General features: G+C 39.1%; 2 protein-coding genes across 5 annotated transcripts; both read right to left on the bottom strand.

The window, feature by feature from the left end:
• Window positions 1-23,366: 23,366 nt before the first annotated feature.
• On the bottom strand, window positions 23,367-58,268 carry TGFBR1 (transforming growth factor beta receptor 1). 3 transcript variants are annotated; one of them, XM_074870202.1, is made up of 9 exons: window positions 58,116-58,268; window positions 50,928-51,179; window positions 50,271-50,513; window positions 43,963-44,193; window positions 37,919-38,086; window positions 37,065-37,221; window positions 30,797-30,921; window positions 30,010-30,140; window positions 23,367-27,762 (listed from the first exon to the last, which is right to left on the bottom strand). In XM_074870202.1, the coding sequence occupies exons 1-9, from the start codon at window positions 58,192-58,194 to the stop codon at window positions 27,637-27,639; spliced, it is 1,512 nt and encodes a 503-aa protein (XP_074726303.1). In that variant the 5' UTR covers window positions 58,195-58,268; the 3' UTR covers window positions 23,367-27,636. The 3 variants fall into 3 exon arrangements, 2 of the variants coding, with proteins under 2 accessions (XP_074726303.1, XP_074726311.1); XM_074870210.1 differs by lacking the exon at window positions 58,116-58,268 and adding an exon at window positions 55,772-55,787; XR_012629164.1 differs by lacking the exon at window positions 23,367-27,762 and adding an exon at window positions 34,257-34,345 and having other exon boundaries at window positions 30,016-30,140.
• Window positions 58,269-79,113: 20,845 nt separating this feature from the next.
• Window positions 79,114-236,574, bottom strand: COL15A1 (collagen type XV alpha 1 chain). Of its 2 annotated transcripts, XM_074870184.1 has the most exons (43): window positions 236,445-236,574; window positions 236,241-236,323; window positions 184,299-184,846; window positions 180,826-180,900; window positions 180,282-180,377; window positions 171,684-171,810; window positions 170,317-170,435; window positions 164,373-164,501; window positions 163,725-163,751; window positions 160,982-161,044; window positions 154,225-154,302; window positions 152,083-152,145; window positions 149,273-149,398; window positions 142,629-142,691; window positions 140,001-140,036; window positions 139,306-139,458; window positions 134,556-134,624; window positions 131,762-131,806; window positions 129,333-129,368; window positions 125,163-125,225; window positions 124,216-124,251; window positions 124,039-124,122; window positions 118,168-118,233; window positions 117,538-117,573; window positions 115,921-115,983; window positions 113,806-113,883; window positions 113,651-113,686; window positions 108,714-108,767; window positions 108,574-108,633; window positions 106,438-106,506; window positions 106,020-106,061; window positions 103,617-103,662; window positions 99,498-99,587; window positions 95,400-95,449; window positions 93,502-93,612; window positions 91,887-92,031; window positions 87,338-87,402; window positions 85,465-85,593; window positions 85,237-85,296; window positions 83,771-83,830; window positions 82,643-82,828; window positions 81,345-81,460; window positions 79,114-81,013 (listed from the first exon to the last, which is right to left on the bottom strand). In XM_074870184.1, the coding sequence occupies exons 1-43, from the start codon at window positions 236,453-236,455 to the stop codon at window positions 80,797-80,799; spliced, it is 3,909 nt and encodes a 1,302-aa protein (XP_074726285.1). In that variant the 5' UTR covers window positions 236,456-236,574; the 3' UTR covers window positions 79,114-80,796. The 2 variants fall into 2 exon arrangements, with proteins under 2 accessions (XP_074726285.1, XP_074726294.1); XM_074870193.1 differs by lacking the exon at window positions 163,725-163,751.
• Between the last annotated feature and the right edge of the window lie 20,206 nt (window positions 236,575-256,780).

Raw genomic sequence — 256,780 nt, 5'->3', positions numbered from 1 at the left:
AAGAGTATTTTAAATGGAATCATGTTCAGTCAAATTTTTCAACCATCCTAATGATCTAAATATGAATCTAAACTCAAGTGCCTAATTATAAAGTCTGCCACACCTGTACCATAGTAGAGATGGGCTGTGTTCGTGCCAGTCAAAATCCTGTCTTCTTTCTGGTCTTGGCTCACCATCCAAGAGGACAAATAACAGCATTTAGCAAGTGATGACACATCTCTGTCTTTGAATACAGATAAAATAGATACTCATTTTGCTTTTCAACTCAGGCTTCAGTATCAGCAGTGCATCTGCCAGCATATCATAAGTATGGGTTGGAGATAGAAAAGGATGTGTTGAAGAACATTGAGAATGCCATATGGAAATTCTTCTGTGGATTATCTCACTGAATCATCTAGTCATGTATAGGATTAGTTACTTCTCCATATGGTGCTTAAGGACCAAATTGCTTCTGGAATATTTTCCAAAGGTTATTTTTGTGTTTTGCTGTACTATGGAATTGTGTTAAAAATTACATCATAACCCGCACCTACAGTGAGATATTTTAAAGCACCCAAGGAGCTTTATACATTTGCCCCCACATTTTAGCAATTATAATACTCTCTCAATTAGTAATCTTTGAAGAACTGTGTGTAATTCATTCACTGCTATACATACATTTCCCTATGAACACAGTCTGCAAGCTTTGCAAAAATGGGTGTGGGCGGTATGAAATCATTTATGCTGCTAATTGACAATTATGCAGTTGCTTCTAGTTTCAAACAAAAAAAAAAAAGAGTGTAGACTGGCAGATAAAATAAAAAAGAAAAGGGAAGGCATAAAATTCCATTTTTTGCAACCAGTTTGTATCATGCTATTTAAATCAATTTTAGTTAAAATAGCTAAAACTAATGAGTTTTAGCTAAAATAAAATTATTTTGTTCTTGCTATTCCATACATTGGTTAGCAAGTTCTGTCAAGATGACATTACAATTCTGTGCATTACAGATCAATGCCTATTCCCATTTGGACCTACACTTGAGTGACATGAGCGAGTTAGGGTAGAACTTTGCTAGTATGCATTAATCCTGAATACTTCCGAAAATACTGTAATAAAGATGTCAAAAGTTATTTATTCTAACTTCTGTAACTCTTTGTAATAAAAATATATATGCATAATTTACATATTATGTTTGACAGTGAAGGAAGTTACTGGAGAACTCTGATGTCTCTGGTAGGGAAGGAAAGGCCGCACACATCTGAGAGCCACGGAGAGAAGGAATCATGTTTTTTGATGAGAACCAGAAGTAGCGCATTAGGACAAGGCAGTGGAGCTAGCAAGAGCAAGTGCTGCCCACAGACCTCTCGGTTGCCATGAGCTGGCCATGTTTATCCTGTGGCCATGGGCCATGCGTGGCACAGCATGGCATGGCATGGCATGGCACAGCCCACACCTGCTCAGGCACGCTGCGATATGTGGCCCTGGGTCCTCCATGTGCAGTAGCCCTCTCCTCACCATCGCTACACAGGGACACGAGGATCAAATGAATCTTCTTCTGTTAGGCAGCTTTAAATAATATACACTGTAGCAAGATAACTTGTTCATTTTGAAATCGTATACAATTCATCAGAATTCAGATCCTAAAGAATAATTTTAAAGTTCCCCCACTGTATATTCAAAAATTTGTAGCTAAATTCTTATCGTATTTGAGAACTAAGACTGAAAATAAAGAGAATTACTTTTCCCTTTAAAATGCTCATATTTACTTTTCTTGGGTATTGAAACTAACCCAGACCTTAAAATTCACTAAGCACCTGATCTCTCACATAACTGATACCCAAATTTTTTTATATGCACATAAAACACAGCAAGATCCAAGTAAAATTTAGCGACCTAAATCAACACTAAAGATACATAAAACTAAAACTGAAATTGGAAAAAATATATTGACTGCTTGGAAGCATGTAAACATTGTATACACTTCGTGCTTCAGCTTCCTGGGTTTCTTCGGCACCTGCTTCTTCCTAAATCCTCAGCTGTCCTGGTGGGTTGCCGTCCTCCAAATCTTAGCTCCTCCAGTGGAATAGTGGCAGGGTGTGGGTATTGACATCCAAGACAAAAGCTATGAGCCCCTCACCTATCTGGGTGCCTACAGTCTTCTAAGGGACAGCCTAAAAATAAATAACCTTTCAAAAATGTAATGAAGTCCTATGCATAGCATCTTAAAAGGAGAAAATTTAGAAGTAGCTTGGTTTATAAATGTTCTTACTAGTGCCCAAAAGATGAATCAAGTAATACTTTAGTGATGTCACAAATTAAATTATACAAGTGATGTCATTTATGCATACATATATACCTTATATGCACTACTAAGTTTTAACTCCATAAATAGCAAAGAAGGAAGACACAATAATGAGATGAAAGCTGGGGAAGGGGGAAACTGTCAGTGTACTTTATCAAACTGCATTTTATTATACATCTGGCACGTTTAGGGGTGCAAGAGTATTTTCAAAAACAGAACCAAAATTTTGTCTTTAAAATAATTACAGGGTCTGAAAGTCATCTGCTGTGGTTTTGCTGTTCTATACATCCTAGCTTTGAAGAAATGAGAAAACTAGTGGAACACAATCCTAAAATGGTACTTCAAGTTCTTCTACAATTCCTAAAGAAAAAGCTGTTTTCGAATGAAAGTTTATTTACTTATTCAACAACTATGACTACACCTATCCAGCAACAGTAAGAACAGCAAATTGCTAAGCCAACAGCTGAAATTAAATTAATATCATAACTACAGCGTTAATAACAGAAGGGAAGTCTGCAAAATGCTAATATGGTCATTTTGATGAAAGCTGAGAAAAACATTAAAAAAAAAAAAAAATCTCATGAGAACAACATGTTGGGGATCAGCAGAACGTGGCAGCCCGACAGTGGCGAGGCTGCTGCAGCTCCATGGCCCTGGGTCCCACCAGTCACAGGGCTGAGCACCTCTACCCAGAAGGCAGGGGCACCAGCGGGTACAGTCCACGTGCACCCAGAACAACACAGCAAGAAACAGCTCGCTCACAAATGGCACCTACAGCCTCATCCTGCTCCCCTCTCTTGTTGGTCAGGATGGAGGTGTGATAGTGGAAAACTCCACTCATGGTGCGGCTCCCCCCAGCAGCGGGGCTCAGGCAGTCTATCCAGCAGCTGCCCCTGGATCCTCACACCCGCCCAGCTGCGGGTTGCCACAGCCTTCGGCCCCACTGCAGCACTGAGGGAGGACCTCCCACCCCAGACACACACCGATGCACAGGCACACATGCTCTGGATCCCTCCAGTAACTGGGTTTACACACACAGAGCATCCAGTCGCTGGTCCTGCACCCTCTCTCTCCCCAGTTGCCTCTTGCACAGATACACACATACCAACTGGTCTCCCAGTCAATGATGTGGTCTCTCCAGCAGCTGGCTTGCATCTGCTGGGGTTGGCTCTGTCAGCCAGCTCCTCCAGGAGTCCCACCTGCAGAAAGGCACACACATACCTGGCTCTCAGGCCGCTTGACCTACTTGCCAACAAACCTGGCCTGACCTTCGCTAGTGATCACGCACTCGCACAGGCACCCTCCCTAGTTCCTGCTGCTGCAGCACAAATGCGTGGGCCCTGTCACCTGCAGCCCAGCTCCACTTGCTGGCACTTGGACCTTGGTGCATACAGAATACACCATTTCTTGCCCAAGAAGAGAGTTAGAAATGGAGTTTCATGAGATGACAGGACAGAATGTGCTGGTACAGCACAGGGTGCTGCATTAATACAATGACCAAAACATAATGACCATGAGCGTAATGACTGGCCACACAACCAGTCCCTTTTATCCCTTTTCCCATGCTCTTTTCCCATGCTTGTTCCTCTCCAAACCACTTTGAGTCCTCTGTTTCCCCACCTTTGGTTCCTCCCCTAAACATGCCACGGCAAGTCTAGCAACACCCAGATCCAGAGAACCTCTCCAGCAGGGTCATCATCTGGGTCTCACAGTTGGACAGTGAGGCTGATGGCTTGCCCAGGACAGCTTTGGGACAGGCTAGGACAGGGTCTCCATTCTGGGCCATAGGGGTTGCCCCACATGCCACTGTGCCTCTGTGCTCCTTCATGTTTGTGGGGATGAGTGGTTTATCACATAAATCAACATTGAACCAAACAATACAATCCACTTTTAGATCTCTTAATACGTTAACTGCAAGCCAAAGAAAACCAGAACGAATAATCAGCTAGCTGTCTTTGGATCACTAGCCCTATGATAACCTTTCAAAGGATCCTCTCTTTTGAAAAGGACATGAAGGATTTTACAGTTATGCTAGGAAACCAAAATGGGTAAAAAATAAATTATGATACCTATTAAAAGACACTCAGAACATAAATTGAAGAAAATATGCAACAATGAAAGTAAAACAAGTTTAAAAAACCACAATGAATGAAAAAAGCAACAGCTGAAAACAGACTACATGTCTAGAGCTAGTACACTATTGCAGGAATTGTATGCTCCTTACCCTCCTCTTGCATTCCCTAAATTTTTCAGAGGAGCATATTATCATTCATGTATCCCTGTAAAGCATGCTGCAGCTTCTGAATACCTTAGGTATGAGCAAAACACACCATCTTAAACAACAGCATGCAATTTTGAAGGTACCATTTCCTACAAAATGCCTGAAAACTCCATCTTGCTTCTAAAAAGGTGGTATGCAACAAACAGAGCAAACTCATTCTTTCTAGAAATCATCGAGGGCGTGCTTCCAAATACAATGCAGGTAAGGGAAAAGAGCATTCTGGTATATTGATTTTCTGGCTGGATAAGTTAACAATTGCTGTTTTTTCCCCTGTTTATTGTTGTTGCTACAGAACAGATTTTGTATTAGTAGTGCAATTCTAATATTGCTAATTAGTCACTAAAACACTAACTCCTTGACAAGGAATCCCTAATTCTACTTATAAGTTTAGAAAAGCTCAAATTTTTTTTTTTTTTTTTGATTTGCCATTACTAAATGATGTTCTTGTTATTGCCCATAGAACAAGAACAAATGCTCACATGTCAATATGCTTATAGGTATCAAAGTCATCAACCAGAATCAAGTTGTCAAGAAGTTCTGGTGACATTTTGTGCCAAGTCTAGGGTTGTTTCCAACATCTGATCAGTTCTTTGTCCAGGAACAAAGGCAAGGCCTAGAATTCAAGTAAAAAATACTTCTAAATGAAAGTTTACTTCATATAGATTTGAAGTTAGCATTATCACATATAAATAATCAGTATTAGCTATTTAATGCAAAATCAGGTATGCAGAAAAGCTGAAGTGCTACAGCAAAGCAGAAATGCCCTAACAGGAAGTGGCAGCATACTTCATCTATGCTCATTAAACCCTGAAATTACTGGAAGTTGCTAGCTAGCTGACTATATCACTTAGTGAAAAAAAGTGAAAACAGGTAGAATGTTGCCTTCAAATTAGTTCAAGGTGATTTGCTTATTACAGGAGTTTAAAGAAACAACTGAAGCAGAGTTGAGACTTGGTGTTATTTTGACAGTTTGTGAAGGATTGGGAATATCCTCAAAAGTTGGAATAGTGGGCAGTGATTCTTTTGAAGAAGGACAAAGGAAAGACATAAGGAATTATATACCAGCCAATTTTGTTTTGATTGTTTGGGGAAAAAAATACTTTGGAATGAGTCATCCAGCATTATTTTTGAGTACTACCATGACAGCAAGCAAGAGTCAACAAGCATTTTGTCATGGACAAGTTGTGGCAAACATATCTTATTTCCCCTCAGAACAACTGAAGCACAAAAATTCAGGTTGGATGTCAAAAAAAGCTTTCTAAAGCTAGCTAGCGAAGGCTAGCGAAGTAATGAAATGTATTGTTGCCTAGGGAAGTTGTAGAATATCCACCAGAAACAGTCTGGCAAATCTTTCAGAAATAGTCTAGGCAAATGTTTGCCAAGCACATGGATGTGGTTTATCTCACTTCGGAGGAGTGTGAAAGGTTTGATCATTTCCAGAATCTTTTTCAGGCCTATTCTTCTCCAATTCTTCACACAGACCTCCAAGCTACGTCTCAGAAATGAAAGGGGCCTTCACTAGCAGGGCAGAGACTACTGTAAAGGGCTTTTGGCTGTAAAGGGAAGATGTGAAGGTGCTCATAAACAGACCCGGAGCAGCTGAAAGCACCCTTGTTCTGGCTGGACGTTTGTAAGTGACTGTCTGTAAGTGCGCTCTGGAAGAGAAACCTAGCAAAAGAAGCTGTTGAAATTTTTCAGCCTTTCTGGGGATTAAAAAACAGAAGTTACATTTTCAACCTCAGAATAAGACCTACTCATCACAAAAGACAGCAACAAACAAAACTGTTTCATCTCTAGGAAACACTGCATTTGAGAATGTTTTCTAAATGTCAAGACTCATCTCCCACGTTCAAAACCTCCCGTATTTCATCTCTTTCTACCACAAAGTTCAAACTCCTTGTTGCATATCTGTTCCATCCATTTTCTGTGTGAAACATTCCTATATTTTAAGATATAGTAAAAACAAACTGGGATTACATATCGTAGGAGTTATGGCCTCAAATGCTTCAAAGGAGAGAGAAAATGAGGGGGTTTTTAACTTCATTTATTATATAGTTGCAGGAGAAGTTGTGTTTGCTCTTGTGAAATTAATTGCTAGGTCTTATCAAGTCAACTTAAATTTTGTAAAAAGCTCATTCAACAGTTAGTGGAAGTTCCCATGGCTGTCTTTTGCCTTAGCACAGACACTCTATATGCTGCAGTGCTGTATTCACAGTCAACCACTGCAGCAACATCTTAACACCACTGCTCTCTGCTCCATAATATAAGGGATTTTTGAAAAAAATCTAATAAAAATAGACTGTCCTAGTAATGAAAGCCAAAGGAATTATAGATACTATGGAAGAAGTGAGAAATAACCCTGCAGAACTAATTCCAAGAAAATTAGTTATATATACTTTTCTTTCTCTATTGCTACTGCAGGTGCTTGAGTGTCTGACTGACAACAGTAAATCTTGGCAAAATCTGTGCTTTGAGTTAAATATATTTATAGATCTATTTTCTTCAGAAGAACATATAGCATAGGTCTATCTGGGAAAGCACAGTGCACATAGCTACATAAAATGACCTAGATACCAAAAGACATAAAAGAATTAGTTTTGCAGACTTATGAATAGATGTGCAGTAGTTTATACTTTTTAATGTAGGATATTACAAAACAAAATATTATTTTATTAATATTTCTATTAATTGCTACAAAATTATTAAAATACTTAATTTTTAAATTAACTGTTAAAACATAAAAAGTAATTGTTCAATTATTTTATTATTTAATCTTAAATGTCAAGTGGTAAAAATCAGGAAGGTTTTGAAAAAATATTATGAATAAAGGCAGTTTAGATCAAGAATCCTTTCTAGTAGTATTTATAATTTATTGAGAAGTTATTCTTGCTAGGTTTCTGCCTTGCTTCTGGATCATTGATTTCATAATCACCTCAACTATCAGCACTGGTAATTGAAAGACGTAACATTCTTTTGTGAAGTACAATGTAACCAAACAGACATTATATATTTTTGTCACAGTCTTTCTATCCCATTTAGCATTTTCTGTGACAAGTGAATAAATCATGAACCACGCATTATCAGTTGTGAGGTATTAGAATTAATAGAATAGGACTTCTGATCAGATTGCTGTATTATTCTTGAGACTAAATATCATATAGTGTTTTGCATGCAACACGAGTTGTCCAATAAATGCGACATTTCCTTCATTCAAACATGTGGCAGATCTACTAATTACGAGGAGAACAGGTTATTTTAAATCCAGACTTTGTTATAAAAGAGATTATTTTTCAAACAATGAAAATTCCTTACTGAAATCAGCAGTGCAGTGGCACAATTCTTAATGAAGGTATTTTTACTTTTTGATGTGTATGTGTTGTTGATGCTTTACCTTCTGACGCAAATATTTTAATACATAGATATACAGGACCACTTGCAACAGAAAGTATAAAATGTAAATGACCATAAATTATCAACTGTATATCACTGCATGTAGTTATACAGTGACTCGTTTTTATGGTAGAAAGGCTGAATTTCTCCTGGAATTTCTTGATGTGCTGTCTGATGCAATGAACCCTAAACCAGAAAGGAAATTCTTCTCATTAACTTGTTATGATTGCATTTGAAAATAATTTGATATGTCAGGAGTAGATCAGTAAATCTATGAGCAGAGCTACTAATTAATTCCAGCATCTTTTTTTAAAGAAAAAAAAATAAACCCACAATTCTCATTTCTTATCAAACCATCTTTTTTGTGCTAATGACTATGAACTCACTGATTGGTAAGAATTGTATTCTATTAAAAGACATCAATTCTTCCTAGGTCTTTATTCTAAAGACTATTCTGTTTTACCAACTTATTAAGTAAAATTGTTTTTGATTAGGATTAGTAAATGAATAAACTATGAAAATATTACTTTTAGACAGATTTGTAATGGACACTTTTCTCCAGTCCCATAACATATAAAGAAGCCTGAATGTTTGTTACTTTAGTTTGAGAAAAGGAAATTAAAAGCCTCTGTATCATATAGATAAGGTTCTTTTCTAACCTCTCTTTAAGAAACAGCAAACAAAACCAAAGAGATAACTATCTGCAAAATTACAGGCTTATAAGAAAAAAATATTTCAAAGCCAGATACTTCAAAAGTTATTTTCTCTATAAAAAATTTCAAGTAAATTATAGACTTGGACAAAAATTAAGTACAACATAACTCCATTCCTCCCCCCACAAAGAACCCTAAAAGGACATGACTAAGATTTTCTCATTAAGAGATAAATATATAAAAGTTATTCCTTTTTACTTGTAAATAATGATACCAGTATACACTCATGTTGAAGTGGTATGGTACTAAAAACGTCAGCCTTAAATCATGATTTTTTTTATCCCTTGATGAAAAGATTCTCACAGCAACATTCTCTCCTTGCCACTGAGCTTTCCAGACTTCTCCATTGTGGCCTTTTCTTAAAAAAAACTATATCAAGTTGAATAATTATACATATTTCAGAGCTGGACACAGTTTAAGTAGATGTGTATTAAGGACTTTGATTGTTATTCTCTGCAGCTTTTTAGCCTTTATAGTAAGATTAAAAATGGGAGATAGTCTCAGGATCTTAGCGGTGCAGTGAGTCTTCTGGATAGTTAATCATCCAGCTACAACATTGCAGTAGATTTTTGTAAACAAATTCATGGCTGTTCAGTTCTTAAGAAAAGATGCCTTTCTGATGCCTAAAGCAAAAAGGTTCAGTTTGGGGGAAGAATAAAGTAGTAGACTTCCACTCACAGTTAAAAGATTTATTGCTATCTTGTGTCTTTGATCTTCAGTAGGGAAAGCGGACAACTGTTCTTTCTCATTCTGCTTCTTCCAGCAGTGCTGATCTTTGCCAAAATCTTTAATTCCATTGCAGCAGAATAATAATAGAGTTTCCAGCAAATATATTATTGTTCTCATAGGTCCAAACATGAAGCTAAAAGAGTTGAGTGGTTCTCTAACCAGACTCACATGCATTATTTGTTGATGAGAAAAACAAACAAGCCAAAAGCCCAACAGAAAAACTCTTTCATTGGTAAGTGGAAAGCATAGTATCACCCAGACTAGCTCCACCTTCTCCTTCAATGAACTAATTACAACAACTCAATCATGCAATGCATTGCAATTTTAGTAATCCCCTCCAGTTTATCTACAGTGATACACTATGAATACATTAAAATTAGAAGACTTGAGAAACAGAGATAGTTTCTAATACTAAATTCCAATTTTACTTTACCTGTGGTATAGATGCATAGAATATGGAAGGTAGGAGAATAATAATCATTATAAATTTACAATTCATTGTCTTTAAATGCGAAATAGCATGGTTGGTTTGGTACCATACATAGGCAGATCACTAAAAACAGCTAAGTAACTATCAAATCTGACCTTCCTTCCAATGAAGTAAATGCGTATCAAATTATTTAAAGGTAGAATAATCTTATATAACAGGACTTGTAAAGTTTTAAAATTCAGATGTGAATGCTTCACAAGTATAATGTAAGTTTTGACAAAGTGTTTTGATTTGGTGCTTTTCCATTTTTGCTGTAAGACATGATTAACTCTTGACCTACCTACATCTACTAGCATTTTGCAGTAAAAATAGCAGTGCTGAGCCACTTCCTGAGGTGCAAGAATAATTCAGCAATTCCTAAACATAGGGAAGATTTTTTTTTCAGTTTAAACAAAGAAATGATTGAAATAAAGAGCAGCTTTTATAAAGAGTTTCAGAATTCTTGACGGGGATCACTTAAAATTGCCCCCTCCTTCCCCCTCAGTATTAAGAAAATGTAATTTTCCAAATCAACTAGATTTTTCAATGAGTATTAAATGCAGTATTTATAAAACAAATATTTTATTTTACATGTTCAATATGCACATATAACTGATGCGTTTGAGTTTGACCAATTTTGTGATAGGCTGTCATAGCCAAAAACGACAGAATTAGCAGCACTACAATAGGGTTTATGACAAATAAGAAAAGTATCAGTACTGATTGTATTGCATCAGAAACTGAAAAAAAGAAAGCATGCGACCAGCTTGCATTACCTGCTTTTACTTCACCTAACTCAATTTTTCCGCCAAGTCCACAAAGGTATTACGGTTTGTAGAAGCTTTAGAACTTATTGCAAAGAAATTACTTGCCTCTGATTAATTGCACTTTAGCGTGAAGTAGCCACATAAAACAAAGGCAGACATCATTACATAGTAACCTGTCTTGTTCCTTCCAGATACCAATCAATTTACCTACATGACTGTCAAGCTCATGCTTTTGAAACTAAGGAAACAGGAAAAACAAATACATGTTGTCTGAACATGGCAGTCAAAGAAGAAAATGCAAGTTGTTCAAAGTTTTTAATAAGTATGTTGACAGGAAAGAAAATTCCAGGTATTGCAGCAAGGAGAATAAAGGCATTAAAAAAAAAAAAAAAAAAAAAGGAAGGAGAAAGGTTTTTAGCCACAACCTGATTTCTTGGTCAGTTAAGTGAGCCCTACTTCTCTGTAAACTTTTTTTTAATATATCAGTAAATAAGACACATAAAAAACTGAGTGTGGGAAGTGCCAAACTTCAGGCCCATAGAGTGCGATGAAGAACTAGACTGAGACTAATAAAAATACTTTATGAGAACTGAATGCTTGTGATCCCCTGCACAAAGTAGTTCTGTGTCTTTGTAGATAAGGTTTTTTGGCAAGGAAGTGTCCCATTTTGTTCTAAATAGCACAGTCAGTTGCAACAAAACTAGAATCCCAATACCAAAAAACTTCAACAGCATGAAAGCAGTAAAATCATACAATAACCATGTCAAAATGCTTGCCATATGCAGATAGATTTGTAATTGCACAACAAACATACGAAAAGTAGTTTCATATTTACTAATCTAACTTACTGAGGGTGCAGTCCTACATGTCCATATTCCAGAACGATAAAACATCTTTTCTGGAAAACACATGTGTTGCCATTCAGGATCACCAAAGCAAAATACTGCTGAACCACGCAGCAGTTCTGACAACTGCATGAACTCACCTCCTTCAAACAGCATGGATTTAACAGCTTCAGCTGTGGAAAAAGGGCATATCAAGCTTTTATAAGCAAAAATATCTACCTTTGTATCAGCACAAAGTATCTACCTATATACCAGCAGAGTTAGGACAAACATTGCATTACAAATGGGTTTTATCTTGCATATTCTACTAAAAACTTAGTCCTTACTAGCTCTGCAAAATGAAAACTGAATTAACTATAGATATTTGTGAGCTACAGCAGCACAGAGGGTCTTTAACCTTGCTCCTCACTGCTCTCTTTTTGTGCTTATGCTTCAAAGAGGGCACCACAAGTAGAATCATAGAATATCTCGAGTTGAAAGGGACCCATAAGGATCATCTCCCTGCTCCTCACAGGACCACCTAAAACTAAACCATGTGACTGAGAGCATTGCTCAGATGCTTCTTGAGCTCTGACAGGCTTGGTGCCACAACCAATTCTCTGGGGAGCCTGTTGCAGGTACTGACCACCCTCTCAGGGAAGAACCTTCTCCTAATGTCCAACCTGAACTTCCCCTGATACAGCTTCATTCCATCTCCTTGTGTCCTGTCACTGGTCACCAGAGAGAGGAGATCAGCACTTACCCCTCCGCTGCCCCCCTTGAGGAACTTGTAGACTGCGATGAGGACACCCCTCAGCCTTCTCTTCTTTAAACTGAACAAACCAAGTGACCTCAGCCACTCCTCATAAGTGACCTTTCACCATCTTGATTGCCCTCCTCTGAACACACTAATAATTTGATGTCCTTTTTATACTGACTATATAAGTATGCGCATTCAACATCAGTAGCTCTTCCCTGCACAAGAGCAACTTAAAGTAACACCACCGGTCTAACCACAAGTAAGATGAAAATAATTTTCTGATCTGTAGATTTGCTTTCCCCATAGGATGGGCCTACTATTTTGGGCAGAAGTCTTAACTCAAAATGTTGTTCTGTTCAGTTCATCTGTGGAAGTGCATTTCCTTTTCTCTTAAAGGAAAACAGAACAAAACCAAAGTTGCCTTAATTCCGACCAGTTGCATCTGTCCAAGACCGATCTTCAAAGCAGAGAATATTACAAAATTATTATTAAAATGAAGCTGAAAGAACCCCCAAAGTTAATCTTTGTTTTTTTTTTTAAAAAAAGATATTCCACAGCCTACTATTTTTATTTCAATTTAAGGAGTAAACCCATAGGGCGGGCAGCATACAATCAAAAGTAGATAATATACAGAGCAGCAGGTCATAAAAGATCAGCATTATAGGTTGATTTCTTGTTGAAATGAACAGGAATTGACATTATCAAGCAAGCATACAGAATAATAACAACATTGGGCTTATTTTAGGCGTTTGCTCAAATAGAAAAAAAGAGTTGCCTATGAAGCAAACAAAACAATAACTAAAACCAAAACTGATAAACTTCTACTGCAGTTGCAAGAAGGCCAGTTGCTATCTTTACAGTCTTCAGATACCTATGTATATATGTCTCATACATAGACACATTCACATCATCCCACTCTAAGGACAGGTTTCAGTCTAAACACAACTGTTATTGTCATTTTAGACATTCTGGGGCATGCCAGCTGCCACTGCAGCAAGATGTGTGTCTCTGTTGCTTTTGTGTTGTATCAGCCTGCTTAAGTAAATGTGTGAGATATCCCAGGACATTATTATGGCAGCTGAAGCCTTTGTTTAGGCAATTGAACCCACTCTAGATGTGTAACTTAGGTACTTAAATTCTGTAAATAGAATCAAACTATATGAAACAGTGGAAAATGAATGTCTGAAAACAGAAGGAGAATCCAGACACTCTCCTGTCACAGTGAAACACTAGAGTTAGTTTTTGAAGATCACTTCAGCAGTGAACTTGAATATCTTAAAATATCCTGAATGTCCATGTTGTTTACAAAATGGTTACTTTGAAGACAAGAGCAAAATTGTGCAAGAAGTACCAGGCACGCCTGCAGCTGAACCTAGGGGACTATGAGTAAAACACAAGAGTTTCTGAAAAATAAACAAACTTCCATTTCTAAATGCATCATAATTCCTGGACTCTCAGAACAAGATAGGAGAGTACTGTGCTGTAGACCTAGGGAAACCACCAGTAGTTGTGGTTTTCTGGCAGAAAAATTGCCCTCCTTCCAAAAGATCCAAGTGTAGCTTTGCCAACTGCATCATTGACGTGACTGCACATGCATAAAATCACACCTGAATGGAAAAACTACTTTTTCCAGTCAGGAACTGTTTTGGTGGGGAGTCTGGAAACATTAGCAATGCTGGAATTCTCCCGACTGCAGTGAATCTCTGTCCTACCTATAGATGTGGTCTTCACATTCCCTGATACGCCAGGTGGCTACAATTGCACTGTGTATTTGTACCACGTGAATCAACTGTGGTCCTAAGTAACTGCAGGGTGAATCAGAGCATGCAGTGCGAGACTAAAACATGGACTGTCTGCTAACAGAAAGGTTAGAGCTGCCCAGTAGTACTTGCTACAAAATAAAGCTATCTGTTGCTTTTCTGTGAAAGCAAGGGGAGAAGCCTCGTCATAGACTAGGATGCCAAAGCTCACTGCTTTTTCTGATGAAGATGCTATTTGCAGAATGCAATAATCAGGGATAACATCCCCTGCATTCACAGCAGAAACAATCTACTACATCAGTGTTTTCCAGTTTGCTTTATGTCTTTTCACTATACTGGAGATGGCTGTTATATATGGCTGTTATATAAAAAGCATCATGGTTTTCCTCCTAGATAAGGAGTGTGTTTTCCTTCAGTGATTATCGCCTCACTCCTCTCTACTGGAGAGCCATGCTTTCTCCGTATCTCGGTGTTCTAGCTGCCTAGATTACAACAGTCCATGTTTTGGGGTCTTTTTGTTGTTGTTCAAAGTCCATATGAAAACAAACTGATTCTGGGATGATTTTTGGTATGAAAGAACAAAAATAACAGTACAGACAATACAGTACTTATGTTATCTTCAACATCGCCTTCAAAATAGGATGCATCAGCAAAATTCTGTCTAGCACCTCCTCATATGCACAGATGGCATGAGAACTGCTAGTGATACAGCTTGGTTTCTTTCTTTCTCACTTTCCTAGCCTTGATTTTTCATCCTTGATTTAATTTATCATTTTCATGTCTTTTGAATTTTTATTGCATAAGATCATGCTTGTGGTCTTGCACAGACATTTCTTTATTGAGAGCTTCAAAAATACCTGCATTATGTTCCTTGCTATGATGCTTTTCTTTCTGTAATTATTTTTAGCTTGTCAGATGACTCCGTAGCCTTCCTCAAGGAAGGTGACTTTGTTTCTCAGTGTGTGTGTGTGTCACTGTCTCAGTGCTGTTTTGAATAGGGTATTGGAGATACTTGCCTGGGTAAAAAGCCATCAGTCCATACTAAAATGTGCCTAAGCAACGCCAGGTGATGGACAGCTATCTCACCTCTTTTCCTCCCCGTGATCATCTCTAATTTTAAATACCCTTTTCTTGCTTTTATGGAAGATTTCCAATGCATTTCTCTGAGTAGGGCCTGGCATGAACATCTTTGCTTGAGAATCAGCTTTGATTTCTTCCATCAATTCTTCACGGTATTTCCTTTGTGAAACTGAATGAGCCAATATCCCTTCAGCCTGGCCACCTCTTTCAGGCCCATGATCACATACGCTGCTAGGACTTGCAGCTCCTACTTCCCAAGTGTCAGGATTCATCTAGGGAGACAGTTTGAAAGAGGCTGCCAGGGAACACACAAGTCTGTATTTGAGGGACTGATTCATAACCTAATCAGTCATTCATATGTAAAACATCTCTAATAATTTATGAAGTTGCTGTACTCCAGCTTAGACATGGTAAACAGATCATCTCGAGAGATGACAGCTTCCTGAGCTTTGGCCTTTATAAATCATCTCCAGTAGTGCTTAAGACTATAAAGGAAAACACACACACCAAAATACACAAAACCCCTGGTGACTAGACCACTGCCTGAGCAGTTATATCTTAAGAAAGGAATCAATAACAAAGAGCAAGTTTTGGAAGCTCCTTAAACACTACTGCTGCTTCACAAGTGCATGTCTAGTTTTTGCAATACCACTTAGGTAAGGCATGCAGATGCACCTAAAACCCTCAGGAGTGCAGAAAAAACAAAATCCCACAATTTCTTCTAAATCTCCTGGTTTTATGATCAAATGTGGAATCTGCAGACGCTCAGTCACCATGCGTATTACTGTAACCCAGGACTGCATCGACCTCTAAATGAGAAACTCAAACTAATTTACATCTGTAAAGATTACAGTATCTCATAGGTTTTATATTTACCTCAGGGCACAGCTGTCACCTTAATCATGTCTAATAGATGGACACTGAAGGAACTTATGTTGATATATATTGAAGCTAATGAGCTAGTACTTCAAAGTGCCATCACTGGTCTTTCAATTTGATTATTTTTCTATCTTTTTGGTTTTCTTAAGGGCTGTTGTAAACAAAGTAGCCTTTATAGCATACATTTTAAGAATGCCAACCAAAACAGTTTTCTTTTTACAGTTAAAACAGAGATGACATATTAATGATCCTTTCGCTCAAGATAACACTGCATGATCTCTAGTCTTGTAGCCTCCTTCCTTTTTCTCTCAATCAATTTCATTAAAGAAATTTTATCTAGTTAGTGTTTAGATGTTTCCCAGGATGATATCATAAACCCTTAGTCTACTTCTGTAAGTCACTCATTGAAATCTTGCAACTGCAACTTAATTCAACCAGAATATTAATACAGAAGAAATGAAGCATTAAAGTTTGTTCTATTTTACTGTATAGTTTTGAACTGCTTTACTCATACAAATCTAAGAGAGATTTTGAACATTAAGGATACTGGACTCACAGTCCATACCAACAGAGACATTTCATTCTGCAAACTTCAAGCACACAAAACAGATGTTTCATCCTGTACATTTCAAGCAGTAAGGGACCAAAGCAAAACCAATCACCTGTGAAGTGTTCTGTGTGAAGGGGTGCACAAGGAAGGGAGCCCATGTCACAGATGGTTTGTGAAAATTCTTCTCCCAGCATCCAAGCGGATGGAAAGCTCTCTAGCCTGACAGGCACTCCCACTTACAAGCAGCCAAGCAACCCTGTTTCATTGCTTTATCACTATCTCCGAGGAACTATAGCGTATTTTTAGAGGGCTGTCATACATGAAAACAGATTTGGTCCTGAAACGGATGCAGGGCAGTGTCAATTATTGACATTACCTGTTCTCAACCAAATGTTCAACAGCACAAGCAGCAGTTAGATTCTTGGCAGCTGGAAAGTGCAGCCTGACATTTCCTTTGGGTTGAAAAGGCCTGGAGAAAAACAGCTGGGACTGGGAGAATTTGATTTTAAAAATTACATTCTATTTTTTAAAAAAGCATTGTTTTTTATGCCAAGGGGCCACAGTCCTTTTATAATGCAACTGCTGATGCCAGTGAAAACTGATCAACAATAAAGGTAGGACTGCAGGGAGAGGGAGACCTACCACTGGGAGAAAACTATGGGGTTGCTCATAAAGAAAGTCTCCAAAAGCCAGGCTGGAAGAAAAGCAAGACAGGTCCTCAAGAATTGCAGAGGAAGATTACCTTTTCAAGTGAACCAAAACAAACCAACTGCCCCGCAACTTTCCATTTCTCACATGGAGCTGGAAATGCAAGCGGTGCTGTGGGGAGACAGGGAACAGGCTGAGTGTGAGTGACTCAACACACATGTTAGCAAGCAGAATTTTTCATTAGCTAAAAAAGAGGGGGGAAGCAAGCAAGCAAGCAAGATGAGAACTGGAATTATCTTTCTCATACTACAGCACTAAAATCACACAAAATGCAACACAAACACACTAATGTAATTATTCCCAGCAGAGAAGATCACTGGATAAAAAAAGAGCCAAGCTGCCATCCACCTTCTAAAAATGAGAGTGACGTGACATGAAAAACAGTAGTACTTAAACATTTATCAATTGAACCACATATTAAAGAAGTTTCTTTAACTCGAGCCAGGTTTCAAATGGTTTAAAGAAACTGTTGTGTATTGAATATACTGCCTTTAGCATAAATTCTTTCTTTTTAAAACAATTTGAAAGTATTTTCAGCTGCAGAATGCAACATCTTTGGAACAACAAAACATACATCTGGCTATAGGGAAGTGGAAAAAAGGCTGCAGCAACACATCATTACAAAGGAAGAAATCATTAAGAACCTAAACGGTATCATTTTTCTTTTCCGTTAGAACTCAAAGACTAGCAGAATGATGAACAAATACAGGTTACTTACCTGGAACTTTTCTTCAAAATGTGTTACCTGTTTGTACAGTTACACTGAGATTATCTCTGAGCAACCACTCAGGTAAATTTTACCATATGAGTTTCCTCAGTATTGTACTTCAAGCCTCCTGCATGCAACTGCAGCAACAATAAAGGTAGCAAAGCACCCACCTTCCCTTCTGGAGAATCCTCTTCACCAAAGAACCAGAAGATTTGGATTTTAAAAGAACAGGCTGCGAGCATACTGTACATACTGACAACACAGACTGAAGAAGTTAAAAAAGAAATGGTGTAAAACTTTCTTTTTTGCAATATTTCCTCCTCCTTCTTCAAGTTCAATACTATCCTGAGTGTTTTAAGAACTGGGGAGTGCTTGCCTGCAGTACCAGCAATGACATGCAGAGCAAACCTGAAGAGGCTGTAAACCACTGTGATCATGTGAGTCTTAGCAGAAGGAGCCTTTGTAAGAAATGGAAATTAGCAGTTTGACAATATTATTGCAGTGAAGAGACTAACAGTCCATGGAACTTTCAGACATGGATAGATGGAAATGAGGTTCTCTGTAAGGGCTCAGGTTTGCCAATACAAAAATATAAAGCCTTCTAACATCTAGCATGGAAAGCATTATCTTTGCAAAACAAGCATAGGCAAAGCAGTTTCCTAAAAAAAGGTAAGAAAAAGGTAGCTTGCTTTCATGAAGAATTGTCCAGAGAGGTTCAGAATCTCAGTGACCCTTCTGGTAATAGCATCAAAAGACTATCTTCATGGAATAAGAAATAGGATAACCAAGTTTCAAAAACCTTCTTTTTTTAGGAAGGGGATGTAGGTCAGAGAGCCCATTCCATAGCAGGGCATTAATAGAAGAAAGCACAGTCTGATTCCACTTTTTGGAAACATGTAAGAATTAGACAGCAACTGTGGTATCAAAGACTTCTTATGCTGCCATTCCTTACCCTGTTCCTGTACCAATTAAGAATTTGACCACCAAGTCTATACTCATGAGTTTCCCAGGCCCACAGCACACAAGGGAATCGGAATACTTGTGGAAAAATGCATGAATGCAAATTTTAAGGTGGGAAGGCCCAGAGCAATAGGTAAGTTGTAACAACTCAGAGTCAACTTGGAATTTATCACCAATTCTCCCTTTACCTTGTCTTTTAAGACTGTTACTGTTTCTGTGTTTTAGTTTTTTAGATATTTAACTTAAACCCACAACAAAGTAGATGTTTTCTAAGTATGTTAGTCCCTGCGGGTAGATGGCCAACGTCAAGAATCAAAAGTGACCTCCAGTTCTGGAAGTACAAGCTTTTATTGCCAAAGCTATAAGAGGCAGGCATGTAATCTCAAGAACTGCATTGGGGCACAAATATTCATGCAAACCAAGTAACTGTGAGTATGTCTACACCAGCAGAGTGATCAGAACAGATGGATAGATTAGAACAGCTAACGCTAAGGACCCTACATCTACATTATGTGTTAGGATTTAACTTCAGATCATACTTAACCTGGCCCTTTGGACTGAACATCCCCCTTAAACATGTGGTTTGAAGCCATTCAAAGGAAATCTACAGCCCAGACTTGCTTTCTCAACTGTAGCCCCTTAGTGAGCCATTAGAAAGGGCCACATCATCCTTTCTCCTGTCTCACAAGGGTGGCCTAATCAAGAAATTTCTTAGGCATGTAAGCTTTATTGCTATTAATGCTTTTACAGGTGACACCTGCTGTATGAACAATCTATCAACTCCAAGCATGGTCACCAGCCAACAAAGGGCATCATGGGAGGGATGAGATGACAATAGGCTCAATGCTTGCAGCAGTCTCCCGAGGAGAACACCATGTATGAACTAACCTTAACCCTCTTACATGTTTCTCTTGTCTGAGAAAGAAAACAAGCCATATGACTTTCTAGGTGTCATGACTTTCTAGGTCATCACAGTTACTGCTTTGCCCTTGGCCTACCACAAACTCTCAGTATGCAGATGAATTCAGACTGGTGGCAACACACTGATCTTTAAGATGTGGGATAACTGGCAACAGTCACAAAAATTTTCAGATGTGGACAGGCACAATCAAAATCCTCTGCTATGTCTTCACCAGGTTCTTCAAGGAGACTGACAGCCTACGCTCCCACCAGAAGGCAGTCAAATAATTTTTGGTGGACAACAGAGCCTGACATCTCTGTTCATCCCCCATAACCTCTATGAGTAACCTAAATAAACCATATTGCTCAGAATCTCATTCAGTCAGGTTGTCCCCAAGGAAGAACAGTCCATAACTGTTCTGAGAAACCTAGTCCTGTGATTAAGCACCGCCCTGGTGAAGACTGGTTTCCTTACACCCAGTCAGAGCTCGAGCCTGTGACTGCCACCTCTTGCCCTTTCAGCTGCACATTTGTCAGAAAAGTCTGCCTCTGTCATCTTCACAGAAAGTACAGGTGAGCGCTGTGTCCTCTGCTGCCCCTGAGATGATGTGGGTAAGCCTTTCCATCCCATGGAATCATATGGACTACTTTCTTCAGCAGCAGTAAGCTTAGTTCCCTATCTGAAACCCCAGGATGTCAGCTGCATCCATGATGTCACCTGTGTCACCACTGCCGATGGGCACAGCTACACCAAGTGTCCACAGCCTCACTGGAACAGGGAAGCATGTGATTCTATGTTGCTACCTTTGCACTGCAGCAGTTTTCAGGCACAACATATTTCCAAGACGTACTTCTTAAAGGGAAAATAGCATGTCAAATCCAACAGCCCAAGAGAGTCAAAGCTGCTGAAGCTCTACATCCCCAGTCCAGCCAGCAGCAAGGCTGAAAATGTATTCCCAGTAGGCATACACCCACAGAGGATACGTATACAACACATACGTATGTATCCATGGCTGGCCACACAGAGCACCCACAGGAACCAGTGGCCTCGCCCTCCTTCCCTGTCTGGCTGAGCAGAGTTAGTGAAAACATATATGTACATATGTGCAGGGTGGATCCCCCAGCAGCTGGACTCAGACAGACAGTATGCCCAGTAGCTGCCCCAGCATCCCAGTCTCCCCAGTTGCTGGTACCTGGGGCTACAGTCCCACTCCAGCTGCTGGCACCTGGACCTGCACTTGCTCCAGTCCTTGGCACTACGGATACACAGACCCCTGTGACCCACGGTCCCACTCCAGCTGCGTGTGCTTGGGCCTGCTCACCCTGGTCTCTCCTGTTGCTGCATCATGGACACACGGGACCTCCTGCCTGTGGTCTGGCTCCAGCTGCTGTACACCCCTCACACAGGAAAAGATGTGGAAAGGGATTTAAAAAGAAGACAAGACAGGCTGCACAGGGCACAGCCAGACCAGCATACTGACTGGTCAACTATTTACATGCGACCTGTCCTTTTTATCCCCTTAACCCTCTATTTTCTCATGCTTGCTCCTCTCCAGATCACCTAAACCTCTCCCTTTTCCCAGCCTTTGTTTCTCCCCTACACACCCTGTAAGCCCTGCATCCTCCTCAAATTGAAGGCATATTTCTAACCCCTCTCCCCTCATTTATAAACCTACACAAATATATTTGATATTATACAAAATTAAGAATCAATATCAACCTATGTGCCCAATTCTTCAACAGCTTCACAAAGTTTCTGCTACTGGCAACCGGAGAGCTCTTTTCAGTTTCAAAATTGAGCTAATTTGAAACACATCACAAGGATGTTGAATCTTCATCTCCATATACCTATTTTAATACCAATAAACATTGCAGTTCTGCACAGGACCCTATCAGCACAGTTTGCTTTGGCTTTTTTCTCTTCAAAAGAGAGGTAATGATTTCAGGTACATCTCAGAGACTAGGGATTTAAATCTTATTTTCAAGAAACTCTCAGTAAGACTCAAGGCTGGGGACTACTGGACACTTTATTTGCAGTCTAGTCAAGTTAATGAAGGAAATGCTGTGCCTACACTTTTTTCCAACCTGGAAGACTTGGGAACAACTCCAGCAACTCCAAGCCATAATGATGAGACTCATAAACCGCAGCAGTTCATCATATCAGCAAGGGGGTTTGCAGTGTAAGATTTTAGTAACTCTTCTCCAAGAAAACAATGAACACTTACACAAATTTCAAGACAAAAACATTCTCTAAGCGTGCAAGCAAACCAGTGTACCTTCCACACATCTCTTAACTGATGAAACTCCACAGACACAGACCAAGGCCCTGTCGCTTGCCGGAGGAGCCCTCCTGCAGCATTCCACCACACAAGTGGTCACCCAGATGTCAGGAACAGTAACACTGCAGTGTAACCCTACAAAACATGCCCATGCCTATACGCTTCCCCACTGTTAGTACCAGTTAAAACATCACAGCTTGATAAATGAAGAAAGCTAGTAGAAGCATTGAGTAAGAACTTTGGAATTTTGATTTCCCATTTAAAAGGAATCTATTTTCTACCAGGACCACCCTTACGCTATACTATAATTACCTGGTACATTACTGTACCCATTGCACAAAAATTGATAAAAGGAAAATTGCAAAACTTACTTGGTGTTGCACAGAAGTGGTTTGTTTATACACTGTTTAGTTATGCTGCACCTACACAAAATACTCATTGCTTCAGTACAGTGGGTGTTATAAAGAACCTATTTCAACAGCCCCACACTTAAATAAAAAAAAGAGGCAAAACCAACCAGTCTGCCACTCTTTATGTTCACCTGTAATCCAAGCTAGCATGGAAACCTCCCGAATTCAGCATCTCCTCTAAAATGATCTTAAAACATCCTCACATAAACGTTGCTTGTAGTAATTGTTCACTGCGCGTGGATTTTCAGTTGTTACGTTCAATCCCTCAAAGCATGAAACACAGAAAACTATTTAAGAAAAACTAAGCTTGGTAGACAGCAACATTACTATGCTATTTCCAGACCATACATTTCTTCTGCTAGATGTATGAGAGGGACTCAGGATGTTACTGAATTTCGGCTGCTTGCAGTGGTGGGAGAGGCCTTCCTTTAGCCACTCATGGGAGAGAGGCATGTTCTCAGCCAAATAATCATACACAGTGGGAAAGAGTTTAAGCAGAAACACAGCATTTTCATATAGCTTTTGGTTTTCTCCGGACACCTTACGGCTTCCTGTTTTGGGGAAAAGAGTTTGCTGGAAGAAGTGCTTTTTGGTAATACTATCTGGTCATTTCTGAGCCAAAATCTAAAACACCTTGTCATTAGTTATTTTGTCCAAGAGATCAGAGACACCATCAAGGTACTTATTCAAACACTGTTGTAAGACGCAAGGAAGATCAGGCACTTTATCATTATCTGTGTAGCATGCACGAGATGGACTGCCTCAGCATTAAGCAAACTCCTTTATCATTTTTGTACCAGCAAAAACTCCTTCTGAAGAAAGGAATTCACAGTAAACCCACATTTTGCCAGGTAAGAACATCACATCCAAACCCACACCTACCTGAAACTTCTTCCTCTGAAAGACAACTCATGCATTTTGAAAAAAGTTATTTATTTTCACTGCTTTAATCTCTCTACTGTAGTGTTAGCACTTAACATAAGCATCCACTCTTCTACTGTCCTATTTACAATCCATTGAAATGTATACTCTACAAATACAATACATATTTTCAGAAATGTAAAGGAAATGCACAATTTTGTAAGGTTTAAAAAAGTGACACTCATCTGTACAGGATCCTCAAATCATCCAAAAAGTAAAATTTACAAGGCAGTATCCACACAGCTATGTAAGGGCAGGTGCTACAGTGACAAAGCAGCAAACTTTCTAATACAATATAATACAGAAAATTAAAGTGTTTTGGGGCACCAGATAATACATTTAGTACCGCTGAAGTTGTAAATTTAGTAATACCCATATTTCTAGAAACATGTAACTGCAAACCTGGAGAACGTTCTGAAAAATATTAAACATTATATACACGAGGTAAATGTACCTTGGTCTTTCAAGAGGTAATTTGAGTTTAAAGCAACTGATATGGTGAAGGTTTTGTTGTTTTTTTTTTTTTTTTTAAACACAAAATGATTAACACCTTGCAATCGTTTCAATGGCACAGTATAAACAAGGAACTAACTAAAAGGTGAATTTCATGGCAATCACACTCAGAACCATTACTGAAAAAAAATAAAACAGCCTCTTATTTCATTTGACACCTTCATGTCCCCATACAGTCAATCCCAATGTCTTTACCTATATACAAAGTCTTTCTTAGGATTACAAGTGGAACCACTGGAGGGTGACAGTATGTCATACTTGGAAAGTCAGCTTGAGAAACATCCCAGAATTCCAGCTTTTAAGGTTGGAAGGTCCCTGAAGAATTCCAGCATTCCAAAAACAATGTTTCAGGCTTTTCAGCATCAGACTGTTTCCAATGCTCCTAATTCTCCATGTCCATATCCACCTGGTCACAAGTCTGTAAACCAAACTGAGGCTTCAATGCTACTAAAATGTCAAATTGATTAAACCCACAAAACTTAAGTGAATGTATAATGTATGCAGTATTTACAATAAACATTTGCATCAGTATTTTATCAGAAACTGTTTTGGTATATACTTGAAATGATACAAAATTAATATTTTGAATGCTAAAATATTTTGGTCCCCCTGGATTTCCAAGAGCAGATCTGGTGATATTACAATCTTAATTTAAAAAATACTTATGTGTACCTGTGTCCATATATATAAGATATGATCTTACACAGGTAACATTTAAAGTTACATAATATATACAGACACAGCCTTTGTAAAAGGTGTTCAGTTTATATAATGGAAAAGAAGAACAAAGCTTGAAGTTGTGGTGTCAGAACTGAGGATACATATAGCTCTATTCAGAATTTTCCTGTTCTGCATTCCAATATGAATAATAAGGTCGTCCCAAAATAATGTTCCCAATGTCACACACTGTATCAAGCATCCTTCCTGTGCTTTGTTTTTGCAAGCTTCTATTACAAAGCAAAAAATTAGAACCATGTAAGAATAGTTGGTAGCAATTTAGGAGAATGAAGACTAGTTGAGATGAGACAGATGTAACAAGCTACTGTACAGTTGACTGAATAAGCTGCATGCCACGATGCTGTTCAGCTGCTGTAGATTCTCTTCTAAAAGCAATGGAACTGCTCCTTATGTTTTCGGAAACTAAACATTATGGTAGTAAGGTTTTGTAGGTGCGCTAAAAAAGCCACTAATGAAATTATTTGATGAATTATATTGGAAGCTCCCTCATGTTACCATCAAGATTACTATATATAAAGATCTGAAGCATGCCAGTGGCCTGATGATTCTAAAACATGAACTATACCATTTGTATCTATGGTAAAAGATCCAGTTATGCCTATGAAAAACTCAAAATTTAACAGTTAACAAATTGTTTAAATAGAAAGCCTTTGAAATTAGTATGGAGATATAGTAAGCTCTACTTTAATGCTGAACTGTTTTCTTTAAGTGTTTGTCTAGGTACATAGAACTTGTTACAGGCATGCCAAGGAGATAGACTTGGGAGTTTAGTTATATTCAATCACTTTTTTAGAACAGTCATAACTGAAAAACTCTGTGATGCACAGCTGTCCTTTTGCACAAAGGAATACTTTATTTAAAATACCTACATGAAGTCAATTTTGATCCAGCTTTGTTTGATAGAGGCCTGAAGCACATAAGCCTGACTGGTCAGATAATGCCAAACAAACATAAGCGTGACAGCTCTTCTCCTGGATGCCATCTTCCAGTGTGAGTAAACTCGTCCATAAAGGTGGCTGAATAATTATCTGCAGTTCAACATCTGAAGGTTTGTTTGTAATTCCCACACCATTTAAACCTATCTCCAAGCAAGCACTAAGAATTCGGAAATACACAAGAGTTAGCAAAATGCTAAGTCTTATCTTGGCTTGTATCACCTATATAGCCTTTTCTTATTAGGACCCATCCATCTTAGTGCTTTAGCTACCATATATCACAGACCACAGAACACAATCTCACTATGCTTCTGTTAGCAACCACCCTGCCACTGCTACTAGCTTTGTGAAAAACTCAGTGGACTGTATGCTGAAGAATGAAAAGGAAGCAGAGTTAAGGCTGCCGTGTGTGTTGCATGATAGGATGGATACTGATGTGCTGTGGAGAGTAGGAGGTTAGGTAGCATATTAATTACCAGGCACATTTACATACTGAAATACTACTGAGTATTTTGGGCATTAACGAAACCAAAGGTCAACCAGACTCTTCCTAAAACTGCAATTAAAAAAACATATCCTGGTAACAGCAGTTTTTTAAAGAGAATTTTCCATATTAATTCCCCCAATCCCCTGCAGAAGGTGTACATTTGGGCAGGAAGCAATTCAATTTCTAAACAAGTTTACAAAAGTCTTGTGATATCCTTAAAATCTCAGGCAAATCTTGACTAAAGCCATGCGTAATCTCCTGTGTTCTTATGACAACACAAGCCACCATAAGCTTTGTTCTTGTAACTATGAAGAGGATTGCTGAAATCCTCTGGTATTTGTATCCAAAGACCTGCAGCTCACCACTTTCTGTAGCTCACCACTTTCTGTGTGAGGCACACACAAAATATATGCACATAAAATTTATAAGCAGCTTTGAACTTTCTAGTACAAAAGCCCAAATAACTTTTCCCTAATTACAGGTGCACTTAATCCTAATTTAATTGTAAATATTGTTCTTTGAGCCTTAAGCCTGTGCAGAACTGCACAGAAAATATGCTTTTCATATTTGACTTAATGGAGCAAAATCTCCCTTAAGAACATTTTACTCCTCTTGCTACTTTTCTGAAGTAGACAGGTACTTCAAGCAATTTAGAAATACCACTTCATAAAAAAAATCTTATATATAATTATGACTCACAACTTGACAATTACAAATTATGACAGTGAATTAACGAGCTTACACTATTTAAAACTCCTACAGTGGTTTAAAGAGTCAGATTTTGGTAAAATTAAAGGTATTCCACAAATTATGTATTCACTTGCTGAAACGAGTGAATTAGATCTTAGCTAGGCAAAGGAACAGTTGATTTTTAACTTGTGTTTTTGAAACCAAAAGTACCATAGGCTTTGTACGCTCCTACTGTTGTGCATTAAAAGACTCAAAAGCGGCACTTACTGGTATAATACAATCTATTTTGAAGGCAATGTAATGTTCTGAAAAAGTGGAAAAAAAACAGTAATCATGTATAAAGTATAGTTGCATAAATTATGTTCCCACAACCGAATGAGGTCAATTTGTAAATCAAGGTAAGAGTCCAAAAGATATACTACCTTAATAGCTAGCAAAGTATACTCCAACAGTACATTCACAATCTGAATCAAAGAACCATGACAGTGGTTCAGAATAGTCAATGTACCAGCCAGGAATAAAGTTGCTTAAAGAGGCATCAATGCACTCTAGAACATAGTGAACCAGTTCCACTTTAAAGTGACCTCCTACTTTTAGCACAGTTAACTAGAAATTAAGACCAGCTATCAACTTTCCAAAAAAATTATAGGTTAATAAAAATAAAACTAGACTACACAATGTTTTGTAAGTAACCTGGGAAAGAGGTTCATAGTGCACAGAAAGGACCCAACACAACTGTTTAGCACGTCCACAAAAATCCTAATAAGTGACGTTCCTATGAAGTACTAAAAGGCAGCAATATCCTTCTGTTCCCCCAATGAGGTAGAACAATTAACCTTCTTAACACGCCACTCTGGTGCAGATACGGATTTTTACAGTATTCTTCGGTAGCAAATCCAGGATCACATCTTTATCCCCTCCTGTTGACTAAGTTGCGATAATGTTTTCTTAATGCGCAAAGCTGTTAGCCTAGCAGCTCCGTTGGCATACCAGCATTCCCGCATAATTTTTGCCATTACTCGTAATGCCTGCAAAGGAAAAACAAGTAATTATATGTACTGCTGTCTCAGTGTAGCCTATGCAACCTCTCTTCTGCCTTAGCCTCTTCATGCATTTCTTAAGTCTATTACTAGTACTACAGCTGCATGGAAGAGTGTGTTGTATAAAAAACCCTCAAATTCTTACTTTATTTACAGACAAATAAAATTCTTTAAAATACTGTTGAGCAGAACAAGAGTTTTTCAGTTGAATTTCAGCCCCCACATTAATATTTTAATGAAAAATTAGTAGGTTGTCTGTAACTGTTTTCTGAATTTTCATATTAGACAAAAATACACTCAGTTTTATTGTACCTCCAGTTAAGGAGTTAGTTCAATGTACAGCAATTCAGAAGTTTATCAGCTGTCTTACTCAAACTGAAGCTCTGTAATGACTCTGAAAATGTTTGGAGTCTTTTTATCCTTCAAACAGCCATTCTTTGAAATCTGTGAATGCTACCACACAAGTAACAATGCAAATAACCTAAAAATTGAAGATGAAGTAAAGTAATAGCTCTATAATCCAAGATTTTACACTCAAAACTGTATTACATTGAGCTTCTAAGTAAGTTTGCAGGATTGGAATGGCAGCATTTAAAAAATGACTACAATCTGTCGGTACGTATCACGGCCTTCCTCTCCTGCCTGCATTCTCTTGCCCAGTCTCTTATCTCAGGCCTTCACCCATGTATTCATTTCACATGTGCCACAACCCAGTTCCCTTTTCCATCTAAAGTACATCGTATCTTATCAATCTCCTACTCCTACTGTAGCCTACTGCAGCTATTCTCCTAAACTGTGAATCAGAAAGCATTGGTTCTAGTCCTAGCTGGGTTCCTAGAGCAAGCAATATGAACAAAGTTGGCTGGAAAGGCAAGAGCCTGCCGCTGTGCACACTACGGCCCGTGCAGTGACTACCAGCATCAGAAACTCAGCCCAGAACAGAGGCACGGGCAGCAGTGGTTGCTACATGCACACTTTAGTTCTAAGTCTTTGGCTCACTGGAGTCTCAGCTTCCTAGTAACTGTGTTCATCTTTCAGTAAGTGCACACAGTACAAATTCTGAGACACGTGAAGTACCAAGGCCACCAGAGTTTTGGATGAAAATTCCTAAAGGCATTTACTATTTTGGCCAGTGTGCAGGATATTCCTTTGCTACGTAATGATAGGCCAAAGACCCCCGAGTGCTTTAGTTCCAAGTGAGCATTCACACAAGGCAGCCCAGCACTACTAAAGATACCATTTGTGTCCCACAAGCAGCGCAGCAGTGCTGGCAGAGTACTGAGCTGAAAGTAGCAAGCCCACTTCTCAGAAGAGATAACCAGCCTAGTTACAAACCAACTGCACAGACCTGATTAGCTCATGGGTCTTTACTACCCTTGTTGTGGGTTAACCCCAGTAGGCAGCTCAGCCCCACACAGCCACCTGGCTCACTCCCTCGCAGTGGGATGGAGGGGAGAATCAGGAAGGCAAAAGTGAGAAAACTTGTGGATTGAGATAGACAGTTTAATAGGCAAAGGGGGAAAATCAATCCAAAACAAAGAAAAACAAGTGATACAAAAACAATTGCTTACCACCATCTGACCAATGTCCAGCCAGGCCCTGAGCAAGAGCAACCCCTAGGACAACTGCCCCCTCCCCCAGTCTGATCACTGAGCATGACACTGCACAGTAAGGCATATCCCTCTAATCAGTTTGGGTCAGCTGTTCCAGTTCTCTCTCAGCCTCTTGTCCACCCCCAGCCTACCTGGGCTGAGTGAGAAATGGAGAAAGCTTTGAAGCTGTGTATGCATTGTTCAGCAATAGCTAAAACATCAGTGTGCTATCAAACTGTTTTGGTCACAAATCCAAAACACAGCCCCATACAGGCTACCATGAAGAACGTTAACTCAATCCCAGTCAGACGCAGTACAACCCCCAGTTGCACAATTTATGTGCAACAATGCTTCCTGTATAATTCAGACTAGCTTTAGTTCACATTAGCATCACCCATGCTTCACAGGAAGGGATCCTAGAATCCTCCATGTAGAGTTAGCTATTAATTTTCGTGAAATTACATTAAATATTAATGTATAACCAAGGATCAATGACACTCAATAAAGCCACAATGATCAGAATGAAATTCAGTTCTCCAAGAATCACCCTTCTCCCTTCAACAACAAGCACAATTTTTAAGCTACTGAAATCAATAAAAGCTCTAGTGTCCAATAAAGCAGGTTTAGCAAGGTTAGTTAATACCTCACAGCTCTGCCATCTGTTTGGAATATTGGGCCTTAACTTCTGCTCGCACACAACTTTCCTCATTTCTTCAACAGAAGGATCTGAAGGAACGAGGTCATAGTACGGCAACTGGTAATCTTCGTGGATTCCTGTAATAGGTTGAAAATAGCTTTATTTTAGCTAACACTAAATTACATATTCACTTTTTACCACATTCCTTATCAGTACCCTACCATTTTCTTTTTTGGTTTCCATTTTTAAAAATTACATTACAATGACTGACAAATATATAAAAAAAAAAGTATCATTAACCATACCTTAGGAGTGTTTACATTAGCTTTGAAAAATTTTTAATTTTGAAATTTATATATTTGGAAAAGATTGAAGCTATGTCAAATCTTTTGTATGCTATACTAAATGTTTGGAAGCATATGATTTATAATAGCATGTTTTATTTTAAGTAATGTATGGACATTATTTGAACACATTATAGCTAGCCCTTACTTGTGGTGTTGGCCCTTTGCTCTCAAGGACATTTAACTTCAGCCTTTCCTCCCTCTTATGTAAAGGTTTTAGAAAAAAAAATGAATACAAACAAGGGTATTTCCTATCTTATGGTTCATCAATTTACAAAGAGGTTGAATAAACCAGTCATCATTTACAGGACTAACAGTTAGAAAATCTGAGACATACTGGCTATTACCTTGCACCACTTTTGAGCAAACTGTTTACTCAAACTTATTCAGGTTCTGTAAGTTACTTATAATTCCTTAGTATGTCCAATTTTGTAAAGATTGCCACATACCACCGATTGAACATCGCCGAGCTATTTCCCAAAACACTAATCCCATTGCATAGATGTCTGCTCGTTTGAATGACTCAAAATGTTTCATATTTATGGAATCATCTAGAACTTCAGGTGCCATGTACCTATTTGCAATAAAAAAAAGAAGAAATTTAATTTCATAAATACTGTAGAGGAAGTTCAGTGCTACTGATCAGCTCAAAACCAAATTTAAATATTTATGTGCAAAAGGAGACAAAGAAAAATCTGCTTCATTAAGGTTCTCCAATCAAAGACCTTTCAGTGGAAAGGGGATAATAAGTAAACTGAGAGGAACAAGCAAAGGAGTAGGGGGAATAAGTAAAATGTGAAACCATAAACAAATAGAACCATAAACCTGATAGACATGGGATAACAGAGACAATGACAAAGACCAAAAGTCTCCAGTTGCTAATTGGTGGGCATTAAGAAATTCCAGGCACAGCTTTAGAGGGCCAGTCTGGATGTTGTAACTGCTAACAAGTGGGAAACAAGAAGAACATGATGCTTGTGGATATTTAAGGGAGGCCTTGTTTATCAAGGAATGTTTAGGAGAAGAGTAACTGGGAGGAACAAAAGCAGGGCAGTATAGAAAAGGATATCAAGGAGGCCAGTTGCACAAACAGTTGCCAGTCACTGTGCTTGCCTGACCAAGCCCTGCACCTGCTCACTGTAGTGTATCCCATCTTCTTACTAAATCCTAACTATCTTTCTATGCAATCTCGCTCTCAATCACATGTGCATGTGTGCTCTGATGACTACACACCAGCAACTGGAGGCAAACAAGGGATGCAGTTGCCCTTTGGCCTGGGGTGCCAGCAACTGGAGGGAAGCAGGGTGTTCGCATCAGCAGCTAGAAGGGGAACTGCTGATCCTAGGAGCACAGGTGCACAGGTCTTAGAAGCACATTATCTGTAGCTACTGTGGGCGGACCAGTAGCTGGACCAGCAACTGCAGTCAGACAGTGGGTGAAGACATCCCTAGTGCCAGCAACTGCAGCAAATAAGGGTCTCTGCTGCAGCCACTGAAGCTGGATCATGAATCACAGGCTTCAGTCACATGCTTACAGGTACCAGCTACAGGGGAGAACTGGGATGAGAGAAGCAGAGTAAGGGCTTCTCAGCACCAGCAACTGGAGTGGGAATCACAGGTCATAAGGTCTACATGCCTGGGTGCCAACTGCTGGGGTGGGCCAGGTTTGTATTTCCCTCAAACCTGGTATGCATGGCAGGTGTGCATGGGTGTAATGCACTAGCAAACTTCAAGCTGGTCCAGCCAGCAAATAGGTGGCCCAGGTAGTGACTTTTGACAGGGAGAGGGCTGGTCTTGGAGGGAATCCATTCATGTAGGTGTGCATACAAGTATATGCATCTGTTTGCTACTGTGCATTAACCCAGCCCACCTGGTGAGTAGGAGACCTATGGAGCACAGAAGAGGGCATTACACACAGCAAGGGTTGTACTAATAGTTGAGGGATTCATAAACATGCATGGGCTTGAGAAACTACAGAAGGGAGTGTGTGTTTTCACTAATGAAGTTCAATTCTGATTAGCTGAAGAGAAGGAAGGAGACTTGGCTGTCTATACTTATATTTTATACAAGTTCTGACAGTGTTTTATGTGGGTGTTGAAGACAGCACATGGTGTATAGCAATCTGTGTAATCAGCCCTGTCAGTATTGTATGTGTCTGTCTATGCCCAGCCTCACTACCAGTTAAATCCCAAGTAAGAAAGCAGCAGTCACATCCATGGGCCTGGCCTGGACAAAGCCTCAGCCCTTTGGACACCCCAGGCTGGGCTCCAGCAGTCAGGCAGGAGGAAACCCTGCTCCTGGAATCAGCCAAGATAGAGCACCACTTATAACATCCCCTAGCAAGACTAGAGAGGGAACAGACGTGAAGGGCTGATTAAAAAAAAAAACCATCACTGTTAAGCATTCCTTGGGAACAAAGGCTCCCTACCACTACAGTAACTGATTCTTCATCATACCATCTGTAAGTCCCATCATAAACCACGCCAGGTTTTTTTTTTAATAGTAAATCCTATTTGGGTTACATATTAACAACTGTGCTCACAACAAGAGTTTACTTTAATCAACATTTCCTGCAACAACAAAAAAATAAATATGTGACAGACCTTCAATTGAGAAACCAGGACTGAAAACTGGTCAGGGCATCCAAGTGATTGTTACCTTGTTTAGTGACCAGGCCTAATGTGGGAACATCAAGCAAAATATCAGTGGGGACTGAATTGTGAGTTACTGACAGCAGCATCCCCGCTGGCTACTGGAAAGAATGAATGGTATTTGCTGCATCAGTCAACATCAGTTCTAGTAGTGCTCTCAATCTGCTAGAGCTCTGGTAGCTAAACCCAATAGGTAATGTTTAGCAGAGTTTAGTGTGTTTCTCCACAATCACTGCCCTGTCAATCTCAAGCTGACATATTAATGAAGCAGGCAAACAATGACACCAGGGCTTTGGAGAGTACAGTTAATTCTTAAAAAAGCAACATGCATAGATTACTGGAGTGGAATACAGTGTCAGACAATAGCTCAACCTCTGGAACAGCCACAGAAGCTTATGCACAATTTCATTTAATCAACATAATACTAGGATTTTCTTTTCCTAGTAGCAGGGATGGTAGGCAGAATACAAGACACACTACTTAAAATAAATTTCAGGACTATCAGACCTTTCAGAACTCCCTCAGCACTACTGTGTCTTATATAAATAATATAAATACAAGGAAGCAAGGGCTATCAACAGAAGAGCAAAGATGCAGCCAGTAGTCCAGAACTTTAACGAGGGTTGCTGACATGAGAGTTCTTCTAAGCAGTGTACAGGCATATAAATTCCCCACAAGTGATAAACACAGCACAAGCAGAGGACAACTGTCTAAACAGTAATGTAAGGTTTACTTTGACAGTATTTATTGAATGGAAGCAGAGTCTTAAGTTTACATATGTCACAATCTTTGATATGGACAAGGCTCAAATTATTCTGGGCCAACTGTATCAAAACCTTTTTAATCAAGAACATAAGATTGTGGCAGGTGTTTTAATGGTCTCCAAGGATTTTGCATTATTGGATAATCTTCTTACAATACTTTATGTACTTGACAGTATAGTGATCAGCTTTGGGTCTAGAAGAGTATTTGATCTATCTTAAGATCACATGGGGATGAGAAGAGTGATGGAGCTGGAAAAACACCAAACCAAACACCCTAACCATGTTGTAAAGACCGTCAGCCAGAATCACTTACACAAGTAGTAAAGGAGATTGTCTCAGTTTCTGTGAATTATCCTAAGGACAAGGGTTTTAACAGGAAAGACCATAAGAGGCTTGAATGTGGCAGTGAAGCTGAATTCATACCCTCAAAAGAAAAACCCATCCCACCCCCAAAAGGTGATTTCCATTGAATTTATTGGCAAATTGACCTCTTACCATGATCCTCCATCAATGCATTTAGATTGGCTTTGGCTTCCATAACACAGAATGGTGACTGACTGCTCAAAAATTCTGAGAGATTATTGCTGGAACAAGAGAGGCGAAAGGCAAGTAGGTCATCTAGTGTGGTTAGCAGATTAGCCGTTAAACGGCTATCAGAAAAAAGGGAGAGAAACATGCATCTCCTTGTCAGCTTATATATTGGAAATGCATTACTTGTCAGAAACAGTATTTTAGATTCTGGAGAGAACTAGTCTACACAGACTACTTTGACCTTCTGAACAAGGTCTGCAGCTCAGTACCCTCCAAGAATGAAAGGATAAGCCTACAAAGAAGTTTACAAATTATGTGGAGCATGGCCTCGCCAAACTTTGGGTGCCCACTGACCTCTTCCCCCTACCACTTTTAGTCCAAAAGCTCTGCATTAGTTGCCTAAATTTCTTGTACAACATGTAGGGAACTTAGTGTCATCAAACAGGACCCATACACAACATGTTGAGTGTGACAGCTCCCTTCACCAAGCCTGTTCTCCACAAGCATAGCTAGAATTCTGCTCATATTGGGTTTAGGTAAACTGAAGAAAAGCACTCATTTTCAGCCAAACTTCTTTTAACACAGACTATTTCAACTACTAAGAATAAGAGTTGGGCCACACTTCTCAAAGAAATAAAGAGAATGAGTTTTTTTTTTTTTTAACTTGCCTCAGGGAGTGAGAGGGGGATTGGATTCTATTTCTTTCTCAGTTTAAAGCTCACTGTTTTATGCTGCAGGCTGAGCTGTGAAAACACATAGTTCACACCCTCTGGTAAAGCTAAGCCTCTGAACAGAAAAGAAATAAAGATTCATTCAATCAGAGAGAAGGATCACCAGTCTGACTCAGCACCTAGATCACTCATCCAAGAGTGAGTCTTGCTTGCTCCCAAGACCATACATTTTTACAACAGACAATCATTAGAAAAATATAAACTTAGTCAAATCTCCCTTAACTTGCATTTTTCATAATAAAGTTCAGAGGGACAGAGTTCCCTACCTAAGAAGGCACAAGATGGAAAAAAAGGGGATCAAGCCTTTTGTGAGAATGAACAATTTTCAGAAAAGTAGAAATGACTAACATCTTTAAAGTGGGAAACAGACTTACTCCTGTTGCTACCCACTGCAGCAAGCAAGAGTTATTACAGCTTTGCCCTTGTGAAGAAGCATAAGGCAGATGAACAAGCAATTTAATAGTGCCTATGCAAGAAGAGAACTTGTAAGTGGGATCTACAGACTCAGCTGAAAGGATGCTTTTTCTAAAGACTAGACTAAAGAAAGTCATTTGCACATAATTTTTCTCTGCACATAGCTGTAGCAGAAGATACTAAGTTACACATGGTAGCACCCTGCACACAGCTAAATTTGTAATGACAAATTCCAAAGCAGTGTGCTGTTTTACTACTAATGGATTACTGGAGACTTTGAGAAGGAATAATGCCTAGTACTTTGTAATCTAGTAGCAGTTTAGAAAATAAATCTCTGACCACTTGTATTCTTAAAGTTCGCAAAGGACTACTAGAGCAGAGCTTTAGAACAAAGTAATTTCAGCAATATAAGTCTCAGTAAAATAAATTTTCAGTACATGTTCTAAAAACTTTTGTTCACTTAGCCTTAAAAAAAAATTTTTTTTCTTCCAAAAAGCCACAGCTAAAGGGGCATCCTAGTTCATTGTAAAACCCCAATCACATCCCTTCCCCCACCCGCCCCCCAGTATCACTCACTAAAGAGATATATTAAAAAAATAAATATTTTATGTATGGATTGGACATTGGGCAACATTAACACTGAATTTTCTCCAACACTGCTAGAGCACATGCTAAGTACAGCTCTGAGCCACTGTGCTTCCACACATTTCCCCATGGCAGGCATACAAACTTCAGTTTGACATACCACTGAACCTGTATGCATTAAAAGGACAAAAAGATGCCCACATCACACAACTCTGGTGCTGTAGTTCACTGTTAGTGCTGCTATCTCTATACTGTATAGCTGCACAGATTACTAAAGGAAATTAGTCATCTCTTCAGAACAGCCTTCAGTTGTTATTGTCTGAAGGTTCACCAATGATAAATTACAGCCAGTAATTTTAACTGCACTTGCGTTGATGGAGGTAAACAGCTCTGAGTTCTTCTGGGGACAAGAAAACCCGTATTTCCAAATGCAGAAGTAGGCCTTTAAAAGAAAGGGAGTATATCAACTCATCCATTGGACAATTCTATTTATGCGTTAGATGACAAAGATAACTGCTGTTTTAAGTTCTCGTATTTTTTTCAAAAACATGATCTCATGAAAGCCCACATCCAAGACTCTGCACCTTGTATGTTCTACCACATAGGCTTTACACTGAAAAAAATCCAGCTTTTTACTTGCACTGTCAATATCCTGTCTTACACTCCAGATGGGGCTTCAAGCAACATTTCCATGCAACACAAGGCAAAAAAAAAAAAAAAGAAACAGCAGTGAAGTTTCTAAAACTGTCATTCATGAAGTCTCTCAATTGTTTTAATATATACTTGGACCCTACAGTATCTTTCAAGTTTTTTGTATTTTACACATGCTAGTAATAGATGCCAAGATTCAACATGCTTTTTAAGCACCTACTGTCTACCTAAACTACCAGCTGGCAAGGAAGTGCCTACAAATTCTACCTGCCATTATTTATGTTTTCCTGCTGCTTGTGTTTGCATCCACAAATATCTTCAGTATGGGACAAGAAAAAACAAAGTATTTTATTATGAAAAGTTGCCTGATACATGATGTTAATGATTTTACCTTTTTGTTCCCACTCTGTGGTTTGGGGCAATATCAATTGTGTCGGTAGCTGAATCGTGCCTAACTGCCAATCCTAGGTCTGCAATGCAGCATGTTCCATTCTTTTTTACCAATATATTTTTTGATTTCAAGTCTCTGTGGGCAATCGCTGGTTTGCCTGTAAGGGGAAAAAAATAGAAATAACACATCTGTAAAAAAGATAATTGCTGTTATTCTGAGCATGGCGCAGATTTTATTTGAAGTTACAGAATTCCTTCCAGTTCTGCTGTTTTATGGGCATCAAGGTAACTCCTGAAATCATTCATTGTGAACTGGCTGTCCAGAAAAGTGCCTTAAATGTCTACTGCACGCTACTGCTCCTTTCCCTGTTCCTACAAGTATTTATTGTGTAGGCCTACTACTTGCCACAAAAAAATTTCTAGTATCTCTGGAAACAGACCCATGGTGCTGTCTCACATCAAAGATAAAAGGATACTACAGGCACCATTACTTAGTGCCTTTTAATAAGTGTTTTGTAGGAAGGAATGTTGCATTACAAAACCTGGATATACCATAGGAATGAAAAGTAAAAAACCTTCTAAATTAAGAAGCTCTATTAGTCCAGAAATTGCCAAAGGTCCCAAATAGACACTTTTCAATTCACTCAGCTCCACAAGGGATTAACTTGGTTATCTGTGCTGAGTTCAGCTGCTTCCTCATCACTTAAGTTACGTAGCTGTGTGCAAAGCAACTCCACCCTGAAAAGGTTGAATATTCTAACTAAAAAGAGAATTATAGTAGAAGAGGCTATGTATGTATAATTTTAAAATAATCCAGTATTATCCACATGACAGGCTGAAAAATTGTAAGATTACCTTGCGTGCCAACAATTTCCATGTGAAGATGAGCAAGACCACTGGCAGTGGACAAAGCTAATTTTATCATTCCTTCCACTGTTACTGTATACCTGTTCAGGTAATCAAAAAGTGATCCATGCTCGTGATAGTCTGACACCAACCACAGCTGAGTCCACGTACCATTGTCTGCAAAATAACACTGGCATCAATACCACACATACACACACACACAGAAGACAAGCAAATCATATATGCCACTTTCATATAATGCTTACGAAGTACAAATCATGTTTTACAAGTAACTTCAGCCAATTAAACTCTTAAGTCTTTACCTCTCTCCCTGTAACATTTAAATGCCTCTAAGGACTGGGAGTACCATGCAAGACTTTCTGAACAGCTTAGTGAGTATTCTTTTATTTAAACTACAAGACAAACCATAGAAAGCTGATGTCACTATCATTCTGAGGTGAACTATTCAGGGTATTATCAGGTCCTGTCTTTCCCTAACTTCTCTGCTTGGGGGTAACAGTGCTGAATGCACGATACAAAACTAATACTGTCACTATTGGTCTAGTACAATATTGTCCACACTACCCATAAAAAGTCTTTCAAGCTTTGCCCCATAACTCCTTCAGTCTTCCCACAACCTATCCAGCCTCAGTCTGGGAGCAATTTCCACAGTTACCAGCAGCTGGTGGATTTTTCCTCCTGGAGTAGAACCTTGCAAGCAGCAATCAGACACAATACTTCAAAACCAAAGTCAAATCCCACCTTGGTGACCTCTAAGTTGCGGCCAAAATTGAGGTTTCCAGGAGGCACAAGGGTAAAGAGAATGAAAAACACTGATTATGAGAAAATTAGTAATCTAATTTTAAGTAGTCTACCACACCTATTGTGTCTAAACAGATCTTTTAAAGATGTCACAAAGTTTCTGAAGAATTATCATTACTTTGAATAAAGATTATAGTGTCTTTGCATAAAGTTTTTCCCCTCTTAACTCTAGGTGCCCACCTGAGAATACACTGCTGATTACAGACCCTTCTACTTCAATTTTACCTTATTACCTGCAAGTATTATTCACTCTGTTTTTACTTTTCTTCCAAAGGAGAAAATACAAAGCTGGGCTTACTATCCATCCTGAAAGTAGCCATGATTCTTTCCTATTGTATGTCACTATTTGCGGCCCTCCAACCAGATTTTAAGAAGGGACAGTGCTACATCCAAGCTTACAAGAATAATATTAATTACAGACAAGCTGAAATGCAGCAATAAGTGTGTCCAGCCATTAAATGGGACCTACTACATTTTCTTTACCTTGCTATCTTTGACAAGCTACATGTTCATTTAGCGATCTGAGCAGAACATTTTCTGATGAACTTAAGCCTTTTAATACTGTTGACAGTTAATTATTACCAAGTAATAATTAACCTGACCCTGAATATTTTTGGCTGCACAGTAAACAGCATCTGCAATGAAGCTTTCAATCACAGGATTTGCATTATCAGGTAAGAAAAAGTAATTACACTCAGTAGTAATTACATACAGTAGCACAGTCTTCCATGACAAGGTAACCTAATTTAGTTCACATACACACCATGATCAAGAATCTCAAGCAATTTCAGAATGTTCAAGAACGTTACAAAAATTTATGTATGCTCTTGGAAACCTATTTAAGAAATTAATTACCATTATTTCATCTATTTGCAAGAAACCTGAAAGTATTTTAGGCCATCAAAAAATCACTCAGAAGTAGAAGGTTTTTCTTTTGCAGTTTTAACAAAATTTGAAATTCTGAGTAAAGCAGATTTCAGATTTGCTGTTAGAAGACTGATTACAGTTTGAGAAAAACATTAGTGAAGTCCAAGCAACATCCATCTCGGACAAGCCGCCTCTTGAAGAAAGGAATTTATAACAATTGCTTTATCAAATATGTAATCAAGCTTCAATTAAAATTGAATTTACTGAATTCACTGAAGTGAAAAATGTTTTTTTCACATTGGTAATAGCAAACAAAATTTGCACTTGGCACGTGCATGTTTTTAAACCAAACAGTAGGTTTTAACGTGTAGACAGTATTGCTTGGTACAAGAGTTTTGAACCGCAGACTTATGTTCCAAGTTGAATGTTTAAAAGATGTTACAGAAACTGCCTAATTGCATGTGCTCTCTCATGCCATGTAGTACAGTGTTTCAAAGCAGAGAGTAGGATACATTAGCCTTTTTTGGCATCCAGATAATATAACAAAAAACAGAAGAAAAGAAGAAAAACCAGTGAAAAGATCAGATACAGATAGGATCTGTAACTAGAAAACTCTTAGAAATTAGATATTCAGGGAGATGTCAGGGGAAATGCTTTTGTCTGTGGTTGGAAGAGGACTGATATTTTGTTAGTGGAACAGCTTGCCTCTATCACATTGAGATAGTCATCTGATTAAATTGATGAAAAGCACTTAAGCTGTGTAGATTAGCAAGATCTTCCAGTCAAATTCCTTCTTCTCAGGCTAAAGCCAGAGCTTCGAAAAAAATCAAACTGCTCAAACATTACTTTTCTCAAGAGGAAGGAATTCTGCTCATTTCTCTGTCGCTCATTGCCTATCCTTCTTGGGGATCTACTTACCATGTAAGGTAGTCTGACTGAAGAAAACTTTCACCTAGGGAAGTGTAGTTTTCAATTAAGGGAAGGGATGGAGAGGCAAAGTATTTTTGTGCATGAAGTTATCTTAAAGTGTGTGGTACACCTTACTTGTAACATGACTACAGACAATTATGGTTACAGACAGCTAATCCAGGGAAACCTTTAGTACTGTAAATGAAGGTTGCTGCCACCACTCTTCTGCTAGTAGAGTAGTGCAGATAAGTATTTCCCGATACACTTTTAAGTATTTAGGTTAAAAAGAACAAAACAAAAAAGCACTCAAAACCTAAACTATCTGTTTAGGTAGTTCAAAACAAGGCAACACATAGCCCAGAAAGTAATTTCCCTGACCTAGCACAGTATTTGTAAGTTAGCATATACTCCTGGCTGAGCAAAGAGCTACCCTGAACACAAACATGCTAGCCAGACAGAATACAAGTGCAGTTAAAAAAATCACTCATCGCCTCTCAGCCCTTAAACTGGCTTAACAGCACCACCTATTTCCCAGTACATTTTGGGACGGGGAAAGCAAACAGATTGGACCAGCTCCTGTAGGCTTCTGAACACCATACAGCTGTGGGAAGTAGAGGAGGAGGAGGAGGAGAATGTGCCATTCAGGCATGTGGAATGTCTAAACAGTATAGTAGAACAAGGAGTGAAGACAGTTTAGTCACAAGCTTTATGACTCCGCTACCTGAGCTGAACACCACTGACTTAACTGATCTATATCCGTTTGTAAACACTTTCTAACCTATACATGCACTCTTCTACCTGAAGGCAACCCCCCAATTTTACAGCCACAATGGCCAGCCAGATGTACCCCAGCAACTGTGAAAAATATGCAGCTGCATTAAGAGGAGAGACCCAATTAATGCCTTTACTAGCAGTGAGAATTGCAGCATGGCCCACGTTTATACCACAAACTACATGTCAAGAGATATGTCCTCAGCATTCATGATGGATACATGAGAACCCTCTGCTGAGAATTCTTCTCCATAGATCACTGAAGCTTTCAGCAAGCACTGAACTGGGATGGCACAAGTAATTCCTTGTACTGCTCTACCTCTGCAGTCACCTTTGCAAGGTCTCAGACACACAGATTCTTAGTCTAAGGACTTTGTGCATTCCAGCTAAACTGCAGTAACTCCCGAATGCATTCAATAGTCTGCCCTATGGAGAAATGGACAAATCCTTCACAGCTATTATCGCTGTGAACTAGTAAAACTTCATCTTGCACCTGGCACCTAATAAGCATCTATCAGTTAGCACCAGCATCTACAATGAAAGACTGTTAATGGGCCATCGGTCTCTAAAGCTACATTGTGATACACTTGCTTCTTTCTGAGTACCATGATAGCACACCTGCTAAACCAGAACTATCTCCATAATGGTCCCTCTATGTTCTCCCATTTAATGGGCTACAGGTGGCCTGAAGTATTCTAAACAAGCCTTGAAGTATTAACCTCTTTCAATACACAGGACTTTCGACTGCTTAACCTAGAGAGAGAATGATTCTCTCACTGAGAGAATGCAGAGGGTTATACTGAGAATTCTGAATTGGTGGGTTAAAAATATAATAATCCAGCTTTCCACATCTGCTCAGACAGCAATACTATTAGAAAATAGTCAAGAATAGCAGCATTTGCAAAACACATCTTTATCCATTTTTTGTAAACCAATAACCAATCAGTTCTCAAGAACACAGAAGAACCTTGTCCTAAAGCCTTAGAGTCTCAAATAATGGCATGATCTATTAACTAAGGATTTTTTCTTTTAGTGTACAGCATACTATGACTAGAAACCAGGAACAATTTTACATCATATTATATTATATTACATTACAAGGAACCTGAAGGTGACCAAGTCAAATGAAATTTCATCCTATTGCATTTGGAATCCGAGCCAGCAATCAGGAAATTATTTTAGGAACCCACTTGTTTAGAAAACCTTCTTCACACCTCCTCTGCACAGTCATCAAGTGTATTTTTGGGACAAACTATCTATAGGTTTGGGGCAAAATGGGAGACTGGTATGCTTAACCATGGATAGGATAGATTTTGTTAAAGGTTGTAGCTAAGGCACTGCAATATATCCTTTATGCTTCTCAAAGCTTCTGCAGAGATGGATTTTCATTTTTGTCTTTAATGCAACTGACCTAATTTTAATCCCAGACTCCAGATACTCCACGAGGTCCATTAGAACAAACTCAAGCTCTCGCAGGTCCTATTAATATCCAATACAACTTTAGGCATAAAAGTAAGACAGTTTCTAATGGTAAGCATAATAAGCTGCAGGAAAAAGTTGCCTGGTATGCTGTACATCTGAAAACTCTTGGAGGTTAACAAGTTGGACAAACATCTACTAGGAGCAAGTTAGTGATAGCTAACCCTTTCCTGGGAAAGTGAAGTGCACAACCTCTTGGGTTCTGTTCCAATTCTACAGATTTATATAGATATAGAAACTTGAAATTAATCTAGTGATAATTAAAGAGAGCTCTATTTACATGTATACTTCAATTACACTAAAACCATTTAGGAATTTCCCACAAAACTGAGAGCCCTTTAAGAATCCAGGATATGTGTGGATTCTTGACTCCTCCCCTAAAGTGACAGAGTTTTATGTTAATGCTTTCTTCGCAAAAAAAGTCAAAGGCCATTTGTGGTGAAACATGCGATTCCAGATTAAAATAACTGAATGAAACCGTGCAACATTTTAGTTCCCCTTCATGTAAGGAATTAAAAACTTTGTTGGTTTTTGCCAAATTTTCACGTCTTAAGTTGGACTGCAGGAAAACCCAAGAAACTTTCATCTGACAAACCGTGACAAATCAAGCGGAAAAAATGGTTAAACTGTTGTTCTTAGTGAACACTTAAAGGCTGATCAGGAAAGAGGTACAATTGTTTTAATACCAGGAAAAAAAACCTAATTCCCTTTTTCTAATTTCTTTTCTAACTTGAGTTCTAAATTAATAACTTCTCATATCTCAGCCATAAAAATGAATCCTCTACCCCATACTTTATATTAGAACAACAGGATAGACACGATCTCTTTTGGTCCCACACATCTATCTTATTAGGCTATTAGGGAAGTACACATATTCAGCAGATGTGTGGGCTGACAGGATGAGGCATCCCTTTTTTGATACCAAACTTAGCCAGTGTTTTAACTTGCTTGTAGAAATTACACCTCATTAAACATGCTTTTTTTTTTGTTTGTTTTTTTAAGATTTAAACCCAGCATGTTTTCCAGAAAAAGGAAAATGTACTTCATTAAACCTTTGAAAAGACTACCCAACCCTGAAATTCTTTAGTAACAGAATTTTTTTTTGCTACTCTTAATTGGATCCTCACAACTTTATTTTCCCCTCCATTTACCATCTATTCTGACCGGGTACACAATCAGCAAAATGAATTCATAGTATCACTAACCTTTGTTGTCTGCAGCTATAAATCCAAGAATGTTTTCATGCCGTAGCATAACTGTTTGATAAATTTCTGCTTCGCGAAACCATGAGCGTTCCTCTCTTGAAGAGAATATCTTCACAGCAACTTCTTCTCCTCTCCACTTCCCTCGCCAGACTTCTCCAAAGCGGCCCTTACCAATGCTTTCTTGAAGTACTATGGTTCTTGCAATTGTTCTTTGCACAAGTAAAGGTAAACCTAAAAAGATTTAACATTAACCTTAAACATCACTCTAACAAAACGAGTACTTATGATAAGTACTAAATATAAGATCCATATTCTATTAAGATATTTCTATTAGAATGCACATAAACTCTTTTAAGATTTTAATACCCTGTTGTGAACTTCTAACAACTGTGTATGGAAGATGCTACCTTCAGCCTTAAAGACCAGCAAAACATCATGCTACAAACTGCCTCTACAGTTGTAAAAAAGAAGGCACAAACTTCCTTCTAGTTTAGGATTTTGATAGCTTTAATGAAAAACCAAACAAACCATGACGCAATCAGGACCAGGATTGAGGTGGTTTTATTTTTGTTTGAGGGGGTTTTTTTGGTTGTTTTGTTTGTTTGTTTCTTAGAAAAGGATCTGCCTATAACTCTCCTGGCAAAGCAGTTCCAAGAGCACTTTTGCTACTGATTCATTTACTTATCACTAGATATGACTCGGTCCCTTTCTAAGTTAAAGTTAAACCATGCTTATCAGCAACACCGACTGTCAAAAATTGACACTCAAGGCTCAAGTATGCCAGTAGCCTGTTAGTACTCTCAAGCCACTGTAAAACAGGAAAACATCCTTGTAACGCAAGCTTCCCATTTTACAGGCCATTCTTGTGCACCCCACCGTAACTATACTTGAGAAAAATGCTTTCACTCATGAAGGTTTTACAGCTTCAGAACATCTATGTGCTTTCAACTCACAGCACTTCATAACATGCTTCAATAAGTTTATATAACAAACAAGCAGCACTGGCATCCCCCAACCAGGGTGGGCTTTTGTTTATTTTAAATCTTTCCTGTTGTAACTGCAAAGCTTATCACAGAATCCTGCGGTGATACTACACTGCAGGATGAATGCATCAGCCAGGTTATCTGCTCACAATAAGCTCTCTTGCTATACGATTATTTCGCTTAAATGCTTTGTAAAGTAATCTATCACCCCATAATCACTGTTCTAATAGCCGACAGAACAACATCTGTATTGCCTTATGCTACAGAAGATAAATCCCAACTAATAGCTCAGATAACTAGCTCCTGTCCATCTCTGGACATTCTTTGCTAATAACAGCATTAGAAGGACATCTGATCAGGTCAGTAGCATTGCTACGCTTATGCCTCAGTCTGAGGAGTGCAAATTAAAACACTGCAGTGTTCAGGTGAGTGCCTCAAGACTTCCAGACATACAGGAATTTTCTGCATGATCTATGCTGACAACATACCTACACGAAGAAAGGAGGAGAAAAAATGGACACCATACCAGTGATTTACTCATTGTCAGATGCTGCAATAATTCCTACTGAGGAAGTTAAAATTTTTGCTGAAATAGCTGTCCTCAGGTCAACTGTGCTGCGTGCCCAAACTGTAAAGGCTCACCTGTGAAGACTAACTTTCATTCTTTATGGACAGACTTTTGAAATGCAGAAGAGGCCAGACTAGAACAACCATGTGACCAAACTCAACCCTGAAAATTTAAAATTTGACTTTGTTGGCCAGAGAAAGCTTCCTCCTTAGCACTTATGTACTACTAAAAATCTGCTAGCAAATGTTAAATACAAGGTGATTTTGTATACTTGAAATGGGTGATATGCCTAATACTTTCTTTTTCCTACAGCTGTTTCAGAAAACCATTTGTACATTTTCAGTTTCAGATGCACTGGTCTCAACTTGCTATACCATTTATAGCCATCCCTTCTTGTTCAAAAAAAAGATGATGTCCAAGGACATCAGCTAACCTCTAAACAGATACGAAGTTCTAAACCTTTCAGGCACAAAGTATTTCAATTTCACATTGCAAACCCCCAGTCACCTTAACATGCCATAATACAATAAAAATCCTGCTAACTGTGATCTATTCACCTTGCTCCTGTACTTATTTTTACAATACAAGATTTAACTCACTTTTTTTTTTTTTTGCAGCTGTGCTTTCTCTTACTACTGTTGCTGAACAGAACCAGGAGATTGGAATCCATATTTATCTTACATCCATAAGAATTCCTTACAGACTTTCTGTTGCAACTGAGCAGTCTCCTCTTTTTGCTAAAACGAAACACAGCCATGTGTTGCCAGGAACTTGAGCAATGCATTACTGTAAACCAGACTGCCTGAAAAGCAGCTCACTGGAGATAGCTATGTTAGCCTTTGACATCCACGTTGGGCACAACTGTACTTCAAGCTCTTGGAGTACAGCTTCTTTTAACTGTGCATGAAGAAAGATGACAGATTCCTATTCAGGAGGATGAAAACATTCAAGCCCACGTTAAATTCAACAGCAGCTCATAACATTTGGCATCTTGTATTCAGCCACAGTCATCTTATTTATCCCTGAAGCCTTCATCATCATCTTCATACATCATAACAAAGTATCCTCAAGCCTTCTGAGAGTTTAACCAAAGAGGTTTTTTTGCTTTTCCATATCTTATGTGGACTCTGATTAGTTTGGCCCAATGACTGTCCAATGCATAAGAAATTTGTGTCTGATTTGAATAATTCAGGAATTAAGGAATTAAGTGCTAAAGTACTAAAGACAGCCAACAAAAGCAGCTTCTAGAACTTTGTTCTTGTTCATAAGTCTCTGCCCGGAAGACAACTTCTGAAAAGTAATAAAAAAAAATCCAGCCCCATGAACTGTGGAAAATCTCATTCCCTTCAAGTTTCTATAAACTGCAGATACGTTTTTAAGGAGTTTTACATTCACTTAACTGACTCAACTTTACATTGATTTTTGTGACCCTTTGGATTTCTAAACACTAAATTCCTACTTGAAGTCACCTAGCAATAATAACCAAAGCTTCTCCCCTCTGCTTTAGACAATTCTTCCTATTTTCTTGCAACTAGGTTACTTTGTCATTTGGGATGCCCAGCTGTTAGTCTACAACTCACAATCTGTTTATACAATATGTAGTTGATATTTAGAGATTTGCATCATGATCTGAAAATCATTCTCAGTTCCAAGAGACTTTGAAATCCTTCTCTTAGAAGCTGCGGCTTCAGCAGAAGGATCTATTTTAGATGTTTCATCAACTCCTTTCACCAAGCCTCTAGTTGTTTCAGGTCTTGTTCGTCATGGAACAACAGGGCAATACTAACAGAAGTCAAGACTGAATAATTAATAACAGGTTACTATTATTCATCATTGCAGAAAATAAATCCTACTTCCCTTTTGATCTGAGTGGAAAGCTCATTTTTAGAGTTTTGATCACTTCTCTGTTTTATAGGCTTCTCTTCAGAGAATACTGTAATACAAAACTGGTAAATTATTTTCATTTGACTAAGAGCTCTTTTGGTTCCTCAGTATGAATTTAAGAGCAGAACATGTACTTTAAATCACCAGAATAAACACTTCCTTAGCAGTGCCTCTTAGGTCAAGATTATTTTGTCTGTTCTGTACATTTCCATTGTTTGTTGCAGGCTCTCACACCAACAGCACCCCTTTCACACAGTTCAGTTTCTGAAAGGTTAAGCACTATTTTAACTAGGAGCCCTGACTTTTCTCCCTTCAGTGACCCTGTTTCCCACCCCCAATTTATTCCATAAATGTACAGTCTTCTCAATTTTAAATGTGCTGTACCAAAGTCTGCATTAAAATACACATTTCAATGAGATTGAATTGCTGCAAGCATATTTCAGGACACAAGAAAATTGCCAGTTCAAGAGCTAGGGCACTGTGAATTTATATAGTAATTGACTAATTCTGAGACAAAGTGATGCAAGTCATTGCGAATATATACACTGCCAACAGCACAGAAAATAGGTACTTGAAGCACCTATCCCACTGTCATAATAAAAAGTATAGAACACTAAATAAGGCTAATACTTGTCTCACAAACAGCTGAACGACATGGAATTCGCAATTAAAGTATCACTCCTAAGGAAACATCCAGTCTTGTTTTACAGGGAACATGACTTTGTCTTTCAAGCACAAAAACAAATTAGTAAAGAGCTTTCCTTAGGGGTATGTCAAATTTGACCATATGTGTTGGTTTTCTTCCTCTGATGCAGCCATCAGTAGCCAAAGCTCAAATACTATAGTAGGCCAGGTGCTCTGGGAGTCCAGACCAGCCTGTCCTAAAGCTCTGAAAACTAAGTAATTCCCCAGCATGCTGCTTTTACTTAAAGTGTAATTTGCAAGTAGGCAAGGGAAGAGTCACTATTTTCTAGCCATTTACTCTGGAGGAAGCATCCTAAGTTTCTTCTAACTGGGACTTCCCACTTTTCAAGAGCTTATTTTGAAGGAGTACTTCCAGAGTTTTCAAACATGAAGAGGGGGGTCAGAAGGACCACAGGGAAAGGTCAGAAGGAAAATGAAGGAATATTTCTGATAACAGATGGAAAGACCAGTTGACAACTAAGTCTGAATCAACATAGGCCCAACTTCTGACCTAAAGAAGTGCGGGAAAGCAGCCCTGTAGAAAGTGGCAGAAGTGCTATGATTATCTACAGAAGTTAGAAGGAGACTATCAACCAGACAGTACTTTAAAACAAGTATGACTAAACACAGTTTCAAGGGAAAACTTAAAGGCAGAAATTAAGAGTTTTATGCTCCTAAAGGTATAAAAATTATATATCATAGCTTCCCCCATTCCAAGAAATGTAAATCTCCAACTCCTTCGTATTCTCTAAGTCTCTTACTTCTGTATACCCCTCTGAGAAAGAATCTAACTGGATGAGTAAGTCCAGCATTTACACTTATCAAGTTCTAGCCCAATATATTGGAAGTTCTATTAATCACTTTATTTTAGTTATTGCTGTTAGTAAATGAGAGAATTGAGATAAGCACAAACTACTAAAGCTCCAGTTTTAACCAGAGAGCAACTTGCCCTATCATGATCAAGTCTTATTTGTACAAACAAAAACTTTTTCAACTGAAACGTAACTGCCTGCACACTCAGTGCAACCTCACCTTCCTCAGTGAAGATATGACTAAAGATGACTTATTCTGATCTCTATTCTAAACGTGTTCAGCAAGTTACACTGATTTTACTTGATAGAGCAATGGACTCTGAACAGTTTTACCAGTTACTGTCCTTGGGGAAGAAACACAACCTAGATGCTTGGGTTTTGTTGTTATAATTTTTTCCAATTCTGGGAAATTAAAGAATTCAGCAGTTGAGAATGAAACACCAGTACTTCTTTGCAGAAAGTACTCTGAAAGGGCACGGATGTTTCAGCACATACATTTGCAAGTAGTAGGAATAATTTTCAGTATTAAATTATTTAAACTTTTTATATAGTAGAAGGCCGATACAAGGTTGCAGTACACAATCTGATGTCTCACTCCTTAACACGGACCAGAGATTAATTAATTTATACAATGATTAATCTGACATATCATCTCCTATCAATGCCTATTAAACCATATTTCTGTGACACAGACCACCACAATCCTGTAAGCAACAATGTCATGACTATGATAGCAGGGACTATATGCAGAAACAGACTACTGCCTCGTGTTCTCAGAGTAACACCTGTTAATGTCAGAATTAAAACAAAAATTCATGAAATCAAGGGATAGAAATTCTTCAGATGTGGTCTGCATACCTCATCCATTCTATACACATAGAAATGGCTATTTGCAGCTGAAAAAATATCTTCTGTAAGGAAAGAACTGGCTAAAATACTAACTCATACTTGGAATTCAGAATATTCTTCATATACCAATAGCTAGAGATATAAATGAATTTTCAGTTTAAAGCTAAAGAAAAGAACTTCACAAATTATCTCAAAATCACAAAACTGGTAGTTTAGATACGCGGTGCAGAACAAAAAGGTAAATGGCTGAGCCTTACTAATAGAGGAAACAAAACTTTTAGAACAGCTGACTGATATTCCCTGCATATCTGACTGTACTCTTCAGAATGATGAACTGTATCAGCAACTCAGTATGTTTATTTCCATATACTGAATCTTCACTGATACTGAATGAATCTACATGGGAGCAGTTTTTCTAGTCACTTCTCCAGTTAATTATAAGTTTAAGCAAATTTGACAATATTAAAAAAAGAAGATGCCTTACAAGGCTCTTAAACAGAGTAATCACTACTAGAAGCATGACATTACCTGACCCAGAGCCTGAAGTTGTCATATCATAAATTAAATCCTTTAAAGTAGTTCCTTCTGATATAAAGGGGCGATCCAGTGAGGGATCTTCTTCACTTGGCACACGATGATGAATCACAGTACGATTATGACAAAGATATAGAATCAACATTAGTGAAATGCAGACAAAGCAGACAGGTCCAGCAATGACAGCAGCCAGTTCCACGGGTCCCAGATTAGAAGCTGGTTTTCCTGGAGTAGGGCCTGACAGGAAAAAGATAAGAAAATGATAAAACTATTTTTTTTTTTTTAATGCAACTAAATTTATTGTATTTCACAGTGAACTTCAATTTCAATTATCTGTTAAGATTCAATTATTTGTTAAAACTTTTGCACACTGACTTTTTCAAGAATCAAAATAAGTATTACAAAGGACAAAAGTAACTATGTGCTTACTCACAGTTTCCATTTAACTTACATATAAATCTTCAAAACTGGCCCTAACGTCCCTACCCAGAAGATTAAGTTTCTTGTTCCAAATCTCTTGAAACTTTATTTGCAGAATCTGAAGTGCACTTTAGGCCTTCAAATTCACCTACAACTTTGAAACTAAAACTGCCACTCTTACATAATTTTCTGTTTAAAAAAAAGTAAATCAAATATGACCAAAATCCTTACCTGGTGTTGGAATTGGAAGTTCTATTTTATTGCAGTGGTCTCTGTCACAGCAATGAGGCAAAGTAATGACTCCATCTCTGGAGGAGGGGGCACAAACAAATGGCCTGTCTCGGGGAATCAGATCAATTTCTGCTATACACATACTATTGTGTATGACTTTGTCTGCAGTTCGTGTTACTGAGGTAAAACACAGCCCATCTGTCACACATGTAAAGTTGTCTTTTGTACAGAGGTGGCAGTAACACTGTAATGCTGTATTGAGAAAAAACATTAATGTTAGTATTGGTACATGTTCTGAGTTGAGAATCAACTTGAACGGCTAAAGAAATACAAGTTCAAAACACTAGGAGACTTATAATCTTTTTGGTTACGTAGACACAGAACCGTGACACCAAAGAACAACACTGCAAGGCTTTTTAGTGGGACAAAAAGAAATTTAGGAGATTAGCAGATGAAAGAAAGTAAAATTTAAAGCTGAAGCCGTATCTCCTTATACAGTTATGTATTAAAAGGAAAGGCTGCAATCCTAGATATTCCTCCAGGTAAAGAAGTTCTATTACAGTTCCTCTCACTAAAGATCTAGACTTTTTAATAACACTATCCTCTATAGCATGCAGTTCTGCTATTTTCAAACTGAATACAAATAATGCCATTTTTTTCACAGTAACCATGGGTATAGCTTTAATAAGTGACAAAGGGGATGCTACTGGCTACCCAAGATTAATACTTCATACATTTGTTGATGGCTTCAATTCTGTGCTGAGGAAAGGGCATATAAAGGCTTAATCCTCATTAAAAAGCAAACCCTGAATGATCTGAGAACATACCCTTTCATGCAAGCAGAATATGGTTTAGACTTGTTATTTATGAAGCCACAGGAAAACACTGCCTTACATTACTCAAGTTCCTGGTTTACTAAAGCGATCAATTGCACTAGTGAAGGAGGGGGCATGGGGAGGAAAGCAGGAATGACAGACTAATTGTGTCCAAGATGATCAGGTTTCGTTCTTTAAATTGCAGAAGTTCATGGAGAAGAAAGACCGCTACTTCAAACTTCTTTCTCCATTCCTTCCTGCATTTACAGGGCCAAAGCCAGTCAGAAAACAGTGCAGTAGCGACAATAAAAATACCAATACACTCTGACTCCACTTGTTCATCTGTGGAGAGCAAAAGGTAGCACAGAACTTGCGTATGTGCATATAGGAAGATTACAATACAGAAATCTAGACAAATTTAAAATCTTAAGCATTCGTGCTCAAAACACAAAAATGCACTGAGCCATGACCAAGTCTGTTTAAAGGGTACATACAAAATCTCACACCAAAGGTGTGAGGATTAATAGGTAGCAAAGCAAAAGCTGCCCTAAAATCTGAAATTCGGTGTTCCACTTAAACTCCAAAAGTTTACAATAACCACCTGAATCGCCTTGGATTTTAAATCCATGATATCCAATGATAGATGGGTGTAAATAAATGGTGATCTGATCTCAAATATATATTCCATCTCAAAGTCTTAACTCCAAGTTGTACCCCTTTCTCTGAAAACACCTCCTTCCCCCAAGATTCTGAATCAAAACAAATTATTGCCATTCATCCTTTACTGTTACAGAAAAGATAAAGTTCTTAGGACCCGGTACAGAAACATAACCTATGTTTCAAGAGAGAGTCACCAGCCCATCAACCAGTCAGAAAAAGGGAGAAAAAAACCCGAATGGGATCGCAAAATTATTTGTTTAGTATGAAGATTATTGAAAAAATAATTAGAATGTATATGAAATGAGAACTGGTACATGTGAAGGTAAAGCTTCTTAACAGTATCGCTTTTTGAAGATGCAATTTCCTACTCCCACCCACACCATCAGAGAAGTAAGGAGTCTTATTATTCAGAGTTTAACTATGACAACATTTAACAGCTATATTCCCGTTGGTGTGCCTTTGGCAATTTACACTTGAACAAATTATTTTTAACCCATTAAAACCATTAAAAGTTTCTTAAAATATTCACACACTGATATTTCTTTTAACTTGCTTAACAAGCAGGCCTTTATCTCACTGGCTTCATCCATGACTTTTCTTTTTCTATTTAAATAATACACTTGGCTCATCATAACAGCGCATGCATCTGAATGCCCACAGTAAGAGACAGATACTCTGTAAGATATATTTCCATTGAGTCACTGTACACAGGCCAAGTTACTTGAAGTGAAAAATGAGGTTTGGGTTAACCTTGTTATGCTTATTCATCTTCCTGATCTTGTGAAGCTGTAGAGACACGCTGATACCACTATGACTAAATAAAGCATCTGGTGTCTTACCTTCCTCATTCATTTTGTTCCCACCTCTCTTTTGCTACAGAATTCCCAATGAGTGCAATTTAATACAATTTATACTTTTGTTCCACTTTAATGCCACTATTTTCTAGTCTCCTGCCAAGACACAGTACACTGTCACACATAACTGAATGGTTTCCTCGGCAAAAATAAATCACTACTTCCTTCTGAAGCTACTCTCCCCACCCTTAAAAGCAGAACACAATGCCTCATCAGCTGAATAGTCAAAGCTTCTAGGAATACGGGTTTTTGCTGCTCTCTAGTGGACATTCTCTTAAAAAACCCCCAACACATTAAAACTGCTTCAGCCCCTTTCCTACTCTCACCACTTAACAAATCTTCATGCCTTCCAACTCAAGTGGGTAACAGTAGAATTTCCGTATTTTACTAAGAGGAAAACTAATTCGGCATCTTCAGCAACAATCCATACCAGAAGGAGAGGAAACAGACTTAGAATAGCCTTGCCCATATCTCACTCTCCAGTTATCTACGTTTAAAAGAACAAAGACTATGACTATACGAACACATTGTGGGTGAGACTTAACATCAGTGGTATGAGATGTCAGTGACCAACTTTAGTTAAATCACTTCATTCCCATAAGGAAGTGTTTTCACGTACAACTGATCTCAGAGAAAAAAAAAAATATCATACTGTTGTCCTCTTGGAGATACAAACTTTTGCTTTGTCTCCAAGTAGTCTGTGTTCTTCTCAGAGAAACATCACAGTAATTTTAAAAACTCAGACAGAAACCAGCCAGGTCTCCAGGTTCACTTAAATGAATACATATGTTTCGAGAATGGGTGATAACAGTATGTGATGAGAGGATGACAACTCTGATATTGTCCTGAGACAAAGCCAAGAACAAAAATTAGTAATTTAGTGCCTTCTCTATTGCATCTCCTCACTGCGCCATGGCCATTCTAATCATTCCTGCTTTACGCGACTGACTACCATAACAGAAAACAGTGAGACAACACAGTTACAGAAGTGTGTGTGTGCATTATGACATTATCATGTCACAAAAGTTACCAACAGCGTACTTCTCATATCTCAACCTGACTCAATAATAGATTAACCTCTTGTGTTGAATACAATTACTTAGGCAATTTCTCATGCTCAGACTCTCAAGTTTGACAGTTGTGTATTCCCTTTAAGAAGTCTTTCTTCCATGGGTGTTGCAGCCTGGAAAGCCCACAGTGAGGGTAAAGCAAGCTGGCAACATAAATGAGACACTGAAACTACACAGCTTGACAAGACTTAAAATAAGCTGGTTCCCAAGAGCTCAGATATTAATACTAGATACAAAACGTGAACAGATAATTAAGTACACCCTATCCGCTTAACTTTTAGAAGTCCGTACCATTAGGTACCTATTGAAACAGTCTTTTTTGTATCTGTTGTCTTTCTGAAGTGAGAAAATTTTCACAAAGCCTTTATTTTTAGAATTGCATAAAACCCTATGAATCACTATACAGTATTTGCTAACACCCTGCAGAACTACTTCAGCCAGACAGTTTAGCATAGAACACCACCTTCAGCCAAAGAATTTTTCTTTGGAAATCATATGTTGAAATACTGTCTTTAAAAGGATGCTAACAAAGGGTACTACAGTAGTTAAAACTTGTGAGGCGCTCTAAAAAAAAACCCCAAACCCACATCTCATTATGAGTAATTAACTATTTTATATTATTAATACTTGTATTCGTTTCTAAATTTGTAAAACAAAGATATATAATTAAAAGACAAGTAGTCTCAGACAGCATTACGCTGAAGAAGAAACTCCATATCCTTCTCTTGTGACATCGCAACTCTTCTCCCACAGAAAATACAACTTTTGAAACAAAAATTTTGCTAGAAAGTAGAACTTCAGAAGAAGTGTCAGGGCTCTTGGTTCCACAAGATGTAGAGTTTCAAGGTTTGAAGAAGCATGGCTATGATGTGCGAGAGATGGTAATAGATTTTGTGGAGGGCTGTAGTGTTTACTGGTAGGTTTTTTCCCTATCCAATAAAATTTGCCAGAAGAAAGCATAATAGAGAATAGGCAGCTGACAGCACCTTTCTGTTACTCAGACAACTCCCTTAAACAATACACCTGACTCATCTCTGAACTCTTCTAGCTCAAGATACAAAAATGTTTAGGTGTCACAATACCCAGGACATGGGTAAATTTTTTTTTAACCACGATACTTCATGACCTTCACTAACTCATTCTTCTCACCAAATCTGTTGTAAAGTAACAGCACTGGATATCAAGTTTTCAGGACAACTTTCATGTACATTTCATCCATCTTTGCTAAGTAAAACTTCCACTGAAAACAGCAGGTTTTGGCAACCAAAGTGATGCGCTCAAGAAAACAGACAAACTACTTTATTAAGGCACTATCCTTAACTTGCAAGTAATGATAAAGTCTTGTGAAAAATCCCGGCTTCAATAAAGCAGTATTATATTCTCCATAGTGCAGGTGCCAAACGGCACTATCAGTTTTTTTGCATCTCATCCATAAAGCTACTCACAGATATGTTCATGTCTCTTACAGCAAGGTACATTAAAAATCTGTTTCTGGTATCCTTCATAGAAGGGTATGCTTTAGAAAAACAAAAGAAAGTTAAAGTTAAGAGCCTAAATTATAATTTTACTAACATTATGAAAACAGAAAGAATAAAGATCTCATTAATTTGTACTATTGACTCTATTTCAGCATACCAATCAGATTTCCATCTGTATCTGTAATTAGGAGCAACAGTGTGAATTCAAGAGTTCCAAGAGATGACTCTCCAGAATTCTGGAGAGACCAAAGACTATGGTGCACACAGTTAAAAAAAATCCAAACAACAACCACCACCAAACAGACCTAAATTTCAGACTCTCTCTTACAAATCAGGGCTGTTCTACTGTTCAGCTAGCTGCTGTGATTCATTACATGCCCGATCTCCGTATAAACCGTATCACTAGACGATTCATTCGCGCAGTAACACTAGTATACTGCAGAAGAGCAGCATCAGAAGCAATCAGAAAATGCCGAACTTTGCCAACTCACGATAAGAATACTAAGTAACGGTAGCCAAATCATACCTTGCACTTTGTCAACTTAATCCACAATGTTCAGACAAAATGAACCCCTTTAACAGTACCTCTGAGTCCTGGATCAAGAACACTGGATCCCCATCTACTCCCCGGGATAGGAAGGATTTATCTTCTTTTAAAAAAAAGGAACACACCACCACTTCCCTCCTTAAGCTTTTGTTTTTGATTGATCAGAGGCATTAAAAGGGAAAAGTTCAAAGCTCAAATCAAGGTAAAATTTCCTTCAGCATCTAAATTGAGTGTGTTACATAAGAAAGCTTTAAATTACTAAAGCCTGCTGCACCTTTTCAAGAACACAAGAACCACCATGGGTAACTTAAGCTTATTTAACTGTTTCCACAGATTCTCTATCTTCTTCAATAAGAATATGGGCAATTAAGACAGCAATTTAGTATAGCAAGCTATGTTTAAGTAGTATTTTCTTTACAGCACAAGTACCATCTTAGATTGAATTATGAGCAGCATGGTAAAAATCCAGATCCAGGGATGTCTTATAGCTGTAATTGAAGAAAGTCGTGGTGCTTCTCCACTTCCTCTTTAAAACCCAAAGCAACATACAATCCACCAACAGAAGATTTTAGGAAGGGGACTGATTATAAAACGCACATTTTGCGTATCTGTCATCATCATCTACCTTGCTACAGATGTAACTGAAACCTAAACCAATTAGAGTAGGGTGTCTGTAACATCTGCATACCCCATCAGGACACACAGCCCAAACTGCTAACCGAAGAACAAAATAAGCTTTTTTTTTTTTTTAAAAAAAAAAAAGAAAAATACCTTTCTTGCATTTCTGAATGCTATTAAGAACTCCCGTTTCGTGCACGAGCACAGCTCTGATAGCACACCTCTCTTCCAAGAGCGCAGAGGCACAGGCGGCCGTTTTACCGTCCACCGTTCCCCCCAGACCTTCCTTCGGCGCGGGCCGGCCCCTCAGCGCGCCCCGCGGAGCTGTTCGGGAGCTCCCCGACCCACACCACCACCTCGACGCCCGCCTGCGGAACAGGCGCAGCCAGCGCACCGCAACGTGGCGTGTCACGGAGCTAAAGCATCTGACGTGGGAGTCTGGGGAGTCTTTTACCTTCGCGACGCGGAGCACTCAACACGTCCCTACCTACACCAGCCGGCGCCGCTCGCCTCGCCTCCCCCGGGGCACGGCGTGCGCGCGCTCCAGAGCTGCGGCACGGCACGCGGCTTTGCCCCGGTGCGGGACCGGGACGCCCCCGGAGGGGTGGGGGTGGGGGGGGTGGGGGAGGCCGCTCCGCCACCGATAACCAAGTTGCCTTCGCGGGCCACGGCCACTCGCGCCCGCGTGAGAAGGGAAGCGACGGCCACAGCCCACGGGGGCAGGGGCCGGCGGGCTCACGGGGGCGCGGGAAAGTTGCCGCAGGCGGACGCCACCCCCGGCACTTACTCCGAGGGGGCACGGCGGGCGTCAAGGGGGGCCGCGGCCGGTACCGCGCCCGCCCCTCGGCCACCCCCCCCCCGCCACGGGCGAGCCGCCGCCGCCGCCGCCCCCCCACGCCCGCCCCGCGAAGCCGCCGCTGCGCTCAGCCAACAAAGGGACGAGCGGTCCCCGGGCTCCGCCAGGCTCGGACACCGGGGAGGGTGGGGGGGAGGAAGGCGACTCCGCCCCAGCCGGCCCCTCCGCCATGTTGTTGAAAGGAACCGACGGGGACCCGCAGCCCCCCGCCGCTCTCCTCCCCCCGCCCCAGGCACCACCTCACCCGCTCCCTGCCCTCCCGCCTTTCCCCCCGACGCGCGGGCACTCACCGACCGCCCCGGGGAAGCGCAGCGCGGCCACCGCCAGGCACAGCAGGGCCCAGGGCCGCCGACTGGCCGCTACCGCCATGGTCCGGTCCCGACACCGTGCAGCCAGGGCGCGCGCGCGCGCGCGTCCGCGCGCCAGGATTCCGCCTCGCGCCGCGACCCGACACCCCCCACCCGCCCCCCCCACTCCAGTCCCCGCCCCGCCCCTCCCCCTCCCGCCCGAGAGAGAGAGAGAGAGAGAGAGAGAAACAGAGCGACGCTCGCGCCGCCTGCACCTCCCGGCTCGCTCCTGCCGCTAACGGCACTGACGCGGCGGCGCCGCCCGATTGGCCGCTTCTCCCCCGCTCCGCTCCCGCCCCGCCCCGCCCCGCCCCGCCCCCCGGCAGCTGCCGAGAGCCCCAACAACAACAGGCGTCTGGAGGGCGCAACCGGCGCGGCCGAGGGGTGGGGCGGGGCCGTGATTGGCGGCTGGAGGGCGGTGCCTCGCCGCGGGGCTGGCGGGGCCGAGGACGGCAGCGGCGACGGCGGCGGCGGCCCCGCGGCGCGGCTGGGCTCGGCGCTCGGGTGGCGGGAGGCGCAGCCCCTGCGCACGCAGCCCCGGGCGCTGCCGGCAGGCGCCGTAGCTTCTCTCCGGAGCGGGCGAGCCGGCGCCCAGCGCGGCGGGGGAGAGCGGCCCGGCCGAGGCGGGCAGGACCGTCCTGGCCGGCCCTCCTCGCCGCCCGGACTCGCTGGCTGCGAGGTGCGGGGCCGCTGCAGGGAGGTGCGGGAGGAGTTAGGCGGCCTTCGGGTTGCCCCGGGGGACGAGGACAAGCCCCAGAGAAATTCCTCCTCTGTGCAGTCTGTGCGGGTGGGAGCCGGAGAAGCACGCCGAGGCCTCTCGCTGCTCCCTCAGGCGGGCTGCCGGGCCGGCCGTAGAGGTGACACCTGAGGGAGAAGCACCTCAGGCGGCTCCAGCCCCTCAGGCGGGCTGCCGGGCCGGCCGTAGAGGTGACAGCGCTCACCCGCTGCTGACACCGCAGCTGCCGCGCGTCCGAGGCGGCTCGGCCTTCGGGCCGCCGGCCCTAGAGCCTGCCTCGCAGTCCGGCCGCAGCGGGTTTGTCTTCCCGCAGCACGAAGAGCTGGCGCGCAGAGCCGGCGAGTTTTAGCACCGTGCGAGGAAGGAGCAGCGCTGCCCGCCGTGGGCAGCGCCCGTCCTGCCCCTCAGGCTGCGCGATCGCCGCGCCTGACGGGGGGAGTTAATCGGGAATCGGAAGCGAAGTTGCGGCGTCCAGATAGCTGTCTGACGTTCTACTTAATCTTACAGCCTGTGGCGACCAGGATCCAGCCGGTGAAGAGAATCGCCGTGACTGAGATTGTTACTTTTATCCACAGCTTTATTAGCTTTCGCATGGGTGGCAGGGAAGGAGGAAAGGCACTCTTCCTCTCTTCTTCCCTCTTGGGATCAGGTAACTGCTCTCCCAGCAGTCACCTGCTTTGGGAATCCACTCCCGCAGTCCTGCAGATGTCGTGTCCAGATCCTGAATCAGTTCAGAGTCCCTCAAGTTCAGCATGTGCTTTTTTACTACTGTTGCTCGTTTCGCTTGCTATGACCCCTCCAATCATGGGATGGGTCACATGGGTCACAGGTGCTTTTCCACTCGTGTTACCTGCAGTCACTCTGGCAAGCTCCATGTACCCTCTCTGCCAGATGGTGACTTCGCAGTTCAGAGTGTTTGGGGCAGCAGCCTCCACACTCTGCAGTGCCACAGTCACTTCCATGTCACACTGATCTCCTGTCTCCTTTTTACTTGCAGTTGTTCAGCCAACATAGCCTTTCTAAAAAGTCTTGTTTCTCCTACAGTACAGTTCACCCAGATAAGTATCTGGATAATATAACAGTTCAAAGTGAGGTAAATTAATTCATTCTCTTTCCCTTTCTCTCTGAGCAACAATCAGCATCATATATAAACAGACCCTAGTTACATTTTCTCTTGTGGAATAGTATTTTAATGACAGATGTCCTTCATGACAGATGTTGGACCAAACGTCTGGATTTGATATAGATTCATGTCGTAATGAACCACTGAAGTTGACAACACCAAGCAATCATGTTCTTAGTTATCTGTATGTAGAAATACTTAAAGGGCTAATCCTGAAGTGACACACTAGCATCAAAAAGAAATACCGAAGAACTGTTAAAATTGCTCAAATCCCGAGGCACTGTTAAAATCACTCAAATCCCAAGGCATCTTTTAAATTCATTTATAGCACTGAAACTGTGAGTTAAGAAAATTATATGCTTGGGGAAAAAAAATCCACTATTCGTTTCCCCATCACCTGTCTCCCGTATTTAAGGATGGGCCACAGACAGTATCTCTGAAGGAAGGCGGGAAACAGGAAGCAGAGCACGATGAAGGATTTCTTGCAGGGCTCCCAATTCAGTCCTGCAGGGAGCATTCTGAATTAGCATCCTGAGCGATGTTTGACTGCCAGCCATAGAAAGAATAAAATGAATTGGTAACTTGCAGGTAAGAGCTCACCGTCAGCTAAGATGGTTTCAAGCCACTTCAGCAAACAGTGCCACCACAAATTAAATATTTTTGCCAGGCCTCACACTTCTTGCAAAACATGCATGAGGTAAAGACCGCTACTGACGAAATACCTACAATTATGTCATCCCCTGTCCTGATCCCTGAGTAATCTTGTGTGCCACATTAGATTCAAAAGCCAAAGTAAACTTGGGGCAGAAGCAGAAACTGCAAAGCTACTGAAATGGATTCTGTATGTCCAGAATTGCCCCTTTTCCTGCCATGCCTCTGTTCCATGTCTCCATATTCTTAGGACTGCAACTTCTTGTCTTAATTAAGGTGGGGTATAAGAACTTATGATACAGACTCTTGATGGTAAAAGGGCTCTGGTAGACAATTGGATCTTGTTCTTGTTGGAAGGTGACTGCCTGTGAAGGTCAGTGCCTGCACCCTTCCCACATTAGCTCTCCCTTGTTACTGTGAGATGCATCCCTGTGTTTTTCCATCGTCTTTCTCCCACTATTCTGCAGTCAGTTCTCCTCTTCCAACATTTCAGTGTTCCCATTCCTTCATATGAGCTTCGTAACTGCTTCTAGTGCAAACAGGGGGTGCCCTGGTCTTGGTGGGACCGTATCTTTAGGAGGGTTATGTGAGAGGTACTTAGATTTACTTGTTGAGTTGCACAGTAGTTCATGTTACATACTCTGATAATAAAATCTGTCTTTTTTGCTGTACAAGATGGAGCAGTTAGATAAAAAATACAAAATACAAGTGATAGCCTGAGAAGATTTAAATCATCGTTTTCTCCCTGTGTTTGTAAACAACTGAATGTGAAACCAAAGAAAACAAGGAGATCTTATTTATGACTGCACCTAGTTACATTCATCGTTAAATATGCTAGTTAGGCAAATGGGGCTAAGTCAGCAAAGTTTTCAAGACATGCCTTTCTGTAAAATGACCTTTTATTTAGGAAGAAAATGACTCTAACTGCATTTTCATGTTTTTCAAAATGACAATAATTGCTTGGCCTTTTTCTGCCAAAATAACATGAAAAAACAATTTCACTCTACAAATTTGCCAAGTTCAGTGGAAAGCTGCTCCTCACCATTGTACATTTATGGCATTTTAACTGAATGTATTAAATATTGTTCTTCAGCATTTCATGTGAGGGAATCCTTCAAACCACTTCTTACCTACCTTAATCCATCTTTGTTTCACAGTGTTTACTGATAACGGAAATAATGTAGTCAGTGGAAATATATTTAGATGAATAGGCAAAAAACCATTTTGCCTACCCTTATTTATATCATAAATTAATGAATTTCCACCATTCCATTTATAGAAAGGTGCAACAAATTTCATCCTTTCTTTAACGCACGGTCAAACACAAAGCAAGGCAACACAGAGGCTTTATGAGATCTGTTTAGATGATCAAAACGGTTGAGCCTGTTTTAGAAATACTTACTTTTTAAATTGAGTAAAGCAGGTGGTTATACAGGGAATATCTGCAATTTAAACACAGGATAATTTCTTGCTTCTGTACTAGAATATGACATTTATACACATACGCAGCATCCACAGGGAGAGAGGATGAAATAATTAATCTTTACCTGGTGCTAGTTTTATTTCTTGCAAGAATTGTCAGTTTTTGAATGTTTCTTATGCTTGCTTTCTGGAAGATGAAAAGCAAAATATTTGCAACTGCATGAAAGGTTCAAACAGAACTCTGTAATGCAAAAAACCCCACATACTAAGAAACTACATAGAGCATTAAAATATAACCAGTTTTGAAAAGGGACAAGTAGTGAGATAGAAAATCATGCAAAAGGAATTGTTGTACAGATTAGTCTTTAAGATCAAGGATATGAATGTTGTTGCGTTATAAGCTGATTTACCTAAGAAAATGGGCACTAATAAATACAAATTTTTTAGCTTCTAAAGTAAGAATGTATGAAAGTGTGGCAGAAAATATCATTAATGGTGATCACTAAAAGCTTTGTTAGCCTTTCAGTGTAAGAGATACTGTATCAGGGTAATAAAGAATTCTAATGAATTTTTCAGCAAGCAAATATGCACGGTTCGTGCTAGAGCAAGAGGAAATAAAGGTGTTGCAAAACTTAATTTGCAGTTTTAACAGTTTTCTCTCCATGGTAATTAGCTAAATTTTATATGCTTTTTAAAGAACTATTCAGTGCATCATATTTACAAGTTGTGTTCACCAAGGAACTCAGGAAGAGGAAAAATACTGAATGTATAACATTTACCAAAACAACAGAATAAGCTATTTAAAAAAACCCCAAACCACCCAAAACAACAAACATCCACCCCCACCCGCCCCGTCCTCGATTTTCCCAAGCAGTTTTATTCAAACTAGGACAGAAGGGATCAAAGTGCTTATTACTTTGCAATTTCTATAAGCACACAAATCAGAAAGTGTAGCAAAGATCTGTGATCTTGCTAAATCAGAGACAAGCAAAAGAAAACACTTTTTTGAAGTCACTGCTTTATAAAAGACTCAGAATTACTCATTTTATAACCTTTATAAACATCGCCCGATTTGCCTCATCAGTGCTTCCAATACTAAATACAGTGAGATCTTAGTTATTCACAACCCAGTTAATCATCTCCATTAACAGGCCAGTTAAAGCTTAAGACATATGAAACCCTTCTGGCTTTTCATTCACTGTCTGTGAAACACACCAGATCCATATCTCGGAGTTATGGCTTGAGCAGCCCAGCAATACACCCATCAATATGCAGCTGCTTGATCCCTCCAGCGAACACTCCCCTTATGACACAGCTAATAGGTTTGGGGATATATTATAGTGTTGTAAGTTCTTACTCTGCAGTTAAACAGAGCTCAATGATGACAGTTTTGCACTGCTGCTGTTAAACCCCTCGAACTTGGTGTTTCGTTCCAGCTTGTAGAGTCCATCAGCTGCCGAGCTTGTTTCCTACACACATTTTAGCCAACTTCATTTGAATTCAGGTATGAATGTATTCAGAGAGCAGTGTTGATTGTAAGTCTCATTAAAGAGAGGTATAATTTATGCTGAAAGCAGGAGAGAAGTATATAGTCTGAGACATGTTGCTAAACACAGAAGTGACTAAGAAGGCTGGTTAGCTTAGGGAGGGGTTGCCAGAAGCAAAGAGACTGACATCAACAAGGTCTGGAAATGACTTTAGACTGTACGTCATTATCTGTTTGAAGGCGTTGTATTGCTATAGCAACCATGAAATTGCATGAGTATCTCACCTCTGACTACAGTGAAGGATAGATGCATTAAAGTAGCTTGCCTCTAATTAAGAAAGGATACTTTTTTCTATGGAAGTACAGCTTTTACCTGCTTGGACACTACTCCTCATACCAAGTTGATGGTGCAAATAATAATTTATGTCATTCTGCTTTTCAAGAAAGGTCAGTTTTCTCCTACACTGAAACCAGTTTTGAGATTGGACTCAGTTTAGACTTGAGTGGGGAAGGAGCAACATGGGTAATTTACCAAAAGTTAATGTCTCTTTAGCAATGCACAGATCATGAGGTTTTCCTATTGTAGGCATCCTGTGGGTTACCCATTAGCAGGTAGGCATCCTGTGGGTTTGGCAAACTTTACTTCTTCTTCCATGGAATTAGGGCTCATTACGGACAAGAAATTTCTTAGAGCAGGAAGTGGGTATTGTGGTGATAAACTGCTAAAATCCCAAAGCATTAGATTTGGGGATCTATAATCCGGCTGGGATTAAATATCAGTCATCCTTAAAAAAGAAATCAGTTTTTAAGTAAAACTTTCTCTGTGTCATTAAAATAACATTTTGTTCAGTTAAGTGTAAACCCACGATTTAAAAAAATAAAAAAGAGAAGAAAATAATACACCTTCAGTAATGATTAATTCCCGACACTGATTTATTAACCCTGCAAACTGAGAATGAGAGAAGATAGAAATTTTTCTATAGCTTGCTGTAGGAATTGCCTGTTTTGCTGCAGTTTTTCTAGATTTCCCACATATTCCCCATCCACTCTTATTCTTCAGTGCTTGTGACTGTATGTTACCTGAAGTGATAACATCAAACTTTCTATCACAGTTCAGGTTTTGCCTGGTTGTTTCAAAATTCTGTTCCTGTAGTCTCTCTTAGCAGTGTTTTCTGTAAGTTTTCACTTGTTCATTTGCAAATGATAGCTAGAGTTCACTCTAAAGGTCCTGTACTTTGAGCAGTCCAAGAAAATTATGTGGACATTTTCTGCAGTGTGTTCTAAAAAGGTGTTTTTTCCTTTAAATGAGGTAATGAAGTTTGTACCTTAAATAAGAGAAAAATAGACTAAAGATCTGTTTGAATAAGATGACACATTATTCAGTGAAAAGAGAAATGGTGGAAATCAGTCATAGAACTTTGTTCTTTACCAGTTCTTGAGCAGTTAAATTTCTAACTTTTCTCCAAGAATATATAGTTTTGAGATCATTTAAGTCCTTGGTTATTTCTCCATTTCTGAGTGACATTAGTAACAGGGAAGGCTTTTGTCCTATACAAAATTTTTGACCTATACAAAAATAATAATTCATGCTGTTTTCATTTCTGAGTTAGTATGGCAATCCTCTTGAACGACATTTGGTTGCAAATAATAACTTACTTAATTCTGTTTCTCTACAGAGATAATTTTCCATCAGCCATATCCCTTAAGTGTAATGCCAAAGGTTGACTTTTATCCAAGAAGTCTTATTAGACTGGATACTAGATTGCTGAAGAAACTGTCTCTCTTAAGAATTTAAGAATGTATCAAGAATGCTGGTACTAAAATACAGCTAGCCAAAAGCATAAGGCTTGAAGAACATGGTAAGGATGAGAAAGTAGTGAGAGACTATGGAGATGGTGGAGGTTCTCAAATCTCAAATTCTTTTAGGAAAGGTTAGGCATGTACAAAACTGTTTTGTGTATTGAAAAATTACTTATCTGCACCATAAACCCCTTGGAAGGATGTATTTTCAAATTGTGGCCTTAGTAAACAAAGTTTTGAAGCAGGATTTAAAACATTTTTTTTGAGAGAGTAGCAAGAGACCAAATACTCTTATTATTGAGTCTGGAATGTTTTGTTGGTAGAGAATAACTGTTCATTTTCTTGCTTTCTGTTCTATCTTCAGGCATTTTTCCAGGTGGGGTCTTTGTTTCCCAAGTGGGGTTGTTGAACACCAATTACTGAGGTCCTAATAACTGTATACAAAACCAGACTAAGTGAATATTTAGTTCCTGTGTCTTTGGATATGGAAATACTCTCGTCTTTGTATGTATCTGGTGCAAAATACTAATGATTACATTGTAATGTGCATTCTTGTGAATGTCTGGTGATATATCGTTGTTACCTGAGATCAGCCCTATCTTTCTAAAAAATGTGTGATTTGTTTTTTATCTTTGATGGTCAACAAATTATTGAACCATTATGTTTTTCTTCCTGATGTAACTTCAGTTCTGACTGCAACATTGTCCCAAATATTACTACATTTACAACAGTTCTGCTTTCTAAAGCTTAACTATCCTGCTTCCAAACAGTAAGAAATATTAACTATGATGGTTTGGAAGAATGCCGGTTGCTAAGATAAAGTGAGAAAAAATGAGAAGTTGCAATCAGGAATGACCTTCTATTGATACACAGTTTAAGTTTTTTTATAAGTGTTTTTTAACCAGACTTAAGATTCTGACTTTCAAAATCTAAAAAAATAAACCATTCCTATCATGTCCTTCATATCTATTCTCCCTGCCGGTGTCAAACTCAATTGGCAAGTTCGGCAGGTAATGTTCTCCCCAAGTATCCATGAAAGTATGTGGGTCTTAGAGCACATAAATAAATAAGCTCAAGTCAGGGAGAAAAAACCTTTTTTAATGAGAGGTCCTCATAGATGACTGCTGATCCATTTCCTGTCAATTAATAATTTTTTGCTAGTATTTAATCTCATGGGAATATTCTCTAAATTTTTTTCAGAATCTCCTAGTACATAAAGATAACAGTTGACTCACACCTCTAATTTTGTCTACTAATAAAGCTTCAAATTCCTCCTGAATTCATGAGTCATTTATGTTTTCATTTTAAAAATTCAGCACTGAAAGAGCACAGCACAGTCACAGACCTAGCAAGCGTCATACAGGTTTCCTGGCACTCATTATCGGCTTGTCTACATCTGGTAAAATATTTCTAATGTATTTGACAGTGAAAAGACTTTTTCATGTATCTTTTAAATTATGAGCCAAGAGATGTGGGATTCTAGTCTTACCCTCCATTGTTTGTTCCTGCCGATATTTGTGAGCAGTTTGCAGATCCCCTTTGGTGATCAACAGAACAGTGAAGCTGCATTCTGCCATGCTGAGCTGGACTGTGAGCAGAATCCTGAGCACTGATGTCTGGGTGCTGGCTATGCCACTGTCAAAGCCAAATCGATATACTCAGCAGTCCTTGCTGTAACCAGGTCTTTTTGCTACCAGAATAGATCCAGAATCTGGTCACCGAGTGTTCTCCAACTTCACAAATAGCTCTGCAATCCTTCAGCAAAATTAGTTGTGTCCTGCTTTCTGGGAGGCAACATACAAATCACCAGCCACCTTGAGCCCAATTACCTCCATTCATTTCTGAATAGATTAGGTTCAAATTTAAGTGACTACGCAAGAATGAAGATGCAAAAAAGAAATAAATAAAAGAATTCTGTGCTAGCACATCATACGGTTTCTCTGCATGTTTCTGAGGAACCCAAATCTGCTGAACTGGACCTCAGTATGGGACTGGTGTCTTACCTTACTAATGCTGAAATGAAAGGGCACATAATGTGAGCAGAAAATACCAGAGAGTTTCAAGAATGGTATGTCCTGAAGCAGAAAATACGTCTGTCACATGAATGTTAATGGGCAACTGTGTCTTACCGTTTCAGTGGTGATTGCTGCTGCTGATTGCCAACCTTTAGCATCTCCATCTGATAATGTAGATCTATTGATTTGCTGCTCTTCACGGAATGCCATTTAGTTTGATGATATCTTTTTGGTAAGATGATACCTGTGCCTGAAGATAGAACTCCTAGCAGATTTGTACTGCTAACTGCTCTTTTTCATACTCAGAACAAAGTAGCTGTCCTTTCTGGGGACCACCTTGCTTCTGTGGCATGTTACAACCCACTGGCAAGAGCAGATAATAGTACTAGACTTTGGAAGCTGAGAATTCGTTTCTGGTTTCTGAAACAGGACTAGCTTTTACAGATTACAAAACAGTGAATACTGCCACATGGTAGTCATTCTTTCCTATGACAGTTCATGAAGGACTGTACCTAAAAGCTAGGGTGTATCAAATCTATTAACTTACTTTTATACTTCTGATAGTGAATGTTAGCTGCTGTTAAACTGTGTGGAAACTATCACAAGCCACAAAACAGGAAATGCAAGAGGAAGTTGACACTAAGAAGTAGTCACTACTTCTTAGTGTCAACTTCCTTACTACTGTTAAAGTCTGAGAGGATGTTTAAATTTCTTGCCACTGCCGTCATCACAAGTATTTCCTCTTCCTGAAATCAAGACGGCTCACCAGTCAAAACTGAAATTAAAGAGATAGTCTCCAGTTAAACTTGACCTCTGTCTTGCATCTGGTTAAATCAAGGTTCTAGATAACCTACGTATCCCAGAACTTCTGCAACAGTAGTGCCAAAAATGCTTTCATCACGCCTGCCCAACAAAACTGCCTATTGTCAGTGGTGTTTAAAGGTGACCATTGCCAAAAATTCAGGAGAAATGCATCACTTCCTAACTTAAAGACAGGATAAAATTAAGGAAAAAATGGGCATTTTAAATGAATGTCAGGAAAATGTCCGTCATGGCACTGGATTATTCTGCCAAGAAAATACTGGAAATGATGGTAGTAAGAATATATATATTTGATCTAATGAAGAGTAGAAGATGGGAAAGGAAAAGCCTTCACTGGCTAGGAGATCTTTTCAGTTTGACTAACTAGGCATGGGATTAATTTTGTCACAGTTAGTGAATGTATTACAGGACAGAAAATGAAGAGCTCAATAAAAGTTCAATATTCACTAGAGTAAAAGATTAGAGTATCTCTTGAGTATCATTCTGTTACAGTTTAGTTTTATAGAGAATGTTACTCCTTTTATAGCTATAGTTGAAGTCATCAGAAGTCCAGTCTATCATGCTCTTAGTTTTCAGAAGAACAGATTTTCTTGGGGAGCTGAACGCTTTATCTTTTAACTTTGCTAATGATCAAAGAACTGTGTAAGTGTTACATTTTGAAGACTGGCTGTGGCTTTTTTTTTTAATACATTTTTAATTTCTAATTGAATCAACTCTCAAAAATGGATTGGCCTACAAACACACCAGAATTAGTTTGTTCTGTTAGCCTGGCTGAGAAAAAATGCTTCTTAGCATTTGTAGGATTATCCTGGAGGTGAGATAAAAGGAGTTATGTTTAGGTGCACAAAAAATGTCATAAATTATACATACACAGAAAACCTATGATTGAAAAAATATTCAATGCTGTGAAGTAAAGCACTCAGAAGTGCCAGAACTGAAGTTACCGATGCCCCATTTCCACTTGGATTTACACATTTTAGTGTGTTTTTAAAATTTGTGATCATATTTACAATATCTCTGCCTTATTTGGTGCACAAAATGAGCAGAGCCCACTTAGTGATCAGCTCTTCAAGAATTTCTTTCATTCTCACAGCTCAGTAGGTGGCCTGTACATTTGAGTGCAGTACCTCCAACAAGATAAGCAAGCACTACTGTTCGCTGCACATGTGGCTACGTGATTCTGCCTTCTCTTCTGCTGACACTTGCTGGTATCTTCTGCTGACACTTGCTGGATAATCCCACAGGAGCCAAATCAAAGAGCTAAATCAGCAGGGAACAAGTATCTTTTACTTTGCAGGGTTTGTTTTTGATCTGTTGTGCTCTCTGTGGGACTTCATGATAACGAGGGTGGGCACAAGGGAGAATGTGGGATGTGGAGCACAAAGGTGTTTGTATCTGGTTGAACTGACTTAAGTAAATTTTAACTCTCGTGGAATTGCATGTTGATCTGATCCACACTATTTGTAACCTACTCTAAAATGGATCAATTTCTGTGGAGTTTTTCCTCCAGGAGTGAATTGGGAGCAGAATCCAGTTCCTTTGGGCACTGTTCTGTTGCCATAAACATAAGATCATCCTTTCTCTTTGGCCACACCATGTCTTAGTCATTGCAGTGTTTTTAACATATGAAGCTGGGGTTTTCCAGACAGCCTTACCCTTGATGGATAATGCTAGTTTGTTCTCTGGATATTGCTTTTCTGTGAGCAAGATGAAGAAGAAGTGTTGTGAAAAGGAGATCACCATAAACTATTGAGTCTGAAATGCAGTGTGTATTTGAACATTGCTACCAAAACCTGTAAAGGCATAATTGGGTCTCAGCAGGTTCCTGTCCTGTTCTGTGCTGTTCTAACTTTGTCCTGTGCTTACTTCTCTGTATGCTTCTGAGTTGGCTTGGGTGGGAGAGTCACAGCTGTTACTGGGCACTACTGATAATAATGAAAGACACTGACAAGTTCTTCCAGAAGTAGTGGGATAGGTGGCTTGTTACCACAATCATCCTCTGTATTTTACTTTGGGCTAAAACAACTTTAGACTTCTCTTGCATGTGAACTAGGACTAACTTTTGAGCAGGCTGTAATTCTGGATGGCAAAAAGTTGCTGCTCTACTTCTTATCTTGACCTGCCTTTGATTGAAATAAGTTTCAGTAGTTTAGAAGTAACTCATTATTTTAGATGTAGGCAGCTCATGTCTTATCACTGTATTTTTTTACTGTTGAATGCACAATGTACAGAGAGATACCCACTTAAAAATTAACAGAAAGTCTTGTGATCAGGGCACCAAGGGTTGCCTAAACTTCTTCAGTCTCTCCACATTGTTAAGTTTCTATTAGAATCAGAGCTTTTCTGCAAAAGTATACCTGGGAGCTGTTACCTTTTAACCCATTATCCTAGTGGAAAATACAGGTTTAATGCCCAAGGTGTTTGTGCTCACAGACCTTAATTGCAAGACTAAGGATATTTGGAGTGCTGTTCTGAGTCCCTCCTATTGGAGCTATTTCAACATCTGTGGATTCTTATTCAGGGGCTACAGAAAGAGATTCTTAGTCTTTAATTGCCCAAAGTGTCAATGGAAGCATAGTTGTCTATGGATATTGACCAGAGGCAGAGGGGAAATTAGAGGTTTATGAATTTTGGACATGGATACATAAATCCCTTTTGTCACTGTGTTTGACATCTAATAGATTTAACTAGGTTACTCTTCACAAACATCTCCTCTGAGTTCACTGTCCCTTTTATAGCTCGAACCTGTAGACTAACTTGTTTACCGCCTTCAGAGTTGCTTTTATACATCCTACACAGACCAAGAATTTGCTATTTTCTTCTAACTTCTCGTTCATAGAGTTCACCACAACTTCAGTGCTTTATTATTCCTCCTCCCCAATCCTTTTGACTCATCTTACCCTTCTCCCTTCCCACCTTAGGTCCTACTGAGTGTACCAGTAAAAGAAGATACAGCTGTAAGCAACTATTTTGACCCCTCACAGAATCACAGAATCATCTAAGTTGGAAAAGACCTTGAAGATCATCTAGTCCAACCATTAACATAACACTGACAGTTCCCAACTACACCATATCCCTAAGCGCTATGTCAACCCGACTCTTAAACACCTCCAGGGATGGGGACTCCACCATTGCCCTGGGCAGCCCTTTCCAACACCTAACAACCCGTTCTAATATCCAGTCTAAACCTTCCCTACCAAAACTTGAGGCCATTACCTCTTGTCCTATCGCTTGTTACTTGGTTAAAGAGACTCATCCCCAGTTCTCTGCAACCTCCTTTCAGGTAGTTGTAGAGGGCAATGAGGTCTCCCCTCAGCCTCCTCTTCTCCAGACTAAACAACCCCAGTTCCCTCAGCTGCTCCTCGTACAACATGTGCTCCAGACGCTTCACCAGCTTTGTTGCCCTTCTCTGGACACGCTCGAGTAATTCAATGTCCTTTTTGTAGTGAGGGGCCCAAAACTGAACACAGTAATCAAGGTGCGGCCTCACCAGTGCCGAGAACAGGGGTAAGATCACTTCCCTGTTGCTGCTGGCCACGCTGTTGCTGATACAAGCCAGGATGCCATTGGCCTTCTTGGCCACCTGGGCACACTGCTGGCTCATGTTCAGCCAGCTGTCAATCAACACCCCCAGGTCCCTCTCTGACTGACAGCTTTCCAGCTCCTGTAGGTATTCATCAGTATTCCTGACCTTTTCTCCTGGTGATGAGCAATTAGGTTTTTGTAAGAAAGATACTGTGATTCGGTGACTTTGACAGAATGAGTAGCTTATTATCTGTCATTATGTGGCACTCGACTGAGAACAGGACTTTGCTAGTGTGTGCCTAAGGCTTGCAGTGTCCTCTGATATATCATCAATACCTAGGCTGGGAGTGTTGACTCTACTTTTTTCCAGGAAAGAATGTGTACATGAGGAGGTGACTGAGTTAGATGCGACTAACTTATCTTGCTTCTCTGCCCCAATGTTTTGCTCTGTAAAAACAGAGGCCTTTCTTCAGGAGATATATTTTGAGAGGCCCAGGCCACAGATCTATTCTGACTTTGGTGACAATTAGCTCTGTCCATCAACTAGATACTTTCCTGCCCTAAGATTAAAGTATCATGGCACATACACAGATACCACTTACTTGCCTTCTTAAAATGGAGGCATAGACATTGGAGCACACTGCTGCACCTTCAGTTCCTCTGGCTGCAATTTGACAAGATCTAACTTTGAAGTTGGCTTAGCTGTGTTTTGGGCTGGGAGTTGGATTAGACGACCTTCTGAGATCACTTCCAATCTAAATTATTCTGCCATTCTAAGGCATATCAAACTACAGGAAAGCGAGGAGAGAGATAGTGAATACACTTTCAATCTATGAATCTCAATGAAATCTGGCTATTAATAAGTATTTTTTTTACTTTTGAGTAACAGTCTGTATGTCCATTTCTAATTCATGTAGATAAATGCATGACAGCTTTGGCTGGATCTGAACACTTTGACAAACAGCAGTCTTACGTCTCCTCTTTTGAATTTCTGTAAGCTTTAGTTGGATGAAAAAGGGGTCAAGATGGGCATTCTGCAGCCTCAAGGATAAAAACACTTGTAAATAAACCCCCAGTGCTCAAGCTTTGTCAGTGGTGTACGTTTTAATTACTCTGATCAGCTCTGCTATAGCAAATTTTAGTGTAATCTTACAACCTGTTAGCCAATTAGCTTCTGTACAGTGCTTTTGGCTTTGGTTATCCCAACAATGGAGGCAAAGAGTCTCAGGATATGTTTGAAAGATTTTGGGTTCTGTATGATGTCAAGACTGCCATGTCTTCCTGATATGGGTTACTTCTGAATCCTGGATGTTTGACATCAAGAACAAAATATGGCTGAGTTAAGTTTGTGGTTTAAGAATGGCTTTGCTGTAATGATAGAGAAAATTTGCAAAGTAGTGGTATGGGAAAAATCTGCTGAGAGTGGGCCAGGTTCTTACTTTGTAGGCAGAACTAATGGCAATGAAAGACACATTAATGAAAATGTGCTGTAGTGAATGCTTCCGAAGAACCTGTTCACAGATATGCCCTAGGGACTTCCCAAGCCCTAGGGACTTGTGAAGGTTCAGAGCCCACTGGGGTGTACCTTCTTGGAAGGAAACATGGACTTGAAAATAATGGGATCAACAAGTTGGAAAGTGCTGCTGAGTTTTGATGAAGCTGAAGATCAATTCCCAACTCAGCTGAAAGAAAGGAAATCTAATATGTCTTGGTCTTGGTTTTGGTCAATGAGAATTTAGCAAACTCATGAGTTCAAACACATCACTCATCCTACCTTAGACACGGTGCAGGATCAAGGGATGCAGTCTCACATTTCAAGGTATCAAGAAGGCTTCTGATAGGCTGGGTGGAAGGGTGGTGGGACGATGCTGGGAATTCACTTTTGGTGTCTCAGACAAATCTCAGAACACTTGTAGACTGAAAAGAGTCACTGAGAAGAAGCTGCTGACTCTAGAAATGGAAGCTGTTCAGTACTCCTAATGAGTAGACTGTACACATATAAACATGATGCCTGGCCCACCGGGTGCTGAAGTAAAGGACATGGGCAAATGTCTTGTGCTGCTCTGTTTGCTAATGTAAGACAACATGGTACTAGTTATCAGTTGTACAGAATGATTGTACCAGGGCTGTTTATTTCTCAGCAGATTTGAAACTTCCCAGCTATGTGAGCAGCGACTCCATGCCCCAATCAACGTGCTCATCACTGTTGAATGAGGTGAGGATAATGGGATCGCACAATATATCTATATACAGCATGAGAGCATTTGCATAGGGCAATGATGGCTTTAGGAGGGTTCCCTGAATGAATGCAGTCTGAACATACAGGTTATATGAATGGATGCTTGCAGGAGGGTTGTAAATTAAGCTTGGGAAAAAGCCATAAGTATTGGTGTTCCCATGAGTATCAGACATGCATGTCCTGCAGTCCCTCTACAGGCTTTCAGCTGGGTGAGGACTCCAGTTAGCCCTGAGACCAGGCACAATGGTTAAGCACCTGTGAGGACAATTAAACCTTTCTGTTCCAAAATAGGGTGGCTCCTTCAAACTGCCCACAGCAGTAGTTGTTGGTACATGCTGCCCCCCAAACATACCCCAAGGCAGTGGCTGGAAGGGTTACAGGTGGCACTGACCAGAACTGTGCCAGGGAATAGTTCAGCAATTAGCTATGCTATGTGTGCTAACACCTGTACCCTGACAATTTTCTAGTATAGATGTAGCCTCAGAGATGTAACTAGACTCAGTTGAGACCTTGGAGCCTGCAAAGTTAAAATACATAACTCTGTAGCAAACCTAAACACTAATGAACCATTTTTCAAAGGTTAACACCAATCCATCCTCTAACTCAGTGGGGAGACAATGTTTTTCCAGTAGCAAGCCATTACTGTGGCTAGGATCTTGGTGACTATGTCTGGAACCAAACAGGGCCAAACAAAACGACTGTGGGGTGGTATTGGTACTAACCAGCGGAGAAACACTGCTATTGGGCAGTTCCCTGCTGCTGTTCGTATGAACATACTTGAAATACAGCATGCAAAACATACCTTTCCTTCAGAGGCTTTGTCATCATCATCCTGGCTTGAATTTGAATCTGCAGGTGATCTTAGGTACTCCTCATAAGGTCAGACAGAGCTGTCACCCCCATTTGCACTGAAGCATCACTAGTACCCCTGAGACCAGCCGAGAAAAGTAGGTTATAATGTTACCCCTGATCAACACCAGGGTGTGATGCTGAATTGACCGCACATGTAGAAATTTCAACAGCCTGTGCTGTCTGTAGATCTGTGCACTGAGCTTGAAAGAACTACAGTATTGTACTTTGCAGGAGCATGCAGGGAGGTTAGCTGCTTTGTAAGGGAAGGAGGAGTTGTGGTTTCTTGTTGGTTCCAAAGCGACCTCCCTGGACTTCCTACCATCCTACCACCGTAACCAGTTCTCCCAGCAAAGCACGTGTCAATGGAAGTTGGCTTTCAGTGCTTATCTGGGCGCTGTGGAAAACAGAGTGCAGAAGATCCATGAGAAAGGTGGAACTTTTATGTGTAGCATGGTGCACCAGAGCAGCTGGCATCTCTGAAGAGTGTCCAGCTTTTCTGCAGAGAGGAAACACAAGCTTGAAATAAAAGACAAATATTTGGGGAAGGACAAGTGAAGGAGGAGGTCAATCATGAGGTGGAGGGAAGGAAAATAAAAAAAAAATCCCATTCCATTTCTCTTCTGCCCATACAGGATGAAGATATGTTCTGACTTCTTATGTTCTCTCTGCTGGAGCTGAGCACTCTGGGTGCACCTCCAGATTAGGTTGTGTATACATGGCCATTACTTAGCAGTAGAACAGGCTTTTTTGGATTATGGATACAGTGGAAGAGAATCTAGTAAGTAAAAAGTTTAGATCAACTGGTAACAGTGGAAGTTTGTACTGAGGTACAAAATAGGCCTTTTAAGACACAGCAAGTAGCAGCCCTCTGACGGGTTAAAAAAGGGAGGCTAGGTTTGTGTTAAAGTAGCCAAGTACTTAAAGTAGATGCTCACCTAGAAATATTTCTGTCTCTGGCCAGCTATTGTTGAATCATTAAAGAGAGACAGCAGAGAGGAACTGTTAGAGTGTGCTCTCTAACTACATATCAGACCAACAAATAACAGTCAAACCCTGATCCGATGTTTTTTTAAGATGCATGCATACCATTAACTCCAATGCTTGAACACCAAAGTGAAATTGCAGTTCTAGTATCTAATTCCTTTAAAATCTGTAAGACAGGTTTTCTTCTCCAAGCAGAGGACTGGAGTGAAAACAAGAATTGCAAGTGTTACTTCAGAAGGAACACCTAAACCACAATGCAAAAGAAGAATAACTATGGAGTCTTCAAAGCAGGACATACTGTAACTCATTCTTTTTTCTTTCACCTGAATGCACAGCTCAGAAGCAAGGCTGGACAGTCTTTGGTTACACCAAGATCAGTTCTGTCAATTGTCAGTCGTTTGAGGTGTATATGCTGCATTGCAGAAACTCACAGGTTTGGCTTGTTTATCATAGCAATCAGAGGAAAAACCATTCATCTCACTGTAGTTCATCCAGGCAGAGTAGCACACTACTGATCAATGATAACATGTCATGTTTTGCAACCGCCCAGAGAAAAGATCCCTGAACTGAAAAGGGCAAAAGACCTGCTGATTACCTACTGCTAACAAAATCAATGGGCCGGAACAGGATTGTGAGGTGTCTGCCATCTACTGCTTATATTCACAATTCAGTACAAATATGACCTTGTGCAGGAATATTTGCTATCATGAAAAATAGAACTGTAGGAAAGTGAGTTGAGCAGAAGCCACATTTTTGTTGGGGTCACATTTGTAAACTGTCAGAGATTACTCCATCCTAATACAACATTTACCTGTGTACATGAGGTCAAAGAAGATGATGAGGCAGTTAAAGACTAACTCAGCCATGGGGTATGAAATGGCAAGATGAAAAAAGTTGTTTGGAGATGAGTGTGCCTGCATTTCTATGTGCATGGATGCACACTCCTGCCCTTTCTCCCATTATGACTTCCCTCCATTTTCCTGATCGGATTAAAAATTATACTCTCACACAACTTTTAAACAATTAGGAAGGATGTGCTACAAATTCAGAAGAAAAAAACCCTTGCCAACTCTTGCTATTTCAAGTTAAAAGATGATTTTAAAAATCATTGCATGATACCACAGGGCACTTTGGATGTGGTCTGTCAATTCAGACAGATGTTGTATTATTGATTGTGTTGAACTGCTTTCAAAATACTAAAGAGTTAACGATTTGTAAATACACATTTACCCTGCTGGTAGGAGTTATATTCTGGCTGCATAAAGTGGTGATGCTAACAGGTGTTTTTCTATTTTTTACTTTTTTGGGGGGATCTGCTGCAGTATTAGCACTTTTTAAAAAGAATGGTCCTTGGGGAGGTAAAACTTACAATGAAAAATTGTTTTCATTTGTTACTGAGGAGTATGAATTCCTTTTGATTATTGAAGAGCGAGTAAATGAGAAGAAAAACATCTTGACTTAAAGAATGTCTTTTGAAAATTACACAGATAATGTCTCCTGTTGCTTTCTTTGGACTGAATATAGTTGTCAAATTTAATACAAACCAGTAAAACCAGTTAATACAAAGCAGTAAAAAGTGATGTTTCCTCTGAAAACTGTTGTCTGATTCTAATGAAGTCCAATCTGAAGTGGTATATTCAAAGTCAATTTTTAACTCGTGCCAATTTATCTTCATAACAAAAAATTCTTTTCACTTAGAAAGATACATATAGCATTCAACTATGTATTCCTGCATTTTGTATTCCTGCATTTTGTACCATCCCCAAAGTATCCATGATAAATAAATGAATCTCTCCCATAAAAATTCAATATTCCTTTTTCAAATGCTTATTAATGTTTCCTAGACCTTACTGGTTTTTTTTTTTTTTTTTTTTTTTTTGGCTGTTTTTTTCTTCTCTCTCTCTTTTTTTTTTAACTTTTTTTCTCTTAGGTTAAGTACCAGTTAATTAAAATTAAATTGTAATTATTTTTATTGGAGAACTGATTCTTTTGCAGAAGTGCAAACCCCACTGTGGCTTCTTCTTGATTTAAAGGAAGCTTCTGTTGTTATAGCTTGCACTTACAATTAATATACAGACAAATTTATGAGCTTGATTTCTAGAAATGCTCATTCCAATAGCTGAAATGGATCTGCTGTATTTTATTCATCAACGAGCCCTGGAGTTCTGATGGTTTATAAGGTTTTAGTCTCCTCTGTATTTACCGTGTATTAACTTCTTCCTTTCAAGCTGCATCAGAGCTTCAAAATAAATGGATGTTTTCAGCCAAAGCCTTTCTCTTACAGATGGAAGAATCTTACCTGTTGGATACTCTGATTTCATTCATTCACACTGCTACATAGGTCTCTAGTGCAGTTACTCTTTTCAACCTTGCTCTGGCGCTTGTTTTGGTGATTAATTTGCTTTATACACAGTTCCTTGCCTGAATTAGCAAATGTTCTTCCTGAAGTGCACCTGACCTTTGTATTGCAAACATGCTGAAAAAAGTATTCTGCTTTGATAGGGAAAGCTAATTTGTTTTTAAGTACTGGGCTAATTTTTTCTCTGTCATATCCTCAATGAATATTACTGTTTCTCTTCAATTATACCAGAGAGTATAAAGAGCCTCACTGGCTCTGGTTAAAATGACAAAAAGTGTTTTTTCCAACAGAAACCTCATCTTTCTAACAGATCTCTCATGCCATTCTCTGGTAAGCTGTTTCCCTTGCTGGCGTGTGAGCGCAGCATGTGAACTCAGCACCACAGCAGCCCAGATGATGCATGGTTCATGCTCTGTATTACGTTGAAGGGTGTGCAATAAGTTCCTGTAGCCTGCAGGTTAATGTTCTAGGTGGGAAGCAACCACTGAGAGTTCTTCAACATCTCATTGATGGTGCTTCACCATTTCAGTTCCCTGCTATCTGTAGCAGCTATTTGGGATACAGAGAGGAGTGAGCCCTGTGAAAGGATCAGCACAAACAGAATTCTTGGACACATTTTTGCTGGGCCCACCTTAAATGCTAGTTCAGTATTTCCTAAAAACTGCATGTTTTTTCAGTCTTCTCTCCCTTCACACAGCTCTTCTGTGTGATCCCATCTCCCCCCCACTTCTGTGAGATCCCATCTCCCCCCCACCTCTTGTACTGCAATTCTAGGCAGAGAAATAGCCAGCTACCCCACTGTGTGGAGTGGAAGAGCAAGAACTGACAGTGATGACTGGGCGATAACTAGTCACAAGCATAAACCCTGCTGGCCATGACTTGGCCAAGATGAGGGTCTGCCAACAATTAAAGGATTAAAGGTAGATGTTTCCTGCTGGAAGCAAGTAAAAGCACTTTATTTCCCCGCTTGAATCTTCTGTGACTTGGAGCGAAACCCTGCTGTACATATGTAACTGTGTGAACTGAAGGAATTCGGCATTTCACGAGAGTGCTCAGCATTTTAGGGAGATGGGCTATAAATGAGTGCAGTGAATTGTTATGCACACATGTTAAATGTTATATAAACTGTTTTTTCCTCATTACCATGTTGTAATAATGGAGTCATGACTTTTCCAAGAAAAAGAGAAGATATGATTCAGCTGACCCTGGGAAATAAGCTTTTATAGTAAATTGGAAAAATAAAGCTGGATTTCACAATATTATGTTATATAATTGTATCAGTTTAGTATAGTAAGTGTGATTTGTTTCTGTCTTTTGAAGGCAGCAATCTAGTAATTTAATACTATATTTGTCAGCAAATGAACATGTATTTCCAACACAGACTGTAGATTAAATCTTAAAAAATGATAATTTGGAGTTTGACCTCCATAGTTACTGCCTGATAAAATATAAGTAAATATGTTGTTTAAAGTATGCAGTAGACAACTATATAGGCAAAAGACTTCAGATATTATGGTGATACTCTTTGCGAAGAATATTAGCATTTACTGATCATTCCTATAGTTGCTGCTGTTATTTTATATTAACAATTCTTTAATTATGTGAATGCCAGAAGGGGAAATTCACAAAAAGGAAAATCACTTTACATATAACTTAGTGGGATAACAATGTTTAGAACCTATTTTAAAGAAACCGTGACAGACATCTTTCATTCATCAGTCTGCCACAACAGGAAATGACTTCGTCTAATACGTAATGAAATAAATAAAGGTCAGATGGTTCGTTTGTCTGCATTTACTTTGCACAGTTCTACCAGTAAAACAGGATGTTTTCTGTTAACATTGCTCCAGGTTTCCTGGTAACGATAGCACCAAAATAAGGACCAGATTTTGTCTAGGTGAAATTCACTCCTCCTGCATAAAGCCCTATGTCTAGAATCTGCAAAGAAAAAAGCTGAAGTAAGATGTGGAAGCTGCTAAATTTATGTGTAAGCACCAGGCTGTGATCCGTACAAGCTTACAGGAGTTAGGTACTCAGCTTCCACTGAAACTCAAAGGAGGTGAGCACATTTGTTCTTAAAGCTTTTTTGAAAATTCCAGCCCTGTAAGATGTAACAGCCTCCCAATACTTGCTCAGGGACAGTATGTATGTATACATATATATGAATAGTGCCTTGGGTATTCAAAATCTATGCAAGGGAAAAGAAGAGCATAGAGCATGCAGCTTCTCAGCGGTGAAGAGACAGCAGCCTTGCTGAGCAATACTGCTTATAGGATAGGCTGTTGGATCTTCCTCATAGACCACACTTGACTTGTGCCCTTAAGTGATCTTCAGCTCAGCCAGAAAGACGAGGGGCTGTGAATTAATTGTTGGCAAACTTTGAACCGTGTGAACTGGGTTCAAGTGGAAGGAAGGGCTTTAAGTCAGCCGCATGTGCGCTGGATGTTCTACCTAACTGGAATGCGGTTTGTGTTGAGGTATGTTTTCTTTGGCTATTTTTTTCCTGAAATGTGCAATTACAAAACATAAAATATTTACATCATTGAAAAGAAGTTTCAGTGTCAGCTTTTTCTGTCACAAAATTGAATATCCCTATGTGCAACAGGTGAATTATTTTCCTTGGGGATCAGATACAAAACTGTTTTCAATACAGAGAACAATAAACTGATTACTACAGCTATATACTTTCTGATCAAGAAGTTTTCCTGTCTTCAGTGGTGATGCTTGTCCCATAGCTCCCATATCAGCTGTGTGCCAGGCTTCACAGTAGTTGCTAACCAGTCGGATTCCATTTGCAGTTGAACCATGCCATATTACTTTTTGAGGCCTGAAAGGGAATGTTAAGAAGTTATTTCCTGAAAAAGTCCCTTCTTTTGCTTTATTCAACTGCACACCTATTATGTGTGGTGACTGTATTTCTGCTTTCTTTCTGCTTGAAGCAAACAGGGGGTAGGGGAAGATAAAGACAGAAAAGAGAGGAAGAAAAGGAGAACACAACCTGATATCCCATTCAGAGGCTCTTAGAAGTGGAAAAGAAAGAAGGCATAAGGAAAGGGAGAAAATTCTATCACATTTCTAGTAGCCCAAGATATTGCTTCTTACAGTATCTGGTAAAGATAAATGTCATGTAAAACTTATAAATGGTAATGTAAACTCACCAAGATGGATCAGTCATAACGTTCCTCCCATCAAATGAGTATATTGGAACATGAATGTTGAACTGTCCACCGTTTCCATTAAATATGGATTCCCAGTTATTGAAAAGTATTTCTCCCTGTTAAAATCAAAGCCACTTTTACAAACAAAACAAATCCAAAATGCATGTCATACCTGACTTTTATAGACTTATCAATCATCTAAAATCTTATCTGCATTTAAGAACACTTATGATTCCAGCTTTCACATTAGTTTTTGCATGATGCTACTGAACAAACTTGTCTCATTTATCATCTCTATGCTAATAGCTCTCTGATCCATGCCTTTGCCTCACAGTTGCATCTCTGGTCTATTGTCACTCCAAATATTCAGCCTGATCATCTCCATTTCCACTGTCCTTTTCCTCCTAACTGTCTAAGGGGTTGCTTATAACTACTGTAGCTATAGAGAAAATATAAAGATAATTTGTATTGGAAATTCTTTTGAGGTCACAATTTTGTGAAAAGTGTTGCAAATGTTCAGGGCAAAAGCTTTGCATCAGGCTACCTCTCAAGCTGCTTTTGAGTTTTTCCAGTCAAAGTTGAAAGAGTATTGTCTTTACAAATTTGTCTCCAAGGCTCTGTATTTGCATGCACTTCAGAGTAGCATCCGTTCAGCATGTTCCAAGCGTCACGCGTTATTCCTGTAGGTTTCTTTTGGCCGTTCGTTCTGGGAGCCAGCCAATGCTACAGAGACATGGTTTGTTTTCCTCAGTTTTAGAGTGTGTCTGTTTATGTGAGACCACAAAATGACTCATGCTCTAGACTCTCCTCTCAGTTTCACTGGGGTAAATCCAGCATCACTCCTAAGCACTGAATTTGCCTTTATCGTTAGAAATGAGAAAAATGAGTAAAATAGGCATTTTAGTCTTCTAAATTCAGTGATCATACTAGAAGGTGGATCATAATAGCTGTCTTTGAGAAATGATGCTGCACTTTCCCTGCTGATATAAAAAATATCGAGAAAGCGGAACATCATGCTGTTGCTTTGTCAGCAGTTTGCTCAAAGTAGGCTATTCTCATAGCTTTATTTCTACCATTAGCCTTAGGATATTGAAAAAAGAACCCCTTGTAAATGCAAAGGAAGGGTGAGACAGTCTGTAACTTTCTACTTCATTACCACTTTTTTGTTTCTTGAACCTTACTCTGAAATACGAAACAAAGCTGCTGCTTTATAAAATGTCGTTTGGTTTGAAACTTTCTGCTTTTGCCACTTTCCAAGATTTTGGAGCACCTACAGCCTATCCGAAACAAGTACTAACCTTAAGATTGACTATTGGTAAATGGTATCGGTCTGTTTTTCTGACAACTGTGGCCAAATCTTGCAAATGTGATGAGAGGAAGGCTCTATAGGTTGACGTCAAACCTGCTAGTTGGGCCTGTTGAAAACACTGAAAATCTGCTCGCATGTCACCAGAAAATGGTAAGTTTAGAGCCGCCAGATGCAGCTGGAGGAAAAAAAGAAGAAAAGCCACCGTTTTTTTTTTTAAAGTTTATAATACTATGAAGACATATATTGGAAACAAAATAGTCCCCCCCTCCTCCTGCTAGCACAAGAACTAGTACCTTCCATATCAGGTATGAACGTGATTTGATACCATAACATTACATTTCTTAAAGCTATGAGATCCATAGCAAAAATACCTATTTATATTTGAACATTAAGGAAACCATGAAGATTATATATTCATAATAAATAAAATTATTTTAAAAACAGCTAATATTTTAGCAGAAGTCTTGGAGTTGTAACACAAACAAAATCCCAAATCCAAAAAGTAGTAAGAAGTGACCATATACCATTTAAAAATTCACTGTCATAAAATACAAGAAGTAGCATGCTTAGGTCAAACTACAGATGTAAGCGAACTAATCCACATTTTTGGTTTCTAGAGGGTTTTTTTTGATTTTGATTGTTTTTTTTTTTTTTAGCTATAACTCAGTTACCTTGTTTGTCTAAATATTTTAAAGTATTTTAAATGAAGGCTTAGATTCTAAAGTATTATAAAGTATTCTAAAACAAGCAACACCATGAAGATAGAAAAAATTCTAATGAATATTTTAATGATTTAATTGTAACGCTCTTGTTAACTTAAAAATTACTGCATGTTGCAGGTACAATCACTAAGTGAAGAGCTATTCCTAACTCAGAATCAGGATTGATTTTTTTTTTTCTTTGAGATGGGGAAGGGGCTACGATGATGAAAATAGATCTGGAGGAAACAATTTAAAATTGTCTCTGAGATGTCTAAACCAGTTAAAGAAGGGTATTTGTAAATTTCTAAAGTAAAATCTGTGAATTTGAACAGGAAATATCACATATTTCCCTCAAGATACAAACTGTCATGTTTCAAACCACAGCTATGCAGTTGCAATACAGATCTCATACTTACTGCTGGTTTTCCATTGTTTGTATTTGATATTGGACTCAGCGCTGGAAGAGACTGAAATCCCTGTTATTTTAACACATGCAAACAGATATGTTAAATGCATTACTCAGAACAGAATTTTAGACAGTAATTTTCTAAGTAAAGCAAACATTGAACTCTCGATAATCTGAAACTGTCCTGCCTCTGAAAAATAAACCCAAACCACGTAGCCAGAATACTTTATCTACATATCATCGATTTGGTGTGTCACATAAATATGTGTTTGAAAGCTGTCCTGGCCACAGTTGCTTTGCTAGACCTGAGTGTACCCATTCCACAGTGCTCTGCCAGAGCTGGTGTCAGTGCCGGATCACACCTGGAGTTCTGCATAGAAGTAGCCTGCTCTTGTCAGGAGCAGATGACTAGTTCAGGAAAATCGAATCTGAAAAGGTAAGAAGGATGTGGAAACAAAATGTATCGGGTGGGAATATTTCTCAAGGCCTTGGTAACTCCCTCTCTTAAGCAATTGTCATGTAGAGACCAGAAGGTCAATGATCTTCAGAGCTGTTTCAGGAACACCAAAGTTTTCTTCTTTAGTTATGGGAAGTATGAGTAACAAGCCACTGACTGTACCAGTTGGAAAACTCACGTGGTATCAGCTGGAGGCTGCAGAATATTTCTTATAACATAAGGGCTAGACATTTTCCCAGCATGCTAAGTGCACTTCTCTCTGACCTACTCTAACTTTTTTTTTTATTTCTTTCTGGCCATCTTCCTTCTCGCTGCTCCTTCCTATCACTCTCTTGCATTTTCATTATCTCAGCAGTCAGATCAATTAACTTGTCATCAACGAGACTGTTTTCTATCCCCTTTACCACTTCTTGGTTTTCATCCTCCTGTGATTTTTTGGGACAGGCAGCATGTTCACATGCAGGTTGGTACAATAACTTGCAGAATGAGGTCAGGTACGAACTAACAATTGAGGCTTTAGAATAGACCCTCATCACACTGTGGGATAAACTACGTACAGGTGATGATGATGTACCCTGAATACAGGACTATAATCTTTTAAAGAAAACCTGCTTTTCAGAAACACTTTTCTGAGTTTCCTTGAAAGGGACCAGAGCTTGATATGACAGACTTCAGTTTTACGAAACAGAATACTGTTGGTTTTGTTCTGGTTTTTTTTGTTGGTTTTTTTTTGTTTTGTTTTGTTTTTTTTTTTTTTTAGGCAGCCTGCTTTGTTCTGCTTTTTGTAGATGCTGTTTTGTCTCTGTATTGCTTGGATTCTCAGAAGATAATGGAAACAGATGACTGGCCGGTGCAAACCAATTTGCAAGTTTATGTAGTGGTAGGATGCTTATTTTGAACTGACAAGTCTCAGTAGAAAATCATGTTGTGCAACGATCTGCCTGCAACTTCTGCCAAGTGTATTGTCTGTTTTTGCACATTTAGACTCAGTTTTTCACAGTCCAATATTTTGTACTTACATGGCTTGATATGGCTGGAGGAGGAAGGCTGTCAGCAGGGACAGGAATTAGCTCACCAAGCTGAAAGAACCCAAAAGGAAAAGCAAACAAAACCATATCATCAGGAGCTTCTGAACTAAAAAAAAGGAATCTTTGCACCGATACTTCTCCACCTGTGTAAAAAATATCTGCAACAATTCCATTTTGAGTAAGGGGGTTGGAAAGGATTAGGATGAAGTGCAATAGTACCTGCAATTTTCTCCATCCATTTCGAACACGGATAAAAACCTCACTGGTTTCACTCAGATAGATTAGCGTACCTTCTGCTACCAAATGAACTTTTTCCAACATACCCTCAATGTTTTGGAATGTTGTAACCTGTCAAGTAGGAAAATGAAACATGTTTCATCAGACACACAAAACATTTTGCAAGTTAAATTGTTAAATTGAAGTCTCATTTGAACACATAAATGTCAAGGCTTCTTCCGCAGGAAATGCTCACAAAGCCAGTTTTACATCATTTCATACAAAAAGCTTCAGTAACATAAATATCTTGCTACTTTGGCACACCAGCATCGTCATTCTGTGGATTTTAATAGAACTACACCAACAGTTAATTTTGCACAGGGTGAAGATCATTGCATTTATACAGCTTAACATATAGATCAAATTGGTAGAGCTCAGAAGAGATTTGATAAGGCTTATAAATATCACACACAATTCTAGATACATTTGCTTCTGTTTTTCTTAGTGTTGTGATCTCTTTTCTTTAAGGGTGTTTTCTTCCATCCCTTTTGTTATGTTTCCAGATGCTGTTAGTTTACACAGCAAGTATTTTTTAATTTCTTTTATAGATCATCAGGAGGCTTAAACTGATGTCTGTCAGATGTAGACATTGCACCTATTACCTCTGTCTTTGTCACCTGAAGATAAGAACGCAGTCCTGAGACGGGTTGCTTCTACAGTCTGTTTGATAAATGCATTTAGTGTAAAATCAGGGGAAAGTTTCTTCAGAGTGCCAGTTCTTGACACTTGAGTGTCATTTCTCATTTCTTCAGTGTCAGAAGGCATATTAATGCCTTATGAATCATGCAGACCCTACTATAGACTTACATATTGTTTTTTAATGTTGGTTCTGACCTAAGTGGGCTTGGATCTCCTTTCTAGGACTGTAGCTCCCAGCCTGTAACTACAGTTCTCTACCATGGGACACCAGTCTTTGAACATCTCCTTTCTCCCCTGACCTGTAATCATTGTCAGGTCCTGAATTTCTATGAGAAAAGGCAGTTAGCAGAGGTGGGAAGGCATTAGGAAACTTACACTCAGATTCTTGTTAGTTCATTTGATATGATGTAGATAATCTGAAAGTCTGCTTGTTTATTAGTGCATTCTCAAATGATTGCCACAGATATCCATCGAATTTGCTTTTCTATTGTAATGTGAGAATGTGGGAAAGGAAAAAATGTAATGAACCCCCTCTGTTAGCTTGAATATTTTTTTTTTCCAGAAACTACAAATATTTAATTAGAAATTAATAAAAGAGAAGTCAGCTGTCATTTTTACTGCATGGATATCTGGAATACAATTCTGATTTGATTCATGCATTAAGAAAAGGAAACAAATTTATATGTATTCTCTGTCACAACAATATTTAGATTTGCTAGGGAAAGCTACAGTTTTCTTCTTAGAATCAAATGATCTATATTCCTGGGTTTTAATCCGGTAACGTAAAGTGTTTTTTTCACAGAAATTCAGCAGTTATTCTAGTATCTAAACATGTTAATTTGCCACACTCTTCCAGAGACATTGCTTTGAACATGGAATGTGCCCTTTTCCATTACTTTAGTATGCCATCAGTCTTTGCATGTGTTTGACCAGGCTGTTACTAACAAGGTAATGGACAGACTTCTCCTCTCATCACTTTTCCCAGCTATATGGATCCCCTGCTGAAAAATTATGAGGTTCAGAAAATCAGAACATATTCTAATAAATAAAAACACAGGACAGAACACATTTTAAGAAATAAAAACACAGCTTTGCTTCCTCTCTGTGTGCTACCAAAAACCACTAAAAGATTTGAAGTAAAGTTTCAGTGACAAACTTCCTTATTTTGCTGTCTTACCAGACTCCTGGTTGCAGGTGGCCCTGGCTCTCCAGGAGGACCTGGTGGCCCAGGCATTGCAGCTGCTAAAATAAAACAAGCATACAATACATGTTGAAGGTCACCTTTTTTGAGACACAAGGTGAGTGACATAAAGAAAGGACTTACTGGTGGTGTCTAGGAGTAGTGGGAGCTTTAAATAGCCATAGGCCTTACATAGTCAAGTTCTGAATAGCTGTGTTCAAGCAGAAAATGCATTATAAGGATTTTTTATAAAGCGATGGTGAAACTTAGTCTTTTCTCTGTTATTTGGGAGGTTAAGGTCAACAGGTTGCAATCTGTTGTAGATACTCTGCAAATGAAGAATCATATGCACTTAAATTGACCAGAATGCTCTTCTGCTAACTGCTAATGATGTGCATATGGAAGAGGTAGAACTTTTAACTCCTGCCTATATAGGCTTTGAGGGAGTCATTACATCTTTTGCTCTAAAAGTAAACAAAAATGAACTTTTTCTTAGATAAAAAATTAATACGTGTAAACTGAGCTTATGTTTCAAAGCAACAAAGAATTCTCCAGTAGTATGAACTTGAATTTCTAAGACTGCAGTCCACAACATCTAGTACCTAGTACCTGTCTCTATTCCAAAATTGAATTTCTCCTTGAGCTGAAAGTCCCTGTTTTCTGGAGTGAAAACTCCTTTCTTTTAAGGAAGGAAAGGAGGAAAGATATGGAAGACAGAAAGCACCTTGTGCAAATGCATATCATGATAATTGAACTTCGAAGCTGTTTAGAAGAAAGAGCTTCTACACATGGACCCTGCTGAGCATTATGGTGTGTCGCAGCAGGGCTCTGTAGCTGAGATCTGGGCAGATCTTGTATTAACCATAAATAGAAACTCCTTCTGTAGAAGAAAAGAGAGATGCAAAGTGGGGGCAACAAAACAGGGGAGGGGATATAAAAGACTCAGTAAGAAATCTGATTAGGAACAGCAAGGCATGATGAGAGCTAGTATGACATGGAAGAAAGAGATCTAACGGTGGATAGTTGTCAGACTACCCAAGCATGGGGAAGTCTAGCGTGTCCTAGCATGATGGTGAATCTGGAGTATGAACCATGCACAAAGAACTGCAAGGTTCAGCTCCTAAGTGCTCTGTACTTCCCACCTTGCTGGGCACTTGAAAACGGTGTTTGGCTGCTCTTAGCTGTGCAAATAGTCCTATAAACCCAAATACGGACAGAACTGCTCTTCAGAAGTGAAGCAGAAATGGAGGGATGCAGGAATGTTCTCTGAAACCACCCTTTGGAGAAATTTTGGGGAGCACAGCTGGTAGCCCTCCCACAATAACCAAAGTCCACTCATCCACAGCTTACTGGACAGAGCAACTAAACTGACTGAAGGAGAGTAACAGAACATAAGCTAAAGGAGCATACCTTCTGCTTTCATAATTTTCAAAGGAATCAGGATCACAGTGATCTTCAGTGAAAGTGGAGCTATAGATTCCCCTCCAACCCCACAAATACATCCAGTGAAGAAAAAGTATCGACTATTTTCTCTTTTATTGTATCTCTCCACTCTGAAGTAGTGTAATAGTCAGAATAAGGGATTGTAAGATACATTTTTTAAATAGAATTTGAAGCATGGAAGAGTCAGTAGAGGCTAACCCTGAGAGCACTGCTGCATTCCAGAGCTTGTGTTTTACTTATATGTAACTCTTGAATTAGGAGGCTACAGTTATGCACCAATAATGCAAGTTCTAGTGTTCAAAAATGTTTGTTTTTGTGAAACCTAGAGGAGCCTTGAAATCACCTTTTACAAATCTATGCTTTGAAGAATTTACAAGGATCCTTCAGAGCAGTTCTTTCATGTCAAAGGCAGGAGAAAGGGGGTCAGTTCTCAGAAATGTTCACAGCTATTTATCGGCAGATAAGTCATTCCTCTTTCCACATATTGCAGGATGTGAGACCCATATTACAATAAGAGCTTTAACAGAGATAACTGTGCCTTGAAGATAGGAAATAAACATCTGTGTTTGTAACGTTTAGCAAAATGGACATCCATCAGTGTGCGGCCTAAAGAAGTTTCTTACAAAGCAAAGAGGAAAATGTGTAGAAGGATGATGAAGACTAATGGCAGAGAGAATAAGCGAAAGTAGAGGGGTAGAGCACTAATAATAACTTGTTTTGTCTGACTGGGTCTCTTAGCTAATATTCAGAAGTGCTTAATATAAATTATACAGGAAAAGGACTGAAGGCCTTTATAGACTTTATGGATGCTGATCTGTCCATATTATGCTGATCAGGGGCTAATTCAGGTACAGGCTTATGTTCCAATATTGAACATATTAAGGATTTCTTCTTTCTCAAATATTCTTCAGAGGATGAACAATTCTGATAGACAACTGATAATATTTACTGGATAACAGATTGGAATTCTCACCTTGTCCCTGGACAGCTGTATAAACCAATTTGACCAGGTTCAAGAAATACCTGGAGAGAAAAAATCTGAGAGAGGTCTGCTCCCCAATCTAGCATATTGGAGGCACAGGTCTTGCAGGGAAACAGACTGATTGTTATTTCTCAGAAATGGAGGTCTGTTATTAGCTAGGCCTGCCCAAATTTTAGGCAGGACAGATCTGTATTATAGCCTCCCTATTTGGTTAACAATTCCCTTTCTGTTAGTATACCATCATCAGCTGAGATTAAGGAATGCTTTACTCTGGTTTTACCTGGCTGGATTCCCATTCTGGCCGCAGTTCCCAGAGGGAGGAATCAGTCACTCACTCAGGGAGACCTGTGGAGTAATGTCAGAGGAGCCCAGGACCCCATCCACCAGATCCTAATCTAAGGGCTGGACATTAACAGCTTGTCACTAGCAGACCTGTGATCCAAAAGAAGTCAAAACCACAAATGTCTTGAACTGTGACACTTGGTTTATAGCCACTTATTCCCTTTGATGCAAGTTTGAGATAATCCACTTGAAGCTTCAGTGCCACCTTGTTTGCAAAGTTCCTCCCTTGATGTGACTATTTGTGGCAGATTTTACTCCTTTTCTAATCCAATAAATTGAAAATCATTAAAGGTACTGTAACCAACCCTCTTAAAGTTTTGTTTCTATTCAGCATTTCATAACAACTAGTTTTTAGAAGCAGTTCTCCAGTAGTTTCATTCTAGACCTAAACTCTACTGTGGGCACTGCCTTTATATCATAGAACCATTTAGGTTGGAAAAGACCATTAAGATCATCAAGTCTAACCGTTAACCTGACTTCCAAGTCCACCACTGAACCATGTCCCTAAGCGCCATATCTACACATCTTTTAAGTACCTCCAGGGATGGCGACTCAACCACTTCCCTGGGCAGCCTGTTCCAGTGCTTGACAACACTTTCGGTGAAGAAATTTTTCCTAATATCGAATCTAAACCTCCCCCGGTGCAACTTGAGGCCATTTCCTCCTGTCCTGTCACTTGCTACTTGGGAGGAGACTGACATTCACCTTGCTACAACCTCCTTTCAGGTAGTTGCAGAGAGCGATAAGGTTTTGCCTCAGCCTCCTTTTCTCCAGGCTAAACAACTCCAGTTCCCTGAGCCACTCCTCACAAGACTTGTTCTCTAGATCCTTCACCAGCTTTGTTGCTCCAGCACCTCAATGTCTTTCTTGTAGTGAGGGGCCAAAATTGAACACAGTATTCAAGGTGCAGCCACACCAGTGCTGACTACAGGTGGACAATCACTTCCCTAGTCCTGCTGTCCACACTATTTCTAATACAAGCGAGAATGCTATTGGCCTTCTTGGTCACCTAGGACACATTGCTGGCTCATATCCAGCCAGTCGACCAACACCCCCAGGTCCTTTTCTGCCGGGCAGCTTCCAGCCACTCTGTCCCAAGTCTGTAGTACTGCATGGGGTTGTTGTGACCCAAGTGCAGGACCCAGCACTTGACCTTGTTGAACCTTGTACATTTGGCCTCAGCTCATTGTCCAGATCGCTCTGTAGAGCCTCCCTATCCTCGAGCAGATCAACACTCCCACCCAACTTGGTGTTGTCTGCAAACTCACCGACGGTGCACTCGATCTCCTCATCCACATCATTGATAAAGATATTAAACAGAACTGGCCCTAATACTGAACCCTAGGGAACACCACTTGTGACTGCATTTAACTGCATTCACGATAAGAAGAGCATCTTGGCCCACATTAACGACTTCTCAAATTTAGCCAACTCCTCAATTTGATAGATTTTGCAATGCTCTCAAGGCAGCCTGTCTCCATTACATAGACTCCTCACAGCCACCGTAAGGTTTTTCATGCAGTAGTGCTCCCATTGGCACTAGTCAGTGAAAATTGCTGGCAGAGAAATTGTCCCTTTTGTGCTCCCAATTCCAACTCACCCCACAGGATAAATCAGTAGAGGGCAGGAGGAGAGAGGGGAGCAATGTGACTCAGGTGTGCGGAGTGGGTGGGTAGATGGAAGAACAGGTGTGTAAAGGAAGTGGCAGTGTGTGTGGGAGTGTGTGTGCATGCCTATGCGCTTGCATATACAGTGAAAAGCAAAATCACACCCTCTCACCTGAGCCATATATTGCAGGGGGTCCTGGTGGGCCTGGTGGGCCTGGTGGGCCAGGAGGTCCAATTTTTCCATAACCTGGTAAGCCAGGTAGTCCAGGTAACCCTGGAGGTCCTCTGGGTCCGACTACTGAATCCCCTTTTGGTCCCTATTATTGATAAAAAGTATTGCTTTGAATGTAACAGTTCCACTGCTGCAGGGCCTTCATCTCTGATAGCAACCTTTTCTGAAGGCCTGCCACCACACCCCTGTTTAGACATGAGTCTGTAGGTAATTCTTTTCAGTGAGGCATGGATATTAATGCAAAATGAAAAATTTGATCATATACTAAACTAAATTCAAGAATTTAAGTTTCAGAAAGCTTTCTGAAAGTTCTTACACTTATTCTGAGTAGCTGATATCTGCAAAATTCTTGACAGCACTCTCAAAGTCCTGAATCTCAACTCTGCTTGTGCTGAGACTACTTGTTTTGATGTGCTTATAAGATAAGAGTTTGTCTGAAGGTACATGCTGGAAAGTTTTAACATAAAGTGTGTCTATGCAGGGTCTCACGCATAGAGAGACATTTGTCTCATTCATCTCACGATGAATATTTTTTCTCCCTCCTGTGATCAAATGTCAGCTCATATCCCTTAAGCTCTTCAGCTGCCATTCTTCCAGATTAAAAAGGCTCAGTTTCTCTACATTTCCATCTTAGCAGTGTATCCTCAGCCTGAATGAGGAAGGCTTGCGCTTCCTGTGCTCAAACTGGCCTGCATACATGGAACAATTTTTGGACCCTGGACTAGGAGAGCTCAGTCTCTGATGGATCTTATCTGTGCCATCCAACTCTTTCTTGCCAGTGGAACAGTTTCTCAGGTTCTCAGCAACATGGAATAGTGCCAGGGGGGATTTCTGAAGGTGGGCTTGCTAACCTAACCAGGGGGATTTCTGAAGGTGGGCTTGCTAATCTTCAGCTGTGACCCACCCATTCATGCTCCTTGGCATGGAACGTGACAATAGAGTAACGCAATGCGCGTGTTTGATGCCAGATCTCAGGAATAAACCAGTTTCCAAAGAATTAATACATTTGATTCCAAAACAGTTGTGGTGGCAATTACTAGAAGATATAACAACTCGGTAGAGATTAGACAGTGCGAGAATTTTATAGGAAGTATCTGGATGGGTACACACTGGACTTTTCATTCATGCTTTTGGATTATTGGAATAGAAAATAAGATCAATTATTTAGATGGCAAATAATTTTCAAGTCAGCCTCTGTCTAACTTTATATAGTCTATTTTGACCTTTATGGGGATATAAGTAATAGCATCACAAATTATACATACTACCTTGATTTGTAATGCTATTAATAGCATGAATCTACACACTGAAGTAGTTGTATTAGACAGCTGAGCATAACATTGCATCAATTTTTAATAGCAAATTAATTCTATGTGCAACAGTGAAGTGTCTGTGTTTACGCCTACTGCAACTCTCTCATATTCACCTAATGGTTAACGTATGAGTTTTTATATAGTTCTTAGCATCATCTTGATGTTTGTCTCTTTTTAGTGCCTTCTAAATTAAAACAACAGGTAGCCACAAATATTCCTATTCTACAATTTGCATAACTTACAACTAATCCTTGTCTTCCAGGTGGTCCAGGAGGTCCTGTCAGAAAAAACCCTCCATTTGGTTCTCCTTTTTCTCCTTTTACACCAGTGACTCCGTTGTCTCCTTTTTCACCCTTCAAAGAGAACATATTTTAAAACATTGAACTGAAGTGAGATCAGAACTCTGTGCACTGATCTTTTAAATTTACATGAAATCTCTGACTTTAATAAAGAAAAGCATCTGCTTAAAATCTTTTTGACATCACTTCCTTCAGTGATATAGAATGAAGAGGACTGCTTTCTCTATTGAGGCTGCTAGGCTTTCAGCACAGGGTGTAGGTAAGTTGGGGTTAGGTAGAGACAGAGAAAATGCCTCTGTTGCTGTTTCCTGCTATTCTACCCAGCAAAACCTTTTTCTGTGCTGTAGCTGGAGGCAAAGAGAAAGTCAGAGGAAGCATAAAAGCCTGGCTTTCTGCTTTTCTCCATCATCAAGGAAAAAGCAAAGCAAGATTGTAATGGAATGGACAGATTTTTAAAAGTATGTGGCAAAGTGAAGAATACTGTGCATAGAATGAGAGAGGAGGGCAGAGGTGTGTACCAGGATAACAAAAGAGACACCACATAAAATTTCAGATGCTTTGAACTGCATGTCTCTGTCCTTCAGCTTTGATTATCAGTTTGGGGAACAGAGTGATAGGTAAGAAGCAGCATTTAAATTCTAGGTCATTGTCTCTGTTCAAAATGAGTTACAACAGTTGTAGGTTCCTTCTCACATTATTTCCTTCTGTCTGTCCGCTGTATTTTTTTCCTTTGACTTTTTTTTGGGTCTACTTTATTTCACCTTTCTGAGAAATAAACCTTGAATAGAAGATGCAAAGGGGCAAAGCAAGAATGGCAGGTAGCTGCAGAAAGCCAGTAGAGATGGCTATGTATAGCTCCTCCTTTGACTTTTCTTGGTTTTAGTTTCCCAGTAAACAGGACTATAAAGCTTTCTGTATGGCACACCATTTTGCAGACATGAAGGACTAGATGAAAAATGAGTTATTTGTGGCTAAAGCTACAGACACTGTTCTATAAGATTAAAGAAGCCATATCAGCTCTGCCATGCATGCATGGGGAACTTTATACCATGGAAATAACTTAGGTGCCCTCCGTCAAGCAGAAACAAAATCTGAAAAATAGACAGCACTGAGTCCTTCAAGGAAACTGACAGTACACTGCTTTTGGTGGCACCATTAAATGAAAACTTGATTCAGTTTTTTCAGATCTTCTACTGATAAAGAGCCTTGTTCACTTAAAAACATTTAAAATAATATTGCATTGTTATTCATTTTTGTAATTTAAAGAAGTCAGGAGAATAATGGAACAGAGAGAGACCAAGCACATCAAGGTATAGGTATACTTTGTTGTAAGAGGCTCCAGGAAAAGTAGTTTCGATTACTCTAACTTATTTTATTTAGTGTGCTTAAAAGAAAAATAGCATTACACAGAACTGATTTCCCCACCCCCTCCATGTATTAATTGTTGCTAAATTTTTCTAGAAGCCCTTTAGGTAATGGATGTCTCTTACCTGAGCTGGCATGGAAACAGAAGCATTCATTTATGGCAGATAATTTATACCAACTTATGTTAGGTAACAGTGAATTATGACTCACTTTAATACCACCGAGAAGGGAAAAAGCTCAGTAATAAATTTTTTTTCAAAAGTAATCTTTATGTACTACTGACATCGGTTATCTCTATACTTGTAATAAACTTGTCTATGCAGCTGGAGTTTAAGAAATGAATATAATTTGTAATTGCTGATGCTCTTATCTGTTTTGTATATTTCACCATGCTGTACTGTTTTATGCTTTATTTATAGTAAAGTACACTTTAAAAAAAGTTTAACAGAACCCAAACACAAATGGGATATAATTACCTTTATGCTATTAATAAAGTGGCTGAAATATGATGGAGGTAGAGGTGGACCTGAAAAATGAAGAAAATACGATAAAGTACAATAATTATCTGTAATTTTCTTTTTAAAAGCACTGCTTTGGATATTACTGGTTTAGGATTTTAAAGGAAAATTATTTACAATAATAACCTTAACCTTTACATCTAACAGTTATTTTTAGTTTGGTTTCCTAACCAAGCGAGGTTTACATGCCTTATCTTGTCTGTCACTCCTTCACCTTAAAAACTCTGAATCTGATTGTGAATTTCACGACAAATTTGGAAGCAAAGAAGGCTCAAAGATGAAAAAATTCCAGTTTTCTGAAAGAAAAGCATCCAAATTAACCCCTTTGATGGAAACCAATGTAAAAGAAAAGTTTTCCATATATTTTGTCAGCAGTGGAGTGGCCAATCAATAGTTTTGTTATCTTTCATGAAAGGACAGTACCATAACTGACAAGGTAAAGAAACTGTTACTGCTTGTGGTGCTGATCATAGAATAATAGTTCCTTGGTATTTTTCTGCAACACAAACTAATACTGGTATCAATGGTTATACCACCTGTGTTGTGTTGTCTGACAACGATGATCAGCCAAAGCTGTCAAGTCACAAAAAGTCTAAAAAGCCTTCAAGTATTCTCTGTTTGGCATACACTTGGAAAAAAGACTGTTTTACAGTTGCCCATAACAGCTCGATATATTTTCTTCAAATGTGTTCTGATTAATTTTTGATATCTTTGGGTCCAACAATATGCCATAAGACTCAGATCTCAATATGTTATGTCATATACAATTAAGTCAAGTAGACATTGTATACACCTGTACTCTAGGACAGAAATATATTCCCACTATGGCAGCTATTTTGATTTTTTTTTCTAGTCCTGCCAATTACAGCTTACTGCAGTGATTTGCTTGATCCATGTGAGGGGATGGGGAAACGACAGGTGGAATGGAATGGTAGGTGTCCTTCTCAGATGTTGCTTGGTATTAATTTCTACACTGGCCAATATCTGAGATCTTTCTAGGATGACCAGCAAGCAGACTAGGCCTGGGCAAGGTATGTGAGGAAGAAGGAGGTCACCAGTCAAAGTAGAAGTCAAAAATCTGTGGTAGGGGACCAGTAGGCTCAACCTACACTGGTAGGCAAACTGTGTTAGACCAGTTCCTCAGTCCTGAGGTAAAGTGGCACAGCTTCCATCCATATAGCTAAACTGTCCTCCTCGCTCTCGAAGCATGAGGGACTTATTAATGCAGCCTATTTCACCAGTCCCTGGCTTAAGCTATCCCCCAGACCATCCTATTGTCTGGGAAAGTGTTACTTGTTGTAGGCCGAATCCAGGCCAGGAAACATAGGAAAAATTAAACTGTGGGACACTTGTCCTCTGTGTCCTGGGTCTATTTAGTTTACTAGTATACACAGCCAGAGAAGTTTGCCTGACATGGCTTGTCAATGGACAAATCTAGTTCAGTCCTTTTCTGTAGACATTCAGTGGAGGACTGGTAGGCAATTTTTGTCAGGACCTTTACAGATCTTAACACTAGCCAGAGGAAAACATACTTTGTTGTGTGGCTTCTGCTGGTAGACTAGACATTTTCATTTCGGTTTGTTTTCAGGTGTTGCTGAAAGAGACTAACAGCACTTCTCACATGCATAATCAATGGCAAAATCATGCCCTCCCAACAATCACAAAGTCACAGAACTTTGGTGACCTTTCTTGTAGAAAATGGGAAACTACACTCCTTTCATATCTGGGATCTGATCTAGAAATTAACTTAGCCACTGGAGCAAGATAACTCACTTATTACCAGAATTAATTCTTGCCCAGTGAGAAGCTATCTTGCTCCACCTTACTGATTTTCCTTTAGCTCCATTCCTTCCAGGATTCATAGAGGAGTGAAACTTCTTCATACAGAAAAGAAGGTCTCAGGACCAAGAAACAGGCCAAAGAGTGGATTTGGATGGATGTGAAAGCTTGTCCAGAATGCCAGGTTGGCCTTTTGGGGAATGACCTGCAGGAAGGAAGGGGGTTGACTATGGTCAAGGGCCAACATGCTGCAATAAATACTGCATTTTTGATTAGCAGATCTTCAGCCTTAGGCAATTGGGTCTGAGACTGTGATACAGTGAAGTCTCCTCCTCTATTTCTAAATGTGTTTTCTTACAAGGCTCCAGACTGTGTTCCTCCAGCCAGAAACACCACGGTTGTGATGGAGCATTGCACGTGTGGTTGGAACACAGCAGGTATGCTCTGGATACTTACTACACCTGCCTCTATACAGAGGAGCTAAATAAAGTGCGGCCTACCATTTACCCACTTTGTGTGTTGGCTTCATATTTTTGCATGGTATCAATTAATAGAGGCCTGCTTGTAACATTGGAGAGGAGACATTTTGTGAAAAGAAAAATAAGTCATGTGGACAAGTACCACAGTTCAGAAAGCTTTTCTGATTGCTGGAACTCAACAGATCTTGTAGTGGAAGGAACTTCAGTCATCTGTCCGTCAGAGAAGGTTTTGAAAAACTCCTGTACTTTAATCATGTTCCACTACCCTGGAACTTCTGGCTTGTGAATTTTCACTGTCAGTGATTATGTAGATATCTGAGACTTAGAGAACTGGTTTGTATGAAAGAATATTTTGGCAACTACATCAACAAGCAAGAACCAAACAGGAATATTTTTCAAAGCAGCAACAAAACTGGTCTTAGTTAACATATTTTAACTTCACAAAATATTGAAGCTAGTCCATTTATTTGGATTCGGTTAGCAAACAAATAAATCTCTGTTATTTTAGGAGAAAGGTGAATTCAGTTTTCAGTTTAACCAGAATTCTTGTTATTTTCACCATCCTTCACTAGGTGCAGTTTTACAACAAGATCAAAGGCATAATCCTCTCCTGAAACACCTGAAATCATCAGGTATAGGCAAAAATACTTGTAGGACATTAATTTGCATTAAATACATAACCTGAGACTGAACAGACACAGTGGATAAACCAGCACAGAAGAGAAAATTTTCTTAATTTCTGTTTAGAAATGCTTCTTGCTTCTTCTTTTTACAAGTTTATTGATGACTAGGAAGCACTAACCACTTATTTTAAGGCACTGGGTATTGATCAGAATAAAAATTAATGAGGACAAGACAAGAAAACAGGTTTTATCAGAACAGATGCCCTCTTAAAAATAACCCAATTATCATCTTCAGTCAACAGAACTGTGCCTTTGGAACGAAGACAGAAATATCCATATAGATGTAGTATTGTATTTATTATCAACAGATTAGAGGACAAAGATTATAAATATGATATAGCAACATTAATTTGATATACTGCTTCTTCTATTTCAAATTATTTCTGGCACTGACCAAAACCTTATCTCAGTATGTGAGATTTCAAAAAATGTATAGAAAAGGAAAAGTTTGTAATAGGAATCTTTTCAAATAAATACTTGTTTCTGTAACTGTTTTTGAGTGTGTAAGAATTAGCAATGTGTATCAACTTTTTGATACAGAAAAGTAAATCTTGGGCAGGGAACATCTGCTATGATGCTCTTACCATCAGTGTATTGGCATTTTTAGTTCACACAGGCTTTTCATGATTATCACAAATAGAGCATAGAATATTAAAAAGTTGAAATGGAGATGATCTAGTTCCACCTCCTGCTGGAAGTGGGACTGTCACCAACAAATGACTGCCTTGAAGTCATAATGCAGAGGTGTGTTACCCTGAAATGGGAAGCACTGGCTCAGAAAGTTTGACAACAAAATGATATCTCAGGAAGTGAACATGATATACTTCTAAGATTTCAAAAAAGTCTCTGACCTGCCAGTTACATTTCATTATCTATTCCTGTACTTAAAGCATTCATAATACTCAGAAATGTGTAGTACAAATACTTCTTTTCAGAAGACATTTTTGATAACATTATGGGCTTTATTGTTCTGTGTGTCAGTTCAGCAAGGAACCTAGGTATAAGTCTTTAGGCCGGTAAGGCTGCAGGGGTATCAAAGTACTTTGTTGAACTGCTTTTTAAGTTAAACGTGCATTCCTTTACAGGATGACAATGACATAACAGATTTCGTATACCTGGTGGTCCTGGAGCACCTCTGTCTCCCTTTTCTCCTTTTAAGTCCGCTGAATTGTGCAGCCCCCAGGAATCTCTGTTTGCTTTAGCACCTGTCATAAAAGCATCACAAATTCATGAGAACTTGCAAACCGCAGAGACTATAGCAGCGACAACCAAACCACTGAAAGTATGAGCGGACTTCTCCATACATGTGGGGCACGTGACTCCAGTCCCTATGTGCTTGTCTCTCCTCATGAACATTGAATGACTGCCTCATTGTCTTCTCACGTACAAGACAATCTCTCTCTTACAAGTCAATCTTTCACTCTCCCTTCCTCTAACCACCCAGCCTAAGACCTTCTGAAGAAACCTGTTCTAGAAACAGTTCTTGAGTTATGGCTCTGCATTTGATACCACATCTTCTACTATGTCCAGACTCCAAAACAAACCAATAATTGATAACATCTGCAACTGTGAATGTCAAAAATGTTATCGTTTATTACTCCTTCTTGTCATAAAAGCATTAATAATGAAGAAAATGTTCTCTGAGAACAGAAATGCTTTTAGAATAATTTTCCATCCAGCTGAGCTGAGGGTAGAATTGCACCCAAATACATCTGGATAAACCTTCTATATTTCCAGATATTATTCAATTTTCATGGTAACCTTGCTCTATAAAATATCTGGGTAAAATGATCTCTGAGTATGTAGACTTCTTAGGTCTTATTTCTCTCTTTGTTCTGCCTGAGTAATTGCTAATATCTTTGCAAAAGTCATGTAAAATAACATCATTCTGCCAAAGTAACATCTTATAGTCTCTTCTTTCAGGTAGAAATGCCTTTTCAAGTTTAAGGTAAGGTGGTCCTATTCTGAGTTATGAGCAGGAAGGGTGCTGAAGTACAATGACAAGCAGATACAAGACACATTTCTTGAAGTAATTTTTAATGGTTCCCTGCCTCTGATGTTGTCAGCCCCCGTGGTCAGTTGTGATCTATGCTGTGAGTCAGTGCATCACTAAGAACACTGGCTCTTTCCAAACCTGATCTGATTACATTTATGAATTTCACTGGGACAAGCACAGAAACAATCTTTTGCTTGGGTACCCAGTCCATGCTCCATGACCCAGTGCCACTTGTAAACTGGTAAGAAAACCTTAGTCTGAAAAACAGTTACAGCATTTTTCCTTCTGGTTGTGTGAATGGCTACAAAGACAGAAGAATGAGATGGACATCTTCCCTTTCAAAGCCGCATGTTATAACAGAAGGTCCCAGACAGTTCCTCTCCACCTTTCTCTTTTGTCTCTCAGCCATGAGAGGTGAAAGATGGTCATACTCCCCATGATTTGTCTGGTGACTCAGCCTCCAGCTGTGGGGTCATGTTCAAAGACTTATTGATAGAACAGTGGGGCCTTATTTTGTGTAACACTGAGACAAATCACACAATCTTTCAGGTGTGCAGTTAGTTTTCCTAGTTGTCAGCTGAACCCTAACTATCCAAGTGTGTCATCTTCAGAGTTATTTTCCAGGCAGATTTCCAGTCCAGTCATCAATATTTTAGGTCCTCTTAGAATATTGACACCCATACAGAGCTTATACAAGGAAGCTCTGACTTGCTCTTCTTCAAGTTATTTTTCTTTATCACTTATTATGTCCACTCTTGCCCCTTACCCTGATCCCTTGCACTCTTTCCCTCCTCTTCCTTTCCTTCTTCATTTGATCAAGGTGGCCTGGTCTTTCCAAGTGTCTCAGTCATTGCTGAGGGACAGGAGTTGTTCCAGTTGCTGATATCAGCCCACTGCCTGCTTTCTGGACCACGCTAGAGAACTGGTCCCCAGAGAGACATCTCTTCCTCCAGAAACAACCCCAAGCCCCAGCATTTGGACCTGGTATAATATATACTACTGCTGCATTATTCAACTTGTTTTGCACGCACTGTTTTTGCCATGCAGTCTCTGACTTATCTGATTAAACTCTAAACTCTCCAGATTCCTTTGCACAGTGAGTGAACAGTGATTTAATTCCCAGGAACATGGGAACTGGGAAACAGGTTCAGGCTGTATATTACAGGCTGCACTACTGGGTTTTTTCCCCACAAAATTACTATGAAAGTATAACAGTTAGGCAGAAATAAATGTTATTATAAGTAGATAAATAAAAGGAGGAAGACCACTGACTTTATTTCCTCCATGATCTTGAGAAAACCTCCTTCTGCATTGTGTACTAGTGGATCATAAGAAAACTGATGGCTGCTCCCTGTGGATGCTCTGGGATGTTGTTTTAATCTCCCAACTTCTTCCAGCTCCAAGAAGCTCTAAAGGGGCAAAACTGTCACAGAGCTTTCTGCTACCTTTGAAACTGAAGGACTTCCACACAGTTTGGTCAAGGTGACACTATTTCAATCAGCATTCATGATTTTTTTTTGCGCAGAATTGATACTTGTTTCCCTCTGCATGTAACTGAATCCATCCTTGGAGCATGTTTTTGAGGAAGGACAAAAACACTGAACAACAGATGGAGGCTTGCATTAATTTTAATGCCTGGTGTGCACAGTGACCACTTTGTGCTTATCTGGTGGAGTACTAGCTCAAGAATGGAACAGTCAGACCTTTACAATAATCTTAGAATGGGATGAAAACTGTACAGAAATGGTCACTTTTCCTCCTTAAACCAAAGGAAGAAGGGATTCATGCTGGAGTGACTTTAGGATTTACTGTTTGGTTTGAATTAGTGTGCATTTAAAGAAAATAAATGATAATGATTAATTGAATAAAACCAACAAGTTTTAAACAAAATTGCCATAGTAAAACCCCTCACTTTCAAGCTTTTACCTAGGCTGAAAGTCTAAAAGAGCAGAATGTTCTTTATCAGCTTGAAGTCAACTCTTAGAGCTAAGAAAAATGCCTTGAACCAAAAACTTCAGGATCTCTGTGGACATTTATTCTGTTAGATCATGGATTCTTTGTAAAAACAAAAATATGGTCAGAGAAAATTTTGGTGTCTCTGTATGCAGGGGAGACAAGCAATTGGGAGTCTTTGAATTTAGGAGCAACACTGGACAGCCTAGGCTCTATGGACTTAATTCTGTGCACATAGCCCTGAAGAAATGTGGACTGTTTGCCAAGCACAAGACTTAAGCTTTCACTTGTAAGAGGTGAGTCAGTCATTCGGCAGTAAAGATGCTGAAAGAAAGCTCAGGGCATCATAGTACCCCACAAATTTGACCCTCTATTGTCCTGAAACCCCCTTCTGTTAAAAGGAATGAAAATTAACAAAACTTCTGCAGCACTGTGACAATTTCCCCAGGGTCATCATGTGTGGAGTTTCTCATTCTCCTTCCCCATTAGTCTTACTTCCTTCTTTGTCTGCCCGACAGGTTTTTGTCCTAGATACTCCCGAACTCCAGAAATTACTTTCTTTTCAACAGGCCTCACCTTCCTAGTGAAGGAGGGGATGAAAAACATTTCTCCTGTCTCACTAGAAAAATCACCACCTCCTCACAGAAGGAATTGCTAATAGCTTGATTCTTTCCCTCAACAATATTCTCTGGCCAATATGTCTTGACCCTGCCTGTGATAATTTTCTTTCAAGCAAAAGGATGAGAGCTCTGACTACAAGCTCTTTTTTTCTGGGTATCAGTCACTTGGAGAAGGGAAGTGTTTCTGACACCATCAGCCAACCACTGGAGGAATGAGTGGTTGGAGGAATGAGACCACCTGGTTGTTTGGTGGGATGTAGTATCACGTGGACTTTAGAATTTGAATCCTAGCAACATTGCCAGAGCAGAGAGTAAAGATTTGGCACAGCCATGTGTGACATCTCTGCTCTGACAGGACTTCTAAGATTAGATCTTGCAGAAACAGTGTTGCACTGCTCAATCTACAAATCTTAGTCTTCAAAGTGCAGACCTAGGTCCATTTTTTCTTTGGCCTATTGGCCAGTATTGAGACTGGACCAAGATAGGATCCTACAGTTTCACCTGGAAAAGACGCAAGACCACCTATTTTTTTTTAATTCTTCCTTCCCCCCCCCCCCCCCCCGCCATAAACCCAGCTATGCAATAACCAAGAAAAAGCAAAAAGAGCTTAATTAAGAAAAAAATAAAGCTTATTTAAACCAAGGTACAAGAAAAGAATTACTCACCGTGGCCACTAAGAGCTTCTTGATTTCCAGGGTAAGGAGTGCTCACCTACAGACAAAGAAATCTATTAAAAATTATCCATACACATTAACCAATGGAAATGCATCACTTGCTGTGACTGAAAAGCCTGGAAAATTTGCATGCTATCACAGTAAATATTATAGCAACACTCTGGGATTATCTCCAGTTTGACAAGGTCCGAGTATTAGCCGATTAAGTTTTTTTCAGGATTGTGCTCTCTTTAACATGCAACATGCTTTCAGCAAGAGGGTAACAACATGCATTTTGGAGGCATCAGCAAATCCTACTCTCAGTCATGCCAGTGAAGCATCAGAAAACTCATTCTCCAAGAACAATTCTGAATTTACATCACTGCATTTGAAAGCAGGATTTGTTTTTTGACTGTGAGATAAGAGACTGTGTTTATAAGTTTTTCATCAGACCACGGCTATGCCTTCTGCCTGATGTTGGCCTATGCTCCAGATGCATTGAGACCACAACTGGGAGGCAGAAGCTATTCTAGTTTATCCTGTTTTGTCACCAGACACCTATAACAGTGGGCATGCTACTTACCTCTACTGTCTGTCTTCAAAATAGGGACAGTGCAGGAATTAAAATGTGGCACAGTGCTTGGAAATGGACAAATCTTAGTATTAGCTAGTACTATCTATATGAATCTAAGCAAGCGTATGAAAAAAAATTGAAGGTGTTGCATCTGGCTAATCCTGTAGTATTAGCTCTTAGAAGTCTTACTCACATGGATAGCTCCATTAACTTCAGAAGTTCAGTTCACATGAGGAAAACTTGTGGGATTCAGTCTGTAGTTCTTTATCGATATTCATTTATGTAGGCATGTACAGCAGACTTCTTATCTATAAACTCGGATAGGTTTAGGAGATTATTCACAAATGTAGGACAAATCTATCTAGCATACGCAGATGCACAAAGAGGTGTTTATGAGTACAGGTTTCTATTACTTGTGCACATAAAAGTTACTGCTACTATTCACTGGCTGTAACCTTCTTGAAAAGTGACTTTTTATTGTTATCTGAAATTCAGCTAAAATAGGCTTGTATTGTTTGAATCATTCCACAGAGAATCACAGGAGAGTTGAGGTTGGATGGCATCTCTGGAGATTGCTAGCCTACATCATGTTGCTCAGGGCCTTCTCTAGTCAGGTTTCAGAGGTGAGGCTGATTAATCCATACGTGATTATGGAGATACGTGATTAATGTACAAGAATGTTATACAGTGGGAATGGGAAGGTTTAAGGGAGGAATTCAAAGAGGTAAAAAGATGGTGCCTGGAAGTGATAGGCCAAAACTGTGGAAATGTCAAATTACCATAGAGTAATGACTATTAACCGTTAATTAACAGAAAGATCTATAAGCTGGGATACATCTTTCTTCATCAGTAAGGGTAGGGTGATGATAAATATCAATGCATCTAGTGTAGTGTAAGTCAAGTGCTGCTTCTCTAAAATAAGTGAAAAAGAACTGGAATGGAAATTGGAGGAGGGGGCACAATACTATTTTGAGCTATACTGTCTAACAGAAAAGTAGAACAGCCATACTGCACACCACACTATTCAGGGGAGGACTCTGGCTCTCAGGGACAGAATCCTTTCTAAGTACTACCTAACCCATGGCGTAAAAGTACTTCCAGGAGTGAACTCTGTTCACAATTCATTGTAGGATGTAATTTCTGTGATTCATTAAACAAAAATTGCCTCAGGGTGTTCTGAAAATATAAAGCCCATCTCCTTTCTTTCCATACTATGTGTGAAATTGCAGGTCCTTTGAATGTGATGGGGACTTTGTCATGCCCTTTGGAAAGCAGAGGCAGAGCTTCACCTGCTGCCATTGTGGAGATCATAAATGTTTATATGTGAATAAGCTATATTTGAGAGCCAAATAAAGAACATGATCTTTCTTTTCTGATGCATCATTCATGCCACAATGAAATATATAACAAGTCTTATTTTGGACAGGGAAATTGAAAACAGCTAAAGTCATAACAACATGGAGACAGTATTTACATATACATCTGAAAAATGGGTGTACATGTATGTATAAACGTTCAGCTTCTCAAAGCAACTCTAAACTATGGAAACACAGGCTTTGAAAAGCATTAAAAGTGTTAGGACAACCAAGTAATCAAAGTGCTTTAAGCAAAAAGTTCTAGTGTTTCTAGTTCTGTTATATATTTTATGTATGGTTAATTTTGGGTATCTAAAGACTTAATACTCTGTTATCTTGAAGACTAGGTAAAACACATCTCTGGTGCAAAGCAGAAGGCAGGGGGAGAAAAGCTGCAAAGCTACTGTGGTTATGTATGTAGCTACTTTGGTTATGTACTACCATGGCCATGCATTTTGCTTAGAGCAGATTCTGTGTGTGACTCACTGGCATTTTGCAATGAGGTCTGGGAGGGACTGGGAAAACTGTCTATTGAAAACAAGAAGGGAAATTATTTTAATGAATACGTCTAATACAACATATAACACACCAAATAGATCTAATAGACGTGACGGGACACAAGACATGACTGGAAACAAAACCGAGCACCTGCCGAGCCAAGAGCCCGGTTTGCTGCCTGGGAGCTTTCACAGGTCTGTCAGCAGGTCCCACTCTGTGTGGGGCAAACCTCTCACATGTCAATTACTCCATTAAGAGATTTTTTTCCTATGCACACAAGCAAGGTCACGCACTGTAAACTGTGTTGCCTGAAATAAGTTTTGATATTTCCTTCTGCAAACTGTTTGTAGAGCAGCACATTTCTGCTACAGCAATGGACCAGCAACTGATCCCCAGTTGTACTTACTCCTTTGATATAAACTATACGTCCTGGAGGTCCAGGGGGCCCTGGGGGTCCAGGCAAGCCAGGAAGGCCCTGGTAAGAGAAAGTGAAAGAAAGATGTTAGACAGATCTTTTCATATGCAATACATCTGAGCCTACAGAAAGAAGGTGAAGGGGGTCAGAGGACCCCATTTAACCAAGAAGTTTTGTGTTAAATGTCTTGAGGGGAGACTGAGCATTCAGTTACAGGGACCAACCTGTGAATTTTCATATTTAACCTAAAGCACTCTGTGGAGAACAAAATGGTCTAAGATTATTGTTTCCAGTGGGAAAAAAAAACCCCAAACCAGAAACCTCAAAGCACTAAAAATTGAAAATAAATTAAAGGCAGTGGATCTCTCATCCAAGGAAAATTAGGTATCCAAGACTGGTCTGGGATTCTCAAGACTGCTGAGATTCATATATTTTCAAGCACCAGTCAGATAACTACATGCTAGTTAGCACTTCAAGGAACCCTGCTAGACTGGAGGCATGACTGCCCTTTACAAAAAAAAAAATGCCAATTCTTTACTGTGTCATTTAAAAACTTGGCATCATGCCATGTCCATCTTTCACTCCACAACAATGCAAGCTTCTGTGAGGTGGCACATGTCATCTCATCAATAATTAGAAATCCATTAGATTTTATTTTCCTTGAGTAATCCAGGAAAGACTATTAGAACATATAGCTTGTTTTGTTTGCTTGTTTGCTTTAATCTCCCAGTCTGATGTACTTCATCTAGTTATACTTGCTTTAATAGCTTTTTGTTTGGTTAGGGCAGACAATCCAGAAAATGCACCTTGACACCTTTGAAGATATGGAGGAAGGGAAAAACTACTTTAATATTTTCTGCCAATGGCTAGTCATCTTTTCTGTCACTTTTTTCAAATTAGAATTTGTCTAATTTGCCTGATTTCAACTTCCAGCAACTAAATTTCTATTTATGCCTTTCTCTAGAGGTGTAAGCAATGTTTAGTACCTGGTCTTTCTTTCTGTGAAGATACTTTGATATTTACCAATTCTTAGTCTCCCTGTTAGCTGGATAAAGCAGTATCATCATCTCACTCATATTTATTGTCCAGATAGACAACATACTTGTGTTTTGCATAATTGTGTGCCCTATAATTTACGTGCACACATACTTGTGTACTGTATATTTTTTTTTCTTTTAAACAAAATAGAACCAGGGGACTCATACAACAGAATTCATTTACAAAAAATGCACTATTGAAATACAGTGATATTGACTAGATCACCTCTTCCAATGTCTAGCTGATCCCCCTACCTTGTGATTTCTATGCTAACGACTTTTTTTTTAGCATATCTCTGATGCAGATGAAATATTATTAGCTGCTGCTGTGGTATGGATACCAATTTTTCTAGCACAGATTGCTCCATGACATCAGAACAACCACACACTCTGCTATTGTGAAACTTACTGCTTATGCTCAACAGTGTTTGTTGTTGTGTAGACCAGTCTTCATGTTTGCCTTGAGACCACTCCTATGAAGACTTTTCATAAGAACAGACTTGCAGCATCAGGACCTTGGTTCATCACTTGTCATTCCATAATTACAGGTTGTAGGTGGGCATGGATATGCAATTAACTATGCAGTGGTTGCTATTCTGGATACATGTACATGGCAACTAAAGAAGGTACCAGGTATTAGCAAGTATCTCCTTGTTAGTAGGGTAGATGCAACTTCACTATAATATGCATAAGTGCTGTTTGTGTCTGTGCTAGATAGCTAAGAGCCTATGGGAGAATCTTCACACCATGAGGGGTCATACTGATGGCCTGAGTCAGGAAGTCTTTGATAAATAGAATTGGTTATCCCAGATCATTTGCTATTTGAACCAGCTATGCTAACAGTGAATCACACATATAACTTACACCTGGGAACTGATACAACAATGTATATCTGCAAGAACTGTCCAGATGGACCCAGAAGCTGACTTTTCAATGATTGTTACCAGATAGGAAAAGTATCAGAAATGTACAATTATTTCTAGATCATTTCAGATTTTTAGTCCTGTCATCATTTTAAAGGAACTCATATAAATCAAACTTGACTTAAGATTTTAACAGGATTTTTTTCCAACTAATTGCAAGAACTTACATTAAAGGCTTCACCTCGATCACCTTTCACACCTCTCAGTCCATTCAGTCCTGGACGGCCCTGAAATAAGTAGAAATAGTGTAATATGTGTCAGAAGGAAGCTTGTCTATCTTTATTCCACTTGAGAGCATAATACATACTGGACGTCCTGGGAAACCAAGTTCTCCTTTAGGTCCAGTAGGTCCTATTGGTCCCTGGATAAAAAAGAAAATGTGATTATGGAGAATATACGGAACATATCTTTGCCATATATTCAATTATTTAGAATAAGAGACATAATTTTATATTTGTGTTAAAAATCAGTCTCTGATTGTCTGCAGATAATGCACAGAACATCCTCTTTATTTGCTCTGCTGAGTGATTTTCAGAAGCTGAGGCCTGCATATAACAGTCAACTCTGGTTTGGAAAAGACTGGTTACCTGAAATGAAGTCTGAATTCTCAGCTGTTTGTCGGGTGTGCAATTGGAAAAGACTGGTTGCCTGAAAAGAAGTCTGAATTCTCAGGCACTTGTTGGGTGTGCAGTTCAAAACTCAGTCACCATGTATCAGGAGAATTAAATGTATCAATAGGTAGAAAAAAGGCAGTTAGTGATGTATGCTTTGTGCATCTCCTTTTTGTTTGCTTTGTTTTTCTAATTATTTTTGAATCAAGCCCTGTGAGAAAATGTTTGTGGATCAGCCTGAGAATTCATGTAGTGCCAGGCTTCTACATGCCTCTTGCCAGCCTGGGTATGTGGATTTATGGGGCCGATAGCTGAAACAGAACAGATCTTTCTTTATACAAGAGCGACTGATCCATCAGGCCTCACAAAGTGATGCAAGTGACTGCAAAAAGAAAGAGCAAGCAGGCTGCCTGGGAAAAGTGGTGCAGGACTACAGATGATCTATGATTGGGCATTTGCAAGCATGCAACTTCTAGGCAGCCAGCAAGTGAACAGCGAGAAGCAGTAAACCTGAGAATACCACAAACTTCCATCTGCTGTCAGCTTCCTGAAACTTAACAAAACCACAAGGGTCTAGACAATCTCTTTACATATGTATCAAACTTTCTGGTTTTGTTTCCTTTTTTCAGTCTGGTGAAATGCTAAGAGATGCCCCTTCTTGCATTATTGGTTAAATAATCTCTGTCTATAGATCTCAGGCAGAAACCACTTATAGATGACAACTGACGTGTTTAATCCTGAGAAATCACAGTACTTTCGGTGTGATTATTGTAAGAGAATTTCTATTGCTACCTGCAATATGGTGGTTACCACAGACCTATGCTGATGGAAGAAAGACATTGGCTGTTGCACTGCTTACCATGATTTCAGCACACCACTTTAACAGTAGCAAACATTTGTTGGCATTGTGACTGCTACTTCAAAGGTTAACTAGCAAACAATCAAAAAACAAGAGGAAATCCTCATCTTGCCACTCACTTGCTCTTGATTATTAAGGAAAGTGGAGACTAAGAAGGAAGCAAGCCTGTGGCAGAACAGGTCTCGTTATTTACAGCCCAGTTCTGTTGCGATGCTGTCTCTCAGTTCAAGGCATAGAGGGAGCACAGGCAAGTGAAGAGCTAGAAAGGTTGCAAGAAATAGCCTGATGTTTATACTTGGATGATTTGCATACTCAGAGTTTTGCATCTCGTCTGATCAGCAGAATAGTCACATGGTAATACCGTCTGGCTTCAAATACCAGTCTCTTACCAATCCATTTTATGAATTAAACTAATGTCATATTGATAGAATTTTCAATTAACAAAACTTTTTGGTTTTGGAACTGGCAAGTGTTTGTGCTTGCTTTTATGTAACATCATTTCATTGAAAAGAGATGTACATTCATGGAAAATTTATTTGATGATGATGATGAGGTGATTTATCTTAGCATCAAGCTGAAATTCATGGATTAATTGTTGTAATTTTTATCATGCTAAAAATCAAGACAGGATTAGAGGTGAAATTCAGAAATGGTTAATGCGAACGTATGGAGTCGTAACATCACATTTGTAATCAGAATTTAAAGCTCACTAATGGCAGCTGAAACTGTTCGAAGATGGTAGGACCTTTATTAAACTTCTATTTCATTTCTGGTTTGAAAGTAATTTCTGCTCATATGATCAAAGCTAATGCCTGTGTCAAAAGCAGGCAATAGATTGCTGGTAGACTCTGGCAGATGTGAACTTCAATATTGTGCCCCCAAGCTTTCAAAATGATTCAACCCACCCTTCCATGCTACCACATGCAATAATGGGGTTTGAAAAAAAAAAAATCCAAAATGTTGTGGGGTATTTTTCTATTTCACTTTCTGGCATTTGAGCCTTTAAACAATATGCAAATCTGAGCTTTACTGAGCAATGAAGATGATCAGAAACAGACTCTTTTATTAGTTTAAATAAAGAGAAGTGTCTGGATCTCACGCTTTAACTGGGACTTTAAATAAACATCAGCAATGTGAGAGTTGACCATCCTGGAGCCACCTTTAGTATTTCATCTATCAAACTGCCAGCCCACCCCTGACAGATGTTAGCGACTCTCCGAGACAGAAGCCAGCAGTCACAGCTAGAAGTGAAAGAAGGAAGTGAGGAAGGCACAAGAGACTGCTTACCAGAAAAGAAAATTTCATTTATAACAGCAGAGAGTCAATTTGGGCAGACTGACAATGTGGTTCTTACTAAGGGCTCCTATTAGCAGTGTGCAGTGGTCTGCTTCACTGACAATGAACAGCATATTCGAGCAGGTAAAAGATTCTCATTTCCCCTGTAGCAGGAGGTTGGATTCAGTCTGTCTTCTGCTTTTGCTATTAACAGTACTAACCTCCTGACTACCCCTAGCTCTCATCTGCCAAACCACTACTTCTCTGTAACTCCTTGTGCTCCAAGCTCCTGTGATCCTCTCTTCTCTCCAGCTGAAGTTTCGAAAAGGAGGGGAGCAATGAGTAAGGAATTTTTTTTTAGTTTCTGGAAACTTGTGTGTGAGTTCATTGTGCCCTAACAGTACAGAGGAATGATCAGAGCCTCCAGCTACCTCAAAGCTGTTCTTGGGTCAGAGTCTTTGTGCAAAGTGGAAAAGAACCATCATAATGAAAATTTTGGTAAGTTATGCTGCAAAGACTCTGGCCCAGTACTCTGAAGTCTGTATTTTTTGCTGCTCAGGACTCCCACTGAATTACAAAGGGATTTTTTCTATGGGACAACATCAAAATGAATCGTCTACATTAGCAGCAATGATCAAACTAGAGTTCTGCACCAAGAAGAGGAACTGGCCGAGCAAAGTCTTGAGGCAGGTTCTGTGTGCCAAATTCCCCTTCAGCATTCACACCAGTGCTGGCAAAGAACTTCCTCTGAATGTCTTTGTCTGCATGCTGAACTGTATGAAGTATCTTGTGGCAGTACAAAAGAAGATGTAAACACAGAGTTTAAGGCTGAGAGAAAAAGGACATGTCCTGAAGGACAGCAATAGGATGAAAGGCAATGAACACAAGCTAGAACATGAGAAATTCTGAATAAATATAAGGAAAAACTTCTTTTACCCCAAAGGCTGTCAAATACTGGAATGTGCTGCCCAAAGAGGCTGTGGAATCTCTATCCTAAGAGATGTTGAAGACTCGACTGGACAAGTCCCTGAGATAAAGAGACCTGCTTTGGGAAGTGGTGTGGACTAGGTGATCTCTGAAGTTCACTTACATTCCAAATTATTCTGTGATTCCATGTCGAAGTAAAAGGATAGACTCATCTTGCAGTCATATGAGGAGGAGAAAAGGAACTACCCTTCTGGTAAATTAGGATAGTCCCCTCTGATATGTGTATTCTGATACATAGTAATTAAGAAAGCAGTTGCTCAGCACACCCATTTAACACCTTTAAAGACCGCAGAAACTAATGGCAAAATCTCTTACACACCTTGGTGTGTGACGGAGACCAGACTAAGTCAAAAGCAGAAGCAAAGAAACACTGAATATCCTTCATCTTTAGAATACTAGACTGGAAGAAATTAATTCCTGCCCTAACACTACTGAGTGTGGGCAACTGTTCTTATTTTGTAACTAATTTCTTGTGCTTTCATACAACATTCTGTCTCCAGTCAAAAATATCAGGCCAAGTGCCTGAAAGAAGGCCTCTAATTCCTGATTTCAGCAAATGGTCTGACTCTACTGCGTGATTTGCAGCTTCTTCAGAATCCAAGGCAGTTGCAAATTACTGGCACTGACAGAAATTGAGCCTGATGCAATCAGTTTCTTTAATGTAAATCATAGAAATAGAGAATAATTTAGGTTCAAAGGTACCTTTAAAGATCATCTAGTCCAACCTCCTGCTTGAAGCAAGACAAGCTTCCAAGTTAGGTCGTGTTGCTCAGCACCTTGTTCCACAATTCACCATCTCTCTGAGCACCTATTTCTGGGTTTAACCACTTTCACTGTGAATTTTTTTCTTTATATCTAATTGATATTAGATTTTATTATTAGATTTATTATTATATATAGTATATATTATTTTATTAGTATATATAATATTTAATAACTACATATTATTATAGATGACTATATAACAATATAATAACAATAATATGATGATGATATTATATATAAAATATATATAATTATAAATAAAAATATATAATTAGATATTATGTTCCCTTGCTGGAACTTGTGATCAGCAGCACTTGTCTTTTTCTTGTGCACCTCTGAGAAGGACCTTTGTTTGATAATTCCCTTTCAGGCAATGGCAGGGAGCAATTATAGCCCCTCTCAGCCTTTTATCTTCAGGGCTAAACAAACTCAGTTCACTCAGAGCCATAAGTTATGTAAGTTTCTAGAGCTGATGATATTTCACTGTCTGTTTAGATAGTAATGGATACATTTGTGCTACCAGAATTTAAATTCTGAATCAAGTCAGTAGTTTACAGCACCGCTTATGTAACAACCACATTCTTTTCTGAAGGACATTGATCATCCTGAAGCATGAATATGCATTATCATCCCTACCCAGAAGAAATGAAAAGCTGTCAGAAAGTACCTTTATATTTACCATTATCTGTAAAACCAAAGCAAAATAATAATAATAAAAGAATCCACTCATCTTTGAAAATATCTTACCATTGGTCCCACTGGTCCCACCACTCCAGCTTCACCCTGTTGAGGACAGACATACATAGAGTAATGACAAGGAGAACTCCTGCAGTATCTAGCAGATGTGGCTGGTAACAAGGCCACCAAACATTCTGGAGGAACCCAACACAGTATTAGCTCACCTTCTCCCCTTTTCTTCCTAATAATTCAGTTAAAGATCCATCAGCAGTAATGATAGCTCCTGGTTCTCCCTTTTCACCCTGCAATTATCAAAGTTATTTTATAGTGTTTACAAAGCAGTTCTCAATGAATCAAAGCAGCATTACTGTTGTTTGAAGCATGACAAATTAGCCATGCTGTGATATCAAACAAAGTGATATCAATGTCAGTAGGGTGAAGCTTGATTCTGGGGGAGATAAGGGCTGATCTTTCTTAAAACATAGTAAAGTACACTAAAAACATCCTGCTCTTGTAAATTTCCCTGAGATAAATAAATACTTATTTTTTTAAAAAAGGCTTTTAAATGCTCTCAATGGAGTAACTATGTGAAATATGGTGTGTTCACAAGAGATCTCTGTCAAAGGCAGACAGGTTACTGGTGTCTTCTTTTGTACCAGCAGCTTAGACAGTGGTCAGGAAATCCTGCTAGAAATGTAAAATCTTGATAGAACACTAAATGTCCTGATTTTACTATCAGGAAAGCATGAATCGTTCTCTCTATATGCCTGGCATGATGCAGTCTCATTACCTTTAAAGAAGGCCAGTTCCTAGCATTTAAATTATGACCCTCTGCATTCCACTTGTTCAAGGGGTAATTCCATTGAATAATGGCAGCACAACCATGAATCACCATTCCCCAGTGCCAGCTCATGGTTCCCACTCTGGATCTTTCAGCTGTAACTTTCCTCCTCCTAGCTCAGGCAGCTTGGTACAATAGCTTTCCCAAGAAGAAATCCGGCTTGAAACTAACAATTGCATTGCTGATTAAAATGACAGCCCAAGTTATAGTGTACTTCCACTGAGCAGGACATGTTATAACTCAGTTCCTCTTGCAGGTTCTTAAATCTTTGGAGTCTTTGGTGTCTCCCTGAGGATACTTTGGAGTCTCCCTATGGCTTGGTTTCACTGACTTTATCTTCTGTGATTTTATGGACCTGAGGTTGCAACAGAAGCATCTCATGATCCTTAAAAAAAATGCTCCTAGGTGTCTGTGCAGCTTCATTGTGGTTCCCAACTTCATCACTCCTGAAGCATAACGTAGCTGTTCATGCTTCAGAAACAGCCTCAGAAACATCACTATGTTATTGGTGGGTACAAAATATAATGGCTTCAAAGTTTTGCATTCCTTCCAATGTGAACAGCAGAAGCCAAAAAAACCCCAGCCCCAAACAAAAAAAAACCACAACCCAAACCAAAACGCACCCAATTGGTTTTAAGGTTAAGCTTGATAATTTTATGCACTCTAGAAGAACAGTAATCCTTGTGACAAAAGAGGACTGGTGTTTGCGGCCTGAGATGTTTTCTTCTGAGCAATGAAGATGCTGTTCATCTACAATCCCATTTCAAACCATAATTAACCATTTCCAAGCCTTCCTATTACTTGTGAGAAAGTGAGGTCAGCTACTTACAAAGAATAAGCAGAAAGCGTTTTTGTTTTACTTTTTGTTATCCCCAAGATTGTAATAACTTAGATGTTCCTCTCCCCTGCTTCCTGCAGGTGGATGAGAAGGGGAAGAAACACAAAGTAACAGCTGCAATATCTACAAAATAGCAGAGTTAGTCCTTAGTCACCTCTCAGCAGTGCTAAAAAATAAACACTGTTTTGCCCAGATAAGAGAAAGGATCCTCATGAAAGAGCTTCTCAAGTCTTATACTTTATTTGGGAATGGAACACTCAGTCTTCATTCTGTAGGCAAAGCTCACTGTGCCAAAGGAGGAGGAAAAGATTAATCTTTTTTCATTTGGCCTTGCGGTTAGGATCCCAGGGTGTCAGCACAGACAATCAATTTGCAAGAACAGGTCACCTCATGTTTAATCTTTATGCAAACTAATTCTGATAAGTGCATACTCACTGCAAAATTTCAACACTGGGGCAGGAACATTAGCTCTCAGTAGTTTTATATCAAGGTATTTTGTTTAGCACTCTTTCAATTTCCACTTAGTAAATTTCCACTAAGTAAATGAACTTATTAACATCCCAATCCCTAGTAAAATTAGAATCCTTAAACTTTTAATGTCAGTATTTGTCATCTAGCACATTTTGCAGCATGTGCTTTTCCTTATGCATTTTCTCTTACCTGTTGTCCTTTAAGTCCTTGTGATCCAGGCAAACCAGTATCACCCTTCGGTCCCCGAGGGCCCTAAGCAAAAACAAGTACATAAATCCATGGTGAGATCTGCTAAGAATATGGAACTAGCCCATTTTACTAAATGCAATTTTAAATAACTGGAAAACATGACCTCAAATCACTGTGGTTGCAATCTAAGAAGTCTTACAAGACTAAACTGTTGTCTGAATCAAAGTATTCCCTAAACCAAATATCATATAGTGAGAATCTGTTAAAAAACCCAAAACAACCCCCCCTGCTGTTTATCACAGTGTAGATGATATACAGATTCACAAAGAGAAATATGCAAACATTAATAAGAGTGGAAATTCAGCCTAAAATTCTCTGTTTCTCACTATTCTCTCTCCCTCCATGATCATTCAGCCAGACTGAATGATTTTCAACAGAATTTCTGAAGCTATACTTTTAACAGTACTTAAAATTTTTTTTTAATCTGAAATAGAGATCTTATATTTGAAAATGAGATAATTTCTCTATCTGTTCTGTGGTGAAAGCATTCCACTCAGGTAATTTTTTTTTTTTACAATCTTCCACTATAAGTGCATTTGAAGCATTTTTTTTACCCACCAAGAATTAAATTAAAGTCTACATGATTTCCGTATTAGTGAAGAGATAAAGACCCGAGGTAGGAATGAGTATGGTATTTTCATGTCTGTAGAAAGTCTGTAAATGACAGAGACTAAGAATTCATTATATCACTTTCTAAATGTCATCAGCTCTTTTTCAAATGAAAAGTATTTTAAAGGAGGTTTTATCCCCTTTCTTTGGCTTCCTATGCAGTCCATAATACCCAGGACTTAGTAAACAACCTTCTGTAGAATTTTGGGCAATTTGCCAGCATTTTGTCAACATCATTTGTCAGCTTTCCCAGTTTTCTCCTTAGTTATTCTCAGGCAATAGGCAAAGGATCCTGAGACCATATGCACGCATCTGAACTGTAAAACAATCATAACAAGGGAAAGTAATTCTATCACATTATACAGAATATAAATATAGTAGTATAAACAATACTATACAAAGTCACAAGCCAGATAACGTTTAGATGGTGTGGCAGTCTGAGCACAATAGGTAGGTAGCATAGTATAAGGCACCTTTTGATACTATGGCTGTGCAATGCTTTCATGGTGGCACTGGTATGTTGTTATAAAAAATAATAAATGTTTCCCAAAGGATAAAACAAAAAGGGTACACCTCGTAGGGCTTTACTGTATTCTGTAGTGGTGACAAAAGAATTACATATACATATCAAGATAACTTTTGGAGGTCCATTTGTTCCTCCTGGCATAGGTCTTTTTCTTAAGTAGTAATTTTTCATCAGAGTCAATTACATTTATATTTAAACTACAGAATTGATTCTGAGATAAGCAGAAATACAAGATGTGCATATCACAGTATACTTCATTTCTGGCAGAGTTAATTTCTACCATAGTTGTCGATTCCATAAAGACCTACAGTCATCCATATGAAAATTTCTTAGACTTTGTGTAAATTCTGTACAATATAAATTTTTAAAATATTAAACTATATTGAAAAATATTTACTTAATTCAAGGAACATAATACTTACAGGAAATCCTGGTAGACCTGGCTTGCCATCTGGCCCCTGCAAAATGCAAAAACCCCACTCCTTTACAAACACGTATTACAGACTTGCAAAACAGAGTATGCATTTTCCATGTATTGCATAATTTGTGAATATTAACTGATCTGAAACTGGATTAAGAGTTTCACATCTGTTGTACTCTCATGAAATTTCCAGTTTTTCATCCACAGCTATAATTGCTGTGAGACTAAACTCACACACAGGAGTCTAGCATTCCTAGTTGCAGTCTCAAGCAGAACCGAGCAAAATGCTTTACCCTAACATTTTATAACTTGAAAAACAAGAACAGAAAAAAATGGAAGAAATACTATGTAAATCTTAGTCCCTGTTTTTGTACCAGTTCCACATTTCTGTCACTCTAATCATATAGTTCAGATTCAGGGCTAAGCCAATTCCTTTCTTTCATACAAATGTGTAAAACCAATTAATTCACACAGAATTCAGTTCTGCCCTGAAGTATTTCCACAGAGCTTAGTGCTGAAGTTAGAAGGAACACAATTCTAAAGCACGGAAAACTCAGCTCTAGCTGATACTTAAAAGGAGACACTGAAGATAGAGCAAATATGAAGATTTGGTAAAGCAGCTTATACTCACTGGAGGCCCAAGCAGTCCTTTAATTCCAGTAAAGTTAAAAATTCCATCTGTATCATTGAGTAGTAGCTAAAGAAGTGGTTAAGGAACAGGTTATTTCAAACACCAAATTGCTTACCTAGGGCACACATACATTTTTAGAAATGTACAGATAGTTAAAGCATCCCTTTATAACTATGGAGAGGAAACCACAAATAGGGCCACAGAAAAGACTTTCTACTTCTAATTTTTGTTATACATCTGGAATAACAAAACCTAGCATTTGTTTTACACTTCTTATGTGAGGATCTCAGAATGCTTTCAAAACTTTTATTAACTGTCTCTCATTTTTAATTTGAAAACTATGACACCAAATGTTGCAGCCTGAAGTAATTTATCCTCAGCGAGATAAAGATCAAAATGAATGTTTTATACTCCAATATGTTTCTGGCATTCTAAAATGGTGACTCTGCCTGACCACATTCATCCTGTTGCAGAGTTGAAGTTATAATTATACTTTGGGCATGTCTGTATCACACCATGCAGTGCCATGCAGTGATTCCTAAGTCAGCTCTGATCATGCCACTGTATCTGCAATCAATGAAACCAGCTTGGATTCCCAAAACAGTAGAGTCACTTGAATGTGGAGCAGCACCTAAGCTAATCAGCTCCAAGTCTCAAGCAGCCTGAACAGAGCAGTATAATAGCAATGCTGTCATACTGCTTCCTGTCCTGGAATTAAGGAGTTCGGCATTAACTCAGCCATTTCTGCATAATTTGATCACAGAATCAGAACAACCAAGGTGGACTGGCACATTTGGACATAATCTGGTCCAACCCCCTCCTCAATGCAGGTCTAACTGGATACAGGTTGCTCAGGGACTTGTCCAGTTATGTCTTGAGTATCTCTAAGGATGGGAATGCCGCAATTGTTCTGGGTAGCCAGTTCCAGTATTTGAGCATCGTCAGGGTAAAAAGTCTTTGATTATATGTAACTGGAATTTCCCATGTACCAACTTGTGTCTGTTACATCTTATAGTACTGCCATATACCTCCAAGAAGAGGGTGCTTCCATCTTCTCTGTATCCTCTGATTAGGTCGTTGCAGACAGCAACAAATTCTCTCCTTAGCCTTCTTTCCTTCAGGCTGAGCAGACCCTGTTCTCTTGGTACTCTGGTCCCCTGATCATCTTGGCAGCCCTGCATGCCCCATGATCCATTTTGTCAGTATCTTTCTTATATTGGGGATCTCACAGCTGGACATGGTACTCCAAAAGCAGTCTTATGAAATGACAGTCACAGATTTCTAAGCCAATTTTCCACCTATTTTATCATCTGCTTATCCACTTTATAGGCCATCAGCTTGGTGATAGCAAGACTATGGAAGACTGCATTGGGAGCCTTGCTAAATTCAGGGTGTACAACATCCAGTGCACATCCCTTGTCCATAGACAAGTAATCATTTTGGTCAGGAATGAATTGGTGTTAGTAAATCCATGTTGGCCACTCCCAATCAGATTCTTGTACTGATGTTATGATTAGGCTTTCATTTTGGTTTCAGATAGCTAACATTCAGGTGCCAGGGATTCACCCAGCACATGAATAAGCATGTTGTCACTGAGGTACTGTGAAATCTGAACGCCTCTTCTGCTTGTAACCATGTGCAGATCAATGCTATCAGATTGCAATCTTTTGCAACTTTTCTTATGAATGCAGTACACAGGAACTAAGTTTGAAGCTACCCCTGCTTTGACTAGGAGGTTTGACTGTATGGCCTCCAGAGATCACTTCCAATTATTTTATGAATATCTGAATAGTATTTTTCTAATCTGGGATGTGAAGGAGGACACAAAAAAGGACAGACCTGCTTGGTCACATCACATATCATATCCTATCTTATCCTACATCATCTGAGCATGGCAGTGTACGGTCAACTTTCTGTACTTTGAGGTCATATTAGCATCATGATTCATGCAGCTAAAGCTTGTTACTTTTACTGGGTGCTGCTACCTGCTCCCTGTCCTCATGTTCTACAAAAACCACTGGAAAATTATAAAATAAAAAGACAGTTTAAGTCCTGCAGGCAGCACTCCATCTCCCAGCCTGCAGGAGCTCTCTGCTGCATTGCTCCAGGGTTAGCATGGTGCTGTTGGTCCCACTCTATTCCCAGCTCTCTATAGCCCAGAAAGGGAACAGGACATGAGCTGTTACTTTAATGACAGTAATAAAAAGAGTCTTGTTGCTGTAATTGTTCTGCTTTATCTACAGCTGGTGGCAGAAATCCAGGAACCCTGGGTTTACACTGTCTTTTCATTGTGGAATTACTCAATATTCATTCTCTTTGGGCTCAGTCCAAACTGTATTGATGTCAGTGGAAAGAATCCCAAAGGCTTTGCTGAGCTTGGGATCAGGCACTTTGTATATTTTATAAATAGAGTTTAGCTGCAAATGGAATTTTAGTTGGAAGTCAGAAAACTGTACACAGTGCTGATGAAGATCTGAAAATAGAGGGTACAAGGATAATGAGTAGAGAAAAAGACTGCACTCTTCACAACCTGCTTCAGGTATATAGTTATTTATCTTCCTTTTTGGATGTGCAAGCAGCTTTAATAGCAACAATCCAGCAATGTAACTTTTCAACACATCAGATCAGTTCAGAAGTGCTGAATACAAAGCAAGGACATTGTTTTTCATATATTCTTCACTGTTATGAAGAGGAAGAAACAGTAGGTTTTAGTGCTATTGTCTGGGTTGGGTTCTAAGTAAACTTTCAGCTTTGTATCCAAATGGCATTAATATGCCCTTATTAGAATTACAGAAAGAACATAGGAAACACAAAATCTTGACATTTGCTTTATACTCCCAACATTAACCCTTCTTCAGGCCTTCAATTCAGTTCTTGTACCTAAACTATGGATGAATAATGGCAGCAATAGATAATTGTTTAAAAGCTTTAAATTTAAATCCAGTAAAATTTCTCTATTCAAAATTATTTCTGTAGTGTATCTAACTAAATTGGAGTGATAAAATCGCAATGATTAATATGGTTTACTGGTTATCATGATTCCATGCATGAAGATGCGCTGTGTATCAGAGATTATGCTCCAAAAGAGCGAAATAGGCAATAAAGAGTGAGGAATATTGATTTTAGTACTTTGGAATATCAAACAGCAGCAAACTGAGGGACACTGTATTTTAAACAGAACAGTTCAGAGCAGACTTCATGCCTGAGAGCAGGAAGTAACAGAGGCAGCAGAAAGGACTGCAAGCCCCCAAGACCCGTGGTGTGGCAGGTACTGCAGAAGCCTGGAAATGGCTATGTTCCACTGCAGACCTCAGGTTTGTCTTACCATGTCTTTTCACAGTATTAGAAGTGGCTCCTGACGGAATCGAATCCCTACAGTTCACATAGGGACCAGGTTAAGTGAGGAGGAAACCAAGGTCCGCTTTTCAGTGCAGTTCAATCAATGTGCTATTGGCTGAGGCCTGGCCCTGAGCCACAGCTGTCCAAATCAGATCTTAACATTTCAATAATACTGAAACTGCACCAGCTCTTTAACTTGATTTATTTTGAACAAGCAGCAGAAACTCTGTTTAGTTGTAGCCACACAGCTGTTCATAAGAAAACTTCCTTCCAACTCTGATAGATCAGTCCATGGGATTTCCATAGCCCAAGAATTGTTGTTGCCTTTGGCTACACGATGGTTAATGAGTGAACTAACAGACCCTGACCCTGGGAGTGATCTCTCTAGTTGCCCTGTGGTTCCCCTAGATCACTTAGTTATCTCTGCTACTCTACTCTGTCAAGCCAATGTCCACACTACAACAGCCAGTACTGGTGTTTATTTTTTTTCTGTAATTCTAACTGCAATTGATAGGTCTATCTGCAGTAGTTCTTTCCATATTCGAAGCTAACTACGGAAGATGAGAGACTAAGTCAATAAAATGTATTTGGATAATTTCATCTTCTATCTCAACAAATGTATAGCAAGCAAAGGTCCCATTCTTATACAAATATTTGTGAGGTAAGTAGAACTCAGTGTCATACATAGTGACATATACTTACGCACACACACGTATGTTTAATTAACTGTATCAAAACCCCACATACCAAGTTCTCAGAGAAATCATCTGATTAACAATATAGAGGATTTGAAGCATACGAGGATAGATGCTCTTGATGTACTCACCCAGAATACCTGTTTGCTACAAATGTGCATAAAGCCACATACATTATGAACCCTACTTTATAAGAGAGCTTACTTCTTAGACTTCAAGGTATTAAGAGAAGTATTTAAGACACTTAAGGTGGGTTTGTAATACACCTAAGGCAATACAGCTTCTACCAGGCTCTATACATTTCTGGAATGCATGGTAAAGGTAGTTCATACAGAAGTTCTGGAGAATTCAGAAGATGCATGTTAGGTTTCTTCAGACATTACACATTAGATAGACATGTGGACTGTGACTATCACAACGTGTAGGGAGTCATGCAGCCTTCAGCAAACTAGTGTCATTAGTTTGCTATGTCAGCTTCAATAATCTTTTTACATTTTTTATACACACTGTCCTCCCTCTGAGGCTCTCACAGTGTTTTTTCAAGTATTAATGAGCTAAGGAGCAACACATTCAGGTTCGTTATTACTGCAGAGTTGGTTAGTCACTGATAAGAGTTAAGGCCCTGCAGTGACATTGTGGCAGGACTGTGAGAAAGAACATGAATTTTACATCAGCATTTCTGTCACAGCTATTGAGGTATTTCCCAGAAACTGCAACAGAAACATGATAAAGTGTAGAGCTGGCGACAGTCCCAGTTTGAGCAGGACTTTGAACCAGATGATCTTCAGACACCCCTTCCAACCAACATTTCTGTGAATCTATAATTCTGCTCATCCAAGATCTTAGGATCCTAAGATTCTCAGTGGATACTCAGTAAATTCAGTAAAAAATCTCTTTTGGGACTGGCTATGTGGGCTATGGGATGCCAATTTATGCCATATTTGCTATCAGTAGCAAAAGCCTAAATGAAAGCCTAGTTGTTTCAGTCAACAAAAAATGTTATGTGTAGGTCAGCTTTATGATAATGTTGGTGCCCAGCTCCCCCTAACAAGATTTCTCAGCTGGGCATTTTCCCTACTTGCAATCACAAATCACTTCTTACTGCCATTATATGCATTCCTATGGACAAGTCTGGCTGTTTTAGGCACCTTCAGCTCTCAGAGGTGAACAATTTCCTGCAGCCACTCACAGCTTCTCCAGTTCTTAATGTCATACCAAGCCAACAACAAGGGTTTTTGTTGTCAGCTTGAAATGGGATTCATCCTATTTTCTAGCATTTGCCACTGCTAACTAGTATTGTTTTTGCAAAGGCTTTTACACAAAGCAAAAATGACTGAAAATATACATGCAGCTAAAGGGTATTGGACAGTTTTTATGGGCTTCTAGCATTTTACCCTTTTGTACTTTTGGCTGTTGCTTCCACAACAGAGTCTGCTCTGGTTTGTATAGTGGATGCCTGTCAGAAAACACAATGTATCTCTCTCCTAGATACTGCTGTCTTAGGTGCCTTGCTTTGTTAAACATTCCCGGTTTTGTATTTCTCTGTTGGTTTTTATTTGCCATTCGCAGTTCCCGCAGAATCACCTGGAGAGTTTGTGAGAAGCTCTCAATATGATCTCATAATTCTTGTATGTAAGCTTTTCACCCCCTTTCCTTCCTATTTTGCCTTTTCAAAACAAATCCATTTGATACAGAGACATGCTGAGAATTTTTTGTTTTGAGGGGTAGACTTATGACCTGAAAATCAACAGCGGAATTGATAGTTTGTTAACCACTTGTTCCCTCTTCTCTTGTCAGATGAATTACAGAGACTTTAATGCTCAACAAACATGCTTACCTCAGGTATTGCTATGATTGGTCCTGGTGGTCCTGGTGGTCCAGGAGGTCCCACAATACTGTTCCCATCCTGTCCTGGTTCACCCTATTTCAAAAGCATTATAGGTGGAACACCCATTTATTAAGTACTACATTTCACATATATTTCTCAGAAAGAATGAAATCCACACAATCTCACCTGAGGTCCTGGGTCACCCTTCTCCCCTTTCGGACCCTGCATGTGATTAAAAAAAAATGAACATAAGTGATTTAAAAGGAAAAATTGTGAAAATGTGCTGCTTCTACCTTCACAAAAAGCACAACAGTAAAATGCAGGTACAAAATGATCAATCCCCAGTTCTCTCAAACCACAGATGGGGCCAGCTGGTTTCAGCTCAGACCCTCTGAGGATTTGATGTTGAAAAGTATTTCCCAGCATTTTTGACAGAGTTCACAGATGACCAGAAGCAAATGGACACACAACATTTCATTAGTTGGGAATTAATTCAACAAGACTTTCTTTTACTGCACTGAAATCAGCCGTGCCTGGCTGATCCTTCCCTTTTCAAGGTTAACCACTTCAGCTGTGACTGGGATTGCCCAGTGGACTGGGCAGGGGAACACAGGTGAGCTAAACAGCCATTCTTCAGGCAGATTATTTCTAAGCTTGATCAGGCTCTTGATACAATTCACTGTGCTTGGGGACTCAGACAACTTGTCTGGCATGAGTGAGAGGAATGTGGCAGGGGACAAGCAGTGTGACTTCCTAGCTAAAGAGCTCTGTAATCCTCGTGGTTCTTCAGCATGAGTAATACATTAAAATCAACTATGAGTCTGTTGGTTTCCCTCTAATTAGAAGCAGAGCTGATTTCTGAATAATTAAAAGCAAAAGGAACATGGAAGAATCAGAACTAGCCTCTGGAGAAGCCCAGTATCACTTCTGACTGATGAGGGAGGCAAGGGCAAGGGACACTCTGCTCCTGTGTTTGGTGTCTGAGGTAACTGCTCCAGGTGAAGTAGGACAAACCCAGGCCCAGCTCTCCACACGCTTCTAGCAAGTACAGTTAGAGCTTCTGCTGATCCTTAAGACATAGGTTTGGGAGCCAGCGCATGTTGGTGATCACAGATTATGACAGTCCTACTCACCACATCTCCAGGATGTCCAGCAATGCCAGGAAAACCTGGTTTTCCATCTGTACCTGGCATTCCCTGTCACAACAAACATACTGTTATTCTCTCTAAGTTGTATTCAGTTTCTTCGAAGCATACATAGGAGGCTACCATTCTTTGGGGGGACACAGTATGGTTCTGAATGGACTAGGGGCCACATTTGTAGGGGGGCTCCATGGAGCAGGCATCATCTCATTAGTCATCTGTTCTCTCCACTCATCCTGATGTTTCCCCCTCTCCAGAGCAGGTTTTTTTAAATGCAGCCTCAATCACTCTTCTCTGCTGCTCACACCTCTGCTTAGCAAAAGGGTGAATTCTGTTGCTTTCCCCCAAGATACATTTCATGGGTTATTTTCACCCTTCATTTAGGTGATTCTCAGATTGGAGGAAGAGGAGGGAGAGGCATTGAATATAGACGGGAGTTGGTATGTGAGGCAAAAAGTTTGATAGCCACTGCTCTAGTTTAATGCCAGGCTGAATACTACTGCTAAGAACCTGATCAGTTACTCTATTCTATGGGAAAAACAGAATTATCACTTAGTGGTGATAATGCAGTTTACCCAGCGAAAAATGGATAAAAGAAGACTGAATTCTTGAAGGACCAGATAAACAGTGAATTACACTTTTTGCATCTGTTTTTCTCTGTATTGTATGAAAGAGCAAAGGAAATGACACAGAACAGCCTAATGATTCATCTAAGTGACAGATTAACCTTGTTTTGTTTTAGTAGTGGGGCTATTTTTTGTTTGTTTGTTTGTTTGCTTATTTGGTTGGTGGGGGTTTTTGGTTTTTTGGGTTTTTTTTTGGTCTGGTTTGTTTTTGGGGTTTTTCTTGGGGGGTGGGAGTGTTTTGGGTTTTTTCTTTAGGAAAAGGTTATTTTGGTTCTTAGTTTTTGTTATGCTTCAGGAAAAATATTTTTGGTCTTTTACAGTAGATAGTACCAAGAAAATCTAGTAGACATAGACAATTCCATTAAAAGGTCAGCTCAGTACCTGTCAAAAAAAAAATAAACTGAATACACGTATAAAAAGGGCAGGAAAACAAGAGCACATATATGCCCATAACTTGAATTCTGTGCACTGGTTTGTTCACATTTTCCATCTTGAAAAGTATCTAGTGGAACTAGAAAAACTTCAGAAAAGTCCAATGGGAATAATGGAAGGTACAGAATGGCTTCTATATGAGACATGGCGGTTTAAACTATGACTCTTTAGCTTGGAAAAGAGACAAATGAGGAGGTGGGTGAAGAATATTGTAGAAGCTTCTAAAAGTAGAGTAGTTAATGCCTCAGACTTCTAATAGAAGAAATAGTGGGCATCAAATGAAAATAGGTGGAAGAGGTTCATGGGATGTCCAGTTAAACTGGCAGAGCACCTTACCCCAAGGTCTTGGAAATTGTAGAAGTTTGCATGAGTTCCAGGGGAGACATCAAATTTACTTGAAGAGACCTAATTGTGGTTCAGACACCATTTCTAGCTGGGAAAGTCCCTGAGTCACAAATTGTTAGAGTCTAGGAGGCCACTCAGAAAAACTATGATGTAATACTTGCCCTTTTATAAGGTCAAATTGCATCTAAGCATCTGCTTAAACTTCATATGCTTTTGACATTTTTGGAGACAGGATACTGGGGTGGAAGGATGTGACCCAATAAAACCACTGAGAATTATCTAATACTCTGAAAGAGTGTCTTAAAGAACAACAGAGTTTCAAAGCATCTGAAGTCAAATGGTCTTCTCTGCTGAATTATCTGGTGTGATAGAAGAAATTCAAGTTAACATGTCATAGGACACAAAATCCTCTCTCTTCTAATCACCATCATAAAAGCTTTAATGTGTCCACTTCATTAAGAAAGGGTATTCTCTCTGTTATTTCTGTTTTTTGTCTGTGATCAGCAAAGCATGTGGCTTAGGAATAAACATTCAGTTTATTAAGATAAATTATAATTTCTGAAGCACTCTAATTTTCATTTTATAAACAAGTGCAGAATAAAAGCTGTTCTGAATGTTAATGGGATTTAGGTGCCTAAGGAACTACTGGGATTTAGGTACCTACATGACTAGTAAAAATGGTACTTGTGGCTTAAGTCTCCAGTGCTTGTGGAAAATTATATGTATCAATCTGCAGCAAAGGTAATTGGGCAGAGGAAATAACCTTGGACCAACAACAGTTCTGCAACAGAATGCTGTGATTTCTGGCATGTTGGTACCTGCAGATTAGTTTCCTACTATTACAAATGCTCAATAATTTCATCAATTGATTTTCCTAACAAAATTTAACTTGGAAGAAAAGATCCAGGATAGGTAAGATGCTTTACTGTAAATAAGGTATCCAGAGACATCCTTATTTCTAACTCCATAATTTAAGAGTGTAGGTCATTGCTCAGATATAAGAGGACTAAGATCTTTTTTAATCTGAGGATTGAAGTGATAGATTAATTATTTTTAAATATCACTGTAGTCACTCCACTTACAATATATGCATGTCTTTGAAATGTATCTATCACATCAACAGTAATAATTATTAGAACAAGGACCACAGAACAAAGCACTTATATGTATAATAGTTACTATAGTTTCAAACAGATTAAAGAGTTAAACTGTCCTATGTACCAATGCATCAGCTGTAATTATCATGCTGACAAATATCTCTGTGAAATGGCAACACTCAAAATATGTACAGCAGATGGAATTTATGGCAAGCAGAGTCCTGCTACATTGTTTTTTTTTAAAAAATAAACAAGCAGATGATGCTAGAAGACTGTGATAATACTCTTGTAAATATTCAGCAAGCAGAAGGGTAGATTCATAATTGCTTTTATCTTGTTTCCTAAAGCAACCCTTGATTTCAGTGCTGTCCCAAATGCAAGGGAAAATTTATTTTATTTATTTTATTTTATTTTATTTTATTATTTTATTTTATTTTATTTTATTTTATTTTATTTTATTTTATTTTATTTTATTTTATTTTATTTTATTTTATTTTATTTTATTTTATTTTATTATTATTTAATTTTCTGTGAGTCCTAGCACCGCCCTCTGCTGGCTTATGCCTGCAAAAAGCACGCGAGCCAGCCAGGGACTGGCAAAAAGAAGCACAGATGCAAGCAGAAGCCTTGAGGTGGACTCCAAACCAGAATAGACAGGGATAATGATAGGGAAGATTGGAGAGGAAAGAATGGACTCCAGCTCCATTCATTTCAGCACTAACACCGTGTAAAGCAGTGTACATTTGGCAGGTTTCCCTGTTGGTGGGGTCTCGTGTAGAAGCTGCACTGATTCAGAGCAGCAGGTCTGGGTTGCACACTGGTGCATGGGATGAGTTAGACAACAAGGACAAATTACAGCTTGGAAGCCACAGGCTTCCTTAGGGAAACTGTCTTTCCAAAGAGGATAGTGAAGCACCAGAACAAGATACCCACAAAGTTCTTGGAATCTTCCCTGGAGGTATTTAGGGCTCAGTAAGACAAATCCATTGCTGATGTGATCTAGTGTTGGTGATAATACCACTTTGAGTGTGATATTGGACTAGATGACCTCTGGAGGTCCTTCAACCACCATTTCTGTAATCTTGTACCTCCTGAGTAGTCAGGTGTGGGTTAGGAGGAGCTTGGCTGCAGGATGATGGACAGGTTCTACCACAGAAATAAGCAACAATGATGCCTTCTGTGCTGAACACCGGATTGGGGTTGTGCATGGCTCCTGAGGCCTCTGCACAACATGATGTGAATCTACCACTGTACCACAGACATGTGTCATGGAGGGAGTGCTCTGGTGTGGGCTGCTACCTACACACTGTGATATTAAGGAGTAAGAGGGCATGTGGAACTTAGTTTTTTATGTAAACTTTGCTGATTTTCATTTTTGTTCTGGTGAAAATGTAAATAGCCCCCCAAAACACTATGGCATCAGGCACCTGAGGATTTTAAATGCAATTTTAGCCATAATTTAAACAGAAGTCTTAAGCAACAGGTTGCACTGGCTCCTGATAATTCAACTGAGAAAGGGTTGTATTTTCCCAGAGAAGCCTCCCTGAGCTTTAATATGCTGACAGAGCAAGAAATGTTCATTATCCCCTGAGCGCATTAAGAAAGGAAACAAAGAGGAAGAAACGTCTGAGTATTTAGATCAAGTTAAATGAATTTCCCACCTTTGAACCTGGTGGACCAATGTTGCCTCTTTCTCCCTGAAATGGAGACACAGTAGGGGTCAAATATCAAACAGTAAATACAAGGGTTTTAAACATGAATGTTTCTTCCCTTACAAACAAAGGAACAGAATGGAGTAAAATGATTAGCAAAAATAAGGCATATTTTTGGTAAAGTGATGCTCAGCTTACATTCGTGAAATGGTTCTGGGGGTTTAACCTACAAGTTGCCATCCACATCTTAGAGTTTCTGGTCACCACACATTATTTTTGCTGAGCCTTTATCAAACCACACGCCTGAACCTTCATTTTGGTGCCTGAAATCAGCACATGGTAACATTCCACAGATCTACCAATGCCACAATGACCTTGTGCCTTCACAAATGACCCACCATCTTCCTTCAGCCTAGTTAACTCAGCCTCCCCCACACTACTGTTCTCCCCATCTACCCAGCCACTGCATCATATCATGAACTATGTAATGAGTGCTGCAATGTTCCAACTCTGGGACTGATTCTGCAGTAGTCTAGCTCTGAGTAGACATGATTCCTTGATTTCATTACAGACAGAGAACATGCAATTTAGTTTACTTCATTTGAGATAGAGAATATAAACAGGAATAAATCAGCAAGGAGCTACAGCCATTGCCTCAAATGTTATGTTTATGCTTACGGTCTTTTAGGAATGCATGAAGACTGTAGACTGTTTTTTAATGAAAATGGTTTTTCATAATAATAAAAATGAAAGCAGAATTTGGATCTATACTTACTTGCTAGGAAAGAGAAAACTTTGATCACAGCAGGCCTTCTCTGACATCTCTACTAGTCTGGGGTATTTGAAGGATGAAGGACGTATGAAACATAACTATACCTTAAACTCCTCATGATGCATTAGCTCTTGGTTTTTGGAAGTGGGTGGTTGTTGTATTTTGCCACTGTTGCCTAGTGAAGTCATTTATAACCATGAAAAGTGGGTGTAAAATTCATCCCCATGAGAATGATAGCATATTATAACCACTTTATATTAATTTTTCTGTAGTGTACCTCATTTTGTAAGATGTCAGGCAATAGTATGTTCCTTTATGTGTCTTCATGATCTTGGGGATGAATGTCTCAAAATTGAACAACTAAAATCTTAGTGTAGGTGGTGGTGAAGTCTCTTGGCCAAGGTTTATGACTATCTTTTCAGTCCTGGTACAGTTCCTAAACCCTAGGAATGATGCTACCTCCATTTCTGAAGTCTTTGTGAAACAGTATTTTCACAATACTTTAAAAACAAAATTTCTAGTTAGGGGAAGAAAATAATGTATTTTCAGCATGAAGACTTGGCAGCATCATATGAGAGCACATTTATTCTAGCCAGCCCTTTGCAATATCATTCATTAACACGTGCTGTGCAAATACTTGATTTTTTTGACTCATACATATTGTTGTCCTCCAGCATTAACAGGACTAGTACCCCATGGAGGGACTTTTTTCAGCCCTATAAGCTGAGCTCTATAGATTCTAGACATAGGGGACTAGCCAGATCTTTGACTGCTGTTCTATGAAATAGATGCATGCAGTTATGGCTGGCAAGGTGCTTTCTGGGTAGTCAGTGACTGGTGCTGTGTGTGTTCAGGTGTAAATTTCAGGAAGAGAGGATGGGGTCCCCCACCTATTTTTTTCCATTGTTGCTCTCTCAATGCTGCTGTCATTTCCTAGGGCAATGAAGACTTCGAATTTCTTTAACTTCACATTTAAGGTGCTGAAAATATGTTGTCATGCTGTGCTATTAACCTGAGTGGTACTTGAGCTTTATATAGGAATAGGAAAAGCCTCTTCCTGTCTAAGGTCCCATTCTGTGAATCTGCTCTTTTCTTCTATGGCTTTTCATCTCTCCATTTTTTCGTTACAGGTTACTTAATCAATAGCAGCATCAAAGTGGAAAAATTCAGTCACTACTAAGCTCAAATCAAAACCAAGGCAAAGTAGTCATGACACCTCCCTTCTTTCCCCCAGCATCTTCAAGAACGTTTTCCTATCACTTTCTGGGATCATGCCAGAAGGTCTCTTCCTGCAGGTTTCTCTTTCAACAGCATACATGTAACCTTTTGGAAACCAGAATGATGTATAAATGAGCAACAAAGAGAAACTGCCAAATGTCCTAAAAAAATTAAACAAAAATGCCATGTTACACCAACTGCCTTGGAATTTAACGGCCCAGCTGGTATTTACTCACTGTTCTGGTGTGGATGTGAAATAATCCTATTAATATACATTCTGGGTGGATACCCAGTGCAAATGGAAACAAAATTTGTCCCATACTTAGTCAGTATATGAATGTTAAACAACAGCTGTTTTGTTAAGGCAAATGCTGGGAATATAGAAATAAAAAATATTTGTCAAAGCAAAATAGGTTAGCTTTCAAGTGTTCCTTGTTACTTTGGGTACCTTTGGTCCTAATGGCCCACGCTGTCCATGTCTTCCTGCAGAACCCTATAAAATTACACTGAATTTACTGGTAAACCCACACAGCATTTCATAAGAAATTTTCTTAGAAAAAAACTTAATTCATAACACAACTGTTATAAAAAAAATACTGGAGACCAGTAGTATCAACAGAGAGTAAGCAAATGTAAGCACTGTTTTAGATTTGTTTGTCTAATAAATATTGCCTTGCAATATTATCATGCAAAGGTCTAAAGATTTTTTTGAATTTGCCTCCTAGGCTAAAATTAAGATATTACCAGTTTAGAGGCAACATGGCATTGTCTTGCTAGGTTTAAGTGTAGCTTGAAACAAACATTTGGAGATGCAAATTTCTCTCTTATCTCTGTATGGTGACATTGGTTGCAAAATACAATTAGGACTCTGGTGGTAAAATGAACAATAGTTCATTATTGATCATTTTAGGAAGTTGAATGGAAAGAAAAGAATTCAACAAAGCGATTGAGTTGTCTTCATCTGGAATATGAAGACAAGACACTAATAAACCAAACAGCAGCAAAACCTTACCCTGATCTGAGGAAGAAAGAGAATAGAAACCCTGGAAATGATAGCTGAACCTACAGACAAAATAAATTTGATACTTCTAATTCAAAGCATAACCACCTCTTTCTCATAAAAGATTAATAAGAAATTCAACAGATACAAATATAGTGCAAATAAATGTAATTTATTTCCTAGCAGCTGCTTTGAGTTACAGCCCTCTTAGAAGCAGATATTCTATTTTCACTCAGACACAATCAGGAACCTCTGGGGGTTGTCATAGGGTGTAAGTGGTTCATCATGCTTTCATGCAGTACCAGTAAGTATGCATAATAATTTTCATGATGACAGGAAAGTTTCTTGTGTGCCTTCTTTACTGACTCAAACTTTGTGGAGTGACTAAGCAGTAACAGGAGAACAAAATTCCAGGGTTTTGTTCAGCTGCAATAAGACATTTTTTCAGTATTTATAGCTGAGTGACTAGGAAAAACCAAAACTGAGAGTAAGGCTGTCATTTAGGCAGGTCAGAATGGGCAATTTTTGCACTGGTTTTGGACATCTCATTTTGGACACTAGCTTGTTTCAGCTAATGAATTCTATTCTTATTTTTGTAACTGTATTTTTTGTGCCACATTTTTAGTATCTAGGAAAAGATATAAGACGGGACAAAGGTCTCTAAGATATTAAACTGAGTCAGCTATAACTTCAGTGACTCACAATTACTAGTACTTTAAACGAGCACAGTAAATGTCTTCTCAAACTCACTCCTGTCTCCAGTGTTAGGTTAATTTCTGATGATTCATGGAATCATAGAAACAGGGTTGTACAGAGCCTCTGGAGGCCATCTAATCCAGTCACCCCCTTGAAGTAGAACTGTCACCAGCTCTAGATTAGGTCAGTCATGTCTCTGTCCAGCAGTCTTGAAAAGGCTCAAGAACAAAGCTTCCACAACCTCCCTGAGCAAATTTCCCTAGTTCTGCACCAACCTCCTAGTGAAACTAGTTTCTCCTAAGGTTTATCTTGAATGTCTCAAGCTGCAAACTGTGACCATTGTCCTTTACTGCACCATCTGGCACCACGAGGAACAGTTTGGCTTCATCATTTTTGCAATTGCCCCTCAAAGACTTGTAAGCAACTATTAGACCTTGTCTTTGTCTCCTTTTTGCCAGACTAAACCATTTGAGCTCCTCCAGCCTCTCCTCACCGGTCATGTACTTAAGGCCCCATGTTGTCTGTACATCTCTCTGCTGGACTGTCTCTGTCTTCCCCACATCCTTCTTGAAGTGGGGTACAAAAAAAATGGATTCAGTATTTCAATGCAGACTCACTAGCCCTGAATAAAGGGCTATAATAATAACTCTATCTTTTGGCAATGCTCTTCCTGATGTATTCCACTAGAGGGTTTGCCTTATTTGCAGTGACAGTGCACTGTTGCCTAGTATTCAATCTGGCATCTACCACAACCCAAGGTCATCATCATCAGTACTTTCTCCAAACTTGGGCAACAAGACTCATTCCTGTTGTTTGAATGTCTCTTTTGGAGTGAGCACAGGGGCAGGACTTCTGAACACCAAACTGGAACAATGCAGGCAGCCCCGGAAAGAGGAACGCTGGATAATTGCCTGCTTTGAGGGTCTCATAGGCTGCAGTTTTGATGTTATTGCTAAGAATGAAGATAAATCCAAATGATCCGGTAAGTACTGATGCATTATATTCCCATATTTGCTACTTGGTGTTTTAAAGCAGCCCACACTAGCAAAAATGTCCTGAGACACTGTGATGGAGGAAAAAAACACCCCTTCTGGGACATTGCTTCCACGTTACTGGGAACATTTTTTAGTTTAAATGGTATTGCAGTTTATGCACATTTGATTATCAAACTATAACATTTCAGTTTCATTAGTATATATAATTCATCTTCATATGCAAGAGGGGCATCTATTAAGGTAAAACAAGAAATAGAGAGCTAGGTAATCAAACCCCCCTATTTCATCTTTTATTCTCTCAAAATATACCTGAGCAGAATCTAAAAATCATCAGATAACCAGGTATCAGAGAAATACCATTCAGATTCTTTGAAGGACACAGTTATTTTAATATCATTCTAGAATAACTGAATCGAATGCAGTGCAGTGACTCCAAATCTATAGTTGACTGGGGCTATGCATTTCCAAAAAACAGAGAGGAGACCACTTTTGTTTTTGAAAAAAAACCCCAACAACAAACAACACTTCCCTCCCTCAAAACATCCACTTACCTCTGGCCCTCTTGATCCTGGAATTCTGGATTCACTTAACAGGCCAATGTTACCTGATCCTTCCATGTCCTAATGGAAGAGAAAAAATGCTACAGAATTTAAGAATTTATATATTTTTTTTTATCATCTTTGTTTTTTCCAACTGTTCTGTTTTCCAGACTCCTGTGAAAAACTGGAAGGATATTGAACACAAATATTTTTATCTTTTCTCATTAACCTTTTTTTGACCAGTGCATGATGTTCTGGAGATAAGCTCCACTCAAATGCGATATGGGCATGTTGATCTTCCTTACAGAAACTCTGGTCTTTACAGTCTTGCCAGTTTGACACCATTTCTCCAGCACTTCAGGCTGGACTGCATCAGGCAGGAGTGAGACAGCATCCCGGTTTTAAGTATGTGCTATGTTTAAGCATGCTGTAGCAGTATTTTTCTGTTTAACATTTACCTGCCAGCTGGCTACTGAAATACTGTAATGACTAGTAAGGGTTACATAACTGATTTAAGGCAGGGAGAACTTGCAGGCAGTTTGTTAAGAGCAGAAATCATGTTTCAAAAATAAAAGTCCTTCCTATTTCTCACAGTTGAATGTTGAACTCCTGTCTAAAATACAGCTTACTGAAACGAAACCGAGCAGAAAAAAAAAGTTCTATCAGAAAATTGTAAAATTAATTGTTTCGGAGGGATCGCAGAGGCTAACTAGTACAACCTCCTGTTGAAAGCAGTGTCAACAGTGGATTCCAATCGGGTTGCTCGGGGATTTGTGCCCTCACGTCTTGTAACATTCCAGAGGTGAAGGTTCTGCAGCGTCTCCAAGCACCTGTTCGAACACTTGGTTGTCGTCAAGGTGAAAAATATTTCACTTATATCAAGTCAGAACCTCCCCTGTTTCTATTTATGGTTGTCATTGCTCATCACTCTGTGCACCACTGTGAAGAGCCTGGCCGTGTGTCTTCTCAATAACCTCCTTTTAGGTATCAGAAGGCTGCTAAAATGCCCACGCAAGCTCAGTTCCCTGAGTCTTTCCTCACATGTCGTGTGCTCCAGCCCACTGATCGTTGTTGCAGCCCTTTGCTGACTTCAGAAAGATCTCTGTGAAGTGGAAGACCTTGAGAGCAGATTCCATACTTCCTGTGGAGTTTTTCTAGGTGTTTTAAAGGAGACTACACAGAAAGAAGCAACCTCCCTCCAGCTCCTGTCATTCTGACTGCGACATTCCAAATCCATGGCAGAACCAGGAGCTGCCAGCTCCAAAGCAGCCAAAGAAATAAAATTGCAGTCTGCCATAATTATCTGTTTTACCCCCAGCACCATCCCAGCCACATGTTCCTATCCCTTGTCTTATGCCTAATCTAGAACTTGTCAGACTGGGCTTCAAACCATCTGGATGGACCATGCCAACAGAAAACTGTTCGCTTGCTTTTAGCTGCAGTTTTAAGTGCATCTGTGCGAGCTTAATTGTTTCTTTTTTTCTGAAAAGGGAAAATCTTGATCTTTCTTTGCTCCACTTCCCTGCTCACAGCCATATGGCCTTCATTTTCAACATCAGTGCCATGTGTTAAATCCTCTCACTTTCCTGTGAGCCACTTTAAATCACTAAAATGGCAGAAAATACATTACTTACTTTTTAGGGGTGGGATAGTTCTCTAAAATTTTAGTAAATTAAATTGGCTTGTGGAAGGGTTGATGGAACATGGGTTGTTAGTGCCTGTGAAGGGCAGGCATGTGCCAGGAATGACTGCAGATGGAAGGAGGAGCAGGAGCAAAGCAGAATCTCCACCTCTTAGTGACAATGAGCCCTTGTATCAGCTTATTGTGTTTAGAGGGCCCATACCCCTTGCCTACTTAGCTTTCTGCTAGTTAGTGACTTGAAATGGCTCAGATTACCACAGATTTGATGCACTCTGGAGATGGTGTAAGGGAAAGGTGGAAGACCGATTAGATCAGTTTAAGCTGCCATGGAAAGACAGCCTAATGCTGGAGTTATGGAAAACATCAACTGATCTGACTCCAGTGAAAAAGGGAGATCTCATTCTTTTGCCCTTTTCCACCAACTCCACAAGAGCAAGAACAAGAGAAGCAGAAAGAATCAGGTCCTTCCTCTCGGGGCCAATGTGGGAGACATTGAGTCATCAGGTTGGCTCAAGTCCTTTTATGCAAATTCACCTGAGACTAAATGTTATTCTGACTTACATTTTGCTCCTTCATCAACTATCAGTGCATCAAATACCAACAGAAAATCTGCTGATACTCTGTTTGGCCTGTTTAACCAAACATTCACTGCTTAGGGTAAACCACAAGCTGTGTTTCTGGGTCCTTCTTTCCCTTGCCTCCACCGTGCCAATATATTTTTCCCTTTAAGAGAGTGCTTGGTGCCTGCTTTATATAACACACCATCGTTTTTGACATCTGCATGTTTTTAATAGGTTTACCAGGTACCTTCTGCAGCTCAAACTGTTCTTTTGGCAAGTGTAAGTGCCAGCAAACCCCATGCCATTTGGTTTTTGCACATAGCTGATCACAGATGCTAACGAGTGCTAACAGGAATGTTTTGCAGAAACAGCCTTACAGCAATAAACAGACTGCCAACCAAAAGGTAGTGTTGCCCTAACGAACTGGCAGACCATGGTGCTGCCTTAGCAGATGGCAGGGGTAGGCATCCAAAAGATCAGCTAGAACTAGCAAGCCTGTTAACAGTAGTATTCCTCTCAGGGAAATGACAATCACGCCAATTCTATTTGGACTAGATGAAGTTCAAGATGAAGCCAGTCAAGATATTGTTGCTGCAGTTAGAGCTGGGATCCTTCCGGGTTTGTGTCCATAAAAGTGGGGACTTCTAGTTTGCACTCTCTCCTGATCATTTGCTAACTTTGCTCCTCTGAGACTTAGGTAACAGAAGTGGTGGAGGTAACTGCAGGGGAACTCTTTGGTGGCATAATGAAGCAAAATTGGCTTCTGCTCGCATAGCGTGAATGGGGAAAAGTGGAGAATCTCTTAACACTGGATCCTCTAGGGTCGCAGAGGATGGCTGTAAGTCAGAGAAGTGATCATCCTGGTCTAAAACTCAGACCAGGCCTAGGATGAAGGGGTTGCTTACCAGTAGTCCTTATCTCATTCTGAGACAAGTACATACTTATTTAGGGGAGACTCTGTACCAGCCTTTATAGTGTGCCTAAGTTAAAGCAATGGAGTGTTTGTAAGTTTAAACTTTATGCTGTTCATTGCTAACAATTGCAGTGCTGGCAATTAAGAACTTGTGAACTGCTGGAGAGATTTTTTTTATCCATTGAAATCCACTGACATCAGTGAGATTATTAACCAATAGTGTATATAGTACAATATTTTATATAGTACATTATTATTTAGTCAGAAATCAGAAATCAGAACATGTCTCTATAGAAGCATTAGTGGTCACCTCTGTACTTGGAGTACTCAAAGTGTCTCTAAAGAAAAGAGAAATACATAGTGTAGATACTAGGAGAAACATGTGTAAGTAAATTGGTATCTTTTAAACACCATCACTTTACTGCAGCAGTTCTACAGATGGCCAGTAGTTTTGGTCAAACACTGCTTAATTCTCTAATGAAACTGCCCTCAGTTTTTATGCAAACTTGTATTATGTTCCATGACATAAAACCCCAAAAACTCTGAATCAGACTTTCCTGAGCCAAACAGCTAAACTAGAAATGAAAAATGCACAAAAAAAGAAAAAAAAAGAAGACTCATATGTGAATATCAAGGTAGGCAATTTGTCAACCTTTCTTCACAAAGATGTTGATGCAGCAGCCCTAGTTCTTGGACCTGAGTGTGCTCCCTTGTCTTTCTGTACTGCAAAGACACTTTACACTCTGAAAAGATCATCTAAATGAGCAGTTCACAAATGACATGTAAAACTCACCTTGAGGTGTCCAGATCTCATATTTTAAAGTGATGAAGGTATTCTTTTCAGAAAGAGTAACATGGGCAACTTTTAATTTTTATTAATAGAACATTTCTATTCTGAGTAGAACAGACCATGAGGTCAGAAATGTCCAACATCTGTCTCTGTATTTACATGTTACATAAGTGACATACCTAAGCTAAACTTGTGGCCTCAAGGATGACAGCATGGGAAAGTCATAGCTTAAGCGGGGGGATCTCCAGTTTGATTTTAATGAATACTGTCAGGTCTCTATGTAAAACATTTAGATCATTGCTCTAAATTATTTACAAGAAAAAATTTACTAAACAAGTTTTCCCCTGTAGTACAGTATTTGAGTATTTTATAATAGCAATATAAGCATCAAACATAGCACCTGAACATTGTTACTACTGAATAGTTTATGAAAATTGCCCAGAAAAATCTATTACTTCTATGGTTTAAGCATGGCCAGTTATATCACAGAATGACAGAATCATCTAGATTGGAAAAGACCTTGAAGATCATCCAGTCCAACCATTAACTTAACACTGACCGTTCCCAACTACACCATATCCCTCAGCGCTATGTCGACCCAACTCTTAAACACCTCCAGGGATGGGGACTCCACCACTGCCCTGGGCAGCCCATTCCAACGCCTAACAACCCGTTCTGTAAAGAAATACTTCCTAATATCCAGTCTAAAATGTAAAAGGAATTGTAGGCAAATTTCAATCTAGAGCAAATGACTCTGTCATCAATTAAATAGCTGTGAAATATACAGGTGATTACACTTTCCCTCCTCTGAAGGAAGTAGATCCATAGCTACAGCAAACCCCATAATAGCAAAATACCTCAAATCCCACACTGTAGCTTAGTCCTGGGGGTCCAGGAGGTCCAGGAGGCCCAGGGGGCCCAGGAAGCCCTGGTGGTCCAGGTTTCCCAGGAGACCCATCAGCACCAGCTTCTCCTTTGGGGCCTATTGATCCAGTTACCCCAGTATCACCCTAAAATAAAAGGTCAGTCTGTTGGTATACCGAACATGCATAAGTAGACGCAAGTAAGTACAATCATAGAATCACAGAAGAGTTTGGGTTGGAAGGTACCTTAAAGATCACGCCCCCCCCCCCCGCCCTTAAAGTTCCAACGTCCCTGCTATGGACAGGGACTCCTTCCACTAGACCAGGTTGCTCAAAGCCTCATCCAGCCTGGTCTTGAACACTGCCAGGGAAGGGGCAAACCCCTGATCATCTTTGTGGCCTCCTCTGGAGCCGCTCAAGCAGGTCCATGTCCATCTTACATTGGGGACCCCAGAACTGAACTCAATACTCCAGGTGGGGTCTCATGACCAGAGGAGTGGGAAGAATCAACTCCCTCAAAACTCCTGGCCACACATTTTAGAGAAGTATTTTGGCCAGCTGGGAAGCCAAAGTTTCCAACTTCATTAGGTTTCATAATAATAATCTTTTAGACTTCTCAGCCCTTTTCAGTAATGTGCTGTATTAGAGTGATACTGTTGTCCTATAAACACCCTGTCTTTTTTTTTTACCTTTGGACCAACAGAACCAGGAAGACCTTGATCACCCTGTAAAAGAAAACCAATCCTAGTTACTTACAGTAAGAGCATTAGACGGGTAACAGAAACACACTTATGATATTTTTGCTTAATTAAAATACCCACAAAATTCTCTGTTGTTTAATTTGATGTCATAGTGTCCTTTACATGAAACATTAGACCTCTTAGTTAAAAAAGAAAACAATCTGTAATTCAGGAGTTGTAATAACAAATGAATAGCTCTGGTTCGGTATGCAGACAGGATGCAATCTTGTATTTCAATTATTGCTGCAGATTTTAAATGTCTGGAGCACACAGACTTAATCATTGTAGGTCACATCCTCGTGTTTCTGAACTCAAATGTCAAAACTCTCATGGGATGTAACAGAGGTGGAAACTGATCCCACACAAGATGTGTAGGGCACCATTCCAGACAAGGAATATGATGACTAGTATGATTTTAAGGTTTCTCTGCAGCAATCATACTATTTGATTTGTTTTTACTCACTTTATTTAGATACTGTTTTTTCCACTTCTAGTTCATGCAATAGACAGAAAGTCACAGCATGCAAATACTTTTCCAAATTGTACTGAATCTAACAGAATTAATTGTTATATTGGCAAGCTCCTGTCCTTACTCATTCAACAGAAATACTACTTGAGTAAGGTCTGACAAAAATGAGTAAGCACCAGGAGTAAAATGATAACGTTTTTTTCTAAAATGGCAAAACCCCATCAAATTTCACTCCAAGGAACAAATTGACTACTTTCATTGCACCCTACAGTTTCTCTCTGTAATCTTCTCTGAGTTAATTGGGAATAATGACTAAAAATAGATATTGCAATGTAGATTAAATCAAGGTTTTCAGAAAAAATGAATGGTAGAAATGGAATAATCCTATTATCCCAAGGTGCTGGGGATGATATTGAGCAGGTGCAAATATGTAATACTTCATTTATAATTAAACTTTTATCAGATATGCACAATACAAAAAACAGGCTCAATGAGGCAAAACATTTAAGTTTTGTCCTTTTTTTTTGAGGACTATTCTTTTTTTAAAAATGTAATTATTTTTCCAATTATTTCCCTTCCACATCAGTTTCTTCCTATAATATGCAATCAGGTTCAGTTTACTTCAGTTAGACTTCTTTCTATTCTTAGATTCTTTTATGTAAAACACATAACGCTGGTTACAATGGGCACAAGTTTCACATGCCTGCTTTGAAATATACATACTTCATTTTCTGGATAGCTGCTAGTTCCCATGTCTGCTGCAGTTTTACCAACCTCAGGCATTTGATATCACAACTCAGATCCTTCGGTGTCCAGAGGAGATTTAAAAAAAAAAATCTTGTGATTTAATAAATAAATAAATAATATTCTGGCCATTTAGGACTTGCCTTTTCATTTCCCTTACAGTATGTGAGCTTTCAATATACACTTGGGAATCTATTTTCAAGTTCTTGTGAATAAAGTGTGGTGTAGAAGCTCACGAGAGGAAGACATTTTCCTGTAGTCTTTGTCTCTGTCTTCTCCACATCCTTCTTGAAGTGGGGTGCAAAAAATAGATTCAGTATTTCAAATGCAGACTCACTGGCCCTCAATAAAGGGTTATAATTATAACTACACCTGTTGTCCATGCTTTTGTCTCCTTTTTGCTAGATTAAATGGTTTGAGCTCCTTCAGCCTACTCTTATCAGTCATGTACTCAAGGCCCCTGGCCATCTCCATAGCTCTCTGCTGTACCAGCCCTGTCTTTTCCACATTCTTCTTGAAGTGGGATGCAAAGAAAAATGGATGCAGTAATTTGAGGAAACGTAAAAAGAGTGGCAATTTTGTAATACCTAGTTTTTGATTCTACAGCAACACAAGAAAATCTGTCTCCTGGTTGCTATGATCTCTTGCTTTCATTTACATGTTCCCCACTTCTTGCCTTTTGCTTGCCATAGCGCTCGTCTGATCATGCATGAAGCCAACCAGTGCAGTAAGTCAACAGATAACTAAGTAAACCTTTGCTGCCAGGTCAGGGTGCTGAAATGTCTCATGAAGGGGTGAGTGAAGAAGGCTGGAACTGACACAAATATGGGCATGGGATATCGTAACTGGGGGCAACAGCAGTATAATAGTCAGAAGTTAAGACAAATACAGACTGCTGCAGAAGTGAGGAAAACTTGATGTGTCAGTGGTACACAGAATCCAAACTTAAGTAATTCCAGTTGCCCTGGTATACACACGCGCCAGAGAGGGTGCTTTCTGCAGGGAATGTGCCATCAGTCTGTGCCAGTCTGGACTAGCTGGAGCTCTTTCTTTCCCCCTACAGACTCACCTGAATGAGTCCAGCCACGACTGGCTTTTTATTGGCGAATCACAACAGAGTAGCTCATGTTGCATTTTGAATATTGCACACTGCAGAAAATGAGACTGCACCCGTTATGGAATTCTGGATTTCTCAATATGTATTTTGAGATGTGTTCTAATAAGCCATTAACAGCTGGATTCAATTAAAAAAATATTGAAGCCAGCCAACACTGTGTTTCAGGGACAACTATTTATGATTTTCACAGCCTATAATTGACAAAGATTTTCCACTGAAGTAGGAGCAAGACAGACTTTTAACTTACCTTTTCTCCCTTCTGTCCTGGTGGGCCAACCACTCCATCAAGACCAGGAGGACCTTGAGGACCCTGTAGATGATAGTAAATCTAAAGTATGTGCCAGTTGAGAGCCCTCTTCCTAGCACATGCATGTAAGTGTTTTGGACCAACTGACGATTCAGCATTATGAGAGATTAATGTGTAGCACCAGGTAGCACTTAACACCATTAAGTTCTAACATTTGTGTTTCATGTCTTCTGAGAGTTTGGCTTTGTATCAAAACTGTATTTAAATATATTTTAATAGAAAACTATATCAAGCAGTCACAAAATAATAATAAAAAAACCCCAACATAATGTAAATATAATGCTAGCATACAAAATAATGGTGCTATCCAAACAGATTTTGATAACACTACTACATATGCGATGGTGTTGAAATCCACATGCACTTCAGCCATCCATGCTTTTGACAGCCTCAGTGCCAGATGAGGGAGAGCTGAGAAAACGCTGGTGTTGACAAAGTCAGACAGTGGGGCAGGTTTTCTGCGTGATGCTTCACTTTAATTTTGCCTTGAAAAATGTATATTTAGTTCTCCACCCAATTCTTTGTGTTGTATCCATGACTTAGCATGCATTTGAGTGAGCAGCCAGGCTGGAAAAAAATGACTTTTTAGGGTCAACCAGTCAATCAGTACAGGTACTGAAGTCCAGCCCAGGGTAACTAAACATGCAAGAAAGGGAACACTTACATGCATATTTGCATGCCCTATGTTTTCAAAATTGGGCTCTGAAAGCCTTTAATTAAATTTAGAGGTGTGCATTCTGGCTTCTGAGAATCTTTTATCCGTTTATTTATTCATCTGTTTTGGGGAAGGATATAAATTGTTGCAGAAGGACACAGAAAACATTCTTTTTCTCTGGTGTTTTCAGAATGGTCAAAGGCCTCATTTTCCCCCTGTTTTTGCCCTTTGAATGCACTGTATGTGATAAAATAACTAATTGATTTTTTTAATATTAAAAAGATCAGAAATATTTTCAGTATGTTTCAAATATTTTCATATTTTTTTTGCCATGATTACATAGAGAGGATTAGAGGAGAGGTTGGGCTAACAACAATAATTGTTCTAAATTTTAGTGACTGTTTCCCCTCTACTGCTTAACAATTTTAAGTTTCACTGCTCTAAAACTGCTTATTTCCTTTACAACTTACAAGTAATACTTGGAGATTTGTTATTCACTTCAGGGCGTATTCATGCATTTGTGAGCTACTTTAAAAAGAATTACCATAGAAAACATCCTTATACAATGTCAGGAGGTAATTTAACAATGTAGCATTTAGAAAATATGTATTTAATCAGATCAATATCACATCAGTATCAGATGTAATGTGGAGCAGTTAGTGACAGGTATTGCCTGTTACAAAAGGCAGCCTTTACCCAAACATTTCCAAGACGTGTTTCTTGTGAGAAGAGATGTTACATCACAAAGTTCTTGATTTAGCAAGGACTTAAGCCCACACACAACTTCAAGCAATTGGCTAGTCCTCTGGAATTAGAATTTGTAACTGAAGTCTTTTAATTACACAACTATTTCAGTGTGTTACTGAATGAGGATTCCCATCCAAAAATTTCTGCTGTGAATAAATCTCACTTCACTTATCCAGAGTGCGCAAATGTGTGCAAATCTTTGGAGAGCAGTGCTATAGTTTCTTAGGTCATCTGAAAGTGTGGGAATGCATGGGTCTGTACTGTTAACAGCCGGAGTTTTCTTTCAGCACCCTGAAGACTTGTCATGGTCTGATTCTTCTGAAAATGTACTTTAGGAATCTGGTTAACATTTATCTTCTACTTTTTTAATTGATATGTTTCCCAGGAATTATCCTGAAAGCGGACAAAAATTATTTCTGTTGCATCAGAAAAATGACTGTCTACAAGTAGTTAATATTATAGCCTGTGAAATCCTAGATTGCACAACAGGGAACACATACATCTTTAAAATAGAAGATGAATCAATATATATATATCTCCATTTCCTTTGAATTCTTCTTACATTATTACTTTATGAAAAACTTTAACAAAATGTCCTAGACCGTTCTAGTTACTTTGTCTTCTACAGATATAGAAATGGCTACAGGCATGATGTTGAAAGCACATTTTGAATAGAAAAGGTGCTATTGTAATGGATCTTTTAATCTAACATTGCACTTTGTCAAATGCAGCAAATAAAACACTAGGGTAAATGTCTATTTTACAAGACTTGCCAATGGATTTTCTTAAAATTGCAGTCATACTCATCAATACAATATGATCTGTCTTGGACCAGGAAAAAAAAAAGTACTGTTGGGAACATAACTGTTAGATGAAATCTGGCTAGCATTTCAAGCGTTTGTATTTTAGAGCACCATCCTGATTACAACAAGTAGATGCAGAGAGTAATGGCTGCAGCAAGGCCTGTATGATTTGCTGTATCAATAGAGATGGGAAAAGGGAGGGAAACTGAGGCCCAAAGCATGTATTTGTTTTTAGAGAATCACACTTCTGCATTTATTTGTTTAGTTCACAAAAATGTATCCCAACCCATTGTACTCTATTTAAACTGTTGTGGGGGAATTTTCCACCTTCCAAATTTCATGAATCATTCCTAGGCAGGCTAAATCCCATATGTATTTGAAGTTATTGTCTCTTAATTTCTTATTTTTCAGATATCCTGTAAGTTTTGGGTTTTGGTTTTGTTTGTATCTCAAGCATGAAAAGCAGTTTTTATTGGTTTTGATCATTATATCTCATGTTGAAGCTGACTGCCTGAAAGTGATTAATACCTTTAGGGTTTTTTTACATCTTTAATTTTTGCTTTTCTGTTATTGATCCTAGTCTCTCTTTGTATTTTTTTTAGAATTTTTATCTAAATATAAAGAATATCCTCTTTTATGGGAAAATATGCCTGATCATAAAGCAGACTGCCTCTGATAGCAAGCCTTAAGAAGCTAAGCACCTTAATGTTACTGAAAAATGATTTTCAATTTTAAATATATGAGCACTCAGGAGCAACACTGCTCTGTATTAGAGGACAGAAGACCTCCAATTATTCTCTGAGGATACTGTGGTTCTGAAGATACTGTGGTTCTGAGAAATGTTGCCAAAATAGGCATTTTCATGACAGGTCTCTGCAGGACTTTTCAGAACACTTGATGCTCTCCTAACTCCCAGAGGATGTGATTTATTTTAGGTTCAAGCCAGTTATTCAGTGACTATATAGACTATAAATAACTTACCTTCAAACAATAAAATACAAAGTCAGGTAATTAATTAATTGAAAACAAGGAAAGACTGGCCAGGCACTGCATTTATGTGATAAAGCTATGCCTTTTTCCTGATTATATTCTATAAAGACTACTGTTTATGCTTAAAGTGAGACAAAAGGTACAATGAAGCATATGCCTAAACCACTGCAGGGCCATGGTCTTTAGCACTTGCTGTTCTCTTAGTCTAAACTATTCACAGCACTTAGTGGGAAATATTAGGGCACATCTTAAAAAACCCCACTTCAACGAGTTTGTTATTACTCTCCAACAATGTTGTAGTCTTGAAATATTATTGGAAATCTAGCAACACTAGATATCCTCCCCACAGTCAGGTGAGAATCTCAGCTTTTAAGTGAAATGACAAGTTTCTAGCCGTTTTAGTTACAAACAAACCAACCCACAAACATGAAAATGTGTTTGTTAGAGATACAAATTTCACAGTTCAAACAGCAAATAAAAAGTCTCCTGAGACTGATCTCATGGGTTCTCAGCCAAGCTTATGATTTTAGGGAAATAATACCTGATAATAAAGAAACAAATAAATTTAACAAGCAAGCAAACTCTGTCCTGGAGTTAAGTACTGTGATAAAGACAGTAACATATCCAGTGCTGGTCTGGTCTGTGTTCATGGATGAGCTCCTCATCCCCTTCTTTCATTGTCAGGGAGGGAGGGTCTAGCATATTGTAAAGGAGTTTGAAAAAGACTGACTGGGCTGTGGAAATTTTTCCCCTTTGCAATCAATGCAGAAAACATCCAGGAAGGACTGATGGGCCTGGTGAACAGCAGGATAAACAGAGCATGGGGAAGGCATGCTAAGGAGTGTGCCCACGGTGCAGGACACTGGAGAGCTGCTGTCAGTCCACCTACAGCTCTTTTCAACTAAGCCATGGGCTCTTCAGGCTTTAATTTGAGTAATTAAGAAAAGGAAAGAATGAAGAATGCTTTCCTGCTATCTTAGCCCTTGGGTTGTTAATGGCAAGTTTCCTAAGAACTAGTGGGGCAAGTGTGCTCTCAATACAACCTTTTGTCCTGCTCCCTACATCTTCTAGACCAGACACTTCTTTCATTCCCAGTCATTGGGATTTTCTTCCAAGGAAACCATGCTGTAGAATGATGTAGGTGGAAAGGCATTGCAGATAGCTGGGTCCTATCCTTTTATGCTATCAGGATATAACAAGGTCAACAATCTAAAACACAGAAGCATACCCAGGCCCTACAGCTTAGACATGTTTAATGAGACAGCAACCACTGGAGCTCCAGGCACATTTAAGGCTTTTCCTTCCAAAATATATCAAGAGTGCATTAAATTAGCCTGTGCAGGTTGTCACTGTTGTTGTAGCAGCATGAAGTTCAGTGAAGGATAGCCTCGTTGGTTTTGTGGCTGTCAGGCTCTGAGCTCCATGATGCTGCATGAGCACTGTTAGCTACTTCCATGCTTACCTGAAGTCTACAAGAACTGGCCTATGCTACTGTAACTGCAGGACAAACATGTCCTGAGTGCATCTTGTTGTTGGATCAGAGGCTAACTATATAGTACTGAGAACAAACCATCGAGAATGCAGAACATGATCTTACCACAGTTATTGCATAAAACCATTGAAAAATCCATTGATAATTTCTAGAAATCAAAGAATAACAGAAAAAAGCACAATGTTTGTAATACACTAATTTAATAAAAGTTTGATATTTATCTTCAAATTTAAGTCAGTAACACATTTCTAAGGTTCTGGACTACAACTGTTAATTAAGGTACAACCCAGTTGTCAAAGCTCATTTGCATATACAGAGGAGGCCTTTTCTGAAACATGTCAGTGAAACATGCCTGGATGAAAAATACTGCTTTTTCAGTGGTACCAGGTTATTTCACCTTAGTGAAATATCTCATTACCAGGCCAGAATGACTAACTGCCTTATACCTATAAAATTAACCTATAAATTAACCTATAAAATTGTAAAACAAAAGGACATTTCAGTTAATAACCAAGCAAATACTCAAAACACAACCAAAGCATTTGAGTGCAGCAAATGCTGAAACTGTGTGTAGCACAGCAAAATAATAGTCCACGTACAGCTACATCTTCTGCACTCTGTTTATCACAGCTTTAATTCAGTGAGGTTCATAGGGATACAATTTATTTCAAGAGGGAACACTGAAACTTTGAAGTCTGAAAACTACCCTGATTTCTGTCCTGTGTGGAGGGGACACTTCATCTTGCAGGGGCCTAAAGTTTGGACAAACAAAAATTTATGATGCTTACACTTTCTTGTAGCCTGAGAGTATGAGACCCAGCTCCTGACAGAAAAGGAATAGTTTTCAGGAGAGGGCCCTGAGGTATTGGATGGGTGTACCTCCTTGAAGATTTAAGTGAGATATAATATACAACTCAGGCTATTCTCAGGGTTTCCCTACAGGGTACATACATCATCAGCTCTTGGTTTTCATTGGTTTCCCATGCACATGCCTCTTGGATCCTATTTTAAAGATTTCAGGTGCTTAATTTCTCTCTGCACAAAGGATGCTGCTTTCCACCTTGATGGCCAGACAAAATTTACCGTACCTACATTTTTAGATTTTGTATTAAGTCCTGACTTGGTTATCGTCAAAAAAAGCCAGCACAGCTGAGATGCAGTGAGATCTCTTCTTTAACATGTGCCACCAATACACTTTAATATATACTGATTACACCTTGTCAGATAAAGCAATGGTGATTCACTTTGAAGATAATGTGAATATATAGATCAATTGTCCTGAGAACAAGTGCTGCTGGCAGATGGTTGATAAGGAATAAGGGAACCGTATCAGTAAATATAGTTCCAGAGAGGATTCACAGAGCTGATCAATGATGAAAAAAAATTATTTTCTTCACTAAAAAAACACTTTACTGAGGATTTATTAACAGATAACATTAAAACTTTTGGCAACCTTTTTTACAGTAGAACTGTAAATAAGTGTTTCTACATAGCTGAAGAAGGAAGAGAGTTCCTGAAAGAGAAAAATTCAATTTATGCTAAAAATTCCCTGCAGATTATGTAAATGATTTAGTAAACTTAATTTTCCTGAAAGCACCACAGGAAAAAAAATCCTTATCCTTATTCAGTGTTGGTAAAAGCATCCTTACTTTTTATTTATTCTGTTACAGTTTCATCAGTATCTGTCTGCCAAATGTACATCCTGCTGTGGAGTAATGTGCTTTGGTTAACTAGATGTTAATTTGATTATTTTTTTGTAAAAAATGTGCATAAAATCCAAGCTCTTCAATTAAAAATATTCTGCAATATTATTAAGAATTATACAGACTGTAAGCCTTAGAACTTAGTGTTGTAGGACAGAAATGACATTAACATTTGTGCACAAATGGGTACTCACTTCAGGGCCTGGTTCACCAGAAGCTCCATCTTCCCCTGGTGACCCAGGAGGTCCTACACCTGAATCGGGTGCTGGCTTTCCTGGAAGACCAGGCAGTCCTGGAGGGCCTGGTGGCCCAGGAAGACCCTGGATAAATCAGCAGCATTGTTAGAAATTGCTCTGAGCAGGTTCATTCATATATATGTGGAGCAGGAAAAGCTCGCACAGACTGTTCAGGTTCATAAAACTCTCAGCTTGGGTTACCATCGCCCTTCTGCTTCATTAAGAACCAATTTTAGTTTCACAGATGCACTCCTTACGTAGGGTCACATTGACCTCCCCCATCCTTGCCACCTCATGGCATGCAATAGCAAGCAGTAAGTTAAAAACAAAAAAAATTTGTCAGCTCTATATAATCCAGTAAAGACCTTAGAGATATCCCAATGATCAATTTAGTATTAAGAAAATTAACCAAAGTGAAACCAAGGGATTACTGAACAGAGGGAAGTGGTTAGTTTTTTCTCTACTCATTTCAAAGGGTTTCTCCATGCTATTGCTGGAGCACTGAGAACCCGTACTCATGGCAAAGACCTGACTGTGTTTAGTGCTGTAAAAATGGCCACATATCTATCCTGCATGGACATGAACAGATCTATTTAAATTGAGTAAAATGAATGAAATACGTTACTTCAGGAGAAATAATACATTTGCAAATGTCAAATATCAAATATCTCATGTGTAAATCCATCCTTGTTACTGATTGTATTAGCAGGCAAACATGAACAGTTTGAAATTTTGGGGCATGGCACTGTAAGGCAAGAACTCTTTAATTTTGACTTAGAGTCATCTACAGGATTCTGTTAGGAAGATGGTCATCTTGGATTTTGAGTACAGTCAACAGAACCTTCTGCAGGGAGCCATTTCAAGCACTCACCTGTCTTGTTAACGACATAGGGCATCTAAAGGGCCTCTAAATTAGGCAAGATAACTAACTTTCAGCACATGGCAATTCCTGCCTGAAGAACCTTGGGAATAAGGTATTTGGCACTTTGGAGGAAAGAAGAAACAGAAAAGAAGTCTTTGGGCAGAAATCAATCTGAGAGAATGAAAAATATCACTAGATGTGTTGCAAAACAGAGGCCTTAGAATGCTATAGCATTCTGAAGTTCATAGGAGACAGGCATCCAGGAAGTTAATTCCTCAGAAAGCTGCAGTATTATTGAGGAAACAACTTCTAATCAAAGTGTGGAAATGCTTCATCCCAAAGACTGCATAGAAGATTATCTTTCACTCCATCTAGATGGATCAGTAAAGGCCTTCTCATTTATGTCTCTTCATCTTCAGCCACTTGACCTCATTTTCCTAACAGTTGTCCTTATCTGTAATACATTGCCTGATTCATTATATATCTGACTGGTTCTGTGGATGGAAAACTACATTATTTGAAACTGCAATACATATTTTATAGACTGCTACTTGGATTTTCAACAGAAACATGGTAAAAGTAGATCTGGCTGACTGTCTGGAGATAATGGGTGAAGAAGTAGCTCAAGAACAAAACAAAACATAAAAAATAATTCCAGATCTGGCAGCAAGTTCTAGTTGATTGATGTTATTTTCCCAAAAAAGACACATTGTTCTGTGCAGGATATGTAGGAAAGATAGCCTCTCTTCTGAAAACAACAGTCCAGAAAAAAATAAGTAGAAAAAGATGCCCACTCCAAATGTTTCCTTTGCCACTTAACGGCTCAGAACCAGAGCAAGAAAGATAGGCCAGACGTCCCATTTTTAATCCAGCCATGCTCATCTAAGTACTGTCTCTCAAAATATGTGAACTCTCTGTGAAGGGAAAGCACAAGAACAATGTACCACTTCAATCCCTAAAACAAATCTTACTTGAGGCTGTTGACACATAATGCTAGGAGTGACAGACTAAGCTAAAATGTTAAGCCAGTACTCATCATCCTACTTGTTCTGCTCTGCTCCTGGAACCTGCTGATCCCAAGCACAGCTGAATCAGCTGCATTTGACAGCACAACATACTGAACTGAAATTGATGCTGACTTTCCTGAATATTATGTCTGCAAAATTAAGTCATTTCACAAGCATATAAGTTCTTTCTGAAGCTGAGATAGACACCTCCAGGAGAGGGATGAGGTCAACATCTAAGGTGACAACTACTTTGACAGTATCAGTTTAACCAGTGGCCAAGTACGCGTTGATAGAGCAAGACTCAGGTTTACCTGGCATGAATACTCCTTCCCAATGAGAGAATTCTTGTCTCCCATGTCACACAGGCCAGAGAACCTCACTCAGGAACATGTATTGACACCTTTTAACTTTCAGTAAGCCAAAGTGTCTCTCTGCTATGACATGACAGTGTTACAATTGTTCACAAAGGCAAGGATACAAGGAAGTTCAAATGACCATCAAAATGGATCAATAGTGGAAGTTCCAGTGTAAAGTACTTCATACAGACAAACTTATTTTTTAGAACAGGTACTACAAATTAAAAAAAGCAAAGAATAGTATCATTCCCATCTCTCTCTTCTTTACTGTCTTCTCAGAATCATATTGAAAGCGTTTTCTCATTTTAAAAAGTCCTCTTGCCATTATTTCTTTGTTGTCCTCTTCCTTTCTCACACTTCCTCTGCACTCACATACACTTAGGCCTTTTCAGATCTTGAAATGAATCCCTACAAAGCATTTCTGGATGCTGTGAATTTATCATGTACAAAATTTGCGTTGTGAAATGGATTTTCTACAATCTGGATGAGAAAAGTAAAATTCTTTGTTATGTTAATGAGAAATAAACATCAATATATACTTACTCTTAAAATCTCAGTCTCTCTGTCAATGTCTCCAGAACCTGATTCTTCAGGTTCCAGTCTGTTCTGAAATTAGGAGAATTCCATTTTAAAATATTGCTTCTAAAGATGACAACTGAAAATATCACTTGTCAATTACTGCAAATACAGTTATGGTCAATATCCTTGCAGAAGACCGTCACTGGTGAAATAAATTATAATACAACAAAAACATTTCAGTCACGTTTCTGGTGCTTCATACCATCTTATTTTGTAGACACTCAGCTCTGTATTTGTCTGCAGATGCACTAGCAGTACAATGAAAACAATCCTGCAGGACACACATGCTATGTGACCGTTTAGTAAACTGAAGATGAAGCAATATCTCAGACAAATTTTAACTTTGGAAAGATACCTGTCAACATTAGGAATATCCTAAAATGCATACATAACATCCAGCCACTCTTTCCTAGAATGTGCCTCAGATCAAAAGCCAAATTCTGGGATTCCTACAACTGGAATCCAAAAAGGCACTTTATAAAGACAAATTAATATACTAAAGCATTTTCTAAAACATTTTGTTAGAAAAACAGTTTGGTTTTAGTATCGCAATCTAGTTGTACTCATCTATAAGACAGTATAATAGATTCAAGGTTCCTCAGCTTCAAACCATCTTCCTGTATTATGGAACATACAGTGCAAACTACAGTCAGCATGCATACTGTCAAAGAATTTTTTTAAACCTCTAAAGAAAAAAAAAGTATTTTTCATTGGAAATTTGCCATGATTTGTCTGCATAGCATATTTAGCAAAGTGAAATGAAGTCCACTTATCCATTTTCTTAAACTATAGCAACTGCTATAAAGTTTTATAGAACTCATAATTTTAAAAATTAAAAGGAATAAACCAAGATATGCAACAAAAAAATCTGGCAGTTGAAATACGACTTTTCTATATGTGTGAGTTCCACCACATTTAAAATGAAATAATGTCAACTCGTATAAAAGTAAATTAACTACAGATTCCCATTGCAAGTCCTTGATGAGTTTCATGGCTGTGTATGCTTTGTAAACTACACCCCCAAAGTACACAGAGAACTAGTATCTGAATCAGTTACAATAGTACCAAAGCTAACGTTTCAGTAGCCCAGGAATCAGGGATGCATTCCCTGGCTGCTCTGAGACTCCTTTCACTTCACTCCAGAGTAAAAGGTGTTGGAACTTGCTATCACAGACAACAAGAAAGTAAAGGCGATGCAGGATCTGTTGCTCACTGCTACATTTAGAGAAGTCACCTTTGGGTGAGAAAAGCTGTTGGACTGGAGCACCTTGTCCTAGTGATCTGGAGCTGCCTTGCTGGTCTCTTGAAGTCAGTATCAGTGCAGCCCTTCATAACATTGTTACTCTATTTTTTTGATACAGAAACAGATTGGTATAATTTAGCAGACCCTAGATCAGGGGAGCATATAATCCATTTTGGTCACTGAAATATGTTGCAAACTATCTTCTTAAATATTCACAATATTCAGTGTGACAGATTTGTTTCAAAGTTCACCACAGGACTTCCACTGGAGTCAGTGGTGAGCTGTGTCTCTGTATAAAATCAGCTTCCACATCATGAATTGAAAATTCCCGGCCAGATTCCTTCTTCAGCTGCATAGACATGTAACCTCATGGAAACAGTGGGAATGGTCCAAGTGCAGAAGAGAGACGGATCTGAAATGTATTCTTTAATATTGCCTAAGTACTGAGCATTCAAAATATGAACACTGTCATCACGCTGGTATGTGTTGTAGTATTTAATGACAGCAAACGTAAGTGACTGTCAAACCATTTCTGTGTTCAGTAGCAGGAAGAAATGAATAATTCAGGTTTATAAAGCTCTTTTGAGGATATTTTTGTCTCTTGTTATCCCATATACTACTGCTTTTGCACAGGAGAGCACACACATGGACTAGCTTTTTAAAATGTGAATACTGTGTGTTTATCTAGATTACAGCACTCACACACTTTAGCCAGACATTTATTTGCATTTCTGCATGAGTGTTTTAGAAAGTATGATTATCTCTGTGGCAGTCAGGCTACTTTCCCAGAGAAAAACTCCTGTTTAGTTCTGGATTCCTCTATGGCAAGCCTAGCTTATTGACAGAGAACCCCAAATACTCACTAATCCTCTGGAAGGAGCAGATGGTCCTGTGGGTCCAGGTAGTCCAGGGGGTCCTGGCAATCCCTCACCAGGATCACCCTAAAACAGGAATGAAGGTAAATCAGACAGGATTTAATCATATAAACGCAGAACAGGGTTTTTCAGCAATAGCTGGAATCTGTGTGGATTTCTAGTCACAAGAAACAACAGAAGTGTCTGCTTAAATGCTATGAGCAGAGTTGAACTTTGTTCATTTCTAAGACAAGCTCCCAAGAAACATGATCTTTGCATTGGCAAAGGAAGAAGGGACTTTTCCCCTTCTAACTTCTGCAATGAATTTGCAAATGTACAAGCAGTATTAACAGCATAAGACAGAGTATATTTCTTGTCAGAATAATATTTTACTGTGAATCTTGCATTTTTAGGGTTCATTATATGCCCCTGCCCCCAATAAGTAAATAAGTAGAAAGTGTGGTCACACCATGGTACTCAGTAAGTGAATTTCTTGATTTTATTTCTACCATCTTTTTCCAATACCACCATGTCATGATTATTCTTCTATGTGGTGACCTTTATCTACTGCCAACACAATGAAAGGCCCTGTTCAGAACTGTGTCATTTTCTCTCATAATTACTACCATTTCTTCTTCTTTGGCTTTCTTACATCATCTCTGACATTTTACTGAGGTTAGTTTGTAGTGCTTCTGTTTAAGATATTTATGACTTTTATTAAATGTTCTGCTCAACTCCAGCATTTTTCACTCAAGTCAAGAGTTGAGGTTCTACCTCAACTTTTCTAATCTTATGTTGGAACTCTTTTATAATGTATCTTTTTATTCTCAACTATCTATGTGCCTTTCTCTGGAGAATTCACTAAGCAGGATTTGGCCTTTGTGTTTTAATCTCTTTTGGGAGAAGGATGTGCCTCTGCATCCCCTAAAATGGGGACAGTAGGATCATGACTAACTAGCAGACCAAAACATCATGATTGCTTAATATGTATGTTGTTTTCATCAAATGATTGGCACTCATTTAATTTCATTTTTTGAAGTCTTGTATACCTCTAAAAGTAATTGATCCCACTTACTTTTTGCCTGATACATCTGATAGAGGGGATTCCAGGAGAAAATACAGTGTCCTCCTCTCCCTCTCTGGCTGTCTCACATTTCTTGCCTTTGGCATTCAATAACTGCAATTCACTGTTCTGATGTGTTCCTTAATGTGCATTTTGGACATTCTTCCTACATGATGATCCTGGTTTCAGGACAGATGTACATTTAGAGGGGAAGAGCAAGCAATGTAACTACTCATATCCCAGAGCTTCTCTCACCATTGCAAGTGAAAAGCTCAGCATTCCCTCTACCAATGCTTTCATGTAGCACAGATTCTTACCCACCCATTCTGACACTGCAGAGCTGCAAGTCGTGACTCCTTCCCACCTTGCACCAGGAAGAGAGACACCAGACTGGTTGCACTGAGCTTTCTTAAAGAGGTAGCAGTCACAGAGACATAACTGACACTGGTAGCCCGCCTCTACTGATATATGCTTTACCCTCTAACCTGTCAATTTGTTTTCTGGGCTTAGGAGAATTTTAATTATGTTCTCTAAATTCATATATTCAGTCACATCGCAGGAAACACTGAATTTTACCTGCCTCTTGGTCACTTGCTCTTTATGTTGAGAATTCATTAGATAAATGTATTCATTCATTTCTTTGTTCCCTGTGGCTTTGTCAAATGGTTCCTATAGTGATACTTCAGTCATATTCACAGAGAATGTGTTTAATTAACTTGGGGCTATTTTCACTGTCTGCCAGCATGTTCATTTACAGATACTCTTCATGCATTTTAACATATCCTTTGCTTTTTTTTCAGTGATTATTACATTAGCTCCTCTCAGTGTTTTGTGCTTGTTTTCATGCAATTTCTTCCACTTTGTGTGTACTACAAGGAAGAAAAAAGCCCCAGCTCTCACATTTGGATCAGTCATGACTAGGAAACCTCATTGTATCCATTTCCAAGAAGCATCTCATGTCTGTATCTCTGCACTGAGTAAGTACCACAGTGAAAAAGTGACAGCCAGCTCCCCACTTTCCACTGATATGTATCACCTCATTTATTCTCAGCTTTCCATTTTCAATGAGAACCACCAGAAACCAGCAGGTGGGTCCTGCTACTGTTCCTCAGATTTAAATATTATTATGCTGAAAAAGTGCTGACTCTCTTTAGAGAGCATAACTGGTTTGAATTTTTTGTGTATGTGCACAGATCTATTCGTTAAGCTTTGCTCACCATACCAACATAGTGGGTCCTAGGAAATCACACTGATTGGGAAAATGAAATAGTTTTCTGGACAATTAATAATTTAAAAATTATTCACACATCTAAAAGAGGATCACAGCAGTGTCTTCTTGTTTGTTCTGCTTTCTGCTGCAGGAACTGTATCTGGCTAAAGTATCTCCAAGAGAAAGCTCTGCATATGAAGCTGTGAGTATTCCTTAGTGCTTTTGAACATACTAGGATTTTTAGCACCTATTTGCTGACTTATCTTCACAATGACTCTTTGAAGTATCCCTTGAAAATACTAGCCCAATTTTAAAAATGGAAAACAAAGCTTAAGACATCTTAACTAAAATAGTCATATAAGTAATCAGGAATGGAGTACAGGAGACTTTTCCTTCCAGATATAGCCTTATCTTGCTACAGCTAAGCTGCTTCTCCTACTGCCAAAATGTTCTCCTTCTGATTAATATTCTAAGCAATAAAATAAGGCTGGGAACCATTCTTTGGCCCTGAGGTCAGGTACAACAGACTGGCTGTGTTCACAGTACTTAGGTACTTGGCCCTGTGCCTCCTTTTAGCCCTATGTGTTCAAAGCTAAAATTTGAGTATTTTTGTGCAATTTTCATGAAATAACATGAGAACTATACTGCAACCCATCATCATGATGACTATTTGAAAGTAAAAAGTCTGCTGGGATAGCACTGGGGGAGCATGTAGAATGAACAGAACCAACCTATGCACAGTATTATCTTCCAGCATCTTGGGAACAGTTACCAACCAGTGCTACCCCTGAACAATGCTAAGGCATTATCTGAGAGAGGTCTATTTGACATGGGCCAAAACATCGTCAGGGACCATGCTCACAATTCTGAACCATCAGCAATTCAGGCAGTTCCTGGGCCTCTTTCATTTGGCAGTGTAGATGTAGCACTTGTTGCTGGAGATCGAAATAGTTACCTAACAACAGTAGCAGCTGCAGCAGCTGCAAAATAAAGCTTCTTTTGCTAATGTGAACTTTGCTTATAAGTAGAAGAAATGTAAACAACCATTATCTTGAAATCTTTTCCATTAGCTTTGTTTTCATTAAAAGCAGTCTGACTGATTTTATGGTTTACTAACATGAATTATTTCTGTCAGTTCCAAGCATCCTGGAAATGACTGTTCGCAAGAATGACCAAAGCAGATTTGGAGGAAACTTGGGAAGCTAATTGTCAAATGATGTTTAGGCCATTTTTTCCAGCTTTTTCACTGTGTGATTGAAAAATACTATAGAGGAAATTGAGCCTTTGCCAGAGGGCTATAGAAGTTTCACAGTGCAGAACCAAAGGAGGCTCCTGGCAAGTGTACCTAGAGAGGGAAGGCACTGTCCAAATCAGTTCTGTATCAGGAAAGAAGAATGGAAAGAATTAGCTAAATAGGGAGAGAGAGTTATAGAAAACCATGGGCTACAGGTACCTGTGCAGCTTCTGGGCTACATCCAGAGATTCTACTCCTGCTCAAGGGCTTCAGCAAGTCATGGAAAGGCTGACAAGTGTGTAGACATGTCATGAAGGATTGACCAATATTCTAACACAAAGTGTCTGAGACCAGTGCCAGCTCAAAAGAAAGCAGGAATCCCTGCCACCAATGGGACTATGCAAGATGGTACATTTCTTCTCAGAGACTGCTGTACCACATGTTATCAAGCTTAGGAGGAGGTATTATTCCTGCATATCACTGTCCCAGTGATGGCTCTCCAGGAGCAGATCAGCTATTTTTTCACCCTGTCATGCAGTCCACTCATGCAAGGGAATAGTGAGTTGTCAGACTCTGGATTCCATGTAGCTCCTGGGGCAAAACCAGTCTCTCCCTCCCACAATACAGTGAAGTGCTGTTCTCTGGCTACAGTGTTGTCCAAAATGGGCAGTGACTGTGACATCAGTTCCTAACATCTATTGTTCATCACTCAACACCTTGTTAACTAATTTTTTGCAGAATATTTTTCCTTGAACCATACTTTGTCTTTGAGTTATACCAAGATAATTATTTATTAATATTACATATAGAATTGCTGTTACTAGTAAAACCTAGAAACTGTATATTACTATTCTCAGTGGTGTCTGTGTGATTTATCTTAGAAGCACTCAGCTTTTGGCACGATATGAAAATATGACAGAGGTTATTCAGAAAGGAAGGAAAAATCATCACATCACAAAGAGTGTTGTGGTATTTACCTGACAGCTTATAGTACTGAATACCACATAAGTCATAGCAGTGACATCCACGTACACACTCAGTAGTGATTTTGAGGGACCCATTAGGGTAGGCACAGTTTTAGGTACATGACTGCTATAAATCAGTGCATGCTACTCTTTCTAGCTTCAGAAACCTTAGCATAGTTTATCTTGTACTTTAATAGAACAATGAGTTATGCCACACTACTTAGTATCTAGAACTGCTGTAATATTTTTCAGGTGAGACTAATGGCACTGCAGTTCTTGGTGGTATCACAATCACTTCTTTCAGTGTCTGAACCACAGAAGAGTTAGGTGATACCATGTACCAATTTCTGCATTGCTGACAGGTTGAGGGAGGTGATCCTTCTCTACTCACCTAAAGTACTGTGTCCAGGTTTGGAGTCTCCAGTACAAGAAAGATAGGGAGCCCAGTTAAAGGCCACAAAGACAACTGAAGGACTGGATCTTCTGACTTATGAGGGGAGGCTGAGAGAGATTAAACTATTTAGCCTGGAGAAAAGATGACTTGGGGAGATCTTGACAATGTACATATATATGTGATGGGTGGGAATGAAGAAGACTTAGCCAGACTTTTCTCAGTGGTATCCAGGGAAAGGACAAGAAGGAATGGGCATAAATTGAAATAGAAGAAATTCCATCTAAATGTATGCCCCTCCCCCCCTTTGTTTTTTCACTCTAAGGATGATCAAATACTTGAACAGGTTACACAGAGCGGTTGTGGAATCTCCATCCCTGGAGATATTAAAACCAAACTGTACACAATCTTGGGCAACCTGCACTAGCTGCCTCTGCTTTGAGCAGGGGTGCTGGACTAGACAGTCTCCAGAGAGGCCTCTCCACCTCAATGATTCTGGGATTCTGTGCTCCATGTTGCAGGCTTTAGCACTGATCGAGATGGAAGTAGCACCCTGTCAAAGTCCTCCACCAATAGTGCAGTCCTCAATCTGGAATTTACTTCTCATTATTTTTTTCCTTGCAATCTAGACTCTTCGGATTTCTGCTACCAAACTCTGCCAGCACAGTCCAGGGTTGGGGATAGAGTGAAGAGTGGGGAGGAATGGAGAGACAAAGTGGAAACAACTTAATCAAATATGTCCTTTGCTGATCTAAGACTGTTCAGAGTTTTCAGAAATGAGGCTCTGAAGTGCCTGTACAGAGCACCTGTAGTGCCTGTTGCCAATTGATTTAATGTCTTACTGATAATCTGCCTTCCCAGTTTATCTTCCCTGAAAAGCCTGTATCCATACACTGCAGCACTCTAGCTGTGAGCTATCCCACCACGTTTGTAGCCTCAGAGAGATGATAGCCCTGTAACTGTGCATGGACTTCTAAGTCCTCCTGTTTGTCTCCCATGCTGCCTGCTTTTGTGAACAAGTACCTGACATGGGTCCCAGACATGCTGCTTTCACCAGGGGGAGTGCAAGAGTGTTCCCCATCCTGTTTTATCTGAGATGCTGCCTAACTGCCTGACATACCATCACTTCTCTACAGCTTATGGTAACCCTTTATCGAGTGTATCTTTCCATTACAACAGACAGACTGTTCAGCTGGACAGAAAGATGGGGGGTTGCCATGCAGTCTTGTGACCTGATGCCTGTAGTGGAGACTAATTTTACCTTTGAAATGATTCTGGATCCTTTCAAATTGAATCTGAATACATGAGCTTTATATGAGTTATATTTGTGAGTTTATGAAGCCTGAACTGTTTTAGTAAACTGATGAAATGAATTATTAATTTGGCCCTTGGAGTTACTGGCTGAATGCCAATTTTGTGTACAACATGTGCTTTAATGATAGATTAATCTGTTACAGCTCATTTAATCTCAGAAGTGATACAAGTTGTTTCTTCAGAGGGTTTAACTCTTATTTCAATTATGTTTGTTTCATGAGGGTAGTATGATTATACTACCTCTGTTAAATCACTTAGCCAGTGGAGTAAGTTGCACAAATAAGTTATATATAACAACTGACTTTTCTTTATTAACTGTTAAATGTATCTTCCTTAGCTCACCTGTGAAAGCACAACTTTTTCTACTGCTGAAGTTTATTCATATTCTTGAAAAATCCTTATGATTCTGTTATGGCTGCCCTTTATCCAAATTCATGGGTGAATGGCAGAATGTTTAAATTCTTCCTGTGATTCCCTATTATTATTATTATTATTATTATTATATTTTTCTCTTGGAATGTACCAATTTAACCCATGTCCAAGCATAAATGGGTTCTGATTGATTGTTGGTTATTAACAGGACACATACCTTTTCACCTTTTAAACCTGCTTTTCCTTTCAGTCCTGGCAGCCCCTGAAGTCCAATTTTACCCTAAAAGGAAATAAATTTTAAAATTATTTATTAGCTTTTGTGCAGGTTAAGCAGTCTGTACAGTTAGCAGCAGAGGCTGGATGTAAGTGTTCTAGACTCTAACTCTTGGTTTGTGCAGTGGGAGGAGATATGGGACTTAATGGGACTTACACCTCTATGCAGTTGGCAGTGCACAAAATGTGCCTCTTACCACATCTACTCTGCTCACAACAAAGTGGCAGTGAAGCCTGTTTGGGGGATACAGATGGCAACACTTGGCAGGCTGCATTTGGATTTGACGTGATGCTAACTGGACCACACAGCCCTGATGACAAATATTTTGAAAACTATAATGTTCTACTGGAACAAATAGTGTCTGAAAAGCCCTCTTCAAATTTTCTGTCTTTTGGCCATTTACTTATCCAAGAGGTAAGAAAGCCTTCATTTATTCCAAAGTTGCTGAATATGCTTACAGCAGGTAAATTCCGAGGTAGAATTCTGCCTCTTCCCTAACAACTTTTGAACTATGAGAAAAGCGACAATTGGAAGAAATCTACTTTGGATTTCATACAGAAGTGATAGGCAAGAGAGAATAGTGGGATATATTTGTCACACACTACTGCAAACTGCTGCCCTGAGTGCACCAAATCATACCATTGATATTAGCCTGTTATCACCTTCTGCAGAAATCCTTTTGCCTTGATCCACCCGAATATATTCAGTTCCTACCAAGTAGGATGCTTCCTGAGGACATACACCTGGCAGGGAATATGTGGTACTACATAGCGTTTCACCCCATTTTCCATTCTAAACTTCACTGGTCAAATTAATCCCAAATAACCTTTCTATATATGTTCATCTTATCTACACGTAACATGCATATGCTCTTCCTATAGGAGCTTGATCATTGGCTAGAAAGAACTCCCGCCAGCTTTAAATTCAGTGCTATTATAAAGTGGTGCTATTTATGAATTCAGTTAGGACACTAGAAGAAAAATTCAGAAGGCAAATAAATTCTATTTTCCTTAATGGCATTTTGGAAATCTGGACAGCTGTGATTATGGACTCTACCGCTCAAGTTTTAGGGCTGTACTAATTTTAAAGATGGGTTATATAAACTCATTATGGAGAAAAATGTATCTGTAAGATTAAAAGTTTTTTCTCCCATTATTATTTTTCCTGTAGAGTAGCTGGTATCCATTTCATAAAAAAGTGTCAAACACATGACCAATATAAATCTAGCGGATACTAATTTTATTGCTGAGTGAAGCCCCATCAATCCAACAGTAAAGTTGCATAGGCGTGTACAAGATTAGAACCCAGCTGCACATGGATGAAAGACTATCTATAAAAATACAGGACAACTTTTCATTTCACAAGATATAACAAAATGTCTATGATAGGAAATAGGATTGTTTTACAAGGATTTGTTTACAAGGACAAAACAATTGCTTTTGAAGCATTTGAATTACATTTGCAGAATTTTCTATATGACATTTCCCCATTATTTTGGTTTCATAGAATTTTCTCTGAAAATGTTCTGCTTGAAAGTAGTCAGACTTCTGCTCACAGAAAATGTAAACCTCTTGTCCATAAATGCTCCAATGACACATAACCTGAATTTAGGCTAAATGTTTCCCAAACCAGCTACATTGCTCTAAGCATGCCAATGTATGCAGGGAGCATTCATGCAGGAGCTGAATAATGCATCCCATGAATGACCACTGAATTAATTTTTAATATCTTAGAACATACCAGTTTCATTTGAGGTTCACTTGGAGAGGGCAGGAAGGGACAGGAAGTTCACAGCAGTGGTGCATGGCAGGATACAAAAGGAGGAGCGGGCATGGTAACGATGACAGCCTCTGTATGGGAAGATCTTAGCAAGGGGAAAGATGCACAAAGTGGCAGCAACAGATAGTGAGTAAGGAAACAAGGAAGCCAGGTAGTAAAACTTCAACAGAGGGCAGATACGCAACAGCAGCTGAGACACTCAGGGAATATGACAGCTAAGAATTTGTTACTGTGTGCATTGTTGGGCAATCCTTCACCACGGAAGAAGCATATGCAATCTATCAGCAGCTCATGGTGAACTGACCTACGGATGGGAGTCGTCTGGAGAAGGAAGGAAGGAACAATACAGGAAGGTGACAGCAAAGTTGACAGAAGAGAGGGTAAAATAGAAGAATGCAGATGAAGGAAAGCAGGAAGGATGAAGCAGAAGGTGCAGTTGAACTACTACACAACAGTTGAGGGGTGAGAGGTACATCTGCAAAATTAATAACAGCGGAGGTTAGGAGCAGGCAACGTGGCAGCATGTGTCTACGAAGGGTCAATGAAGCATTTTGTTTTGCTGTGGAAGAGGTCTGGGTCTGAAGTATGTCCTCTTTTTGAAGTTCCCCTCTGCAAAAAAGCCAACCTCACCAGAGCTGGACTCCTTGTACAGCTGCTTATGGCATGCCATACCTCTTACTTTCTTTGCAACTGGGAAATCATAAATTTCTCTTAGAAAGGGTCCTCAGAAGAGGGTCCCCCTCTCTTGGCAACCTGAGGGAGTCAACCACAGCACTAGAGCTGCCTTCTAAAGAGAGCACATGGAGAAAGCACTTTGCTGCCTAATCTTCAATGTAGCTGAATCTCTAGTAAAAAATGTTGTTGGGTTTTTTCTTCAGTTAACCAAAATATGTATAAGAGTACTTACGGGTAACCCATTTTTACCAGGAGTGCCCTAAAATAAAACATCTTTGTTAGAAAGGTAAATAAAACATTGTAACAAAGAAGCAATAAAAGAGAAAAGCAATTAACTATAGCTTGTTGTGTCATGCACTGACAAAATAATGAGAAATGTAACAAGTACTATATCACAGTGTGATTTGTTTTGCACCTCTGTTTAACTAGATTCATCTTATGTTGATGGTTCAGAAGGATATGAAGTGGGAAACATCCTGGATATACAGAAGCCACTGAAGGAGGCATGTGAGTTCTGAAGTCCAGCAGCTTTGAACATGTTCAAATATAACAGCTGGGAGGGTAGTGCAACACTGTAAAGGCTGCCCGAAGGGCTGGTAGAATTACTGCTCTAAGAATGTTAGTATGTTGGCACATCATCTGTTTGCCTTGTGCTTTCTAATCATTGTCTCTCATCAGGCCCTTGTATACTGTTGGCACATGTGCAAAGCAGATACAATACTCCTGTGTTGATTTGGTGGGGCTAAAACCCCATCTTGTAGAAGTATGACTGGTGACAGTGTGTGAGCCTGTGGAGTTTCAGCCCTTTATGCATGTGTGATGAATGACTATTACCCTTTCTAAAATACATGCATTCTTTCAATAGGCAGAAAATACTCACAGGCTGACCATGTTGTCCAAGTTTCCCTGGAAGTCCAGGAGGTCCTTGATCTTTTTTCTGCACATCTTCTACTCCTGGTCTTCCTGGTGATCCTGTGGGCCCATCCTCTCCTTCCTGACCTTTCTGGCCCTGAGTAATCAAAATATGAAATATGGAAAATGTGTTGCATTACTTTTCCCATTTTTCTCTCTCTTTTTTCCCCTCTGTTCCCTCTCTCCTAGAACCTCTGCTTTGTTCAATGCAGTCAGAAACGTGTTAGGCACCATACAAATAATATAGTCCATTCAGCAAAGGCATTCCATATTAGAAATTGTTCATGCAAGTACAAATAAATTGCTCATAGAGCTGGAAAAAAATGAGAGCTAGTTACCTAGATGCAAATGACCATGGTAACAAATGACCCAAGTAACAAGTGATAGGACAAGAGGTAATGGCCTCAAGTTGTGCCAGGGAAGGTTTCGACTGGATATTAGGAAACATTTCTTTACAGAACGGGTTGTTAGGCGTTGGAATGGGCTGCCCAGGGGAGTGCTGGAGTCCCCATCCCTGGAGGTGTTTAAGAGTCGGGTTGACATAGCGCTGAGGGATATGGTGTAGTTGGGAACTGTCAGTGCTAGGTTAATGGTTGGACTGGAGGATCTTCTAGGTCTTTTCCAACCTAGATGATTCTGTGATTCTATGGTCTAATTTCATATCTGCACAAAACTGCACAGTCTAAATCAATAATGGGGGTTTGAAAAAGACCAATATTACAAACGCAGTCTGTCTGGAAGAAAATTTTGAAAGTTAAAAGAATGTTTAGGATGTTCCTAGATGTTTAGGAACTCCTCTGAGATCTACAACTCTAACAAAAGAGGGTTACATATCAAGCTTGGTTAAAAAGAAAAGTGGCAGAAGATGAAACAAGGAAAGTGATAACAAAGAGGAAAAAGGGAAAACAAGCAAGAGCAAAAAATTGCTAAGCATCAGCATTTGGACAAGAGAAAGTAAGAAAAATAAAAAGAATAATTTAAATACACCAGAAACAAAATAAACCCTTTCAGTGGTGAAGCTCGGACAATAATACATATTTAAATTGCAGTCCAGTATACAGGAAGAAACATTTAAGTCATTTTTGTATCATATTTTGAAACAAGCACTAGGATTTACTCACATTTTATAGCAATAATGAAATATTTTTTGTTCCATTAGTAGCTTACAAAACTAGTAGATAGATAGTAACTATCCAAGCATTTTAAAGTTAGTAGGGTGACAGCTTTCATCAAAGGAGCTGTTAGCTGATTTTTTGAAGATCTTTATGGTTTTGTCACTAGGAAAGTTCCCAAAGACCAGAGATTTTTTCATCTGGTCTCATTAGACATACTTTTCCCATCTGGAAAAGTCTTAGAAGAGAACCTAGTTAACTAAGCTGTGGGTAAGATCATGACCTGTGTGAGATAACAGGATTGTTGATATAGGTTGTTAAAGTACTGAAGGAACTAGCGATGTTATGGCAGAACTTCTCTCAATCATTTACCAAAGGTCTTGGGAGTCTGGGGAGGTCCCAGGCTGAAAGCTAGCCTAGCCTCAGTTCCTAGAAAAAATGATGGAGAAGCTTATACTGGGTACTATTGAAAGGCATTTAAAGAACAGTACAATCAGGCACACTCAGCATGGGTTGACAAAGGGAAAGTCCTGTCTAAGTAATTTGTTATGTTTTTATGATAAGGTCACATGCCTAGAGGAAGAAAGGAAGGCGGTGGATGTAGTTTTTCTGGGTTTTAATAAGACTTTTGATACTGTCCCTCACAGCATTCTTCTGGACAAGTTGTCCAGCTGTGGGATGAGGGGATTCATGGTGTGCTGGTTGAAGAACTGGCTGAAGGGCAGGGATCAAAGAGTTGGACTGAATGGGGCTACATCTGACTGGTGACCAGTCACCAGTGCTGTTCCTCAGGGCTCAATTCTAGGGCCAGTTCTGTTCAATATATTTATCAGTGGTCTGGATGCAGGAGTTGAATGCACCATTAGCAAGTTTGCTGATGGTACTAAATTAGGTGCTGTTGACTCTCTTGACAGACAAGAGGCCTTGCAGAAGGATCTAGATAGATTGGAACACTGGGCTATGATTAATGGGATGAAATGTAACAAGTTGAAATGCTGGATTCTGCACCTAGGAAGGAGTACGGCTGGGCAGAAGTATAAACTGGGAGAGGAGTGTCTGGAGAGCAGCCCTGTAGAAAGGGATCTGGGGGTGCTGGTTGACAGGAGGCTCAACATGAGTCAGCGGTGTGCCCTGGCAGCCAAGAGGGGAAACTGCATCCCAGGGTGCATCAAACACAGTGTAACCAGCTGGTCAAAAGAGGTGATTATCCCGCTGTATTCAGTGTTGGTGCAGCCTCATCTTGAGTATTGTGTGCAGTTCTGAAGCCCACAACTTAAGAAAGATGTGAAGTTCCCTGAATGCATCCTAAGGAAGGCAAAAAAGCTGGGAAGCTTCTATGAGGAGCAGCTGAGGACACTGGGTTTGTCTCGTTTGGAGAGAAGGAGGTTGGGCCGTGACCTCATTGCTCTCTACAGCCTCCTGAGGAGGAGAAATGGAGGAGGAGGTGCTGATCTTTTCTCCATGGGATCCACTGATAGGATGCATGGGAATGGTTTAAAGATGTGCCAGGGGAGGTTTAGACTTGACATTAGGAAGCATTTCTTTACTGAGGGTGGTTAAACCCTGTAACAGACTTCCTAGAGAGGTGGCCAATGCCCCAAGCCTGACAGTGTTTAAGAGGCATTTGGATAATGCCCTTAGTAACGTTCTTTAACTTGATCAGCCTTGAATTGGTGTCATGTCCTGCTCAGATGAGGGAGACAAGTGACTCAGGCTGTTTTTCTTAGTTTCTTGCAGGCCTGGTTTCTCGTCTCTCACAATTGGTCAGGCAGTTGGACTAGGTGATTGTTGTAGATCCCTTCCAATTGAAATATTCTATTATTCTATTCTATTCTATTCTATTCTATTCTATTCTATTCTATTCTATTCTATTCTATTCTATTCTATTCTATTCTATTCTATTCTATTCTATTCTATTCTGTTCGGTTCGGTTCGGTTCGGTTCGGTTCGATGCTAAATCAGCTTGTTTTTGTCTGACAAAGAGGTCATAATTTTCTTTGTTATGTGTGCTTGTTAACAGTACCACTGTTGATCTGACTTTAGCAAGTTTTCCTGAGGGACATTTGTCTGACTTCTATGCAACATTGAGAAAATATAATGCTGTGCCTAATCAGTGTCACCCATATTATTTGGATTACAAATTGCATAACTGGTACAATGGGGATCTTGTACAATGATAAACTTACAAGAGATAGAGCTAATTCTACCATGTACTCACAAAGACCATTTTTCAATGCAGTAACAATTTTTCTTTACTATTATTTTCTAAAAGATTGTTCATTAGCATATTGTATAGCCATCTATACAGTGGTATATTGGTATATTGGTACCTATCTAGTGAAAAAGATGTGGAAATTGGCATAAATTCAGGAAAAACCCTGTAAAGATTAGTAAGTAGCAAAACTACTTGTCACAATAGATTTAAATATTTTTTCTCACACTACTTAAATCGACTGAATTTTTATTTAAGAAAAATGGCCCAAAACTGAAAAAATTAGATAGTAAGTACAATAGTTCATCCTGACATTAAAATTACTGCTTTTAAAAAATATGAATACAGGCATGAAAATGTTAGAGGAATCATATTTGGAAGTTCTCCAACAAATATTAAAGCCTTTTTTATGTCAGCTCCAGTGGCTGATCCTTAATGTAATATTTTGCCACTTGTTATAATTTACAAAAATAAACACAGAAACACTAGAAGACCCTGTAAAGAGTTACCTGAGTTACCTTAAAAACTTGAATAAAACACACAATGTAGAACTTTAGAATAAAATTTCTGTCATTCTTGATGCTATATGTTTTCTGGCAAACAGAAGCAGTCATAACTGACTGCAGTTTCAAACAATACAAAGAATGGACTTTTGGCGTAGGAGTTACAAAGGCAAGAGGAAGGAAAGATTGTTATGTATTTTCTGTTTAGAAAAATCTGTGGTAGATGTTGGATCAGGAATGTTAATTAATGAAAAATGTACTGCTAGCTGATTATTTTGAAATATATCAACAAGTAGGGCAAGTATTTGAGTAGCTGGAGCCCTCCAGCTCACAGGATTCCAAATGAGGGGCATACATAATTTTAATTTGCAGAATCACACAAAATCCAGGTTACACATTAACTTACAAATGCAATAGGCACAGTTTCTTTCAAAGCCCAGTATCTCACCAGAGTGGGTGACTTTGCTACATATGGCATAGTTACTGCCTTTGGGGTTTCTAGCGCCTGCAGTTGTGGAGGCTGGAGTACTCTCTCTTTAGGAGGTAAAAGGGCTCCCATTCTTAGCACTGTGTGAACCTCAAAGCAGAGACAGGCTACAGCCTTGAATTTTCTCTTAATTGCCTTGTCTAGGAACCAAGCTCACAGGAGTCTACCAGAAAGGGGTATCTAATTTTATAAGGGATTTGACAAAAAGTGAGTTTGAAAATGCGACTATTCTCAATACTTTGCTTGTGATTTATAGTTATTCCTGGTCCTGGCAGAAATGAATTGCCAATGAAATTACAGACCATCTTTGTCAGAGTTTCCTTTGTTCAGCAGTGTACAACTCACTTGATGGTGCCACACACACTTTCTAGAATCCCTTTTCCCATCAGGAGGTATCCTGAAAAGAATTTCTGCTTGGACACTTACAAGACAGCCTGACAAGGAATTTTGGAAGGCATCTCTGACAGGTGAAAGGTGTCCAGATATCGCCTCTTCTAGAGTACCTTTAAAAAATGTGCTGGCAGCCTAAAGAGAAGCTAGGTATGGCTGTAAACAGCATTTATTCATGTAACTGCTCTGACACAGACATGAGTAATACAAGGACCCCAAACAAGTTTACTGATGTGCCTCAACTTTGGTCCTTTATAAGGCCATCTAGGATGGAAAGGTTGTTCAGCCTTACTATTTTATTAGTCAGAGCATCTTTTTATTGTGAATGCCAGGAAAACTGATGGTTAATTTTTTAATGGATTTTTCATCTCTGGGTGTTAATGTATGCAGCTCTCAGGAAGCAACATACACTGCCTTCTTAAAGAAATAACTTGGAGTTGCAGACACTTTTCCAGTGCAATCCATGCACCATTCCCTTGTCAAGACAGAATATAGGATCAATCTCTTGGATAGTAATTCAAGTAGGACGGGGTTTATAAAGGGATAATTTGCATAAACTCTAAATTTTCAGATTAGTCTGTGAGCACCTAAGGAAAGCCAGTGATACACATTTTAGTCATGGATTCCTCCAGAGTTTAGTGCATTTTAGTGTTAGTCTTCTGTTTTGGGTCACCTGGTAATGAAACACTGTGATAATGAAGTGCTTCTTTTCACTTGGCACTTCACACAGAAGCACTTGGTGATAATTCAAAGGGTGTAATTTTAAATCTGTTTATATGCCACACTTCTAAAAAGGGAGCAGGACTTTCACTTGCAAGGCAGTTACTGTGAGTAAGACCAAGACTTTGCTTTTAGGCAATAAAAATTGTGGGCTTTTATGGTGAGGATTTACATTGGTTCTTTTCTTTGCTTCTCACATTCTTAAATGCAAAATGAAAAAATGAAAACCTGAAAGAACAAATAATTTTGTCAGTCAAAAATCTCTAGCCCATCTCAATGGTTATACATCCAAACTTCTGCATTGTGTCAGTGCTTTTCAGTTTGATGTCATGAGAAGACATTCAAGCATTTTAAAAGTAACTTCTGTTTTGGCATCTTGCTAAGATGGAATAGATATAGTTACCAACTCAGAAAAGCACCTAAAATTCATATGTTTTCCTGCTCTTGGGACAAAAAGGTAAGGCATATGATAAATCCATTGTACAGACCTTCTTTCTGCTTACTCCTGGCAAAACGCTAGCACCAGAGCCATCTTCTTCTCTTAAGATTTTCTGTGTGACAGTGGTAGACTCACTGTTTCCTTGTCCAGTTTTGATGACACCTGAATCTAAATAAAAGAATCACTTCTTTATGAGAGACAAAGCAAAATAAAACCCACCCAGGGGTATTTATCAGAGCAGATGCTGTAAGTTGTATGAAAAAAGAAATAATTTAGATTATGACTGAAATACATTCCAAAGATTAATATCAGTCATTTTATAACTCTGAAAATTTTAAAAGGAAAGAAAAAAAAGAGAAAAGTGAGAATAAAATTATAAAACAAATGTTTAAAGACAAATACTGTACTGCATCATCTTCTTTGCCTCAAGCTCTAGTCTAATGGTTGTTTATTTCTCATCTATATAACATAAAAAATAAGAGGTATATACAACAGGTAGTATCTGAAGTATGTATGAAATTTAAACAGGAACATTGTCTTTGGCCTTATTAAGATAACTAGCTTTACTTTCTGTGTTCTAGGAGTGCACTGAAATTGTCTTAAAAGTGGAGGACTGGGTTCCTCAGTGCATTATGCCCTGCTCTTCTTACTTTGCTGCCTACACTTGCATCCAAGACACCCCACTGGTGCACTAGGCAGATTCACATCCTTTGCAGGGAATATAAGAAGGATATAGTTGTTTATTCAGTGGTGGTATTCAGTTTTACATGAAAGGCTGTGCTTCACTATAACAAAATGTCATCAAATTTAATACTCATCTTAATTTCCTTTTAAATGTGTCACATGGTCTTAGAGCCAGTAGCACTATTTGCAGAAGTATGTCTCAAGAAGTGTCAAGCTTCTCACTGACCTGAGCAGAATGAAGAGGATTTTTCTTCTTTCATTCCCCTTGCCTAACACTTGCGCTTTACGGGAGTGTTGCAGAGTATCAGAGAAGCAGCTCCTCAGGTCAGCTTCTTTGTTTTATCCAAATATTTTTTTTTCTTTTCAAAATATAAACCGCAGTTCTGTGACTGAAACTTTCACATTATGGGTGTGTAAATCTATTCTCTGTATGTTTAACCATGACTGAGATAAGCACCTCTATGGAGTGAAAAGTGACAGATGTGTTGAGCAGTGACTGTAGTTGCTACCTTTGCTGCTATTAACAAATTGCAGTCTAGCAGACTGCAGTTTCAAAGACCAAATGTTTGATGTGCCAATTCTTTTCTAAAACACAGGATATCCAAATCCATCGGATTTTTCACTCCTGGCAGTACCCAAAATATTGCAGTGTCTTTTCGTACACAGGGAAATGACAGAATCAGACCTAGAAAATGTAAGTGACCCCACCCCCCCAAAACAAAGAGGCAGTGCCTTGTTCTTTAAGTTTAGATTCTTCAGAGGTTTCTTCTGATCCGTGATTTCCAGAGAAATTGTTTTCTTCCAGATAAGACAATATAGTTGGGGGGGCTTCCACTGGCTCAGCCAATGTATCTTCAGGCTAAAAAAAAATATAAAATCCCAAAGAACTGTTTAGACAAAAGGCTTATCACATATTTTAAAACATGAATCAGTAGATTACCTTCCTCAAAGCATAGTAATCAGAACTACCACATTTATGAAACAAAGCAGAAATCCAGATCTTTCCCACTTAATATTTTGCCAGTATCTGTCCTTACTCTTATGTTGCCCTTAGAAACATTAACTGTCATTGCTATCATAAAAACTGAAATTTATTAATAGCCAATATATATACCCTCTTTCAGGTACAAGCTTTTAATTTGTTTCACCTTGTATTTAATTTTTCCTCTTTACAGTACACATCTAGTTTCTCTTATCAGCAGATGTCACACTAATTTGGTCAAACTCTTGAGAAACACTAGCACACCACCTTTGAACTCCATTCCTCCAAACCAAGTGATGTACACTTGACAAACCCATAGAGAGGGAGAAAGGCACAAGGAATGTGAAGTTATCACTGCAGGTCAAAGAGCCTCGAGCTGGCTGGTACCCACCCTTCCCTATGCTGGCTCTGGGTAAGCCATTTCAATAACCTGGTTTCAGCCGCATGTAGGAATGTAAAGCGCCTACTCCCTACTGGAATTGGATACCTGGAGAAATGCTGCCTTAGTGTAGTGAGGGAACTACATTACACAAACCTGGATTTTCAATTTAAATAAAACTTAAAAGTGATTATGTTGCCATGGTAACCTGGGGTAGATTTAACGGGCCAAGCATCCTGGTCTTGAACCAGGTTAAGATGTGCAAAATGGCATAATAGGACTTGCTGAAATACTTCCTGAGTTGTCAGCAAAAGGGAGAGAAGTAAACATCATTGGCATGATTTTTATCTCATTGGTTTTATATCCTTATAATTGAGGAAAACCTGCCAGATACTTCTTGTTTTTAAGAAACATGTTGAAAATAGGCTTTAGGGCTCCATTTGAGGGGGAAAGGAAATATTTTGCACAGTGGGCTGGTTCTGATCCCCACTATATCTGACAAAAGTACTTTCATTTGATTTCAGTTTTATTTACTCCACTTGAGAAATAAACATATGCATGTTCCCTCTGCTCTTATTTTTCTTATAACTATATACCTTGTTCTTGACATTCTGTGTAGAAATATTTAAATTAATCTTTAGAGACCAATAAAGCTTTTTATGCAGCCTGTATATCTGAACCATAGAAAACTTACAGTGTTGAACTAGTCATGTATTAAAGGGTTTTGTGTTTTAAAATTGTTAATAAGACTGGGTCTTGGCTACTTTGAGAAAGGAAGACCAAATTTTCCCTTTAAATGCAATGTCCAGTGACTTCCCTCTTCTGATGCAGAATAACCAATACTTCAGATGAACAGTAGAAAATAATTCACACAGTTTATAAATCATTCCTGATGTTTATTTCTCACTGGGAAGATAAATAAAGCAACAGTAGGACAAAGATTTACATGCTTCATTTTGAGAAATAAATAAAAAAACCTATAAAACAGAACCCCCACAATATTAGTAAATATCCCAAATCTAACTCTGTGCACTAGAAAACAATGGGAAAAATAGAGATATTTACTTGAAGATAGTAGAAAAACAACCCAAACCTCACACTATACTCATAAGAATGTAAACTTGATAGATAATAGTGATTACCTGCCTGATAGAATTAGAAGAATTAGGATAATTAAAAAAGTACATTTGTAATTTATTTAAGTGATTGGAAAAAAACCCCAACAAAATCTCTTGAAATAATCCCAGTCAGTTTAGACATGAAGACATATCTGTGGAATAAAGAAGTGGTATCTAATAACCACACACAAAGGTTAGTGATCAACACCAGCCAATGGAGTTGAAAGGATCTGTCTAGCAAAAGAATGGTAGGGTAGATATCCTCTGCTTGTCCACATGCACTCCCTGTGCACAAAGGCAATGTAGAAATGGATTAGGAGATTACAGGTGGGTATTTTAGTATCTCCTGCCCCATAGAAAATAAAGCAGCATGCCACTGCATGTGGACTGCCCACAGCAATCTTTCTTACAGAACTCTAGTAGTATGCTTGTATACATATAGCGAGGAGTATTTGTATAGGTACAGCTGCTCAGAAGTCAGTGAAGCTCAGAGAAGCAATAAATCCCTTTGCTTTCCCATCTGTATTTCCTAATGAGTAGAACAACACTACACAGAGGGCAGCCAGTTACAGTCTAGCTCCCGCAGGGGAGTGAACTCAGAACTACCTAAAACCAGAGTTATAAAAGGTTATTCTGACCTCTGTGCATAAAACCAGATTCATCATATTCTCTTACTGTCCTGCCCATCACAAAACTTTCCCCCAGAAGAGAATGCTTCTTGGGAAATTCACAGATACTGTTTTCTCTAGATTTTCTGTCCTCTGGTGATAAGGAAAAGACTTTCTGTGTCACCTAGACCATCTCCTTGTAGTTTATGCTGCTTCTTTGACAGTTCTTAGCACCCATACATACACCCCAAATCAGACACTGACAATTTTCCTCCTTCAGGAAAGGTCCAGAATTTACAGAAATCCCCCAGGAACAGGAGAGAGGTCTGATGTGGGTGCAGCAAGCACTTGTTTTAGCATTCCTTAACAGGGAACACAGTGCCTTCCACATTTTCTGGGAGAAAACTTTGTGGCCTAAGAACTAAGTGCTTAGGCTGTACACATGATTTTCAAGGACCATGTTAGGCACCACATTGCCCAGTCTGTTAGGAAATAGAAAGGGTGCCACTGAAGGGTTCACACTGTTGAGGACAAGCCTTCATTCTGGGTCTCTGTAAGAGCCCTGCAGGTCTTCCCAGGCTCTCTGGTCTCTGATCTCTGTTTTTTGTGTGACATTCAGAATGTAAGAATGAAATTTCTTGAATGTAACCTCTGTTGCCACAGGCACAACATCAAGATAAAGCTTGTGTTAATGTGATTTAGGAATCACTCCCTTGGAAAAGAGCAACTTTCTCCATGATGAACTTCATTCTCTTGTGCTAATGACACATTTTCTTTGTTATTCTGTCCCCTCTATGTCCAGCCAGGGCACTTCAAAAGACATAAGAGAAAAAATGGCCCCCAACCCATGTCACTGAGTCAAGATTCACATGGGATGCATGGGCACATGGAAGAAATTTTAGCTGGAAGGAACCTCTTGAGGTCATGAAAGTAGATGACTCATGTAAGAGCCAGATTAACTCAGCCATGACTTTGTCTAACCAAATCTTGAAAACTTCTAAGGACAGAGATTTGATATCCTCTTTTGGTGACCTGTTCCAGTGCTACACTATTATCCTATTGAAGAGAGCTTTCCTGAAATCCATCTCGAACCTCCCCAGCTACAACTCGCAATTTTTGTTGTCTGTCACTACTGAGACAAGTCTGGTTCCACGCTCATTTATGTCAATATGTATAAAAGTGTGTGTGTCACTTCTGTAAAGACCACAGAATAAACGATGAGGGAAGTTTACTGAAAGGTAAAATCTGTCAGTGGATTTTATATTTAATTCTGAATGAAGAAACAGTGACAAATACAGAATACCAAATACTAATAGGCCATCCAGAACATACTTTAGAATCCCTATGAAAAGAATTCAGACCTTTTTACATTTCTTGTGATCAGTGTGTGGATAATAAAAAATAGTTTAAAAATGGCAAAACTCATTTGCAACCTTTACTCTCAGATTATTACATTTACTCTAAAGCCAAAAGGACAATCCATATCACTACAGACTGGCTAACCTCATTTTGATCTCTGGGAAAATCATGAGGCAAGTCCCCTTGGAATATGTTTCTAGGCACATGAAGGAGAAGAAAGTAACTAGGAACCATGAGCATGGATTTTCCCAGGGTAAATCATGCCTGACCAACCTGATTGACTTATCTGATAAAATGACTGGATTTGTGGATGATGAGAAAGCAGTAGATGTCATCCACTTTGATTTTAGCAAAGTTTCAACACTGTCCCCCATGGTATTCTTGTACCCAACCTAGGACATTACGGTCTGGATGGCAGAGAAAGAAAATGGGTTAAAAAATAGTTGGATGATTGAACTCAGAGCATAGTGTTTAATGGGACATGTTAATGGGTCCATCCTGGGATCTGTTCTGTTTAACATCTTTGTCAGTCATCTGAGTGATTCTGATTACAGCAGAGTGCTTGCTCATAAAGTTTGCACATCATGCCAAAGTGGGAGTTGGAGGTGCATCAATTAATATGCTCAAGTGCAGGACTGACATCCAGAGGGACCTGGATAGTCTGGAGGAACATGCTAACATGAACCTTATGAAACTCAGCAAGGAGTCCTGCACCTGGGAAGGAAGAACCCCTTGCAATGACACAATCTGGGGACAGACAAACTGGGAAGCAGCTCTGCAGAGAAGGACCTGAGGATCTTGGTGACAGCAAGCTGAATATGAACCAGCAGCATGCCCTGGCAGCAAAGCAAGCTGTGTTAACAGAAACTCTGGTTACATGCTAGTAGGTCTAGGGAAGTGACTATGCTCATTTATTCAGTGCTTGTTAGACAACATCTAGAATACTGTGCCTGGTTTTGTCTCCTGTTACGAGACAGATATCAATAAACTAGAGTATGTTCAGCAGATAGCTTACAAGACAAACAAGGGCTGGAGCACTTGTCCTGTGAGGAAATGCTGAAGGAACTTGTCTTCTTCAGCCTGGAGAAGAGAAGGCTTATGGGAGACCTAGTGGCAGCCTAAGAATAACTATACAGGGTTTATCAATGATATGGAGCTAGGGTCTTCACAGTGGTGTCTGGCTGAAGGACAAGTGACAATGGGTATTAAGTTGAAACAAGAGAGATTCTGCTTGGATATAAGGATTTTCATCAATGTCTTCATTTTCATCAATGAAGACAGACCTTCATTTGAACAAGCTGTACAGTGAGGTTGTTGCAGTCCACATCCTCAGATGTTTCCAAGACCAGACTGGAAAAGCTCTGAAAAGTGTGATCAGACCTGACCGATGGCCCTGTTTTGAGCAGGAGGTTGGACTAAATGACCTTCCTTCCAATCTGATATATTCATAGAATCATAGAATGGTTTGGGTTGGAAGGGACCTTAAAGATCATCTGGTTCCAACCCCCCTGCCATGGGCAGGGACACCTTCCACTAGACCAGGTTGCTCAAAGCCCCGTCCAACCTGGCCTTGAACACTGCCAGGGAGGGGGCATCAACAGCTTCTCTGGGCAACCTGTTCCAGTGTCTCACCACCTTCACAGTAAAGAATTTCTTCCGTATATCTAATCTGAATCAAAACTCTCTCAGTTTAAACCCATTACCTCTTGTGCTATCATTACACTCCCTGATAAAGAGTCCCTCCCCATCTTTCCTGTAGGCCCCTTTAAGTACTGGAAGGCCACTATAAGGTCTCCCAAGAGCCTTCTCTTCTGTAGGCTGAACAACGCCAACTGTCTCAGTCTGGGAGATGCTCCAGCCCCCAATCATCTTTGTGGTCCTCCTCTGGACCCCCTCAAGCAGGTCCATGTCTTTCTTATTCTGGGTGCTCCAGAGCTGGACAGAGTACTCCAGGTGACATCTTCTGGGAGCAGAGCAGTGGGGGAGAATCCCCTCCCTCGACTTGCTGGCCACGCTTCTCTTGATGCAGCCTAGGATACAATTGGCTTTCTGGGCTGCCAGCACACATTACTGGCTCATAGCCAGTTTTCCATCCACTAATACCCCTAAGTCCCTCTCCATAGGGCTGCTCTCAATTCACTCATTGACCAGGCTGTATTTGTGCTTGGGATTTCCTTGACCCATGTGCAGGACCTTGCACTTGGTCATGTTGAGGTTCATGAGGTTTGCACAGGCCCACCTCTGAAGCCTGTCAAGGTCCCTCTGAAAAACATCTCTCCAGCATTCTATGGTCCTTGATTGTATTTTTATGATTGCTAGTTCATTAAGAAGTAAGGTTAATGAAAAAGAATGGATAGTATTGTTTCTGGAAAAAAAAAATCACACAAACCCAGTAGTACAACACACATGAAATGGCTTGAACACTCGTGATCCAGCAATGAAAATTGTTGGTCCCTACTTTTCCTTTCTGGCAGTGCCTTTCTGACATACAGAGTAGTTCAAATTACAATCTTTTTCTGAAGATCCCTATAGATAAGACATGCCAAGGACAGTTTTTGGCTAAATAATCAATTAACAGGGAATCCACAGAAAAACTCTTTATGAAAAGACACCTTTTCTACAGATTTTAAACATGCCTTTTTTGCTGATTCACTGAAGCCTTCTTTGCTGATTCACAAGGCCCATTAAATGGAAATATTCTGAAATAGTCCAAAGAACGCTATCCATTCCTACTGAACAGTACGGAACTACTTAGCAGAGAAACACAAATTAAAATATACACCATCAACATTGCTAAGTGTCTTTATTCAGAGACTGCATTTTCAAGTATGACCTTTGACTTGTTTCATTTCAGCTCAGCATAGCAATTTCCTTCAAAGTGCTGATTTGGAGAGTTTGTTCAGCTATTTTTTCAGAGTAGCAGTTAAATAAAACTTTCTCAGAAACATCTGCCAGTGATTGTACTGATTGTTAAATTGTCATTTGTTTCTCTGTCTCTTGTTTAATATTTCTAAAGAATAAACTCATTAAAACTCCATGGGTAGTCAGTCTGGAAAGCATGCAAATCCCATAAGTCATTTGCATTTAGACATTTCTAATTTGGCAGTAGTGTTAAACATTTTGCTAAAGGAGACTACATATTTATTGACATGCTGGTATGGCCTTTTGAAATCCCCAGGCATTTTAGAAAAAAATGTGTGTGATCCCAGGAAATACTTTCACATGAAGTTCTTGCATTTTGAAGAAAATAGTAATTTACTGGCCTTTCAGACTTATGATTAGTTGGCTCAGAAATCTATGTATCATCATCCATTCTGTGATTGGCTCATACAAAGAGTTACTGTAGTAGTAACTGGGACTGTACATAGACACAATGAAGATTGTTTCTACACAGTTCAAAAAATTGACAATCTGCCACCCAAAAAAGTGTCTGTAGAACAAAAAAGAGCTATGAAGAGGCTTCTTTCTTTCTTGTTTTCTAAGGGTGATAAGCTGCCATATATACACATTGACTTTATTAACACTGTGGTGTAGCACTTCAGAGAAAATTGTTTGTGTACTTAAAGCCTGGTTCAGGTTCCCAGACATTCTTAAAAACATTTTAACAAGAAAATTAAAATAACATCAAAACATACAGTAATTTGTGGAGAAATTAAAGTAAGTGAAAGTACTACAGCTGAATGGAAAAATGTTTGCAATGATATAATCATTGATGAGCAAGTGTGTCTTTGAGAGGCGCATCAGGAAAAGGTGTACTTTGCCTCTTCATTTATGAAGCAACTTCATCATTACCAAATAATAAATTATGTTCTGTAATGCTGTGACATTTTTCTTTCTGGGCATTGATTCTAGCTTAATTATGACATTCGAGTTAACTGTAGGCAACTTCTAGGTCTTCTGAAGAAGGTGTGACACTGCTGTATTACCTTGACATTGTCAGATCTTGAAATAACATTTTGGGACCCAAGACAGATCTCATATATTTGGAAAATCAAAGGAAAATGTGACATTTTTACTCCCTGGGAGTGGTTCATAGTGATGAACAATAGCTATTACACTTTTAGGTCCCTGTTCATGTAAATCATAGATGTGTTACTAATTTTTTAGTAACGTAACAGTAACACTTGATCATTAATAAAGAAAAGTTCTACCTTTTGTACTCTGCAACAGTGAATAATACACTGAGATTATGTTGAGAAAGAACAATCTAGTGTTGTGCTGGTTTGGACTGGGATAGAGTTAATTTTCTTCATATTATGTAGTATGGTGCACAAAAAGGCACAAAATGCGAGGGGGAACATGATGCGGTAGGAATCTCTAAAATCACAAATGTTATGGTGAGTAAGGAACAACTGTTTACTCTGTCTTCCAGCAACCACCAAATGAGAGCTGCAGCTAGCATGTTCAGAAGGGCAAGCACAAGGTAAACGTCCTTCACAAAACATGTCATTAAATAAGCTAAGTAATTCTGCAGCAGGAAGCTGAGGATGCTAAAATTCCCATGAGTTGAAAAAACAAAACAAGAAATTCAAGGGTGAAAAATTCAGCTGAGGTCCCCTAAACCCAAACAGATACACTCTTGACTCAAGCATATCCTGAGATGGACATTGTTGCAGAGTAAAAGAGTATTCCCAGTAAGTGTCATATTTATGTTCCTGATCTGTTATTATACTCTCTCCAAAGTACTGGTTGCTGACTGTTGTCAAATATACCAGATTTTTGGTCTGGCACAGTGCAGTCATTCTTATGTATGGGTGCATGTTTTTCTCACAGGTGCTTTGGAAGTTGCCACATACGAAAAACTGGCGACAAAATCCAGACCTCACTATCTAAAAAAGTAATACTAAATGAGAAATGTAAAGAAAATAAATCAAATAAATTTACCCTTATGGGAAGATGAGAAGGTGCAAGGGCTTCTTGTGTCTCAGAAATACCTTCACGTTCTTGAATGCTGCCATTGCCACTGATGTCCCCTGAAGCCTGTGCAAATGTAATCATGATAGCAGGTTCAGAAGAGTCAGGGAAAAAAATATGATCTCCAAGGAATTGGCTACTTCAATGCAGAAAAAACTGGCTACTTCAATGCAGAAAAAACTTTTTTTTTTTTTTCTGTTGGTGAAGCCTCAGTGTCATGATGATGTTATTTCAATACTTAGAGCATTTCATGAAAATGACCCTTCAGAAAAATCAGTCATAGTTCATTTTCTCAAAGGTGTTATAGACAAAAGAAAATGATGTTTTTTGAAAAATTACAGTTCTAGGGGCTGTGTAGTAAAAAAAAGAGATTCCCCCATGCAGATAGTTTTAAGTACGATACTGTGTTCCCAAAATGTAATACTACATTTAGTCTTATGAAAAATGTGTAATGGCAAATTACTTTGACTGAGGCACTGAGGATAGATAAAGAAGTGTTTATAAGAATACTCACATAAGGATCATCATCTTCACAATGATCTTCAGTAGCCCTTGGGTCAGATTTGATTGTCAGATGTTGAATTGAGCCCTACATGAAACAACAAAAACAGTTCAAGGATGTAATATTTTAAGTAGCATGTGTGAAGGGCAGGTGAAGGGGTGGGAATAAAACATCAACAAAAAACCCCAGACTTTGCTCTGATTTGCTTGGAAAAATAATCTGAAGCATCAAATTTTATGATAATAAACACAGTTTAAAAATGTAAATATGTTCTTACGTTTTCTTTTTGCAAAATGTAGAAAAAATTGAAGTTGCCATAATAAAATGATCATCATGTCCCAATGATAATACAATTGCTACACTGTATTGTTAGCGCCCCAAGTAAAGGATCTAGTCCTAGATTATGTGCTAGAGTCTGCAAAGCACTGTCTGCTTTTTCTAGTTAAGAAGTGCACTGCAGCTCCAAAAATGGCATGCAAAAACTACTAAAAATGGAGACAAAGGATGGGAAGGAGATACCAGTAAGTGATGAAGTGGGTCAGGGAGAAACTATCTTAAAACTTTTCAAAGCAGAAAGAAAGGAGATGGACTTTCTGATAACAAATGTTTCTTATTTTCAAAGTTACAAATTTTATTTCTCAGTCTGACATGCAGAAATTTCATTTTAAACAATTAAGTCTTCTTTCTTAGATTACAAAGACTCAAAGTGTTTTAAGAAACACTTTAGGGATGTTTCCTTGTTACGAGGTCTCACAGAGTTAGGCATGATGCACATGTAGTACAAAAAGATGGTTATTCAAATCAAGAACCATCTTACCTAACACACACGACCTGCCTCTTCCTGGTTTGCTGACTGTATATTTTGCTTTGTTTTTGGATTTTATGTAGAGAAAAGCCTGAAGAAGCTGACAGATTTAGTCTTTATCTCTAGACAGACACAGAATACTTTTCAGTCCTATGACTTTTCAAGGAGTTAGAATGTTTATACCACGAAAAGTTCTTAGTTGTGCTCTGTCTGCTGAGTACTACCACAGACACACAGCAGATCTGCTCACTCAGGGGTATAGAAAGCCTGGGTCTTGGTAAGGAAAACTGCAACAACTGTTGAGATGAGAAAAGTAGTATGCTTTGTTGTTACTTAATGCCACCAAAAAATGCAAACTCCACAGGAGGAATAGCTACCATTTATACACACTGCTATATCTGGCTTTCTGCTCATTCTTTCCTTTCTGCAGCAGTCTTACCTCCCTGTCCTAGAAGCACTAGGGAATTATAAGCAAGGAGGTACTTTTGAAGCAATATTTCTGGTGGCTTCTAGAATATTTCAGAAAGGAACAAAATCTGAGATTCTATCTTTAATGATCCTCTAATTTCTGTACCTTCAGAGATGATGAAACTCATGCAGTTGGTGTCTCCTGAGTTTGCAGGCAATCTGAGGTAAGAGCTCAGTGAACAGAACCATCCTATTTCCCTCAAAACTTAATAATGGGCAACTCAGATATTGAACAGTGTCAGACTAACTGAACAGTTCACTGAAAAATTATACATGAAAGGAGACACAATCAGACACTTATGCACTCTTTTGGAAGTGATGCTTTGTTTTCATAGTAGGAGTGAATCCCATTTGGAGAACACATTTTTCTCCTCTTGCTCTAATCTGTGGCCTTAGATGGTGAGGGAAGCAAAATGGAGAGCCCTAATGTTTTCCAAGTGCAGCTGCTACCCAGTTACTCCAACCAGAAAAGTCATGGCCAAGTCTGCCACAGTAGGGACAGTAGGTATGAGGTATTATACTCCCCCTCTGGGGCTTGTGCCTGCTGCTGCCTTCCCTGTTAAAGCTGGTTTGCAGAATCTGGCATCATCACTGATTCAGCTATATTTGGTTGTTGTCTGGTTTCTACTTTTCTTTACAAGCACCAAGGCTAGAATTTCCTTTTGTTTCCATAATATCTGAATATAGTTATGTCCTTTTGTGTCTGGCAACCAGAGCCTTAGGCACACAAACTCCCATTAGCCAGAGCAAACCAGCAACTGACATCCATTCAGAGTCATTTGCACAATCTGCCGTGAATTGTTTCTATTTTGGGCAAACGATGTAAACAGTTCTTGTCATACAAAGAGATCTTGAGGAGGAATCTACCATTTAGTTTTTCTATCCAAAAGCAGTTGTGACATATGATTCATGAAGAAATAAAAGCACAAGACCTAGAGTACACATCACAAATAATAGTACTGAAGCAATCACAATATCGGGTGCAGTGTATGTACTCGATATAACATACAGAACAGCCTGTTTCAGGGGAAATGCCTTAGAGTGTAATCCACCATGCATTCCTGTCACCATATTTACAGATTTATTGGGGATAATCTCGGTAACTGATCATCACATACATGTTTTCCAAGTGGGGTACAAAAGTGGTCTCATTTTCTTGAATGCTTCTAATTCTTACTTACTAATCAGGCATCCACAATACTCCAGTCATCCCATCTGTCTAAGAAAGGTAGTGCCAGCAGGCAGCTTTCCTATATATCCCTTTCCACCACTTATTTGTTGTTAATCAATATATTCCTGTAATCCTAGGTGCTTAAACTAGTCAGATAAATGATAAAAGTACACTATCCTTGTTGCTTACCAGATGGAGCTCACAACCTGCCAGTACACTTGAACTTTGGAAAGAACATCTCTTTTCTCTAAAGCAAAGGATCCACTCAGTTTTGTGCTGCTGCTTTACTAGTTTAGGGGAAGAGATATTAATCTCACAAGTTTTGAAGTACAAGGGAAGTACAAAAGCAAGACAGAAAAAGGGTGACATTTCCCTTTCAGTTTGACAATGAGTCAATCTCACGTGTATTGACAGCTTTCACATTTCCATTTGGAAGCTCAGTGGCTGAGAATTCCAGTAGGGATGCAGCAGGAAGGGTGTTTGCACTCAACCTAAGAAGGCTTGGGAACCTTGTAGTAGTGATTTTGGTTCATTCTATTTTTCTAAAGCCCCTGATAAGCTTCAAGTAATATATAAACTGTAGAAATACTGCTTTATCTTCCAACTATCTTTATCTTTGATGTGATCATTCTCTTCCCTATGTTGATTCTGAAGTAAACATACCTAATTAATAAGAGTTTAAAATATTGACTTTCTATTAAGGTATTTTCAGAAGTTAAACAAATGGATAGTCTGAAATTTGCCCTTCATAAAAAGGCCATATAAAGTTATGTGATATATTTACTCTGAAATTCCTAGTATTCAAACTGATCATTGAGCTTAATATCTGGACCATTAATAAACCTCTGAGGTTCCAGGAACATCTGCATTTTAAGCCATAATTTATATATCTGCACTGCCTGGACCCTAGCCAAGTATGGAAAACACAAGCTATATAATTTGTAACCTCATTTGGGATATAACCATTGTAAGCACACTTTCTTGGATGGAGAGTACTTGCATAAAACACTGAGGCATGTGAATTTATCAGACAGTACTTACTGTGAACTTTTCCAATCCTGTGGCTCCTGCATTACCAACAAATATCCCAGAGCCAGATTCAAATACCAAGGCTTGATCTGACCTCTGAAACTGAATTCTCTGATATTCTTCACAGTCCATGAACAAAGCAACATCATTTCCCTGAACAGTCACTGTAAACCTATTCCACCTGTTAGTCATCACTGGCACTTTGAATGAAGCAGCCTCTCGGGAGATATGGGAACCAGGCTCTGTGTAGTACATAATTATTCTCTGGGTGCTGTCATCAACTGGTGACAGTCTCATTCCCAGGTAAATAGTTTTCTGGAAGGCATCTGTTATAGCAAATAGCACTCCTCCACGATCACTGTTGGGTTTCACTGTAACTACGATAGCAAAATCTCTGTAGAAAGGCAATGGTATTATAGCACTTGTCAATCGACCGATGTTAGCATCTGGACCAAAGCTGTAAGCTGGAAACCCTCCATAGCCGGTGACAAAGTAGACAGAAGGAGGAAGAGGAACTCCTATTAACTCCGTGAGGTCAAGATGTCCTTTTGAGCCCCGTTCTGTAAAGTGTGTGAGAAAAAACATGTTATTTATTATTGAGGTGCACAGCCAAGCAAGCCCTTAAAAATGGTAATGTAGTGTTATAATACCAGTAAGATACTTCTAATACTTTAGGCCTCAGTTCAGCTAGTGCTTAAACACATCTAGTACATGTGCCATTCTTTCTCCTTTGACTAACTGAGGTTACTCATATACTAAAGAAAAGCACATTTAAACATTTGGTGAAATTGAGTGGTAACAAGTAGTTCCTGCAACATACATTTTACTTCAGCTGTCCATAAAGTACAAAGAAAAGTGCTGAATGTGCTTGCAAAGTGGATTCAGTGAAGACTGAACAACCTTTTGTTTCCTCAAATAAACTAAGATCCTTTATCCTCACAAACAAGAAGATGACAAGAGCTCTGTAGAAATATTATGACACAGTTTCACAAATACAGGATAAAAATTACAGTGGACTTGCTTTATCTCTTACAGTTACCTGCTTCTACAACAGATGTTAGATTTTATTTATGCCCCTATTCTCAGATTTATCTCCTTAGTTGCACTTTTTATGTAATAAATACTATTCAGCAATCAAAATTTAGTTTTGAAATGAGAGTATTTTTGCTTTGGCAAACACACAGAATTAAGTATCTGCCAAACATGCCCAGAGAGACAACTCCTTCCTGGCAATGAAGAAGCAATGACAGCAGCTAAGTATCTACACCCAATTTTAACTAGAGCCTTGGGAAGGCATACTCTAGCAGCATATCAGAAACTGAACTTCTACCATTTTTCTCATTCTAAGAAGTAAAAACAAGCAAAAAAGGATACCATTTTGAATCATAACAAGCAATTCAGATCTGAATCTATACAGAGCTCTACTCAGATCTAAAGCATTTCTTCCCTTTGCAATCTCCTCTAAATGTACCTTTTAAAGTTTTAAATTTTATCTGAAAGTCTCAATTCTTCTTACTGGTGTACATTTTCACCCCTTTGAGAATATTTATGTTATACAGAAGCAAACAAAGTGCTAGGGTATATCGTAATGTAGCTACATCATGTAAAACTATAATCACTCGGTAAACTCCAGTTCATGACTAAGTAATTGCTGGCTTTCTCAGCAGACATGAAAAAAGATCTCCATGATCCAAGAAAGTCAGATTTTTAAATCACTTTCTTGATCAAATGCATCGTAGTCGCTCTCTTCTTCTTTGCTGAAAATCTTCAGATCCTGGGTAAAAGAGAGGATGTATTTGGAACCACTGTTTTGCAGTTCCTTCCTTTATCTACCTCATGCACCAGCACATCGTGGTTCTCAGATTAATTCCATCAGATAAAAAAGTAGCGTGGAAAACAGAGAACTTGTAGTAAAACATTACAGATGAGGCAAACAATCTTGAAACCTCACGAAGAACAGATTGAATTTGTATCTCATACTTCACTTTTTGCCCTTCTACCACAGGTGTAAATAACATGTCTAGAAGAATATCTGTGGTGGTGAGCTACTTTGTACCTACACAGCCTGGCATTCAACTGGGCTGCCACTGCTAGTATTCCCAAGGCTTTTCCTTGTGATGACATCTCTGCATCAGGAAAGTTCCTTAAGATGATGTTCCCAGATAGCATTATGCAAAGTAACTTGCTCAATGGTCACTTAATTTTCAACACAGCATGGGGAGAACTGATACCATCTATGGTAGTCTAACACTACAGACATTTACAGGGCACAGGAACTAAAACCAGTCCTTCTTATAAATACATTAGGAACAACAGATACGAGTCAGTCCCCAGATCTGTTTTTTGAAAAAGTACTTACAGAAGCTGAGAACAAGCTCCCAGTCTGCCAGAAGGTAAGCAGTGATGAGACAAATGGAGCTGGCTCCTACCTCAGCCTACTTGTCAAGGACCAAGTCATCACCAGATTCTGATGCATTTCACCCTGAGATGACCTGCATTTTACCAGCAGCCCATACACTCTGGTCATGGATGAGGTGAAGTTTCCTGGTTGCATATAAAACCATGTGATGTACACATGTAATTACAGACAACTTTTGCTTCAGAACTTGTAACACCTGGTTTCCTAGGATCTGTTCCCTGCATCATCATTTTCATTTCAGGTCAGTACATCCTGCCAACCTAGAATATCTCAACTTCTTCCTCATGTGTATAGGGCCTATATCTGCTTTCTACTCCTACATCCCTCCCCTACCCCAGTATGTGCTAAAGGATGGTTTCAAGCTGCATATGTTTTTATTAGCTGGCCAGTTCAGGCATGATAATTAGCCATCTAGAAGGAGAAATTGAATAATTAACCTCACAGCTCTCACCATAGCCTTTTCTCATTAAGATACTAATGTGCCACTCCCACATCATGAGGTTGAGGGTTTCAAGAATATAACAGGCTGGGTGCCCATTAGGAGACTTCTCTGTTACAGGGAAGATAATGGGATGAAATTAAACTGAGAAAAGGAGAAAATGATCTTAATATGAGAAAAATTGTGCTGACAATGCCACCTCTTTGCCTACAGTCTAATCCTTCAAGGGAGACAGTGACCTTCCCCCATGCTGGTGATTTGAAACAAAAGTGTACAAAACAATTAAAAATGACTGTAGGGAATAATTTCAAAGTTATTAGTTATAACATGACTTTAAATCTTTGTTCCATGTTTTGCAAGCATTCCCAAGTCCTTCATAATATATATATTTGTGCAGTATGGAATGATGAAGTATCTTTCAATTTTCAAATGTACTCAGTTACCTTAACTGTAATAGCTATAGAGGCTGAATAAATCCAGATGGAATAGAAATGACAGTCCATCTGAATACTGCAAACAAAGTAACTGAAAAACTTCGATTAAAATACCTGATTAAAATCAGGCTAAATAAACAAATCTTGCATCACTCTGAAACCTGGCAAGCTGGTTTTGATGAAGAGCTAGAGAGAGGTTCTTCAGTTGAAATACGCTTCTGTTATTCATATGCAGTACCATCCTGGGCTGTGTGTCCCCACGTGTTTCCATTGTCCTGGTAGCTTTGCAAACAAATGGTAAACATACAGGACAACCGGATGATCAGGCCCAGTCAGCATGGGTTTATGAAAGGCAGGTCCTGCTTGACAAACCTGATCTCCTTCTATGACAGGGTGACCTGCTTATTGGATGAGGGAAAGGCTGTGGATGTAGTTTACCTTGACTTCAGTAAGGCCTTTGACACCGTTTCCCACAGCATTCTCCTGGCAAAACTGGCTGCTCGAGGCTTGGATGGGCACACGCTTCGCTGGGTAAAAAACTGGCTGGATGGCCGGGCACAAAGAGTGGTGGTGAATGCAGTTAAATCCAGTTGGCGGCCGGTCACGAGTGGTGTCCCCCAGGGCTCGGTTTTGGGGCCACTCCTGTTTAACATCTTTACTGATGATCTAGACGAGGGGATCGAGTGCATCCTCAGTAAGTTTGCAGATGACACCGAGTTGGGTGGGAGTGTTGATCTGCTCGAGGGTAGGGAGGCTCTGCAGAGAGATCTGGACAGGCTGGAGCGATGGGCTAAGGCCAACTGTGGGAGTTTCAATAAGGCCAAATGCCGGGTGCTGCACTTCGGCCACGACAACCCCCAGCAGCGCTACAGGCTTGGGGAGGAGTGGCTGGAGAGCTGCCAGTCAGAGAGGGACCTGGGGGTGTTGACTGACAGCCGGCTGAACATGAGCCAGCAGTGTGCCCAGGTGGCCAAGAAGGCCAATGGCATCCTGACCTGTATCAGAAATAGTGTGGCCATAAGGGACAGGGAAGTGATCTTACCCCTGTACTCGGCACTGGTGAGGCCACACCTCGATTACTGTGTTCAGTTTTGGGCCCCTCACTACAAAAAGGACATTGAATTTCTCAAGCGTGTCCAGAGAAGGGCAGCAAAGCTGGTGAAGGGTCTGGAGCACATGACGTATGAGGAGCGGCTGAGGGAACTGGGGTTGTTTAGTCTGGAGAAGAGGAGGCTGAGGGGAGACCTCATCGCCCTCTACAGCTACCTGAAAGGAGGTTGCAGAGAGCTGGGGATGAGTCTCTTGAACCAAGTAACAAGCGATAGGACAAGAGGTAATGGACTCAAGTTGCACCAGGGAAGGTTTAGACTAGATATTAGGAAGTATTTCTTTACAGAACGGGTTGTTAGGCGTTGGAATGGGCTGCCCAGGGCAGTGGTGGAGTCCCCATCCCTGGAGGTGTTTAAGAGTCGGGTTGACATAGCACTGAGGGATATGGTGTAGTTGGGAATTGTTAATGTTGGGTTAATGGTTGGACTAGGTGATCTTCAAGGTCTTTTCCAACCTAGTCGATTCTGTCATTCTGTGATTCTGTAAAATGTTCTTCCTGTGCCAAGATGTTATAGCCCAGTTGAAATAAATTATAATCTATCATATTCTCTGTACTTTAGTTTTGGCATTTACTTGCTAAGGGAACTGATTAACCGGAAAAAGTCTGATGTGCTCCATATAGAGACAATTTCCCTTACATATTTTTAGGAAGTATAGAAGCTATGTTTAGAAACACAAAAACTAACTCCTTATCCAGAAACTATTTCCCTTAGGCACTTTTAAATGCTTTGCCTGATAGATTTTGCCCCTTCCTAATAGTTTGAAAAGTGAACTTTTTCTTCCGGTCAAACAAAGCTAATGATTTTTTGATTGTGAATCTAATATTGAGTCATGAGTTGTATTCACACTTACATACACATAAAGGAACCTCAGCTACAAATAAAATGCATAAGCCATTACTCAAGAGTAAAAAGGTAAGTAAAATAGTAAGCTTGAAGAAGAATATAGGATCTGTACACAGATACCAAGCCTGCTTCCAAAGAGCCATGAGAAAAGTGACCTAGAAAGTGGATGGAGAATATCTAAGGTGGCCAGCAATCAGCTTATCAGACTTGGATAGCAGGATGCATCCCAGAAGCAAATCTAATGAATAGAACTGTAGTTTTCCACTTCCATTCTCAAAGGAAGATTTGGCAACTGCAAAAAAGCCTGTTAATTCTCCCCATACAGCATGTGGAGCTGCAGTCTAGCTGCAGTTTCCTAGTCACATATCAAACAGTAACATACAGAGCACAAAACATTTGCTCTTTTAGCATAGGCTCTGAGACAAATGAAACATATTTGCAAAAGGTGGCAGCAAAAGACAGTAAAGAAGAATCAGGATATTCTTTTGTGTAAAACAAGTCAGAAGGCTCAGCAATTATCTGAACTTCAGTGAGACTGGGGTAGAAGCTTGCACCTATCCACTACAGAAAAGCAAAACAAGAAGCTTCTAGCCAAATTCTGTACTTACAGCTCATCCCCAACCCTTAGTGGATTTATCAGGACCTACAGTTACTCTTAAGAGCAGAATACAGACTCATAGCCACAGGTTTTGTTCCCATTCAATTATCTCTGATAAATTCATGTCCCCCTGCTGCAGTTATGTTAGAATAAAAATGCCCTCTTATTCCCTTAAATCAATAGGTAAACGCTATGCTATTTTAAGTACCTTTAAGCCAGCAGAGCATTATGTTTCACCAGTATAATTTTGTTTCAAACGTGTATTGTTACTAAGCCACTGAATATTGGGGAGCATCCAGAATTCATCCTGTTTATGTCCATGTTTCCTAGAACTGGGGCACTTGAAGGTGTGGTACAGAAGCAGCTTTAATATTAACTGTATTTTGTCTCAGAAAAGAAAGTAGTAGAATACCATAAATTGGGATGCTACTTTTATAATTCTAGAGTTATGAGCTGTGCTATTCTTTGCATTTGTTACCATTTGTGACTATATATTATAGTTGGAATTGTTATAGATTTTGCAGATAGCTGGAGATTCCTATTGAGTAGCTTCAGGGACCAGTTGAGAATTAGCAGTGTGTTGTAAAATTCATCCTGTAAATTGATATATGGATTGTTTCAAGACTGCAGATGACAATAGTAGAGTTTTCTTCTTATTTTAATTGTATTTTTTGCATGTAATTACCTCACTGCTTCACTGCTTGAAATAGTGTAACCGTAAAAACAGCAAACCACCATTTTGGCTTTGGAAGATACCTGGTTTCCCTATAGTGTCTTTAGCATAACAATCAATAACAGTGGAAGATCATGAAGCTCAAAATGGGCTGGAAAAAAAGGCAAAGCTCTTTAAAAACAGGTAGGAGGAGAAGGGTTTACTGATTAGACAGAAAAGGAGACGAGAAAGAAACATAATGTTGACAGTAGAAGGGCAACAGTTGAAGAAGTTCCCAAAAACAGAGTTACTGGTATTTCTGGGAGCCATTTCAAAACTGCAGTTGTGAAGAGACAGATACTGTGTCTTAAGCCTTAGTGCTCATCTGACCCCAAATGGCACTACTTTTCTCCAGATCACTGTCAGATGGGTGTAGTGCAGGAGCAACATGCCTTACTTCACTCCACATGAACTAAGCAGGGTGGAACGGCAAACCTGTGGGATCCAAAATACTTTTTCACTGCTCACAAGGGGTGAAGTACAGACGAAAGAAAAAAACCTACCTGCTTGGAGGCCTATTACATTTGCTTTAATTGTTAAAATACAAAACCAGTATTTATATCTTATAAATGGGAGTGGAGGCAGAAGCAGAGAAAGGCCCAGATTCATATAATTAGCTTATTATACTCATCTGTAACTTTTAGGTTAGGAATCTTCTTTCAGATGCATTATTTGTCTTCACAGAAAGAGTGCCGAGAGTAACCAGTGACACCAAAAGGCAGTTTGTTCCAACCTAACAGCTTCTGGAGGCATGTCACTCTCTCATAATCTAGACACACATGCATACCCTGAAAAGAAATGGACCCGAGTTCACGTACATGGATGAAGATGAAGGACATATCCAAAGGTCAGGCTGTATCTGTACTACATAGTTGAGAGCAGTAGCAAAGACCCCTAGATCACTGAAAGAACACAAATGCAGAAAAAATGCCTGGTCAGTTTAGGTGGGGCACAGAGCCTAGTTGGATCTACAGTTTCTGGAACCCAGAGGACTGCTCTCTGGACTGCCCACAGGCATGACCTCATACCAGCTGCTTCCTCCTGTGCTGGGTTTGTGTGGTGGGGTTTTTGCTAGCGGGGGAGGGGGCTACAGTGGTGAGAAGGAGGAGGAGGAGGAGGAGGAGGAGAAGGCGGGAAGGCTGCACTGGAGCAGTCTGTTGCTGGGAGGACTGTGACCCATAGGAGGGACACACTCTGGAGCAGTTTGTGAAGAGCTGCAGCCAGTGGGAAGGACTCATGCTGGAGCAGTTCACGAAGAGTGCATGTCAAAGAAGACTGTCTCCCATGAGAGGGACCCCATGATGGAGCAGGGGAAGAGTGTGAGGATTCCTCCCCCTGAGGAGGAAGCAGCAGCAGAAACAAAGGGTGATGAACTGACCGCAACCCCTGTCACCTGCCCCCCTGCGCTGCTGGGGGAAAGGAGGTAGAGAGATTGGGAGCAAAGCTGAGCCTGAGAAGAAGCGAGGGTTGGGGTGGAAGGTGTTTTCAGTATGTGGTTGTATTTCTCATTGTCCTACTCTGACTGGTAAATTAAGTGGTGGTGGTGGTGATGTTCACATTAAATTGATGTTCTTTTTCTTCCCCAATTGAGTCCGTCTTTTGCCTGTGACAATAATGGGTGGATCATCCCTCTCTGTCCTTGTCTCAATCCCTGAGCTTTTTATTTTATTTTCTTCTCCCCATCCCTGAGGGGGAAGGAGTGGGCGAGTGGCTGCGTGGTGCTCAGTTTCACTTTGGGCTTAAACCACAACATCTCCTCATGCTTTCCCATGTGGAGTGGGGTTTTCCGAATGCTGGGCCTGATCCCAAACCATTGGTTGATCAGGCCTCATCAGGCCAATGTCAGTCCACTGAAATTAGTGAAAAGACTCCTTGTGAACCTAGCAGGCTTTGCATCACACTAACAATGTCTTTTTCACTTGTTTACCCATTTTTATTGAGTGCAGGTGAAGTGACGTATGCCTTGATATAAGTGTATGTAACTCCATTACCAAGACTGAATTTGCCTGCCTTTTTTTTCAAATGCTATCAGGAACTGAGGTTTATATTAAAAGCTATTTTAGAAATATGATTAGAATCTCAACTTTTCTTACAAATAGTGATTATAAACCTGAGATCTTCTGACACCTGGAGTAGAATATTTGTATTTCCTGTTGTCTAACAGAGCTCATATAAAACATGGAGTACCCACAGCCGCTGTTTCTAGCTAATACACTGCACTTCCACACAACCTAACTTCTAAGGTGGTATAAAGTATACTAGCATATAGGCTTTAGGAAACCTACTATGACAGAGACAAAGACTCCAGGGTTGCCAGTAAGGACACTGTTTCTCAGCATGATTTTATCCTTGGTTTCACCACTAGAAAATACACCAGAGGCAGAGTTCAAAGGTAAAGCCGTCATCCCTGACACAGACAGAATTACCCATCTTATTCTCATTTTAGACCTACAATTTCCAAGGCCCAAGTCTGAAAAAAAGAAAGAAATATTGATGTCAAGTCCTTTGAGCAAAAGAAAATGAATAGCATTGTATGGTGAGACCAACCCATCTTGCACTATAGCAAAATAAACACACTTCTGTTCTCTTTCATGCTATAAGAAGACGCTTGAGCTAGACTATCTCAGTTACATCTATAACTACTCTACTGCAAAGACTGAAGTTGCACATAAAGGACTGTCATATTTGGACCCAACCACTTAAATTTTAGCAGTAATATTTGTTCAGCTGATATTTTAAGGATTGTCACATTTATTTCATCCATCATGTTTTTAGGTAGAAATGCCTTTTAACACAATTATTCAGGTACATCAGCTGCCACATTTAGCCAAATTCTGCTCCAGGTTAATGAACCTTAACAGGTACATAAAAGATTCAGAATAACATGTTTAAGCAGATGCTATTTGCTAAATGTAAGAAGCCAATCACCCTAAAACCAGCTAAAATCATGGCAGCTGTTTTTAACTCAGTCAAGGGAAGGCTTGGATGGCTCCAGTGGTTGGGGGATGGGATGGGGTGAATACTGGCTTTTGAATGAAATTATTGCTTTCCCTTTCTTTTTAATTTATAACTTAAGTTCACCTAGAATTTCTCTTCAGACTCTCTTTATCAGAGCTGCTGTCCATAATCCTGTCCCATGCTTGTAAAAGCCCATTCGCTCCATAGTGGTTGGCTTTGCATCCTGTGAAAGAACCCCTCATGTCACTGCTGTTCACTGCTACACAAACCTTGCTGGCAGCTCCTTTTCATGTTCTTTTAAGGCAATGGGATAAAAGCAATATTCTGTGAAGGCTTTCAAACCAGATGAGGCTCAGAGCACCTAATGTCAGGCACTTCTGTGTCTATAAACTTGAGCCAAGCTGACCTTGTTTCTCTGTCCTCTTTCAGTGCAAATAATCATCAACTTAGGTTTTAAGCATCCTTTCCAGTGGTGTAAACAAACCATCTCTGTCTTAGTGGCTCAGTGCACAGCCTATGTTTTCTCTACTCTGCATTCAAAGAAATGCTGTAACTGTAAGAGAACATTATTTTATACTGGATAGAGTTGTGAGGTGCAGGAAGATTTCTTTTTCCCTGCTGCCAAAGTATATTTATTTTGCAGTTAACAAAAAATATTTATAGCAATAACATAAAGCAGAGGAGGATTTCCACATCTACAAAATAAAAGTTAATTAAGTACTGAAGAGGGAAAAATAAAGGAAATATTTTAATACAGTCCCAGATGTGCTACATGAAATAGAAAAGGCTAGCATCGTTGCTGCTTTCAGGAAAAACAGCATTTGCTCTGCTTACCCAGCTCGAACACATTTCTAGCTGCCACTGATAGGCTGTTGGAAAACATGGATCGAATATACTGGTATTAAATCCTGGAGCATTTTCTTTCAGATGTTTACGGAAACCTCAGAAGCTCTTTTTAGTGGTGTTGCACACCCAAAAGTAAGGCTGCAGTCAGTAGGAGCTGTGGTACTTACTGACACGCAAAATCAGGCCTGACATTCTTTTGTGTAAACCATTTTTCCAACACTTTCTGCCAAGCTCCCGCTTTTACATCATCATCATTCTGCCATCTACCGGACAAAAATGTATGTAGTTCCCGTACCTAAATACAGTTAATTAAATACACACCTACACTGCACAAAATAACTTTCCTTTTCCCATCTTATCTAGTTTGAGAAACTTTATTTCTTTACATGACTTTCAAGATAACCAAGAAAAATATTTTGTCTTCTGTGCAAGCCATTTTTTCAGATTTTCTCATCTAATACTGGCCTATGTTCTTATTGTTTTGTTAGCTGCTCATCTAGAAGATCTTCCATATATATTTTTCTGCACATTGCTTTTTGTGTATAAACCCAAGGCCTTTTAATGGGTATCTTTCCTCAGTGAACTGTCCTCCTTTAATGACAAAAATCTGTGTTTAAAACACATCTTTTTCTTTGAGTCACAGCAGTATAGAATATCAAATATAACACAGATATTAAATAGCTATTGTCCTTCTTTCCTCAGAAACAGATGAGAGGCAAAAGTACGAAATATTTAGGAATTCAATTATGGTGGTGTGGCAAAGCTAACTGAGCTGTTAGCTAGAAGACCAATAAACTGAAAACCATCCATTGTCTGCTGCTTGTTCTAGGGCAGTCTTATGGACCAGGTTATATTTAAGGTGAAACAATCACAGTGACGCACCTATTTTTATGATCATGAACAACTGTATGCACACATGTGTAGGCATATATGTGATTGTAAAGAAAAAGGAAGAATTTATGGACCTGGTATATCCCCAAAGGATTAGCACAAGAAAAGGGAACCATCTTTGAAGGGATACCTTTCACAGGTAACTAAATGACTCAAAAGGCCTCATAAGCAGAGTGTGAACCAGGCCTGGAAGGAGTATGGCAAGTACAGAGAAAAGTGCCAGCGGGTTTCAAGGTCAGAAAGATAAACAGGACTCTGATTTCCACGTGCACTAGTGCAAAAAGAAAAGGCAATTTAGTAGAGATGCCCTTCATGGGAAAGGAAGATTTCCAGACTTGCAGGAATACTTCTCTGTAAAAAGACTTTCAAAAAAATATACACCCCCCTGCCCCAACAACAACTTGGCCTCTAAATATTGCAAAATGTTTACCATGAATTTAGAAGCCTGCAAGGGGAACACAGCAGGGCACAAGCAGTCCATGAGACTTTTGGAATGCATGAATGGTAGCCTCCCAATAGAGGTGATCATGGAGCCAATGAGGGGATTCTGGCCACAAACTTACGATCAAGGAAGAAGTGGGGGATGTGAAAGTTGGGTTCAGCCTTTGCTGTAGTGATCATAAGATGATGTTCATAATATGATCTTCTCAGGATCCTGAGAAGATGGAACAGGGCAAGCAGTAGCATTACAGCCCTGGACCCCTGATTAGCTGGCTCCGGTTGACCCTGCTTTGAGCAGGAGGGTTTGATTAGATGATCTCCAGATGTCACTTTCAACCTCAGTGGTTCTTTCATTTTATGAGCATATTTTTAATGCCATAGTAATAGTCTCACTGTCTTCTGAAAGGAGAATTTTGAAGCAACCCGCTTTTATAGTACTCACACCAGTATTCAAGCAACCAAAGAGTAACAGTTCTTTGGCATTGTCACAAGCATGTAGTAGATCTATATCTGACTGCACAAACAGTTTCTCTAAACAAAAAGTAGGGGTTTTTTTTCCATTTATATGCACCAGAATTGCTATTTTTCAGCATCTGCTTTAACAGAGATAGATACAGATGTATTTCTGAAAGTGGAGGGACAGGAGTCCTCCGTGCTTCCTTTCAGTAGTAGTCATATAACACCTATATTCTCTTAACAAGTTCCTCAGACAGATGCAAACTACCATGCCTAAAACTTCTTCCACGCATTTTCATTTCTGGTTAACGTAAAATATATTTAGTTGGCCAATTCTACCTTGAACACATGCTTCAACTGATCAGATAGCTGCCTTTAACTGCCTGAAGCCTATTACAAAGCTGATGAACCAAAGTCTTCCCAGTAGTGCCAGATGTCATAGTAAGGATCAAGAGCCATACGCTGTGGTGTGGCGAGTTCAGTTTGGACTTCAGGATGAGCTTGTTTGTTAGAGGGTGGAGCAGTGCTGGCACAGCTTGATCAAAGAGGTTGTGGAATCTTTTCCCTGGAGGTTTTCAGGCAAATCCATAGTCTTAGTGATGGTGATACTCCTGCTTTGAAGACAGGGCTGGATGAAATGACCTCCAGAAGTTCCCTCTAAATGACATTTCTTTGATGAAAAATAGACTTCTTGGCTATCATTATGGTGTAGTAGTATAAATACTTAGGATAAATGGTTGATTACTTCTCTGTACCATGTCAGATTACACTGATGAAGAATACAGTAATTTCAGTAATTTAATGGTTGGACTAGATGATCTTCAAGGTCTTTTCCAACCTAGATGATTCTGTGATTCTGTGATTCTCTGTTCTATTTTGGAACATCAATAACAGTTGAAGTCTAAAAACCGAGTCTTTCAGAAATCTGATTGATTTTTTTAAATTTGTGCCAACTTCCAGTATTTGAGACTACTGAGTTTTTACCCACTCTCAATACTTTAGGAAGGTTAATCAGTGGCTTTAGCAACAGGCATCCACAAACATTTTCAGTTTAGCTGTTACATCAGGAGTTACCATCTTAATTACTTCCTCTCTAATTTTTACCTTCTTAATTGACTTCATGCTTTGAGCTGGTGGAGTCCATGAATTCTCTGGCTGAATCAATCTGCCTTTCTCTAACCCTTGAAGGATAGATTGGACAAGAAACTTCATTTTCTCCATTGCCTGACTGCATTTAGGTGAAATTTGCTGCTAGACAGTTGGCAGCCGTGCATCATGTGTCGTCTCTGTGCGTAACTAGTAGTAGTTACCTGCAACAGGAGTAGTACTCATTTACTACTCAGCCAAATAGCCAGATCAGAGAGCAGATGTAGTATGGAACTTTATCCCAGACAAAGTAAAACTGCTTGTCAGCACACAAGAATGCTTGTTGCGCTATAGCATCAAGGTATGGCTAGAGATGCAGGCGCTTACTACTTAGATCAATCTCACTTTGAATTAGCAAGTACTCATTTTCTTCCTTTGATATCTAAAGAATTGCTGTGAAGCACAGTCTGTTGTCAACAGCCTGTGCCCTGCATAATAATTGAGCTCTGTGCAGAGATATTTAATAATCTACTTGTTTATGACAAAATCACCTACTACCTTTCCATTCCTATGCATGGTTGAGGGAGATACTATGCAGCAAGATCACTTGATTCCTTTGTGCATGCACAGGTCTGATCTCAGCAAACAGCAGCACATGAGATGTCAGCTGCAGTGCACAGTGAGCAAGCTCAGGCCTTCACAAAACAGAAACCATGAGCATTCTTGTGTGCCATTTGCTGAGAATTTTTCTGTTAGGAAATTGTTTACATTCATGAAAACAACTGTCCTTACATGACAAATGAAGGCACAGGAATATGCAGAAGGCTACTCCACAAACTTCTTTATCTTGTTCCACAACTCAGTTTAATACTGAGACTTAAATATTTTCACCAGCTGATATACAATATAGGCACAGTATCAGGCTGTTATTTATATTTATTAAGATGTAAGTGGGAAAAATATATTTCCAGGGTAAGTTTTTGTGTATTTTCTCACAGTTATTAATTATTAATATATTTGCTAAATAATATTTTACATTTAAATTTCAAAAAGTACATTTAATCCTGTTCTGCTATGATATATAATTTATCACAGGGAAAGAAATATTTCTCAGTAGAAGTTACTTTTTTTTAACCCCGTTTTACATTGGTAAAATATGCTTACATGTTTACCATGTTTTATATGCTACCATGCTACCATGTTTTACATGGGTAAATGTTTTTGCTGCATCCATCTTCCTAGTACTACCTCAAATGTATGCTTGCAGCACAGCAAAACATCTTGTTGATCTTTAAGATCAAGAAGGAATCAGAACCGATGAATCAGTTTGCCTTGAACCTTAAATTTACAGGGCTTTCTTTAAACACTGCCCTTTTAAAAAAGTCAGATGTTCCTCAGAGACCTGTTACTGATTCTGAAGTCAGTAGGAATGTCCTCATCAATTTCAATGGATGCGAGCTTTGATCCTGCATTATTTTAGTCATATTTATTCTCTTTAAAAATGTGTGGATCAGGAGCTAGCAGAATATTGAAACAGAACCCTAAAGTGGGGCACAGCTTTATGAAAGGGCTACCCAGATCTTCTGAAAGTAAACTTGTTAAAAAACTCAAAATGTCTGACCTGTGGTTCTTCTGGTACTAAGCAGCATTTACAATCACAGCAGCATAACGTAAAATTAACCTCTCTCATGGCAATGTAATACAATTCACGTTTCTTTGTGTCCAGTGCTGACACCCAACAGATCTCAATAAAGAGCCTTCTTTGCTGGATGTTGAATCAAATTACTAGATCTGACCCAACTGGGTTATTTGTAGAAAATTCTACCAACCTGTCCATGACCAAAACACCTGGTTGTGGGAGGAATGGTTCAGCTCTGGAAGGTGACAGGTATATTTTCAAGATAATGGCAGAATGACTGGGCTTCACTGAGTTAAAGGACATTCTCAGGACTGTAATCCTGGCTAAGGTTCTTGGACAAACAGCAACAACAGCAGGAGGGAAGGAGAGAAGGATTAGCTGGAAAACAGGTGCAAAGGTGTGGGGTCATATGCTGGTATGTGTGTCAGGAAGAATATGGAAATAGGCTGGATGGAAGGGAACAGAGTCCTGGGGTTAGTTAGAGAGACCAATGCAGCAGAATTTGAACTGCTGAAGGGTGGTTGGAGGCTCAGAAGGGATGGGGCTTGGGATAAGCAGGAGCTCATCTGAAGTACTCATCTGAAAAGGGAGTCGGTACAAGGTTGTAGAATAAAACCTTGTACAAAAGTGTAAGTTTGAGCAACTTTTTCTTTAGAAATACAGAACTACTCTCAACTACTCTTCTGTGACAAAGTCAGCACTTAAATGGGTTTTGTGCAGTTCTTGCACTCAGAATGATGCAAAGCCTTGCTCAGGTAGGGCAGGTGTGTGTATGAGAGGGAAAGAGCAGGCTTCTAGGACATCCACCCTCCTAAAGACTGTACAAAGTTAACCTGTGTAAGAATTACAGAGCCTGTATTGAATATGGCAGCTGTCCAATAGTATGCACCTGTGGCAAGGTTGGACACTGGCTTTATGGAATGAAATTTGTGTGTGGTGTAAATAGGTAAGCTATGATATGGGCGATATCATTGCCAGCTAGAAGGATAAGCAGCCTTTAATGACTGCAGGAGAGCAGGAGCTTTTGCATTTGACCACTAGGCAGCAACACAGCTCCTCATAAATCAGATCGGAGCTTTGGTTTAGGAAAGGAGAACATTGCTTATGAATCACCAAAGTCAATGTCTGCTGTGTGCGCTCTTTTACAGCATCTAAGCTAGCATATGTTTTAATTTCCATTACGCTCATAACAAAACAGAAGTGAATTATCACCCTGCCCTTTTTCTTTCACAATGACCTTGGAAAACAGACAAAATACATTAAACCAAATCTGTTGTGTGTTTTCATGGGGAAAAAAAAATTACATTGCTGTTCTTGGTTTCTCTTTCCCTCTCTCTTTTTTATCTTGAATTTTAAGGGAGAAAATTCTTGCAAGGCCATGACCACCACCCTCACTGCCAAAATATGTATTTCTAAGATGATGTAGACAGTTCTTTTTTAAAGTACTGGGAGAGATGTCTGACACGTTCCTAGATTTAACAGTTGTAGATGCCAGCAGAGAGTCTCTGCCCAAATGTGGAAAAAAGGACACCTATTTAAAGACACTGACATAGTTTGGCACACTGACCTGGATATAAATTCTCATCCCATATAAAGAGTTTTAATGGGAAACCAGAATAGAGAACACTTAATCAGCAGCTCCTGCAGTTGCTCCTGCTGTCTTTGCTAGCCCCCATCACCACTATAAGGTTCTGTCCTTGGACCAGGGGTGTAAGAAGGATATGAGCAGATGAGAATTGTGGGTTACAATTTGTTCTATGAAAATTAGAAACCTTCACCCAGAAATTATCCTTCCCTCCTCATACCTAACACCCATATCTCTTAGCTCAATCAAATGATCTGAAACACCACCATCTCCCTGTATTTCCCATGACTAATTTAGCACACCTTTCCACTTTTTCTCTGACACTGTGAATGACCCCAGATTCTCTCTCCTGTCAGAAAATCCTGCTCTGGACCATCACTTGTATAGTCAGTGCTGCTGTAAGAAGACAGATGTCACGCTCTCTGCTCACACCACTTTCCTGACATCTGTTCCATCCCAGCATTAAGAGCCAGAGCCTGTACGTCCAGTGAGGCTTGCTTTCAGGCCAGATTTGTATGCTGTGTGCAGTTTGATCTCGCAAGCAGAGCCTTAAGAACACCCAAGGGCAAGTGTTATCCCAAATATAGCTGGAAAAGCTGCCTGCAGGGAGTCTTTGAGTGGGACATAAGAGAAACAAATAGATGATATATTTGTGTAGCTTCTACAGTTCAGCATGGTCTCTGTGTGATGGGGGCTGACACTTCTATAGGACATCATCAGAGCTTTAGGCAAAGCTTTATGAGACTTTCCACTAATCTGAGAGTGGAAAATCACTTAATTCCAGGTCAGGTTAGATCAGAACAGAAAAATAAAAGTATTGTAATAACTGAGGTCTGGGTTTTGGGGGGTTTTGTTGTTGTTGTTGAAATTAAGGACTATGGACCTATTAAGATAATGAAAATTAAAGGATTTTTTTTATCCATTCTTGACTCTTACACAGCCCTTTAAGACTCGGTGGACTGTATTCTGCTCTCAGATGACTAAGCTATCCTTTCTTTTATGTAAAGCAACAGAAATTGATACTCTGTTGCTAAAGTTTTACTTTCAAGTCCTTAGGAGGACATTTTTTTTTCTTCCAGGAGCATCCCTTTCATAAATGTTCTTCAGTTTATGTACCTGATATTTATTATTGCTTTTTATACTTATAAGTATATTCTCATATATTCTTTACACTATTGAATTCAGTAGCTAACAGATTTGACATTATAAGGGGAATTCAAAAATTATTGTGAGGTAGATAATATGGGAACAGTAAAATCTAAAAATATGTCTTGTGTTGGACATTAATATTTCTTACAGCTAAATGCTTTTATAGCATGAATGCACCAGTAAAAATGTAGGAAAAAAAAATCCAGCCAACTTAATCCTACTTCTTCCATCTTCCTTTTCCCAAGAATTTAATTTCCCAAGAGCTGTATTACACTACTTTTATATCTTAGTGTAAATCACATATGCTTTTATTATGCTCATGTTTTTTCATCTCCCCAGTGAATGCACTGAATGGATTAAACAAAATATCTTAAAAATGTCATTTCTGGTACAAAAAGTTCTAAGTTAAAATCCTGGCTAAAGTTCTAAGTGAAAGACCTTCTTGTTTTAAACTGACTCATTAGTATAAATGATCACGTCCCACAGCACACTGTTAATGGCAGCCTAGGGCCAGACAAAGCTTTCACAGTAAGAAACAGTATAGGCGAGTGTAATTTGCAAAAGCATACTCTGCTGCTGTGGCAAATTCAGCCGGGGACCAGTAGGATCAGATCTGCTGAAAGCTTTTTTAGATACACTTCTGTCAAATAGTTCAAACCACCTTGTTAAGTCATATTTTTTTCTCTATTTGTGACAACATTAGTTTTCTAAATGCTGACCAACTTCACCTGCCATAGATTTCACACTGAAACTTAAAAGGCTAAGAAAGCCGAGACAGAAATAAATGTGGTGTTCAAGGGCTACTTTTCACCTCAGGACAGATTTCTTTGAGTAATTGTCCCCTAACAAAAGATCACAGTCACAGAAGCAAAAGGACTTTCATCTTGCTTACAGAGTCAGTTGGAGTTTCGTCAGCTTAGTTTAATGTTCTCTGGATGCTTTAGACTAAACTTGGATAAAAACTCTGTAGAGGAGTCTCTCAGCTCTGTAGGAAGGGAACCATCCATTATAACCTGTTGTATGTGGAGAAGGAGCTGGCTGGCCACTTCTGTCCAGTGGAAGGAAAAGTCAACTGGCCATCTGAATAAGAAACTGTTGAGCAGCAGAACTGCTGAAGCTTAATTTTGACTAGAATTTTGTCTTGTGATTGGATTCTGTTGTCGGGAAAGGTTAAGCACTCACTAAAAGCTTTTCCAGCATTTAAAGCATTTTATGCAAATTTGCTGCTTCTCCCAACAGTCCCTCTCAGTGGAGACACGCATAGTGTTTCCCACTCTCACTCTGTCCCTGTTCCATGAGACTTGTAAGAACTTAATGGCTGTCAGGCCTCTGTGTCTTTGTCAGATTTGGTGCCTACAAGCTCAGACTCAAAGCAGACTCAGAAATGGTTGCACAGACGCATACTGCAATTATATATGCCTCGTTTCCTTGTGAAACCAAGTTAAAGTCAATGCATCACTGTGATACATGCCTACAGCTCTTCTCTTGAACGCAAATACAGCAGGCTCTTTCTTCAGCTAAGTGGAGTAACTTACAAACCACAGATTTGCCACTGTGGACCTCACACATGATCCTATGCAACGGTAAACTAAGCAAATCTGATTTTAGCTACATGACTTCTTAAACAAATATTTTGCAAAGCACCTATTAGAGGAATTGTTATCTTAAGTAGGACATAAAAGTATTCTTTAGAAGAAAAATGAAATAAAATGAAGTCTACTTGAACTTAGCATAATTAATGGGATGGTGGATATAGTTATTTCAGACTTTGAACCCCATTTATACAGACAGATTTACATCAGTGTAGTGCCTTTACTTCCATCTGGCTTCAGATGCACATGGCCTCAGACATTATCTGTGTTTTGAGGACTTTATTCACAACCAGAAATATTATAAGTTCAGAATATAGGTATAGACCTATACTGGCCTCACTGCTAGCTCTCTCAGATAGCTCCTAAAAGGCCAATATACACATGACAACTTTTACAAACAAGATTTATCATAAGTTTTCAATTTTAACCTCACACTTTTAGCTGAAATAATACCACGGAACACTAATAAGCTGATGAGTTTTTCCAAAAAGACTCCATGCAGAAAGTGACCATGCTATGAAATGTATTATTCCATTTAGCTGAAGACTGGAAGTCTTTCCTCATAGTGTAGCCACATTTGCAGGCACGCATGCCCCCTCCCACTCCATCCTTACCTGCCCCCACCACATGACCCAAAATGCAGTCTCATGCAGTGGCTTGACAAACTTGAGAGAGCTAAGACAAACTTTTTTTTTTATTTCCCTTGTGCTGTTTCCAAGGAAATATGACAGGAGCAGTATGACAACATTAGAACAGCTGAATGGATCAGGTATTTCATTAATGCAGTTCACTATTTTAATCAGACTGTAGCAAGTAAATAAGATATGTATACTGAAGCTGGAGTTATCTAGCTATGACAACATTGATCACTGCCTGGCAACTAAATCGGACAGACTAGATTGTCAGGTAGATCATAATTAACAGTAAGATCACTGACTCAAAGTGAAATAGTAGATAATACATTTTACAACTTTCTAATGTTCATTTTAACAGCTCTACTGTCATGTTTAATTATTGAACTAATTCTTTTGCCTCTGCAACTGATTGCCCTCAAGAGCAGATCTCCACAGCCTGTATACAACATGGATTAATCAATAGATTATGTCTAGAATAACTGAATTGTCTGTTAGATTTTATTCAGAATTTAAAGTTGTGTAACCAAAGGGGAAAAAAAGAAATTTTTCTTTTTTTTTTTTCCACACAAAGAATATATTACGTTTTAGATGTGCATAGCCAAAAATAAATTTCCTCCAGAGTATGTAGAGAATAGAAGCAGTCTTATTTTTGGTCAATATTACATTTTTAGTTCCCTCAAATGTAATTTGATCCAAAGGCTGAAAAAAAGACAAAGATAAAAGTAGCATGCAGCAGTTATCCTGAAGTCTTAACGTTTGACATAGAGTTGAAAGTTTTTCCAGATAAAGTCTCAACTGCATGCTGTCCCAGACTAGGAGAATATAGTTGATTTGCATCTGTATCCAATATTTATAAATCCATTTAAAGTCTGTTGACATGTTGGCTTTCTGCTTTTAAAAAAGTTAGTTGACAAAAAATGTTGTACTTTTGGCTTAAATTTCAAATGTTACTTTCTCAAGGCTATTATTGTTGTGATGAGAAGAAGAAAATTAATGTCCTTAGAATTTGTTGGTTTTTTGTTAATGCTTATTTGAACTGAATATTCAGAAAGTCAAAAAAAGAAACCCACATAATAATAAAAACAACAAACCACAAGGTTGTTGGCATTTTTGGCTTTGATTATAGACTTTGCTCTTTATTTTCACTGTCTAAACTCTAATTTGTATTGTAAGACACTGGTTTCACCAAGTTCACTGGTGATAAGGAAAGATGAGTGTTAATAATAACACAACTATGTTGCATAAAGTTTTAATTATGTCTGAACTAAAGCGTACACTTTGATGTGTCAGGACTTCAACAGAAGTCTTCAGGTAGTGGAAATTATAGCATCATTCAGGCTAAAGGCTAAATTTTCCAAGTTCTGAGCAGTGAGTTCTCCAGATCCTTTCAGTTGTCTGCTCTCGCCTCCTTTTTCTTCCACCACCACCTGGAATCACTTTACTCCTCCACCATGCCTTATATAGTTGAACATGACTTCATCTTTGTTCTGACTTTCTATAGCAGCTTCTTGTCAAAAACACTGGACAAAGATGTGCCATCCAATGCACAGAGCTCCAGCTTCAAGAGGCATTTTTTAAACCTTAGGCTTTTTGAAAACTATTATAGTTGGTGCTGCAGCCCTATTCCCTGAGAACATACCACAGCTTAGTCTTGTTCTGTGGCATATACTGTGCAAACTGGTGCCAGATCTGTGAACAGTAATGAGCTTGTATAAGACCAACAGGCATCAAAGTCTTCAGTCTCTTCTGAATGTGTTATTCTTGTCAACAAAAACGTCACAGTAATATCCCCAAACTCTACCTCTCTCTCTCTCCTGTTCCCTACTTGAATTTGCACAGTTATCAGCAAAATTTAAAGCGAATGGGATGTAGATATTTCCTCTCTCGTATCAGTCTTTGAAAAGAATATTAAGCTTATACCTTTTTTTTTCCAAACTGTTCTAGTATTTAATAATAATATCCATGTAGACTTTTCTGAGAGTGCACCAATTAGCATGATTGCTCTGGCCAAAGTATCTGAGAAATAAACATATTCATTAACTGAGTAGATTACCCTCCTTGCACATGTGTATGTATACATACATACATACAACATGTGTTTGTGAAGGGAGGATACAGCTTCAATTAAGATCCCAGCTTGACTTCTGTGTGAGAAACCTAGAAGCTGATGCAGCTGGATATAGTTTTGCTGAAGCAGTTTATCTTGATAAATCCATTTGTTGGAAACTCCACTGTCAAATCACAACTCATTGCTTGAAAAAATATATCTTGAGAAAAGACCAGAAAATGTGATTAACAAGAGAGAAGCAACTAGAAAAATCCAAAGATGTCTCAGTCAGTCCTCCTTCAAAGTTAATGGTTCAACAGCCAAACATAGGTTTCTTAGAAAACAGAGTAGGTGCAGCTCCCTACATCACAGTTTTACAGTGGGTAGCTTCACTGATTTTTCACTGGCATCCAGCAGGTCATAAAAGTCCTGTTGACAAAAAACTCAAAATGTTCAGGTTCATCCTCTGAAAGCCATACATTAAGACTTCTGGTGGCACTCAGTGAACTTTGATCTTCTTTTTACATGCTGCTCTATACACAAAATGCAGCAGCAATGAAGAACATTCAAGTAACAGCAGAACCATATTGTTCTGAAAATTGAGGAGGAAATATTGTTTTTAAATTGGTTTCTTGGTTCTAAAAAGCTCTGTAGTTCTTAGAAAAAACAAAGTAGTGTAACTAATTTTCAGATGGGGTGAATTATGGTAGTTCTGCTGCTTTCAGTACAGCTGTGACAATTTTATGTAATACAGCAGCTACCCCCAATACCCAAACCAAGACTCCACAAATGTTGAAACATATGGTTGATGGCAAAACCAAACTTGTATTCATCAGTTATTTCATCACCCTCTTGTTTAATCATCACCCTCTTGTTTAAATATTAAATATGTTCCGTAGAAACATAAATTACAATTTTACATGATCATTGCAGCTGAAAGTAGAAGGTATAAACAGAACATTGAAATTTTTAATACAGAGATTGAAAGTATTAATTTCTCCACACCCTCCCCAAGAACTTTTCCATAAAGATTAACGTCCTTGTGAGCCAGGTCAGTTCCCAGTGGTCTGTCTGGCAGCTGCATCGCTTGCTTTGGAATAACACCAAGGAGCTAGCTGATACAGCCTGTGGGGTCCTCTTAGGGTTTTTTTATATTATTTTAAAGTAAGGAAAATAATCACAAAATTATTTTGGCTTATAGAATGCAACTGCGGAACTTCAGACTCAACAGGGCAAGACATTTATCTTGGATCTGACAGGATGTTTCTTTCTGCAACTGAGATTTTGTGGTTCTGTTACATGACCGCATAGCCAAAGTCACATGGGTGTTAATGTATTTGGCTACACTCTCATATCTGGTATGTGGACATCTGCAGTGACCTGAAGTGACCCAGTGAATTTTGATAAGCAAGAAAATAAAGACAGTGTTTTTTTAAAAGAAGTGAGTAGATATCTAGAGTTGTATCCCAGCGGAAGGGTCTGTGCCGGAGTGAAAGGGGACCAACAACCTCTGACTCAGAGGAAAAACAGTGTTCAAAAGAAATACCAGCAATAGTAACACCATCTTTATACTCCTGTCTTGATTTTTAGCTTTTGGCGGTTAATAGTAACTGCTATTAATTACCAAAATAGCTACTAGTAATACAGTTCATGGCAGCAGTCTGTTAACAACAAACAATCTAGTTAGGAAGCAGTGTTGTATTTGAACGGCAACATATACATGTAGTTAAGAAAGGGTGGGTGTTTTCACTGTTGTCCTTCCTTTTGTGTCTTTTCCTTGCCTTTATAAACAGTTTTTGAGAAAGTGGTACACTGGTCTATTGGTTTGGTCATAATGGCAAAGACTTCATATTGTGGCAAAGACTTCTTTGTAAGAAAAGGAAGAATATGTTATAAGGAACCAGACAGAGATTCTTTATATATATACATATTTATTTATACACACACACATATGTTTTTTCCACAGGAAATGTGGCTGGAGAAAAGAGAGCTTGGGTCCTTTGAAGCCTCATACTTCTGTAGCTATTAGAGGCAACTTTCTCAAAGGAGTGTCAAGGACCCAACACACAGGACCTCATTATTATATTCTTATTAATGTATATATATACCTGCAGGGAGGGTGCAAAGAGGATGACGCCAGGCTCTTTTCAGTGGTGCCCAGTGACCAGAAAAGAGGCAATGGGCACAAACTGAAGCACAGGAGGTTCCCTCTGATCATCAGGAAACACTTTTTCACTGTGAGGGTGACAAAACACTGGCACAGGTTACTCAGGGAGTTTATGGAATCCTTGGAGATATTAAAAAACTGTCTGGCCATGATCCTGGGCAACAGGTTGTACGTGGCCCTGGTTGAGCAGGGAAGTTGTACCATATGACCTCCAGAGGTGACCTCCAACCTAGATCATTCTGTGTTTCTGTGAATCTGTGATTCAGTGACAGAGGCAGATGGTCAAGCCTAGCTTTGCAGTTCCTTCACACTTTACCTCCATCCAGAACTGATTCTAACAGTACAACAATTGTAGAACAGTTGTGCAAGTGTCTTGAAAAACAAAGGGAACAGAAAGTGTCCAAGCACAACATTTTGCAGGAGAGGAAGTCAAATTCCTGAGACAAAAAAGGTGAAAAGGGATCCAGACAGGCCACATATTAATACATATTAAAAATAATCTGTGCCTATATCTATTAAAAAGTATCAATGAATACATTTTAAAGTATTTTTTTCCCCCTTTTTTCTTATCCTTCCATTTTAAAATATTTTTCATAGGGAAAAGAGCCACTGACTAACTTCGCACTTGGAAGTCCCATTTTAATTTCAACAAAACATGCCACTAAGGAGGAATAGTCTAAAAACCAAGGACTGAATAACTCTTGCTGTGCAAACTGCCAGACTGCTCAGGTAGTTAACCATAACAGCAGGGTCATGCACCAAAAACCTACAACCCTGTACTCTGCTCTCAATCAATGGTGCTGATATATATGTGTGTGTGTGTGTGTGTATATATACACACACACATGCACACTTTGTTTTTTAAATTAACTTATCCACTTGTGACTTTATAATGATACAAATTTTCTTTCTGGGATTACATGATCCAAAATGCACAAGTATGACAAATTCATTCAAATTATGCAACCACTCTGGAATCCCCATAAACATTAAAACAGTGTGTGGTAACAGATTTTCTTTCTGAACAAGAGCTGCTCAGTGTAATTTTGAAGCAATTGGTGAAGTGTTTGCTAGCAGCAGGACCTTATGCTGCTTTATCCAGCTTTGCCTATGTGGCAGCTACAGATATTTCAAACTGAAGACTGGCTATTTATTGCTCATTTTTTTCCGTTAAGGCAAGTCTGAAATAAGCACTTGTATCTGTACTTAGTCCAGTAGTGGGACAGAATCATAGAATCATAGGATACCAGGTTGGAAGGGAATGAAAATACAGGCCTACTTCTCCAGCATGCTTGCTGCACCCAAATCCAACAAGCAGCAAGGAGATGTGGAACACTTCAAGTAGGAATGGCTGTGGTTTACTCTCTTGGAGAAAAACAAATAGTGGACACAAGGCAGGGGAATTATATGCTGAAAAGTGAGAATAAAAGCACATGCCCTCCACAGACAACTGGAAAAATACCATATTTCCCATTGGAAATGAAAATTTATTTTACTGATGGGTCATTAACTGCTAACAGGACTGTAACATTGACTTACATTAGCCACTAATGAAATTAACTACCTGTGCCATTTTTGAGTGAAAAGGAGACTTCATATAGGCCAGAGAAAGTTAATTCAATGGGGATTGTAAATGCCTTGTGAACTCTGATCATTTTCATGCACACATTTTGTGTTTGTTTCACAACAGTTGTTTTAATTAACCTTTTTTAATTCGTGAAAACGATACAACAAAATTATTATGATACAAGTAATTCTTTTAAGAGACGCATTAATGCATATTATCTCATTGTAAAATAAAACATGAAGCCATGCCAAATGTCTTTGGATTATAATTCTGGGATAGTTTAATGATACAGTAAATTTAGATTCCATGGTTTATGGAATTGTATAAAAATATCATTGCCACCTAATGTTAAGGCAGCATTTTCTGGTTTACCTTTGTACAGACTGCCTTTACAGTCTGCCAGGAATTGTTTGTCTGCTCACTGGTACAATAAAGCTAATATGGTAGAATTGAGCCTTGAGCATTGAGTTGAAATTTTTGTATTCCTAGACTACCCAGTTCTAGTACTTTGTTCTGGATCAGACCCAAATTTCATCTCAACCAGTGAAACATCCTGCCTGACTGATACTAAATAAATACTTTTGCATGACTGGATAATGCACAGATGAGATACTAATGATTGTGGAATCACAATTTTTTGTGGTACATAATTACTGAGGCAGAATACATTTCATATCTTATTCCTAACATATTAAAAAATCTGTTCAAAAATCTTTGCTGTTGTCCAGCACATCTTAAAATATGGTCCCAGAACCCTTTTTGATGATTTCCCAGCCATGTTTTAAGTGAATATTTCCACAAATTGTACAGCTTTGGGAAACACACTTATTCTACTTCAAAAGATAGTGATCATACTATTATTCTCCTTTCTCATAATACAAAAAAAGTTCTTGCATCCATCTAAACCTAGATATGCTAATGGTTATACAATGATGCTACTAAATAGATCAGATGTTGAAAATTTTTAAGCCAGTTTGGTGACCTTCCTTTAATCCACATGCATAAAATTGTCTACAGATGTCTCCCTCCTATGTCACAGTTTGAAGCAGAGAAAATTACCTACTACCAAACCCTGACAGAAACTCTCCAGACTGACTCTTCTTTTATACATTAGAGTGTATCAGTGAAGACTTTCTAGCCTGTAAACACTTCAGCCATTTTTTTTCTATGATGGAAAATGAATCCAGTAATAAAAGAATGTTTTCTGAGCAGACTGAGAAAGAAAAGTGGAATATACTATTTGGGAGGAAAACCAGCAATTGCCTCTTTCATTAGTCACTGTGCATGCCTCATGTAATTATTCACTTCTGTATGAAAAACTGTGATATATCTTTGTCACTTTTTCTTGCAGATGTAGAAATATTCCAATGTTTGTAACTCTGACTTTTAAAACATATATCAACATTTTCTGTGTAGGAGCATAGTAAGAAAAAAAGTAATGCCAGATATATATATTTTTTTATCTTTATTTCCAAACTATATTTTGATACTACTTCACAGCCTGTTTGTTCAATATCATAATTATCTTTAATTCACACAGGTCTACTTTTACATGGCATTAGAAATCTTTCAGCCCAATCAGAGGATTGGGTCCTGAATGCTGAAATTATTCTACTTGGCTGACAGACTTTCAGTCTTTTCTTTCAATTTCTTTTCTGTTGAAAACTGTGAAATCTAATCAAGTCCACAGAAGATTTATACATTACACATATCACTCCATCATTTATATATTGATGTACTAGGAGTGTTTCCAGAGTTCACTCTCTTCAGTGAACCAAACACCCTCCACTACAGAAAAGAAACAATGCTTTATGGAACACATAGTTTCAACTTTCAGAAATTTAGAGCTAGGGAAAGGTAAATTGAAACTACATTTGAATACTTGTCACATTTTTAAACTTAATTTCCAAGAGGATCTCAAGCTGAGAGAGGAAGCAGATTAATTGTATGCCTAAATATGATCCTTCTTCACTTCCTTCTTTATACCTTTGTAATTTCATTGTACATATTTATGTCAATCATGCTCCTGACAAGCAGTTTTAAAATTCCCTTCTAAGTCTCTATTTTAAAGGTGAAAATGGATGGGAATTTATTGCTTAGCTTCTGAATCAAATTCACTTATGACAAAACGTGTTTTAACTCTCAAAATGAAGCCCAGAAAAGTATCGTCTGCTAAATGTATCTGCTAAATGCTAAATGCATGAGTCAGCATCATCTCTAAAACATGACTACAAAATGAAAGGATTTTTTTCAAAGCACACACTGTTTGACTGTTTTCTTAATATGGACTGCTCTAGTGGCTACCTTTCTCTTTCTACAGTTTGCTACATTCCATAGGAATTTCTTTCATTCCATACATTGATCAATGGAGTTACTGTTTGAAATACAACAGTCTGGATTCAGTTTGTGAAAGATGTTTTTCTAGGTGCAGATCTTTAAAAAAATCAGCCACTGCCATGTTTTACAATTTTTTTGCGCAACTCCACTTCATTTGTCCCCAGCATGCTAAGGGTTATGAAAGGCCATGAGGAGTGAAATTATTTATTTTAAAATCACATTTAATAACTCTCACATTTTTAAGTACAGGTTTTGCAAACCATATTTAGAACCAAGAGCAGTCAGAATTCTATGCTTATTTAACATACTCTCCAGACATGCATTTCTCAACAAATTGTTTTCTAATGCCAGTGAAATGAGTACATAATGTAGGAATATCTGATTAAAGTATAATTTAAACAGTACGTCCTTAAAATAGTTACTTTACTTATGCATCTAAAACATAAGTTTATTTTTCATTCCTTTCTCTTTAATGCTCACGCTAGAACTACTGAAGATAATAAAACTAGATAGATAGATCTGCTTCTTCCTTGGCCATACAAGGACAAACCCTTCTAGCTACAGACTCCAGTGACTAGAATCCACTGTTATATCAGGATGGAACTGAGTAACATTGTACACAGAAGAGTATGACACTGTCAGTGCTGTTTGTAGGAACATCTTCCCAAGAAGCATTATGTTTTGCTTTCAGTTGCCAGGCTATAGGCAATGCCATGTATTTCAACCAGTTAGAACTGTTAAAAGATTTATGTTCAAGGAGGTACATCACATCTAGGAAGTTCAAGCCAAACCAGCCAAAGCCAAAGCTGATCTGATCTAGTAATGGTCATGACCTGTTTGGGTGGGAAGTTGGAACAGATGATCTTCAGAGTTCCTTTCCTTCCATTCTGCATTTCCATAATGTTGCTTTACAAGTGGACAATCTTTTGTAGCTGTCATTACTCACTGATATGTCACTGTGAATATTATTGGCATTTGAAAGGTGACTAGAAGGTAACAAGTTTGCTCTGAGAACTTCAAGGCCACATTGTGCAAACTTTTATGCATGCACTTGAAGTCAAGAACATGTTCCACTGATTTTCTAAGGAAGTAACATGTCTTTAGAAAAATCTTGGAGGAGTGGAAGAGTGGTAGACAGCATTTCTTTTGAAGAAGACACTTTAAAAAAAGGTCCGTGGAAAGGTACATGAGGGTGAGAAGGAGGTTTAAGCAGCAAATGGTAGGAAAATGGGGAATAGGAATTACAGTAAAAAAGAAACATGGAAGATGTCTCAGGCTCCTGAAGTGCTATAAAAATCCCTGCTATTAATTTTACAGTAAATGTTAGTACTACAAACACCTAAACATTCATACAGCTTTGCTTGCCAGGCATTTTCCATCCTACTAATTTTCATGGGCACAATCCTGGGAAGTTAGAACTGCTTCCTAAGTTCTGCTTCTATCAGTTTCAGAAGATAGTGGACATTTTCAACCCTCTTCTCAAAATATCAGTAGGCTGCAGGATAGTGGGTTTTTTTAGACTCTGGTTAAGAATGGCACTTAGAAATGAGGCTTTTGGGACATGTCCCCTCACTGATGTGAGTGCTCATGTTTCTAAAAGCAGGGACACTTTGAAATACTCTCCTGAACTGTGGCTGTGCTATCTTCTTATTTATAACCATTTCATTATTAACAAAGTAATGTGAAATTCCCAAAACACATCCCTGACAATCAAAACTAATGGTGTAGTTAAAAGGCGGAACATCTTGGTGTTTTTAAAAAAATAATAATTTTTCCTCTGTTATATGGTGATATCCTCATTGTTCCTGCCAACAGACATTTTTATTTTTTGCTAAATTTATGTTGAATTCACATCTCATTGAAACTTCACATATCTTTAACAAAAGAATCCTACACAATATCATTACAGTAAAAAGCTAACAGAAGTCCTACTGATAGGTAGTACCCCCAGAAGTTAAGCTGATGACTAAAGGATTATGTTTAAAAGGGTAAGACAAAGCACTTGTGCATGAAGAGTCACTAAAACAGATGTTTCTTAGACACAGACAGGGTAACAGTGGACCTATCTGTTACTATACTTCTTACAGAACTGATTTATCAAGCCCTTGTATATTCTTTGACCTGACTGAAATCAGTAGGAAACCAGACTTTTTCATCATCACTGATCATATATGCTATGGAATGGATCATATAATGAAAAATATATTCCATGCAGCAGGGTTTGGTTTTTTTTTTCATAATTAACATGCTTGATATGGCTGTAAATGCTAACAGCACTCTAAGTGATATAAGCTAGAACACTTTGCAGAAGCAACTCGTGACCGACACTAACAGCATTTATGTTAGCCTTCCTTTCACAAATAGCTTTATTCTAAAAGGACTGTGGAGCAAATTTTTTTCTTTATCTTGTTAACTGTAGTGTTTCCAACAAGCAGCTTTCCTATGTTAGCTTTACTGAATGATATGGGGGTTTTGCTGATATACAAGCATATGATATCGGACGTGGGGCCAGACAGAGGGGACAAAGCCTGGGGGAGCTTGGAGCCAGGACCTGGGGGAGAGCCAGCAGAGGAGGGGGGGGTCAGCAAGGGACCCAAAGGGGAGGTTTGGCAAAGGGATGGGAGAGAAGGCGCATCAAGGGCTGGGTAAAGAACCACGGCACCAGGGATGGAGAAAAAGATATATGAAAAGTAATCTTGGAGAAATACAATCTCAGAAGCCTCAGAATAGCTATTCCTCTGTCACCTGTAACAGAGAACAAAAAAAGGAGAACATGACAAACCAAATATTTTGTAAAAGGTTCCCAAGAACTCTAAAAGTTTTAGGCCTTGGCAACAGGATTGAAAGTAGCGTGGAAAGAATGTGGAGGAAGGAAAAAAGACAAAGGAGGTAAATGTTACAGAAAGAAGCCCTATAGTACATGTCCTTAAATTAGCAACTCACAGAAGTCCTGCAGAATCTTGCTGAAAACATTGCAAAGTATTATTCCAAGCAAGTCTTGATGTTATAATACTCAGACTAACACATTTTAAACATATGTTGTTTTTAAAAAAGCAAACAGTGAGCCTAGCAAAACTACTTGGCAACAGTTTACCTTCTTGAGATAAATCAGACTGCATGTCAACACCCATCCCTGTGGTACTATGGCATTTAGCATATTGCAAGGGAGAGACAGTGGCTCTGTGAGACAGTGTTTGACATTTGACTGTGATATTATTTTTTTTTTTTATACTGCTCAGTGACAGTATATCGTATCATAGAATGGTTTGGGTTGGAAGGGACCTTAAAGATCATCTAGTTTCAATCTCCCTGCCATTAGCAGGGACACCTTCCACTAGACCAGGTTGCTCAAAGCCCCGTCCAACCTGGCCTTGGACACTGCAAGGGAGGGGGCAGCCACAGCTTCTCTGGGCAGCCTGTTCCAGTGTCTCACCACCCTCACAGTAAAGAATTTCTTCCTTATATCTAATCTAAATCTGCCCTCTTTCAGTTTAAAACCATTACCCCTTGTCCTATCACTACCCTCCCTGATAAAGGGTCCCTCCCCATCTTTCCTGTAGCCCCCTTTAAGTACTGCAAGGCCACTATAAGCTCTCTCTGGAGCCTTCTCTTCTGTAGGCTGAACAACCCCAACTCTTGAAACACTGACAATGGCATACCTTTAGTCTGTTTAGTTTTTATCTACTTTATAGACATTTTAGAAATGTTTTCCCTTTGATTAACTGTGTCTTACATAGCTTCTTGTAACAAAGACAGCAATAACAATACCCAAATTCCTGCCCAGTCTGGCTTTCCATGTGCAACCAAATTCGCAAAATACAACTCTTTCTAGCGAAAAAATAAATTCTGCATCATGGATCTGGATTGAACTCTTTGGCCATTATTATGCTAAAGAAAAAAGCTATGGTATTTGCAGTGCAAGGCATCTTTCTCTCATGTGAATGCTATTAAAATTGCTTGTGCAACTTCTTATAAGAGGTAGAAATACAAATTAGCTCTCAATTCTACCAGTGATTTCACACTTCCCGTATAAGTCAGCTAAGAGACACAGAGACATCTCACAGACACAAGGAATTAGTTACGTGGCAAATCTCATGAGATAGATAGATTTTCATCACGGAAAAAAGAAATAGAAAAACTTGAGACTGATCAAACCAAAGTCCCCTTCGATAGTCATGAAGTTTGTTATTTAAGACAATTTTTTTTCTCCTTTCTTCCTCAAGGCCCAAACTTTTACCATGACTTTTGAAAACAAAATTTTGCACCAAATTCACAATCTCTCCATATAGGTGGCTGAAAATGCATTTCTGTGATTTAGAGCTTCTATAAAAGTCCTTTCAATATCAACAGTTCTTACAAGGTTCCTAGCCATTTTAAAAATTTTGTATGTGTTCAAAAATTTTTATGTGTTCAGTACACTAGGAAATCCATATTCATCTGTGGAATTCATAGCAATTTTTACAAGGCATTCAGAATTATGCTGGACAACCTCTAATTTATGTGCAGTGAAGCCATCTTTCAAACAGTGTGTTGATCCAAAAGTGTTGACTCCATCCCGGTGTCTACTCAATATTTCCAACTCAAGCACAGAATGACTGAACATCTCATAGTCATATATTGCAACAGTTTTGTCATACCCGTCACTAATGCTGGAAAGAATATTGACAAGATTCAGTACATGCCATCTGCCCTTACTCTTTTCTCTGTGCAGTTTCCGTTTCCAAGCCTGTGCTCGGTCTTCATGATGCCACTATAGCCTTACCACACTGCTTTCTGGTTTAGGATCCAAGCTAACAGAAAACAGTAAAGATTTCAGTCCCTCTGGACCCAGTTTTCTATTGCTTTTGTATTCATTTTAGCATTCAGCTTGCCTGAATTTTATTTTCTAGCAGTAAATACCACATACAGCCACTCCTGTTATTCAGGTACATAGGTCTGATTTTTTTTTTCCTAATTGATATGAGAAGGAATTTTCTAAAGAAGTTAGTTTTCAAAAAAACCCACTGATTAAAGAGTTTTAGAAAACATGTTAATGTCAATGAACTTCTGCCAAAACACAAGCACGCTTCTTTTGACAGGTCTGACATGCTACATAAAATCAGACACTAAACATAAAACTATAACTGATTCTTCCAGTTCACCTGAATGTCTGGAGTTCATGGCTTCAGGACAGTCCCATAAACCAGAATTCCCCAGAGATAGGGACTTCATGACTTCTGGAGTTTTGCTTTCAGCTCCACAATAAGCAAAGAAGTCCTGATACTAAGCAGGGAGCCAGGAAGACCCATCCCTTGGACCAGTAGAACCTGGACTAACCTTGACTTCAAAGCAGAGAACATGAAAATCTCAAGAGGTCTTTCTATCTTTCTCACCTTTGTGCCAGCATCCCTAGAAGACCTGAATGAAATGCTATGAGCTTCTCACATCATGGGGAGGACTTCTATGGCTGGTAGCCCCTCTGAGCTCTCTGACTGACACAGACGTGGGAGTTTGACTCTCAGGAACCACAGCTGAACTGGGAGATGTTAGAAGACATTTCCAAGGCTCAGTAACATTTCAGAATTTACTGAGGGAAGTGGGGGAATGTTGAGAAAATTTTGAAGTTTCACTTTACATTTTAAAAAATGCAAATTATTATTGCTATTATTATTTTTAAGAGTGTGTCAGGATTGCCTGAGGAATGCAAACACTGACTTTTGTCTAGAGTAATGGCTAAATCTATAGAAAGCTGATTCTGCAGCTTGCTCTTGCTTCTGCAGTCTTTCTAGAATGAAACTTGTAAGCAAGGCAAACACAAGCCTTTTTAAGGAAGGCAAAGGTACAAGCTAATAAAATTTGTGTTTAATCATAGCAGATTTTCCTTATCTTGGCATAACTTCAAATACAAGGATATATCCAGCAGTAATTAGACCCAATTTGGTCTGCAATAAAAAGAGAAGAGGTAAATAAAAATCCTAGCACAGCCTCAGCAAGCAGCAACTGTTTTCTGTACACCATGATTCATAAGATGTTAGCCACAAAGAAGACACCCACTTCCTATCTCACATCATACCTATTTGCTTCAGTCTTCAGTGATGGCTGGTACACAAAGCAGAGTGCAAGAAAATCTGAAATGAGCAATTATAGAATAGACTGCCCATAGGGAAACCTAAATCCTTCAAATCTTGTAAAATCCTTGCACTTTTTCATGGGTCAGTTTGTGCCTGGAGCAACAAAAGCCATATTCCTTCCAGAATTTTAAAAAAAAGTCCTTTCTAGTTCTTGCATTGATTTTAGCATTCAGTTCATCTGATTGAATGTTTATGTAGGAGAGTGGAAAAACTAAGACACTACTAGTACAAAAAAGTTAATTTCCTTTAATATTAACTGGAGACCATCTGCTACAACCAAAAATTATTAAAAGTTGACAGGTATCCAAAAGGGGTTTTCCTTCATTAATGTCTGTAGATCAGTTGCTGCTCTCTGTGTCACACCTGTATGTCTTCACTCCGAGTACATAGAGCACCTCCCCTCTCAAATATGCTGTTTTATAACCAGGGGTCAGAGATGTTATAGAAATGCCTAAGAAAATAGAATTGCTCTCCCTACACAATGCATTGCAATTAACTTTTCTTGAGAAGAGTTACATTCAAATACTTCAAAACTGCATTCACCTAGTTAGAATTCAAATTAATCAGGGGGAAAAGAAGTCAGTACCAATACTGAGTTCAGAAAGTGAAGGGTAGTTACTTTTGAAATGACCTGGACTTCAAAGTGAAGTGTCAATGTTCTACATACACAGAATTATATGTTTGAACAGCTGGCCGTAGCATAAAATGCTTTAATGTAGAGAAAGAGCAGGCTGGAAGCAGTTATAAATAACAGTTTCTCTCTGAACAATCTGGACATTCCTGTATGCAATTCCTATCCTACAGTGTAATAAATGACAATTACAATGGACTTTGTCAGCCTCTTGGCATGAAATAAAAACACCATAAACACAGACAAAGCTGATCTCTGAAATACTTCAGGTTTTGCAGTTACAAGGCTGCTGGATTTTGTCAGACACAATAAAGAAAACTTCAAAACCCTTTATTTTGTCTGCTAAGGAAAGAGATTCTCAAGAAGTACATGTCATTTCATCTCTCAAACTTTGTCTGTTGGCCATATTAAAATAACAGACACAAAGCAGCAAAGCTAAAAACAAATTATTGCTAATAAGAAGGCAACATGGTTTTCTCTGGACAAAACATCATGCATCTAAATGTGCACTATGCTGCCCCAAAATCAATATGAGCCCCACACAGCTCTCACCACTTATTGGTAGTCATATTAGTTATCACATGAATCCAGAAAATATCTGTTTCTCAGTTTTGGGAAATGGGCATATTTTTCCTATGTATGTAAGCGTAAATGGACCATCCAACCTGGCCTTCAACACTTCCAGGGAGAGGGAATCCACAGCTTCTCTGGGCAACTTGTTCCAGTGCCTCACCTCATAGTGAAGAATTTCTTCCTTATATCTAATCTAAATCTACCCTATTCAGAGATGAATAAGGCTGCATCCTGAAGTGAGAGCCTGGATCAAAAGAGCATGTAATATAATTACAATTCTCTGTGAGAAAAGATTAACCACATCATTCATGATCATTCAGCTGTAGTAAAAGCCAGGAGGAGCTACTCATGCATCCAAGCAGATAACCAAGACAGTGTGCTCTACTGTATGTTAAAATCTGAAGACACCTCAGTTACAAAGAGGTTCATTTCCAGAGCAGGGATGGAGGTATTACTGTTCTATGACAGTTTTAGGTCTCATGCATTTACCACCTCCTGCAAAAACAGTGCTAAGAAGCCACAGCAGGGTCTCCCCTCACTTCTTTTGGCAGTTGCCTTTAAACTGAGGATCTTGCCTTTGGTCCCTGTGCTATAGCCTGTGCTATGCTGCAGCTCCAATGCAGCAATGTCCATGTCTAGCCATGTATCCCACTGATCTAGACCCAGATCTTTATCCACAGACTTGAATTCCTGCCTTGACATTGGGCCTGCCTCATCACTGTGGACTTGTGCAATGATTTGAACTCTTGGCTTAACTTGGTTGCCAACAAGGAACATACTCTGCTCATTTTGTTTTGCTACTGTGGGACTGTGCCCTTGTCGGTGAGGTCATTTGTTAACATGGTTGGCTTCCAGCTCCCTGACCTCTACAGAGCAGACTGCCTTTGATGTTCCCTGACAGACTATACCTGTTATCAAAAGAAAAAGGAGTTACAATAACATCTTTCTGAGTACATATTTAGGGCATAGACATATTCATCAAATGGCTTCTAAGTGAAGAAAAACAATGAATGAAAAAAATTGATTCATATAATTGGTCAAAATTTTCTTGTGTCTAGAGAAACATTAAATGTGTTGTCAGATTAATATAATGCCTCAAAGAAATTTATAAGGCAAGTGGTTCTTAGTCTTCAGAGACAGAATTCTGCCAAGTAATTTTTTGTGAGGTCATATAGCTGTAGAAATTAACATAATGAGGAACACACATAAGAATTTATTAGTGATTTATATCACAACTAAGATAGCACAAGTTTTTTTTCGGCAGTGATTGATTTCCAGTTTGGGCAGTGCACACGTATTTGTTACAAGAAAGTAGTATAGACAATAAGTGTACACCTGTGCTAGGCTCAATTGCATTTTATGAATTTGTGGTAACTAAGGGAAGAAATATGTGTTTGTTTTCTTATCTTCCCACATACTCTTCTTTGTTTATTCAAACTCTGATCCTACAATCATTTATGTATGCGATTAACTTTCAGCAGCTGAATAAGCCCCAGTTTCAACAAGGACTTCTTGCCTGTTTTAAGTTTAAAATGTACATAAACATTGCAGAATGAGAACCTTTCACAATGTTCAGTGATCCTAAATCATAGTGCTGTCTATTTTCTGTGACATTTGCATGTGTATATAGTAGGAGTAACATAGAAACAGAACAATGAATCACAGTTTAGTTCACAGAGTCACCAAAACTGATATTTCAGGAGTCTGGCCCATGTAAGACAGACTCCTCTGGGTCTGAACTATTTTTTGTACATCTGAGGTTATCATATCCGGCAGAATAAGATAGCATTTAAAAATCATTAACTCTAGGTAAAAAATTATGTCTTGGAATGAGACAGAGGGGAAATTCAGCATCATGCTGCTGAGCAGAAAATATGGTCTATGATGAAAGAATATTTAAGATTAACAGACATCAAGTGAGGAGGTTACTAAGTCCTTCTGGGGCAGATTGATGGACTGGACATGAGCTGATTGGTCAGATACTATAACAAGCACATGCCCAAAGGCCTCCCTTCCTGTGAGCTGTTTAATACTAGTCACTGCCATAGGGTCTTTCTGAGGCAGAGTGCAACAGCTACAGAGAAAGATGGACCACTGAGTTTGTGGTCAGTATATAATGCCTGATCATGAACCCCTGAAAGGAGAGAGAACAAGAAAGCACTTTGCATTTCAAAAATCCTTCACCTCCACCTCCTAATAAGGGAGGACAAGAGCATTGTTTACTCAGCCTCATCATCATCAGGACCATGAAAAGTCATAGGGTTACAGTAACATATTTGTGTGTTCTGCTCCAAGGGTTTTTTTTGCCAAAAGCATTTTACATAACTTCAAAAAAAACCCAAAACAAAATGAGAAAGGAGAGTGAAAAGGGAAAGGGAGGAGGAAGAGAGAAAGAAAGAAGGGAGAAGGAAGAACAGAGAAGGTAAAAGAGAAAAGGGAAAAGGGAAGAAGGAAGAGGGACAAGAGAAAAAGGAAAAGGAAAGGGGTACATTCTTTGACCCATCTTTAGATAAATATGTAAAGTAGAAAAGAGGTATTTGATTCAATACAAATATTGGATTTAGTGTTACTGATGGCTGAATTAGTGATAGCAGCCTATCAGATTTCTGACTTGTTCTAACAAGCTTCAGAAACAAGTGAATTAAAGACAGACAAGCATGATCCAAGACTCATAGTATTACCTATACTCACTCTCCTGGTCTTTAACTGCCCTTTTCTGTAATCATGAGCAAGTCATTGAGAACTAGATTCACAAAGGAATTAAGTATGTGAAGTCCAACTTTAAGTTCCAAACTTAAAATCACAGAAAAACGTAGTTTAGAAGGGCCCCCTAAAGGTAATCTGGTCCAATCTGATGCTCAATACAGGGCTAAGCTGAAGAATCAGGTTGCTTAGAGACCTGATTAGTCAAGTTTAGGTTACCTGTAAGGATGGAGATCCCACAGCGTCTCTCAGCAACCTCTTCCCGAACTTAACCGCTGTTGGTGAAGAAATTTTTTCCACCTGCTCAATCAAAATTTCCTTTGTTGCAACTTTTGACTGTTATTTGTCCTTTTGCTCTATTTTGTTCTCTGAGAAGACTCTCACTCTGTCATCTCTGTAACCACCCATGTAGTGATGATGGGGCCCATGTCATCACCTTACCCAGGAGTGAAAAATTCTTGAGATACAGGGTTGCTGAAGTAGTTTACGAGAGACACTTAGGGCTTACAAGTCAACAGTAATAGAATATTGAACAAGAACAGCTGATGAAGTGGTAATGCACTAGCGATGCACCATGGAGAGAGAGGATGCCAAGTATATATACTGTATACTCCAGACTATTCTAGCTGCTTAGCAAAAGTTTTGTCTTCAGGTGAAGAATGATTTAAGTTTTCAAACTGGACTAAGAGAGGTTCATTTTAGGAAATCCCCAGATAACATGAAGGTGACCCTCAATCTTTAGGCTTTCCCTACAACTTACAAGATGTATTTTAAGCAATCTGGCTGTTAAGACCTCTTTGTGTCATGAGCATTATAGAGTATGAGGCCTGTCAAACTGATTCACTTTGCACTTCAGGAAACATACATGTGCTAGAACTGAGATCATCCCTGATCCTTGTGCAGGTGCATGAGAATGAGGAGAAGGTGCTGAGTGCCTCCCCACCTCTTCTGGTTTCTAAAATGCAAAATCTGCTCGTTGTACATACTTTGAATCAAAAATGGAAACACCAAAAGGAGTCTGAGGCATACCATATCGTCCCAGCTCCCTCAGTATGGAAATAAACACTACCTACCAGCCACTGAGTTGATGGTATCACTCTAATAGGCTGTTCTACGTAACTTTTCCATCATGGATTTCGGTCTGTATTGTTTGTGTTGCACTGATCTGCTTTTAAAGTTTTATCCGTAAAGAAGAGGAAACACAGCAGAGCTAAGTATTCATACAGAGGAAAAATAATTTTTGTTTCTATCTAATAAATGTATGACATAGGGATAATGTAAGGAATTACTTAGCTAATATTTCCAAAATACTTCAATGTATGACTACTGTATTGTAATTATACACAGAACAGATGGCAAGACAAGGTATTTGTGTAGATAATGTAGCTTTCCCCATAGCTGCCTTATGGATTTGTACCAAATCATGCATTTACTAGTAAAGTTTTTTTCTGCTGACTGTATGGGAGCTAAATGAGACACTAACTTCTTCTGAACACTCTTTATGGGAATTTTGCAATGTGTATGGAAAGAATATATCTTGAAATAGGATACTTAGGATACAAGTAACTTCAGTATCCCATAGAGCTCCTAAGTAAGTATTCATTTAACATTCATACTGTAAATACTCAGGGGTGTCTTCATTAAATCCTAGTTGAAGCAGCAGTCTTTTCCCACTGGTTATATTTTTTTTCAGAAATAAAATGCGACTTTGATCAACACAGAAAAAAATAGTTTTCTGAAGGGTAATATTTCAAGAGAAATGACAAAAACCTGATTGGACAATTCAAAGATGATGTGGGCAAAGCAGTTGCAGAGTTGTCACAATTCTGTTCTATCTTTTGAAATTCTGTTAAGTGCAAAAAGGAGATACAATACTTCAGGTCACAATTGATTTTTTAATTTTTCCACTGAGAAGTCATCCTTTAAATTTTAATCATGTTCAGATTTATACTGAACACCACCCCCACCCCCTCATTCATCATATCTCTGAACCAGGAAATTATTATACGATACTTATTTGTCCTTATCAGTATTTTGAGTTCACTCAAGTATTGTTTGTTAAAAACAAATGTAGTTATATGATAATATATCATATATTATAGAACTCTAATTAAAATTTCAAAACTCTTTCAGATAAGCATTTTTACATTAATACTATTTCACTACAATAACTGATAAGTTATTCTGATCAAGAGCCAGATTTTTTGGGCTGAGAAAATTTGCATGTGTCATATACCTTTCCAGTAATTGCATCTGAAAGAAAACTAAAGACAGAAGAAAACAAACCCAAACCATGTGTGTTAAACCACATTCACAGCTACTTTGAAAAAGATGAAATGTTTGCTTGTCTTTTACAGTGAATTGCAGGAAAGGGTTGGATTCATAGACACACACACACTCACGAACACCACAAAATGGCAGTACTACTGTGGAGCATTCATTGAAGATGAGTGGTTCCTTCTACCAAGTCAAGACCTATGTTGGTTTGGCAAAGTGTTGAAACAGATGGAACTGGAACAGCTTGTGAAAAGCTGAAGACTAAGAAAAGCTAACACTATCCCTCTGAGAATAAAAAAGCATGATATTCACAGAACTGGTGCAGTGTATTTAGTATGTAGTTAACCAAAGTGGATGGCAGAAATAAAGATCCATACTGTGGAGAGACACTGTTCCTTCACACCTCACTCTGTGATGCAGCCAATGGACTGTCAAGGAGGATTATAGAGCCTGATCAACAGATGCTTTGATATTAGGAATTCCAAATATGAAAGAACTCCTAGAAAAGCCTTAGATTTTGCATAATTTTCCCCTCATTTTCTTCACTGCTACATACTTTGTCTTGTAGACCACCATATACGTGTTGCTGCCTAATTAATTAAACAAGCTACTAGGACATTTGTTTTGGTTGTTCACAACAGCCCTTTGCCTCTTGAAGATACACCTTCTCATGAAACATAGCAGTACTGAGCCAGAAGTTTTCTGTGGGACAGAAAGAAACATGGGGACAAACAGCAACTCTAAATTAACATATTTCAAGAAACAATGTACACTGCAATGTATGCTTAAGTATGACGGCTGTTAGTTATCAAATTAAGACATCAAACGTGTTATGATGCAGTACATACATATAATGGTGGGGAAAAAAGGACTTGATACATACTGTCATCTGTTCATCTTCTTTGGCACCATCAAGGAAGAGAGAATAATACATCTAGAAAAGCTACATAGTTCCTCTCCCACCCCAAACAGATCTGCTCTTTCTTGGTGCCTGTTTTTCCCATGAACATGGCTCATGGCTCAACATGTCTTAAAATTTTTGCAGGAATCACTTTTAATTATTGGACTGCATTCTACCTGAGATGTTCAGGTAAATTTCCTCTCAGGTAGTTATTTCCATAAAAAGGCATTTTCAGTTTGATTTGTTTAGCTTTAGTGGGGTAGTTTTGGCTTCTTCCAAGGCATTTTTGAGCTTCTGTTGGTCTTCTTCCACTATTGTTCCCCAAGACAAAACTGACATCTTTTACTTTGTAGCCCATAAAAATCACGTAGTGTTTTCTAGTTAAACAGCTTACCCAAGTAGAATAGTATATAATGACAGGCTGAGAAAATAATACTTCCTAAACAGAAACTGGATGCACATAACAGATGTGCTCTGAAGTTTCGATGACACTTTGTTGGAAAATACTTGGTCCTCCACCATCTTCTTTCCTTGGGGGAAGTGGTAAGCGCTTCTTTTTCATGTATTTACTTCTTGTACACATACATGTTTGGATACATAAATGATGATCCTATTGTCAGACTGAGAGTCTTTTGGCTTTCTGTAGTACTCTTGCCACAAAACTGATGAAGGACTTCTCTGAGCTAACTGTTATTTGCATTCTGTCTGCCCATATTGCACATATTTGACTACCACTTGCAAAATAATGTAATATAAATGGCTTACTCTAAGCTTCATCTTTTTCAGGAAAACAATGCACTTTTAGGAACTTTGATTCTGAGATATATGCATAAAATTATTGGGAGCTCTACCTTATGCACTAGGCGAGCACTGACCACATGTACATTTCAGTCTGGACTGTAAGTTTTTATTGCATTTGTTGAGATCTAAATCTTAACTGCCAGAGTATTTTGTCTTAGATACCACTCACAATTTTATCTCTCATAGAAGACTCAGTTCTCTGTTACTTCAGAAATTTGACCAGTTTGTCACTGAAAGAAAGAAAACAGAACCAAGTCCTGAAAATAAAGTCGATCTTCTTATGCATGTAGTGACTAGTTGCAGCTTGTAGAAGCCTGTGTTTGCAAAAGGATAATGCAGCTGAACTTCAGGTTTTTACACTACCATGTACTGTAACATTAAGCTCCAGGTCCCTACAATGATACGCATAGGTACATACACAAAAATCCAGAAATCTAGCTTGGTCCTTTGTTCTGAATGGCACAGAAAATCCAGTCTTGGTAACCCTTATTTAGATAAATAACTTGATAATTAACCAGATAATTAATCCATTAAAACCGGAATGCCTTAGACCAGTCAGCCATTCTAACCCTTCTGCAAACATTGATACAATTTTCTTCTATCCAGATTTGGAAGTGTAACTGTGAATGGACAGGTAGCTGCTGTAAATAACTGGTTGGATGACTGGGCTCAGAGAGTAGTGGTTAATGGGTCATTCTCTACCTTGAGGTCACAAGCAGACCACAGGTGTCTACTCTGAGATCTGTCCTGTTTAACATCTTTACCAGTGACTTGAGGAGGCAGTGCAGTGGACTCTCATGAAATTTGCAGGGGACATCAAACAGAGGGGTGGAGAGGAAAGGGGCAATTGTTGTGCTCAAGGGCAGGGCTGCAATCTAGAGGGACCTAGAAAGGCTGAAGGAATGGGACAACAGGACATAGGACAACAGGAATCTTATAAAGTTCAACAAGGACAAATATAAAATCCTGCACCAGTCAAGGAAGAAGTCTTTGCAAGAATACCGACAGAGCTACAGTTCTGGGGAAAAGGACATGGGGGTCCTGGTAGGCAGCACACTCAACATGAGCCAGCAGCATGTTCAAACAGTAAAGGTTGCCAACAGCATTGTTGGATGTAACGACAGGAGCACAGCCAGTAGCAAGAGGGAAAAGATTATTCCCCTTTACTTGACACTCATTAGATCACATGTAGAATACTGCATCCCGTTTTGGGACCCAGTAAAAGACATTGATAAACTGGAGCAGGTCCAGCAGACTGCTGCTCTAAGGCAGATGCTCCAATCCTTTAATTATTTCAGTTGCCCTTTACTAGACTTGTCCAGTATGTCTATGTGTCTCCTAAACTGGGAGGCCCAGAGCTGGACACAGTACGCCAGACGTGGCCACACCACTGAGAGGAAGGGAAGGATCACTTCCCTCATCCTGCTGCCTACGCTTTTCCAAACACAGCCTAGGGTGCTCTTGGCCTTCTTTGCCACAGGGTACATTGCTGGCTCATGATCAGCTTGTTCACAAAAGCCTCCAAGTCCTTTTCAACAAGGCTACTTTCCAGCCAGTCCTACCCCAGCTTGTACTAGTTTAATCCTCACCAAGAGCAGGACTTGGCATTTTCCTTTGCTGAACAACAGGAGATTTCTATTGGTACGTTTTTCCAGACTGTCAAGGTGTCTCTGAATGGCAGCACAACCATCCCATGTATCAGCTACTCCTCCCAGTTTTGTGTCATCTGCAAACTTGCTGAGGGTGCAGTCTATCACATCATTCATGTTGTTAATGAAGATGTTAAAAGATGTTGGTCTCAGTATGCACCACAGGGTGCACTAGTAGTAACTGCCATCCAGCTGGACTTCATAGCACTGATTACACCCTTTTGAGCACATGTAGTTCTGACAGTTGTCAATCCACCTCACTGTCCACTTACCTAGTCTCTACTTCTTGAGTTTATGAATGTAGATGTTACAGGAGACAGCATTGAAAGTCTTGCTGTCTTTCCTTTACTTATTGAGCTTGTCATTCCATTGCAGAGGCTATGAGGTTCTTGGGCATGATTTTCCCCTTCACAAATATGTGCTGACTACTCCTAATCATCTTGTTCTTACTAAGTCTGGAAATGGCTTCCATGACTATGTGCCCTCACACCTTCCCAGGGACTGAGGTGACGTGATCACCCTGCAGTTCCCCAGATCCTGCTCCTTGCCCTGCTTGATATTAGGAGTGACATTGGCTTCCTTCCCATCCTCAGGAACCTCTCCTGACCACCAGGATCTTCCAAAGATGATCAAGAGTCCTATCTCAATGACATGAGCCCTTTTTGAGCTCTCATGGATGTCTTCCATCAGGTCCCAAGGACTTGCATACTTTCAACTGGTTTCAGTGTTCCCTCACTCAGTTTTCCTCAATGGAGGGTAAATCTTCATTGCTCCAGAGTTTCCTAGTGGGCTCAGAGACTCAGTTTCCTGAAGGGAAATCTTACCTGTAAAAAGCAAGGCACCTTGGCTGTTTCCATGCCCCTGGCACCAGGTTTGTTGCCCCATTCAGTAGCAGGCCTGTGTTTTCTATAGTCGTCTTTTTGCTGCTGGTATACCTGTAGAAGCCCTTCTTGTTGCTTTTCACATTCCTTACTAAATTTAATTCCACATGGGCTTTGGCTTTACTGACCTCATTACTGTACTCTCAGACAATATTTCTGCCATGTCACCTGAGCCTGTTTCCGCCTCTTGCATGCTTCCTTTTACTGTTTGAGTTTAGTCATATGAAATATCACCAGAGTTGAATCAGAGCTTGGATTCCACACTGGTTTATGTTCTGAAACTGTTATGCAGTAAACTGCAGTTATGGGCTATTCAGAATATCCACACAACATAGCTAGTGCTTATAGGAAATTTTGAAGCATGTCTTGGAGCAATACACTTTTCTCTCAAGAATGATCAACTTACTCTTTAGCAGGAAGCACAAAATTAAAATTACTTCTAGGTGGGTTCTGTTCTTGAGTTAGGTAATGTATATCACTTGTAAGAAAGGAAGTAGATATAAAATGTGATGAGCAATGACCATGCAATATAATGCCTTCTTAGTCACTGACCACCAAAAAAGTACAGAGAAAGTCAAAAGCTATATTCAACTTTCCAAAGGAACAGTCATACATCCTGCCTATGTATGGAACTGTGATTTCACAGTTCAGAGAAAGATATGTCAAAAATAGGACTGGAAGTTAATGATACCTGAGCTGTAAGTTATGAACTATAAATAATGATACCTGAGTTATAGGCTACTATGGTAGGAGCTGATCACAGCAAAAAGTGGGTTCAGTGGCAGCAGTGGAGGTAGACCCAGAGTCATAAGCCCCTGGAGATTCCTAAGCATAGAATGAACTGGCTAAAGCCCAGTTTTGTTAATATTCTATCTATCTTCTGGACTGAAGATGAAGCAAAAGACCATGAATGACAGTGTAGTTTAAATTAAAATGTCATCACTGAATCACTGTTACCAGCTTCAGGCTTCCATCAATCGAATGTTTGGAATGAAACACACTTGAGCGTCTCCAGAAAATCCTGGTTTCTGGTTCCTGGTTCCTCTCAGAACCCCTCAGAAAAACTTGTTTCAGAACCTAGTTCTTCTCATATTGGGCTGTAAGACAGATATTAATTTAAAATACTGCAATTCTTTGGCAGGGCACATTCAGCACTTTCTGTTGCTTTTTCCAAGGCTTTCTTACCAGAATGTATCCTGAATAACACCTCTGTTGTTTCACACTCATCATATGCAAATACATTAAAATTAGGGTTTGCCCATTTTACTCAATCTTTGTGAGAATTCTACCTTCACTCTACTCTCTGCAATGTCTGAGACTTTCCATATTAGGGAACAGGAGCTACTAGAGGTGGAAAGATTATATTTATAGAATTCAGCACAGTTCAAATTTCTAGCTAATTTTGTTGAGTTTTAAACCTGTTGTAATTCCAAGTGGGAAAAAATTGTTTCGTAACCTAGAAATAGTGGTGGTAAATAGACATCCTCTCTTAAATAGCTAACATTAATGACATCTGAAATAAAGCAATCAGATTTCACCAGACTGTACAATTCACTGTCTTTCTAGCCAAAGCACACTGCGTAAACTGGCAAAGCTACTGCAGGAATTTGGTCAAAGGTGAGATACTACAAGAAAAACCAAACCAATCCACAGATCACACACCAAAGGAAAGGGGAAGAAATCACAGCCAAAGAGACAGGCAGCCTCCAAAACAAGTGTTTGATTTGGAAATTAACATGTTAGAATAAGAAATAAGTTCTTTGAAACCCTTTGAATATCCCAAATGTAAATATTGCAATCAAATCTTCCCTTTCACTGCTTATTTATTGAAATGGCAGCTTGCAGCTGAAATCTATATTTGTGTCTGTGTTCACCTGCTTGAACCAAACACGCCAAGGCTATTATGCACACAGCATAAATCACTGTATTCTGCTAACTACTCCTAGCCATGTAAAGCAGTATTTCTCATTCTCTCCAGTCATCCATTCACTTTTGTAGCAAGGAGCAGTAGTTCAGTACCTAACCTGGATCATCAGTATCAGGCATTGTCCTTAACATATAAGAAATAAATCACAGTTGAAACATTTCTATTAAATAGATGCTTGTTAGCAGGTGCTATCAGAAGTACCTGGAATACCTGGAATTAGCAGTTTTTACTCAGCAGCTGCTGCATAGAACACACATTGAGTTACACACCTACAGTACAAGGCTGTGGGAAATCTGTGGACGCGCACGGCAGTTCCAAAACAGATGTATATGATTTAAACACTCAGGAGACCACTAGCACTTCTTTCAAGAAATTCCTTGTGTTGCATTGTCTACAGCTGAGCCAGAGCAACATAGAAAGGAGTGTTTCAGTACGGCCATTCTCAGCAGAGCAGGTCCTTCAAACACCATTTAGTGGCAAATGCAAGCACAATTGAGATTTTAAGTTCTGTTCAGACTATGGAAGCAACTGCTTACCTAGTGTGACTAGGATGCCTTCAGAGAGGAAATGAAGACAGCCATTATAACGCTATATCCACGCCAGCTGGTTTCCCCTTTTGAGGCCTCAAAAAAGGCCAAATAAAATCTTCTATTGCCTGGTAGAGTAGCTTAGCAAACATGTAGTTTATTGTCCAAGGGAATTAGGATGTAATTGCCATTACACAGAAAAAGAATCCATTTAGAAAAGTGACAAAATGGAACAAATTTACTAAATCAGGTTTGTTCAACTGGTGTTATCTATCTCTTCAACTACTTATACAGATGACCCTGGCTGAACTCAACTGATTTTCTATAGTAAATTAACTATGTTTTGCATGGAAAGGCATTTTATCAACTATGAAATTAGGCTCAGCTCCACATTAAAAACATGCACAACAGCTGGTAACAGCCTGAAGACTCCTCTGAAAGATACACAGTGACTTGTTCAATTTAGACTCAAGTACAGTTTGATGATGTCCAAATGTTGTCTGGTACAAGAGGATACAGTGCCATCTAAGTTATCTTTACAAAAAACTGTTCTCCATACAGAGCAGCATTACTGTAATTGTGTTCTGTCTTAGGAAGGAATAGACTGAGCCACCCCTATCACTGCATAATTCAGTGTGATTTCACGTATTTTACACTCAAGGCGCATACAGTAATTACTTGATAGAAACAACCTTTTAAATATACATTCTTGTTTACACTCATTAAGTTGGTTCATTGTGAAGAGAAGTGCAGGCTAGCTGCTTGTATGAATCACACCAGCTGATCAACATCTAATGAAAGTCAGTAATTCAGGATTTCTCCATTAAACTCAGCAGGTCATGAGTGCAAAGTTTATGTCAATAGCTTAATGACAGTCATTCTGTGTACAGAGAGCCAAGGAAAGAGACAAATATTTACTTTATGTAAACTATTGCTGAGCATGTTACTTAGTGCAAGAAAGCGCTGTTCAGCTTGGCTAATAATAAAACCCAGATGTCAATGAGAAATTTGTAAAGCTTCTTTTAGAGCATATAAACATAATACAAACTGCAGAACCACATACATTTAAACATCTTTTTTAAAAAATATATATATATATTTAAAGGCATGCACTGATTTGAATGCCAAGAACTGAAAAACTCTGATAACTGCCTAGGTAGCCTGAAAGAATAAATATGACTTCTGCAAGAGGCTAGAACAAGTCATAGGGAGGACTCTATCATTCACACTTCAGCAGGTTTAGCATTCAGATTTTATAACTTTAGTTCTGTCCACAATCTGGGTACCAGCATGTTCAGGACTGTGTTCTGAGCACCTTCTGTTCACTAACTTAATTTGTGGTTGAAGATGCAAAGCAACATGGAAAAAGCAGCCAGGGTAATCAATGTAAATCAAGATACATTATCAGGTGTAATTAAAGGCCAAACACATGCATCACAAGGCAATACCAGATAGAATAAGACAGACTACACTTTTATGTACAGATAGATACATGCTTAATTGTCATTTGAACAAAGGAAAAGTGATGAAATAATTTATTAAGACATCAACATATCTTTAACCCTCCCACACAAACCCAAGTAGAATAGGATACTGTATTTGCACCGTTTTCATGAACACAGGAGAAAAACTGCAAAAGCGCTCCATAGTTCAGGTAATACTGTATCTGGGTGAAGAGGAAGAAGGCATATTATTCCTTATGTTTTTGTACATGTGCAGTGCTAGCTGCAGTGAAAGGAACTAAAATCTTCCAAGGGAGTTAGTAAAAATTCAGGATTCTAACTCACAGGAACTGCTGAGATTTCTGAACTCCTGTTCAGTTTCACTCTAAAGCAAGATCCGGTATTTCTTAAGAGTTTTGGTGAAACAATGACCAAATTCCATCAATTTGCAGAACATGCAACAGAACTGTAAAATTCTGAATGAAATATTTGCAATTTTTTTTTTACATTCTGTCACAACACATAGCTTGATGTACAAATTACATAACAGATATCAAACTTAATTTTAACAAACTAAACAGATGTCATTTTGATCAAGTACGTGTTTCAGCTGGTTCTGTGAGTTAGGAACTCATGATTTTAAATATAAGATTTTAAATACTCTCTTTTATTGTCTGTCCCATTTTACAATGGAAGCAGTAGGCAGACATTTTAGGACTTGGAAATGAAAGCAACACTTCTACTGAAACAAAAGTCCCACATCACACAAGTTCACTAAAAAGTTAAACTAAGACCCAGAAGTTCTCAAACTATTTCAGACTGCCATCTGAATTTTCCCCTTACACTTTCTCACCATTCTTTCAGTTTGTTTCCTCTTTCTTTGTAGGAACTGTCCATAAGTGTATGATTTCCTCAAGAAGAACAAGACTTGGTCAAAACACTTTTCCTGATAAGAAACTTATCAAAATTTTCTGACTGATCTTTCTAATATCTTTCACAAAGACATGGGAGACCTCAAGCCCTTTGCATGGAGGGCTGCTGAGGCTTTTGTTTTTATCTGCATCCTTCACCCTTCTCCACAATTTGGTGCTTCCCTGGGAAAAACAGGAAGACTAACTATAAGTGCCTAATTGCATACCAGTAAGCAAATTCACTAGACCTCATTGAAGAGGTCTGATTGGTGAAAGCAAAGATAACAAACTTTTCTCCCCTAAACTATCTGAGGGTCACTGCTTTGTCTACAGGTTTGTCTGCAGGTTTCCTCAGTGAATGATTTAATCCATGAGTAATTTTCTTGACATTATTTAACCAACTGAAGAACATCTTGAGTTTTTTTTCTTCCTTTTGCATATAGCCTGTACAATGGTGCAGCAGAAGGCACCTGCACTGTTCCTCTAAACCCACATTTACTCATTCTGAGTTCCTCTTATATAAAAAGGAATTTAGAGATATAAATATGCACTATGGGGACATGGAGGAGAGGTCAGTTATCAGAAAAGCAGCATAGCAATATTCAGTGGCTGGAGAATCCTGGAAAGCAGTAATCTTAAAGGAGACAGTGACAAAATGGGCACTGGATAAAGCATAACTTTAGCAGCAAAAGGCCTGAATACCAGAGCATCAATTAATCTCCCTGTGTCTCCAAACATTTTCATCTTAAATACACAATTTATTTCTGTGCGCTCTATTACTAAAAGGAACTGTGAGAAAGGAAAAAGAGGTTATTTCTGCAATAGTTAAAACTAAAAGATTTGATGTTACAGGGAGAATTTATATTCATGTATTTGCAGCACCAGAAAGAAAGGAAGATGATTTCTATTTATAGCACTCAACAACTGATTTCAGCAGATGAAAACATTTAAACCAAGCATCAGGAAAATATTGCTTATAACATAGTTTGATGTTGTGGAATAGAAAGCATGAGATCCCTATTACATCAGGCACTTAAAAATCAGATGTAAAAAAATTTAGTAAACTTTTGGGAACAGGAACTTTTGTATTAACAGACAAATGATTAGGGAAGAATATTAGGCTAGGACAATCATGCAGGAGCACATTCCCAGAAGTCTCCAGTGATCTAAGGAGACTTACATAAGCCCACTTGATCTTCATTCATGGTAAGGTTAGGAGTCCTTCCAGCAGTAATAAGATTCTGCACAGGAAGAATCTGTCCTGTATCAGTAGGGGTTATCTTTCCTGCTTCTAACTTCTGAGTTTCACAGCGTGGGATATTTAAAGAACCAAAGTTTCAGGTAATAGAAATGGGCATAGATCCACCAAGAAAGAAATTGTGTGTCAAATAAATATTTGTTCTTTTTATTACTGTGCTTGTAGTTTTTATGAGCTTCTGTTTATTAACTTTTATGTGTCAAAATTTGGTTCTCTCCTGTCCAGATCTCACTCACTGCACTGTCATTCATCAGCTCAAGAAAAACATTTTTACCTGCTGCAACAGATATATCTCCAATGTATATGCAATATATTGTATTTCGGTCACTATTCAGACATACATTAACATTTTCCTTATTCTAATGGCTGCTTCCAGTTTGCTTCCTTAATTAATTATCTGTAATACAGCATACATATTTCTTGCCTGCACTTACAGCATTTGTTAGTGATAACTAATATGTGGCTTTTTCTCCTACTGAAATAACTACCTAGATCTCTGACTCTTAGATGCGCTGCCTATTCTATGGCAGTGTCAGTTAAAAAGGCAAACACCAGCCTGAGTAACATTAAAGTCTTCATGTGCAATACCTACTTCCCTTCATTAATTTCTAATACTCCTATCACATAGTTGTCTAGGGGTCATTTACATAACAAATTCAGACTATTTTCAATAGGATAGTAAAAAACCTCTTTTTGACATAAGTATCATTGCTCAGTGGAAAACTACTATATGAAGCTTTTTCACTTTTCTCAAAATTACATGTAAACTTTTAAATCACTGTTCTGTCTCTGAAGTTAAATTTGAGGGTATGTCTTCCAGAGATGCTGAGGGATTTGGCTCTGTTACAAGAACATATGATCTGCAGTTACAGAAAGGCTTTTCACTGAAAGTCCATAAAGGCTAGGTTGCTAAAACTAAACATTTAACTCAAGAGATCTGAAAATCACAATTTGCTCAGACACTTACTGGGAGAAATCTCTAAGCACCGGAACAAGCATCAATCTGTGTCTTTGCACTCACACCATGCCTGGCACATTCCTAATATCTCCAGAATGACACGTACATCTATCCTAATTGCTCTCTGCTACCTTTCTCTGACGTGATACACAACCCCCCATTCGGTATTCTCCATTTCTTTGAAGTACTTTCTGTTCATTATTACACTCTGAAGAAATATTGAGAGCAGCATTATCCTTACAACTGGGGAACCAAATTATTTATTTTCCCTTTTCCAGAATGAATGGCAATTTAAGCTCTTAACTTGCAGCAGCTTCCCTATATGAAATGAAGAACAGTAAGTACATTAAACATAGGAACTGCTAATGTAGATTCTCTTTCCATATTAGGAAAGCATATCTTAATATTAACTCTCACTTTCAATTTATAGATGTGATTTGGAGGAGTCTTACCTTCTATGATCTGAGCTGCTGAACCAGCATGGATTGACAAGCCAAAGAGCAGTAGCAGCAAGTCCCAGGTCCACCAGGCATGCCTGGAGCAGGTGTGCCAAAAAAAAAAAAGAGGGGAGTGGGAAAGAATGAGACCAAAGAGTGTAATACAGAAGCATAAGGGGAAAAGAAGAAAAAGTAAAATTTAGAAGTGAGAGTTCTTACCATGAGAGCATTTTTTGAAAGTCAGTTGAAAGACCTCAAGTGAGGAAAAAGTTCAGTGCACATGAGTTTTATGCTTATAAAAATAAGAAGTTAATAAAAACTGGAGCCTGCTGTTTCTCCTCCAACGTTCAGACACAAGTGGAACAAAGGCAGCTCTCAGGCTCTCTGTGTGACTCACTGCAATTCAGTGCTCCAGCTCTGAAATCTGACTCCGTGTAGACTTTCCTGTCAGACCACTGCTGAAAACTTTCTACTTTATTTATCGATGGACACCGCTTACTGCTGTACATCATCCCAACGTTGTCATTATCCAGTCTTGTCTTTAACTACTGTATGCCCCAACAGATAGTAGCATAGCTTCTCCAGCTTCCCCTTCTCCCCCCCACCCACTCAAAACCTCCACTTATTCATCCAATAAAACATGACCTCCAACATCCTTCCATTCAGCATTATATAGCCAATGATATGCATTCTTATATGGAATAGGACATTTCTCTGGCCATTTTAACCAAAGTTTAACAGAAGCAAGTTTTGAGATATGAGGAGGGCAGAGCAGTCACAGTTAAATTGAAAGATACACTTGGAGCCGTACTGTCATAGTTTTTCTGTCACCTACAGAGACATTTAAAACCACACCCTTTTCACTGAAAAATTCTGTAATACTCCTATTTACAAAGATTTACACCCTGCATGTAAATTAAGAGTGTGTATCTACCTCAGCAGCTGTACATATATGTGTCTGCTATAGAGATCCTGCAGCTAAGCATTTCTAATAGTTTCCATTAAAAGTGTTATTTCACCCCTCCCTTCTAACTTCATGAAAAGCCTTTTTTCCACATGTAGTTCTTCAAAGCCAATTCTTGCTCAAGGAAGAATTTTTGGAAGAATAAGCTTGAAATTAATCAAGCAATTTTTAAATCATGAGATTTTTAACAAAGACTGCAATTGTCACTTTTTGACTGGGCAGGAGGGAGCCTGGAAAGCATTGCATGTGGAAAGAGATCACTGGGCTCTTGGTAGATATAGACTGGATGGTGCTGAAGATTGCTTTAGGAGATTCAAAACTAAAAACATAGAATGGGGTGTGGGGGACAGACAGGAGTAGTTTTTTGAAATAATTAGAAGACAATCTCAAGCAATAAACAGAATTAAGACTTTCATTGTACCCAATGCTTGTAACAAAATGCTTGACTTTGGGGGTTTTGCATTGTTGACTATTTTTTTTTGGTTTGTTATTTGGGGGGCATTTTTGGTTGTTGTTTTTTGTTGTGGTTTTTTTTTTTTTTAATTAAATAAGGAAATAGAGATGTTAAGTCTTGATTCTGCTCCAGACTTCCCTTTTAGGTTAGAAACCACAACAGGTCAGGTCTCTTCAGGTATATTTGTAGCTGAGCCACAGAACAGCATTATTCACTCTCCACCTTCTGCTTAATGATAAAGAAGCAAGAGGTCAAACTATCTTTCAATCAGGTTTCTTAGTATAAACACACACTCTTTTATCTTCTTCAGAGGATGAAGGACCTCCCTTTTTCTGTTCCATAGTACTATATCAGGGCTAAAAAAAGTTTCATCATTCACCTTTTCTACATGAGGATGTCAGCTCTTTCCTTTCTCTCCCCCTAAAGTTTCTCCATTGCTATTACCACCAGCAGCTCTGCTTATAGGAACAGTGTTTGCAGCATTTGTGCAAATCATATACCAAAAGCATTTCTTTTATGCCTTTATTTAGGTATATATATCTATATATTTATAACTAGGTATGTTATCCCAGGAGAAAATACTGTTTTTTTAAGCATTCTTGTAAAGTGTATGTATTTACAAGCCTGGCTCACTTCCATTTTTTTCAGGTAATCTTTGGCAATAACTATCAAGACCCATTATTAGTGCTGTCAAATTACTTTTTAACTCAGTTCCTTCTTTCAATTGTAATTTTTCTGTCTCTTTATACATAAAATGTCAGAGGCTTACCTGTATAATGCTTCCTGTTGCAGTATAGTTTTTGTCTGGTATATATGGCCAAAACATACATTTGCTTTGATGCCTTACAGTAGACTAACATATTTAAGAGACAAATGTATGATCAAACTCCAGATTTATAAAATTTAAATGACTATTTATTAAGGACTTTTACAATATAAGCTGAAAATATTTAATTAAAAAATAACATATCTTCTATTGTTTATAAATTGATGGATTTTTCCTCTGATTTTAGAAAACCCATAGAAAAAGGGAAGTAATATCTCTCCTTCTCCCATAGGTAATACACTGTTCATGCAGATGATCTCATGAAATGCTGATGAGAGAGCCTTTAGTTTCTGCTGGATATTTTAACATGGATGTCTGGCCAATGCTGAATATTTTTAGTGCTACTGGATAAAGGAAAACAAGGCAAAGCATGTTCTTGACCTCTGCATTCCATTATTTTTTAAATGGACGGCAGTGGAGGAATCTCTAAATATAGTTTATCACCCCCACTCCTGTAGGGCCTTGAGATTTATCGAGTATCTAGTGTTCATTTGTAGTCCTAAAATTACAGAATATTAACAGGCTCTCTGTATCTGCTACATGCTCCCCACAAGGGCAGTGACATTTGTACACATCCACTCAGTTTTAACTTTGCTGTTTGTCTCTTCCTTTTCAAACACAGCAGGACCTCTCTGAAATAAGACATAAGTGCTTTCCTTCAGTACTGTCTCCAGCTGTCTTCAACTAAGCTGGAGCTTTCCTGCTGGTTAAAAATCTCCATTTTCCAGGCAGAAGTTTTGTTTACTTTCCTCAGCTCTGTCAACTGATTGCATTCCTAAGATTTGAAATGGCAGACTACAATTCTGCTGTTGCAGTTGTTACTCATTCACTGAGTTAGTCTGGCTGGGTGTTCTTATATTTCTGATTATCTCTGTGTTAAGAAGTTTATTTTTCCCCTCCTGGATGCAACACTAATTTCTTTGCACATTTCTAGCCTCTATAATGATAGGATTTAAGAATCGTAAAAAAATTTTTGTGCAAGATTAGTGTTAGAGAAGCAGTATGCACCAAGGCCTAAGTGAGTTAAGAACCATGCTAGAAAAGAATAAAATATTTCTCTTTTGCTTAGACTTCTCCTGAGCACGTTAAAATGTCTGGCATTCACAATATCCACTGGTAAGGAGGTCCACTGCTCAGTTATGCCTTTCGTAAAGAAGTCTGCTTCTTTGTTTTCGACTTGGGTCCTGCTGAGGTTCTTCAATACCTCCAAGTTCTTGTACTGAATAGCGATCATTGTCCATTCTGTTTTCTCCATGCTCTTTGTGATTTCAGAAGCCTCTTTTATATACCCCTTCCTCTTGTCTGCTTTCTGTACTGCATGTGAACTTGGTTATTTCTTGTACTGCAACCATTCCACACCTCCAGCTATCTTTTCAGCCTTTCTCAGAGTTTCTGTGTTCTAGTACATAATTTTTGATCTTTGGTGGAGTCGTGGGAATCATATCTGTGCATGATGCAAATAATCCCAAGATTTCTCTAGTGACAAAGCAATGTTCTCTGTATTTTTCCTGATGAGAAACACAACTGGTGTACTTCCTTGACTGCAGATGAGATGATGTTTTCGTGAAACTCTTGTAAACTCAATAATTTGCACCTTAGACGTAATTTTATGTGTAATTAGGATTTCTCCTCCCTCTCTTGTTTTTTATAACAGATGGTAGAAATGAATTTCATCTACCATTTTATTCTCCGGTCGTTCACTCTTAGAAGATCCGTTTGTAATTCTTTACAATCTGCCCCTGTTCTTATTAAAAAAACCCCTCATATCATCAGTAAACTTAACTGTTCAGCAGTCACATAACACATTGCCCTCACTGGGTAAGGCAGGCAGTACAAATCTGTAGAATTACAGCAGTGACCTTTCTCTACTACAAGACTCTACATTCTTCACCTTTTTGTCACTCTTTTAACCAATTGTCCATGCACAGACCTCGCTTCTTGTCCCTTGGCTTTCTGAAAAGCAACTGGCAATCATTCTGAGTACATCATTTAAGTGATGGATTGCTGCAGGATATATCAATTAATCCAGAAACCCTGAATGACATTTTAGTTTTGAATAGTATCAGCTAACTGCTTCTAAACAGCTACTTTCACAGTGGTTTTATAATGCATTTTCACAAGCATAACAAATGTTTCAATACTGTTTTTCTACTTTTTCCTCCTTTAAACAAGGAACCTTCAAAAAAGCCCAAAATAAAGTCTATAAATGCTGGTTTTAATATATACTTATGAAGGTATAAGAGTGTATATATTTATGTACCTGCAGACAGACCTGTACCATACCCTACAGAAGGGTAAAAGTTAAGGTCACAGAGGCAAAGAATTCTAGCTTTTTAGTCCTTCATTCCGCATAATTTGAATGTTTCTGCCTCCTCTACCTCTCCCTCACAGTACTATAAAAAGCATTGGAAAAAAAATTAGATCTTTCACACAGCTGGGGCTGGATGACAAAGAAGGCAAAGAAGAATGAGGGACTTGAAGCTTGCAATGGAAACCCTAGGAAGAAAGGAATCTCTCATTAATACTTATATTGGAAAATGATTTTTAAAAAGGAAGAGACCAGGTCTGTTGGGCACACAGATGGGTACGAGGGGAATCAGACTAGTGGGGAGAGTGGATGAATACTACAAAGAAAAGTGGGCAAAAAGGAGAATGAGACTGAGTGAAAATCCTGGGACAGAAAGTTGGGAAGAGGTGAGGACAAAGCTAAGAAGAGCACTGAAAGCAAGTTAGGAAGCAGAAGGAAAGGCAAGTCTGTTACCTGACACTAGGTGGCAAGGAAACCAAGAATAAATGTTTAGACATACATATTTTCCCTCTACAAACTCTGACTCAGTCTTTCTCTAGGCAGCATGACTAGAAGAGGAAAAACGCTGTTATACTTCTATAAGCAAGAATCCATGAAAACTACTAGCAGAGCATGTCTTATGCAATACTCTAATAGTTAGAGTGGTATATGCTGCAAATCAGGATATTTCATTACTTCTGATGGCACATGCAAGAGCCAGTATGCCCCTATTAAATTTTAAGTTTGTGTTCTAAAATGAAAAAACATTAGAGCTATTAACCAATTATTTGACAGGGTCACAAAAATTATTGTTTCCAGAAATGGCTGAATGGTTTCTGATGAAGTTTTTGGTATTGGCATGAGACACAAAGTCAGAATTCAAAATGATCAGTGTTCAGAAACTGAACAAGCAATTGAAATTATTCAATACAGTGTGTGAGACAACTGTAAAAGCAAGTATAAGTAGATGTTCTGCTGGTAATTTAAACCCACTTGCATGTCAACACTGATCCTATTGCTAAATTAAACTAATTTATCATTAGCAGAAGGGTACATAGTTTTAAAGCATATTTAAAAAATAAGTCTTAACTATATTAAGTACATGCATTGCACTGAAAGGCTCCATTCAGACTAAATGTCATACATTCCTTTTATATGAATAAACCCAGAAAGAATTATATGCAGCACTTTTGCTCTCTGTCTCTATGTTCAGCTGAGTTGAAGAAACATTTTCTCCTACACACACACGGCCTACCACAGGGTATAGAAAGTAAAAAGTTTCACCAGAACCCCTCTCCCCATTCTATGCAAACTAACTTGACTCAAATATTTTCCTTTTAAAAATATTTATAGAGCTTGACCCAAGGAGTGACCTCACTGAGTAATTTTTACACTGCCTTGACATAAACTTGTAAAAAGCATGCTCTCCTACATGGGACAAGCCTCTTGTCCCACTTGTTTATATGAAGTAGGGGTTTTCAGAAAAGTAAAATCCTACTTTGTAAGCTGACTACAAGGTCATACAAATGCCTAATCACCATTATATTATTGTCTCAAGTTTCTACTTTGTAAATCATCATGATAACATGGACAGGACTGATAATCCACCTTCACAGGTAAAAGGAGTACAAGTACTTTGCTTAGATAAAGGTTAAAATTCTGGCCTTATTGAAAAAGGTTTTCAAATGCCTACAGTGTAAGGATTTTACCCAACATACTTGCCCTATATGTGCATTTAGATCAAGATTATGATCAGGATGAGACCTCGTATTTATACTGTGTGCATGATGATAGCAAAGAACACAGCAGATCTAGTTGTTACACTCAGGATCTTGTTTATGGGCAAAGACACAGCACACCTCTTAAATTGTAATAAATAAATCCATGAATTTTGGGAGTGATGGGATCCACATCAATAAGCAGGATAAAAGTATCTTTGCCACCAGGATGGCTGATCTGGGAAGAAGGGATATAAACTAGGAATGACAGTGCAGGGACACAGTTAGCAGCAACCCTGTGAGGGAGGGATAGATAGGGTTGATGAGCAAAGGGCATGGGGACATGTGTCAGAAAGGAAACAAAAAATCAGCAAAACAAAGCTTAAGCAGTCACCTCCAGAATTTCCATGTAAGCAAGACAACATTATTGGAAAAACCCAGACCCTTGCTGGAAAATAAGGATTCAGGAGTGCCTCTCTGAAGTGCATGTACACTAATGTACATAATGTATATGTGGAATAAACATGATGAGTTAGAGATCTGTGTGCAGCTGCAGGGCTACAACCTTGTTGGAATCATGGAGACATGGTGGGATCACTTACAGGTCACTCCTGTTGCCAGCAGGTTGAGGGAGGTGCCTCTTCCCCTCTGCTCAGCACTGGTGAGGACACGCCTGGAGTGCCATGTCCAGTTCTGGGCTCCTCAGTTCAAGAGACACATGGACATACTGGAGAAAGTCCAATGAAGAGCCTCGAAGATGATGAAGGGGCTGAAGCATCTCTCTTATGAGGAGGCCTGAGAGATCTGAGACTGTTCAGCCTGGAAAAGAGAAGACTCAGGGAGGGATCTTGTCAATATGTATAAATATCTGAAGTGAGGGTGCAAAGAGGACGAAGCCGGACTCTTTTCAGTGGTGCCCAGTGACAAGACCAGAGTCAATGGGCACAAACTGAAACACAGGAGGTTCCCTCTGAACATCAAGAAACATTTGTGAGGTGACTGAGCACTGTCACAGGTTGGTCAGGGAGGCTGCTGAGTCTCCATCCTTGGTGATATTCAAAAGCCATCCAGACAGACATAGTCCTGGGCAGCTCACTCCAGCTTCTCCTCAAGCAGGAGGGTTGGACAGGATGACCTCCAGATGTCCTTTCCCATGTCAACCATCTATGACTCTGAGATTGTTAGTATAATGGAATTTTCAACAGTTTAATTAAATGGTCACCATTAGTCTTAATCTAATTATTGCAGAAAAGAAATTAATAATAAAGTAGCTAGAGTACTTATATACAGCAAAAGATGCAATAATACAAATAAAAATTTAACACACACATTTCTTAGCTTCTACCCCTTTTCTGGTGTTATGCTCATCCTTTCACTACTCCTATGGGTCCTAATGTTGGGGGGTTCCCTCTGGTGTTGGCTATGTGGACGAAGTCTTACAAGTTGTCAACATCTGGAGCCATTTACTGGGAGGAATGCTATATTCGTGCTGTTGGTTTCTTCTTCCTCTCCCCTAAGATACATTTGCTTTGAATTTAGGACTTTAAAAAAAATTTAAATAAAATCCAGGACATAAAAAATGAAACTAAGATATAAAGTAAAACTAAGATCTATTCAGAAAAAAAACCCCATTGCATATTAAGCTGAATGTCCAAATAATAGAGGTGGGAGAATAGAAGTTCCTGATCTCATGAAGTTTAACAGGCACAGTTCTCACCAGCCATCAGTGGAAAAATGTCAGTCAAGCAAGGCCACTGTTTATGATGATCTCAGTATGGTGGCTATGTTTTCTGGCAGGCTGATCCAATCATATTTGTACTGCAGAAAATATATTTCTGATGAACACCAAACTTCACTTCCAAAGTGACAAAACCCCATGTTACAGGGAGGCGGCTTTATTTGTCAACACAGAGCAGCAGTGTCACAAAGGTCTTTGAAATAGATTTCTCTTCCCTTTTCAAATCTCCTTTGCCCAACATCTCAGGTGCTATTGTATTACTTAGAGAAAATTAAGGCATCCAACTGCCTTAAAATTGGAAGATATTTGTAATGATTAGGAGAACTAATTATACCTCAAAGCAGGAAAAATCAAAGCATTTTCAAATCATCTTTAAAACAGGCTGTTGGCAAATTATTAAAAATAAAGTCCATACCATCTATTCTTAAGACTAAAGACACATCAACAAATAAAAACTTTCAAGGCAGAAACCACTTAAAATAAAAATGCTAATTTTTATGTCTTAAGTTTCACTTTTCAGTTTACAGAATAGAAATTTTTTTTTTGAGAATAATTTTCTTTAAGATTATCATCTGTCAAAGAACTTGAAAAATAAGGACAGTACATGACCACCTTAGACTAACATCACATTTTAGCAGATAAATGCATTCTTCACTCTTATCCAAGTATGTCTGTTTCTGCTTCATCAGTGTATTTCTGGAAGATACCTTCCAAGTGACAGACTACTTTCATGCAATTTTGTGAACTGTTCTCCGTCTCTTCTCAAAATACAGTAAATTCTGCTTTCCATATTGCCTATCCTCCCATTACCAATTGTGATTTTTCTTCTGATCGCTTTCTGGCTGAGACCTCTAGAATGCCTGTTCAGGGTAAGGCAGCAGAGGTTAAAAATGAAACTCCTCCACAGGTATTGAGCCTGCTAATTAAGGGAGAAGGGGAAAGAAAAGCTAGGCATTTAAGTACCACAAAAAGGAAACACACAATACCAGCATGACAGAAAGTGTGTTTATGCTGCCTGTGACTGTTAAAGGATAGCTACCACCCACAGTTATGAGACAGAAATAAACACATTACCCATGTGCTTGACTCTTTTTCCAAAATTTAAAATACAGTTAGTTATACATCTTAAAAATAAGATGTGGGCAAAATAAGCTTTGAGCAACAACACGATTCACATGTTGTAAGTCTGACTTTTTTTCCACTGTTTTTATTTTAGGAAGAGTTGTTTGGCACACAAACACACTCAATACTGCTTTACAAAAAACTATTCAAAATGAAAAAGAAACCCTCTTCCTCCCTTCACTCCACACCTTAAAAAAATACAGGCCTTCTGACACACCAGCAAGGATTATTCAACACTGCTAGAAGAATTCACACAGGTCAAGACAAGGCTTATAACTAGACATGATTCTTATTAAATGAAATAGTATTTCCAGGAAAATAAAAACAGAGGTAGACATGTTATTTATGTGCCCAAAATCTCTGATATCTATCACCAGTTAGACTGTCTATAGGAATGTACCACATCTACCTACAGAACATGACGCCTTGGTCCTGGGACAGCTATGGCTACAACCTAGACCACTCACGTTTTTTTTCTTTTTTAGAATCACAGAATCATAGAATCATTCAGGTTGGAAAAGACCCTTGGGATCATCAAGCCCAACCATCAGCCCTACTCTACAAAGTTCTCCCCTACACCATATCCCACAACACCACATCCAAATGACCCTTAAACATATCCAGGGATGGTGACTCCACCACCTCCCTGGGCAGCCTATTCCACTGTTTTCAAACACAGGCCCCAGAACCAACCCCAGTAACCATACCAATGCTCCTTAGGCCATCCTCAGTCACAGTTTCAGAGTCCAGAGTGCTCATTCCACACTGCTAGCCAGTAGGTGCTTCTGGGCCACTATCCTACATGCCCCAATAGCATCAGGGATAGTTCCCTCTAGCAGTTGCTCAAGCCTAACTCATCTGCATGAGATCTACCCTGTAACTCCCCAGCACAGCCCTGTGCAGACTGTATTGCTGCATTCTGTTCTGGTGTTGGTACACCAGCGATGCACTGATAGCCACAGGGCTGGACAAGGCAGCAGTAAGAGAACAGGAAACAGAGAAGCCTGGCTATATCCATGTGCGGTGCTTCATATAATGGTGTGTGCATCAGTGCTAAAGGTCTCTGTCAAAACAGACTGTAAGTTGTCATCATCAAACTTAAAATTAAAAGGTTATCTTCACCTGCTAGCTCTTGAAACAACAAAATTTCATCCTCCAAAGGTTTAATCATAGGTTGAAAAGAAGAAATTACCAGTGACCAAAATAGTTCTGTGCCTTAGCCACGTAAAGTAGGTAGTCCTTGAATACACATTTGGATATATGAGTGCATCTGTTTCTCTTACTGTCTTAGATAGATGCAGAGTATTTTCCCTGATTTCCTAGAGACTTACATCCTGTATCTTCTGACTGAACAACTCACATCCTGCAGTTGCTGCTTCCCACTACACCTTCTGCCTGTTCTGCTGTGCTGCAGCAGCTGATCTGAGCAGTACACATACACCGATGGACACACATACATTCAGAACAGACACAGAGTTCAGTTCTACTGCCTTCATATCAGTAGGAGCACTAGCCTAGGGGGAGGGAGAATCTCATTCCTACACAAGCCATGCAAACTACTATAGGCATAGGAAATTTCTGTCTTTGACAGCTCTACTCTCTCCATGTTTGCTGACGTTAGCCAAAAGATTCTAAATTGTCTTGCCTGTCCATCAAGAATCCCACTACCTATAATTGTTGTGGTTGTTGTTAGTAAATCAGCTTAAGTGTTCATTCTTTTTTTTAATCCCTATGCTGATGCGATGCAATGAGCTTCACCTTATTCATGGGTTAAAAACAAGCAACTGTAAAAGCTTAGCTTGCATTTTGATGTTACGATTCTTTCTGCCAGTGCATTGTTTACTTCCTAAAAAATAAACTCTAAAAAATTACTTAGAAATACTAAATGAATTAATGTCATGCCAACATCCTCCATATGGCTTTTTAGGTCTATTTATCTACAAGATTCTTAATCATTATTTCCTTCCTTGCTCAATACTCAAATTAGGCAGTGCTAACTCACTCAGCATCTATTTTATCCCTGCCTGACACACAGTCTTGCATTACCTGAACACTTAACAGACTGTTCTGAATACCCTGACATATTTCATTGCTTCAGAAACCAGATGAACAATGAACCTCCTGTGGTCCTGAGTTCCACTCCCCTTACCCACTCCATCACTGTCTCACCTAAGTATTTTTTTCTGCCAGCTCCCAGTCCCTGCCTGTCTCTCCATGTTCTCATGGACTATAAACTCAGTTTCTGCCCCATTTCATTCCTTTCAACCCTTTTCTCCACTACACTACCCAGTCCTATTGTCTCAGAGACTCATCTCTTTTCCTCTGATCATTGAAAACAGATGATGCCCTCCTTCATGCAGTGAGGCTTCAGAAAAGTAAGCCATATCAGGAGTCTAGTCCTTCTGCTCTTAGTTCTAATGCAGTCCTGGAGTCTGCTTGGAGTAACAAGCCAAGAACAGACAGAGACTTTCAATATTTTAGCCATTCAGTTTCACTAAGGGTGTGCAAAAGTTAGTTTCTAACAGCTTAAAGTTTGCATAGCTTATTAAGACTTTCCTGATGTTTTATCAGACATTGTTGAATTATTTTAAGCTTTCCACATAACACAACCTAAGGCAGACAACCTGGGTAGGAAACTGTAGTAGCTAATTAGTCAAAGCTTAGTGAAATATGAATCTTTTAAAGGCATAAGCCAATATTATGAATGCTGAGTGCTTCAACAAGCAGTTCTTGGCACACAAACAGCACATCCCTAAAGCCTTCTAGAAATCTAGTCAGCTCTCAGGTGGAAAAAAAATATTGTCATTCATTTTCAGTGTTTTCTTTTTATCGGTTTTAAATTAACATGCTTCAAGTTTCCACTTGTGTTTGCATGATAGGACTGAATTAACAAAACACCTGAAATAAACCTACCATACAGAGTTACACCTGCTAGCGTGGTGCCCTCTGTGATACTGATACATGCTACTGTGGTATAAATTGGGTGCTGGTATATTAGCTGTCAGTCACTGCTCAAGACATCAAACATGAATTACTTACCTATAACACATATGAAAAAAAGCCAATCTTTTCATACTGTTGCCTAGACAAAGCAGCTGATGACACTCCTATTTTTACCATCCCTGAAGTGTATGTATAGACCTTTTACTTGGGTTTCAGGGTTTTCTTCTAACTGCCTTGCTCAGCTGGAGCAGCCACAAACCTCAGTTCTTCCGCAACAATTGTGCAAAACCCACTTCTTTGATGTACTGGTTACACAAAAACACCAACAAAAAGAAAAGGAAAAGCCTTCAAATTATATGCTTTGCAAAGAGGAAGTCAGAGGGAAAAATGTATTTTTGCACGTTACTCTTACTTCAGTCAAGATCATGCATGAGATTATGCACTGTTGAGCAACAGAGGAAGAGAGAAGAGGTATTTCTCTTTCTGTCTTCCAAGACTGAAGGAAATCTCAACCTTTTTAAAAATTAAAGAGCAGTTTAAAGTGATACATGTAACAAATAATCAAACAAAACCAGCAGGATATATTTTCAAGAAAAGCTAAATCTAAGTTTCTGAATGTTAGTTGCAAGAGAAAGGAGGAGGAGAAGCAGCTCTTAGATTCTGGATTTTCCAAAAATAAAGCATGGGAGTTACTTGTAGTTTCTCTCATCCTCTGTGTTTTTGACTCAGACTGCCTAGAACAGTTCTGCTTCTTGGAAAAAACCAAAACAAACAGCAAAATCCAGACTTACTTAACAATCACATTTTCTAACTAGAGCAACAAAATGCTACTTTTCCAGACTTTCATCCTTCTTAGTCTTGCATGCCCAGCTTCTACATTTTCTTAAGTATTGCCAAAAAACCTGAGCAGTACATATCAACCAGTTAAACCGGCGATGGCAGTGATAGCAGTATGAGAGGTGCCCAGACTAGAAGTGGGATTTTACAAGAGTAGTTAAGGATTTAGTTCATGACAATTTTGATAGCTGGTAATACACCAGCAAAGAAAAAAATCCTGTTTGGATTTTCGTCACAGAGGTGAACTTGCAAAAAGCAGAAAAAAGCTACATTTTAAATTTAAAACAGTGCATTTAGTAAGGTGTGACCAATATGCAACTGATAGAGAGCCTATGCAGATTTATGAAGTCCTTCCACAGATCAAGGCTACATGCTGATCACAGAGCTTCTGCTCTGTTACTCAGGAATTTTCTCATCTTTCCTTTAGAAGTGCTACAAACAGGAGGAGAGAGGGCACTAAATAAGTCAATTCCTGGCTATGGTAGCTGCTGCCGCAGAGCACAGGGATTGTTTCTATTAAAGTTTGTGTTGACAGAGGTGACTTCTCAAAAAATACCTGAAGTTTTGCATTCTGCTTTGTTATTGTTACTAGCCCTGATGCTAGCATATATGAAAATGGGATTTTACAAGTACTTGTTTGCACATCTGGATGGTAGTTGTCCTAATAAAGAAACTGGTGTTTCCTTGGCTCCAAGAAAGTGTAAACAAAGGAGAAATGGAAAAAACAAGTAAGATTAACAAAGGGTTCTTTTAGCAGAGATTCATTTCAGCTTTCCTGCAGCATTATAATCCAATGCAGATGTTCGTTTGCCTCATTCTTGGCAGCTGTGTTAGATGGACTTCCTCTCCTCAGTAACATTTTCTCAGGGATTTATTATCCCTTTGTTAGTCTGCCCTTAATTTGCTCATTCCTTTCATGTGACAGTGAAAACCTAAAATGGTGAGAAATCAAGTTAAAATATGAAAGAACTACAAGACAATAGTAACACTATGTAAAAGTAAATATAGTATTTAGGTGATTGAAATGCAAACAATGATCTCTGCTTGTGTTTAATCATTTCTGATAGTAGTAATGGCTCTTATTTATTAAGTCAAAACAAACCAAATAATTATATAAGAAAATAAGAGAGATGTAACAGTAATAATAAACCTAATGGCATGGTCAAGGTTTACACTTAGTAATAAATTTATACAAATATGCTTTATCAAATTTTTTTTAAAAATAGCCTAATGCATTAGGCTCTCAGATAAATGATTTTTACTCAGAACATGAGTATGTCTAGACAAAGAAGGACGATTAGGGTCTGCTCACCTCAAAATTTCCTGCATAACATTGACACCTGACCTATTGCTAAGAAGCAGCTTCTGATAATACAAACATGGAGGAGAAGCCAGTACTGCCAAGTTCTTTAGCATTCAAGTTGTTCTTATTTTAATTTAAAACCTCTAAAGAAAAGATCAGGCCTGGGGTTTTGGTCTCTGAGGCATGTTGCAGGTGTGCCTATCTGAGGTCCTGTCTCTGGTACTATCTCCTGGATGGGCTTTGGACCTATGTTGCAGTTAGCTTGTCTCCTGGATGGACTCAGGACCTGCACTGTAGACTTATCTTCAGTCCTGACCCCGTACGTTCCTCACTAGACTCCCTCAATGGGTCCTGGATCTGAGTGATTGCTTTCCCTTGTCTGAGAGTGTCAGCAGACCTTGCTACTAGCATTCTGCTCCGCTTGCCCAGCTCAGATGCTGTGGGACAGTGCCCTGGTCAGCAAGGTCTCTACCTAAGCTGCAATTACTCCCAGCTCCTGGCTCACCTTCTCTTACAGAGAAGTCAGTTCTAGCTGCTCTGTGACACAGAATCCAAAATCCTGTGCTATTGTATCATCACTCTATCTCCATTAGTGCTAGCTGAAAATATGCCAAAGTGTTATGAAAAAAATGCAGCTGCTACAAAATTTTAGGAAAATGCCTATTTTGATGAAACTCTGTTGGAGAAAAATACAGTTAGGAATCGTTAATTCTCCTTACTCTAAAACCAGGCTAATCACATCTATTTAAAAAAAAATTCAGAAAGGTTTTTTAAAAGCTTTATGAAATTCTAAAAGAAAAACATTTTACATAAAGGAAATAGTAACAATAATCTCTATTTTACCAATTTTTCTTGAAAATACTTACTTGAGTCCTGAAGCCCAGAATCCCATCTATTCATTTTAAGGGGCTGAAAAAAAAAATTACTTCACATCATGACTATTTTAAAGGCTTAATAACACAAATATCTGTATCTGTCAGGGGTTGCCAAATCCGGTAGCCTGAGAGAGGTAAGACTACGGAAGTGCCGTTTCCTCCAGGTCCTGCCTGTAGTGAGGCTGAGCATGTATTCCCAAGAGGCACACAAACATATTTAATATATAAGTACACATGGCTGGCCACACAGATCAACAGACAGAAAACACAGCACTCACACAAACACAAACAGCACCATCCTGTTCCCCCCATGTCTGGTTAGGATGGAAGACCATTAGTGGATAATATGTAGAGATATATACATAATATGTTCCCCTACTTAGACACTCAGGTCTATCCAGTAGCTGACCCCTGGATTCCCTTGTCTCTCCAGTTGCTGGCACCTGGATGTACAATCCCCCAGGGTCCACAGTCCCACTCTAGTTGATGGTACTCAGAGTTACACACACATTCACACACTCACTATTGATCCACCCATTAACTGGCCTTAAACACTGGTGGTCCACACTCCAGTTGCTGCCACTTGAACCTCCATACACACACATCCACACAGAATAGAGAGTCCCTTAACACAGGAAATGGTCAGAAATCAAATTTAATTAGAAGATATGACAGACTTCACTGACCAGGAACAAGGCATGGCCAGAAAAACATACTGACCAGCTATCTGTTTACACATGACCGGTCCCTTATTTCCCCTTATCCATTTTCCCATGCTTGTTCCTCCCCAAACTATTGTGATCCCCTCACCTTTCTTCACCTTTAGTGCTTCCCTTCAGCAATCCCAAGATGTTTCTGTCCAGCATCCCATAATGAGTCCCACACTGCTGCAGGCAGTGACCTCCTCCTCTGCCTGTCAGGTAGCCCTGAGAACCTCACCCGTTGACTTATGTTGATGAGTTTCATGTCCCAACAGTGAGCTGCACAGTATCCCGTGATGCCCTGGGAGTAGCTGTGGTCAAGGTGCTCTGTTCCCCCTGATTTGGTTGTTGGAGTTCCTCTGCCTGTCAAGTCTCAGTGCTCTAGCTCACCTTCCAGGTCACTGTGACTTTCTCAGGTAATTTTCTTGGAGAGGTGATTACTTGTGCTAAACTTTGTTCTGAGCTACAGGCATGCTGACATACCAGCATGTACTATTTGCCCAGATGATCTCTGCATGTTGGATTACCTGAAGGGTGGAAGTTCTTGCTGTCTTTCCCTCACTGTAGGCATGAATTTCGGATTCTTTCATCCAGTTCTCACAAAACCTTTGGAAGTCTATGCTTCTCCATCAAGGTTGGCTGAAATTGCCTAAGTAAGTCATAATTCACTGGCACATGGATAGAAGAAAAGGATGGATAGAAGGAGTATTTCTTCTATTAGAGGACAGAAGGAAGGTGTAGAGCAGAGAAGAGAAAAATCAAATAGTTGGGCAAAGAGAAAGTACAATGTATAAGCTCCAGCTTCTTAGAAAAAAATGGTTAAGAGCACAAGGCATCTAGCTACTTCAGATCTGTAAGTAGAATCATTAGCCAGAAGCTGACAAACTGAGAGGGAGCCATCAGTCTGGGGGTGCGGGGAAAGCGTCTAGTGATTGCAGCTAAGAATTAGTGCCTGGGACACAGGTAAGGACAGAGCAGCAGTAAGAAGGATTTGCCTGAGCGATACAGTGACCAAAAGTAAAGGAAAACCAAGACTGCGGGGACCCACACTGCTCCCTCCTAGCCACTTGCCATTAAATAAATAAAGTCTTTTATCTCTTGCTGCCTGTCTGTGAAAAGTGTAGAAAACTAATCTGCTTGAGGCCCTACTTGTACCAAATGGTTGAAACAAGCTGACAAGCTAGCTAAAAAATACAGAAAGGATGCAGATGTGAAGACACACGCAACATGACACACACACACAAAGACAGGAGGATTTCATAAGCCTAATTTCCTTTGGAGTTTCTGGGATATATTTGGAATGTATTAAAGGATTTGATCCTGATTTTAAAAAAATCTTAATTGCAACATTATTTCATAAAATAACAACCAGCAACACATTTGGTGCTTTGCTACTCTGCTAAAATACAGTGTTCTGTGTCTTTGAAAGATCAGGAGGATAACAGAAAGAGAGAGAAACCAGGATCTTATAATTAAGGATCTTATAATTAACAAACATGACGATCTGAAACTCAAGACCATGGCCCAGCATACCAGTATTTCTAGACTGTCTTCAAAATCTCAAGGTTTTTGATTATGCCACAGCACTAGGTGTTACAGTTGCCAGGACAAAAGAAACTGATTTTTTTTTGATGACTCCATAACTTGTTGCCATTGTTTCTGTAAAGGCATTGGGCAGTGCTTCATCTCAATTCTTCGATAATTAAGACACAACTTTATCCTCAAAATCCCTATCTTGGGTGACATTTTCCCCTCTTTCCACCATATCTCAATCAATTTCTTCTGCACATGTTTTCTGCATGAGAAATCTGACTTTTGACAGTTCTTCTCTTATTTTTGTCCCATCTTCCCGACATGACTCACTGAGCATCAGCTTCCTTCCTTGAAGCATTGGGATAGAAGAGAATGCTCTTGAAGGCCATTTTGTCCCTTCCTGGTTTGGTGTCTATTGTTGTCAGACAGATGGCCAGCTAACCTGCTTTGTACAGCAGCTGAGTTTCACCAGCCTGAAGTATCCTGAGTAAAATTCAGGTGACTATTTTCTCCACTCTGCACTATTACTATGTCTCTGAGAAGTCAAAGGGGTTAGTGCTGGATTAGTTCTGAGTTTATTCTATGCAAGTTTCAGGATTATATACAAACAAACCATAAAGACAATTTTGAAGCTCAGTTATTACTCTGTTTTATGTACAGCAGCTAAGATAGATAATATTTTCCTGATAACAGCTAGAAGAAAAATAGAAAAAAAAAAAGGTTCATCTGGAAAGGAAGTCAGAGATATTTTCGGGTTCCTTTGTGTGACTGAATTGTTTCAGTGTCACAAGTGCTGATGTTTCTTTCTTCTCCTCAGTTCTGTAAAGAAAGGATCTTTGCAGGACCACTAAGGCAAAAAGAACGGCAACATTTTAGTCTGACTATAGATAAAACACAGACAGCTAAGTGTTAGTCACATAAATTTCCAAAAATTACCAACACTGTTGGTATCATAACCAAAGCCTAAAACCACATGAGATTTTAAAAAATAATTAATTAGGAATACTTTTAATTTTTCTTCTGTGTTTTTTTTTCTCCTCAAATGAGTCTGAAATGAAAAATTAGACATTTTCTTAAAGCTTTTCTCCTAAATTATTGTAAATTACTGTTTTAAAAATTCTATTGTGACATGAAGAAGTACATGTATAAATAGTGTAAGTATTGCAAGAGCTGCGAATTGCAGTTGCCAATACAAACTAACTCAAAAGCAAAAGATGAAAAAAGTGTCACCCCATATGCAGGCACCATGGGTCTGAGAGGGACAGACTTGGACTGTAGCTTGGAAAATAAAGTCTTCTTTGTTCATGGAGAATAAGATAACTTTCCACTCCACATTCCTTACTTAGAGATATCTTAACTTACCTGGCATCACCCAAGAAGTCGAATGTGACTAGTATATTTGGTGCATTCATACTGCAAATTCTGGAGGTTTTTTATAGACTTCTGAAGACATGTATACAGAGAATTTATCTTTATGCCTATAAAATGCGCTGTTTCGTTAAAACATCTGAGCTATAACATTTTTCCACAGAAGATGTGGGATTTTTCTCAGTTACCTTTCGCATCATCATTTGATGTCAGCATGTGTCACTAAGCTAAAAGCCATTGATTGAAAGTATATAAAATATAACTGGAGTTTTCTCTTAAAGGGTAATGAGACACATAAGTGTCCAGACCCATGCTTATTGCAAGCACAAAATACATTTGAAAACTATGAAATGCACTAGAACAACCCTTTTCTTGAAAACCAGTTGCTGTTAGTTGATCATCTGAAATATCTAGATTATTCAAATGGCTGTTTCAGAAGAAATCAATGTCTGAATTTTAAACTTATTCAGTCAAATTATTTCTCTTTTTGAATGAGTAACAAAATGAAGAATCAAATGTTGACTCACCTATGAGGGCTGAAGTATCTTACAAATTGAACTTTTTGGTTATTTCAGGAGACTCAGGTAATGTGCCATTGTAAAAACTCTGAAACACTCTGCAGAAGCGTGACATATTTGTAATTCAAACTGTCAATATTTCTGTTGAAAATGCCATGCCGCTTGATGATGGAAAGAGATATTATGCTTGCCATCCTCTACAACTCTAGTGAGGAAGGAACCCTGACAGAATGTGGGAGAAATTACATGATTGGATATGAAATGTTTCCTGAACAGTTAGTGTCAGCAGTGCCTGGTATTTTTTTTGTATAATCAGACTGTATTTTTCTCAGTCATTGCTTTCCAAACAGATTATGAAATCATAAATGCACATAAACACCATTAACTAATAGAATGTTCTACATCACTTTCTCAAAAAGCTTGTTTAATGTTGGATAATAATGTTAAGTATCTTGATTTTAATATTATTCTGCCAAGCAAATCTTATGAAACAACCAGAGATAGAACACTTGTCAGGAACTACAGTTTCATCAGCATTTTTGAGATAAGGGACATACGCTCTTTTCAGGTAAAATCTATTAACATTTCATCCTGCTTTTTTAACATCTTGTTAACTTTATGTTAGTGTAAAACTGGTGGCCTTACACTAATACCATGCTGCCACAGACAGTGTAGCATTTTTCCTTTCTTTGGAAGAATGTTCTTCTTTTGGAGAACTTCAGGTGACAGACAGAGGTTCCCTATGGCTCTGTCAGCATTTTCAGAGAAGGAAACTCACTAGTATTGGCCAGTCTTGATTGGTATGTATGCAACATTTTGGCACATTTCTCTTAAAAACAGATAAACTGACATTTGGAGTGCGTACAACCACTACAATCTTCTTGGGAAGAGAAGGGGTAAACCAAATGGTTGGTACATTGCTCTTCAAGTCTCTGAACCAGTGCCATTGCCTGATCAAGGTAGATCCTGACTACTTATAGCAATTGGCAGGCATAGATGAAGGAATCCGGGGCAAAGGAAGACTTGAGAAAAGTCTAGTCAATGTATTTTTTTGGCTAAGTTTCTATGTGGATCGTGGGTGTCACTGATAGCTTCCTGAAAGAATTCAGAAGTTCTGGAGGCTACTTGTAGTGGTGGCCCAGAAGAGCAATAGCAGATCACTCTCCTGGAGACAGGACCAAAAGCACTGTTAACCACTGGTAGTGGACACAGAGAAAACAGATGGGAATTATTGTGGCTATGAGGAAACTTGGACTGCTGAGGGGAAAAAACTCCCATATCCCTCTGAATCATAGGATAACAGGATAATTCAGGTTGGAAGGGACCTCAGGGGATCATCTAATTCAACTTCCTGCTCAAAGAAGCATC

The sequence above is a fragment of the Strix uralensis genome, chromosome 1 (genome assembly GCF_047716275.1).
Source record: "Strix uralensis isolate ZFMK-TIS-50842 chromosome 1, bStrUra1, whole genome shotgun sequence".
Classification (NCBI taxonomy): Eukaryota; Metazoa; Chordata; class Aves; order Strigiformes; family Strigidae; genus Strix; species Strix uralensis.
Note: the sequence above shows the minus strand (reverse complement) of the source record. Positions and strands in the feature narration are given on the sequence as shown.

What these genes read in the sequence shown, in the direction of transcription:
- TGFBR1 (XM_074870202.1), bottom strand. Translation starts at nt 58,194, where the DNA reads ATGGCGGTAGCGGCCAGTCGGCGGCCCTGGGCCCTGCTGTGCCTGGCG. An exon ending in AACTTCAGGCTCTGGGTCAG is followed by an intron (nt 44,194 to 50,270) that starts GTAATGTCATGC and finishes AAATCTTTTTAG; the next exon opens with GTTTACCTTTACTTGTGCAA. An exon ending in CACAGAGTGGGAACAAAAAG is followed by an intron (nt 30,922 to 37,064) that starts GTAAAATCATTA and finishes TATTGCAAATAG; the next exon opens with GTACATGGCACCTGAAGTTC.
- COL15A1 (XM_074870184.1), bottom strand. An exon ending in CTGGTTCTGTTGGTCCAAAG is followed by an intron (nt 139,459 to 140,000) that starts GTAAAAAAAAAA and finishes CTTTTATTTTAG; the next exon opens with GGTGATACTGGGGTAACTGG. An exon ending in AAGGACTTAAAGGACAACAG is followed by an intron (nt 113,884 to 115,920) that starts GTAAGAGAAAAT and finishes TGATAATTGCAG; the next exon opens with GGTGAAAAGGGAGAACCAGG.